Source organism: Heptranchias perlo, chromosome 33, assembly GCF_035084215.1.
Source record: "Heptranchias perlo isolate sHepPer1 chromosome 33, sHepPer1.hap1, whole genome shotgun sequence".
Classification (NCBI taxonomy): Eukaryota; Metazoa; Chordata; class Chondrichthyes; order Hexanchiformes; family Hexanchidae; genus Heptranchias; species Heptranchias perlo.
Window position 1 is genome coordinate 15,316,384 of NC_090357.1, and position 243,793 is coordinate 15,560,176.

At 41.1% G+C, this 243,793-nt stretch overlaps 6 protein-coding genes across 18 annotated transcripts; 3 read left to right on the forward strand and 3 right to left on the reverse strand.

Annotated features, from left to right (window-relative positions):
* The first annotated feature begins 25,501 nt into the window (after positions 1 to 25,501).
* On the forward strand, positions 25,502 to 33,865 carry LOC137301490 (nicotinamide N-methyltransferase-like). Its single transcript, XM_067971006.1, has 3 exons — positions 25,502 to 25,698; positions 29,019 to 29,223; positions 30,211 to 33,865. Exons 1-3 carry the CDS (start codon positions 25,545 to 25,547, stop codon positions 30,644 to 30,646), a joined length of 795 nt encoding a protein of 264 aa, XP_067827107.1. The 5' UTR covers positions 25,502 to 25,544; the 3' UTR covers positions 30,647 to 33,865.
* A 19,383-nt stretch (positions 33,866 to 53,248) lies between these two features.
* anapc13 (anaphase promoting complex subunit 13) lies at positions 53,249 to 56,589 on the reverse strand. 6 transcript variants are annotated; one of them, XM_067971020.1, is made up of 3 exons: positions 56,546 to 56,589; positions 55,383 to 55,520; positions 53,249 to 53,857 (listed from the first exon to the last, which is right to left on the reverse strand). In XM_067971020.1, exons 2-3 carry the CDS (start codon positions 55,479 to 55,481, stop codon positions 53,732 to 53,734), a joined length of 225 nt encoding a protein of 74 aa, XP_067827121.1. In that variant the 5' UTR covers positions 55,482 to 55,520; positions 56,546 to 56,589; the 3' UTR covers positions 53,249 to 53,731. The 6 variants fall into 6 exon arrangements, with proteins under 6 accessions (XP_067827121.1, XP_067827122.1, XP_067827119.1 ...); XM_067971021.1 differs by lacking the exon at positions 56,546 to 56,589 and adding an exon at positions 56,389 to 56,539; XM_067971018.1 differs by lacking the exon at positions 56,546 to 56,589 and adding an exon at positions 56,363 to 56,538.
* Positions 56,038 to 77,471, forward strand: thyn1 (thymocyte nuclear protein 1). 8 transcript variants are annotated; one of them, XM_067971008.1, is made up of 10 exons: positions 56,043 to 56,267; positions 56,302 to 56,464; positions 60,690 to 60,763; positions 62,420 to 62,489; positions 64,823 to 65,022; positions 65,571 to 65,639; positions 71,128 to 71,220; positions 73,034 to 73,129; positions 74,554 to 74,704; positions 75,897 to 77,471. In XM_067971008.1, the coding sequence occupies exons 4-10, from the start codon at positions 62,447 to 62,449 to the stop codon at positions 75,941 to 75,943; spliced, it is 699 nt and encodes a 232-aa protein (XP_067827109.1). In that variant the 5' UTR covers positions 56,043 to 56,267; positions 56,302 to 56,464; positions 60,690 to 60,763; positions 62,420 to 62,446; the 3' UTR covers positions 75,944 to 77,471. The 8 variants fall into 8 exon arrangements, with proteins under 8 accessions (XP_067827114.1, XP_067827115.1, XP_067827109.1 ...); XM_067971013.1 differs by having other exon boundaries at positions 56,038 to 56,464; positions 75,900 to 77,471; XM_067971015.1 differs by lacking the exon at positions 60,690 to 60,763 and having other exon boundaries at positions 56,088 to 56,267.
* A 190-nt stretch (positions 77,472 to 77,661) lies between these two features.
* LOC137301491 (vacuolar protein sorting-associated protein 26B-like) lies at positions 77,662 to 110,370 on the reverse strand. Its single transcript, XM_067971007.1, has 6 exons — positions 109,833 to 110,370; positions 99,624 to 99,780; positions 94,226 to 94,390; positions 88,175 to 88,350; positions 84,491 to 84,633; positions 77,662 to 82,613 (listed from the first exon to the last, which is right to left on the reverse strand). Exons 1-6 carry the CDS (start codon positions 110,053 to 110,055, stop codon positions 82,476 to 82,478), a joined length of 1,002 nt encoding a protein of 333 aa, XP_067827108.1. The 5' UTR covers positions 110,056 to 110,370; the 3' UTR covers positions 77,662 to 82,475.
* Positions 110,371 to 110,834: 464 nt separating this feature from the next.
* On the forward strand, positions 110,835 to 181,033 carry ncapd3 (non-SMC condensin II complex, subunit D3). The gene is made up of 36 exons (XM_067971022.1): positions 110,835 to 110,903; positions 112,155 to 112,321; positions 116,021 to 116,183; positions 119,548 to 119,732; positions 120,133 to 120,300; positions 121,044 to 121,105; positions 122,113 to 122,200; positions 122,311 to 122,447; positions 123,008 to 123,080; positions 125,122 to 125,247; positions 125,747 to 125,999; positions 127,049 to 127,129; positions 129,859 to 129,939; positions 131,291 to 131,365; positions 132,367 to 132,440; positions 135,592 to 135,726; positions 137,569 to 137,789; positions 139,411 to 139,602; positions 140,506 to 140,600; positions 144,987 to 145,102; positions 145,867 to 145,974; positions 146,886 to 147,000; positions 150,586 to 150,693; positions 151,451 to 151,689; positions 152,542 to 152,621; positions 153,574 to 153,711; positions 156,920 to 157,053; positions 158,032 to 158,228; positions 162,490 to 162,600; positions 166,467 to 166,643; positions 167,006 to 167,190; positions 167,960 to 168,120; positions 169,321 to 169,410; positions 172,521 to 172,595; positions 173,717 to 173,777; positions 177,870 to 181,033. Exons 1-36 carry the CDS (start codon positions 110,846 to 110,848, stop codon positions 177,979 to 177,981), a joined length of 4,641 nt encoding a protein of 1,546 aa, XP_067827123.1. The 5' UTR covers positions 110,835 to 110,845; the 3' UTR covers positions 177,982 to 181,033.
* Positions 179,997 to 239,490, reverse strand: jam3b (junctional adhesion molecule 3b). The gene is made up of 10 exons (XM_067971023.1): positions 239,420 to 239,490; positions 199,655 to 199,720; positions 198,230 to 198,337; positions 196,042 to 196,191; positions 193,268 to 193,470; positions 191,567 to 191,666; positions 188,050 to 188,157; positions 187,483 to 187,501; positions 186,555 to 186,618; positions 179,997 to 186,183 (listed from the first exon to the last, which is right to left on the reverse strand). The coding sequence occupies exons 1-10, from the start codon at positions 239,460 to 239,462 to the stop codon at positions 186,148 to 186,150; spliced, it is 897 nt and encodes a 298-aa protein (XP_067827124.1). The 5' UTR covers positions 239,463 to 239,490; the 3' UTR covers positions 179,997 to 186,147.
* Positions 239,491 to 243,793: the final 4,303 nt, after the last annotated feature.

Here is a 243,793-nt window from a genome sequence, read left to right on the forward strand (position 1 = left end):
TTGTCACACGTAAATTGTCTCTTCAACCTCAAAGGCTACAAAAATAAATCTAGATGAGGAAGGCTGTTCAACACACGTTGCTTATTCATCCACAGAAACCTACGGTCCCCCATTTGCCTCTTAAATGATTCCAACATTTTTAACTCCACTATTCTCTCCCAAAAGATCGTTCGATATTATTCACTCTTTGCAAGAAAAGGTGCTTCCTGACTCAGCCTTTTTTGCAACATGCAATTATATCCCTTTGTCCCACAGTTCTGGTTTAAATTGAGTTGCTGCTCTGGATTAACCGTTTCTATTCCCACTTTTTATCATATATTGAACAAAGGGAGAGATTAGGAGAACTGTTTTTACACAGAGGGCATTAGAACATGGAATGCCTTACCAGGAACCTTGATGGAAGCAGAATCCATCCTAGCTTTTAAAAGGGAAGTGCATAAATATCTGAAATGGAAAAATTTAAACGGAATGGGGAAAAAGCAGAGAAATTGTATCAACTAGTTAGTACTTTCAGAGAGCGAGAATAGGCAGAATGGGTCAAAAATGTGCTATAAAATTCTATGACCCTAAAATTCCTTGGGCTGGAAAAGACAGAGAGCCCAGTTTTCACCCAGGGAGAGGGGCCAAGGAATTGGGATGGAACCCAATTACTCTAGGATTCTGGCCCATTTCCTCTGGCCCTTTAAATTCCAGTCGGTGGGGGGCATGACTGGATCTTCCATCCATACCCCCTAAGTTAAGGAGTTTATCTGGGAGAGATCCAAGATAACGCTGAAAATTCTACCCTTTATGCCTTTTGTAGGCCTCAGCAGGACTCACGCCAGCTGAGAGGGGCCTGGGAACTATTGATGCCGGTAGCAGGGAAAGACAATCAATCCCGGAGAAGTTCAATTACTTTCCCAAAGAGACCTGCTTGTTCCATTGAGAACAGAAGAGGTAAAGAACAGAGGTTTCTTTGGGACCTCACCGGGCCTTCTTTCCAGCACGGTGCTGCTCGAATATACTAGCAGATGTTTCAGGGTGGTTACCACTGACGCACCCTTGCTGGAATGTTGCACCTTTCCCAGTCATGCAAATGACCCTGTCCCCGGGCTTTAGGATGACCTGTTGATAGAGTGGGCAGGGATTCTGCTCCAACTCACTTACACCAGCAGAGGAGACCCCCAGGAATTTTAGGGCCCATTATTCTATTGTGTCTAGCAGGTTCTTTCTCATTTGCCTTCTCAGTGCTGAACAGTCTGAATTTTTCTCACCTTTGCTCTGACACTATGGTTTAGCCTCATGGCCCTTCTCTGCACGGGTTCTAGAATTTGGACATATCTCATTTGCCTCAGTGATCAGAACTGAACATAGCATTCAAAGTGTGGCCTGACCAGAGCACTATACCACTTCAGCGTGACAGCCTCAGACTTATACCCCACTGAAATGGCAATATAGCTCAGAATTCTGTTTCTTTGTAAATTGCTGCTCTACAATGGTAAGCTGTTGAGTCTACTGTCACTCTCCAATTGCTGTTGCCCTCTGCCGTAAGTAGTGCAACACCATTTACTGAATAAGTATTGCTGCAGTTCAGGCTTTTCCTCAACGCTTTCAAATCTCTTGTGATCTAATACCTGCACTCATACCTCCCATATGTAGTATTGTGAATGCAGCATTAGAAAGAACCCTCTCATTTTTCACAAATAGCACTCCAATAATCATATGGAATGCCCATGTATCAATAAATGACTGTCTCCATTTACTTGGAATGAGCGTTCAGTTTTTGTGAAGTCCGACGAAGAAAGCAATGAAATACCCCCAAAGAAAGACAAATTTTGAGCTCATCACTAATGGTGCAGTAAAACTTGAAGGGAGAGAAGCTATGGATAAATTAGGTTACAAATCTTATTTTAAGGCTTAATTTCTGGATGTGCATTAGCAATTTAGTTCATTGAAGTACAAAAGGCTGAAGCAAGGATATGGTTCACATCTTCAAAACAGTGAATGGTGCCGATGTAAACTATCGGATTTCAATGGCAAGTTCAGAACCAGATCATACTGATGCAAAACGTGGTGGTGGATAGGTGGAACACTCAGGCAGCAAAAGTAATGGATGTTGTTGGGATTAATTCAGGCGATAAAATGGGTGAGATAGAGTCCGTGATGGCATGAATTGTATGTACTCTGTAGAAGTATTGAGTTTCATGATCTTATGTTCAGTATTTTCTCATGAGCTTATCATGGCACTTTGTTTTGCAACACACTGGATGATCAGGGACAAGATTAAGTCAGAAGTATAGAATCTTACAGCACAGAAGGAGGCCATTCGGCCCATCGTGCCTGTGCCGAAAGAGTTATCTAATTCGTCCCACTCCTCTGCTCTTTCCCCACAGCCGTGCAATTTTCACCCCTTAGGCTGGAGGAAGGCAAAAATTTAATTTAAAAAGCATGTCCACTTGCATCAGAATTAGGAGTGTACAAGGCGAGTGTCCCATATCCCAATTATAAAATGTGTACCGTGGTTCTCCATAACTTGAAAAACTGGCCATCTTCAACCCCCAGAGATCAACCTGTGACCAGCATACCAGTGGGGTAGGTACAAGAAGCAGAGCACCTTATTCCCTCTCTGTCTGCACACTAGTCATCCCATTGCATAAAGCCATTGGGAAATTATAGGCTGAGCTAAACCAAAGCCACAAAGAAAGAGCAGTGTTCAGTGGAACAGCCAAGATTGTAATCATGTGTTCCCTACATTACAACAGTGACTACACTTCAATAGTACTTCTTTATTTGTGAAGCACTTTGGGATGTCCCAAGGTCATGAAAGGCGCTATATAAATGCAAATTCTCTCTTTTGTGTTACAGTGTAGATACCCCTTGCTTGTCTGACATATCTGGTAAATGTGGAGCCCAGAGTATACAATGTGATAGAGCCGCTGCAGCAGGACATTGGAGCTGCCTCATTTATCTTACAGCACTCTATTGGAAATGAACCAAGAGAGAGAATTAAATCAATTTGAAGTGTGGTAAATAAGACTAAGGCAACAGTTAAAGAAGCAAGGCACTTTGACTGAAACAGAATTAGCCAATAACAATGAGTTGTATTTTCATTGACATGTTGAATGTTTGATTTCCTCACTTTCCAGCTCTGATAATAAAGATTACATCTTGTTACTGTTCCTGCTGCCTCCCTGCCCTACCCATGAGGTAGTGTATAAACTTCAATTAATGCAACGATCATTAGGATTCTTTCCCATGAACAAGACTTTGGAGAAATTGCCTAAATGATTCACGTATGAGCACCTCTTCCATGCTCGAATTAAAGTTGCTTCTCTTTGCCCTCCTGATGACTCCATTGGTAAAGTGATTGTGTAAATGAGCCAACTGGACCAGGAAGGCCCCAGGCTTGCTGCCCTGGCCTGTGCTGTGTTAACTGGTAGCAGCAGGAGCAGTGATAAGGAAACTGCATTTGGCCACAGTGACACTAACCTGGGGAGGGGAAAAGTCAGCCTCTCCTGATCGCCGACCAGTGCCTGCCCAAAAGTAAAAAGGAAGAGATTAGCAAAAGTAAACGTGGGTCCCTTAGAGGTTGAAACAGGAGAAATTATAATGGGGAATAAGGAAGTGGCAGAGACGTTAAACACATATTTTATATTTGTCTTCACAGTAGAAGACACAAAAAACATACTGGAAATAGTAGGGAACCAAGGATCTAATGAGAAGGAGGAACTTAAAGCAATTAAGATTAGTAAAGAAAAAGTTTTAGAAAAATGAATGGGACTAAAAGCCAACAAATCCCCTGGACCTGATGGCCTACATCCTAGGGTTCTAAAAGAAGTGGCAGCAGAGATAGTGAATACATTGCTGATGATACAAAGCTAGGTGGGAAAGTGAGCTGTGAAGAGGACACAAAGAGTCTGCACAGCGATATAGATTGGTTAAGTGAATGGGCAAGGTAGCAGAAGAGAGTATAATGTGGGGAAATGTGAGGTTATTCACTTTGGTAGGAAGAATAGAAAAACAGAATATTTTTTAAATGGTGGGAAACTATTAAATGTTGGTGTTCAGAGGAATTTGTGTGTCCTTGTACACGAAACACAGAAAGTTAGTATGAGGGTTGTCCTATGAGGAAAGATTGAGTAGAATGGGCTTATACTCTCTAGAGTTTAGAAGAATGAGAGGTGATCTTATTGAAACATTTAAGATTCTAAGAGAGTTTGACAGGGTAGATGCTGAGAGGATGTTTCCCCTGGCTTGAGAGTCTAGAACAAGGGGACATAGGGCCCGATTTTACCAGGGGTGCGGGTTCTCAGCAGGTGGTCAGTCGGGCTCGTGAAAAACGTGCCGTCCGAATTGAGTGCAATTAGTCGGCAGGTACGGGTTCCCCGCGTCGCAGCTGCGTGCCGGCGGCCTGCGCATGCACATTGACGTCTGAGCGATGGTGGAGCTCTATTTAAAGGGGCAGTCCACCAAAGCCCCTCCAGCCACAACCTAGAGTCCATGCAGGATGGAGGAGCGCAGGGGTAAGGCTGCTCCCCGATTCACGGACCACGCCCTCCAAGTGCTGCTGGACGGGATCCGTATGAGGAGGGAAACGCTGTTCCCCACCGATGGAAGGAGGTGCCCTGGCAGCGCCACCAAGAGGGCATGGGAGGAGGTGGCATCAGAGGTCACAAGCAGGGGCAACACCACCCGGACTTGGATTCAGTGCCGGACGAGATTCAATGACCTCACCAGGTCCGGGAAAGTGAGTACACTAACGCACTCTGCGTCACTCCGTCTTCCACATCACCTCAAACACCTCACAACCCCATCTCCACTGACAGCACTGCGCTCCCGCACCAATCCTCACAGCCACCCAACTATCATCCTCACAGTGCCTGCACGTACCCACCGTCCCTGTCCCCACTCGACCACTACCACACACCCCAATGCCCATACAATGGGATGGCCCTGTGGCACACGCATCCTCCCATCCATCTGGCACACGCTCAACCCACTCACACCAATGCTTGAAGCGTCTCACATTGTAATCATCACTCAATAACGTTTTTGTGTTTTGCCCTCACAGGAGAAGAGGTGCAAGAACGCACGCGATAGGGCCCGCACCGGAGGGGGCCCGCCACACGAGGTGGCCCTGACAGACGCCGAGGTCGAGGCACTGGAGATCAGCCGCACGCTGCATTGCCTGTCCGTGGCGGATGGCGAGGCTGGTTCTGGCGAAACGGCCGGTAAGGGAAAGCTGGCACTCAGCACTCATGAGCGCAAATGATCTTAGCATCACATGGCATATGCCACACCACCACATTTGGTCACATGCCTGATATTGCCCTCTGTTCTCTTGCAGGGCCGTCTGCGATCAATGTTTCCGTTGAGGGCGATTCCTCAGAGGACATGCCCGTCTCTGAGGGTGCATCGTCACACATGAGCCTTGCATCCACCAGCGCAGATACACACACCTCGGTGGGTTCCCCCCCCTCAGTTAGTTGGGATTGCACATGGTGAGTCACCGCGCACACGTGAGCATGAGCAGACCCTGGTGGCAGGGTCAGCCGTGGAGGGTCCGCGTCGGTCGGAGCACTCTTCTCCAGGCTCTGCTCAGCCGGACCCAGATGCTGAACCCAGGGGGCCACCAGTCAAAAGGAGAGTCATCGAGGGGCACCAGCACATTGCCGAGGTACTGGGAGAGGTGCCACGTGCACTCTCCACAATCGCACGGAGGATGGAGGAGTCCAACTCCTGCATGAGGGGAATGGTGGCACAGGTGCAGGAGGGTATCGCCGAGATAGTGTCGCAGGGACGTGAAGGCATCTCTGAGATAGTGTCGCGGGTAGGTGTGGAAACGTCTGCGGTGGAGGACAGGCTAGCCTCCCTCGAGCGTCACGCACAGCTCACCAATGAGTCCATCCAGGCCCTCACAACGGCTGGTCGGATTCAGGGTGAGCAACATTCTGCTGCCATCAACAGGTTGACAGATACATTGGAGGTGGCCTTGCAAGGTCTCACCCACGTCATCCAAACTGCCGTCCAGCAGGGTGGAAGGGGTGATGTGGGCCTTGGCCATGAGAGGGAAGATGGTGAATGGGGAAATGGAAGTGTGGACGCTACTCAAGGCGCCCCCACGTCTCACCCGTTGCCCCCCTCTCAACCAGTGCCCGCAATAGTCCATCCTCTCCAGGTGGCCGAGTCTGCCCCTGCACAGGTGCAGGAGGAGCAGTCGGTGGAGGTGCCCTCACGGGCACCGAAACCCAGGGGGCGTCGGCCCAAAGCATCTACCAGGTCAGGGCACAAACAGGAGCAACCTGCTACCACCTCTGCTGGAGCCACAGGGGTAGCACCACGTAGGGGTACCAGGAAACGAAAACCCAAAGTTCCGTGAGCACACAGGGATTGCACCAGGGTGTTTGTCTATTTGTTATCTTTTTATTTCCAGTCTCTGAATGTCACCACAAAATAAACTCACTTTTTCTCACCAATGCTGCCACCTCTTGTCCATAATTCTGCGGCTTGTGCAATATGTCCCTTCCGTGCGCCTCATCATGACGACGACCACCCCGTCCCACCCATTGGGCATAATACAGTGGGTGCAGGTGTACAGGCACCACTCTTCTGTGGAGGGAGCCTGTATGGACCCTCGTCTGCGCACGTTATGACATGTGAACGCCTCACACAGTGTGATGTTAGGAGAACCGTTGGCATATGAGTGCCTCCCTGGCCTGACGAGCACGCAGGTGAGCCGGTGTTCGGGCCATGGGTCGTTCCTCCTCCTCTCGCTCGTACTCCTCCTCCTCCTCCTCCTCCTCCTCATTGTCGTCCTCAATATGGGTGGCGGGTGTGCATGGGGCCTCCTCCAGCGGCACCCCTCTCTATAGTGCCATGTTATGCAGGGCACAGCAGACAACTATAATTCGTCCCACTCGGAGTGGCGTGTATTGGAGCGCTCCCCCGGAACGATCAAGGCACCTGAAGCGTATCTTGAGCAGCCATATAGCCTGCTCAATTGTAGACCTGGTAGCAATGTGGCTGTCATTATATCGACGCTGCGGCTCGGTAATGGGGTTCCTCAGAGGTGTCATAAGCCACGTGTGCAGGGGATATCCCTTGTCGCCGAGGAGCCAGCCGTTGCCGGTGTTGGGTGCGTGGAAGAGGGGCGGGACAGTGGACTCCCTGAGGACGAAGGCATCGTGGCAGCTGCCAGGGTATCTGGCGCACACGTGTAGGAATCTCTGGCGGTGGTCACAAATGAGCTGGGCGTTCATGGAGTGATACCCTTTCCTGTTGATGAACAGCCCTGGCTCATGTGGAGGTGCCCGTATTGCTATGTGGGTGCAATCGATTACACCCTGCACCCGTGGGAAGCCAGCCACATCATGGAATCCAACCGCCCTCTCCGTCTGGCTGCGCTCATCCATGGCGAAGTTGATGTAGGTCGAGGCCCTGCGGAACAACCCATCGGTGACCTGCCTTATGCACTTGTGTGCAGACGACTGACAGACCCCGGTGATGTCCCCCGTGGCACCCTGGAAGGATCCGGAGGCAAAGAAGTAGAGGGCAGTGGTGACTTTGACGGCAACGGGTAAGAAGATGCTGCTTGGTCCATCCGGGAGCAGCTCGTCATTAAGGAGGCTGCAGATGTCGGCGACTACCTGGCGAGTGACTCTGAGCCTATGTATGCACTGCTGCTCAGAGAGGTCCATGAAGCTGAGCCTTGGTCTGTAGACCCTGTGCGGAGGGTAGTGCCTCCTGCGACGCATCTCTCTCTGCGGTTGTTCTCCATCCTGCTGTGCAGGTGGATGTGCCACAGCACCGTGTTGTGGGGATGCACGTCTCTGAGGCGGACGGCGTGGACTGCGAGGCTGCTGAGGCTGGTCATGCTGTTCGTCCTCCGAGGATGTCAACGCAGCACCCATCTGGCAGGTGTAGGTCTGCGGGGTTGTGCACGGTAGAAAAGTGTGTCCTCGCACAGGGGTTGCACTTCCACGCCGGTGAATCTTCTTGCTTGGAGGAGGGTGGTGGAGGGCAAGCATTGCCCAATGTTACGGAGTGTCCTCCTGCGTTGGTGAAGGCTCTCCCCCCCCCCACCTGTGGAATGCACCTTGGCAGCTGCCACGGGCTACTGGCTGCAACACGTCCGTTGGGAGTGAGAGTGTTTCCCCCAGTATGGGAAACAGTCTCATTTCACCGTAAAATCCCACACTTGTTAAAAAAACAGCTCAATCAGATCATTTAATGACCTGAAATACCTAGATAAATACTCTCAAGTGGAACCCCGCTGGCTTTAATTGCCTGCGGGATTCCCACCAGCGGTGGCTGCGCACACACCCCCGCACGTCAGCGCGGAACCCGGAAGTGGGCGGGATCGAGGCGCGATCCGGTCCCACTCCTCGATTTCGGGATTTTAGAGGCCCCCCCCGCCGAGAACGCACCCGAGACCGGGTGCTAAAATCGGGCCCATAGTCTCAGGATAAGGGGTCGGACATTTAGGACTGAGATAAGGAGGAATTCTTTACTCAGAGGGTCTTGAATATTTGGAATTCTCAACCCCAGAGGGCTGTGAATGCTCAGTCGTTGAATGTATTCATGACTGAGATTGATAGATTTTTGGACTCTAAGGGAATCAAGGGATATGGGGATCGGGCAGAAAAGTGGAGCTGAGGTTGAAAATCAGCCATGATCCTAATGAATGACGGAGCAGGCTCGAGGGGCCATATGGCCTATTCCTATTTCTTATGTTCTTGTGTTCTTAACAGACTTCTGGTACTTCCCACAATTGTCCCTTCTTCACATGTCGATGCAGTGACTATCGTTATGTAAGCAAACACGGCAGCCAGTTACAAGTATTACTGAGCACCTTTTTAATCTTTTCTTAAAGAAGGAATTGCCCTCAAGTTTATTTTTACTTCAGTGTATTTCACTGTGGGAGCATCACAACCAATCCCAATTCTGTTCTCGTTCACAATTGCAGCAGAGGTTCAAGTTCTGCACCCAGACAAGAGCATATAATCTAGGCCAGCACTTCAGTGGGGTACTTCATGAGGGCTACGTTGTCATGAGTGCATTGCATGACTTCTGTCTGCCTGTTCCAGTGGTTTGGGTTGATTTGAAAGATCCCACAGTACTATTTGAAAAAAAGCAGGGAGTTCTCCTGTTGCTCTACCAAACATGTCTTCTTCAACCAACGTGACAAAAACAAATTAATTGCTCATTTGTCTTATTTCTGTTTGTAGAACATTACTAGCTCAAAATGTTTGCCATGCTTGCCTACATAACAACAGTCATTGCGCTCCAGAAATAATTCATTGTATAAAGCACTTTGAAAAATTTCAACATGATAAGCTTCTCTATAAATGTGCAAAAGCAAGGAAGTCATGATGAACCTTGATATAACACTGGTTCGGCCACAACTGGAGTATTGTGTCCAGTTCTGGGCACCGCACTTTAGGAAAGATGTGAAGGCCTCAGAGAGGGTGCAGAGGAGATTTACTAGAATGATTCCAGGGATGAGGGACTTAAATTACATGGATAGAGTGGAGAGGCTGGGATTGTTCTCCTTGGAACAGAGAAGGTTGCGAGGAGATTTGATAGAGGTGTTCAAAATCATGAAGAGTCTAGACAGACTAGATGGAGAGAAAATGTTCCCTTTGGTGGAAGGATCAAGAACCAGAGGACATAGATTTAAAGTGATTGGCAAAAGAACCAAAGGTGACATGAGGAAAAACTGTTTTACACAGCGAGTGGTTGAGTGGTTAGGATCTGGAATGCACTGCCTGAGGGAGTGGTGGAGGCAGATTCAATCATGGCCTTCAAAAGGGAACTTGATAAGTACTTGAAACGAAAAAATTTGCAGGGCTACGGGAAAGGGCAGGGGAGTGGGACTAGCTGGATTGCTCATGCATAGAGCCGGCGCGGACTCGATGGGCCGAATGGCCTCTTTCCGTGCTGTAACCTTCTATGATTCTATGATTCTATAAATGCAAATATTATCATCTAGTATTTTATCCTGGCATTCTGAGCCATGAGCAAAAATCTTTGACAAATACATAGGTGAGGTCAAAGATTACAGTCAAAGAAACGTACATAGATTTAGAGAACTCAAAATTATTATAAACCTGGAAATTATTATGAGTGATGTTATCATATAAATGTTTAATGCCCGTGTCAAATTCCTCTCTCCACTACTTTAAAAAAGACATTCTACTGTTTAAAGTAATAAACAGTTCTTTCCAGGATTTAATTTGCAAAAAAAATAAACTTGAGTAATCTGTTCTCCAAGTGAAAGGCAAAAAGATACCCAGTCACACTAGTGACTGACTGTCAGATTTGGCTACATAACAGTTACTGCACTTTACAGCATTTCATTATATGTGAAGTACTTTGAAACATTTCTGAGGGATGTGATATAAATGCACATCTCTTTTCTTTCATCGCTGTCCCACACAGAATACACAGTTGATAAGTATACTCTTTCTGAAGGATGTAATCAGCTGGTAACCTTTTACAGTCCATCCTCTGTACCCTTATCATCACCTTCCTTAGTATGGACACCTCCACTGCTTCCATATTGTCAGATTGCCTGCCTGACATCAAATCTTGGATAAGTCACAATTTCTTCCAGCTCAGCATCAGCAAGACTGAAGTCATTGTCTTCAGTCCCTGCCACAAACTCCACGACTCCATCGCTTCCCCAGCCACTGTCCTTTTCGACCCAGAGTTAAGCCACAAACCCCACATTTTGTTCACTACCAAGACCGCTTTTTTCCACCTCTACAACATTGCCACCTCAGCCTCTACTTCAATTGCTTCACTCCTGGGACTTTTATTCATGCCTTTGTCTCCTCAAGATTGAACTACCACAAAACTCTCCTTGCTGATCTCCCATCCTTCATAAACTCCCAACTTGATCAAAACTCTGCCACACGTATCCTGCTCCCACAAATTCCCAGTCCCCCAGTGTATCACATTTAAAATCTTTGTTTTCATCTATACATCCCTTGTGGCTTTGCACCACTATCTCCATATTCTCCTCTAGCTCTATATCCTCTTCCAAACCATTTCTCCGACTCTGACCTTCTCTTAACCCACCAAACTGAGTGTCTTGGATATTTAACTTGCTCTTCTGTTTACTCCTGTTATTAAATATAACATACATCATTAACTTAAACACATTCTGTCCTTGAACAAAGTGTGACTATTATTATTCAGAATTTGGGAAACAGCCACCATGGTAAGACATGCACAAAAAATTATTTGGCATATCCAACTTCTTTGTACCTGCTTATGAAAAAAAATCAAATTGTCATTATAAGCTATGGTAGTCATTAGATATCACAGTCGTGACGAGTTATTTCCCAAAACCAAAAAGAATTCCTTCCTTGTTTCAGGGGCAACATGTTTACAGAAAAAAATAGAATTAGATCAAATGTTTCTAAACTGGACTTTGCATGTTAGGCGAGACCGTCTGGTAAAATGGAATCAGGAGGCATGACTTCATCTGGTATTGAACGGCCATTAAAAAAAGTTAACTCGTTCATTCCTTATTTATTTCCTTCAACATTTCAATTTATGAGTCAGGGCTCTGTGATGACCCTGTGTTCTCTTTGTTTAAATATACCAATGGCAATCTATAAATTACCATTTCTGAACTTTATTGTTGCCCTGTTACAAGTAGATCTCCCGTTGTGTTGCTCACAGGTAAACCAGGAAGAACCTGGGCTTTAAACCATCACTGATTGCACAGATATGGATACAGTTTTCTGATGAGTAATATCGCTCGCTGCAAACACCTGTCAGTCTGAGGACAATTTAACGAATGAAGACTCAATCAAGTTCCGAATCTTCTGTCGCTTTACCCATTAACAGATTTGCCAGTTTACCGTGGACAGTCTCTGTCTTATCCCGTTGAAGTCGGCCTTACCTAAATTTAGAATCTTAGTAGCTGATACGGGTTTCTCCCTTTCAAACACAATATTGAACTCGATCATATTATGATCTCTATTAGATAAATGTTCACACACCATTAGGCTGTTAACTAAAGTTGGTTCATTACTCATTATTAAAACTAACATGGCTTGCCCCCTTGTTGGATCTAGGACATATTGTTGCAGAAAGCAGTCCTGAACACACTCAAGAAATTCACTACCTTTCTGACATGAGCCTCGTCTGCTTATCCCAATCAATATGAAAATTTAAATCCCCCATTAAAACCACTCTGCCTTTGCTACATGCTTGTCTAATCTCTACATTTATATATTCTGCCACTTCACAGCTGCTACCAGGGGGCCAATACACAACTTCCACTACAGTCTTAAATCCTTTCCTGTTTCTTAATTCTACTCATAAAATCTCCACTGCCTGCTTACCTCTTGTATCATTGAAGTAATTTCATCCTTAATCACTAAGGATCATCCTCCCCTTCTGCCAGTTTCCCTATCCTTCCTATAGGCCTTATAACCTGGTATATTCAGTTCCCAGTCCTGACCGTCTTACAGCCATGCCTCAGTAATGCCTACCATGTCGTACCCTTTAAGTTGAATTTGCGCCTGCAATTCATTCAATTTGTTCCTTATACTCCATGCATTTGTGTAAAGAACGCTTATTTGGGCCATACACCCTAACCTGTCCTTCTGCTCCAATGTTGTTTTTTCTCACACATTTCTTATTTCTCTCTCCTAATTTAATTACTTCAAATCTTTTAGTTTTCCCTTTACCTGTAGTTCCTAAAGCATAGTTTCTGACTATCACTCTACTCTGTTCCTTTTCATTTGTTTTAGAATTATTATTTATACTACCTTTTCCACCTGAGCCCACCCCTCCATTTACTAGTTTAAAGTCCTTGTGACTGCCCTATTCTGCTGAGATCCTGGTCCCATCCCAGTTCAGATGCAGCCCATCCCAACGGTACAGCTCCTTCCTGTCCCAGTACTGGTGCCTGTGTCCCATGAAATGGATCCCTTCTTTCCCACACCAAACCTTCAGCCACATGTTCACTTCCCTAATCTGCTTATCCCTGCACCAGTTTGTACGTGGCTCGGGTAATAATCCAGAGATTATAACCCTTGAGGTCCAGTTTTCTTTAATTTAGCTCCTAGCTCCAGGTACTCTCTGAACCAGACCTCTTGCCTACTCTTTCCTATGTTGTTGGTCCCAACATGAACCACAACGACTGGATCCTCCCACTCCCTCTCCCTCTCCAATATCCTTTGAAGCCGGTTCAAGATGTCCTTCACCCTGGCACCAGATAGGCAACATACCATGTAGGGCTCTCGATCCTGCTTACAAAGGATGCTATCTGTCCCCCTAATTATTAAATCCCCTACAACTACCATATCATGCTTCACTTCTTCGTTCTCCCTTTGGACAGCCTCCTGCTCCAAGGTGCCATGGTCAGCATTCTGGATGTCCTTCCGACAGTCTTTAGCCTTATCCTCACAGATAGCAAGTACATTGTATCTGTTGGATGGGATCAATTTCTGTGGATCCTCATTCTCTCACCTGGGTTCCCCTTACTCTGTACACTTTTGGTCACACCAACCCCATTCTGATCCTGCACCTCTCTACGAGGTGTGACTAAAGTCTGGAGCAAACTGTCTAGATGCTCCTCCCCCTCCCTTATGTGTCAGAGTGTCTCCAACTCACTCTCCAGTTCAATGGCTCTGAGCTGGAGAGATTTGTGGCAAAGACGTCCATTGCTGATGTGTTCACTCAGGACATTCTCAATGTTCACAAACTCCCATATACTGCATTCTAGATATACAACCTGCTCTGCCATATCTTAGTCTATATTTATTTATAAATAAATAATTTTTAGTCAATTTTGGGTGTTTTTTTTTGCTTTTTAAAAAAATGTAGTACCTAGTTCCCACTCAGTTCATAATCCAACTTCTTTGCAATGCCTATTCTGTGCTTCAGCTTTTAACCTTCTACTTTATACACCTTTTGAGAACAGCAGTTACAATTGCTCAATCAGCTTCCAGCTCACAATAATTACCCTCTATTCAGGCAATTACTTACAACTGATTGACTGTTAACTGTTAACTGACACCAACTTGCAATTTCTGTTAACAGTTAACTAACTTGCAGTTTCTTTTAAAGTTTTAAAGTTCTAAGTTACGTTTCAATTTCAATTCACCCACTACTTTACCAGAGTCCCACTCTCACTAAATTCTCAAGTTCCCACTCGATTCACGATCCACTCTCTTTGCGATGCCCGCTCTGTGCTTCAGCTATAGTGGAAGCAGTAGTCCGAGGAAGTTGTGGGTTTGGAGGTGATGAAGGTGATGAGATTGATTGGGGAGCGTTGGAGGATATGGCATATCACTATCCTGATGATGATCACCCTCCTGAGGGAGCACAGAAACAGGTAGAAGTGGTGTATCAGACAGTCCGGACTAATCAGGCAGGTTAAGTAACATGCAATTATGAGGAGGAGCGCCTGATCACCAACATGGAACAGCAGGCAATGACGCAAGAGATACATCTCATTAAAGACGGAAGGGATTCATTGGTGCTCGCTCAGACACTCGGGGTCTTCATCCAGGGTCATCCTGAACTTGACGATCCAGCTCTTAAGCGCGTATTGTTGTAGGGCTTGAGTCCGGACCTCAAGGCACGGTTAGATCCAGTGGTCTTTGCCGCTCTCAAGCCGTAAAGGATGCTATTCCTTCAGTGCTGGGTATCAGTCAGATAGATGTTTATCGTGCAATCAGAAAATGTGAGCAGGGACAGCAAGAGTACCCACAGGGTATTTAAGCAAATGAGAAATACATTATGTCCCAGCTGCTGGCCCCAGCTGGGTCCAATTATCATGGTCAAGAGGGATATAAGTTGTTCCTCTCAAAATTGACCCCGAAAGTTAAAATAGCCCTGGGAGTGGTAGTGAATGGAAACAGTGCTTGAGCCACAATCATGGCCGTTGTACTTCAGGCACATCAGAATGTACAAGCCTTTGGGCCCAGAAGGGATAATATCGGAGCGAAGCCCAGCGGGAAGTCTGAGGTCCATATGGTCGAGGGTCCATACCTTAAAGTGGCTGGTGGGCACGGCAGAGGTCAGGATAGACAGGGTATGGCGCCGGACCAGGGAACAGAAATCTCCCTGATGACGAAGGATGTTTTAACTGTGGTAAACTGGGACACTGGGCAAAAGATTGCCAAATTGCTCGATCCAGGGGGAGGTGGAGATCCAGGACCGAGGTCCAACTAATCTCCTCCCTATGAACCCCCATGTCCGTCCCCTACAGATCAAAAATTAGACAAATTAATTGTGTTATTGGCTACTCAGCAATTAACCACGGCTGGCCTCCCTCAGGTCCATTCAGTCCAGGTCTCAGCGCCACCGGTGAAGGGCGAGCGAACTCGTCCGGACCCACAATGACGGGGTTCTGGCCCCCACCACTATCCAGTAGTAAGGTTCTGGAGGACACATGACAATCAGCCTTTCGTCACTGCTGTGATCAGAGGGGGCCCACAGCAGGAGTTATTAGGGGACACTGGTTCTAATGTCACTGTCTTACATGCCTTACACCCCTCTGACTTTGCAGGATCCACAAGGGTTATTCATTCATCACAAGGCTTTAACAGCTCTGTACAAGAATCTACGCAATTGACTCATGTTGATCTGAGTATGGATGGTATTCAGATGCAAATACCTGATCCGGTCGCAATGACTATACTGATGGGTGAGGCGCTATTGAGATCCGATGCATTAACCCAGTACAGGATATTGATTGATTATACTGGCCAATGTTTGCGGTTGAAAGATGTGATGGGACAACAGCCTAATGTGTCTTTTGCGATTATATCCGATGTTTTTGCCGTGTATGCAATTAAGAAACCTGAACCTTACCCTCCCCTCACTCATCTGACCCAGGCATTCAAGATGGATGAGGTGACAGCTAAACACAAATATGATAGTGGTAGGTTAGACGAGAAAGAAAGGGTTAGCGGCCCACTGCATGGTAAATGTAAACAATATCCGATTCCCACTGAGAGCCATTCTTATGTTCAAGCTGCAATTGACTCTCTGCTAGAGCAAAATGTGATTTGTCAGGGGTCATTCCAGGGATCAATTAGGGAATTGGTGAATTCACCAATTTGACTGGTAAAGAAACCAGATGGAAGTTGGCGATTGACAATTGATTACAGGAAATTGAACTCAGTCACACCTTCGTGAGTGCCTGTGGTGAGAAATTCACTCAGGTTGATGGCACGGGTCCCGAGGACGGCCGACATCTTTTCGACCCTCAACATCTCCAACGGATTCCGGAGTGTTCCAGTTCACCCAGAGGATCAGTATAAGTTCACTTATTTTCAACAACCAACAATATACCTGGACATGTTTGCAACTCCCCTACAATCTTCCACAAGCGTATGGCGTTTATACTGAAAGGATGTTCTCACTCACAGTCCGTTCATGCGGATGACATTTTGATCTGATAGTGCTCCAGGACATTCTGGGCAGACTAAGGACGGCCAGTCTAAACATCAATCCCAAAAAATCTCAGCAACGACAATCAGAAGTATCTTTTCTGGGGATCACTTTATCACATGACGGAAAGACGCCTGACTAGGTGGACATTTTGCAGAGGCTACCATTGCCAGTGTCAAAGATGGATCTCCGGTCGTTTTGGGGGCTGGTGGGGTACAAAAGCTCGTTCATTCCACAGTTCACAGAACTCACTAAGCCATTGTACGATTCACTCAAAGGGAATGATGATTCAGTTCAGCAGGATTGGACAGACGAAGATACCGATTCAGTAACCAAGCTAAAGCAAGCAGTTGCACAGGCTACGTACTTGATCTCTCCAGATCCAAACCTGGAAGTGGGGCCACATCCAAAAGCCTAGCAGCCGTACTGTGCCAGGAGGTGCACGGCAGATTGACACCGATCGCTTATGCATCCCGCATCCTTACTGGAGTTGAGGAGACGTTCAACCCACATGAGCGACACCTTCCAGCAACCTTCTGGGCAGTCAAGCATTTTACTTTTATCACCGGGCTACAGAATTTGATGTTGCATTCTCCCTACACCCCTCTAAACTTGTTACTAAAGCCCGGTGACACATTGGTCTCGTCGCAAAGACTGAACCACTGGACATTGCTGACTGAACGTGACATCCAGATTAGCCCTAAAAAGACAATGCTTATTCCACATCTTTTATTGTAATTGAGTATTGTGACGTGCTATTTAAAGCGGATGTTTACAAGGCTTAACTGACACGCTAATACTCTGGAGCTAGCTGCCCTTATGCGGGAGGGAGAAGATGATTAGTCATCCTGTTGAGGGATCAAAACTATGTTTCTTACCCTCAAAGTGGGGAACTGTTAAATAAGCTTGTTAACTGTCAGATGACCTCAGAGGGGGTCGTAACCTTGTTACTTGACAAAACACAGCAGATATGAAGGAGAGCTACCACGCTGCTCTGCTGACCAGACTCGGACTGAGTAATACCGACCTTGATTCTGTTAATTGTTGCTTGAGTATTATGTGTATTATTGATTCTGCTAATGTTACAATGCCAAGCCCAATCATTGGCAGGGTGACCTAGGACCGAGGACCCGGCTCAACAGCGGCTGGCTCTGATTCGCAGGTCTTCAGCACTACAGCCGGGTTATTGTCAGGGCCCCCAGCACTCAATTGCTTCTTAATGTCACCATGGAATGAATTGAATTGGCTGGACACTATCTATGATGGTAGGTGCTTCAGTGGGGAGGCTGAGTAGGATCGTCCACTTGGTTCCTTTGGCTGAAGACACTTGCAAACACTTCGGCCTTGTCCCTGGCACACATGCCATAATAGTTGAGGAAGGGAATGTTCATGGAGCCTCCTTTTCCTGTTAGTTGCTTAGTTGTCCACCACCATTCTTCCCTGGATATGGTAGGGTTACAGGGCTTAGCTCTAATCTGTTGGTTGTGGGACTACTTAACCTATTGCTTCTCGTGTTTAGCATGCAAGTAGCTCCTTGTAGTAGCTTCATTAGCTTTGTACCTTATTTCAAGGTATGCTTCGTGCTACTCCTAGCACCTCTTCTACACTCCACATTGAACCAGGGTTGGCCTCCTAGCTTGATGGTGATCAAGGAATGAGGGATGTACTGGACAATGAGGTTACAGATTGTTACAATTCTACTGCTGCTGCTGATCCACAGCCACATTTGTCCTTAGTTTGTCCCATTTAGCACAGTGGAGGATGTCCTCTGGTGGATTCATCCTGTTTATGGGACAAGACATACACAGGGATGGCGATGGAGGAGTCTGGGATGTTGGCTGATTGATATGATTATGTGAGTAAGACTAGGTTTTGGGCTGTTGCTTGACTAATCTGTGAGACAAGCTGACTGAAGTTGGGAACCAGCTCCCAGATATTAGTGATGAAAAAGTAGCAAGGTTGATTGTCCTGAAATTGCCTTAGCCTTATACTGACACAATGTCTGGGTCATTACCAATTGATCCATACAATTTCCTTCTTATTGATTGGAGTCATATGTAAATAAGGAAAGAACATTGCACTTATATATATATATCACCTTTCATAGCCTCAGGAAATCCCAAAGCATTTTACAGCCAATGAAATACTTTTGAAGTGTAGTCACTGTTGTAATGTGGGAAATGTGTCAGCCACTTTTGCGCACAGCAAATCTCACAAACAGCAGTGTAATAATGACCTGATTTTAGGTGTTGGATGAAGGATAAATATTGGCCAAGACATCACTCCTCTTCGAAATACCTTCATGGGATCTATTACATCATCCTGATTATGGGCTCAAGTCTCTAGATTTGTGCTTGAACCCATGACCTTCTGACTTAGAGCCAAATGCGTCACCCACAGCACCACGGCTGACACAGTGTATGGCGTCAGTAACCTTTGTTTTTGGAATACATGTCTCTGTGGCAACAGATAACAAATCAAATCTGATAGAAGATAAACTGGTTGAACTAGTCCTGCTGTGGTAACACAACTCCTATTAACAAAATACCTTAGCATACAATGTAGACAGATTTGATAGAACCGACATTGTGGATTTCATTTTTTTTTGGTAAGTAGACACTGGGACGCCCAAATTAAAGAAAATTAACAAAAGTGTCCCCTTTTTTGAGGTGGCACAAACAACAAGCACCCAAACCCTACAAAAGAGAAAGGAAACTTATCAAATTAAATAATAATATTACTGTCCCTATCCACTATGCACTCCAGTCTCTGCGATGCCCACAGTTCATGGAAGGCCACAAGTGTACTGGCAGACACCACGTGCACGCTCTCCAAGGCCACCCAGGCACAGAAGAGAGGCAGGGAGCCAGAGCGACCGCCCCCACTGGCCATGTCCAACCTGGACCTGTGGATGGCCACCTTGGTCAGGCCCAGGAGCAGACCCACAAGGAGGTCTTCCGACTTGCCCGCTGCCCCTCTGCACCAGGTGGCCAAAGCTCAGGAGCGTGGGACTGAAGTGGAGCCAGAAGTTGAGGAGCAGCCCCTTCAAATAGTGCAGGAGGGGCTGCAACCTCTTACACTCCATGTAGATATGAAACACGGACTAATCCAGGCCGCAAAAGTCACAGGTAGTCTAGGTGTCCGTGAAGTGAGTTAAAGACCTGTTGGTCGGCACTGCTCCATGCAACACTCTCCAACCCCAGATCGCCAATGGTGATGGGGAGGACTTCTGCATAGAGAGCCCTCCATTGAGGACCCCCACCTCCACCAGATGGCAAGATGGCACGGACGGAAGGCATGGGTGAGGAAGTGCAGGGTGTGCAGGAGCAGCCCGTACAGGAAACCCCTCCGCGCAGAATGAAATGGCACGGAGGGAATTTCCGAGAGATGGCTCAAGTTGTGAGGTGCAGGCTCTCGTGGGAGGATTCGGGGCCTGGCGCCGATGAGAAATTCCATCCAAACGGGGGTCAGATCGGACAGAATCACTCCACCTGCTCAAACCTCCTCAACACACCTGGTGGAGTCAGGGCCAAGTGTAACTTTTATCACCTCGATGGCTTTGGCTGCAGACCAGACGTAGTGCCAGAACATCCATTCTGCCAATGTCTCTGGTGACATCCAGCCCTCTTTTCCACCATACAGTATGTCCCTGACTCTAGTCAACTTGCCAGCCAGAGCCCTCCTCTCCGCCAGCCACGTATTGCCAAAGCTGATCACGCGGAGGTGCGGGTTCCTGAGCAGCGGCTCCCGTAGGTTGGCCACCGCCCCTAAAGGGGGAGAGCTCCGGCTGGAGAAAACCATATTCCAGACCCTGATTAGATCCCAGTAAAAGACAGGCAGCTCCTGCAAGGACACCCAGCTGCCTAGCAACTTAACGAACAGGAGCTGCATGTTGTAATTCAGGCTGTGCAGATGGTGGAAGAAATACATCACCCGCGCACAGGTCATCACCATCCGCGACTGACCCATCCACTGCTCAGGGTGCAGCGAACGGATCGGCAGCACCAGCCGCCCTTCCTCTGTCACCATCCCACCCCCAGGATCAATGGCAGACGGGTCCTCCCTGGGCTCCTCCGGGGCATCTAGATCTACCATCCTTTTGTACTTCTCCTGCCCTTTTCCCTGGCTCTGTATTTAATTAAAAGCTGTTCATCTCTAACTTCTTCCAGTTCTGATGAAAGGTCACGACCTGAAATATTAACTCTGTTTCTCTCTCTCCACAGATGCTACCTGACCTCCTGAGTGTTTCCAGCGTCTTCTGTTTTTATTCCAGTGATCACATTCTGAATTATCCAGTGTAATAGTTTTACGATACAACAGCACCACTTGCTGATAGAGAGGTGATACTACATTGCCATGTTCCTGTAGCTTATTGCAAGTAGCAACCCACCTGTTTCTGACGGAACAGCATTACGTGCAAAGTCTGCCAAGGTTACCAACCTGTAACAGTTCCGAAAGGATAAGCTGCAGGAACTGCCTTCAGTCAGATCTGCACTCTCTTTGGCCGTCAACAACAACAACTTGCATTTTATATAGTGCCTTTAACGTAGTAAAACGTCTCAAGGCTCTTCACAGGAGCGGTTATCGAACAAAATTTGACACTGAGCCACATAAGGAGATATTAGGACAGGTGTCCAAAACCTCAGTCAAAGAGGTAGGTTGTAAGGATCATCTTAAAGGAGAAGAGAAATGTAGAGAGACGGAGAGGTTTAGGGAGAGAATTCCAGAGCTTAGGGCCTAGGCAGCTGAAGTCACGGCCACCAATTGATAGAGCGATGAAAACCGGGGATGTGCTAGAGGCCAAAATTGGAGGAGCGCAGAGATCTCGGAGGGTTGTAGGGCTGGAGGAGGTTACAGAGATAGGGAGGGGCAAGGCCATGGAGGGTTTTGAAAACAAGGATGAGAATATTAAAATCGCGGCATTGCCAGACCGTGAACCAATGTAGGTCAGTGAGCACGGGTTGATGGATGAACGGGACTTGATACGAGATGGGATACGGGTAACAGAGTTTTGGATGAGCTCAAGTCAGGGTAATAAGAGCATTCAATTTATATGCCACTGGTAATCCCCAGGGCCACTGGAGTGAGCCATTATTCAGGCCCATAGAGTGATAAAGCAACCCACCTGTTTCTGACGGAACAGCATTACATGCAAAGTCTGCCAAGGTTACCAACCTGTAAAGCTGTTCAGCCATTCCCACCAACACATCAACTTTGACATGAAGCAGCACCTTCAATCCCAATTTTAACAGTTCCCTTCAACTCAGGGAAAAATCAGTTGGCTACTCACGCTGTGTGGAGGAGTCCAAAAGTCATAAATATAAAATAGTCACTAATCAATTCAAATGGGAATTCAGGAGAAACTTCTTTACCCAAAGAGTGGTAAGAATGGACAGAAAACAGAGAGCAGGAATAAACGGGTCATTTTAGGATTGGCAGATTGTAACTAGTGAAGTGCCGCAAGGATTGGTGCTTGGACCTCAGCTATTTACAATCTATGTTAATGACTTAGATGAAGGGACCGAGTATAGTGTATCCAAGTTTGCTGATGATACAAAGCTAGGTGGGAAACTAAGCTGTGAGGAGGACGGAAAGGGTCTGCAAAGGGATATTGACAGGTTAAGTGAATGGGCAAGAAGGTGGCAGATGCAGTGTAATGTGGGGAAATATGAGGTTATTCACTTTAGTAGGAAAAATGGAAAAACTGAATATTTTTTAAATGACGATGAACTATTAAATGCTGATGTTCAGAGGGATTTAGGTGTCCTTGTACACAAAACACAGGACGTTAACATGCAGGTATGGCAAGCAATTAGGAAGGCAGATAGTATGTTGGCCTTTATTGCAATTGAGTTGGAGTACAAAAGTAAGGAAGTCTTGCTGCAATTGTACAGGGCTTTGGTGAGACTGTGTACAGTTTTGATCTCCTTACCTCAGGAAGGATAGACTTGCTTTAGAGGCAGTGCAACAAAGGTCATTAGATTGATTCCTGGGGTGAGAGGGTTGTCCTATGAGGAAAGATTGAGTAGATTGGGCTAAACTTTCTGGAGTTTAGAGGTGATCTCATTGAAACATATAAAATTCTAAGAGGGCTTGTCAGGGTAGATGCTAAGAGGATGTTTCCCATGGCTGGAGAGTCTACAACCAGGGGACATAGTCTCAGGATAAGGGGTCGGCCATTTAGGACTGAGATGAGGGGGAATTTCTTCACTCAAAGGGTCGTGAATATTTGGAATTCTCTACCCCACAGGGCTGTGGATGTGCAGTCGTTGAGTACATTCAAGACTGAGATCGATAGATTTTTGGACGCTAAGGGAATCAAGGGATATGGGGATCGGACAGGAAAGTGGTGTAAAGGTCGAAGAACAGGTAATTGGCAAAAGAGCCAGAGGCAACATGAGGAAAACATTTTTTATGCAGCAAGTATTTATGATCTGGAATGCACTGCCTGAAAGGGTGGAGTAAGCAGATTGTCTAGTCAAGTCATGGTTACAATGCAGAAACCAAATGTCAGTTCTCTACCTTTGGATGTGGTCAGTACCTTTCGATTTTTTTTTTTATTCGATCATGGGATGTGGGCGTCACTGGCAGGGCCAGCATTTATTGCCCATCCCTAATTGCCCTTGAGAAGATGGTGGTGAGCCGCCTTCTTGAACTGCTGTAGTCTGTGTGGTGAAGGTTCTCCCACAGTGCTGTTAGGTAGGGAGTTCCAGGATTTTGACCCAGCGACGATGAAGGAACGGCGATATATTTCCAAATCGGGATGATGTGTGACTTGGAGGGGAACATGCAGGTGGTGTTGTTCCCATGTGCCTGCTGCCCTTGTCCTTCTAGGTGATAGAGGTCACGGGTTTGGGAGGTGCTGTCGAAGAAGCCTTGCAGTGCATCCTATAGATGGTACAGACTGCAGCCATGGTGCGCCGGTGGTGAAGGGAGTGAATGTTTAGGGTAGTGGATGGGGTACCAATCAAGCAGGCTGCTTTGTCCTGGATGACATCCAGCTTCTTGAGTGTTGTTGGAGCTGCACTCATCCAGGCAAGTGGAGAGTATTCCATCACACTCCTGACTTGTGCCTCATAGATGATAGAAAGGCTTTGAGGAGTCAGGAGGTGAGTCACTTGCCACAGAATACCCAGCCTCTGACCTGCTCTTGTAGCCACAGTATTTATGTGGCTGGTCCAGTTAAGTTTCTTGTCAATGGTGACCCCCAGGATGTTGATGGTGGGGGATTCGGAGATGGTAATGTCGTTGAATGTCAAGGGGAGGTGGTTAGATTCTCTCTTGTTGGAGATGGTCATTGTCTGGCACTTGTCTTGCGTGAATGTTACTTGCCACTTATGAGCCCAAGCCTGGATGTTGTCCAGGTCTTGCTGCATGTGGGCACGGACTGCTTCATTATCTGAGGGGTTGCGAATGGAACTGAACACTGTGCAATCATCAGTAAACATCCCCATTTCTGACCTTAGGGAAGGTCATTGATGAAGCAGCTGAAGATGGTTGGGCCAAGGACACTGCCCTGAGGAACTCCTGCAGTAATGTCCTGGGGCTGAGATGATTGGCCTCCAACAACCACTACTATCTTGCTTTGTGCTAGGTATGACTCCAGCCACTGGAGAGTTTTCCCCCTGACTCCCATTAACTTAAATTTTACTAGGGCTCCTTGATGTCAAGGGCAGTCACTCTCATCTCACCTCTGGAATTCAGCTCTTTTGTGCATGTTTGGACCAAGGCTGTAATGAGGTCTGGAGCCGAGTGGTCCACGAAATATGAATCGTAGATACTCTGGGGAATGGGGTATTAACTGCATAAGTTGATAGTCATAAACCATATTAAGTAAGTGAAAGCCATTTCAATTCATGTATGGCTTGGCATTGCTGGATATTGAGTTACATCGAAACTACAGCACAGAAATAGGGCCTTCAGCCCAACTGGTCTATGCCGGCATCTATGCTCCACACCAGTCTCCGTCTTCCCTACTTCATCTAATCCTAGATGATTCAATAATAACTTTCAACAGGGAATTGGATAAATACTTGTAGGAGAAAAATTTGCAGGCCTATGGGGAAAGTGCAGGGGAGTGGAACTAATTGGATAGCTCTTTCAAAGAGCCGGCCCAGGCACAATGGGCCGAATGGCCTCCTTCTGTGCTGTATCATTCTATGATTCATCTGAGCTGCAGCACTGGGACGTTTATCTCCTTCTTACTATGATGAAGTCCCTTGCACAGTTTGGGCTTTAAACCAACACTTTTCTCGTGTTTACGGCTAGGATTTCTTTAAGGCCAGGAGGAACACTCCTGCTCCTTCCGGCTGCACAAAAGTATAACTTTGAACATTTTTTTGTGGCCATTTTTTGATGGGCCTCCAGTGGTCCCTTTAAGAACTGTTGGTTAGGCTGCGCAAGACCTGATACAACGAGGCGGAGCTTGCGTGGGAAAAGTTCTTCCTATTTGTACCTGAAGTTTGCGTCGACCACCGACAACTGACATTGGACCTCTATTTGTACAGTAAAGCAGCCTTATGCCTGCTTGAGGCTGGCGGGCTCCTTGCCCATTTACAGCCCACCTGAATATGGCATCAGGCGGGCAATGGGGTGGCCGAGGAGCCTCCTCGATTTTCAACTCCTGGATGCCCCCTTCATTTTTATTCTAATTGCATTCCATTATCCAAAAAATAAATATTTGTATATATAATAAATTTAATTTGTTCAGCTTTAAATGTCTCTAACTTTAGTGCCTGTGCCCAGGCCAAGCTGCCAACAGGTCTTTGTATATTCCTTATCATGTCTAAGCGCTGGACTGCAGTTCCACCCTGTTGGCTAATTGACGTGCTGTTGTTCATACTTTAGACTTCTGGTACAAGGGACTTAAAAGTCTTCATGAAAACGTTCGGCAAGTTTTAATCCCCATTGTTTATAAAGACCTGATACAATGAGGTAAACCACATCAAAAATATATCATCACCTGCCTTTTATGGAATGGCATTGTGAGAAAAATAATACAGTGCTCTTCAGAAACATTTCCCTCCTCAAAAAATAAATTTTAAAACAATTTTCAATGAGGACACTTCCCCTTTAAGATTAAAAGTGCTGTGACCTTGCAACATATCCTGTGCTCAGTGAACTTTCCTGTTTGAGAAAAAATGGAGTTACATTTTACTGACGGTGATTGTTATGAGGAAAAGTTTAACTCTCGGATCTATTTGGAAACGTATTACTTATTTCCCTCTGGTCATCTGCAGGAAGGGGAATACCTGCCTTTTTTTCTGAAGAATATGGTAAAGGCCTTTTCCAGTGGTAAGTAAATTCTTTGGTTCTAGTTAACCAGACTGTCCAGCTCACCCTTGTTCAGAAGGGCGACTCTCTGATTTGTGAGCAATCCCCTACAATTTTATCGAGCAATTACTTATTTTGTTACTCAATACCTTTTGTATCAAGCAATCAAGGAAGGGTTTCTGACAGCACAAAGCTGCTGAAGGCTGAATGCAGTTCCTGAATCTGCAGCAAAATCAGCCCCAGCCCGGATTTGCAGCCAGTGTATTTTAAAGCAACCAGCAAAACAAACAAAGTCTATTTACAGTCTATTTAAAAAGAATCTCTACGAATTGCAACCATCAAAATTCATTGTGTAATATCAATTGCAGTTGCTTCCAGCAGCGTGGCCTCCAGGCGTAACTGACAGGGGAATTACCCAATCTTCTCCATTCTGGCAGGGAATAGTGGAATCATTATACGCAGCTATATTTTGAGGCCTGGTCAGTATGTCAGTAGAGCTGAGCCCCCTCCTCCATCTCCCAAGTCCCAGTCCTCCCGAGCCTGGTGGCTAATGCATTGAAACAGGTGGCTGTCTCCTATCCACACCACTTCCAGCACTAGGAGGATAGATTGTAGTCTCAATTTGCTTCAAGTGGAATTTTCCCAAGAACAGAAATTGCTGTTGACAGTATGCAGAGGCCATAACCCCCACCATTAGTTCCGGGTGTATTGTGGAGAGGAGACAGCAACCTGTTCCAGTTTATTAGTCACCAGACTTATAAGGAGCAGGACTGGGAGAGGGAGAAAATGGATGGCAGTAGGAGGGGAAAGGAAGCGATTGATGGCAGTGAAAGGGGGGAGGGGATGTCAATGAAAGGGGGAAGTAAAAGAGGAAATGGATAGCAATGAAGGGGAGGGTATTGGATGGTAATAGAGGGAAGGGGGAATGGATGATAATGAAGGGGAGAGGGAAAGGAACAGCTGCCATGAGTGAAGCTTTGTGGGGGCAAGAGAATTGAAGCTTAGAACATGCTTTGGGGGGGAAAAGGGGGAGAAGCTGAGAGTGGCACTTTGGAGTGTGTGATGAAGGAATGTGCCAGCATTAACTGTGAGGGAGTTGGTAGGGAGAATGCTAACATCTATTGAAGGCAGAGGACAATGGCCAAAAATTGGGCTGCGTAGCTTACTCAGGCCCCAAAATGGCAGGCCGGAAGCATACGCACACTTCCAGCCGGAAGTACCCTGTCCACCATATTGGGTAAGGACAAACGAGAGGCATTCATTACCCATGCCTGCAGCAGGCATTAGGCCCTTTGCATATACCTGCTTGAGGTCCTCGCTCCAACAATGGTTTGCCCAGAGGCCACCACTGCCGGCTGCACTCGGAGAAACCAGGCCTACGGAACACCTGCAAGAAAGAAGGTAAGAAACTTACTTGAATGTGGAGCCATGAGGAGTAGGGGTAGATTTCTAGGTTGGGGTATATGATAGGGGTATAAGCTTCTAGGCCACCACCCTGACAGTGAGCACGGAATAGCATACATGCCAAACCACATAAGTAGAAAAACTGGCATAAAGCTTCAGGAAAATTGAAACTCAAAAGCAGCCCTGAATATAGGCCTATGACATGTAGATACACTGAAAGTGCAGTAGGGCATGGCCTTGTCATAAATTAAGCTGCAGGTATACCTACCATTCCATCACTAGTTGGGTAAAGCTAGGATGCTGCCTGGTATGAGGAAATACAAACATGAAGAAAGAATTGAAATATTGGGGCTATTTTCATTGAACAGCAGAGATTAAGAGGTGATTTCATAAAAGTGTTTAAGCTTATGAAGGGATGGGACAGAGTTGATAGACGCAAACTGTATCCAGTAATTGAGGGGGTCTAGAACAAGGAGACAAAGATAGATCATATGTAAGACATTTAGCACAAACAACAAGGATACATTTTTACACAGAGGCTTGTGAGTCTTCGGAATGTACTACCAGAGTTATTGATGTGAAGCAGAGACCATGTCAACATTTAAGAATAAGTGGTTGAAGAAAAAGGAAAATCAAGAGATATGGGAACAGATTGAGCACACAGAATTAGGATTACTGCTCATGTGGAGGATAAACCCCAACATGGACTGTTTGGGCCAAACAGCTTATTTCCGTGTTGTAATTCTATGGTGTAGCAAAGGATTGTGGTGAAAATTGCAGGGAGTTTCTCTCATTTCCTGCAAAGAATTTGTGAACGATTATGGCATTGGTGTCACTAAATCTGATTGTTAACTTGTTTTAAAATTGTTTATAGAAACATAGAAAATAGGAGTTGGAGTAGGCCATTTGGCCCTTCAAGCCTGCTCCGCCATTTAATATGATCATGGCTGATCCTCTATCTCAATACCATATTCTGTATGGTAACCAATACTATATGGTTGTCATAATAACAGAAAGTCAGTCTTCTCTCCTCCCCCCCAAAAAAAATTATAGAGGCATTCTACTACTTGCCCCCCCCCTCACCCCTTGGTTTACTTTGGCACACCCTCTTCCCCCCTCAGTTCACACATGTGTTTACTTTCCTCCCAGTTCATTCTGGCAATCATCTCTTGTCTTCTGCCCTTCCAGTTCCTGCTGACACTCATCTTCCTCTCTCTCCTCACAGGCATTCTTCAAAAAAGGAAAGGTTGGACAAGTTGGGCCTGTATACACTGGAGTTTAGAAGAATGAAAGGTGATCATATTGAAACATATAAGATCCTGAGGGGACTAGAAGGGGCAGATGCTGAGAGGATGTTTCCCCTTGTGGGAGAGACTAGAACTAGGGGCCACAGTTTAAAAATAAGGGGTCTCTCATTTAAGACGGAGATGAGGAGAAATTTTTTCTCTCAGTCGTGAGTCTGTGGAACTCCCTTCCCCAAAGAGCGGTGGAGGCAGGATCATTGAATATTTTTAAGGCTGAGTTAGATGGATTCCTGATTAACAAGGGAGTCAAAGGTTATAATAGGTAGACGGAAAAGTAGGGTTGAGGTCACAATCAGATCAGCCATGATCTTATCAAATGGCAGAGCAGGCTCGAGGGGCCGAATGCTCTGAATTCGTTTGTTCGTATGTAACCCCATTCATTCAGATCATGATGACATTCCTCCCTCCTCTTTCTCCCTCGCCTCCCCCCCCCCCCCCAAGTTCTCATTGGCACTCTCTGAGCCTAATTATTGTTTACTTTTAGTATACATTTTAACATAAAATTGGAAACCTGTTTGGATCTGGGAGGGAACATCTCTTCATGTGGACCTTATGGCTGTTACTTAATTACTATCTGAATTGCATTTTCCTATGTTCTTCCCCACTTAATGACTGATGTTTGAATTATTCCAGGTCCGAAAATCCATACGCTGCTTGAAATTGGATGTGGCCCCTGCCTTCACTCAGCTCTCTGTGCCTCTGAGTATGTGGAGGAAATTGTTGTGACCGATTATGTTTCCAACAACCGTCGAGAGATTGAGCTGTGGTTACAAAATGATCCAGGAGCTTTTGACTGGAGCCCATTTACAAAATTCGTGTGTGAACTGGAAGGCAACAGGTATTTCGTAAGATTTTGTTTTATGTTTTATTTTCCTTAAAAGATAAAAAGTTCCCCAATGGTTCATATGCACACCTTAGTGTGTTACTGAACCGTACAGGCCAGGAAGATCCTGGGTTTGATCCCTCATCTGTACTGAATTACCTGGAGTGTCTGAGCCACTCCTTCAGATTACAAGTTTAATCTGAGCAATTTGCTGTTTTGGTCAGATATAGGGGGATCAGATCAACCTGTAACAGGACAAGAATAAACTCCACTGCAAACAGACATCATTGCTGTGTTTAGGTTAGGTTTGTAACTTGCAGTTAGATGACTCTTCAGTCAGGTAAAAAAACATGATAATCCTGTTCACATAAAGAAAGGCACATGTAGATTCAGAAAGGTGCTGACTCCCTCAGGTGTTGAGCATCTATATCAGTTAAAAGGTTCCTCTTTAGAGCCCAAAAGACATTTTAATTAATAGGAAGTAAAGTTGGTATCTAAATGGCCGACTCCTGTTCTCAAGATCTTTCCTCCATTCCTGATCTCACGGTAGCATCCAGCAAAATCTCCCAGCGTCCTGGCCAACATACTTCCCTCAACTATTAACACCAATAAAATAAACTTTCACCCTATTGCTGACTACAAAATGGTTGCTGCATTTGCTCACATAGTAGCAGTGACTGCAGTTCATTGTCGGTGAAACACTTAAAGATGTGATGAGCTACTATATAAGTGAAAATTCTTTCATTTCTTTCTGTCAGCTGGTGTTCGTTTGATGTACACAATCTGTTTGTACACATCAACCAGCAGAAGGTTTTTTACTTAACACAGTCCCCACCAAGTGTTTGCTATGGAGCAGCCTCAATTAGGGACGTCTATGAAAAAACAGAGGCTGTTAAAAATACGTTTGAACCACACACTGCATGTCACCTCTTTTATCATGGAATAAATTGAACGTGATTCTGTGCAGATTCCTGTCTCATATAATGAGTTTGTATCATTCAGGAAACAATGGGCAGAGAAAGAGAAAAAGCTGAGAGATTCCATCAAACAAGTTTTGATGTGCGATATTCATCAAAGTAATCCTCTGTATCCAGTGGAATTGGAACCTGTTGACTGTCTGTTGACTTCCTTGTGTCTGGAAGCTGCCTGTAAGGATAAAACAGCATACTGCAATGCCTTGAGAAATGTAACCTCTCTATTAAAACCAGGCGGGGTACTCATTATGGCTGGCGTTTTGAACGAGACCTTTTATAAGGTGAACGAGTATGTATTTTCATGTTTGACATTCGATCGGGTCTTTTTAGAAAAAGCTTTGAAGGAGGTTGGTTATGAGATCGAGCAGTTTGAAACTTTCACTGGTCCTGACAAGTCAGTAAACACTTTATCTGACTTTGAGGCTGCATTTTTCCTAGTTGCTCACAAGCATAAAAATGTTTAGTGCTACACGTACTGAATCAATATTGCAGCTGCTGCAGATCTTTTCTGCTTGAAGGTGATTTTTCTAAAAATGTATGTAAAAATATCAGCAAAAATAAAAATAGACTCTATTAAAACAAATCAAAATAGTTTTTTTTAATTGAATTTATTTAGCTCAGCTGGTTCCATTCTCACTTCTGAATCACAAAGGTTTTAAATTCAAACTCCACTCTAGAACTTGAACTGGGCTGACACTCCAGTGCAGTTCTAAGGTGTTGCTGCATTGCTATAGTGTGCTGTCCTTCAGATGAGATGGGGTGTCAGCTGTGGCTGAGTTGGTAGCACTCTCGCCTCTGAGTCAGAAGATTGTAGATTCAAGTCCCACTCTAGACATGTGAGCACAAAATCTAGGCTGACGCTTCAGTGCAGTCCTGAGGGAGTGCTGCAATGTCGAATGTGCCGTCTTTCAGATGAGACATTAAACCGAAGCCCCATCTGCCCTCTCAGGTGGGCAGAAAAGATTCCATGGCACTGTTTCGAAGAAGAGTCGGGGAGTTCTCCCTGTTGCCCTGGCCAATATTTATCACTCTACCAACATCACTAAAACTGATTATCAGGTCATTATCACTTTGCTGTTTGTGAGATCTTGTGGTTTCCTACATTACACCAGTCACCAGTCTTTTTAAAAAAATATTAATTGGCTGTATAGCGCTTTTGGATGTCCTGAGGTCATGAAAGGCACTATATAAATGCAAATTCTTTCTTTGATCCCTTATACTGTCTATAGACAGTTTCCTAGAAGTAAAGGGAATTAGGGGTTACGGGGAGTGGGCAGGAAATTGGACATGAATTTAGATTTGAGGTTAGGATCAGATCAGCCATGATCTTATTGAATGGCGGAGCAGGCTCGAGAGGCCGATTGGCCTACTCCTGCTCCTATTTCTTATGTCCTTATGTACTGTCCCTTAATCAATACTTATAGGTCTAATAATAAAATACTCATCCCTAATCCTCTTTTTGAAGAAGAGTTATATTTGATATTTGCCAGTCCTCTGGAATCTTCCCTAAGTGAACTCCAGAAAATATTTCTAACTGGGCCCATAACTACATGTTGCAAGTCCTTTAAAACCTACAATGAAGATGGCCTGGTCAGCTGCCTTATCCACTTTCAGTGTTTGAAATCCATTCAGACTGTCTAAAGTGCTCTTTTATGACTGCATCAACTCTGAAAATTTACTGCCGTTTCTGTTTTTTTTCTCTACTCCACTGTGGTGACACAGTGGAAAAGAATTTCAACAATTTTCCTGTCTGCAGACAGGAATGTAAGAAAATACAGGACAGGGAAAGCTATGCAGACCCTCTAGCCAAAAGCTAATATATCTCAATTATCCTCTCCTCAATTATTGGTCCAATTCTCCTTTAAAACTAGGCTCCTCCACTGGGAAGTATAATTCAAACATTCATCAGCCCTGTCTAAGGTAGTTAAATTTAAACTGCCTGTATGCCTTACCTCTTCTGAGCTTGGTCTAGTGTTTGCTTCACTCTTGAACATATTATTGAGGTTTCATTTATCAATTCCCTTATGAATCTTGAATAATTACTCCCCTGAGCTTTCTCTGCTCTAAAATAAACAATCTGAAGCTTTCCTTGTACCTCAGATGCATTAAGCTACTGAGTATTAGTTTGATTGCCCTTTGCTGCACTGTCTCTGTTGCATGGATAACCTTGTGGTACTGGGAGCCAGAATTATACACAGTATTTCAGGTGTGGCCATTGTACCAGTGCCTTGTACAGACTCATTATCACTTCCTGAGATTTGTGTTCTATTCTTCTGGCTATCCATCTGAAAATCTGCTGTCACTAACTGTGCTTTTGGTTTCTGTGAGATATCTACCAAAATCCCAGATTTATCTTTTGTGTCCTGTAGCCTGATGACATTTAGTTTATATCCCCATTGTTTAATTCACTTCTCTATCTCATAACCTTTGTAATTCTCCACATTTAATGCCATTTGCCACTCATCATCCCACCTTCCCAATCTATCCCGATCCCTTTATATTTGGCTTGTTCCCTATTTTCTAAAATCCCTCCCAATTTGGTGTCATCTTCAAACTTAGTCAACTCTGTTTCTGTCTCCAGCTCAAAATCACTTAATTACATTGTAATCAGCAATAGCCCCATCACTGATCCCTGTGGTGCTCCACCAGTGACCCACTGCCACGTTGATACAGTTTAATTCACAACCACTCTTTGCTTTCTCTGGTTTAGCCAATTTCAATCCGCTTCAGGAGCATGCCTGCTCATCCAATTATATTTCCCTTGTAGAAGAATCATTTGGTTGATGCAGTACTTAAAGTCTTCCTGAAATCTAAATATATCACATCCACATGATATCCATTGTCAACAAGATCCATTTCTCTTTGAAGAGTTCCAGTAAATTTATTCGGCAAGAACGCCCATAAATTGATGCTGACTTTCTCTTACCACATTATACCTATCTAGGTGTTACTTTATCTTCTCTTTTTGAATGCCTTGCATACTTTACAACAATGGATGTTCGGTTCACTGGCCAGTAGTTTCCTGGGTCATCCCTTTGTACAGATGGGTGTTACGTTAGCTATTTTCCAATCTTTGGGCACTACTTCCAATTCTAATCATTCCTTAAAGATAATGGCAAGAATGTGATTGATTTTCTTGAAGTATCCTTGTATAAAGGCCATTTGGGCCTGATACTTGTCTAACTTTAATTTCCTCAGCCTATCAGTGATGGTCAAGTCTTCAATTTCTATTTCTGTTAGTATTTCCTCCACCCTTCTCAGAAATTCAATTTCTACTGGGAAGACTGACCATGGTCACTCCATTAACAATAGAAGAATTCATTTTGTATATTTCCTATCTCTTGTTCACTCACGATATCATCTTTGGGATCTTTCCACGGTCCCACTGTTTCCTTTTTTTTTGTTGGAAAGAAACTCAATTACCTCACATGCTTCTGGGTTATTCCACTTAACCAAAAGAGTGCAGGGCACACAAAGAACAAATCCTTTGCCAATATTAATAATGTTATGGTGAAATATGTAAAGGTTTAATATTTTTATTATGTTGGAAACCTAATTTTGTTCTTATTGTCATACCGCTGATGAAAAGAATTAGAAGCTGAAAATGTTTTCAAAAAGTATTTTGAGTGATTTGATGGATTTTACTTCTTTTTGCTAGGAAATTTGTGATGACTGAATTTCAATAAATACATTTTATTCATAATTCATCACATTTGCATCTCTTTCAGATAAATTTGTATTGAATTTCTATCATAAATAACACGTGAGTGCAAAAGACAAGGCTGAAGCGTTTGCAACCATCTTCAGCCAGAAGTGCCGAGTGGATGATCCATCTAGGCCTCCTCCCGATATCCCAACCATCACAGAAGCCAGTCTTCAGCCAATTCAATTCACTCCACGTGATATCAAGAAATGGCTGAATGCACTGGATACAACAAAAGCTATGGGCCCCGACAACATCCCGGCTGTAGTGCTGAAGACTTGTGCTCCAGAACTAGCCGCGCCTCTAGCCACACTGTTCCAGTACAGCTGCAACACTGGCATCTACCCGACAATGTGGAAAATTGCCCAGGAAGTGCTGTCCACAAAAAGCAGGACAAATCCAATCCAGCCAATTACCGCCCCATCAGTCGACCCTCAATCATCAACAAAGTGATGGAAGGTGTTGTCGATAGTGCTATCAAGCGGCACTTACTCACCAATAACCTGCTCACAGATGCTCAGTTTGGGTTCCGCCAGGACCACTCGGCTCCAGACCTCATTACAGCCTTGCTCCAAGCATGGAGAAAAGAGCTGAATTCCAGAGGTGAGGTGAGAGTGACTGCCCTTGACATCATGGCAGCATTTGACTGAGTGTGGCACCAAGGAGCCCTAGTAAAACTGAAGTCAATGGGAATCAGGGGGAAAACTCTCCAGTGGCTGGAGTCATAGCTAGCACAAAGGAAGATGGTAGTGGTTTTTGGAGGCCAATCATTTCAGCCCCAGGATATTGCTGCAGGAGTTCCTCAGGGCAGTATCCTAGGCCCAACCATCTTCAGCTGCTTCATCAATGACCTTCCCTCCATCATAAGGTCAGAAATGGGGATGTTTGCTGATGATTGCACAGTGTTCAATTCCATTCGAAACCCCTCAGATAATGAAGCAGTCTGTGCCCACATGCAGCAAGACCAGGACAACATCCAGGCTTGGGCTGATAAGTGGCAAGTAACATTCGCGCCAGACAAGTGCCAGGCAATGACCATCTCCAACAAGAGAGAGTCTAACCACCTCCCCTTGACAGTCAACGGCATTACCATCGCCGAATCCCCCACCATCAAAATCCTGGGGGTCACCATTGACCAGAAACTTAACTGGACCAGCCACATAAATACTGTGGCTATAAGAGCAGGTCAGAGGCTGGGTATTCTGCGGCGAGTGACTCGCCTCCATCCACCACCCTAAACATTCACTCCCTTCACCACTGGAGCACCATGGCTGCAGTGTGTACCATCTATAGGATGCACTGCAACAACTCACCAAGGCTTCTTCGACAGCACCTCCCAAACCTGTGACCTCTACCACCTAGAGGGAGAAGGGCAGCAGGCACATGGGAACACCACCACCTGCATGTTCCCCTCCAAATTCACACACCATCCCGGCTTGGAAATATATCGCCGTTCCTTCATCGTCGCTGGGTCAAAATCCTGGAACTCCCTTCCTAACAGCACTGTGGGAGAACCTTCACCACACGGACTGCAGCGGTTCAAAAAGGCGGCTCACCACCACCTTCTCAAGGGCAATTAGGGATGGGCAATAAATGCCAGCCTTGCCAGCGATGCCCACATCCCATAAACGAATTTTTAAAAATTGACTATTTGTGAAAGGACCATAAGTGTGACACAGAAATTTACCTATGATTTTGTTTAAATTTACTTGTGATGAACTACTGTATTTGTGATATTAGTTGATAGAATTGGATTTCTTTAAAACTTAACAATGTATCTACTCTACACTTACCTTTTATTATCTGAGTTGTTATGATCTGGAATGCACTGCCTGAAAGGGCGGTGGAAGCAGATTCAATCATAACTTTCAAATGGAAATTGGATAAATACTTGAAGGCAAAAAAATTGCAGGACTATGGGAAAAGGGCAGGAGAATGGGGCTAATTGGATAGCTCTTACAAAGAGCCGGCACAGGCACGATGGGCCGAATGGCCTCCTTCAGTGCTGTATCATTCTATTATCCTATGATCTGCTCCTATTTTGCCATCCTCATTTGCTCCCTGTTACTTTCAATGTTAACTCTCCTAAAACTACCCTCTAACTCTGCCAAACCTGGATACTATACTTGGTCTTGGGAGATCGACTAGTATGTACAGTGTATTATGATTTTGTTCGCATAATGCACAGAGGAAATCTGCCCTCAAATTTTACCTTAAATTGACAACAAAGATGTCCCTGTATAATTACAGTACTTTATTTACTACTCCCTCTTTGTTAACAAAAATCAAATCTAATATTGTACTCTCCCTTGTTTTTCCCCTCACAGGATGGTAAGAATTCATCTGGTGCATAAGCAAAGCAACATCATAATCCATGAAGATATACCCGAGCAAATGAATTTATGATGTCGCTAAAACAAAAATGAAATATGGTTTTATCTGGTTTTGGCGTGGTGGCTGTCGCTTTAAATATGTCAGGCATTTAAAAACCAGCAGCCAGAATCCTGTTTCAAGCTTAACTCAATACCAGTCTTTCAAATTTTGTCAGTTGAAAGAGGAGCCAAGCTATTTTCAAACAGGCGCATATTGAGATTTGTTCAGTTAAATGTATGATAGTCAGTCATTTTGGATCAACGGTTATTGAATTCCAGGAAGCTGTGGTAACTTTTCAGGGATATTTAAAGAGCAATAGCCGTCCAAATCTTCGAAAGAGTTTGGAACTCTCAAGAGAATAGTTCAGGCCAGTTTCAGCTCCCTCAGCAGTAAGAAATATTTGAAGAAAAGAAACACTGAACTTAAATTTCCTCACTATCTTCAGCACTTACACCATTATCATGCTAAAAAAGATTGAGAAACTCACGTTTAGAATATTCTGCCACTTATGCTCCATTAATATGTTAGACGTGAGTTTCCTCAATCTTTTTGGCAGCTTTAACGATCCGTCTGCCCAAGCTCCGCCAAGCTCATTTGTATAGGAGCAACACTCACCTGGTGGCACTCTGCAGCCTTCCCTTGCTACCCCCAAGTGCTCTAATGAAGACTGCAGTTTTTACAGAGGCTGTGTCGCTTCTCACTGTAGTTTCCCGTGGCCTAAGCCGATCACTGCGCTTTTAGAATTGTAATTACGCCAGAACTTACAGCACTTTATATGCAAATTAACTTACCACGAAAATTGCGTTCAACTCCCTTGGCTGGCATAACTTTCTGGTGTAACAATGGTACAACAGACATTGTGGAAATTCAGGGCCATTGTGTATTTAAAAGTATTTTACAAAAGATTAGCTTAAAGAAAAAACTTGCATTTTTATCATGTCTTTCACATCCTCGTAGCACTTCATGGCCAACTAATTACTTTTTGAAGTGTAGACACTTGTTTTGTAGGCAAACACGGCAGCCAATTTGACGTAGCTAGGTTCCACAAACAGTAATGAATACTGACCAGTTCATCTGTTTTGATGGTGTTGGTTGAAGGAGCAATGTTGGTCAGAACACCAGGAGGTGTTCACCCCGGTCAATCACACCCGATCAAACAAAGAAACATTCTCAAATGGACGTCATTGCGCTTTCCCTCCCACTCATCACTTCAATCCCATTTTCCATTGCTCTATCTCACTTGATTCCAAACTTCAGTTCCAGTTCCTGTTGCTCCCCACTGCCTGATTCTCAATTCACTCCCAGATCCCAACTTTATTCCTGGCTACAGCTGGGAAGAACCAGAAATCAGTTATGTTGTTGTTTTACTATGAATTTGGCATCAAAGACATTTTTAGTTTCATTGTAATTTCAGCACCAAATTAGGAATACACCACCACAAGGCAATGCATCTAGACCCTCTCCATTGGGGCAATTGGTTGCCCGAAGCTAGAGAAGCTCTGTGCTGGTCTCAGTATAACATTTGGGGTCAGCACATCACCCAGCACACTAATATGCATTGTGATATTGCAATGTCATGACATGCTACCAATCCTGTTTATCTACTTAGCGCCACAACTCCAACCCCTCCCATTTGGGTGGGCAGATTCATGCCTGTAGGTAGATTTTGAGTATGAAACAGTTGCATGTAGTGTGCTTTCTAGTTCTTTTCAACACTCGGAACACCATTGTGCATGCACACTATACTAAGCATCGACTATACTAAGAAGACAACTACCAAGATGACATGGCAGTGGATGCTATTGCTGCTGCAGGCTGAAGACTTTTGTAATATAGTAATGGTAATTATAATTTAAATTACTTTTTAAAAGAACTTCTGCAGCTTCTCTTCATTCCTTAAAGGTGCTGACCTACGCACTAGTTGCTTTTTCTGTTATCTTGTCCAAGTAAATAGTCTTCAAGGAAGAGCCCGGGCAATGACTATGAGCAGGCTATTTTATCATGAAGGGCATCACAATCAAACCCAATTCTGTCCTCAGCCAACACTGACACATGTATAATTTCCAGCAGAAGTGAGGCGGCCCCTCTCTCTGGCCTAGGGTAGCAGGCCAACTGCAGGATCTCTATTGCCACCCTGGCTGAGATCAGCATAAACCAGTGATCATTTCTGGGATCTTGCTGGTCGCTATGGCTCAGTTCCACACTGGACAGTGTGCCTACCGAATGAGCCCTAACATTTACCCTCCTCTAGTGGTCAAGAAGAGGAATAGCAGCCTATTTCAACACAATTAAGTGACCAATAAAACAAGCGTAGAGTGGTACGGATGAACTGAACCTCTTCCTCTTAGCTATTTCACTAAGTAAACTCTTGCTTTGTGATTCAACTTATACAGTTTTGACTTTCATTCATAAAAGTGTAAATTCTTTGGCCTTGAAATGACACCATCAGATACCTGCATGTGAATGCTAAATATATTTGTGTAAAAAAAAATTTCCACTACTGTAACGGCGATGTTAATTCATTACTTATCAGGATTGAGAGTTACCTCCAGCCCTTACTGAGTGCAGTCAGTGAATGGGTATTGGGCCACTGAAAATAATAAATGGTTGACACACACGTTCTCACTGGTCATCTCCTAAATTTTTATTATTTTGCACTGAAAAACGATTGAAGCTTTCACTTATTGATTCTCTCTTTTTGTCTGACGATGACTCCATGTTTTTTTGCATGGATAAAGCAATACCATTCGGTCGATATCTTACCATACCCTGAAACCAGCTGAGATAGAGACCCTCCCTTTTATATTCAAGAGATCCAATCAGATCATTTGAATTTTGATTCTGGGTATTTGATTGGGTATGCAAATTTACAATAGCCAATAAGATGCTCGATTTCAATTAGCCAGGTGTTTTAGCGACGTTTCCATTTTACCCTGATAATTGATTTTCTCCCTGTGTCTGACACTGACAACATGGCCACCCTATGAAAGATTTCACCTTAATTAAACAACATCAACAATAAATACATCAACACTTTAAGAAAACAGCTCATTCTGTGTAAAATGTGCACATTTTCCCATAAAAGCTTCTCTTGAGAAATACATGAAATATAAACATGCACAGGCTGTAGATTCCATTCATTTAAGTTGAGGTAGTCATTTCTAGAAGAGTCCAGGTGATGGCAACGGTACTTCCCAGCAGCAGCCAGCTGTGTTTGGAACTAACGGCAGCACTATCAACATTACACAAGGCAGTGGCGCAGCAAAGAATTTTTCTACCTCCAACGATTATATTACTTGCATCAGCGCCACACTCTGAACGATACGCACATTTCTTGGTTACTTTCTCGATTCCAAGTCCGACTGTAATAGAATAGATGTATTATGACAACTCTATACCCCTCATTGATCACCTGGTATCTATAGGGCTGTGGTATCAACATATCATTATAAATATATCAACTTCAGTCATTAAAGTTAATCCCAGCTTAAACTGGATTTGTCTTATAATTTTTCACATATCTAATCTAAAGTGATTTTTTTTTCTTTCCTCTCGTCCTCCTCTGCAGTGCCAATCACCATCCTGATCCAGCTAATTATTCTTTACAGAATTATAAATTTGTACAGCACAGAAGGAGGCCATTCGCCCCTTCGTGCCTGTGCCGGCTCTTTGAGAGGGCTAGCCAATTAGTCTCTGCTCTTTCCCTATAGCCCTGCAAATATTTCCTTTTCAAGTATATATCCAATTCCCTTTTGAAATTTACTATTGAATCTGCTTCCACCACCCTTTCAGGCAGTGCATTTCAGATCATAACAACTCGCTGGGTAAAATAAATTCTCCTCATCTCTCCCCTGATTCTTTTACCAATAAAACCTGTGACCTCTGGTTAACGACCGTCTTGCCTGTGGAAATAGTTTCTCCTTATTTACTCGATCAAAACCCTTCATAATTTTGAACACCTCTATTAAATCGCCCCTTATCCTGCTCTACTCTAAGGAGAACAATCCCAGCTTCCCTGGACTCTCCACATAACTGAAGGTCCTTATCCCTGGTACCATTCTAGTAAATCTTCTCTGCACCCTCTCCAGGGCTTTGACATCCTTCATGTGTGATCCTATTTAGGGAGTGTCAGCAAGTTATTCAGTTGAAGATGGGAAAGAATCCACAGCAGAGCCCAATCTTGTCTCCAACCAATGTGCACTTTCCAGGAGGGGTCAACAGGTAGCAATCGTGTTGATATTTTTCTTCCCTAGCCCAGGGGTGCTGAGGCCAGTTATATCATTACCAGTGCTGCCCCAGCTGAGGTCAACTAGCTCAGTCTAGAGGAGGGATCAAACCTGGAACCTTCCTAATCTATAAGACGCATGAACCCATTGGGCAATGAGCCATTAAGAAGCTGGCTGTGTGGGTACAGAATTTCATCCGATATGTTCTTAAAGATGGCCAATCTATGGAGAGGTACAGTTTGCAGTAAGTACCTAAATGCAGATTATTACAATGTATAGACTGAGTCATACAGATCTTCCTTCTACTCTTTAATATTCACCAGCTAATCCACCATGGTGTTGCTCATGTGGAGTCGGGGGCCTGGAACGTAGTGCGATGTGCAGCTGCCAACCTAATCCTTTAAGAACACCGCTCAAGTGTTCCCTGAATTGATCCTGAAGTCAACTACAGGCTAATTGCCAGGTCCTTGTAAATTTCTGGCTCCAGGTCAATCAACATACTTGCCTCACCCACAGAAATGAACCTGTAATTGACATCAGGATATAATTACAGGGTTTTTTTTCAACACTTTTGATACTTTGAAGTGTGACATCTGAAGTTTGAAAGACATTTTCAGAAATTTTATATAGATATACATTATTGGTATATCCTTTCTTAATCTTATAGCATATACATAGCAGAAACTGAGAAAATAAAAAAACTCCCGCAATGATCTCCAAAACAGGAAATTATTAAGGTGAAACTATTTTTCTCATGTCCCTTCTTTGATGTAATTTACCAAAAGTGAAACATACTTACCCTGGCTAAATCCTACTGTTTTCACAGAAGTGAGGCACATTGTTTTGTTACTTGGACATAACTGGTGCTGTGTATTGCAATCTTTTATTGACCTGGAGTTAATACAGTGGTAGCATTTCAGGGTTCCAGCTGCAATATTAATGAAGGGCAGGTAACATTAAAAAAACATTGAATCAGCCAGCACTCTATGTGAAGAGCTTTTACCTCTTGATATTATGACATCACCAAACTGTAGTTTCATGAGAAAATATAAATTCAGAGATAATTTGTAATCCAATTACATTAATATAAATATCTGCCCAGTTACTACTTTCCTAGATTCATGCACCAACAGGTACAATCCATTCATTTTCTGAGGTGAATCAGTTAACGATGATTTTCTGTTCATATTCAATATGCAGTTCTGCCTTGATTATGGTACAATTCCAAAAAATATTTCAAATATACATATATTCCAGTTTTCTCCTTTCCTCATGCTACGTCATGCAGATGGTCATTCTATATAGTGAGTATCAGCAGTTTTATATGACTGTGGGGAACATCAAAACCAAGCCTGATCTGCCCCAACACACACGTATGCACATGCACGTATAAACACTGATAATGATCAACAGTGGGAAGCCTTCCATTTTCAGGAGTGCCAAGAAGGTGACGGTGTTCCCGTGCATCTGCTGCCCTTCTCCTTCTAGGCAGTGGATATTAAGAATTTGGGAGATGCTGCTGAAGAAGCCTTGGTGAGTTGCTCCAGTGCATCCTGTAGATGGTGTACACTATAGCCACTGTACGCCAGTGGTGGTGGGGGTGGATGTTTGGCCCAGTGGATGAGGTACTCATCAAGCGGATTGCTTTGTCCTGGACGGTGTTGAGCTTCTTGAATGTTTTTGCAGCTGCACCCACATCCAAGCAAGTGGAGAGTATTCCATCTCACCCCTGACTTGTGCCTTATAGGTGGTGGAGAGGCTTTGGGGAGTCAGGAGGTAAGGTACTGGCCACAGATTACCCGGCTTCTGACCTGCTGTAGTAGCCACGGCATTTGAGTGGTTGGTCCAGTTGAGTTTCTGGTCAATGGTGACCTCCAGGATGTTGAGCAATGGTAATGCCGCTGAATGTCAAGGGAAGGTGGTTAGGCTCTCTCTTGTTGAAGATGGACTTTGCCTGGCACTTGTGTGGCGCAAATGTTATTAGCCACTTTTCAGCCCAAGCCTGGATGTTGTCCAAGTCTTGCATCCAGGCTTGTAACACTTTATTATCTGAGGAATTGTGAATGAAGCTGAACACTCCAGTTCCAACCTTATGGTGGAGGAAAGGTTATTGATGAAGCAACTGAAGATAATTGGGACTAGGACGCTGCCCTGAGGAACTTCTGCAGCAATGTCCTGGGACTGAGATGATTGGCCTCCAACAATCATCCTCTTTTGTGCCAGGTATGACTCCAGTTAATGAAGAGTTTCTTTCCCCCAATCCTCGTTGACTTCAGTTTTACTAGGGCTTCTTGGTGCCACAATTGTTAGAAGGGCAGTCACTCTCACCTCATCTCAGAAATTCAGCTCTTGTGTCCATACTTGGACCAAGGCTGTAATGAGGTCTGGAACCAACTGGTCCTGGCAGAACCTGGCGTCAGTGGACAGGTTATTGGTGATTAAGTGCCGTTTGATAGTACTGTTGATGACTCCTTCCATCACTTTGCTGATGATTGGGAGTAGGCTGATGGGCGGTAATTGGCCGGGTTAGATTTGTCCTGCTTTTTGTGGCCAGCACATACCTGGGCAATTATATAGAATGATATAAATCAGGAGCATCCAACCGTTTGGAGCAGTGGGCCAGATCTCTGTGGTGCAACTGGTAAGTGGGCTGAATCTTACTCAGGATGCATTTACCCTATAGAACTGATTTTATGAATGTAAGTTACTGGTGGGAAGCCTCGCTACCAGACTAGCATTCTGATGGAGCCCATTTCTGGAAATTGCAGGTGCACTCCCTGCAATACTACAGGTTTTAAGTGAAGGAGAAGAGCAGCACTACTGGGAACAGTAGCTGCACATAACGGCAGTGCGCTCCTGCTGACAAAGCCCATAGCGCTACCTATGACTTTTCTTCATAATTCCCACAAGCTCACTGCCAGATCGGCTGTTTCCTACTGGTGGGATAAGATGTGATTTGATAGGGAAGTAACCCAGATTGGGTCTGTGAGTAATGAGTTGGACACCACTGATATAAATAAACCCAGCAAAGATTTTAAGTGTATTTCCATTTGTAAGAATTTCAATTAAAAATCCTAATAAAAATGAATTTGATGAAGAAGTTGTAAAAGGTAAAGATCAGCATGTTTAATCCTTACCACTGAGAGAGCAAAGAGTTGCAATGATGGCTCCAGTAATTAATTTCATTTTGACCTTATATTTAATTGCTGATTTCTGATCCTTCCTGCCTTCTGTGTGTTTCCTAGTGGGAACCAAACACCACATCTTTTGAGTCTTATACAAATAAACATCTCAGAACACATTATATTGAAATAAGATCTCAGCTTCCAAAACCAGAAGTATGTAATTACATTTTTTTCTAACAGTAACAATCTATTAATAGATAACACCTACTAGACTGCCATTCTGATAGATTAGAGGTAAAAATCTTCATCTCTGAGCCACACAGACTAGGAAGGCCCCAGATTTAATCCCAAATCTGAGCTGAATTTGGTGATCACAGCCAGGGCAGCAGTATTACAATTGGTCACACTGCCACTGGATTAGTGAAGGGAAATTTGGCCACTCATGATTGTTTCTGGAAGTGCGCATATGTAGCTGCCGAGTGAGGGCAGGATTGGCTTGGCTGTTACATGTGACATAGGAAGTATACCCAACTCAGTACTGATTGAAGGTCTTACCTCAGGGGCTTTGGGAAGATTCTATGCTCCTTTAACTGCTTGGTAGGGTTCCCTCCAGGTCCTACAACAGAGGTTTTAGAGAATCTGACAATTTGCCAAAGACCACTCTTAATTCTACTGCAGTCCTAGGTCTTCTGGACAGCAAGTTTTCTGTTGGGTTTAAACAATGATATTAGACCACATGCCTTCCATGAAAACATGATTTGAGCCTCACCTCACACAAGTGCTTCCTGACCTACATTATGCATCTAATCATTATACACTTTTGGACATGTAATTTGGTATCTGTTTGATGAAGTTCTCTAATTCAACAGCAACTTACACTCATTATATACAGAGTTGTCTCAGAGTCCTTTACTGGGCAAAGTGTAGACAACAAGTTGTGTACGCACAGGGGTGGGTGAGGAAAAGGAAGATGGTCAGGAGCGGAAAATGTATGGTCAAAGCGGAACATCTTAAGAAGGTTTTTGAAGGCAGTGAGGGAGGTAGCAAAGTAGAGATGGAGACAATTTGAGAAGGTAGAGGCAAGGTGGCTGAAGGAACAGCTGTCAATGGTTGAGGCAGGGGGAACAACAAGTAGGCCAGTGTTGGAAGACCAGAGGCTGTGCACAGGGACACATCTGAAGGAAGTCATGGAGGGATTTGAAGGTGAGAGCAAGAATCTCAAAGTCAATTCTCCAGCACACGGGAAATCAGTAGAACTTGGCATGGGCAGGGGTGATAGGGATGCTGGCCTTAGTAAGGTTGAGGACATGGACAATGATATTCTGGATGGCTTGAAGTTTTTGAATGGTAGAAATGGGAAGGTAGGCAGGGTAAGCATTGGAGAAGTCCAGCCTTAAGGTGATAAAATCATGGATTAATATTTTGGCGGTAGAAAGGGAAAGAAGGAGTAAAGGTGAGCGATATTGCGGAGGTGAAAGAAAGCGGTCTTTGTGACAGATTGGATGCAGGGAAGGAAGCTGAGCTCCGAGTGAAGCAATATAGAATCAAAGAACTCTACAGCACGGGGGGCTATTTGACTGATTATGCCTATGCCAGCTCTCTGCAAGAGCTGTGACTTAATCATATTACCCTCTCTTTTCCTCATTTGCTATTAAATTTTTCTTTTTCAAATATTAACCCACTTCCCTTTTTAAAAGTATCACTGATTCTGCTTTCACTTCTGTTTCTGGCAGGCCAGTCCATATCTTAACAATGCACTGCATAAAAAGAATGTTCTTAATCATTCCCTCCATTTTTTTTTAATGATGATCTTACATTTATGTCCATTAGTTATTGACTCACCAACCATTAGACATAGTTTTGCCAAGGTTCTGCACTTCTCGGCTAATTCTCAGATGGCAGTTGCAGTAGGGGGTAAGATGGAGTTGAGGCTGGAAGGTGCATATGTATTTGTGGGAGACGAAGACAAAGTCTTTAGTGTTGCCAAAATTAAACTGGAGGAAATTTTGGCTTATCCAAGTCTTAGTGTTGCTTAGGCAGTTGGTCAGTGGCAAAAGCTGTGGAGTTGATGGAAGAAGTGGCAACATGGAACCTAGTATCATTAGCATACATGTTAAAACTGACCCCGTGTTTATAGACCAGCAAGGGGTAGCATGTAATTGACAAAGAGGAGGTGGCCAAGGATGGAACTCTGAGGTACACCTGAAGTGACCATATAAGCACAAGAGCAGAAACTGTTTGAGGCAATGTAATGTTCACATTGTGACAAGTAGGAGTGGAACCAGGAGAGACCAGTTCCACAGAAGTGGGCTGTAGATGAAAGTCATTTAGGAAGATGGAGTGGTTGACTGCTGAAGACGGTGCAGAGATCAGGGAGGATGAAGAGGGATAGTGAGATGCAGTTACAATCCCATATCATTGGTGACTTTGACCAGTGCATTTTTTGAGTGGAGCAGAATCTTAATGAGAGGATTTTGAAGAGGGAGTGGTGAGAAATGTGAGAACACGATTGCAAGGCAACATGTTGTTTGGATACTTTAGAAAGGAAAGGTGGAGATAGGATGGTAATTGGTGAAGATTGGGGGCGGGGGTATGAGAGAAAGTTTTTGAGGAGGGGGTGATGACACCCTTAATGGCCTTAGTGGAAGAAGTAAGTGCGGTTACTGGATAGGGGGTGGGGGAGGAGGCAGATAGAGAAAATATTATGGAGCAAAGGGAAGTGGATGCGTGAGAGGGAAGTGGGAAAGGGTTTGGAAGAGGCAGCTGTGTGAATGACCGAGATTTTGGACATGATAAAGTTTATGATCTGCTCGCAATTGGTGTCTGAGGTGCGAATAAAGGCTGCAATGGAGGAGGTTGGTGCAGATGACTTGTTGTGGAGGAGGAGATTGGAGTTGTTCTTGCTCTCCGGGATCATCTTAGAGCAGTAAAACAGGCTTTGCTGGGGAAAGGGAACAACAGTGGAGCTTGAGATGATCGGACTAAACTTGGAGGTGAACTCCCAGGTCAGTTGCTCACCAGGTACATTCCAGTTTATGGTCAGATTTGAGGCCACGGAAGTTGGTGTTGTACCAGGGTAGAAGTGGGAATAAGAGTATCAAAGGAAAGGAAGAGACAAAGCAGTTGTTGTGATCCACAGTGTCATCAATGTCATCCTGAATGGAGGACCAGAGTTGGGGAAAGTTGGAACGTAAGATGGCTTGTGTGACAGGGTCAGGGGTCAGTTTTTTTCCAGTGGCAGAAGATAACAGTGAATGGGTTAGGGGCAAGAAGGGGGATATGGTCTTGAGGCAATTTGTGATGATAATGCCTAGGGGATGTTCGTGTATCTGTAGTGTGAGTTTGAGGGAGGCAAGGAAATCAGCTGATGGGAAAGGAGAGTGAGTTTAAGTGGACAATGGAGGGTATCTTGATGTAGTAAGTGAGGACAAGATAAGGGAGCAGAATTCAGTGAGAAATGCACCAGGAGTCTGGGGGGGAGGCATTAGATAACGATGATCTTGATGGACAAGCAAGAAGGGTGGAGGAAGTTGAAGCGTTCGAATGTGAAGGAACTGGAGAAGTAGCTGGACACACAGAGGCAAAATTTGGAAGTGGTGGTTTGGGCAAGGAACGTGGTGAAACATTAAGCCAGTTGGGATGCTGTCAGTGAGGGGCAAAGGAGTTGCTATCTGTCAATGACTACCAAGGACCAAGATTTCAACCCTGACAACCTCCCTTGAGCTTCCTGGGTGCTTGCTGAAAGCAATAGTAAAGCCTAGGCTGCACTTTTTGATCTCCAACAAGAAAAGTCCAAAACCCAAGCTTGAAATTTTCATACCCACCTGGTTCTTGTTTTAAATCATCATAGAGTCTATTTTTTCCTCTCTGTGAGATGTTCCAAAGTGCTTTTAATCTGTGGGGTAGCTCCAAACTGCCTGGTCAGATATAAAATTTATGCTGCTGGGAATGAGTATACACATTATTTGTTGTTGCATTCATTCCATCGGGAAAATGTCTATACAATAGTAACTTGTGTGAGTTTATACCTTTCCCTTATCCTTTCAGATCCAACCACAACTTTTACAAGATGAGCTTCTGTACAAGAATGTTGCTAATTACAAATTCTAGTAAACTATAGGATATGTCAAAAATTAAACTTATTTCAATAAATGGTTACTTGGCAACACAACACCATATACATCATGTACAAAACAAAGCAACAAACTATTTTATTTGGGGTCTGTTTCATAAAAATTCTTCCAAACTAGATATTTCATCTATTGCCTACGAATGGTTGAAAATCTAGTCAATCTTGCTTAATCTTAATGTAAACTGTGGCTTCTAGTTGTGGTCTAGTTCTTGGGACTTCTGATCTAAAATAGCTTGCTTAAATCTACACTATCCATCCCTTTCAGCACATGACTTGGATAATGTCCTGCCCCAATCTTTTCTTCTTTACTAAAAACAAGCTCACTTTTGTGAGCGTCTCATAACTTAGAGCCCCAAGTCCTAGGATCATTGGATGTGATGTTAAACAGAGGGCCCATCAGTCTGATGAGGTACACATAAAAGATCCCATGGCACTATTTGAAGAAGTGCAGAGTTATCCTGGTGTCCTGGCCAACATTCCTCCTTCAGCCAACACTACCCAAATAAAACTACCTGTTCATTCATTCAGTTGCTGTTTAAAGGATTTTGTTGTGTGCAAAGTGTCTGCCTACACAACAATGACTATACTTCATTGTAATTCATTGTAATTCATTGATTGTAAAGCACTTTGGGACATCCTGAGGATGTTAATGGTGTTATATACTTTCTTATTTTACCTTTGTTGTTCTTCTTTGAACCTCTCCAACAAACACATACTTTTGAAGGTAGAATATCCAATGTTGGAGAAAATATTGTAAATATGGCTTCACCCACCAGTGTTCTGTAAAAGTTAGAATGTTGTTCCAACTTAGTCACATGCCCCTAAGACAAATGTGGCTCTGTTTCTAACCTCCTTACTTTTTCCCCACTTATTCTATAAGGTTTTCATTCATTGTCTTTGCTGACAGTCCATATCACTGAATACTAGTGACACGATGATCAATGCAAATCCTCAGGTTTTCCCCTGATTATTATGGCTACCTCCTCACCAGAAGAGGTCCATCATTATTCCTTCTGTAATAAACTAGCCAAGGGCCTAACTCAGCATTGTCTAGTGACTGAATCTGGGGGCTTTCTGGTCAGAATGGCTCACATTATCATGCCACATCGTATCCACTATCCATCATCAGATTCAGCAAATGGCTTTTATCTTAAATGGAATGGTAAAAACAGCCAGTTCATTAGAGGCAGTATAATGATTCAAGTCACATCTAATTCAAAAGTTACATAAAGCTTCAATTTTTAATTCTAAAATTCAACTTTTACTATATTGCAAGTCAGGTAAATAAATTAAATTATTCAAATATTGATTTAGTTTTCTTCAGTTGATTTATTTTACTTATCAAACTTATCTTTTGTTAAGAAACTAGTTTGCTTTTAAAAATTTCTTCCTGAGATTTAAGATTTCACCTTTGCCCCATTACTACATACCTCTTAATGTACTGTAAGAGGAGAAAAGTACTGCTACGAAGTATCAAAGATGGATACAGAGTCAGTGTAATAAACAATGCTTTGGGACTGTTAACGTGTCCTCATCAGGTTTGGTGACAAGTGACTGTTCACAATTTACTTTACAATTCAGAATAGCACATCCCAGAATATTAGTGTCACTATGGATACATGTATGATGTAAGCATGTCAGTTAGCAGTTTAAAATTAAATGCTGTAATAATGTCACATTACAATGATTGGGCGCTAGCTGAAGCGATTGTGATGTAACTTAAGACCCAGATGAATTATGATGTCACACTCCTTGTGTTTAGCACTCCAGATTTCATGAGCATAAGAACATAACAAATAGGAGCAGGAGTAGGCCATACAGCCCCTTGAGCCTGCTCCGCCATTCAATAAGATCATGGCTGATCTTCGATCTCAACTCCACTTTCCTGTCCGATCCCCATATCCCTTGATTCCCTGTAGGGAATTCCTTATTTTGTGTGATTCTTGGACACTGGACAAATAGTCAAGCAAAGAAAGTCACCCTCACTCACAGTAGTTTTGTAAATCAAAAGTCATTATTTAATGATGTTATCATTGATACGAACATTCATGAAGCAAAATCAAACCATACATATGACTTTCCTCTATAAAATCCTGCTATACACTTAATAATTCACAACGTTATTATGTAATGACCTAACAATTCATACACACATCAGGCAAATCATTAATACATATACAACCTTTCAACCAAGGCTTTTGCTCATCACGCCTCAAGGTTGATCAGCTCTTCAGTACTCGAGGTCCTCTACTTCTTCTTGCGTGATGTTCAGCTGCAGTGTGTGTTCATTGTGACTGCCATGTGAAGAGAAGAGACTGTTCTTCTCTCAAAGTCTTCTTTTTATATTGTTTTTTACCAATAAGACGTAGGATTGAGGCGGGTCATTCTTTTTGTCCAATCGCTCCCTGTGGCTATGCCTCAATCATTAACATACTTCAATGATTGAGTTTAGGCTTTGATCATGTGATTGGAAACCCTCTGATGTAGAAAAGACCATGTACTCGAACGATGGGTTGTAAAAGGCCCCTTTACTGTCTCTGTTTATGGCCTTTCATGTAGAGATAGCCCCCTTACATTTCCACACCCAGACATTCTCAATGGTCCTTCTGTCTTCAATTTTGATTGCTTCAATGTATTCAAATCCATTCCTTATACCATTTGACCATATGCTGGATGCAATACTATTTGATGTTTTACAAATCCCAGTTCTTTTGAACAGATTACCAGATAGGAATGAGAGGCTTATGCTTTTTTTCACACCTATCATTGCTTTCCTGATCCGAAGCCTTTGATGCATGTCTTTGTTGCCTTTTCTTACATTAGCCTCGCTGTGTTGAAAAGCTTGTGCTTCCAAAAGCCTATGTGTTTTGAAAGCCTGACAACGCTTTAAGTTCAATATTATCCATCCAGCTTATTTATTTAATAATCTAGATATCCAGCCACAGTACAATGTCTTCGATCCCAAACTCATACTTCTCCAATGCCATCAGCGTCGAGTGAGGGAAAAACAGGATTTGCGAGAACCCAGTTTACCATATTAGTGTTTGCAGGTTTAAGAGGGGTACAGTCAACCTTTTCCTTCAAATGTCTTTTGTTAACGGGGTTTTGAACCCCACATTTCTTAGAGTCCAAAAATCTATTGATTTCAGCCTTGAATATACTCAACGACTGAGCATCCACAGCCCTCTGGGGTAGAGAATTCCAAAGATTCATAACCCTCTGAGTAAAGAAATTTCTCCTCATCTTAGTCCTAAATGGCTGACCCCTTATCCTGAGACTATGCCCCTTAGTTCTAGACACTCCAGCCAGAGGAAACAGCCTCTCAGCATCTACCCTGTCAAGCCCTCGCAGAATCTTATATGTTTCAATGAGATCATCTCTCATCCTTATGAGCAGTTTGCCACCAGTATGTTTTGAGGTAACCCTAAAGGTGACAGAAGTATAGTGGCTAGATACATGAATCTCCATGTTTAGTCAATCAGTGTAAGTTCTAGTTGGAAGGTTTTTTGCCAAAAAGACTTAACTGAAAGCTTGATTTACCATGATGGTACAGGGGGCAACTGTTTAAATTGATTTTTTGTGTTAATGCAATTTAGATCATTACATTTTTAAATAGTCCAAATACTACCATATTAGCTTATACATTACAGTACACTAATTTCCCCAATTTCCTCCCCTTATCTCTTGAAAGAACTGACTCATGGTTCATGCTGGCCACCTTGCAGTATCTTGCCCAAGTGGATATACCTCAGTTGTGAGCCTAGACCATGAGTGCTGGCAGTCTATTTGTTACCACAGTTGAGCCAATTATGTCCTCACCTGACATCAATACATGCACACTGTTGACATAGCAGAAGAGCAAGAACTTTTGTCTTTTCTTCTCCCCAATCAACAGACATTCAGGTCAAGTGTAGCACCCCAACTGCTGTTCTGATTGAGAACAGTTAATTGAGCAGACAGGGTATGAAATTAGGCCCTTCTGCTCTGGGTGGCTTAATATTATCTGTGCTGCTTTTACTAATAAGCTTTGAGGGAATCTAGACTTCTAGTTTTCTTTTTGCCAATGTTCTCCACATCCCCTTCTGAAGGTGTTTACTCCTGCTGTGATATGACTTCACAGATGATGAACGCTCTTTAATATCTTGCCCAGGATCTATTATTCATGCATGCACTTAGACAGTGAGTGTGTGCAGGCTATTTCACCATTTTTGGGGGAGGGGAAGGTGAGTGTCAGAGTCCAATCTAGTGCTCATCCACTTTATAGAAAGAGTTTACTAGATAGCAATCAGGAACAGATTTTTCCCCCACACTTCAGTCTTTGTTCATCAAGGCTAGTAGCAGAATTCTAGCTGAGATCAGGCAACATCACATTCAGGAATCTATGTGGCTCAGAACAGATTAGACTTACCAACTGAGGCTTCAGGGAAGATTGCCACAAAATGTCACAAATAGAATGCACATGATTATTGCTGACCAAAGACATTGTAAGAAAGAAATGTTAACTAGAATGTTATAATTACCGCTGGACAATGAATTTCTTCCAAAATATCATGGGCCTGAATTTGCTGGAAACATGCGCCACAGTAATGCCGCGTTAACGGCATATGCCATTATTAATACGTAATGGTTCCAGGAAAAAAGTTATGCCGTTGGGTGCGTTGCACCATACGCTGTTGGGACATTTGCACTGCCATTAGCCTCGCCCTTGTTGATAAAAGTTTGTTCTCATCACTCAGCCCATCATTGCAGTCAATGGCGATTGCCAATTTGCTGGATTTACGCTATAACTAGCGCCGGAGCCACTTAGATTGAAAAACAGTGGCATGAATGACCTGATATTGATATGATTTATAGCCCTAACATGACTCTTAGCCTTGGAGGTCAACATCAAGGATCATTAAAGCTGTGAAGCCTCACCCCAGTATTCTGGAAATTGTTGTGAGTTTTTTTTTCCATTTCTCTGTTTTAGCAGTCCTTGCTTGCAAGTTTTGCCATCCAGAGTCCTGTTGAGTGTCTGAAAGCAATTAATTTCAGGACCCCCAACTCTTTCTATGTGTTAGGAAGGTGGAAACATTGTAATGGTCTATCCACTGGGTAGTCCCTTGTTCTTGATTATCATGGACGACCTGGAGGAGCAGACACATTGCTTGAGGCCCCTAATATCAGCCAAGGAGCCGAGAAACTTCATTCAACAGGTGACAGATGCCATCTTCCACAGGGCATACAACTTCATTAAATACGACATGTCCCCTGCACAGCAGGGACAGGTCTATCAATTCCCAAAGGATTGCTGGCTTCCCCAGGGTGCAGGGGGCTATTGATAGGTTCCTCAAGTAGAGCCTAGTCACTTTCAATAGGAAGGGTTAAAACTCGCTAAATGTGCTAATTGTCTGTGATGCTCAAATGAGGATCCTGCCTGTTAACTCAGAGAATCAGGGAAGCGCTCACGCCACCGTTGTTCTTCGCCACTCCAACATCCATGTCTTCTGTTAATGTTTGCAAACCAGTGGGGGTGTTAATATTTTAATTTATAACTGAATTTATAAACAACATATGAAATGAGCTGTTTCGGCAGGATTATACAACACATAAAATCCTGTTGTAGTAATAAGGAAGTATCTTTATCAGTTACTTATGGGAATATATTTTCACAGCACATCACTCCCACTTGTAAGGAAGATACTTTTCCAGTGGTTCTATTTAATGAAACTGAGCTTTCTTTTCTAGTGGTAAAATCAATGGGACTCAAAATTTGCTAGCTAAACATGTACACTCTTTCATTCTGCATGTTATTGCAGATGGGTGCTTTTACTAGCTTGTACTGTTTTAGTTTTGAAGTGCCACACCTGCAATTTCAGTCATGATATGGTTACAAAGATTTACAGTACACCTTCATTTGAAAGCAAATTCTGAGACTGAAATGCATCTGGCTTAGGAGAGCAATATAGAAATAAGCCTTGCTGCTACGTTGGTGGTAATGCTCTCAGTAGCTAGCTTCCTGCAGACGGGGTGTTTTCATGCAAGTTTTGTAAGGCCAGGTCAGTCCATTTCATATCTTGTTCATTGATAGATTCAGTTGTTCCTCCATTATCCTGCTCAGGTTCTGGAAGTTCACTCTGCAAAAGGCAAATAAAGACTGGAGTTAAGGACTACCATCTTCCCAACAGAACGTGCAGAATAATGGGCTCCTCAATTTATTTGATCTCTTGAGGGAAGCTAACAAGTAACATTTTTTCACAAACTACATCATTAGAGTGGAGGTAAAGATCAACACCTCAGATTTTTAGTGTAAGTGTGCACAAAGAGTAAAATCAATTTAATTACAACAGAAAACATTAACCATGAACTCCATGTCATGAAGTTCCTGAAAGCTCTAAACACCCCTTAGATGCTTATTCAGTATGTAAGAGCTTAGTGACACACACGCTCAAATTTCAATGAACTTTTAATGAAGCTAGTGACACATTTAAAAGAACTGCACAGACATACAGCAGCATACAAAATAAAGAGTTCTACCAAGTAACTATTGAGAATTTATACACCAGTTTTTCTTCCTACTTCTTGGAGATATATCAGCTGTAGTTGTTTGCTTTTCCTACTGCAGTCTAAGATCTGGGATTCATCTTTAAATCTACAGAAGGTAAAATGCCAATGATCTTGAGTTCATTGACTCCCTTTCAAAAAATTAAGCCCTGCTCAATGCTTTGCTTAAGTTATGAACACCATGAATTACAGTATCAAATAGCTCAACATTACTGTACAGCTTTTCTCAATTAGAAATTCCACAAATATTTTAAGGTGCTATATAAAGTGCGAGGTGATGCACTTTGGAGGGACTAACAAGGCAAGGGAATACACAATGAATGGGAGGACCCTAGGCAAGACAGAGGGTCAGAGGGATCTTGGTGTGCAAGTTCACAGATCCCTGAAGGCGGCGGAACAGGTAGATAAGGTGGTAAAGAAGGCATATGGGATACTTGCCTTTATTAGCCGAGGCATAGAATATAAGAGCAAGGTTATGATGGAGCTGTATAAAACACTGGTTAGGCCACAGCTGGAGTACTGTGTGCAGTTCTGGTCGCCACACTACAGGAAGGATGTGATCGCTTTGGAGAGGGTGCAGAGGAGATTCACCAGGATGTTACCAGGGCTGGAGCGCTTCAGCTATGAAGAGAGACTGGGAAGATTGGGTTTGTTTTCCTTGGAGCAGAGGAGGCTGAGGGGGGACATGATTGAGGTGTACAAAATTATGAGGGGCACAGATAGGATGGATACTAAGGAGCTTTTTCCCTTCGTTGAGGGTTCTATAACAAGGGGGCATAGATTCAAGGTAAAAGGCGGGAGGTTTAGAGGGGATTTGAGAAAGAACTTTTTCACCCAGAGGGTGGTTGGAGTCTGGAACTCACTGCCTGAAAGGGTTGTGGAGGCAGGAACCCTCACAACATTCAAGAAGCATTTGGATGAGCACTTGAAATGCCATAGCATACAAGGCTACGGACCAAATGCTGGAATATGGGATTAGATTAGACAGGGCTTGATGGCCGGCGCGGACACGATGGGCCGAAGGGCCTCTATCCGTGCTGTATAACTCGATGACTCTATAAATGCAAGTATTTATTTATATATGAACACTGTACATACTAGTGGTATTTCCACATCTTCATACGGCAGCTTGTCCTCACGCCATGCATCGTCAATAAGATCCAGAATTCTGCCATCTCTTTGTACTTCACTATCCATTTATCCTGTCCGTTGGTACTGCGAACTTCACAAACAATCCTGAAAACACAGAAGTTAGTAAAAATTATTTTGCTTCTGCAGCCTTCTCGGACAGTGTGTTCACATTCTCACTTTTACCTGGCTTAACTTGAATTCCAAGATTATATCCCCTTGTTCTGAATTCCCCTGAGGAGGGAAGAAACATTCCCTATTTATCATCTTCATTTTGAACACCACATTCAGATCATCCCTTAACCTCATCTCCACAGGATATAACCCAATTAACAAGTCTCATCTTGGTTCAGTTGTTTCAACTCAGGTATCATGCTGGTCAATTGTGAGTGGGCTTTTTCCAAGACCAGGATGACCTTTCTGAACATAGTATTCCAGACTCAGTCTGAGCACTTTATATATTTACTGTCGTGCTTCCTCTTGTGATGAGGCTCAGTTTCCATTAGCCTTTTTGAATCTGTAGGCCAGCATTTAACCGAACCCTTTATTCTCCTCCCTTCGCAGGGCTTTCCCCCACTCCCCCGTCCGTCATATTGTACCATCTGCCGTTTTTTATACTTGAAGTGTACAACCTCACACGTCGTTACGTTAAACTGCATCAGACTAAATAACCAACCGGCTGGAAAGAACTGGTCACTCTTTAAATCAAAGTGAGCGACTTGCACTCTCAGTGAGCCACACTTGGCGCCTTAAAGTGTCGTTAATTGCTGGGAGCAACGAGCGTCGCACAGAGAGACAGAAGGGACGTTTAAACCAAGTGAGCCGGCTCCAGAGCACCCGCAGCCCGTCAGTGAGGCCGACTCTCGGGCACCCGCAGCCCGTCAGTGAGGCCGACTCTCGGCCCTGGAAACCCGCTCCCCGCTCCTCCCCCCCCGGGGCCTGCCGCTCACCTCAAAACAAAAAACAGGGAACGGACCCGGATAAACGGTCCGGCCGCTCCGCCGACCCCGGATAAACGGTCCGACCGCAAACTCATCCGCAGCAAATACTTGGTGGGTCTCGGAGCAGGATTTATTTATTTGTTTGTTTATTTGATTTCTTTCAGCTACTCCATGTTTGTTTCTATTTCTCACCTATCGACCTCATTTCCTTACCCTCTGCTTAGTGTTATTTTAGTCGAACTTTTTTTTTACTCCGATAATAAGTACAAATTTAGGCAGCCTTTAATGTAGGCTGACCTTTCCCTTTAAACGGTTGCCTGGTGACGCGTTTGAGTGACAACGGCGGGATCGTGGGGTCGGCGGCAGGCGGGCAGAGTGAGTTACTGGAGTTGTTTGATTCCTGGGGCAGTTTGGAGGATGCTGAGCAAACGACTTTTAATCCGTATCCCTCCAGTCGAAACTATTGCAATTTGCTTTCATTAAGAGCCAAAAGAAAAAATTATTTTGCTGCCTATCTTTCAGGAGACAAGAGGCGATATAAGTGCAGATATTTATTTTTGACTTTACATCTCCAAGGGCAGTATTTGTCTTTTCAAAACTAGATGGTCAAATTATACTAGGAATTAGCTTGAATGAAACTTCCAGCAACAGTTTAGTATTGCATAGAAGCCAGAGAGTACTCGGGCCTTTCCGGCCTACACGGGACCCAGTGTTAAACAGGAACATCCCATGAACCGAGTCCCTCAAAGTGACAGACTGTGTCGACTCTGCCTGAACATATTATGATTTTCTAAATGCCCTGTTACCACTTCCTTAGTAATGGATTCCAGCATTTTCCCGACGACTTAATTACGAATTGTTCTATTCCGAGAGAGGCAGGTTAAATCCGAGGATAAAATTAGCAATACAGCACATAACTTTCATTGGTACATAAAATTGTTGTCTAGTCCAGCATTACAAATTATTTCATGGTCCTTTTAAAATGCTTTTTATGTAATCATACACCCTTGCTGTAATGGCTGAGGAAAAACAGTTGATCAGAGTGAACTCAAGATGAGCAGCTATTGCAGAAACCTTTATGCCAGAAAAAGCCTTTCCTGTCACAAGTATGAATTTTGATAGAATAGCAGCTGCCCAAGCAGGATAACCGCAGATGGTACAGTCATTGCAGATAACTACTGTCTCTTCCTCGCAGTGGAAAACATATTAACATTGTCTGAAGAATGAAATTGGTCCTGATAGGGCTCTGCCTTCAAGTCATTAATGTAAACAGAGACTGGCCATCCTTTGAAGCTAGCACCTCTATTGCACACAGATCATTTGTTTGCCTCTCCTTCTAAACATACACAAAGAAAACAGACGTTTCTTCTAGAAAGCAGTTAACAGAGACTAGTTTAAAATTGATATGTAATGTTTCTGGAAAGCATGGTGTGTATTTCATCAGGTCACTTCCACACACAGACCAAATAAGCCCCTTCCAGACAACAACAACAACTTGCATTTATATAGCGCCTTTAACATAGTAAAACGTCCCAAGGTGCTTCACAGGAGCGATTATCAAAAAAAAGTGACATCCAGCCACTTGAGATATTAGGACAGATGATCGGTCAAAGAGGTAGGTTTTAAGGAGCGTCTTAAAGGAGGAGAGAGAAGTTGAGGGGTAGAAAGGTTTAGGGAGGGAATTCCAGAGCTTAGGGCCTAGGCAGCTGAAGGCATAGCCACCAATAGTGGAGCGATTAAAATCAGGGATGTGCAAGAGGCCAGAATTGGAGGAGCGCTAAGATCGCAGAGGGTTGTAGGGCTGGAGGAGGTTACAGAGATAGGGAAGGGCGAGGCCATGGAGGGATTTGAAAACAAGGATGAGAACTTTAAAATGGAGGTGTTCCCGAACTGAGAGCCAATGTAGGTCAGCGAGCTTAGGAGTGATGGGTGAATGGGACTTGGTGTGAGTTAGGATACGGGCAGCGGAGTTTTGGATGAGCTCAAGTTTATGGAGGGTGGAAAATGGGAGGTTGGCCAGGAGAACGTTGGAATAGTCAAGTCTAGAGGTGACAAAGGCATGGATGAGAGTTTCAGCAGCAGATGAGCAGAGACAGGCAATGTTACGGAGGTGGAAGTAGGGTCTTGATGGAGTGGATATGTGGTTAGAAGCTCATCTCGGTCAAATAGGATGCCGTGGTTGCGAACGGTCTGGTTCAGCCTCAGACAGTGGCCAGGGAGAGGGATGGAATTGGTGGCTAGGGAACGAAGTTTGTGGCGAGGACCAAAGATAAGGCTTTGGCCTTCCCAATACTTAGTTGGAGAAAATTTTTGCTCATCCAGTACTAGATGTCGGACAAACAGTGTGACAAATGAGAGACAGTGCAGGGGTCAAGGGAGGTGGTGGTGAGGTAAAACTGGGTGTTGTCAGCGTACATGTGGAAATTTATGTGTTTTAGGATGATATCGCCGAGGGGCAGCATGTTGAGAAATAGGAGGGAACCAAGGATAGACCCTTGGGGGACTCCAAAAGTAATGGAGCGGGAGCGGGAAGAGAAGGTGTTGCAGGTGACTCTCTGGCTGCAACTGGATAGATAAGAATGGAACCAGGCAAGCGCAGTTCCACCCAGCTGGACAATGGAGGAGGGATGTTGGAGGAGGATGGTATGGTCAATTGTGTCAAAGGCTACAGACAGGTCAAGAAGGATGAGGAGGGATAGTTTACCATGGCCACAGTCACATAGGATGTAATTTGTGACTTTGATAAGGGCTGTTTCAGTACAGTAGCAAGGGCGGAAACTTGATTGGAGAGATTCAAACATTGAGTTGTGGGAAAGATGGGCATGGATTTGGGAGGCGACAACACGTTCAAAGATTTGGAGAGGAAAGGGAGTTTGGAGATGGGATGGTAGTTTGCAAGGAAAGAGGGGTCAAGGGTGGGTTTTTTGAGGGTGGGGGTGATGACTACAGATTTGAAGGGGAGAGGGACAGTACCTGAGGAGAAATAACTGTTTACAATATCAGCTAACATGGGGGCCAGGAAGGGAAGTTGGGTGGTCAGCAGTTTGGTAGGAATAGGGTCGAGGGAGCAGGAGGTGGGACTCATGGTCAAGATGAGCTTGGAGATGGCATATGGGGAGATAGGAGAGAAACTCGAGAAAGATGTATGTTCAGGGCTAGGGCGGGGGAACCATGGGGGAAGTTTGGCTTAGTGGGCTAGGGGAAAGAAGGGAAGCGGCAGAGGCAGCTGAACGGACAGTCTCAATCTTAGTGACAAAGTAGTCCATGAGTTGCTCGCTCGCTCTTGTTGGAGGTGAGGGTGGAGGAGGCAGGGGAGAGAGGTTTAAGAAGATGGTTTGTAGTGGAGAAGAGAAGCCATTAACAAATAGCTTAAATTTGTCATTAATATGTATTGCTTCCAAACAGCATTGTGTGTATTCTCTCAAAACACACAAAGGTGGAGTAAACCCCTTCCTAATATCAATTAACAGAACTAGTTTAAATTTTAGGCCTAATTAAAATTTGAATGGAAAAATATAACATAGAAATTTTATGATTTGAAACAAGATGGATCTCAATTTTATTGCAGTGTCAATAGTTCAAATATCAGAGAAGAATGCAAGGGGTTCAAACTTCCATACTACAGTGATCCCACGGGTGATTTTTGTTCTGTGTGCTTGCCACAGCTGGAATCTTGTGATTGGCAATGATGTTGGCTTATCTAAGGTACCTGTCATGTTTTTGGGGGATTATACAGAGCCTTTAGACCCTTTTCTCACCCTCTGTTCAGCAGTGGAGTGTCCTTGGGATTTTTTGTGAATGACTGGACCTGAAATCGCTGTCTTATACTTGTTGGGAATGCAGAACGGAAAAAGTAAAAGCAATGTGTTCACATAAGTAACATTATGAAGCTCATGCAGAATCAGATATCCAGATCCGAGCTTTTACTTTGAGATGGCAAGCTTTCTGCGGAGCTAGTGTGGTCAGCTGTGAAGAAGCATTGGTACAGGCATAATCATTCGTGCAAGAACTCAACAGTTTTTCTGGTGACAAACTGCAACTCCTCTGCCATGAGGAACCAATCTTGGTGGGAGCAGCAGGTATCAAGGTATACAGGGAATTAACACTCAACAGCCATTTAATAGTACTTTGACATTGAGATGAATGAGGCATTCCCTTTCGTAGAGATGAGGTTTCCTAATTCTAAGAATGTAGAAAGTATTTTGTTTTTCTCTCTTAATATTTCTGTCTTGAAAAACATGAACAAAGATGAACTATTGAGTCATTAGAAAAAATTGGTAGATTCTTCTAAGGTGACTCCTTTGACATTAATCTTCTTGATTTTTTTTCCCCCAAGAGCTGAGAATATTGCCAAACTTCGATCAAAATCTTTTGCAATTGAGACATTCACATTTACAAGTGGATTCAAGGGTATTTTTTCTCATACTTCCATTGCTAGATGATTGTGCTTGTGATTCCAGTGAATGCTATATCAGCAGATAGAAATTAGCATCTCTGGCTCATTGTTTCATATTTTCTTTCAAGAATACTTTTGTGCTTTGGCTAAGATTTTGGTTGAATATGTTTTAGCTAAATCGCTGGGCTGCAATGATCTCGTGAAGAAATTTCCAGCAATAGAGTTACAGAAACGTTGGCACAATAAGCCACTCCGCTTCTCATGTCGGTGCTCTTGCTACATTCCCCGGCTCTTTCCCTATACTCTTGATTTTAAAATCAACTTTGCCCCAGATGTGACTTGAACCCATGATCTCCAGCTCCAGAAACTGATACCTTATCCACAGGGCCTTGGTGAGACCACACCTGAGGTATTGTGTGCAGTTTTGGTCTCCTTACCTAAGAACGGATATACTTGCTATAGAGGGAGTGCAGCCAAGGTTCACCAGACTGATTCCTAGGATGGCAGGACTGTCGTATGAGGAGAGATTGGGTCGACTTGGCCTGTATTCACTCGAGTTTAAAAGAATGAGAGGGGATCTCATTGAAACATATAAAATTCTGACAGGGCTGGACAGACTGAATGCAGGGAGGATGTTTCTCCTGGCTGGGGGGTCCAGAACGAGGGGTCACAGTCTCAGGATATGGGATAGGACATTTAGGACTGAGATGAGGAGAAATTTCTTCACTTAGAAGGTGGTGAACCTGTGGAATTCTCTACCACAGAAGACTGTGGCGGCCAACTCACTGAATATATTTAAGAAGGAGATAGATAGATTTCTAGGCACAAAAGACATCAAGGGATATGGGGAGAGAGCAGGAATATGGTATTGAGATAGAGGATCAGCCATGATCATATTGAATGGCGGAGCAGGCTCGAAGGGCCAAATGGCCTACTCCTGCTCCTATTTTCTATGTTTCTATGTTTAGGCAGTTAAGGGCAAGCAAATTTTCATTTTGATTGTACTCCATTATGAACTAAATTAATAGCAGTTAAAGTTAAAGGAATCCAGACAATCAATGGAATACATGTACTGTAAGTGTTATTTTTTATGTTGCTATGATCTTGTTTATATTGTCAGTTTGCTCTGATAACCTTTTTAGCAAAGTCTTTTGTGTTATATGAATTTTCCTGTAGTTTTCAACAAAGCTGGGCAAATGTTTCCTGAATTAAAATAAATCCTTGAGAGACCAGTCAGGCATCCAGTGGGTCTCAGTGGATTCTGTTAATAGGGTGCATCGCTCTTAGAGAAAAAATGTTCGGCAAACCTTTTCTGTATTGGGGAAAAAGTGACATCTTTATTACAGTAGCACCACAGACAAATGATAGTGATATGTTTTAACATGATTTGTAAACAAAAAGGTTTGACAACACCTTCGTAATGTCCTCATTAATTAATTCATAATAAACATTGAATAAATCAGAATGCTGAATTCAATAATACTTTATTATAATCTTCCAATAACCTTTTTGCCTGTAATATTTTAATTATTTTGCGTAATTGCTGATTCTTGGGCAGAGTTTATCTTGTCACGGAGCCTCGGTCCCATTTCACCAGCCGAACTGTAACTACCTTATTTCCCAATTCAGTGTTTCATCACTGGCAAAAGTACTTCTTTTTTTCATTACAGGTTACAATAAGGTTGGAAAAATTGAAGATGCCTCCAAAAAGCAAAAAACGTGATAGATCTGGAACATCAAGTAATTTCTTTTCCTGTACTTTACCAGTTTATGTGGATAGTTTTTAATAATAATTGAGTGTAGTGGATTGTCACTGCAGGGTATTGTTTCGTGATTTTCTATCAAGATCTGTGATATTGGTAAAAGCTTTTACACAGAATCAATCTTAAAATGCCCCTCTTTACTAACTTATAAGGAGTGTTTACATTTATCGAGTATGTGCTTTATTTTTTCCCTCTTCCGTTCCCCTCCTTAAGCCATTGATCCCTTGCTGGAGTATTGCTCCAGGGTTTCTGAGCACTCTCTGCTACCTCACCCAAGTGTCCATTATTCATGAATGACTTGATAGTGTATGGCAGCAGGATATTTGCAGATGGGGAAGGGGAAGGCTTTGCAGCTGAGACCAGTCCTGTCTGACATTCACACAGAGACCTGGACAGCGACTGGGGGCAGGAACTTCTCCCTAACGCGTGTGTGCTGAGGCCAAAATATAGCATTCCTACCACCATCCGAAATAACCTGGACCTTTCCTGTCAGCTAATACTGGCTAAATTCACTGAGCATTCGTGGAAACTGAACATGGATTTGCAGAGTGGTTAGACGTGGTAGAATATGAGCTTCCCAGGACATCAATTGTCTCAACAAACCTTAGAAAATATTGTACTAAGCTGCTATTTTTTTCAAACGAAAGAAAAGCTGTGCTTTTTAGATCGTACAGAAACACTCCCTGAGGGAAATCGGAAGCTGGGAGGTCTATCTTAACCCTGTGCTTCCTCTGTTTTCTCTGATCCCATGAGTAATACCAAAAATACAAACTGAGTGGAAACTATACTAGTGCCTCTTTACTAGCTCTGCATAACTGTGAATCTTTGACATCAATGCAGTGAAGAGAGGCCAGGTCCTGAAGCCTTGCAGGAGAGAGATCTCTCTCAAATGGGGGAGTCAAACATTGGAGAATTTCAGTCTAGTCATGCTGAATGTTCGATCGTGGTCTCCTGTCTCTGGTAGTAGATACCTTTATTAGTTAATCAGGGCATCCACTAATAGATCTTTAACACAAAATGGAAAAAAAAAGTTTGTACAGTGTTCTTTTAAATCAGGTTGTCCTTTCTCAGGTGATGTCCCCTATATCCTGACATCTCTCTAACATATGTTCAACATTGGTTTAAAACCTATTTCTATTCAAGTTCATGTTGCAGCCATTTGTCATTAAGTCGTTTGGAGATCACCGGTTACTGTCTTGTTTTTTGGCTGCTATTTGTAAATTGTGCCCATTTAGCTGTTCATTGGTTCCCAGTTGGGACCTTAATTTAGTTCTTCAAAGGTTAAAGCCTCCGCTGTTCTTGCATGGAAAGCTGCTCGGCTTTTAAGTTCGAGTTTGCAGCGTTTGGGAACTGCTGGCCCTTGTAGATCAGCTATGTTTGACCTGCCTTTTTGATGGGTTATTCCTGTAGTTTTTATCTAACATCACTTCCCCATTTCATTGTGTCAAGAAATTGTTGCCTCATTGTTGTTTCTGATGCCGCACAAGTCAGAACTGGAACGGTGTTTTCACTGTGTAGATGGTTGCAGAACTCTTAAATTGTTACGACTCTCAATTTAGTTGTCTCAAAAGTTAATCATTTCCGATGGTGCAAGATCCCATAGCAAACTGGTGACAAAGTAGTGGACAGCCAAATGGATGGTTTGGTGCATTCTACACTGCTACAAAAGCTCAGTGGGCAGGTTGTGTTATTTCATTTATTATTTGAGAGATGTCATGGAAGCATTCAGTCAGGTATATAGCAGCTGTCACATGGAACAGTACTCACATATTACTGTTTTGCTTTAACTGCAGCATATGACAATACTATTAGCAGATTGGTCCTTAGAGCTGGAGTTATGGATCTTCTGCAGGAACCTAACCCTCCAAATTTGTATTACCTTGTGTGCTCCAACAGTGTGTGGAGGATGCAAAATGAAGAAGAAAGTTAGATCATCACGGTCTTCTGTGATTTGAATTAAATGTATGTAAATAATCCCACCCGTCCATTTCCACAAGCCCTCCAGGGGCATAGTTTTGATGGATTAATGTTAAATGGCGAGTTGGTTTTAGTTTAGCTTCAGATCCTGGGGCTTCATACAATGTGAGAGTAGGAGATCATGTGCAGCACCATCTATCTGCAACATCATGATAACGTTTTCATTTGCATAAGTGCTACATAGTTCCTTCAGAACTTTTTAAGCTAGGCAGTGTATAGAAGATGCATGTTATTTTAAGAATGAAGGCAATCCTACCAGGTCAAATAACTACAGTGCTGTTCTGGATGAGATTTCGTTACCTTTTTCTGCTGTTTGCCCTCTGTTGTCAACAGAAACAGCTGAACCAGCTGCCAAATCTGTTAAAAAAGAACTGGATGATTCAACAGAACAGCCGACTGTGGAGAGTTCAACCACTGGCAGGAGAAGTGCAGCAAAGTCGTCCAGAGAGGATAAAGGCAACAAAGAGGCGTACAGCTTTTGGCTGATGAAATCAGAACCAGACAGCCGAATTGAAAATGGGGTTGATATGAAGGTAATGTGCTGTTTACACAAGAGGTGATTTATAATAATATACAGAAAGAATTGTGAAGTGTGTTGAATTAAGTTTCTTAACCTATAATGCCACAAAATTGGTTGTGCCGTAAGTCTCTTCGACAGTATAAAGGCTGATGTAAATTTAAATTGTTAACCCTTCATAGAACAGTACGAACAATAGCATTCAACCTAAATGTTTAATGGTGGGACAGTTAAATTACTTAATTGAGAAAACTGAGGATGACTTAATTCAGCAAGCCAAAATGTCCAAGAAAGATTACTCCTGTACAACTTGAAAACAAGGGTAAAAGTGAACCTCGTTCCTTATCATATAATTTCCCCTGCCCTGTTGTGCATGTGTTTTTTTTGTGGGGGTGGGGAGTTGGAGGTGGAGTGGAGGGTGAAGGTTAGAATAAAAAGGAACATTTCTTACTCTTGTGAATTTTAGGTATTCCCCAAATAGCCGCCTCCAATTTTGATTTTGAGGATAAAGAAGATAAATGGTTTCACATTACGTCTAAATTCTTTGTTTGATTCTGTTCCCAGTTTGGAGTGGAGGATTTGAAGGCACAGCAAAATCAGACTGCATGCTGGGATGGTGTCAGGAACTACCAGGTATAAGAGACACGATTTATCCCAATGGCAGATTGGGATCCTAACCATACTCGGCCAAAATTTCACTGAATTAAATCTTTATTCATATGAAAATGTTTTGAAACACTTAGAGCAAGATAGTACCAGTCTAGAGTTTTGGGCTAACATGAATAAGATAAAAGACAAGATTCAGAAGGTTAAAAATTTCAAGGTTAAACTGGATATTTGCTCAGCTGCTGGTTTTGTTTTTGTTTTGAATCCAGAATTGACAAATATAAATCAAAAGCTCAGTATTGAAGTGCCAATATTGGTAGCTGCCTACAGTTTGACTTGTTAGATAAATACTCCAAGTGAGATTTTTTTTCCTAGCAAGTATACTGAACCTAGTTCACACAAAAGGGAATTTAACCTCTCCGGAGCAGATTTACATAACTTTCTTCTACATATTTGCTGGGATGGAGAAAGATTTTTTACTTTTATGCTCTTCTCCCTCCCATGACATTTTCCTTTTAAAGGCTTCGGAAAAGTCAGGCAGTTGAATTTGTTTTCATCAGAATTCAACAAGGTAATTTAGAGATGATCGAGGTAATTTATACATTTTTTAATTACATTTTTCTCATCATTTGCCAATTGCATGTTACTCAGACATCACACACCTGGGCCATGAATTTCCTGCATGGGCGCAACCCGGAGGTTAGACTCGAAAATGCCTTTTCCCCCGATCTCAAGTTACCCCGGAATTCCCTGCCATTCTAATTAGAATATGTTCAAACGTGAAATGGATGTAAATTCGTGTAATTGTCCAGTGTGGTTTGAATGTAATTGGAACAGAACCAATGGGGCTTCAAGGTGTTAGGGTAGGGCATTATAAAAGTGGGAGAGAAAAGAAATCCCCTCTGAGTGATGCTGGGGAGTGCAAGGTAAGCAGCAAACACCTCTCTGTCTTCAAGATTTTTAAACAATTCATTTAAATAGCTCTGTACAGAGTTTCAGTTGTCTCAAAACTTTCCCTTCTCACAGATGAATGACTCGCAGGATTAATGCAGCAAGAGGAGGGAATTTAATTTCCCAGATGAGGACCTGCAGACCCTTCTTGAAGAAATTGAAGCAAGTAGTGATCAGCTCATCATTTGCCCCACATCCCAGCCCTCGTGTGCAGTGAGGAAGAAGACGTGGACAGAGGTGGTAGAGGCACTGAGAACCATGTCCTTTGTGCCCAGGACAGTGGAGCAGTGCAGAAATAAATTTTAATGACCTTACCAGAGCAGGGATGGTAAGATACTCGCCACACACTCCCTTTTTTTTCCTCGCCCACTGTGGACACCACGCTTAAGTCTCCAGTGGAACTATCTGATCAGTGACCTTGCATTGAAACCCCCAAAAGATGCAGGTAAGTAGTTCCTTTGTAACACAATAGACTTTGAGGATGTAGAGGATGTCTCCACTTCTGCAGAAAGACCAACACATGGCAGATGAAATTTTACGCTGAGAATCGTGAAATGATACATTTTGGTAGGAAGAACGAGGAGAGGCAGTAGAAATTAAGGGGTACAACTCTAAAGGGGGTGCAAAAACAGAGAGACCTGGGGGTATATGTACACAAGTCATTGAAGGTGCAGGACAGGTTGAGAAAGCGGTTAAGAAAGCATACGGGATCCTGGGCTTTATAAATAGAGGCGTAGAGTACAAAACGAGGATGTTATGTTGAATCTTTATAAAACACTGGATTCGGCCACAATTGGAGTATTGTGTCCAATTCTGGGCACCGCACTTTAGGAAGGATGTGATGGCCTTAGGATGCAGAAAAGATTTACTAGAATGGTTCCAGTAATGAGGGACCTCAGTTATGTGGATAGAGTGGAAAAGCTGGGAATGTTCTCCTTAGAGCAGAAAAGGTTGAGAGGAGATTTGATAGAGGTGTTCAAAATCATGAAGGGTCTATAAAAAGTAAATAAAGAAAAACTGTTCCCATTGGCGGAAGAGTTATGAACCAGAGGACACAGGTTTAAGGTGATTGGCAAAAGAACCAAAGGCGACATGAGGAAAAACTTTTTTATGCAGCGAGTGGTTAGGATCTGGAATGCACTGCCTGAGAGGGTGGTGGAAGCAGAGTCAATTGTGGCTTTCAAAAAGGAATTAGATAGGTACCTGAAGGAGAAAAATTCGCAGGGCTACGGGGAAAGAGCAGGGGAATGGGACTAGCTGGATTGCTCTTGCAGAGAGCCGGTGCAGGCTCGATGGGCCTAATGGCCTCCTTCTGTGCCGTAACCATTCTATGATTTTGATTCGAGAAGGCAGCAAAGGTCTGGTGATTTATTGGAAGGCAATTTAACGGCTGCAGGCCTGATGAGGTGCCTACTGGTGGAGCATCGGAGGGGCATGAGGACTCTGGGCTCTACCAGCAGGAACATTGAGTTTCTAGCGGGTTTGGGTTCCGAGTCTGCTGCAAAGCTCAGCACCCACGTTGCACAGGCAATGCAATAGCTGCTAGAACCAATGAAGCAGCCAGTTGCTTCATCATTGAAACGTGCAGCAGGTCCTCATGCAAGGGGTGGTGAGGGAGGAGTCGTGGTTTCCACCTTAATGGAAGCTCAGCTCTTGCTCTTGAGGCATTTGGTGAGAGAATGGAGGGTACACTGAATCGCTGCTTCCAGACTATCACTGAGACCTTGCGGGATCTGATGGCAGCCATCGTTCCATCCGTAAGGGCGCCGAGTGCGGTTGCACGTCAGATCTTCATTGGATGGGTGCCTGATGTGGTGCAAGTGCCTGCTGCTGCCACCTCTGGCCAGCACCAACCAGGTCTCTGGCCTTCCTACAGCAGGCACAGTGCTACCTGTTCACGGCAGGCTGCACGAGGCAGCTTAGGCTCTCCCTCCTGGGACGCAGGCAGCAGCAGCCCTAGTCCAGGAGCACGCGGTTGCCAGCCTGGACCAACCATATGCACAGGTCTCATCAGACCGTCACCTTCATACCACGTCCCAGGTCTCTGGTCCTGAGTTTACTGGGGATGGTACAGGGGAGGGCCCGTTTAGGCGCCAAGGCCAAGTGAGGTGCCTCGAGGGAGTAGGGGGAATTTAATTCCTTTCTCTACTACCTCCTTTGTTGGGAAGTGGGGAAGCTGCCTGGCTGCAACATTGTGACCATTACAGTTACGTTGCTTTTGCTGCTAATCAAAAACTCATTGTTTCAAAAAGTTAAATATTTATTTAAATTTTTCAAAAGTTGTAACAGTTTCCAATGTTTACATTAGCTTAACTCAGGTTGGCAACAGTTCGAAACTTGTTATTGTTCATTGACAGTCATATTTTTATAAACAGTTATTTTCGATTTCTAAGAGAGTTAAACATTGCAATAAAACTGTTGGAAGTTAAAATATATTTCTTGGGGTTTACTTAACAATTTTTTGAAAGTTCAAAGTATAGTTTAACTTTTTAAAAAAGAATTATATTTATTTTTAGCAATTTGCACTTATAGTTATGAAAAGAATTCTTGTAATGAAACAAACAGTTAAGTTAAATAAAGCTGTGTCCACTTTTTCTTCGGTTTGCGACCTCTGCGATGGTGCTCATTGGGCGAAAGCCTGCACCATGAGCCGTACTCTGAATCCCAGCCCTCTCGAACTCTTGCTGACACTTTGGCTCTCGCTCTTGTAGTGCATGATCTTCTCCTTCAATTGGCTCCTTTGATGTGTCAAGTTCCAGACCCGGTGCCATTGTATAGTTGTAAACAATTTTACAACACCAAGTTATAGTCCAGCAATTTTATTTTAAATTCACAAGCTTTCGGAGGCTACCTCCTTCCTCAGGTGAACGATGTGGAACGCTTGTGAATTTAAAATAAAATTGCTGGACTATAACTTGGTGTTGTAAAATTTTTTACAATTGTATAGTTGTGCAGAGCACAGCACCTGACGACAAGTCTCGCTACTCTCTCTGGGCAGCATCGGAGGACACCCGCTGACCTGTCCAAGCATCTAAAGTGGCTCTTCAGCGCCCCGATGGTCCTCTCAACCACCTGCCTGGTGGAAAAATGCACCTCGTTGAACCTCACCTCTGCTTTGGTCTGGGGGACACGAAAAGGTGCCATCAGCCACGGCAGAAAGGGGTAAGCCTTGTCACTTGATATCCATCTTGCCGCTGGGCACCCATCCCCGAAAATGCGTGTGATTACTGAGTTACGAACAATGAAAGCATCGTGCCGGGTACCCTCGTTGACGTGCAAGTTATGCAGCCGTGCGATGCAATACACCTGGACGTCGAGGGAGCAGTTGCCCTTTCTGTTCACAAGTGTTTCGTTGACAGCACTCTGTTCTCTGGGGAAACCAGCAATCTGGTAAAAACTTAATGCCCTCTGCCTTTGCTCCTCTGCAGATATTCCAAATTTAATGAACTCCCCAGCCCTACGGAACAGGCTGTCAGTCACCTGCCGGATGCAGGCCCTCACTGCCCTTTGACTAATCCTGCTCAGGTCCCCTGTGGATGCCTGGAAAGACCCAGACCCTTAGAAGTTGAGGGCTGTGGTCATCTTTATCTTTACTGTTAAGACTCTGCAGCATGTGGACTGGGGCTTTAAGTCCACACCGAGGAAGTCGGCCATTAGCTTCCTTTTGTAAAGCGAAGCCATTGCACAAGCTGCTCTTCAGATATCTCCTGGAATTTCAGTTGAGGCCTATGCACTCTCCGGGCTTCCCATCTCTGGTTTTCTTCCTCTTATTCCTTCTCCTACATTATAATAGCAAACAGGAGTAGAACCAGAAAATGGTTGTCTGCACAACAGGATGAGAATGGCTTCAGTGCTTCTTGAAGTAGCTGATTTGCGCCTGCTTCAGGTGACTGTGGGCGCCTGCAAATCGGGTCGTAATTTGAAGAGAGCTCCTGAGCAAGCGCAATTGCAGGAAACTCGCATATAAGGCTCTGTAACTTTTGGTCAGAGCCATTATTATGAGTGGAGATGCATTTGGGCGGAGGGATCGATAGACTATCATAAATGAGGAAATTCGGGCAGATTATAATTACGTGCGTAAATCACTTGTGCCCAATTCCTGCGATCTTTTAGGCCGTGTATTTGCTTTGCACCCTGATTGTGCTGGTCTCTGGGTGCAAATACACAGGAAATTCCAGGCCATTCAGTGTTTCCTGTGGAGAATTTGATCATAATAGGGACAGAATTCCTTGTAGTTCTGTACTTACTGTTTGATATAAAATTCAGAAGGTGGTTTAACTATTTTGTGCAGTATTATTTATATTATAATACTTGAATTATTTGTTGGACTATAATACTTAAAAAAAAATGCCCTTGGTGTTATTTGCTTGTAAAGTATAACAGACTATGTCTAGTGTTCCTCAAAGAATTGAACAGATGGTGGTGTAATAGGGTTGACTGTTTCTTGTGTACTGCACGTGTGAACATTTCAATTGTGGATCCAGGGCTAAAAGAAAAGTTATTGCATCTCAGTGCAAGGCATAAGGTGAGATCGTTGTTTGTTTTGTATATTCTGCATTAATAGGCTCGAAATTTCATGAGAGATATGAAGGTTGGACAGCTGGCCTTTTTCTACCACAGCAATTGTAAAGAGCCTGGAATCGCTGCAGTTGTCAAGGTCTGCATTTTTAACTGTCTATTAACCTTTTAGTACAAGTTTTGAATCTGTTTTCCGGTATGTTTGAATAATTATTAGATTGTGATTTGTTTTTTGCACCAATTTTTGTAAAAGTGGAATTTAATATTGTTGCAAACCATAGTGTTTGTTTCCCTTTTAATTTTGTGCTCATCAAAGTGAGGGATTTCAGCACTGGGGAATAAAATATTATTCCATTTTTGGCAGTCAGTGCCCGCATCAAAACTTTCAAGTGCGGTATGGCACTGACTAGGTGCAGAGTAAAACCCTGAGAAGAGTGGTCTTTACTGCTCCACTGTATTTCTGTTTTCCATTCCAGCCATGTTTATGGCCTCTGGTATATTGCAAATGTATGGGTACTACTGTGCCGTGGGCCTTTGGCTACTAGAAATTGGGTTGATACTACTTAGACTCTTCACCTTGTATGCTTAGATGGCAGACAGGAGACCTCTGAAAATTCAGTTAGATTCAAACACATATCCTGTATGCTAACCCCATAGGAATGTATTTACTTGAAAAATGTCTTTTAATAGTCAGTATTAACTTAAAATTGCAGGAAATCTGCTACAGTGTAGCTCACAAAATGTATTTGATCAGCAAGGCGGTGGTATGAATGTATGGTATAGAGTCAGATGAATCTAAAACAAACTGAAAATGCTAAAACTTGTTACAATTACCATCTTTCTCTACACCCAGTTTTTGGTGTGATTTGACTACCTTCAATCGTGAGGCTACAGACTGACCATGTATCTGCCACTCATGCTCACCCAACAGAAGCTGTTGTTATACTATGTAGGGTGGGCATTATAATGTTCCCCACCCCACCCCGGCCTGTGTTGCATTGCTTTATCATCACGAGGTTAGGGCTTGAAAAGTGTATCCAGCAGTGTAGGTGCATCCCAGAGATCCAGAGCTAAGCACCTGGTTGGGAAGCCAATCCTGTCACAGCTTGGTTCCCTCATCACTCCCCTAGTGAGGAGTTGGCTTAGTAGCTCTCCCTCTCGCTTGGTTCAGCAGGTTAAGGTAATAATTAGCTGAGCCATATAGACCAAAATATTTCTAAGCTCAATTCCTAATCTGTGCAAAGTTACCTGATCTCAACCAGGGTAGAGGTAATGATGTTAGAATTGGTTGCAATATCCTGGATTAGGGAGGGGAGAATCAGCCAGGGTTCCTGCTTTTGTTTGCTATGTAGCAACACCTGCGGGAACTGTATTGCATAGATGTGGGGTGAGAGAAGAGGGTTGGGGTCAGCCTGGTAATGGTCTAATTTCCTGTTGGCATTCTCTCTCTGGACTTGTGTGGCTACTGAGACAAGTTACTGGAAGGTGACCACACTATGTTGAATGGAACCCCAATTTGGAGACTGAGTCTTTTTTAAAAGAAAAATGACAGGAGAGTAAAAATTGGCTTATTCTGATCTACTGTATCCTCCTAATTACGTTAAGAAAAACAGATCTAATTCATTATTTTCCTGTCTGGGCTCAGACAGGTGCAGAGATGGATTCCACGATAGACGAGATTGAAGTGTTGAGCAGCTGCAATGCTTGCCCAAGTGAGCGTGGGGATGTGACTCAGTGTGCAATGACGGGATATAAAATAAACAGAATGCAGGAGACAATTTTCATCCAAGTGATTGAGTGCAGTAATGAATTTGTGTCAGTGGTGCTTTTAATTTGTGGTGAAATGTCTGAAACCACTGCTTTGATCAATAAACAGTCACTAGCATTTAAAAATACTTAGTGTTTCCTTTCTTTCTGATTGTCTTTGTATTTTTCACTTTTTTTTTTAAAAGATCGTAAAGGAATCTTATATTGATCACACACAGTTTAACAAGAAGGATCCTCATTATGACCCCAGAAGCTCAAAGCAAAATCCTAAATGGTTCATGGTAACTGACAATATTCTCTTGGCTTTTACTACAACAGTTTAAAAAAAATTAGGCTTTCAAAAATATTACTGAGGATGATTTGTTTATAAGACCAGCTAGAGGAATGCCAATGATTAAATGATTTATCACTCGGATGTGCTCCTAAACTGGCATTTTCACTGCCTCGCAGGTCTATTTATATAAAATTATAGTACTCTAACAACAAATTGCAGCCAGTGTAGAAATTCATGGGGCATATTGCGAGATATTACAATGCATTAATTTGCCCTACTAATGATTAAACTCTATTGGGGGATAAATTCAAATATGGGGCAGGATTTCCTGTTTACTATTCTTTCTAGTCACATTTATGATTTCACTACAAATATCAAAACAGGGAGTCTTACACCATAGTGGCCAATCATCAGCTGTGACACTTCATGTATCAAAAAGGAAAGCTCATCCCACCCATACTGACGTCTTTCCAAATAGAGGGAAATACTTATTCTGAAGTTTTTGCTGTTCATATAGATTGTTAATTCCATCTGATTATTGTGGTTATAGCAGACTCAAACATGTGCTCGGTGCTTCTGTTCTGTGTAGTATAGATCAAGTGCTTGCAAATAATATCTTGTTGCTATATCATCCTAGCAAGATTGTGGAGTGGTAAAGATCATCTGCTTAACCAGTGCCACTGGGCAATGTCACGCAGCTTATCCACAGTAGCGTAATGATTAGTTGTCTGCTGTTTTAGGTAATGCCCAAGAAACCGGTTAATCTGATATTCTTTGCCAGCCCACAACCATGTCGCCCATCAGTAACGAATCATCAAAAATATCTTCAGTTTGTGATAAATAAATAGTTAACTGTTCGACTTAAAATATAGCCTATATTCCAGAACCAATTCAAATATAACATGAATGTTACTGTTTTTGGGAGATGCTTTCAAAATACCACTCCAGTAATAACCTGCTCATCTGATTTCTTGTGCATTTATTTCCAGAAGAACAAACTTGGCATGTTAATTGCTGTCCCCTCCTACCATGCATCTTTTCCTATATAAGCAAGTGGGCAGTTGACCTATGTCCAGGCCTCTGCCAATGCTGCTCTTGACCAGCTCAATTCTTCATCTTTTACATGGGATGTAGAATTATTACGTAGACAATTAAATAACAAGGCAAGTACAGTAGAACAATCTCAGTTCTGACTTGCGATGTGTCACTTAGCATGAGGATATAAATAAGAGAGACAAATGGGAGCAGCTTTTTAAGTCAAGAGGAAGAACTGCCATTTAAATACAGGATCACAGATTAAAGTCACCAGTGGAGACTAGAAGCAGGAGGGAGAGTTTCCATTTAAATCTCTGAGCTGGAGCATTGGAACAACAGATGATGGGAATGAACCTTACTCCTCCAGCACTGTTTAAATTCACTTTCTCTTCCTAGGTGGATGTGCAGTTTGTGAGGAAGATGAAGCGTTTCATCTCTCTGGCTGAAATGAAGAAATATCACCAAGAACATAAAACAAAGGAAGGTCCACTGAAAAACATGGCACTTTTTACCAGGGCCAGGCTTTCTATACAGCCATTAACCAAAGGTGAGGTTGGTGAATTATTTAGATGCTGTAGTAACCCCATCCTCACTTTCAGTTGGAAGCACTGTCAGATTGTTATAAGGGCATGATAAATACCAGTGCTGTAGAATCAATTGAAAGTTATTACCAAGTTTAGACATTTCTCATGAAAAATGGAAGGATTGTATTTTTGCCATTATTAATGAAATCATAGGAATGAGTTAATGTGCTATTTCTAAGATTGCTTTTTCAATAACTATTGTTAATTATAGAAAAATTAGCTCATTAAATGCAGATTTGCACCCCTTATTCTCCTGATCTCAGGAGGCACCATGGTCACCTCTTGTCAACTGATTCAACAACAACAGCAGTGCTGTGCCCTCTATTCAGTTACAAGATAAAGCAGTAAGATAAAAGAGAACAAAGTGATAGGAATGGCTGTCAGCGTACAAAATTCACTGCTGTTTTTCTTGTTTTAAAATGTCAACTGGCAATGTAACGGTGAATGTTGGTAATCTGAAATAAACAAAATTCTGGAAAAATTAAAAGTCAACTGAAAGAGAAACAGGTTAATGTGTTGAATGTGACCATTCCTCAGAATGAATCCGATCAAGGGGCCTACCTAAAACATTAATCCCTCAGATGCTGATGAACACTACAAATTTCCAGAATTTAAAAAATTTCAAATATATTTTCAGTTCAAATACCATGGAAGCAATATTAATTCAAACTTTGTATTTGATGGAATTGTACTCTTTCAATAGTTGGCTAAGGCCCAGTAAACTACCACTGTTTTAGAAATCAGGTGGTAAAGAAGTTTGCTTTTTTGATAATTAAGATTAAGTTTCACATTTTTCTATTGAGTTTTGAAAGTTTTTCTGTTAAAGACGTCTTCCCAGTGGGTGGTCAACCATAACAGAGGAGATACTTCATTATATGGAGCAGTACTATTTCCTTCTCAGCTGCACGAGGTACACCTGCAGCAAGGTGTCATCTTATTTCCTTCACCACTCATGCCTTGTATCCTTGATGGAGGCTGATGAAGCTAGTTATACTTTTGATAATGGATTCCTTTTAAATATCAATATCCTTAAGCACCATTTTACTATGAATGTTCATTCTTTGACTTTTAATGCTGAGGCTTTCTGATAAAGCAATAGCTTACAAAGATTGATGAAATTATTCCATTTTAAATGCTGTATGATTTGTTTGACAGAAGAGTTTGACTTTGTCCTGAGCCTTGAAGACCAAAAATCAGTTTAAATGGAAGAGATTGCAGTTGAGAGAGTCGTTAATGATCTTCAGTTCTCCAGCTATCAACTTCGCTTAGGGCAAACTGAACGTGTACTTTTGATGATAAATCTGTCCACCTGAAGTAATACTTTTTTTTGGGGGCGGGGAGAATGCAAAATGAGTGGGGTGCTTAATTGCAAGTAGAGATTGTTATTCTAGGTTCATGCAGTCGACGTGTTTTCCTCACTGCCACTCTAAACAGGGACAGATGCATACTGTCTTAGTGAGCCATACTCACTGAACTTTATTTTTCAAAGGAGTAAAAACTTCAGGTTTTTTTTGTTTTCTGTATTTCAGCAGAAGCCATGGAGAGATGTCAAGTCTGTAAAATAAATTGCTTGTTTTGACATTACCTGCAGTGCCTCATTACAGGATTATTACGTCTTCAGTTCTACTTATAGATTCATGTCATTGTGAATTCAATCAGCCACTTGCAGATGAAGTGCAGTATGAGGGAAGCATTAGCTACCTAACCATTCTAATGTACTGTTTAATTTTTACTGTGCTAATTGCCAGAAAATTCTTCAACTTCATAACTTTTTAACGTGGAAGTTTGTCCGTTGAACAGTATCTGATCATTTTAATTGTTTTCATTTTTAAAGATGCATTCAAATTGTTTCTACCATTGTTTAAATTCCTGTCAACATATAATAGATTTTAAGAAAAACTATGGGTGGCATAGTATTTTGGTGCATTTAATGTTGCAAGATTCTGTGGTAAGTTCTGTTCTCAGATAGAAAAGAGAGAGTACATCTGGAGATGCGACATGTATCACTTAACTGGACCTTGTGACGGGTACACAGTGACACAGGGAGGAGCCTACGAATGAGTTGTATACCTGCCCTGGATGGTTGGATTGGAATATGGCCGGCAGGGGGGTGGGGTTGTTTAAGATGATAATTTAGAAAACATCCAAAATAGTGCAAAGGAAATTAATAAATGGCTTGACATACGGTAGAGGGAATCCATTTGTTTACAACAAGATCTATGACTTTAAAGTTTAGTATCTTTCATATCATGTACAAAATAATCATGTAGAAAAGTAGCAGTTGGCATAATTCTTTACAACGATATTCCTGACAGCTTAAGTATTAACTCTCTGTTTCAAGTGCATTGCTACATTGATGTGGCGTAAGGTGGTGTTTACATAGTTTTATTTTGATTTTATATAAAAGTTGATTCTCTACATTTTACAGTAACTTACCATGTCAGTTAATGAAACTATACTTCTGAAACCAGCTCGAAGTTTTAATATAGAGCACAAATAATGCCGGTATCTGAATATGTCTCCCTGCACCAAACAACATCCCCAGCCAACGTGCAGGTTTGAAACCAGAATGCTAGGTGGTGTAGGAGAGCAACCTGCCTACTCTGTCAGGTTTGTTCTCGGCTTGAGGAAACTGTTGATTTCTACTTGGTGCTCCCCCTCAGCGATACTGTGTAGAGAAAGGGAGACACAAACTCAAGTCCTACCATTCTGTTGCAGAGTGTCTTACGGCCCCTATAAGTTACACCACTATAGCAATCAAGTTTGAAAAAAATAAAGCAGCCATGTGGACCATTACCTCACTGCACCTCTGCTGAGGCCAACTGTAGAACCAGAACCAGCTTTACGGTTACTTTGCTACACAAGCCTTGATATGACCATTGTAAAAGGCAACACGAAAGGAAAAAAAGGCAGTACAACATTTATGTTATGACAACTATATTTTGTAAAATCCAGTACATAATCATAGGAAGAAAATGTACAAATTTGCGTTCTCTCTCACTGTGCTGAGGTTTCATACTTGCAAACTAGTCATGGTAATTTTTTTTTAATTGATAAGATTTCAAATAAAACTAATTGTGCATGTACAATATTAAAAGGAATGTTCCATCTAAAACAGTTAACTATAGCCTTTTGTGTCCTTTCAAAACAATCTAGTATTTATAGACATGTACAATTTTATGTGAAAACAAAGTTATTTCAAGCTAGCTACTGACACAAGCAGGTGGACATCCTTTCAATGATGGCAGTTTCACAAAGATGTACACAAAATTCCTTTACAGTAACCAGTTACTATAAAAAGCTAAGCTGTCACATGATTAATTTTTTTGCCCTCCCTTGAAAGCTGCTTGCTTAGGAATACTCTGTCTCCAGTCAGGACAGAATTTCTCAATGGCTTTGTTGAGTATTCTGTGATAGAGGATTAAGAAAATAGCTGACATCAGTTTCTGCTGCAACATTCCAGAACTGAAAACATAGCCAGAGTAAGACACATGAGTTTGAATGTCAAGGCAGCTCTAGTAGTCAGCCATATCACTTTCTGGTTGAGTAGTGCCCAATGTTAGAGCTACTGGTCAGTGATTTCATCACAAAACTGGAGAATGTAATTAATTTGAAGGTTCTTTGACAAGTAAAAGTCTTCCTCATGATAGCCTATATTTATTTTCTGTTCTGGTTTGGTGAAATAAAACTTTTCCATGTCTCAATACATATTTACTGTTCCTCATAATAGAAAAATCTCAGTACTTAAACTCACATTAATACAGTCTGCCTTTCTCCTCCCTCTATTAAATTTTTTTGTAAACCACAAAACTAAGATAGCAGTATCGCAATTGGAGTTAAGACAAGGCATCGCTTACCTGGATATTGAAAGTAAAACTATCCAGGAAAAGTTACAATATTAATGATACTCTATACCACGAAGATTATCAAGGCATTTTATAATTTGTTTCAACAAGTGTTATTTTATCCAATCGTCTCACAATGTCCCTAATGTTGGTACCTTTGTAACGTACTTTTTGACAGTTAAATTCAAAGCACGAAAGCTTCCTAGAGAACAATACCTCCACATACAAGAGTAGCAAAAGAAACAAGTAGAAAAACTGTGCAGAACACATTGACTGATTATAGCGAGATTGCTTTAACAGCAGACTCTCACTTACAAACTTTATTGGTTTGTTTGTGCATTAGAATTGTCCACATCCCAATTGAAAATAAAATGTGACAAGATATCCAGGCCTGTAGTTTTGCTGGACAAAATGCCATATGTTGAAATAAAATTAGAAATTGGCAAAAAAACATAACAAAAGTCGGAGCATCAACTAAATTCCTCTTACCTCTCCTCCTCCTCCCCAGACTGTACCATCGCTATTTCTTTCCCAGAACTCCTTTAAAAGGAGGCCATTTAGTATCTGAACACCAATGTTGCTAAGCACCTGGTACATTGAGAAGTAATGTGCTCTTCACTGCACCCTCCCCACACACACCCCCACACCGCACCCTCCCACACCAACGACACAAAATGCAGGGCTTTGTGCTACTGGCTTCACGGGCCAAGTGTGGCTGAGACATTGGCACATCTATCATTCTCAAGATTCAAAGCACTGGGCAAATGTATTCCTATACTGGTGACTGCCATTTTCATTAGCACAACTGTAATATAGAAATATCTATTATGAAACAGGCCAAGATTTTAATAAATAAATTGTAAAAGAAAATTTCAAATCAAGGAATAATCCCTCATTCACTCTAGAAAGAAAAATACAAAAATGGTTTTTGAAAAAGTTTGTCCAATTGGAGTCCCTTTTCGAGGTAGCTTCCTGGATCATTGAATCTCAGCAATCTATGGGACATGGTTTGAGAAATTACAACATTTCAGGCAAGAATCCCTAATGAGATTTCAGAATTTATATCCAGAACTCAAACAGTTAGTGATAAATTGGATTATAGTTTTAAATTGAAGTGCCATCAAGTCTTACTGATGCAACAAAAGCAAGGTGTCAGCTGTTGTGGCATGTTCAACTATCTGAACAGTCAGTCAGTCAGTCTTCTGCTGTTAATGGTGAAACAGAGCAAGTCTACCAGGTTAGTAAACTAGTATAATTTAGACTTCAGAACAACAAAACCAACACACAAGAATTGTTTCTTTTGTTATCAGAAAATGTATGGAGATTTTAAAAATACTGAAAGAACTTTTTGGCAGATACTTCATTACTGACAGGCACACATTCAAATATTTTCCATTTCAAATTACACCCTTACATTAAGGCAAAGTCACTGGTTTGTAATTCAGTTTACAAACAAATAAATGTTTGAAGGCAAACTTATGATGCCTTCTATACTGCTAAAAAGACTGACAGTGAACATGTAAGGGATTTTGTCTAGAAATGCAATTAAACTTGGATCTGTTTAAAGCTGCAGTATATCACAGGAAAAATATAAAAATATTTTTCCCTAATTTTTTCTCCTACATTGCACCTACTACAGCAGTGACAGCTATTACACCGTTAAAAGGTATCTCCCTCACCCCCCTCCTCCCAAAAAAATCAAATTCCTAGCCATAAACCCTTTCCCAAAACCATGGCTCCAGCCGAAGCTATAGATTTTCCCATCAACGTAGCTCTGTATTTAGGAATCAAGAGGTGTTCTTGCTACTGATCCTGGCATCCTGCACACTTGCAGTTGCCAAGTTGCTCTCCTTTTGTTTAGGTTGGCACCTTGCTCATTTTCCTTCTCCTGGGCAGAGATGGTTAGCAACGGTCATGCGCCGCATTGGTCAACATAGCTGAGAACTAATGGAACTCCTAAATCTGGATGACAGATTGAAATGTCAGGCAGCCCTAGGCCTTGATCTGGCAACTAGCCAGATCACGAAGTTCGCTCCTCGTACTGCTGGCTGAGACTAAAGGAAGCACTTGTTACGTTTTGGAAGCCTAATTGTAATTAATTTAGTACCTATTATTTAAGCAGATTATTAGATCACAGTTTTATTTTCCACAAGTTTTCATGATTATTAAAGTCCTTTCATTAAGGAATCAATAGAAACATGAATGGAACAAAACACTATCCCGTATTAAACTAGATATAGTTACTAACAAAAATAGAGTATGTCATTTATAAAATCTGTTACTCTTCTAGATTTAAGAATGAGCACCCTACAGCAATCATTAATACTGCATCATTTTTCCTAGAGTGCGCATTTTGACTAATGGCTACAGATTGTCTGTCCCTGAGGATATGCTCTGCAGGGCTACATGCTCTTTTAGACCACCTTGGAAGATTTTAAAGTAGTTGATAATGTAGTGGCCAGAAACCAAAATATGTTTGCAGAATAGAAAGTCATGGTTAACACTACTTTAGATTGTTTGATGTGGTTGGAAACAGTTTCCATCTTTCCCATCTGCAACTATTTTTGTTGATTTTAAAATGGTTACATTGAATGAAATAGGATTACAAGCTACTATTTCAAATACAGAGAACACATCGGAGAATGTTGAACATTAATATATTGCAGCTTTAAATTGCAGTTCCTTGTGTAATGCCTGCTTAAAAATAGAGCTTGCCATTTTCTACAAACACTAAAAGCACTTGCCTTGGTATAAAAAGGGACGTTATTTCTCAGGTGAAAATCCCATCTTCTTAAGAGTATTCCTGCTTCTTTGAGCCTACCCAGATCTTGCAACAGATTATATCTTAACAAATACATCACATATATATTTTGCCATAAAGTGTCCTGCTTGGAGCAAAATGTCTGCACAATAGGAATGGCACATTGGAATGTTAGAATTAGATCATGATATGGAACGTTAGTATCTGATCATGATTTTTATAGAGGAAAATGGGCATATTAAAGTTCTCTACTTAAACTATCATTTGCATATAATTGGAATTTTACATATACATCACATTTATCTGCGTTTAGACTGGAAGAAAAAAAAACATGAATCCATTAGTGGTTGAGTATTCAAACTATTTTCATATACAAGATGTACTCTGAACTTCTTTATGCCTAAAAATGTCAGGAATTTCTAGTATTTTTACACAAAGCACACCCCCATCTTTCAAATGCACAAGCAAGTTTAGAGAACAGATACATCAGGACTTTTTGAACAAATATGTGGCGACACCCAACAATGATATTGCATGCATCAATGATGGAAACATTCAAATATTTCAGTTTTAAAGCACAATTATATCACGTGCTAGGGTGAGTTTTTTTTTTGGGGGGGGGGGCAATGATGGCTGAATTTAGTATGAGATGTGGAGTGTAGATCAGAATTCAGTGCAATTTGATGTGGGTAGGCAGATACCAATGTTTGATCAAAATAGGATTAACCCCCGGTGTTAAAACTTTTCAAAGGAAAAGGCTAGATTTTCACATAGAAAAGACTGGCTGATAAGCCTGTTAAACCAGTGCTGGATTCAGGTACTCTTCATGATAGGACAAAAACTGCAAGAGCAATACAATAATGGAAGCAGGACTCTTTGACTCTGTAAGCTTTGCTTGGTATTGTATGCTCCACCACATGCCTTTAAAGTAAAATAAAAACTCTGGATTAACACGATGTTAAAACACAAAGGCTGCCTTTTAAATTTCAGTCCCATCTTCTCTTGTCCGGAAGAAGTCTTCTGAAGGGAATTGGATAAACTTGTAACACACTCATTTCTTTCCCATTGATTTTTTTGTTGTAGGTTATACTGTTAATCTAGCTGCCAAGACTTTGACAGAAAAGTGGGCTAGTTATCTACATCCTGATTTTGAACCAAAGGCTTGTTTTCAGCATTTGCCGATCCTTCGTAACGCTGTGATGCAATGGCTGCCTGATGGGACATACTCTTTCGAACTATATCCCCTTTTCGCCATAAAGTGATTTCCTGTAAAAAAATATCAGGAGAGTAACACAAAGCACAAAAGCAGATTTTTATCACCAACATTAGACTCTTGAAGACCATTATTGGAGAACATTAACACCACATACAAGGACAGCTGTCACTATTATTAAAAACAGACGTGTACAATATTATTTTCCCCAAACATCCCAGTACAACTTAGAAGAAGCTCCATTCAACAAGGGGAAAAAACAAAATCAAGTTTACTCAAATTAAATCGTTTTGTCAAATGTCCTGAATCATGTGCTGCTCAGATAGTCAGCATGTAGTACTGTCTTTCCTCGCTAATGGAGATACCTCTGGATGGTAGCTACAGTACAAAATGCTTTTCACAGAATTCTAGTTTACAGCAGTGTTCTATGTGAACTATGTACAGTTCTGAGTGCTACTTAGACAACATCCCAGTCTTGGAGGGAGTGGATAAATGGGGTTGTGCAGAGGTGATATGAGGAAAGACTAAAAGGTGTAGAGATATTTACAATGGAAAAAAAGACTTTAGATATTTAACATCTTAAAGGAAACAGATCAACTGGATCCCAGAGAGACAGTCAAGCTCTAGGTCAGGGAGACACTGATTCCAGCTTAGACAAGAAAAGGTGGATATACAGCCAAGATATAACTTCATAAGGATAGTACTGAATATGTGGAACAGCTTATCCAGGAAGTAGTGGAGTGGAAATGAGGTGGTTAATTAAGTATGTCTGTTGATGAGTCACGGCTAACAATTGTCACTGGAACTTGTTTGATTGTAGTCGTCTGGCAGGATTTGTCTCCCCAGGAATTAGGACTGCTTAAGAAACTTTTTATTAGCTGTTATGTCAACAAATTAGCATTGTAAAGGTGATAAATGTATGAAATTATCATTGTTTAAGTGGAAATGTATCAATACGGATGCTAAGCCTCGTCTGAATCTAAACCAAACATGGCACCTACAGTAGAGTGGTCTTCAAAAGTTCATTTATAATTCAAAGCAGCTTAGCAGCAGGAAGCTGAAACAGCAAATAATAAACACTGATGTTGCTCAGTTTTACTGGCATGTCCCTCCTGCCTTACCTCTAAGGTAGAAGCATTGTGATGGTTTTAGATAAATTTACGAGTGTAAAAAATGTACATCTCCAACAATGTGAGAAAAGTCGGTTTTGGGGGGGAATCTTTTAAAAACTGTGTGCCTACATGCACATGTGCAGATTATTTTTTTAAATTCACCTGCCTCCAAAAAAGCTTCACCTTGTGGAAAAAACACAGTAAGTGCAAACAAAACCATTGTGAGCACTCAGAGAAAGAAATAGAACACTTTCAGGGAGTCAGCCCAGTGATAGTCATGTTTTTCAACCACCACTGCCTTAACTTCCAGTCATGATGTGGAGATGCCGGTGATGGACTGGGGTTGACAATTGTAAACAATTTTACAACACCAAGTTATAGTCCAGCAATTTTATTTTAAATTCACAAGCTTTCGGAGGCTACCTCCTTCCTCAGGTGAACGATGCGGAAATGAAGTCCTCGAAATGAAGTCGCCTTCATTTCGAGGACTTCATTTCCGCATCGTTCACCTGAGGAAGGAGGTAGCCTCCGAAAGCTTGTGAATTTAAAATAAAATTGCTGGACTATAACTTGGTGTTGTAAAATTGTTTACAATTAACTTCCAGTGGTGACAACAAAATCTCATTAGTCCCATCACTTCCAGAAACCCGCCTCTTCAGAATATGTAAAATCTTTTTTTTACAGTGGCAAACCAGTCTCAAATTATGGGTTAATTCTGCAAAGCTTTCCAATATTGACTGGATACGTTAATAGCTGAGGTAGAAATTAAAGCACACGTTCTTGTTCATCATTCAATAACTACATTAACTAGTACTTACCTGCTGTTTGAAGTATCTCCTTTCCTCCTCATCAATAAGGACGAGATTGAGGTAGTACCGTACAGAGAACTTCTTGTTGATATCCCTCATAGTTGGAGTCAACTCATATCCAGCCAGAAAAAGTCTGATAGGAATGGACTCGCCTAAAGTAAACATAAAAGGTAAAAAAACTCTGTACAAACTGGATTAATGGAAATCATTAAAATAATGGATATTTCTCATTTGCCGTGTAGTAAATAGAAGCAGCAGCAGGAGCTACTTTAGCCCTGATCCTCAGTACTGTTGCAATGCAACTTTTCTGGTTTTGATCCAACGTGCTACAAGCGGTGATTGTTACTTGTTTAACTGGCAGGAAAGACGATCACAATGCTCTATGCCGTTTGATACAAATAGTAATACCATACTTGATTGTATCATTAGAACATTACCAGTGATTCAAGGCACCAACATGGTGTGCCTCAAAGTGGGATGAAGTGAGTTTACAAATGTAATTTATCACATTCATGAACACAAGAACTTTTATGGACAGGAAAAGGACATTTGATCCCAAAAGCCCATCCCTTTTCAGCTGATCTAGCCATATCTATCTGCCAGTGCTTATTGAATTCAGCAGTGCCACCATGAGAAGGTGTTGAACAGAGGTCAGGAACTACCGTAAAATCTTCTCAAGGCGGTGATTAATGCTGGGTACAGTTCCATGGACAGTGGTGGCCTTCCAGTACTTCATCCAAGTGCCTATTCTTTATCAGAGAATCTGAATCTCTGCATTCCTCCAATTCTGGCCTCTTGCACATACCCGATTTTCATCACTCCACCATTAGCGGCGGTGCCTTTAGATACCTAGGCCCTAAGCTTTGAAATTCCTTCCCTAAACCTCTCCGCCTCTCTTTCCTCCTTTAAGACACTCCTTAAAACTGACCTACATCCTAGGGTTCTAAAAGCGATGGATGCATTGGTTGTGATCTTCCAAAATGCCTTAGATTCTAGAACAGTCCCAGTGGATTGGAAGGTAGCAAACGTAACCCCGCTATTCAAGAAAGGAGGGAGAGAAAAAAAAACAGGGAACTACAGGCCAGTTAGCCTTACATCAGTCGTCGGGAAAATGTTGGAATCCATTATTAAGAAAGTGGTAACAGGGCACTTAGAAAATCATAATATGATTAGGCAGAGTCAGCACTATTTTATGAAAGGGAAATCATGTTTGACAAATCTATTAGAGTTTTTGGAGGATGTAACTAGCAGGGTAGATAAAGGGGAACCAGTGGATGTAGTACATTTGGGTTTTCAAAAGGCATTCAATAAGGTTTAACAACCTTTTATGTGGTGCAAGATAAGGGCTCATGGGGCTGGGGGTAACAGATTAACATGATTGGTTAATGGACAGGAAACAGAGAGTAGGGATAAACGGGTCATTTTTAGGTTGGCAGGTTGTAAATAGTGGGGTGCTGCAAGGTTCGGTGCTTGGGCGTCAGCTATTTATAATCTATATTAATGATTTAGATGGATACATTACACTCGATCCCTCCAAGTTTGCTGACGATACAAATCTAGCTGGGAAAGTAAGCTGTGAGGAGGACACAAAGAGTCTGCAAAGGGATATAGACAGGTTAAGTGAGTGGGCTGGAAGGTGGCAGATGGAGTGTAATGTAGGGAAATGTGAGGTGATTCACTTTGATAAGAATGGAATAACTGAATATTTTTTAAATGATGAGTAACTATTAAATGTTGGTGTTCAGAGAGGTGTCCTCGTACATGAAACACAAAAAGTTAGCAGGCAGGTACAGCAAGCAATTAGGAAGGCAAATGGCATGTTGCCCTTTACAGAGGGGGTTGAAGTACAAGAGTAAGGAAGTCTTACTATAATTGTACAGGACTTTGGTGAGACCGCAACTGGAGTACTTGTGTACAGTTTTGGTCTCTTTATCTAATGAAGGAAATACTTGCCTTGGAGGCGGTGCAACGAAGGTTCACTAGATTGATTCCTGGGATGAGAGATTCCTTTGAGGAGAGATTGAGTAGAATGGGCCTATTCTCTCTGGAGTTTAGAAGAATGAGAGGTGATCTCATTGAAATAAATAAGATTGAGGGGGCTTGACAGGGTAGCTGCTGAAAGGCTGTTTCCCCTGGCTGCAGAATCTAGAACTAGGGGGCATAATCTTAGGATAAGGGGTCGGCCATTTAAGACTGAGATGAGGATTAATTTCTTCAGTCAGAGGGTTGTGAATCTTTGGAATTCTCTACTCCAGAGGGCTGTGGATGTGAGTCGTTGAGTATATTCAAGGCTGAGATAGATAGATTTTTGGACTCTAGGGAAATCAAGGGATATGGGGATTGGGCTGGAAAGTGGAGTTGAGATCGAAAATCAGCCATGATCTTATTGAATGGCGGAGCAAGCTTGAGAGGCCGTATGGCCTACTCCTGCTCCTATCTCTTATGTTTTTATGTACCTCTTTGGCCAAGCTTTTGGTCACCTGTCCTAATATCTCCTTACGTGGCTCGTTGTCAAATTTTGTTTAGTAATGCTCCTGTGAAGCGTCTTGGGATGTTTTACTATGTTAAAGGTGCTATATAAATACAAGTTATTGTTGAACAATAAATGTCCTTTCCCGCATCCACACTTCGAGAAAGGATTAGTGGGTAGCATTTACTGGACGAAGAGCTCTGCCCAGTTTCTCTCCTTCTTGGCTAAGGAACACAAAGGCCAACTGTAAATCCTCATTCCCAAACCTACCTCAAATGAGTTAACTCAGTGTAGACTAAAGAACAAACTTGAGGGGTTTTGGTCTGCACAGCTAAGCACACATTATTTGATGCAGTTACCCACTAAGCCATCCAGCAAAATCCATTTACAACTGATTTTGTTCCCACAGCCACTTTGGAACATTCTTTATTGCCAGCTCATGAATACATAATTCTTATAACATCAAAAACATTTTTTTGTGGCTCTCAAAGTCAAAATGAGCAATTACTGAATTTGCATGGATCATATTTAAAATATTCTGTATTGATTTGGGCATCCAACCTTCAAAAGGACATGGTATATTTAAGAGAAATCAAAGAAGAGTGACAAGAATGATCCCAGACTACACTACAATAATGTAGTGGTTACGTTACTGGACTAATAATAAACCAGAGAACGTGAGTTCAAATCCCACCCTGGCGGTTTGTGAACTTTAACTCAATGAAGAAAAAACTGGAAATAAAAAGTTGGTGGCAGTAAAAGTGACCAAGAAGCTGTCGGATTGTTGTAAAAATCTAACTGGTTCATTAATGTCCTTTAGGGAAAAAAAACCTGCTGTCCCAATCTGGTCTGGCCTATATGTGACTCCAGTCCCACACCAATGTGGATGACTCTTAATTGACCTCTGAAGTGGCCTAGCAAGCCCCTCAGTTGTATCAAACTGCTTTGGGAATTAGGGGTGGGCAATAAATGCTGGCTTTTCCAGTGACGCCCACCTCCCATGAATGAATAATAAAAAAAAACTTACTTTTATTAAACTGCATCTGCCAATTGTCCACCCAACTTTCAAATCCTCCTATAGCCCACAACCTTTCACTATATTAATTAGCTATGCTATTTGGGTGTCATCTGCAAAAATTGAGACGAAACTCAATTTTCACTGCTCTGCTTTTTAAAGTGAAGAAAATACAAATAAGGTTTTGCTCAAGAGCTTCAGTACACACCTCGGACTGGGGCTCCATCCATTATTTCATACTTTGCTATCGTGTCATTTTCATGAAACACATTTGGTCCAGTTCCCGTAGTTTCCCTTTTTATGATATCAATCTCCATGTGCTTGATCTTGATTCGAACCAATAAGAAATAGATCTTCCCCACAATTACATCCTTCAAATGGTACCTAGAATTACAAGAGATATCAGGACTTGTACACTCAGTCATAGCTGCTTTTATTGCGTAACCCTTTAGAGCACTGGATTTCCTTCGTCGCTTTCAAAATATCATCTCCACTTTTGCACTAGAATTTTATAGAAAAATAAATTGTAAAAGATGAAGAAATGTATGAAACCAGAAAGGCAATCTTCAAGCATTATACTCTGAACCAAAAAGTCAAACAACAAGGCACAGAAGTGCTGAAACAATTCTCAACAGTTTAACACTTTGAGCAGTCCCCGACCTCTCAGCTTTCAGAATAACACAGATCTTTTCTTCCATAACATACCTGCTAAGATTTTGTGTGCACTTAGAAAACAGAATTAGAAAAGTGCAAAGATCCAAAGAATTTCTTTTGATGCATTAGTACAGCAGTCTTCAGAACTGGAATCTCATTATACTGGAGCCCTTTTAAATTCACTCATAGAATGGTTACATCAAGGAAGGAGGCCATTTGGCTCATCGAGTCCGTGCCAGCTCTCTGCAAGAGTAATCCAGCTAGTCCGACTCTCCCGCCCTTTTCCCGTAGCCCTGCAAATTTTTTCCCTTCAAGTACTTATCCAATTCTTTTTTAAAAGCCATGTTTGAATCTGCCTCCACCACCCCCTCGGGCAGTGCATTTCAGATCTTAACCATTCGCTGTGTAAAAAAGATTTTCCTCATGTCGTCTTTGGTTCTTTTGCCAATCACCTTAAATCTATGTCCTCTGGTTCTTGACCCTTCCGCCAATGGGAACAATTTCTCTCTATCTACTCTGTCTAGACCCTTCATGATTTTGAATACCTCTATCAAATCTCCTCTCAACCTTCTCTGCTCTAAGGAGAACAACCCCAGCTTCTCTAGTCTATCCATGTAACTGAAGTCCTTCATCCCTGGAACCATTGTAATAAATCTTTTCTGCACCCTCCCGAAGGCCTTCACATCCTTCCTAAAGTGCGGAGCCCAGAATTGGATACAATACTCCAGTTGTGGCTGAACCAGTATTTTATAAAGGTTCATCATGACTTCCATACTTTTGTACTCTATGCCTCTATTTAAAGCCCAGAATCCTGTATGCTTTTTTAAACCGCTTTCTCAACCTTCAACGATTTGTGCACATATGCCCCCAGATCTCTCTGTTCCTGCACCCCTTTTAGAATTGTACCCTTTCGTTTATATTGCCTCTCCTCGTTCTTCCTACCAAAATTTATCACTTCACACTTCTCCGTGTTAAATTTCATTTGCCACGTGTCTGCCCATCCCACCAGCCTGCCGATGTCCTCTTGAAGTCTATCACTGTCCTCCTCACTGCTCACGACACTTCAAAATTAATTATATTATCATGCCTTCAAAAAGTTGTATTATCATGCCTTTAAAAAGGGACTGGATGGTGCAGTGGACTAAACACTAGTCTTGCACCTCTGGAACCTTGGTTCAACTCCAGCCTACACTGCTGAAATGAAGAACAGTGTAGGGCTGTAATAGATACATCTGGGGATAGACACACACCTGTAATTCGGACAAATCAATGAACAAATGCTTAGTTATAGCTGCTTTCTTCTTTAAGTGTGATTTTAATCTTCTAGAATTAATCTTGATCATACATCTTGTATTGCAGTGAAAGGAAAAGTGGGTTTGAATTTCTCAGTGGACCTTGAAAAGACTTCTGAAGTCATTATTTACTTGCAGTCTTCAAAGAATTAAAGAGAGAATTCTATTTCATTAGAAGTAGGAAAAACTAAATGGACATCTCATTTTTAGAATGAACCTGTCTGGCACTGGCCAAATAACAAAATCATGGGCTGATATGCCAAGACAAACGAAGCATTCTAATATGTTTGGAAGCACAGAGAGAGAAGATCCAGCACCAACGCATGACAAAATTTAGCTATGGATTACCTCTCACCATCTCTGCTGATGTGTGGGTGTTCATCATACAGGTACCCCAATACTAAACCATATATTTTATTCTATGGACAGTAGTGTTATTTCAGTCCCTCGCTTTGATATTTCACACGAGTGAAACTAAAAATCAATTGCACACGTGTGAAATGAACAACTAACCATCGCAACCAGGGGCAGCAGTCCATCGACGTTGTGAGAACACTCAGCATCTAACTGGAGAGCAGATCCTCATGCTGCATCATCCAATGGGAGCCACCAATACTGGTCTACTAAAAAGGAAAATTTAGCACATTTTAATGTTTAAAGAACTTAAAAGAAATTGTAATAACATTAAAGTCCATAGAATAAACACAATACCAGCACCAATACAATCAGTATTTCATTTGTGAGAGATCTAATTCACTGCCCAAAGTTCTTATGAATTCTCACATGTGAAATACACTTCAGTTGCGCATTGCTACTGATACAATATCTCATACATACATTTTTAAAACTGAGTTTTTCTTTCCCCAAAAAGAATGCATTTAAAAGATATGAAAGTAAAGTCAAACCTTAAAGGCTACAATGTGAACCAATTATCAATGCAAGCTCCAAAGCAGCAGAACATAGTGAGCTTCTTCACTTCGGCAAGACATTGAAAATGAAGAAATGTGATTACCATATCTGTACACCAGCCTGGGCAGTCCACATGCAGTTCCTGGCACAGCAGTATGTTTAAAGCTCACTAATAGCTACATAGCAACTAACAAAATGATAAAACCATGGCAGATATTTTGAAGCAGGCATCATCAACACTGCCATGTGGAAGGGAGGAAAATTCAATTGCATATATTTTCACTAAATATACAGCATGAATAGGGTTGACATTTTAAACTAATTTAATGGGAAGTATATTCTATTGAACTGCATCTCTCTGTTTTGGAACTGCAGGTCAGGTGCATCCGGAAGCAGACATTTTGTACAGAATTTTCCCTGTGACTTTCACAAATTCCACCTATGCGGGTAACACTGGTAAAGCTGCATTTTTATTGCCCATCCCTCGAAGGTGGTGGTGGGCCCTCTCCTTGAACTGCTGCAGTCCTTGTGCTAATGGTGCACCCTCAATGATGTTAGGTAGAGAATTCCAAGATTTTGAGCCAGCGATGATGAAAGAATGGTGGTGGTATACGTCCAAGTATATATTCTTGGTGGCAGCACTGATGGGACCGGGAGGTGTTGGCAAGTTGCTGCAGTTCATTGTAGATAATATATATTGCAACTATGGTCTGCCAATGATGGAGGGGTGGATATGAAGTCCAGTGGCAGGGGTGCTGATCAAGGAGACTGCTTGGGTCTGGATAGTGTTGAGCTTCTAGCCTGTTGTTGTGGCTGCATCCAGGCGAGTGGTGAGTATTCCATCACATTCCTGACTTAAGCCTTGAAGATTGTGGTGAGGCTTTGAAGGTTCAGGAGGTAAGCCATCACTGAGTACCCAGCCTCTGCCTTGCTCTTGTAGTCAAGTTGTTGCAATGGCTGATTCAGTTAAGCTTCCGGTCAATGATGACCCCCGAAATGTTAACGGGACTTGACAATAATGGTGCAGTTGACAGTCAGGGGAGGTTGTTGGGACATTTCTTGTTGGAGGTGGTCATTACCTGTCACTTAAGTGACACCACATGTTAGCCCAAGCCTGGATGTTGTCCAGGTTCTGCTGAAGGTTTGCACAGGCTTCTTCATTATCAAGAGTTGAATGGAACTCAACAATATGGAATCGTCAATGAACAGCCTGGCTTCTGACCTTATGATGGTGGGAATGTCATCGATGAAGCAGTTGAAGATGGTTGTGCCGGGGACACTTCCCTGTAGCGATGTTCTATGTCCAATGATTGGCCTCCAAAAACCAAGAACATCATCCTTTGCGTCAAGTATGACTCCATCTACTGGATGGTTTTCTCCTTAACTCCTTTAAACCTCATTTTGTTCAGGCTCCGAATTTAATCAAATAATACCTTGATACCAAAGGCAGCTACTCTCAGCTCTCCTTTGGCATTCAGCTCTTGCATCCATTTCTGGATCAAGGCTGTGATGAAGTCAGCAGCCAAATGGCTCTGGCAAAACCTGAATTAAGCGATAAAGCATAAAATGGAGCAAAATATGACTGGGACATATAAGTTTACAGATATCTTCATTACATTTAAGATTATGGATTCACTGAGCAGTACATAGTGCCCCTTTAAAACTGATACTTTATTGAACTACTTCTAGATTCGAGAACCATGAAGTTATTCAACAACACCCATCAGGCTATGGATGAAAGCAGTAGTGAAGCAGGCAACTTCTCCGCTTTATTTTGTTGTTCTTAATAGGGCTGAGAAATCCTCCAAACACAATTTTCTTGGAAAATATGTTACACTCAATTTCTCATCCAGCTGGGCTAGGCAACTTCCTACAAGCAACTTTATCTATTTCCAGGAACCTGTGTACACTGTGACTGAGCCAGTCATTAGCAGGTACAAAACAGCAACTGGTGGTTTTCCTCACCCTCAGCTCAGCACCAGCCTCCGCAGCAACCAAGACCGAGATTGGGATCTCAGCGCAATGGAGGAGCTCCACTCCACAATGTCTTGAACCACCAGTTAGTGCTATAAAGTCTATTTTTACAATCTAGTAAACAGACAACTTGTAGTAATCTTTAGTTGTTTGGTCAAAGTCTACTTGAACATGAAATCTTCTACAGGTAAAGTAAAAATAGACACAAGTGGTGTACAAGATCTTAAATCAAATCTATGCAAGAGGTAGTATCACTTCTGTTAAAGACAGACACAGTTTACTTGGGGCTTCAAGGGATTTACACAGTCTCCACTTTGCCAATTCATTTTCCTTAGATGGATTGACAAGATGGAAAATGACCATAGGGATAATTTTAACTTTGGACGATGGTGTAAAATGGGCGATATCAAATTGACCATCTATTATAAGCCTCGCCCAATTTTCCATTCCATTGACTTCAATGGAAAAGAAAATCAGTTGGGGTGTAAAATGGGCGGCTAATTCCATATCACCTTAAGTTAAAATTACCTCCATGAAGCCTATTGAGAGTCGGACCCCAGACTCTTTGATGTACCCTCAGTATTGCATGGATCCACATGTCAATTCAACTACAGTCAAATCCACAAACAGTGAAATCCTCTTGTATGCAAAACACTTCTGAACTGAAGAAAAAAAGACTTGCATACAACCAGATCTGCAGATGAACGTACGGCTGCTGCATGTGGGGAGAAAAAATTCCAACGACTTAATGATTGAGTCTAAGTCTCTCTTATGTTATCTTTTAAATTATGTGCAGTTCTGAAAAATCATGTTCAGATTTATTGTTATGCTTCTGACCCAATCACTACAGTTCATTGGAATCATTGGACTTGCATATAGATCAGACATCACCTAATTATTAAAGGCTAATCATATGTTTTCTTGTGTTGCCCCCCCCCCCCCCCCCACCCCACCCCACCAAAGATGGAGACTCAGGCTGGGGTATGGAGCACCAGTTGATGTGGCCACTCTACATGTGTGAACCTATCTGGGTGGGGGGGGGGGGGGAAAAGAGAAGAATCATAACTGAGCCCGATCTTCTCCTCATTCAATATCCACACGGCAATCAGTAGGAAGAACCTTGGTTACTTTCTTTCTAATTGCCCTGGGTCGTGATGCCAATTCTCGCATCGTTCTGCATTTGTCACGTGTATATTTTGAACCCGTATTTACAGCCATGCATTAAAATGACGAGGAGACTGAAGTAGATTTTACATGTATGCAACTTAGATATAACCAGATACTAGCAATGTCGGTTAGACAAGTTCCAGTCTTGTTCCGGACCCAGTCAGTAATAACATAGCTCTCCTCTTATGTGCAGATCTGGTTATATGCAACTTTTTTCCATCTGTCCCAACCTATTGCCTACAACAGGATTTCACTGTACATACTTTGACTTGTTGTATTCAAATTCAATGTGTAGGCAGTCTTCAATCCCAACTTCCATTTTGATGGATGAATTCATCTCGGGGTAGGTACTGAGGGTGTGAACAACAATGTCCATCTCCTTTGTAATGTCATTTAACCTACGGCTGATGGTTGCTCTTAGAAAGTACCTGGATTTGGGAAAAAAAAGAAACATTATGTGAGCTTTTCTTTAAAAAAGTTAAGTTGACTTGAAATCTTTCCCCAATTTATTACCACACCTCTATTTCAATATCTGCCAACATTCACTGCCCTTTCTAAATCATTATTTTTTGTTCACATGATGTGACAGACACAGGCAAGGCCACATTTATTGCCCAATCGTAGTTGCCCTAAGAAGTTGATGATGGGTCACTATATCAAAACCACTACAGTCCTAGTGGTGCTTCAGGGGGCATTAAGAGTTACGACACCAAATTGAGGGGGGTTATAGTTAATACGGAGGAAGACTGCGACAAAGTACAAGAAGACATTAATAAACTTGCAGAATGGACATGTAATTGGTAAATGAATTTCAATATAGACAAGTGTGAGGTGTTACATTTTGGTCGGGAGAATAAGGAGGCCACGTTCTGCTTGGATAAATAAGAATCTAAATGAGGTAGAGGAGCAAAGGGATCTAGGGGTACAGATACACAAATCACAAAGTAGCGATGCAGGTTAATAAGGCCATAAAAAGGCAAACCTAGCAGTGGGGTTCATTTCTAGTGAGATAGAATTGAAAAGCAGAGAAGTTATGTCAAACTTGTATCGAACCTTGTTAGACCACATTAGAGTACTGTGCACAGTTCTGGTCTCCACATTATAAAAAGGATATGGAGACACTGGGAAGGTACAAAAAAGATTCACAAGGGTGATACCAGAACTGAGGGGATATACTTACTAGGAAAGGCTGAACAGGCTGGGACTCTTTTCTCTAGAAAAGAGAAGGGGGTGACCTAATAGAGGTCTTTAAAATTATGAAGGGGTTTGAAAAGGTAGACGTAGGGAAAATGTTTCTTCTTGTGGGGGAGACCAAAACTAGGGGCGATAAATATAAGATAGTCACCAATAAATCCAATAGAGAATTCAGGAGAAACTTCTTTACCCAAAGAGTATAAAAATGTGGAATTCGCTATGCAAGGAGTAGTTATGGTGAATAGCATAGATGCATTCAAGGGGAAGCTAGATAAGCACGAGGGAGAAAGGAATAGAAGGATTATGCTGATAGGTTTAGTTGAAAAGGGTAGGAGGAGGCTCAAATGGAGTATAAATGCTGGCACAGACCAGTTGGGCCGAATGGCCTGTTTCTGTGCTGCAGACTCTATGTAATTCTATGTGCAGGCTAGACCAGGTAGGGTTGCTAGCTTACAAATGAGCAGATTTATTGAAGTGAACTCACAACCTCTGGGTTGGTAATCCCGTACCATAACCACTACATTACTGTCAATTGGTAAAACCCATCTACAAGGACGCTTTAACTGTTCTAATGTCATTACTGCAAACCAGGAATAAAAACATCTAAGAAATGAAACCATTTATCTAAGCAGCTTTTTGGACAGAGAACTACAATTTACGTGGATACTAATTATATTAAAATAAGCACCATCACATTCACTTGTTAAAGCTGTGTTTAAAATATTTTTCCTACTCCCTCTCAGTGTTCTTAGATTTCCGTAAAGCATTATGATAGGCATGTGAAATTTGTATGCCAAACTATAAAAACAGCATGGTTACAAATTTTCCCTTTCAAACCTTTGGCTGAATCTGTAGAGAGCATTTTAAGCTGCATAACACCAAGGTGAAGTACGTGGTTATTGGCCTGTCACTGGGGGTGGGAGCAATTTGCGATAATGATTAAGAGTATCACACAAATAAGTGTGTTGGCTTCATTGTGATTGATCATATAATGCTCTGGAGCCAATACATTTGACAAGTCTAGTAATAACAATACTTTAGTTTTAATTTAGCTGGAAAAAAATTACAAAGGGTGAAAAGCCTCCTGTCAATACTTTTCGTGGAGAAAGGCGAGTAAACGGAGCTGAGGCACCAATCAGCCTTGATCTAATTGAATGGTGGAACAGGCTCGAGGGGCTGAATGACCTACTCCTGTTCCGATCATCTTACATTCCTGTGTCTGTTCATTATGCTCATTCAAGGAGTTTAAAGTTTTGGTTCCAATCTTGAAGGCAGACCTGCAGAACACTTTTCTTTTAAAAAAAAAAGGCTATGTGCATGCATATACCTGAGGGCATTGAATAAAAAACGAGGAAATTATGTTGAATTTGCACAAGACAGTAATTAGGCCACACTTGAAGTATTGCATGAATCTCTGGGCACTCAACAATAGAAAAGATATTAAAGCCATTCAAAGAGTACGGTGAAGTTTCACTAGCATTGATACCAAAAATGAAAGGTTCTAGGTGTTAAGAAGTAGTCAAAAAAATGGGACTTTGTCAGTGAAACGGAGAAGGCTAAGGGGATCGAAGTGGTTTAACAAATTATGAAGTTTTTAACTTTTTTTAAAAAAAGTAAACAGTGAAAGATTAGCTGGGCTTTTCCACTCCTGTGGAATCTCAGTATAAATTTGGTTATGTTACTTATTATTCATTCACAGTCCAACAATCAACCTATTTCCACTAGTTGGTGAATCGGTAACTAGTGGATATAAATGTAAGATCACCTTTCAGGCAGCCGCTACAAATAATTGTGTAAAGAATTCTGGGTCATCGGTTAGATTAACTTTTTACTGACTTTCCCTGAATTTACTTTTTTTCTGGGCTCCAATTTTTGTCCCTGATTATCTCTCTGTTTTCGCCACTAAAATAAAAGCTGAAAAACATCTGGAAAAAAACAAAAACTAGTTTTACTGATCCTTAAACATTGTCCAACTAATAAAGAGGAATCTACCACCACAGTCTACTCCATTTACTTCAAAGTTGTTTTTGCTTCAAAATTATCCTCGAGTTCAAATTAAGAAGTTTTAATACAATAAACAGCACAGGATTTTTTTTTGCAAGATTTCAATTCAGCAACTTCAGTACTGTAAATTTCAGTACTTATTTTCAGTCTGTTTTCTCTTAAACAACCACATCATGTTTCATCACAGCACTAACGTGAAGATAGTAATTACATCAAATACAGTATAACCCAATTTAATATTTTTCCAAATACAACTGCTTGTACAACCCTAGAAAACTGTGAATGATATTTTAAAATGTTCAAGAGCATTTCCTGGAAAGTTTAATAAGATACAAAATACACAATTAATTTGGAAAAGGAAATGTTTTATCTGGGCAAAAAAACGCCTGCACAGAAATTTGTATCTCATGTTGATGCAAAGAAAAGAATGCCACACACTTATCTGGTTTGTGGAGATAACAGGAATTGGATGAAGAGAACATTTGCCATTGCAGTGTTCCCCATCAAAAGGCATCTACTTTAATATGAAATTTCTTGATAACATTGGAGCAATTCATCTTGTATATCTATACAAAGTATGTCAGACACTGAACTGGACAACTACACAACATTTAGATCTTTTGAACCAGGACCCCGAGTTTTGTAGTGAACTGCTACTTTAAACTATTTACTTGCATTTGCTTCCCTGAATACAATTCCGGTCTCAACAGCTTCTTTATTACTACAAATGGCTCTCTCCTGACATTGCTCACATAGTCTGAGGTATGATTGTGATATTTAACTACTAACCTGACTGTCTCTCTAAGGCCAGTACTCAAGTATGCCCTGTGGCAATTGAGATAGTTACAGCTGCTCGGAACTGTACATGGTCTATCAAGATTCAGTGAATTGCTTGTAAATTTTAGGCTCAGGTTAATGGCTGTCTTTCCCTTTTTTTAAAAAACAAAGACCCTTTTGAATCTGTAACAAAGCGTGCTCCAAACACAGAATTTGATAAATCTACTAGTGGATCTCCTGTGGAAGAAAGCCGGGACGCAGCAAATGAGTTGCAATATAGCAGGCAGGGTGGGACTAAGAGGGAGCAGGAGAGGGTGCCAAGACAGACCGACAGACAGAAAGGAAGGAAGGAAGGACGTACAAACTTGAAACCGAGGCAATGGAGAGAACAGGTGGGGCGGGGCGAGAACAGTCAGTGGAGGAGGCCTGGGGGCAAGAACAGAAGAGCATGTTTCAGGGCCTTTCAGGCAAAAAGAGGTAAGTCCTCGAAAATACAGCAGGCAACAAGCCTTGAGGAAGGGAAAGGCCTTCAACAAAGATAACAGGAGGGGAAAAATAAGAAAAAAAAACAAGCAGGAGAGCTGCTAGTGGAGGTAGGCCTTCTGAACTGTGACACAGCTGGGGAGATGTGGCTTGGAAGACCATATGATTCCCTCTAGCCAATCAGTTCAGCTAGGAGGAGTGAATCTGCACCATTAAATACGAAAACCAAAGGGTGACAGAAACAAGTTGTTACATTCATGTGAGACTTTTAAAATATTACTAGTGAATCTCCCATGATCTAGTTGGAGGAAATGGTAGTTGTGTTTGTTGTGACTGGCTAAGAGAGATTATAGTGCCACCTCTGGAGCAAGCATGAACAACAGGAATTCTTGCAATATTGTTTTTAGAAGAAATAAGAATAGCAAGCATTACTGTTACTAGGGAACACATATACTGCACGAATATTGTCAAAGTAACTGAAGATGAAGCTAAAGAGATCCACGGGTATACATCTGATGCTTAACAAATCCAGTAACTGCGGAGCAGCAATTAAGAATGTAAACAGAATGGTAATTGTACTCAAATCCAGAGTACAAGTCTAAGGGTGCCATGCTAAAACTGTGCAGTACTTAAGTCAGATCAAAGCTTGAGTATTGGGTCCAGTTTTGGCCACAGACACAGGGAGCCATTCAAGCCCTGGAGCAAATGCAGAGAACAATTACAAGAGTGATAGAAGTCTGGCTTATGAAGAAAGACTGAGAAACATGCATGCTTCAGTTGACAAACAACTTGACGAACAGCTGATCTCAAAGAGAAATACAGTGCATTTGCTAATAAACAGTATTGTAAATATAAACTGGGAGCATAATTTCAAGTTAAACCAAGAAAGTAGAATGAAGGACACAGGACTAAATTGACAAAAAGTTAAGGATGTCAGCTACATTTTTTCTTCACACAAACAGTGATTAACACATGGAATGGAATTCTGTAATGTAGTGGAGACAAAAATATTCAACTCATTTAAACTAACTGATGCTGTGATGGAACTTTTTTTTTCTGGATGGATGAGTTAAGGTCGGTGAATTGGGATGGGCCAAATGGTCTTTATCATCCATATCTATCGTGATCTTGTATACACGACGTTTCTCAGTTCCAATTTGCATTCTTTAGATCCATCAAAAGATTCAGACAAACAGGACTCACCGTAACTTCACATTCTGGCCAGTGTATGACTCGTATGGCTTTTCTACATGCGTAAACTCAAAGTCAAATGTCTGGGACTGTGTCATCTCACCAGGCCGGGCCAGGTCTTTTACCAGAGATACAAACTCATGGTGATTCCCTCGGTCGTAGTACAGCTCTGTTAATAGAATGCACAATTTCATTTTTATATCTTAGGAAGTGTTCAAGTACAATCTATTCTCTCCCCAAATGTTGTGCTTGCCTCCTATAGGCACCAATGTTATGTCATGAAAATCTGAGAGGGCAAGAGTCTGAGATTTTCCAATTTCCTTCTTTTACATTACCCATTCTCCAGGGTAACTTTTGCTGAGATACAATTCAGCAATGTAGTAGCAATCCTCTTATATTTCACCCAAGGAGACATTCTTCACAGCACACCGAGATAATGAGTATTGGCAGGCTTTTGGGGTTTCATATTTGTACACAGTATTAAAACAAAATCCTGATTTTTTTTCCTCTCCACAATTTGCTGCCTACTTTAGATTAAACAGGTTAATTGTGAAAAATGTTGGTATTTTCAAAATGTTAGCGTGGGGAATCCCAAGTTCCTTCAAAGCAGAAGTTCAGTGCAGGAAAAACAAAACTGCTTAAAAATTATATTTTAACCTTATGCAATATTTCCTATGGTTGATGTAATAAATCTATTTTTCTCAAGTTCAATTTTATTTTAAATCCTCCCTCCCTCCAGTGATTCTATCATTTGACAACAATTTGATTTTCCACTTAGGCAATGCACACAATTGCCACTTACTTGCATCCATTCCACGATGATGCAGAAGAACAAAGAGCCCACAAATGTTCTGAATACTGCACTGAATTGCACAAAAACGCAGAACATAAGCTTAAGTTGTGCAAGCACTTCATATTGATTTGAGTCTCAGAACCTTAATCACTGTGCTAAATTTGTACTTTCATATTTCTTAAAAGCATTTGTTCTTCTTCAGCTACAGAAGAGTTACAGAATCATTCATTCTCAAAAGTCAAAGTACTCACCTGAAACTGACCAGATGCATCCAAGATGGTCACAATCCTACAACTAACCCACTTACTGCAATTAAAATAAAATTCACAGCTCCCTGTGCCATCAAAAGAGTCCAGTCCTGATATTCAAGAGTAAAAATTCCAATATGGTGAAGGGTCATGCAATAGGTTTCACTACACTGCTATTCCTTTGTTAGCCTTCCACCAACTTGAATCAATTTATCAATGAGGCAATATTTTCATCCAATTCTCTTTAATGATATTTGGTACCAAGTATTAAACAATACATGTTTACATTACTGATTCCCCCCCCAGCACCCCTCCCCAGTCATCACTTACCACACAAATTATATGAAATTCTGCAATTGTTAAACAGTTCACACTTTTGTTAAATATACAAAAGGAATTTCATATGAATCTGTTTATGCATTCATGTTAATATCGCAAAATTTGTGCAGCAAGTGTGGAGAGGGGCGTTATTTTTAAAACAATCATTTTAGACTCTGCAAATAAATGTGAGGGAAAAAAGTCCGCAATTTCAAAAACTTGTGGGTGGATACTAATGCAATTTGATTTTAAAAAATTGGTCCTCTTTTCTTCCTCATCCAAATTAAGCAGAGCTAATGATAGCCAAAAACATGGATTTGGAACTCTTCACTGAAAGTTCGAAGGAGTTTACATTGAAGCAGATGGTTTACAGATTTTTATGATGAGAGTTTAGGAAAGACTGCATCACAGGAACAATTATGGGATAGTGTCCAATAGTATCTCCTAGTTATAAAAACAGAAAATGCTGGAAAAGCTCAGCAAGTTAGGCAGCATCTATGGAGAAAGAAACAGAGTTAACGTTTTAGGTCGAAGACCATTCGTCAGAACTGGAAGATGATAAAGAGTTAACAGTTTTTAAGCAAGTACAGATCCAGGGGAAGGAAAGAACAAAAGCCTGTGAGAGGGTAGAAGGCAAGAGTTATTAAATGACAAAAGGGATGATGGTGCAAGGCAAGGAGGGTGGTAATGGGACAAGTTAAGAAACAAAAGATGGGTCTAGAGGAGCTGTAAATGGCAACAGCAGAACCCTAACCAGCAGCTGCAGTCCCACACAAAAAAAAAATTGGAAAATGGGAGCAGTGGTTATGGTCCGAAGTTATGGAAATCAATGTTGAGTCCAGAAGGTTTAAAAGTGCCTAAACGAAAGACGAGGTGCTGTTCCTGGAGCTTCATTGGAACAGTGTAAGAGGCAGAGGACAGAGAGGTCAGAGTGGGAGAGGGATGGGGAATTAAAACGGCAAGTGATTCGAAGGTCAGGGTCACGCTTGCAGACAGTGCGGAGATGCTCAGTAAAGCGACCACCCAATCTGCGTTTGGTCTCCCCAATGTAAGGGAGATCACATTGTGAGCAGCGAATACAGTATATTAAATTGAAAGAAGTACGAGTAAACCGCTGTTTCACCTGGAAGGAGTGTTTGGGGCCCTGGATGGTGGAACGGGAGGAGGTGAAAGGTCAGGTGTTGCACCTCCTGCGTTTGCACGGGAAGTGCCGTGGGGAGGAGAGCGGGTGTTGGGGGTGATGGAAGAGTGGACCAGGGTGTCGTGGAGGGAGCGGTCCCTTCGGAATGCTGAAAGGGGAGGTGAGGGGAAGATGTGTTTTGTGGTGGGATCGCGCTGGAGGTGGCGGAAATGGCAGAGAATGATACGTTGAATGTGGAGGCTGGTGAGGTGGAAGGTAAGGACAAGGGCGACCCTATCATGGTTCTGGGAGGGAGGGGAAGGGGTGAGGGTAGAAGTGCGGGAAATAGGGCCCTCGACCGTGACCGTCCTGTCAACTACAGTGGAGGGGAATCCTCGGTTGAGGAAAAGGGAAGACATGTGTGGACAGATGTGATGGAGATGGAGAAACTGGGAGGAGGGAATAGAGTCCTTAGAGAAAGCGGGGTGGGAAGAAGGGTAATCAAGGTAGCTGTGGGAGTCAGTGGGCTTATGATATTGGTTGACAGTGTATCCCCAGAAATGGAGATAGAGAAGTCGAGGAAGGGAAGGGAAGAGTCAGAGATTGACCATGTGAAGGCAAGGGAAGGGTGGAAATTGGAAGCAAAGTTGATTAAATTTTCCAGTTCGGGATGAGAGCAGGAAATGGCACCGACACAGCCATCAATGTACCGGAAAAAGAGGTGAGGGAGAGGACTCGAGTAGGACTGGAACAAAGAATGTTCCACGTATACCACAAAAAGGAAGGCATTGCTGGGACCCATACCAGTTCCCATAACGACACCTTTTTTCTGGAGGAAGTGAGTGGAGTCAAAAGAGAAGTTGTTCAGTGTAAGACCAAGTTCAGCCAGGCGGAGGAAGGTGGTGGTAGATAGGGACTGGTTGGGCCTCCGTTTAAGGAAGTCATTTAATCACTCTTTACCTCTACCCTATCATGGGCCTTCCCTTTTGTTCTTTCCTTCCCTTCCCCCTTTCCCTGGCTCTGTACTTGCTTAAAAACTGTTAACTCTTTAAAATCTTCCAGCTCTGTCGAAAGGTCTTCGACCTGAAACGTTAACACTGTTTATTTCTCTACAGATGCTGTCTGACTTGCTGAGCTTATCCAGCATTTTCTTTTTTTTTTATTTCAGATTTCCAGCATTGGCAGTATTTTGCTTTTGATTTAGCATCTCCTACATATTGAGTTCTAAAGTTTGAGCATCAAGTCGGAAGTCGTGAGTTAGCAGAAGCTCAGCTGTCATTACGTCATCAACAACTTTGCTATTATGATTAAGTTATTGTTCATGAGTAAACTTATGACAGTAGAAACATGGCATTTAACAGTAATACTGGTACTGAAGAACATTTGTAATATCAGCACACAGGACTCCACTAGTTAGGAACAGGAGCAGTTAAGGAAAGTACATCTTGCTTTAGGCAGAATAACTTTCACATGAAAGCAGTGAGAACATGTGTACACAGAGTGAAGTACTCAATACAAGACACTGTGGCAACCAAAATCTAATAAAAAACCTGCCCCCACCAAATAAAAAGATATACTGAATACACAATTTCCTTATCAGTATTCATTCAACAACAGATTTGAAAAATATGGTTGTGTCAGGTCCTCAAATTCTACACATCCCTAAATTACTTCTCAGGTAATAGTATCTTATTGGCGGTGGGTTATCACTCCAGTCACAACAAAGATTTTCTTCCCAAAATCAATATGTTTGAGCCTCAAGTTTATTTGCAGAGTTTAAAATGAAACATGACATTATAATTTTAAATATACACATCTCCATAATTTCTAAACAAGTCATTGCAATAACTTGGACAGTACCAAGGTTATATGGATTTGCTAAGGGAAGGTCGTATCTGACTAACTGGATTGAATTTTTTGAGGAGGTAACAAGGAGGGACGATGAGGCTAGTGTGTTTGATGTAGTCCACATGGATTTTAGCAAGGCTTTTGACAAAGTCCCACATGGCAGACTGGTCAAAAAAGTACAAGCCCATGGGATCAAAGGGAAAGTGGCAAATTGGATCCAAAATTGGCTCAGTGACAGGAGACAAAGGATAATGGTCGACGGGTGTTTTTGTGATTTGAAGGCTGTTTCCAGTGGGGTTTTGCAGGGCTCAGTACTAGGTCCCATGTTTTTTGAGGTATATATCAATGACTTAGACTTAAATAGAGGGCATGATTGAGAAGTTTGCAGATGATACAAAAATTGGCCGTGTGTTTGATAGTGAGAAGGAAAACTGTAGACTGCAGGAAGATATTAATTGACTGGTCAAGTAGGCAGAAAAGTGGCAAATGGAATTCCCAATCCGGAGAAGTATGAGGTAATACATTTGGGGATGGCAAACAAGGCAAGGGAATACACAATAAATGGGAGGATACTGGGAGGTGTAGATGAAGAGAGGGACCTTGGAGTGCATGTCCACAGATCTCTGAAGGTAGCAGGACAGGGAGTCAAGGTGGTTAAGGTGGCATACGGGATACTTTCCTTTATTAGCTGAGGCATAGAATATAAGAGCAGGGAGGTTAAGCTAGAACTGTATAAAACACTAATTAGGACACAGCTTGAGTACTGTGTACACAGTTCTGGTCACCACATTAAAGGAAAGATGTGATTACACTAGAGAGGGTACAGAGGAGATTTACAAGGATGTTGCCAGGACTAGAGAATTTTAGCTATGAGGAAAGATTGGATAGGCTGGGGTTGTTTTCTTTGGAACGGAGGAGGGCTGAGGGGTGATTTAATTGAGGTGTACAAAATTATGAGGGGCCTAACTAGAGTGGACAGGAAGGACCTATTTCTCTTAGCAGAGAGGTCAATAACCAGGGGGCATAGATTTAAAGTAATTGGTAGAAGGATTAGAGGGGAGCTGAGGAAAAATGTTTTCACCCAGAGGGTGGTCGGAATCTGGAACTCACTACCTGAAAGGGTGGTAGAGGAAGAAACCCTCATTGCATTTAAAAGGTACTTGGATATGCACTTGAAGTTCCATAACCTACAAGGTCTCCTTCTGTGCCGTAAATTTTCTGTGTTTCTATGTTTATGTTATCAATGCAATATTCTTTTGGATTACTGAAATTCTTAATAGTCCTTTAAAAGATGGTGGCTCGCTCAACATATACCAACTCAGCACTGTGCATGAATCTACAAATACCATTAATCAGGAAAATATACAGGTTACTTGTAGCCAAATGGATTTAAACTTTCGGCTAATACATAAACCAATCACTAGGCAATAATCTAATGTTTTGTTGTTGCAATTTTGGCTTCTACGGATCAGACGCTGAATGATATGATAAACAATTAAACCATGTCTAAAATGACCAAAAACCATCCTGCCACAAATGCAGTTTAACCAACACTGAAGAACCAGCATCAGCTTTTTTCTCCCTCCACCCCGATCCCCCCTCTGCATATGGATTGCAAGTTAGTTTCTACCCCAGTGCAATTGTCCCAAGATATCAGAACAAGCTGCAGAACAGTAACCATCTTCCCAGGCATCTGTCAATGCTACTTTTGCACCAGCTACCAGGAGGTATGTGAATGGGATGTGGGCTATTTTATGTTCTAATTTCTGCTTGTTTCTACTCAACTGAGTTTAGAAACTGAGCACTAAATCACAGAAGCACATCAAAATGTCATATGATCAGGCTTCTTTAGTACTTAAATGAAAATAACCAACAGTTTGTTTCTGAGTAAAGCATGAAGTTTCGTCAATCATTCAAGCCTTTAATACCATAAACAATTGTGGGACACTTGACTTCAATAAAGATTATAATTAACTATAACTGGGCTTTGTCCACCATGGTGTTATTGAACACCACAAATATAGTGCAAAGTATACATGACACACTGAGCAATATATTAACTCACAAGAACTTTCAAATAACTGATGCCAAAAGATTGGTTAAATGGATTGTGTGAGATAAATGTTCCCTCGGGATTGAATGAAAATCTAACCATTGGTCCAGGAATCCATCACATGATTACATACAGACATAATCGTAACAACTTTTATTTCTCTGTTTAGAAAGATGGATACGAGTTAATAGCAATAATGTCCATTAATGACATTATTGTGGTCTTGGCATAAAAGTCCACCAATCTGCTTTGTAAATTGTCTCAGTGCTTATTCAGCTCCATTTGCTTTTAATGTTTCATAAAGTCCATTATGAAGAAAGGAATTGTATGACTTAACTAATGTGCAACAAGTCATGTGCTTTCAAAGCAGCCTAAAAATGGCAAGTTTAAAAAAAGTACATTTTTGTTTTAATAGAGTACTACACTGTAGCCCGAGCTGTCATGAAATTCTATCTAATAGTAGCAAACTGGAATCAGCTGAAAACATTTCAAAGTTTGCAATTAATTCAGTATTTAGAAAGTTGCAAAACTATTTTGTGAAGTGCTTCTGTGGTCAGGTCTCGGGTGTAGAATCTACCTTGTTTACATTGTGGGGTGAGTTCCACGGCAACTGAGGAACAGAAAAACTGTGCAAGTGCAGCTGCTTTAAATGTCCATGACTATATACCTTGCTGTCCTTCCTTCACCAGTCACAGGGCAGGTGCTTGTCTTACTAGGCTATTGTGCACCAAACTGCTGGAAGATGACTGTGCAAACCATCTCTATTGGTGGAGCACACTGCCTCCAAAAACAGCACTGCCAAGTTTATTATACCATAGCCAACACCAGGGCTGCAGTTGGCAGCATTCCAATAAAGCAAATACATCAAGAATATTTCAGGTCAAATCGCAGGGCGCGGGTGCTTGTACTTTGCCGTTCTGATTTTGGGAAATCACCACTGTGCCATCCTCCGATACCACTCTCCCATCTACATTTCCACTTGGCAGCATCCTCCATCAAATGCAGGCAGAAGTGGAGCCAGTAAATCCAGCGACAGTTCACAAGACCCATAAAAAATAGGTCTCTGATGCAGCTTAAACAAGATGTTGGTGCTTTTATATATCCTAATAAAGCCAGTGGTGGAAAAATTGGCACATGCGCCATTGGTTACACTTTTGGTGCCTAAAAACGTTTACAACTGAACTAGAGCCTAATTTATATTACTGACATTATATCAATACAGAGCTGTTATTTTTGGATTTGTACACTGGTGGGATAACAAGGACCAACTGAAGGCAACAATAAAAAGGACAGGCATTTTGTGACAGTAGACCCTGTTTGTTGCCAAGAGCCCAACCATGACAGGAAAATTTGCAACCGTGGTGCCAAAGGCCAAACCTAGTCCTTATGTAGTTGAAAATATTCATCAATAACTCTGCCACTGTCAACGATCGGTAACCTGAACTTCTGTACATAACAGTCAGGGAGAGAATTCCATAGAAGGAGGGAATATGTAGAATGCCGCAGGTATTTTATGCAGACTTTTTCGATTGATACAGCATGTTGAGGAAATTCAGCTTTTCTGTTTCTGTCAAATGTATAAAGTTTGGTTTAGCTGCTAACAGCTCTCACAGCACTGATTCTATCATGATCTTATACAAGGCTGAGAGTCCAGCAAAATCTCTCTGTACATGAGCAAACCAACCTCATCCAATTCAATAGTCTTAATCGTGTTGGCCTACACTGAGTCCAGGAACAAGAAATGGGTTTTCTCAGGGTCCCAATAGTCCATCATTGGGCAGATGAAGTTTTTCTTTGAATCTGCTGTTACTAATTAAAAGTAAAGTAAGTTTTCCGGAAAAAGCTCTTGTTCTACCAGCTTTTTAAGGCATTTAGCATTTTATCTTCAGCGCAGAGGCCATTTATCATCCCAGTGTCTAAATCTATCTATATCTTCCTGAGTGAAACAGACACAGAGTTCGCCACTCTGCAAGAGTTACAGGCACATCGACAAATAGATAACTTGAGGACATTCACCTTAGGAATCCTGGGACATACCCATTCTTGACCCACTCCTACTCCTCAGCTATGTGTTGCCCCTCAGTGACATCAACCGTAAGTGTGGGTCGGCCTTCAGGTGTGTGCCGACAATACCCAGCTTTATGTCTTCACCACTGTGCTTGATTCCACGACTGTTGCTGTTGTAAAACTGCCTGCCGGAAATTTCTGTAACGCATCCTTGGCAAAATCAAAGCCACCCTGTTTTTGTCCCCCACCAGAAACTCTGCAACATAGCCCCTAATCCTATATCTTGGTCAAGCTTGACTTGATGGTGTATATTCTCAGGGTTCCACTTGACCCTGAGCCAAGCCACAAACTCCACTTCCATGTTATCACAAATACCACACCCATAACATCACCCATCTTCATTCCTTCCTCACCTCATTGCCTTTGTATATCTATTCTTGACTTTTCCTAAATCTTACTCTCCAACCTAGAGTCCACCCCCCACAAGCTCCAACTGATCCACAACTCTGCTGCTCGTATCCTATCTCACACAAATTCCCACTCATCATTCTGCCCTTACCGATCTCCAATGGCTCCCCCTTTCCTCATAGGATCTTACAGCACAGAAAGCCAGTCTGCCCATCGTGCCTGTGCCGGCTCTTTGAAAGAACTATCCAATTAGTCCCACTCCCCTACTCTTTCCCCATAGATCTGCAAATTTTTCCTTTTCAAGTATATATCAAATTCCTTTTTGAAAATTACTATTCAATCTGCTTCCACAGCCTTTCAGGCTGTGCATTCCAGATCATAACAATCACTGCATAAAAAAAATTCTCATCTCCCCCTTGGTTCTTTTGCCAATTATCCTAAATCCGTATCCTCTGGTTATTACCCTCCTGCCAGTTTCTCCTTATGTACTCTATCAAAACCCTGCAGAATTTTGAAAACCTCTGTTAAATCTCCACGTAATTTTCTACATTCTAAAGAGAACAATCACAGCTTCTCCCAGTCTCTCCGCATAACCGAAGTCCCTCATCCCTGATACCATTCTAGTAAATCTCCTCTGCACTTTTTCCAAGACTTCCACATCCTTCCTTCAGTGTGGCGCTCAGAACTAGATACAATAATCCAGCTGAGGCCTAATCAGTGATTTATAAAGGTTCCTCCGCACATCAACTTTAAAATCCTCATCTTCAAACACCTCCTGTCTCACTCCATCCACCTCTCCAAGTTGCCCTGGCCCTACAACCCTTCTGGCAGCCTCCATTCCTCCAACTCTGATCTGCTGAGTGTTCCCTGCTCCTACCATTGGTGGCAGAACCTTTAGTCACCTAAGCCTGACTCTCTGAAACTCTTCCCTAAATCTCTCTCCCTTGCTACATGCTGCCCTACCTTCAAAAGCCTCCTTAAAACGTAAGTTTTGGCTAGCTCCCTTAATTTCCCAACTATTTCTTAGGTCCGAAATTGAAATGTCTTGGGACATTTTGCTGTGTTAAAGGTATTATATAAGTGTTTGATCACAACTCAAAGGAATGAATTCAGACGATGTATCTGAACCTGCAAGTAGGTACCTAATTCCACAGTTTACAGCTATGAAAAAAAGGGACAGAATGCCTTTCTTTGATACATGTGACGTATCAAAAGACCGACAGTATACAATGAGGGGCCCGGTTAGGAAGTCGCGCCTCCCAACAGTTCAATGCGCTCTGCAAATGAAACACCACGATTGCACTACCACCCGGGATACAATCTTCAATAATTCAAAAATAGTTGAACATTTTCAAATGCAGCAGCTCAAATTCCATTGCATCCCGCGTTATGTGTATTTAGGGCAGAAGGCCTAGTGACTACCTACCAATCTGTCCTATGAACTCGACTTTAATCCCTTGATGTTCTAGCCTTTTTCCAGGATTTTTCAGGGTGACATTCACTTTCCCAGAGACAGTCTCTCCATCGTAAAACAGATAGTATTTATCCTTCTTCCCATCTTCTGTCTTATGCTCGACTTTCTTGCGAGTCTCAGCGTCATTCAACAAAACGTCAATTTCTGCACTTTGCCCAAAGCTGAAGAAGCTCATTTTTATTTTTCTTTAAATTAGAAATACACGGTGGGTCTGAAGCCCCTTTTCCTCCCAGTTACAACACACGGATTGGCCCTGTACAAATCCCGGCCGGGTCGATGCAGGCTGGTTGGCTGTTCGCTTGGAGTCCGATCCTTTTCCTGTTTCTGCAGCAACTTCGCCTTCACCGCACATGCGCACCTTTGCCCTCCTTGCGTAATGCGCAAGCGCCAGCGTGGACGTCTTGTGGCACTTGTAAAACTCGCATCATTTTTACAAAAACGATTTGTACTTAACATTTTTTTAAGCCTAGATTTGAATTCAGAGTGTTACCCTGATGGGAAAGTGTGAATCCAGTTATTAAATTTGACCCTTTCCCCTCCCCTCCCCCCCCCATCTTGGACCGAAGTATATTTTGCCCAAACTTAACATGGCGTCAGGATTACTAATTAAAATATTCTGCTTTACTTATCGTAGTCTAAACGAAACCCAAAGCCAACAAATCGCTTCAAAGAAAATGGATAATAATGTAGTATTGAATATTTCTAACGCCAACTGACACAAGCCAAGCGAGACATGCCTTCAAAGAATCCAATGCGCACGCGCAAAAACGGTCACACCGTGAGGGAGAGAAGATATAAAAATCTTAATTAGGATAAAATAACAACTTAAAACCTTAATGTGAACGAGAAATGTAAACACTGTGCAAAAAGTTATAATATTCCGTTTTTGATGTTGCCGGCAGAGGTTAGATTTGCTGCGCAGGCGCGGGTCGGAGCGGTGTTTTGGCGGGTGAGTTCGATTTGAAATGGCTGCGCTTCTATTGCGGCGACTGGAACCCTTCAAACTGCGACACATTAGTACAGGTAACTGAGGGGATCAGGGAGATTGAAGTATTCCCCCCGCCTCGATTACAATATGAACGCCGGCGGGGGGGACATAGTTAGTTAGTAAATTAATAAGTAAATAAATGGTTCCAGTGTAGTGAGACTGTGTGTGGTCGCGGGGGTCCTCTGCGGCAGAGGCAGAACTGGGTGCAAGTGTCCGCAGAGCACTCAGAATGTTGCTTAGTAATACTTTATCTCAAATTCAGCAGCAGGACCTATTTTGCACTTGTCTGCAAGCAAACAAAGTGTGGGCATCCTGCTCCCATGCCACCTCCAAATCAGCTCTTAACTGGCCACCAGCAAGTGTCTAAGAGCTGCCAAGTCAAGACACTAATTTCCCTCCCTGTGCAGCACTGCTCCGATTGTGAAGTTTGTGTAGTAGGAGCTTGAAACCTGTATCCCTACAGTCCCACTGCATACTTGTAGTCCATACTAGCCTTCAGTTAATTGAGTTAAATGTTAACATGTTATGTCTGTCTCCCACCTTATGCTGTTGCAGCTGATAAACTAATTATTTTTTTATATTTACATAATTGATATAAGTCCTTAGTCTCTGTTTCTCATGGACCTGTTAGTCTGCCACCAGTAAAAGGGAGCTGAATTTATTAGATGCTGGGAGCCAGTTCACAGATAAATGTCTTCTGGAATCCATACTAAAACTTTGCCAATATAAAAATGGCTTGATGCTGAGGCAGCAGGAGTGCTCTACTCCTGCTGCCTGTATGCTATAACGTAAATAGTAATGTCTGCATTAGACGGCATCCAGTCCAAGCTTGCAGGCTGCAGGCTGAAATGAGGTTAAAAGGAGAACGGTGCTTGGACGCCATTGGTCTTCACTTGAGCACTGCTTTTCTGGAGTTCAAGCATAAATGTTAAAGTGCCTGGAAAATGAATAACAGACATATCGCAAACTTGTTTGTTGCTTTAGTCATACTGTACTTTGTTATTTCTCTCCCATTCTTATAGTAGTAAACAATTTTACAACACCAAGTTATAGTCCAACAATTTTATTTTTAATTCCACAAGCTTTCGGAGGCTTCCCCCTTCCTCAGGTGGTGTGGAAGGGGGAAGCCTCCGAAAGCTTGTGGGATTAAAAATAAAATTGTTGGACTATAACTTGGTGTTGTAAAATTGTTTACAATTGTCAACCCCAGTCCATCACTGGCATCTCCACATCATTCTTATAGTAAGTATTGAAAGATGTATTAAGTCTTGGTGTTTTTTTTCCAGCATGGGTGGATACAGTATGGGAGTTGGATTTTACAGAGGCTGAACCATTAGATTCACGCCTGGAGGAGGAGATTACAGAAAATGGGCTTGAGACATTCTCCCAACTTTATGAGAGTCTTTTTAAGTTCACTGACCAGCACCAGGAAGCAGAAGCAGAGGCAGTGGGTGTAAGTATTCTGGATGGTTTGGATTCTTGCTGAAGTCAAATCATTGCCATCAGTGCAAATTCATGAATAAACATACTGTTGCTCCACTTTTTTTATGCCTTGCTTTATGTACAAACTGCAGCTGTTAAGAAAATAGTGAACATTATGGTCGTCATCACTTTAGTGCATTCAAATATGCATGGCTCATGTTCTAAGGCAGTTGTGTGTATGTGTTTTTTTTCAATTGTCTTATTCCTGTATGTTAGTGGTAGCCAGGAAACATTGTGTACAATTCTCCCCTCCACCCTGTGATGTCATCAAATTCCACTCCAATAACCTTATGACTGGGCAATGCAATTCATCATAAAAAATATATTGGGCTGATGACAACATTCCAATGTTTCTGCTGGAGTCAAATTTTGTGATTTTTTTTTTAATGTTTGAGATGAGGTAATACAGACCAATGTAGTTCCCCCTTAAACAATGATTTGAATGTCACTAATTCAAGGGCTGGACCAAGCTATGTTTTAGCTGGGAGAAATAGTGAGAAGCTCTTTGGTTTTACTGACCAATGGTTGTAAACAGCAGAATGTTTTATTTTACAGTGGATTCCACTTGTAGCATATGGGGTTTCTCTAGACAATTGGGTAAACTAAACAAACTACACCTGCCCAAACTAAACTCGGTAATGTGTATCTTGGTTTATCCAGACAGGATTACTGACTTGCCTGGACAAAATGAATCTTGTACATGAATCTTGTACAATATGGGAGTTGGATTTTACAGAGGCTGAACCATTAGATTCACGCGTGGAGGAGGAGATTACAGAAAATGGGCTTGAGACATTCTCCCAACTTTGAGAGTCTTTTTAAGTTGGAACAATCTGACTCATGAGCTGTTGATCTGAAGCAGTCGAGAAATAATAGATAATTGAGAGTACAAAAGAGAATGGAGAGAGAGAGAGAGAGAGAGAGAAGAAAATAAAAAGATTAAAAACTGAAAAAGATGCATAAAAGTTAGAAAAATGAAGAGATTTTCCACTGTAGGAAAAAAAATCCTTTTGAATTCTATGACTCATACTACTTGATTACATTTTCTTTTTGTTAATTGTTCCAAGAATGATATAACCATTATTCAGTCTGTTGGCAGGCTACTCAATCACTGGGAACGTCACAACCAAACCCATTCTTGTCCGCATCCAACGTCCACAAAGATGCACTACAGGGGTCTCTGGCTAGTGATAGGAGTGGGGACCCTGGCTGCTTTTCCCACTCTGCAGACCCAGGGTGCTGAAGCCAATTGTGGGAACTCTATCGCTGCTCTGCCTGAAATCAATTAATTCAACAAAGACTAGGAATCCAACCTCTGGACCTTACTTTCTTTATCACTGAGCCTTTGGTCAAGTGTTCCATTATTCAAGTTTTGTGTGTCATGAAGTTTAACTCCTGTGACATAAATGGAGACTGCTGTCCACAAATCCAAGCACGATATTGGCCTGGAAATTGCTCTGAGTGGTGAACCAGCGGTAGTCGCTGCTCATTGGATTTAACTTCACCCACTAAGTTACCTCGTTCTTTTTGGCGGCAACTTCCTTGAATAGCGAATCACATCAGCATTCTTTCCCGGGCTGTGAGAGTGGTGAAAGAATCTCTAAAGGCCCCTCAACCAATCAGTTTGAAGCAAGCCATGCTGTGAAAATCAGGAAGTGCAATTTATAGACAAACAGTGCAAACTAAAAACCCGGATGTGCCTGATAATCTATTATAAAATGACATAGAGAGGATAAGATTAAAATACTGAGATAAAAGAGACGGAGGAAAAAGTAAATAAAAACATTAAACTTTTTTTAAATGTGCAAAAATTATTAAAATCAGGAGTAATGAAACTCCAAATTTTTAAAAGTTTTTTTAGTGCCAGAGAGGTTGTTTGGCAGTAATTAAGACTTACCATGCCGTTAAAACTTTTTTTAGACTTAAAAAAAGAACTGAGCATACCTGTTTTGTGGTGATATTAGTTGGATTCTAACTGGGCACGAGAGCAAGTTGACGCTGGTCCAGTGATTGTATTGATTGCAGCCGGCGATATCCCTTTAAGACGAAGCTGTCAGATCACCGGCCAACCAGGAAGAGCAAGTTCCGATTTCTGCGTTTGACTGCGCATGTGCGGTTGCCGGAACTTGCTTTTCGATTTCGTCACTAATAACGGTGAGCACTGTTGGGCTCACTGTTATTTTGAAAGCAGTTTCCGGCCCATTGATTTAAGTGAGACATTTATGATGTCATAAGGTGGGAGTGAGAAGAAGAGCAGTCCTGTAGAAAATGTCAGCTTCCATTTATATTGTGGATCTGCCACTCTCTACTGCTTAACTGATAGCAGATTTGTACTATAAACATAAGCATCTGACTTTTTGGACACCAGCTTGTGGGTTAGGTCTGGATGTTGGACAGGCACACCAGAGTCAAGCCTTTAGGCTCTGTTGTACTAAAAACTGAAGTGGTGCTGATACCCAAGGTAGAGGTGGCAAAAAAAACTTGCTGCCTGCCTAAGTGGCTGAAATGTTCCACTTCCCCTTACTGGCATAGCAAGTAGTTTCAGTAGTACTAAATGGAATCAAAATAGTTTTTAAATCTTCTTAAGTGTACAAGGCACTACAGTCTGTGCATGTGTGGATTTAAAAAAATACTTGTACTGTAAAAGATGCATGAAAAACGAATAAGGGATACTTCCCAAGTCACCATGAATGTTACTTTTGCAATTCTGGATTATGTACTTGCCCCTGAAACTAAGTCAGGCCTGGTCTGCCTTATATGATGTTTGCAATGTCCCCAGGTATTTGTAATTAGTGTCATTGGGCCTTTTAAATTGCAATGGGGTCTTTTGCATGCTGCTGCTTGATCAGTGTGTGTTCTAAAAAGATTTCTGCAATCCAAGTAGCATAATGAACAAGTTGATGCAAGAATAAAGAACAGCTCTTGCATCCACCTGAAGCTATTAAACATGAAATATCTACACAGTGAGTAGTTGAGGCATTCAGATATATTAAGTGCCAAGTTTGACCCCTCTTACGTATTGTACTAGCTGATTTCAGCCATGGTAGCAGTAGGGATGCTGCAGTTGGTATCAGTACTCCTCGATTAGGGAGGGGAAAATTGGCCAGGATTCTCACTCACTCAATATAAGTATCCTTTGCAGGAAGTGTGTACGTGTGTGTTGGGCAGGACAGGATTGGACTCAGCTGTTTTTCGCTTGGATGAAGTACGCTAGCAAGGAGCTAACTCCTTGTGGAGAGGAGGGCAGGAAATTAGTGGGAAAAGGAGGAGTAATTTTTTAAAAATCTTGCAGCGTCGCCTCTAGAACCATTCATTTTCTACATTTTTATAATCCTAAATATTTTAATCCCGCCCTGTAAGTACAGGGAGTGGTGGTACTAAGTTACTAAAGAAATTTCAGATTGCGTTTGTGTAATAATATATTCATGTACATGGACAGCACTCTTGTGGATTGAATTTTTAATACAAATTTGCTTATAAAAAGAGTATTTTAACAATCCACAAAGAAATTTTGACACATATGACTCTTCACATTACCAATGAATTTATAAATGACTGTTCGACCAACCTACAATTGTTATGCTTGATTCCCATAAGTATTTTGAAGGTGTCTGAGTTTCATTTGGTAGATTTTTGTATCTGGAGTGATGTTATTTTTCTTTTTTATTAGGGTATTTGGACACTGTTTGCAGAGAATAATCTCTCCCACAATACCCTTGTTGCTGTGTTGCATCATTTTGTCCACATGGTTCAGAATAAAAAGGCTGGAGTTACCCAGCGAGAATATGCCTTGCATGCAGCTGGACTGTATTTCCTGCTCCTTGAAATCCCAGGTGAGATTACATAGCTCAAAAATTGCTTAGTATTGTAATCCACATGACAGAAGTACATGTTTTTTTTAAAAGAATTCCAAATGTAGCTTTCTGAATGGAATTCTGGCAAACCAATTTCCTCTTTTTGAATCTGTCAATTAAAAGGTAAAGAGAAAAAATGGGTTGGAAAAGCAAAAGTTATCAGAAATGTTCCTCAGTTTGTAAAATTGAGTATTTTATAAGTACGGACAAACAAACTGTAAAAGACATTGTAAGATGGAAATTTTGTTTATCCTGCTTTATTTGTGACCTCTGTTCCTGTTCACACCTTTGTTTTCTATATATACTGCTTCAGCATTGCTTCTGTTGAGTAGCAGCTGTGTATATCATGCCTGTATATGACTTGCTCCCCTATTTTACAGTTGTCATTCAGATATAAATTGCTCCATTGTAATTAGAGAGTATTTCAACATACATATAAAGAGACTTGCAGTGCTATTGTACTTCTTCTTTCATATTGATGCAAAGCAGTTGTGGTAAGATATTAACAGAAAAGCAATGGTGTTATTCTGGAGTATGGTCCTGATTTGACTTCTGAGTACACTGGAGTCAGGAGGTATGGACCCACCTCTAATATGTCGTTTTGTGTCACTTGGGCTTTGCATTGGGTGTTGTATAATTCTAGCCCGGTGAAGCGCTACTTCTACAAAAACAAAGTATTTTCAAAAACTAGTTCTGGCTTTGGTGGCTGTTCCTTCAAATCCAGTGACAATACTTTAAGAATTTAAGAACCGCCGCAACCAGAATCTTGTACGAAGCTTATCTCAATACTAATGATGCAAGTTTTGCTCAACTGTCTGAAGAGCTTGAGGGAGGAGCCAAGTTACTTCAGAACAAACACACTGATTTTTTTTCAGTTATGTGTATGATGCCAGTTATTTTCAAATGTGGTTGACAATTTTTCAAAATCCAGGAAGTTCTGCAAATTTTTTTGAGATCTTTAAGCTCTGTAATTGTTTGTTTTGAATCTGAGAGTCTGCTTGGAATTAGAAAAAAGAATTTGTGGATATAAAAACATCAATCAAATCGATAGATAAGCATTTGATTGTGACCTTTTAATGCTTTCCTGCCAAAAGGTTAAAAAGAAGGATTTTATAAATGCATTTGTATTATATCACTGTCATTTATTAACTTAGGCTCGCAGCAGTGGCAGGAGTTGTTGCTCGCTGTGCTGGACACTTTCCGGCTCCGTTTTAAACTTTGTAACAAAGTTACGTAGGCCAATTTTGAAAAAAAATTGGGGTTAAGTATTATTCAACATAAAAATAATAAATAATTGAGATGACCCATTCCGGCTCCGTTTTTAAGATGAGAGCGTGCACCCGGCTCGTTTAACTTCACCCTCCTACAGACAGCTGACCGTTTCAGGGCTTTAATCTCGGCAAAGTTGACAATCATTGGTTGTCAGTGTAGACTTCTGAATCACCCTCTGTGCTGAACAGAATTATCCTGAGTTCTTTTATGCCTCCACTGTGTAGTGGTAGCGTAGTGGTTATGTTACTGGGCTAGTAATCCAGAGGCCTGGACTAAAATCCAGAGTCACGAGTTCAAATCCCGCCACGGCGGCTGGCGAATTTAAATTCAATTAATTAAATAAAAATCTGGAATTAAAATACTAGTATCAGTAATGACAACCATGAAACTACCGGATTGTCGTAAAAACCCATCTGGTTCACTAATGTCCTTTAGGGAAGGAAACCTGCCGTCCTTACCCGGTCTGGCCTATATGTGACTCCAGACCCACAGCAATGTGGTTGATTCTTAATTGCCCTCTGAAATGGCCTAGCAAGCCACTCAGTTGTAAAAATCTCGCTAGGGATGGGCAATAAATGCCGGCCTTGCCAGCGACGCCCACATCCCGTGAATGAATAAAAAAAAACTACTTCACACCATCATTTGTTTGTTACACCGGCCACCGCGTATAGCGGGCAAATCGCCTTGACACCAACGCTCCAGCTATATCCGATGGGGACTGTTATGTGTAGTATAGTGACCTAATACACCAGGTTTTACAGTAATATTACTGATTTTGGCTGGTGCTGGAAAGCACAACTGTGTAAGTCGAAATGATTGAATACAACAATAACCCTAATTTTCTAACCTCCCCCATTCCAATTCATTTTTCTCTCTCTTGAGGTGTCCTTGTGCCACACAACCTTTTCTTGTTGAATGTGGGGAGAGGACTTTTTCCTAGGAATCTGCCAGTGTCATTTGCAACAAAAAAGTGTGGCCTGGTGACATGAACTGATTTTTTCCCTGCTCCGCCTGACACCTTCCCCTGAGAACACAGCAGAGATGTGTTGTTGTGTCAGAGATAATTGCACTTGTAAATTTGCTTCCTTCCCATTTTGTGTTAGGGTCACAAACCTGCTGCTGTGTCATCTACCCTTAATCAAGTCTGGATTACCAGCTAGTTTTTATTTGACTCTCTACTTACTAACTGTAAATTCTCTGGTTAAGTCTTGTTTTTGGTTACATGAGCATTCCAGTGCAGACTTAGTTCAAAAACTCTTGGAAAGGAAAAAATTACTTGAAAGCAAATAAACGTGGTTTTACTTCTTTCTGAAAACACTACCCAGTAACACACTTTGATCCTTAATCCAGCTCTGCACATGTGGTTGCAAAGACTGTTGGCTCACTCTCCACTCAACACCATACATTAATTTCAACAGAACCTTGCAGCCTATTGCATTTTAGAGCTGTATGGAAACTTCAAAATTGCCACATAAATTGATTCCCACCTGACACAACTGTTTTTTTGTTTCCATAACATACTGTAACTAAAGCAGATCTCCCATCAGAAAATATGTTGGGGGTTTTGGACAGCCAGGTGTCTGGTAACGTGGATTTAGTATTCTCTGTTAATCTGATTAGATTATCTGATTGTTCACTCATCCATATGTCTCATTCTATTTTATGAATTGCAGAAAATTTTACAACTCCGAATGAACCACGAACTAGTAGCCCCCTCCTCTTGCCTCAGAGTAATGACCCAACCCTACAACACCCTTCTTCATGATGGCAGGACCCTTGAGATCCTCTAACTGCAACCCAAGGAGCATTCCCGCATTATCTTGAGCTCCCTACCGCCCATTATTCCCAGCATTTGTGCAACTATACTGATCATTCAAATATACCAATAATCCTTTAAATATTGTGTGATGAAATGGATAGTGACTTCCTGGAATATGTATTTTATTTTCTGATAGACAACATTTTTACCAATGTTGTAACCATGCATGAGAGTAGTTACTTTGTATTGGTAATATTTTTCCAGATATGCCAATACTTTGCTTTATGTAAATTTTAAAAGTTTTTTTTGTAGGAAGTGTAGCCAACCGGATCTTTCACCCAGTGCTTTTTGACAAATGTCTGGACACTATTAAAAAGAGTTGGCCTGTGGCGGAAGAAGGGAACCGAAAGCGGAAGAAAGATGCCCACATAAAGAGCTCTCAGGGTGATGGAAAAGGAAGAAAGCGAGCCAAACCAGTCAGACAGAAAGAGAATGAGGTATGGATCTAAAAATTGATCTGGCCTTTGCTAAAGAGTGATAGCCAATTTGGTTTTGGTTGTCCAAGTCAAGCACATGGTCTTTAGTCAAGAGCTTCCCATGTGGTACATGAGAGATTGGGAATTCAAGTCTATGGGATTCATGAATGCAAATCAATCCACACAGTGTGTTGGAGAGGGAATTCCAATATTTCCAATAAAATGGTTACTGCTTCATGGAGAACGCCACAGCTCTCCTGTGCTTGGGAACTGTAATAATACTCTGCTTATAATAAAACGATCCTATCTGGTATCTATAGTTCTAATTAGTTACACTGGTGCCAGATGTTGCTTCTGGTATTCACTGGGTATTGGGTGGCTGGTGATTCCCTGTGGTCTAATATCTGTTCCTCAATTCCAGGATATATTTGAGGAGGAAGAAGATGAGGAAGATGCTGACGTTTATTTCTCCACGCGTGATCTGTGTCTTATCAGGGATAGTATTTTCTCTCTGCTGAAAAATCTCCTGCGATTACTCTCCAAATTCTCCCTGAAAGAGAAACCTGACTGTGCTCACCACTGTCTGCAGGTAAAAGTGTGGAATCTCTGAGCACCAAGATGGGTATCTTACAATGGGCTACACAAGATCGTATCAGATTTATGCTAACGCCTATTTCAGTGTACGGGTACTGAAATAGAATATTGCTGTTACATCAATACTTTAAATTAAAATTTTATACCCTGTTATACTCCCTGTATCCTTTATTTTCTAGTGTCCAACTGTTAATAATTGTATACTAAATAATTGCTTCCCTGTTACCTGCAGGTTAGCCTTTTGTCAGAGCAGATGCAACTCACTGGTATCCTTGTTGAGTCTCATTGGCAGTGTGTTGCATGTCATTTAGGAGCAATGGTTCACTTCCTAGAGGATCTCGACCATGCTTTAATGTGTTGTTGCTATTCTATTAATTTAATAACTGGATAATAATGTGTTTGAACAATTTCAAGAGCTCAAATAATTTCAAGAGCTCAAATAACTCTCTGGAACATGAGCTATTGGCATGCCAAGGAAAGCAATTGGTCCAAGATGAATAATGAGGTTATTGGATTTTTTGGAGTCCTTTAATTGTTTGGAGGGAGAGGATGTAGGAAGATGCTTTTTAGAATCTTGCCTCAGGTAATTAAGTAACTGGGGTGATGTACATGGATTATGAAAGTGATTGTTTTGTATGAGCATGCTTATATACTGTTGCTGTTTTAAATGAGGTTTGATTGTGTTGGTTTTAATTCTAATTGTGTATTTTCACTTACATTTTGAGTTTTTTTCTGCAGCTATTCACTGAACTAACTAACTTTGAGACTGTGATTGGAGAATTAGAGTGTTCAGATTCTACGTAAGTGTGCAAATGCAGTAAAGAAAACATCACTTGTTTATCTGAACAGTATATATAGCTTGTATACATTTTGTAAAGTGGTTAAAAGTGCATTTTGTTACGTAATACATAAATGGCAAAGCTTTTATTTTTAAATTTTCTCTATTCCTGCGTTCCTCCTAAAACTTCTTGACTCCCTCTCGAGGGTTTTATAGACAGGCCTCCAGCACCTCTCACTTCCACGTATAAGCCACAATGGTAAGCGCCGGGAACTACCCAACTCCAGATAGTCGACCTCTATCCTGTCTTTCACCCTGGTGTCTGCACTCTCTCATTTCCTTTAAGGATCAGAAGAGCAAACATTGGCCAATTGTTCCTTCATTAACCCAGGGATGCTTCAACAAACTCAAGTGCTCCCCATGGCTCTGATTAGCTAACTGTGTGATTCAGTAGTGATTTTTACCTGTTATTGGGGGACACAAGGCACATCTTGAATACATTAAATCTGTGATTACATTGGAAATAAATCTTTTATTTGGGGGGGATTTTGTGCTCCTCTTTTTCCCTCTCTAGGTTATTTTTTTCCCTCCCTCCTCTTTCTGTGTACTCTGGAACTGGGTTTTGAAAGGGGCTATGAGACCAGTCTGAAGTGACTCCGACTCAGATTTTCTCTGACCAAAATCATGGAGATAGCCAATTGTGCTAATTTGTAAACAAAACATGTTTTGCTCTATTTTATAGAAATGAATACCCCAGTTTATTGATGTACAGTGTATCTAGAGTTCCCATTAACTAACTTTAATATGTTGGATATGAGGTTACGAATTATAAAATGACTGTTAACTTTAGGCAAGAGACTAACAACATTTGCAAGATATTTTACTAAACTCGGATTCTGATATTTTCGCCGTTTTGGAAAAGATTTAGTTAAACCGAACAGATCTGCTAAGTACAAAATCATAAGTTCAACAAATCAGTTGCTTGGACTCTTCACTCTTGCTTTTAGCCATTCTTTTTTGTTCTACCAGAAATGTTGAAAGAATGAAGACTCTGCCTGAATTGGCTTATTATGGACTCAAATTATTGTGCTCCCCCACCCATGGTGATGTTAACAAGGTACTGGCTTAAATAGCTTTCCATAAAGTTTGTTTCTGCACAATAATTGGAATATAATTAATAAATTGAAAATAATTTAATATATTTACTTTCTTTTTGGATCTTTCCAGACACTCCGCTGCCTCTTCCAAAGATTATTGAATACAATTTTATTGGTAGGAGGGGAAGAAGGTTCCAAATCTGTTGTACTACTGGGAGTGGGACAGAAAGTTATCACTGCCAGAGATCAAGCTATTAAATTTGTCAGGTCAGACATTCTAGTGAAACGTTCTCCTTTTGGGGGAAACATTTTTGGGGCTTGAATTTTAACTTGATCCAAAATGATTTACTGTATTCTAAATTAGAGCTAAACATAGTTTGACAGGAACGTGGGAATTGCTAGATGAAAAAAGATCAGGGTCCATCTAGTTTGCCGTCTACTATCCAGGTAGTTGCATGATACAACAATAATGTACAACAGACCCAGACATGAGACGAATTGTGGAAAATTTTGGGAACCATAGGTCCAAAGTCACCTGTTCCTCCTAAGCATTCCACACTTAATATATGTTGTGTCTCAAATTACTCGTATACTGTATCCCAAAATATAATTTTGATTGCCTCGAAATGGTGTCTCAATTTTCTTTGACAAACAAATTGGCTATTTTTGAGTGTTAATTTAAATTTTTTTGATCTCTGCCCTAGTTGTTTACCAAGTAGAGGGAATGTTTTGTATGTCGAACAGTTACACAGCAATGCAAGTGGTCGATTAAATGATCTTTTTCTTGCAGTAGAAAGTGTTATGACTTTGAAATATTTTGTTTATAGCTATTTGGTGGATGAGGTGAAAGAGATTGCGTTGCCTGTACTTCGAATTTTGCTGCAACACATCTGCACTAAGGTTTGAAACTTTTTCAGAATGATATATTACAGATGACGATCTTTAGGATGATGAAAATTAGGAGCAAATACAAAACTGATAGATTCAACATAATGTGAAATTGGCACAGAAAGTTAAGTGTGTCACATTATAGCACAGAAGGGGGCATTCAGCCCATTGTGCCTTTACTGGCTCTCTGAAAGAGCAATTTACTTAATCCTGTTATGCTGTACTTTCCCAATACCCTTTTTTTGTATGAAATATTTCATCAACTTCCTATTATGGTTTTCACTGTTTCTGGTAGGGATTCCATGTCCTAACAACTCTGCAAGAAAAATAACTTTTCCCTTAGTTTTTTTGGTGGTGATCTTTAACTTATGTTACCAATTCATCAACCAGTGGAAATTGTTTTTTCCAATTTACTCTATCAAAACCTCAGATCACCTTTTAATCTTGTTTACTTTAATGAAAAAAAACTCAGATTCTCTAGTCTCTCCTCATAACTAATGTGTCTCTTCCTGAAATCATCGTCATAGTGAATTTCTTCTGCACCCTCTCCACGACCTTGATATCCTTCCTAAAGTAAGACGCCCAAAACTGGGTGCAGTATTCTAACTGCGGCCTAACCAAAGATTTATATAGGTTCAGAATTACCTCTAAAGAATTATTCATTTAGCACTGCACAATTTTATGTATCTCGTTCTGCTCTAATCCACTTTGATAAAACATCATGGACAATAAAGTACAAAAACTGACAACGACTGTTCAGTTCTTTCATTAGAAAAAAAATTTGAATTGAAAGGCTAACTCAATTTTGCAAATTGGATTTCTGTTTTCAGTACAAATTAGGTGAGTAAAAGGATTTCTAATGTGCCATACTTTGAAATTGGATGTGAAAAGTGAAGCTTGGTTGCATCAACCTCTACTATTTGATCAGCTCCATGTATGGTCCTATATATTTTCAAATGTAAGGACTTGCACAACACCAGGTTATAGTCCAACAGTTTTATTTGAAATCACAAGCTTTCGGAGCTTTCCTCCTTCGTCAGCTGACAAAGGAGGAAAGCTCCGAAAGCTTGTGATTTCAAATAAAACTGGACTGTAACCTGGTGTTGTGCAAGTCCTTACATTTGTCCATCACCGGCATCTCCACATACATATTTTCAGTTTAAAATAGTTTCTAATTTCACAAATGTTTAACTGTTACACAAAACCAAATTTACATATATCTTAGCAGATATAAAATGCTTGTTTGAAAGAAAGAGCTTACATCTACATATAGCACCTTTCTTGTTCTCAGGAGTCCCAAACGCTTTACAACCAATTGATTACTTTAGACATGCTGTCGTCATGTAGGTAATATGGCAACTAATTTGCACACTAAAAAATCCTACAGGCAGCGAATGAATGACTGGCCTGATAATCTGTTTTTCATTGCGTTCGTTGACGCAGGATTGTTGCCATAATACCGGGAAAGGTTTTTGCTCTTCTTTGAATAGTTTCATGGGATCTTTTAAGTTCCCCTAAGCTCGAGGCTTTGATATAACTTATCCAAAAGAATGACACCTCCGACAATGTAGCCATCCCTCAGCGCTGGACTGAAATGTCGGCCTAGACCATATGTTCAAGCCCATAGTGGGGCTTGAACCCACCACCTTCGGACTCTGAGTATGTTACCAACTGAGCCAAGCTTGCATTTAATCCCCAGAAGCTGACTTTTTTGGCATGCCCACTTGCCTTGGCTGATCTGAGTTCTTATTGGATCCATTTAACTTCCAATGAAATCAGTTAACTACATACATACTGGGGACTGAGCCTGGGATATCAGTGCTCGTATATATTACCTTGTAAACATCAACGTCGGGAATTTCCTTGGGGCTTCTCCTGCTTTTCTGCTGTGATTATGCCCATTTTTCACCTACCTTCTGCCAAAGTTACAGTGGTGGAGCAGGCGAAACCTCAAGGAAATCCCTGCTGCAACGTCAGGATGCATCATGTTTTTTTAACAGAAAAGTGACAAATTGCCATCTGTTGGTATTTGATGCAATTTTATATGTTATAGGTGCCAGATAAAGCGGAGTACCGCACCCATGGTGCCCAGGCCCTAGTGAAACTACTAACAAAACTTCCTTGTGTGGACTTGGCTGCTTTCTTAGATTGGCTGCACAAATATTCGCAGAACAGCAAGGTAAGAAGAGATGTGGGATAGATTTTTATCATCACCGCCTGGATGGTAATCTGGTGGTGCGGATCACCCACCCTGTTGTAGCACCAGCTTGATTTTCATTCATTGACATCGATGGGGGTGAAGACGAAAATCTACCCGAGTATCTACTCTTCACTGTACACCTCGTGCGTGATACAACAAGCAATATTTCACTGTCTTTTCTCAATTCAAATATAAATATTCTCAAATGTGATGACTACTGTTTTTGGTATGTCCTTTTATATTTATGAAGCTTGAATTCATTTTTTAAAATTTCTGACCCTGATATTGTTTTTTTTTCTCTCCCTTTCACCTCCTACAAAATACAAGGAAGAAATTCCAATACAAAGTCACATCTTTGAATAACAAGACTTTGAGCTTTATAGTATTTATATTGCCCTGAATGGTTAGTCTCTCAGATACGCAGTGAGGAGGATAATGCATTGTGGCTCGTTTTATTACACTGTATTGTGCATTTTAGATGTCTTACAGAAATTTTGCATTGGATGTGATAATGGCATTGCTGGATTTGCCTGAGAGGGAACCGGATAGCTCTATCCCTCCAGAGTATCAGAAGTATCTAAATCACAAGTACTGGATCCAGGTCGTGATCTTGGGTAGATGCTCAGATAAGGCTCCTACAATCCGAAGCAGGGCGCTGTCTTGTCTTGCACAATGCCTAGAATTAAATGTTTCAACAGCTGTGGAGTCTGTTCATGAACTACTGCTAGGAAGTAAGTACCGTTAAATTCATAGTACACTCTTCAGTGTATGTCCTACTTTGCACAAATTTGTGTCTAGTTTTGCAGGGTACACACTGAATTAAAATTTATAAAGAATTAGTTTTGTGAACATACAAGTGCCTGAATGATGCTGGTTAGTGGTAAGCATCAAAATAATAGATAACGTCACTAACCTATTTTTGCGTGATGTCAGCTTTTGGACACAATTATTTGTCCAACTATTCTACAATGCAGAACATTGAAACCTAGATTCTTGAGGTCTTCGTGTATTAATCTGTTTGGCTAGAATGAAGATGAGATTAAAATCTCTTCCTTTTTCCAACTATATGATTGCCCTACATTCAGTTAACCTACAAAGAGTGTAATACTGGTTTTGTTATTCCATGGAACTATTTAAAAGGTCCTCAGCCAATTTATGTTAATGGAACATGCAGCTAAGTTATTGATGGCAGCAGACCTGGAAGAACAGTTTTCAGGGAATTATTTCAGCTTATTGATAGCTGTTTAAGTCTTGAACGCTTATATTTTCCACAAAATTATTTAATTGAATCGATTAAATTTGACACATGTTCTTGTTGACTATAAACAAATCCCATGTTTTTCCAACAAAAATTATAGCAGCAGCAGCAGCAGTGGGCAAACCCATCATATAATCTAGATTAAAGGGTGGGAGTCACACTAATGACTGATGCTTCTAATGCTGCAGGTGTAAATAATTTTTAATTGGCACTCTAGAAACAATTTAAGAATAGTTTTCTGCCAGTGGGAAAGTTAAAGTAACAATCTCTCATTTTAAATGTTAACATGCATGGATGGGTATAGTTGGCTGCTGCTGGATATACTTGTCTGTTGGCAGTCATTCTTTTTCTGATATGTTTTATACATCAGTCTGACCTGGTCCAAAGTTTAAAAAAATTACATTACAGTATTTTTTAATCATATTGCTGGCGTTCTTTAAGTCTCCTAGTAAGTTAGCTACAAAATAGCCAATTCAGGGAGGCGTTCGTTTGTAGTAAATCACTTCAAGCTAATTTTTGCAGTTGGAGGACGGACAGTGTTTCACGGGCAGTCAGCCGGAGAATTGAACATTCCGGAGAGTTCTATCGGGATGAATGCCGAAGGTAACCATATAATTCATTTTGTTTTCAATAAGAGTATAGTCAAGATGAGGCAGCATGGTGACACACGTTGGAGTATTCACAGTTGACTTTGTGGAATGATGTGATTAACAATTCTGAGCTCGTTGAATTTTTTAATTGCAGCCCATTGCTATGGGACGTCAAACACCTCATGCAGGAAGTGGGAAGAAATGAGGTGTTGTGTCTGACAACTGGCATTGCTAGAGGTCTGAGACCAGGTTGCCTCTTTGCTTGCCTGCTCGGGTAGTGATGAGAGTTCCCTCTGGTGCCACAAAATAGTATTTTTTTTCCAACCAATCCCGCACAGATTATAATGATACTTTGAGCCGATTTGGACCTCTGATCTGTGAAATCAAGGATCCCTAGTCTCCAAAAGATTTAAAAGATTGTCTCTTTACAATAAAGGCTCAAGATTGATGCCTACAGTGTGGCACCTGATTGGGGATAAAGTACTTAACTTTTCTTTTAAAAGTCTGGCCTTGTCTTAAATCAAAGTATAGGTGGACTGACTGGGTTTAGACATGCCATATTGTCAGTTTAAATGCAGTTGTTGGTCTGATAATCATGACCCCGTGATAAATGATATGAAAGTCAAAGACTGGAGTTTATTTTAATATTTTACCATTTTATCATTGCAAGTTGCTTTGCCCACTGAATATATTGTAATATGAAATACTTAAGTGATTAAAACTACACGTTATTTGTGTTTAGCCAAACTACCGAAAAAATTGTATGGTTCAAGTAGTCTGCTACCCATGCATTGCTCTGAAGAGTAAACAATTGTAAATGTAAATAAGACTGAAGATACCTGGAACACAAAGTATGGTATATTTTATGTAACAATATATTATGCATGGCTTTATTTTGTCTTTCTAACATTTTATGGCTGATTTATTTTTTTAAAAATCTACCTGTAAGCCTGAGACTTATTGGACTGGGCCCAAACTCATTTTGATTCACTTTGTTACACACAAGTATAGCTGAAAAAAATTGTCTGCATTCCATTGTATTATTGTATTTGAACAATTCATGTTTGAATGTAACAGTTCCTTCCTGGCATATACCCAATAAGATTGCAGTTCTACTGTAAATTGTTTCATGTTGGATTTGATTGGTATAGGTTAATATGCCTTTCAACACAGTGCAAATCATTTGGCAAAACTACTCTTTCACTGCTTGGAATTCAATAAATGATCTATATTGAATGTTGCAAAGACTAAAGTATATATACTGCTGCACATGTTCTGTGATCATGATTATCTTTTGGGTCCAAAGCTGTCATACTTGGATGACAAGACTAATATATTCCAGAATCCCGAACATTTTATAAAAGAGCACCAATTAAATTAGCTCCATCTCTTTCTGTTGGGAGTAAATTTTATACCTCAAGTTCCAAAACAAGTCTTTAGCTCTCCACAAAGTGATCAGTGGCTGCATGCTTTAGTTGTTATAAATGGGAAGGGCAGACAAGCGACTGGAAGAAACCCAAAAATATTTAGTATTCCCAAGATTCTCAGTTTACAATTAACTCCATTGCAGAAACTTTACTTGTAGAATTAACAAGATAAACACAGAGCTGAAACAGCACCAATAAGGATGCAACTGCTATTATTGATGCAGAAGATGCAGTGTAACATCACATAACATGTCTGTGGAACTTGCTGCCCCAGGAAGCTGTGGATGCTACATCATTGAATAAATTTAAAACAGAAATCGACAGTTTCCTAGAAGTAAAGGGAATTAGGGGTTACGGAGAGCGGGCAGGAAATTGGACATGAATTTAGATTTGAGGTTAGGATCAGATCAGCCATGATCTTATTAAATGGCGGAGCAGGCTCGAGGGGCCGATTGGCCTACTCCTGCTCCTATTTCTTATAACAGATTTTGATATTACCAGGTTAAATACTTGGGAGGCTATTCGAACCATCTAAATTAACAAGGGATCTGATGGCACAATAGCCCATAATACCTGTGACTCAAAACCATTGAAATCTTGCCCCCACCCACCCTTACCCAAGGAAGCATTTACAGCTATATGCTTCAGAGGTACTCATTATTCTGCATGATTTTACACTTAAGTACTTTTAATGATTCGAACTTAAATTTAGAAGACCACTTTTCACTGCTGCAGGGTTTCATGTGAAGGCCTTCTGTATAACCTTTAGTCTGCCAGCATAACTTACAAAACAGGAGCCAAGTAAAGTTTGGTGAAAAGCACCATCCTGAGAAGTACTTTGATGTTCTGTTGGTTTCTTTGATATTATAATTGTTCCAGTAATGACAGGAAGAAGAACAGTGCAGAATGATGTTGGAGAAACCTGGAGAAGACTTTTTTTCCAGTTGCTTGTCTGCCCTTCCCATTTATAACAACTAAAGCATGCAGCCACTGATCACTTTGTGGAGAGCTAAAGACTTGTTTTGGAACTTAAGAGGTATAAAATTTACTCCCAACAGAAAGAGATGGAGCTAATTTAATTGGTGCTCTTTTATGAAATGTTCAGGATTCTGGAGTACATTAGTCTGCAGTAATTTGAGAGACATGTACTATGCATTACCTTTTGTTGGGGGGGGGGTCTTTTTAACTGAAATGATCACTGGAACATTTAGTTTACTTCGTTAGTGTTCATTACTTGTTCTGCTTTAAATGTTCATATATTAGCAACAGACATGTTTGAGCTTTTTTCTTGTTTTTACATTTGACAATTTTTTAGGCACAGCTGATCAACGCAAGACCATGGGTGCACTAAAAACCATTGAAGTCTCAAACTATGGAGAGTCAATAGGCAGTGATGGTGAGCACAATGGCGCATACATGAAATATAAAATGTATTTTGACGTCTGCAGGCCTTCAGATGCTGACCGAAGTGATAAGCTAAATGTTTTTACCCATCATGGCAAGTATTTTCCCACCCATTCAAATATCACAAGAGGTATTAGTCACCTTTTACTGAGGAACTTTATCTGTCAGTTTGTTGTACTGGTAACCTGTGTACAATCTTTTTGTGTTTATCTTATCCTGATTTTGGTATTGGCTAATAGCTTATGTTTTTGTTATTCATGAAAACTAATGGGTTCAAGTTGTAGAAATGCATTGGAGCCTGAAATCTTGGCAGCTATTGTAATACCATATTTTTGTCTTCCATCGACCTGTTGGTAAGAGTAATTAGCAATATCTTATGTTTGGTTGGTGTGCTGAAGAAAACAAAAGTTCCCCAGCTCTCTCACTCTTTCACTCTCACACACTCTCTCACTCTCACTCTCAGGATTGGCCTGGTAATTGGGAAAATCTGGACCTTTTCCTCACCTCCAATCCTAATTCTTGCAATCTATCTGTTTTCTCGCCGCTCGGCTCTTTGACCAGTTTCTTGTATCTGCATCTTGCAGACGAACCTGCAACAAATCAAATTATAAAACAATCCTGTCTTATTTGGCGTTGTATGTTAGCCAATTGGGATGGACTTTGATAATTCATTGCTTTTACTCTTATCCTAGCTGGTATGGAAAGATGAATACCTTGATCTTATCCTTCTGACAATAAAGTACAATTCTGCCAGTCTGTTGTATTTTGTAAAAATAAACTTTGTTGCATGTCTCCATCAGTGTGAAGCATCCCAAGTGAACTTTACCTCCACTCATACCCTCTAATTCCACTGTTCGATCTGCCAAAAACAACTTACTGAAAAGAAGCATTAACTGTTCCTCCAGCAGCTGGTCCTTTGCCTGTCTTGTTCCTTTTAAGCTGATGTCCTATGTGCTTTTCTTCTCTCCGTCGTTGTTCTGGTCAAGAATCACTGTCGTCTCCTCTTCTATTCCAAAACTTGAACTCCTTGTCTGTCAGTGTTTACCTCCCACAGTCTTCATGCATTTAATATAGAAACTTGGTGTTCTGAAATGACTGATTCTTGGTATACTTTGTCTTCTCTTTTACTGTTTTTAACCTTGGTGTCCTGCACTATGGGCGTAGGGTTTTCACCGTGGTTTCGTCATAAATGTATAGAAACACAAAGGTACTATCTTATCACACTCTGAACTGCCTTTTGCAATGTTGGTTACTTGAGTGGCATCACAATAAAATATAGGTTGGAAAAAGTTCAGATTGGTACATTCAATTTTTTTTTGTTTCATACATTTTGAAACTTCTAGCCACCACTAACCAATGCAAGGACACACTAAAAAGTATTGAAGTCACAGACCCTGGGGATTCAACAGCCACTAATGGTGAGCACAAAAATTCCTGTCTGTTTTCACAGGCCTTAGACTGAAGTGTTTGACAATGAATGCAAAAGGTAATGTAATGTGATATTTAATTGAGGAACCTCTAGTGCTGTTACTGTTGAGCTGTCTTAAATCCAGTTTTTCTGGCCTGAACCTGTATGTGCAGATTGCATTTTTTTAAAAAAAGTGTTGAAATGGAGTTCCCTAATGAAATATTTATTAGGATTTTTAAAAGCTTTATTGGGAGAAGAAGAAAAAAAAATGAAAGGAAGATCCTAAGAAACGTAAAGTCAAGAAAGGCAAGGGGACAAAAAAGATGTACAATAGATTAATACAAAAAATGACACATAAGGAACATGCAGAGGGAAATGAGGTATGATTTAAGAAGAGTTTTAAAACAAAAAATAAGTGGTAATGAGGAATGAAGGGCACATAAAAGGTAAATGGCTTTCTTTCTCATTCGCTGCAAGTCTGGCAAATAGTTTTATAAATGGGATCTTTAAGATTGGCATTTTAGTGATAAAATTCTATACTGAAAATGAATCAAGAATTCATAATTGTGTAGACTATAGGTAGTGCCAATTCTGCAATTAATTTAACAATTCTCTGCTCCTGCATGAAAAGGTAGTCTCAGAGCAAAACATCCATTAGGTCTGTCATTACACTGGTGCATGTTGAATGTGCTGCTGCTCCAAAATGTACAGCATGTTTAGTGTGTAAAATGAAAATAATTGCTATTGCAACTATTAAAATTCTGTATGAGCAATTTGAATGATTTGAGAATATGCCACCGCAACAGTTTAGCTTTTGCTACCGGAAATTTTTAGAGTTCATAAAATTGCATATTAAAGCTCTGAAGATGTGCATTAGATCTCGAAACATTTGTGTGTAAAGTGCCTTTTTTATTCGGCAATGGTTATAAGTCTGTCACAGGAGAACTAACCATTTTAAAATGTTAATAATTTATCCTTAATGAAAGATTATGCTGTATTTCTTTTGAACAGTGAAAGAAATTATGACCATGTTGAGATTGAGAGCTGGTGATGAGAGAACCATTGTCAGAAAATCAGCCATTCAGGTAGTGTGTATTGGAGATCATAGTACTTTTTACTTATTTATTTTTATAAATCTTGTGTTACAACCATATATCAGCTTGTGCTGGTCCTCTTTAGATGGCAAATGGAAAAGCGAACCGAGACAAACTATCTGATTCAGTAACTTTATGGCTGCCACAGGAGTCCATTCCCTCCCTCCTGCCCCTTTCATGGTGTGAGGGCATGGCAGAATAGTCCTAATTTTCCGAACAACTGATTTGAGCTGGCCTCTCCCCACTTGTGCTGGAAGCTCAAGGCACACTTGTGCTGAATTTTCCAGGGATAGTCAATTCACCTAATTTGAATAGGAAACTGGTATATGAAAAGCTACGAACTCGGCTCATAGAACATTTTAAATGTGGAGCAGGAAATCTGATGAGTTTGCTCAATATAAAGGAGAAACTGTGTTGAGTATCTGTTTACAATGGTTCAGTGTTGGAACCATTGCTCTGGACTTGGGTATGGGGGCATAACATCAAATTTGTAGATCAGTGTTGAGGTATGTGGTTAACTGAAGAGGACTGTAAGTGACTTCAGGACACCATGAATTAGTAGTTTAGGCAGATGGAAATGTCAGCTGAAATTTAATTCAGAGAAATTAAGATTTTTTTCAGGAGGAATATAGACTAAATGATAAAACTTTAGTTAGAGGGAGAAGAGACTGAAAGGTTCGTTTGCACAAATCTTTAAAAGAGAGGGAGGACAAGTTGCTAAAGCTGTAAATAAAAAAGACATAGGATCCTAAATTTTAGGACTGGGAGAACAGAGTACAAAAGCAAAGTAGTGCTAATCCTATACAAATAATTCATTAGACTGCACTTAGAATATTGTGTCCAGTTTTAGCACCCTACTTTAAGAAGGAAGTCAAGTTGTGGAGTGGGTACAGAAGAAAATGATTAAGATGCCATGGGTGAGAGGCTTCAGTTATGAGGAGACACAAGAAAAACTGAAGATCTTTTCACCAGAACAAAGCAGGTTAAGAAGCAATATGATGGTGTTCAAAATAATGAAGGGATTTAATGAGGTGAGTAAGGACAACCTATTGCTACTACTGCTTACCAGAGGGCATAAATGTAGGATTGCTCTTGACGAAGGGAGAGGTTAGTAGAAATTATTTATAATATTGTTAGAACGTGAAACATTGGTGGAAGGAGGATCCATAATAGCTTTTAAGAACATAAGAAATAGGCGCAGCAGTAGGCCATACTGCCTCTCTAGCTTCATCCACCATTCAATAAGATCATGGCTAATCTTCAACCTCAACTCCACTTTCCCGCCTAATCCCTTGATTCCCCATGAGTCCAAAAATCTATCAGTCTCAGCCTTGAATATACTCAATGACTCAGCATCCACAGCCCTCTGGCGAAGAGAATTCCAAATATTCACGACCCTCTGAGGCTAGAAATTCCTCCTCATCTCAGTCCTAAATATCCGACCCCTTATCCTGAGACTGTGCCCCCTAGTTCTAGACTCTCCAGCCACGGGAAACAGCCCCTCAGCATTTCCCTTGTCAAGCCCTCTTGGAAACTTATGTTTCAATAAGATCACCTCTCATTCTTCTAAACTCCAGAGAGAATAGGCCCATTCTCCTCAAATCTTTCCTCATAGGACAACCCTCATATCCCAGGAATCAATCTAGTGACCCTTCATTGCACTGCCGCTAAGGCAAGTATATCCTTCCTTAGGTAAGGAGACCAAAACTGTACATAGTACTCTAGGTGTGGTCTCACCAAAGTCCTGTACAATTGTAGCAAGGCTTCCTTACTCTTGTACTCCAACCCTCTTGCAATAAAGGCCAACATACCATTTGCCTTCCTAATTGCTTGCTGTACGTGCATGTTAACTTTGTGTTTCGTGTACAAGGACATCTAAATCCCTCTGAACACCAACATTTAATAGTTTCTCACCATTTAAAAAATATTCTGTTTTTTTCTATTTTTCCTACCAAAATGAATAACCTCACATTTCCCCACATTATACTCCACCTGCCACCTTCTTGACCACTCAATTAACCTGTCGCTATCTCTTTGCAGATTCTTTGTGTCCTCAAAGCTTACTTTCCCACCTAGCTTTGTATTGTCAGCAAACTTGGATACATTACACTCGGTCCATTCAACTAAGTTATTAATATAGATTGTAAATAGCTGAGGCCCAAGCACCGATCCCTGAGACACCCCATTAGTTACAACCTGCCAACCCGAAAATGACCCATTTATTCCTACTGTTTTCTGTCCGTTAACCAATCCTCAATCCACGCTAATTAATATATTACCCCCCCGATCCCAGGAGAAATGGATAAATATTTGAGAAAGAAAACTTTAAAAGAGCATTCTGAAAAAGCAAGGAAATAGGATTGTGTGGATAGATCTGTGAGAGCCAACACAGGTGCAATGGGCGGAATGGCCTCCTTCAATGCAACAAGCTTCTGTGAAGACATTAGCAAGAATAAAAATGACTGAATACCTAGCAAAACTAACTAATCAATGAAGCAAAATATAATTCAAAACAAGACTTGTAAGGAACTAAAACCAAAACAGTTATGTCTGTTCAGAAACCTGCTTCAGCAGGCCAGACCCGAGGACTCCCATGCACCCAGATTATATAGGCAAGGTGCATGCTGTGACATATTTTCAACAATTAAAATATTTAATTGCAGCTGTGCATGTAGGTAATGGCAGCCTCCTTTTTCTTTTGGTCCCAAATCGCACTTGGAAAATTTGAATGCGACACAAATCAGGCTGTTAGCCAGATATTCTGACCCACACCCGCATCATACGCAGAGCATCAAAAATCAGGCCTGATGTACAAAACTGGGTTTGCATACACCTTAGTATTTTTCTCACTCCCCCTCCAAAGAAAGTTGGCACAGATTGATGAAAGCTGTTAAGATAAAAACAAAGCCCTTCAGCAGTATTGCAAGTTTTTATATATAATACATGGGTATGCATTCTAGAATTCTATACTAAATAAATTAATCAGTTCCCTTTAATTTAACAGTTGTCAACCAGAAAAGGTCTGTGTGAAATAAAATATATAATGCACGTTGCTGAATGCTAGTTAGCGCTTACTTTGCTTTTCATTCCTTGATGCACGCATATGCTGGCAAATCATCTATTTTGTGTTCGAAACCTACAGGTGTTCGTAAGCATTTTAAAACAAAATATTGTCCGCTGCACCCAAGACGATCTGTTGACATTACAGGATCGCTGTCGAGATCCTGCCCCATCTGTCCGCAAGCAGGCACTGCAGTCAATTACAGATCTTCTGTTGGTGAGGTTTTTAATACTGTTTTCAGACCTGGATGCATGCACAAATATGTAAATACAAATATTTTTAATAAATGCATAGAGGACTTTGTAAAATCCTGATATCAAAAGATGAGTTCCTGTGTTGAAATAAATGTCTGCTGTACCAGTTCCTATGTTGAATAAACATTAGAAACTCATGAGAAATTTTGCTAATGAGTTCCTAGATATTGGATTTGCGCATCCTCTTTCCCATCCTTTATAGAAAAAAACTTCAATGATATTTGGGGCAATGACGTACAATGTCTAGGCAAAAAATCTGTGATGGAAAAGTGGGTAGGTGGTAGTGAAATAGAAGTGTGTACTGACTATTAATCTTTAAACTGAAGTCTTCCCATTATAACCTTTTCTGAAAAGCAGTTTACAATATTTGATTGATGTTACATTGCTTTGAAGGTATTGGGTGTATTTCATGAGATGGGTATTATCTGTACATCTGTAGATTTTCTGAATTTTTTTTTAGTTCTGATGATACAGGAGGAATTAGCTGAATGTATTAAGTGGGGGCAGGGAAATGGAAATAAAGGAGATAACTCCATTTGAAGAGCTAACACAAGGACAGGCCTGATGGGCAAATGGCTTCCTGTGCTATAATTGCTGTGTTTGTAAGTGAGCTGAATTGACGTTAATGGACGAAGCCAGTAACACACAGCGTTTCGGGTATTGAATTTAAACTGTAAGAAGTCCGGAATGCCTGTGTCTCCTACCGGCACGAGTAACAGTTTGATACGCAATTTAAAAAGAAAACATGAACGCATTGTACCGCAAAGTGACCAGATATTGGTTCAGGTGTGTGATTTCCTTTCGGTATTGCAACACAATGAAGACCTGTTGCTTACGCATAGCATAGTAGAAAATCAGAGGTTGCACCTCTTCGGGCTGTTACTACACAGTTCCTAACAGCCAGCTCAGGCACAGTTTGTAAGGTGTGGGACCTGGTTGCTTATTTGTGCTCAGCTGTGGAGAGCACTTCTATTAAGGGGAGGCCTAAGTTGAAGAGAGAAAAATAAGATCATTAGAAAAATTGGCACATTTCACAACTTTCTCAAAAAAAATTATACTGCGAAATATTTTTTTATACCTATATAATTTCTTATAAGGTGGTTAAGTACCATAAATAATCAGAATAATTAAGCATGTTATTAGAACGGCAGAGTGATAAAATACAGACTGAATCCTGTGGTTACTTAACAACCATGAACTTCTGATGTCAGTCATACCACTCGGGAGCCAGCTATCTCCCCCTCGGGGTGGGGGGGGGAATGGAAACTTGGACAGCTGATTCTAGATTGTCTTCATGCATTTTCTAGTGGCTGCTTGCAGAGTACCATTGGCTGACAGCTAGACTCAGGTTTCTTGTCTGCCCTTTTTACTAGAGAACGATGCATGATGCAGGAGGAGTGTCTAAAGGGGAGAACACCTTTCAAAAATGAACAAAAAAAATACTTTGCCAAATATCTAATTAACTAGCGGTATATATTTGGAAACTGTTCAGAATTGGGAGGAATGTGCACATGATACTATGTTCACTAGGTTTACGTTTAGTATCATTAGATGTTTGACTTATGTTTCAGATAAAATTACCTGTTTCTGGACTAAGATGGTACCATGTGCAGTCAAAGTGTTCTTTTGAATTGTATTTATAAAGACCCTCAATAGAATCTAATAGCAAAAGAAGTTGGTAATGTTAACTGAACCTATTTTGTTTGGTTCTGAATATATGGCTCAAAAATGTTTTTGTTTCAAATCTGTAGGTAATTCAGGATTGAACCCTAATGCTCATTGTTTTCATGCACCTTTCTTGCAGGCTCAACCCAGTAACTCTGTGCTGCAGAAGGCCTGGATGAATGGAGTCATCCCTATTGTAATTGACTCCGAGAACTCTGTGCAGGAAAAAGCACTTGAGTGTCTTCATCAAGTGATAATACAGCGAATCAAGGACTACAGACAGTTCAGCAATGAAGACAAATATCAAAGATTGGCCTGGGATGTTTTGGCGCTTCTTGCGCTTGAGAATCAAGAGCTCTGGTAAATGCTTATTGGAGTATTTCACACATTTCAATTTGCAAAAAACATTGAAGTTGTCTTTGATATTTTGTATCATTTATTTATATCGAAGCTTTTTGTTTTGATGTCACAACCTGTGATCAAATTGCAAATTAGACAGGTGAAATTGAGTGAGATATTTAACATCTTTCTGTCTAATACAATGATTGAGAATATAAACCCCACAATCTTAATTCTTTGTGTTTTTCTTCTACTGGGAGTTGGGGAAGAGGGAATGAAATCTTTTAATACTGCAAGGAGAAACTCGGATGTCTGTTTTATCCATAAACATTTTATAATTGCAAAATATTTGAAAAATATGCCCAATAAATGTCACAGTAAAGGCTTAGATAAATGAGTACAATTTGATAGAAATGAAAAGCAGAAATTTAACAAAAAATGAAAATGCTGAAAAGTGCATAGCAGATCAAGCAGCATCAGAAGCTCTGATAATTGGCTGTAACATGAAATGGTAACTTATCTGTTCCTTCCACAGTTTGTCCTGCTGTGTTGCCAACATTTTCTTTTCTTTATTTCACATTTTGATAGAAAATGGGATTATTCACTGAATGGAATCAGTGATTGCATGCATAAAGAGAAACCCACGGGCTGTTGGCATGGGAGTATCTGTGGCCACTCTCATACAGTTTCATAGCTGGGGAAAATGACATTCTGCTACCAACTGCTGTGCTATTTTAATATTTCTTTATACCCATTCTAAAATCTCAAACTTGCTTTTGCAGTTTGGTGCAACCAGTACTACAAGGCTCCCTAATTTTAGACAGGCAGTCACCTGGGGATAGTGCTAAGATCTGCTGCAATGTATGACATGATATTAAAAATAACGTAAAAAGGGGCAGAGAAGCCGGAGAATAGTTTTTGTTCAAAATGCTCCCCCCAACAGAAAAAAATTACCGGCTGAGTACACTATCCTTTTTGTATTAGCAATCCCTGTTGCAATCCATGGCGTTACTCTGGGACAAATAGGGCTTCTCCCTGTCGCTGAAATCACCAGCATGACTTAGAGGAAAGGGAAACATAATGTGACACGTGCGGAGACGCAAAATATGCGGAATTGCATTTGCTGACCGTTATATGACGCGCCAAATATTCAGTCTATTTGAGTCAAAGGGGCTGAATATCGGTGGAGCGTATAACAGGCGATCCATGCAATGCTGCCCGTTTTGCGTCCCCGCCCATGTCCAATTTCATATTTCATTCCCAACGGGCTCACTTTGTGGTTTAAAAGAAAATGCTTCCCCCCCCCCCCCCCCCCCCCCCCACCACCACTGTTTTTTGAGAATGTTTTTGTTTTTTTGAACTGGCAATGAGAGCATATACCCCTTCTCCCCACACCTTCCACTCTTCTGAATTTGTTTCCCCTATTAACAACTGGAATCTGTTGGTTGATTGTTTTTGTCAAAAATTGAGACTTGATCTTTGAATTTTTATATCAGCTCCCTTAACATTTTTGAGGAAATGCTGGAGAGTATTTTAGAGTGCTGTCAATCTTCATGTCATCTTTCTGTTGAGACATTATTTATTTTTCTGTTAATACATTACAAATACCAGGTATGTAATTTTTTTTGTTCTCCTTCCATAGTCGTTATCTGAACAAGGCTTTCCTTTTGTGGTCCCATCAAAATAAATTCAATTCGACATTTATAAACGACCTTATCTCTCACACTGAGACTGAGCATGCTCCTGCTGCCTGGATGCTACTTTCAAAAGTTGCAGGATCATCTCCAAAGTTGAATTATGCGAAGATTATCATTTCTTGGGATGATGTTTACAGGTTTGTAACTTGTAAATTCGTAAGAAAATACTTATACACCATATGTGTACAATAAGTTGCAAAATATGATGCACTGTTCTACTTTGGTTGTTCTGTCTTGCAAAAGCTTTCATGTCATTCAAACTTTTTAGATACTACCTACTGTAGGAGTTCTCTGGAATAAGGCGAGAAGGTAGATAGATGTTATGATTCACCACTAGCACAAGGAGTAGTTGAGACGGATAGCATAGATGCATTAAGGGGAAGCTAGATAAGCACATGAGGGAGAAAGGAATAGAAGGATATGCTGACATGGTTAGATGAAGAGGGGTCGGAGGAGGCTAGTGGGAAATATAAATGCTGGCATAGACTAGTTGGGCCGAAAGGCCTGTTTCTGTGCTATAGATTCTATGTAACTCTGTTGCTGAAGTCATAGTGCTACTATTTTATCAGAGGCATACAGACCTACTGATGAGACTTGTCCTGTAGCTATTTAATAACATTTCAATTTGAGTGGGTACCTCACTTTAGCACATAGTAGGTGGCATAGTTTTCTTTATTTTAATATTCTTCCCCTGCCCCATAGTCCAGAGAACATTCCTAATTGGAAAATGTTTTGTGCAGTTATTTTGATGCCTTTTTTTAAGCTTTGAACAACTTTTAGGTCAGAAACTTAGTGTAGCATTCACAGATATAGTGGCCTGTAGCAACACCATGCTCATGCATTGATCTCATGACCTTGTTTAGGATGGGTATGTGACTTCTCCATTTTATTTTTAATGTGAGGTACTGATTATTATGTAAAATAATATGTAAACAAGATGCTCGATACATCACGTTAAGTATCAGAAATCAGATACAATGCCAGTTTAACATAAGGTTCTCGGTTGATTGATGTGAAATACTTTTCTCTGATATTTGTAGGTCAAAGAAGATAGACAACAGCACGAGCCACATTCTGAGTGTCATAGGGCACATTGCTCAGCATTTGTCTGAGTCAGCTAGGACCAAGCTGATAGGTGAGTGAAGTACAATAATATTCAAGGTTTGTTATTTATCTAATGGCATTCATTTTGGGGGTTGTGGGGGGGCGCGGAGGTGAGGGGGAGTTCACGGCAATTATCTAAATAGGCTTGGGTTTGTAGGGGGGGGGTGCGGGGGAATGGGTGCGTACGGTATCTAGCAGACCTCTCAATAGTCAGGCACCAGCAGGTCTCTAACTCTGTCATGGGGTGGGGGGGGTGTAAGAGACAAGAATTTCCTTGGTCAATATGTTAGTGACAGGGCTGCTTTAGGGCTGATAAGGCAACTTGGTACGGTTGGCCTCTGTTTAGATTTTGATGACAAATTATGGGGTTTCATTTGAAGCATCAGCTTTACCACCTACTGCCCTCCCTCAGCTGATGATTCAGTCCTCCATTTTGAGTACCACCTGGAGGAAGCACTGAAGGTAGCAAGGGCACAGAATGTACTCTGGGTGGGGGACTTCAATGTCCATCACCAAGAGTGGCTCGGTAGCACCACTACCGACCGAGCTGGCCGAGTCCTGAAGGACACAGCTGCCAGACTGGGCCTGCGGCAGGTGGTGAGCGAACCAACACGAGGGAAAAACTTACTTGAACTCTTCCTCACCAATTTACCTGTCGCAGATGCAGACGAAGTCCCTGTCTTCACACTGAGGAAACCATCCAACATGTTGTGTGGCACTACCATCGTGCTAAATGGGATAGATTCAGAACAGATCTAGCAGCTCAAAAATGGGCATCCATGAGGCGCTGTGGGCCATCAGCAGCAGCAGATTTGTAATCCAGCACAATCTGTAACCTCATGGCCCGGCATATTCCTCACTCTGCCATTACCAACAAGCCAGGGGATCAACCCTGGCTCAATGAGGAGTGTAGAAGAGCATGCCAGGAGCAGCACCAGGAGTAATTAAAAATGAGGTGCCAACCTGATGAAGCTACAACACAGGACTACATGCATGCTAAACAGCGGAAGCAACATGCTATAGACAGAGCTAAGCGATTCCACAACCAACTGATCAGATCAAAGCTCTGCAGTCCTGCCACATCCAGTCGTGAACGGTGGCCAATGTTGGAGGCCAATCATCTCGGCCCCAGGACATTGCTGCAGGCGTTCCTCAGGGCCGTGTCCTAGGCCCCACCATCTTCAGCTGCTTCATCAATGATCTTCCCTCTATCATAAGGTCAGAAATGGGGATGTTCGATGATGATTGTACAGTGTTCAGTTCCATTCGCAACCCCTCAGATAAGGAAGCAGTCCGTGCAGCAAGACCTGGACAGCATCCAGGCTTGGGCTGATAAGTGCCAGGCAATGACGATCTTCAACAAGAGAGAGTCTAACCACCACCCTTTGACATTCAACGGCATTACCATCGCTGAATCCCCTACCATCAACATTCCGGGGGTCACCATTGGACAGAAACTTAACTGGACCAGCCACATAAATACTGTAGCTACAAGAGCAGGTCAGAGGCTGGGTATTCTGGTGAGTGACTCACCTGACTCCCCAAAGCCTTTCCACCATCTACAAGGCACAAGTCAGGAGTGTTATGGAATACTCTCCACTTCCCTGGATAAGTGCAGCTCCAACAATACTCAAACCTCTTCTTCGACAGCACCTCCCAAACCCGCGACCTCTTCCGCTTAGAAGGACAAGGGCAGCAGGCACATGGGAACAACACCACCTGCACGTTCCCCTCCAAGTCACACACCATCCTGACTTGGAAATATATCGCTGTTCCTTCATCGTCGCTGGATCAAAATCCTGGAACTCTCTACCTAGCAGCACTGTGGGAGAACCTTCACCTCACAGACTGCAGTGGTTCAAGAAGGTGGCTCACCACCACCTTCTCAAGGGCAATTAGGGATGGGCAATAAATCCTGGCCTTGCCAGCGACGCCCACATCCCATGAACAAATATTTTTTTTTTAAAAAGCTACAGAGAGGATAATAATTTGATGCATTTAAAGTCTTAACTACATTACTGCGCTTAATATTTACAGTTCGGGAAACACTTTGGTCCAGAGATTCTGTGACGAGGGCACACAAAATTTGTTCCGGTCAATGGTTTCGTAAAGGAGCTGGAGGGTGACATTCAACTATGTTATGTGACAGGATTTTTATCATTGTAATGGCCAATTATAGTGACACCTGCAGGCATAACTGGTACTCTCTCTATGGTAAAATCCATTTTAAAAACGTCACCATTTGGACAGAGGCTGCTGGGAGTTTTCAATGCATTTTGAAACCGAATGTTGCAAATCACTCACTGATTTTTAAATGTATAAACTAAGGGAGTGGCAGTGGTTGGAGGGTGGAATTGGGGTATGGGAGTATTGGGATTGTGGCATCAGGGAGGGGGTTGCTAACTGTTGGAGTACTTAGAGGAGACTGCACGGGTCTGAATAGTGTGTAGGGGTTGCAAGTTGCTGCTGAGAGTGCCATAGTTGTGTATGCGCCTGTGACCCAGGAAGCAGTTATAAGATCTTTTGAAATGCTTTTTGTACTTTTTAGTATTGAAGCATAGAAGGCACTTTAAAAAACTTGAAGCTACTTTCCAAGTTACATTTGGGAATGTAACAATGAGATTCTAGGATTGACAATGGAAGTTTGGTTGGGGGGGGAGGCGGTGGTGGGGGAAGCATGGGAGCTTGTGTCAAGAGTGGCGGCAATGGTCGGGGAGTTTGGGTGGGGAAAGCGTGAGTGCTTGGGTTGGGTAAAGTATAATGAAGCAATGAGCTGGGGAAACCTCTGTTTAAAGTGATTACTGATTATTTTAATTGTAATTCATACTCGGCTCATGTGGAGCCTAAACACAGCCTGTTTCTGTGCTGTAATTTCTATATAATTGGCAATGATATGTCTGCAATTATAGTATAAGTATTATATGCGCTTTAAATAAGAGCCTTCCCTAGCTTATTGCTGGGGAATTGTGCCCTCATAACACAGGAAATTTTGCAAACTGTTGCCTGCAGTGACTAGAAACCAGCTTTAATGTTAATGCTTGCTGTGCTTTTGCTATTATAGCATGGATTCTGTTTTTCTGATGTTACATAACCAGCAATAAAGCTGTTTGTACTGAAATATTACCACTGAACAGGAGTGAAGTGTTTTTATATTAACTTTGTTTGTGCCTTTTGTACAGTTGCATGTCTTTGTTACATTTAGTGCTACTGTTGGCGAATTTACTGAATTTTGCCCTTCTGCTCGAGTTGGTTTTGGTTGACAACCCTGTTCCTTCGTCTCTGCCATTTGGCTTCAAATCCAGCCCAGGCTGATGCGACAAAGATTTCCTCACTCTGACGACAAGGGTCGAATGTGAAATTCTTTTTGGGTAGACTCAGTCTGCTAACTAGAGGGTGCAAATCCATGGCAGAAAATTATATATAATTTGATACTGAATTGGCAGTTTTATTCAGAGTGCAGAAGGATGGCTTGTGTTGAAAATAAATGTTACTTTTGTATAATAGTAAGTTGTCTGTCTTGGCTAAGCCACATTGTTGTGACAGAGCAGAGGGGGAATTACCTTGGATCTAACCTGCAGTATAGAAACATCGGGGTAAATTTTAACCCCCAAGAATGGATGAGTTGGGGGCGGGTGGGGAGCAAAAATCCTCCATTTTCAGAGCGGGTCTACATCCCGGCTCCGACACGCCGACTTCTGGTTTTAACCTAGGCAGGTCTGTGTGTTTGTGGAGAGCAGACACCAGGAAGTCCCACCCCCACTTTAAGCCGACGGGCCGATACTTAAACGGGCAATGTACCTCATTGAGATACTTGAGGTACTTAATATTTTGTGTATTGGAATAATGAAACAAATTTAACCTTACCTGTTCGGGTTTCCCATCGCTTCCCGTTCACATCAAGCGAAAGTAGGGGGAAAAGCCGGATCCATGAGGTCAGTGCATTTATTGCACTGCTTGTGGGCCCAGAAGAGCAGGGGTGCTTCACCCAGGCCCAACAAGTTCACCTGGCCGACAGGACCCCTGCGATCGGTCGAACTCCGATCTTCTTCCTCGGCCTTCTCCCCGGCCCATGATCCCTCCCTCCCTCTGATCCCCGGCCGCGGCCTGCAGCAGCAGGCCTTCCTGCCCGACGACCAGCCAGCCAGGCTGGCTGCTGGGCACGGAACCCTGAAGTGCAATTGATTGGCCTCATTAAGCGATTGCGACCCGCCCAATTACCTTCCTGGTTTTGCACCCAGAAATCTTCCCTCCTGCTCTCTTCCCGGCTTGCAGTTAAAATTTGCCCCATGGTGTTCCATTCGTCAAGACTTGGAGATCAAATTTACTGTAAAAAGTGTTTTGTTATTCTATGATGGTCCATAGGTACCTCATCTACAAAAATTGTTCTTTTACTAAATATGCTCTTATTTTCTTACAGATGAGGTCCAGAATTGGATAGATGCGTTTTGCTCTCCTCCAGAAATCATTAGTCCTGCAGTTGAGGCCTTGTACAAACTCTGTCAGGCCCAATGTGAGACACCTGAGGAGACACGGGTACGTTTACAAATGTACTACGAGGAATGAATAAACTTCTGATCTCAAGAAATCATCAATAGCTGTTTAGGCGTAAACTATGAGTTAGGATGATGAGAAAACAAAATGGATCAATTGTAACTCTGCAGTTGGTGCGAGTGAAACTTTCAGGCTGAGGACTCTTATAATCAGCAGTTTCAAAACAAAAACTCTCCCTCACTCCTGTTTAGATCTGATTCAGCCTAGTGTAGGAGGGTACCCTGCTCCCAGGCCTCTAAGCGCTATTTCTGGAACTCCTACAAGCGGCTGAGGGCCCCTTACCCTCTGATTTTTCTCTCCTTCCTGATGGGGAGGTACCTTTCCTCATTCCTCCGAAGACATGGCTGAAATTGGGAGCTCAGTAACTAGGCAATCTTGGGCACAAAGTCATACAGGTCCATGGTACAACTTTTTGGAATTTTCCTCTTGGTGTTTAATCTATATTTTCAAAAGAGATGACTGATCAAAAAAAAATCAAATATTGATTGAACAATAATCACATGGTAGATACCACGCTATGACCACTTAATAGAATGGATGTGCAGAACGTGGTAATACAAAGACCACACTTTTTGCCATCTCCCCTCACACCTCTTCTGCTCAGCGTTGTTTTTTCTCTGAAGCCCATTTGGATGTTTTCTAATAAAGTGAAGTAACCAGTGTAAGTTGTGACTTATGAAGACGGTTTTATCATTAAAATAAAATCTCACTGTAGCATATATAGTGATGTTGTGTTTCTGTATTAGGTCCTGCTAGATCGGGTGTGTGGAAAACTGATCTTAGCGTGTGAGTCTTACATCTCTAATATTGTTCTTGGAGATATTGCAGATGGACGTATGGATGAAAATATGTTGGTAAGTGCCAGAACTCATTTTTATTAAATTCAGTTAAATTCGATCATTGCTATCAAAAAAATTAATAAATCAACTCTTAGAATTTTATGCTTATCAATATAAAGGCTGTCATCACAGCAGCATTAGAGCCTTGCAACCTTAAGTATTTTAGGAATACTATCTTGTCACTCGAGAAATATAGGAACATGAGCCTTACAGAGATAGCACCTGTCCTTGGGATGAATTGCAATGAATTGTAACTTGTCCCAGAGCATTCTTGCCTGTCGACAGTAGATGAACAATCGAAAGTTACAAAGCAAACATTAATGAAAGAAGTTGATGGATATTCAAAGAATGAAAGAAAATATTCCGGATTTGTTTCTGTGTATGTCTTCTAAGACTCCAAATGACTGATTAATAGGGTTTAAGTAAAGTGAGTGTGTAACATTTTCACGCAACCACACTGGAAAAGCGTAATGACTGGTGAATGAAATTTTCATACTATGTCCACTTGAGCTGTGAAAAATGGCAAGCTATATAATTGTAGATTTTGCCCTCTTAAGCTAAAGTTGAATCTGGAGAAAGAATTTTTAAGCTGCAAAGTACTACGGTGAAGTTTTGCTAAATACAGGCCTGTCACTGCAGTCGTTGTGTGGGGAGCAGTTTCAGATGATGAATAGAAGAGCGTTCTGCATCCCACATAACATTAAAGTGTATTGGATCAAATATGTTCATAGGTTTTCATTCCATTCTTCTAACCAATATGGAAACAAAGCGGTTTTCCAAAAGCATGTTAATTGGCATATTGGATTGTCCTTCCAAGTGACACTTATTCTTTCAGCACCAGGAATCCTATGAGAGATATATGTTGCAGTTTTCGTTGCACCATGAGATTTACTAAGTTCTAGGTATGGCATCTTGTGTTTCCTCAGGTGAAGCACCTTTTCACACTCGGTGAAGTAGCACAGCTGTGCCCTGCAAAAGTTGAGAAGCGTATCTTCCTGCTGGTTCAGTCATTTCTTGCTGCCCCTACCAACTTAGACCCTGGTGAGAAATGTGATTTGTTTTCTAGAAATCTAGTTATGTAGCATAATCTACCGGGTTATTGTGAAGTTGATTCATAACACAAGCTAATAATAAAATAGACTTGCTTTGTTACAGCTATAGCAGCGTTCAATGGATCACCTTTTGGAACTAATAAATGTTGAAATCGACTGTGACTGATTGCAGTTGGTCTTGCCAAACTTGTGCTTCTAAAGGGCACACTCGAGCATTATTTGAATATAATTCCCAGTAATTTTTTTAAGTTGTTATAACATTTTTTTCCTTTTGCCAACATTACTCTTGTCTGCAGAAAATATAGTTTAATCTGGCTAATGTGAGGAATGGCCAGTTTGTTTTATATAATTTTTGGATTTTACACTCCAATTTCCTTCACATGAGGCTCATCTGTGAAGCTGCATAAGTCTACAACCCACCTTTACTTGATCAATATCTTGGTAAATGTAGCAAGTGCAAGGGTCTAATGAGAGGGAGGAACTTAAAGTGATTAAGATTAGTAAAGAAAAAGTATTAGAAAAATTAATGGGACTAAAAGCCGACAAATCCCCTGAACCTGATGGCATACGTCCTAGCGTTTTATTAGAGGTGGCTGCAGAGATAGTGGATGCATTGATTTTGATCTTCCAGAATTCCTTAGATTCTAGAAAGGTGCCTGTGGATTGGAAGGTAGCAAATGTTACCACTATTCAAGAAAGAAGGGAGAGAGAAAGCAGAACTATGGGCCAGTCAGCCTGACATCAGTAGTAGGGAAAATGCTAGAATCTATTATTAAGGACATAGTAACAGGGCACTTAGAAAATTGTAATATGATCAGGCAGAGTCATGTGGTTTTATGAAAGGAAAATCATGTTTGACAAATCTGAGTTTTTTGAGGGTGTAACTAGCAGGGTAGATAAGGGAGAACCAGTGGATGTAGTATATTTAGATTTTCAAAAGGCATTCAATAAGATGCCACGCAAGAGGTTGTTACACAAGATTAGGGCTCATGGGATTGGGGGCAATATATTAGCATGGATTGAGGATTGGTTAACGGACAGAAAATGGAAAGTAGGAATAAATGGGTCATTTTCAGGTTGGCAGGGTGCCACAGGGATCGGTGCTTGGGCCTCAGCTATTTACAATCTATATCAATGACTTAAATGAAGGGACCGAGTGTAATGTATGAGTTTTCTGACTATACAAAGCTAGGTGGGAAAGTCAGCTGTGAGGAGGACACAGAGTCTGCAAAGGGATATAGACAGGTTAAGTGAGTGATCAAGAAGGTGGCAGATGGAGTATGATGTAGGGAAATATGAGGTTATTCATTTTGGTTGGAAAAATAGAAAAACAGAATATTTTTTTAAATAATGAGAAATTATTAAATGTTGGTATCCATGTACGTAAAAAGCAGAAAGTTAACATTGCAGGTACAGCAAACAATTAGGAAAGCAAATGGTATGTTGGCCTTTATTGCAAGGGGGTTGAAGTACAAGAGTAAGGAAGTCGTGCTGCAATTTTACAGGGTTTTGGTGAGACCCCACCTGGAGTACTCTGTACAGTTTTGGTCTCCTTATGTAAGGAAGGATATACTTGCCTTAGAGACGGTGCAACAAAGGTTCACTAGATTGATCCTTGGCATGAGAGGGTTGTTCTATGAGGAAAGATTGAGTAGAATGGGCCTATACTCTCGAGTTTAGAAGAATGAGAGGTGATCTCCTTGAAACGTGTAAGCTTCTTAGACGGCTTGACAAGGTAGATGCTGAGAGGATGTTTCTCCCTGGCTTGGAGAGTCTAGAACTGGGGGACATAGTCTCAGGATAAGGGGTTGGACATTTAGGACTGAGATAAGAGGAATTTCTTCACTGAAAGGGTCGTGAATCTTAGGAATTCTCTACCCCAGAGGGCTGTGGATGCTCAGAGGTTGAGTATATTCAAGACTGAGATTGATAGATTTTTGGACTCTAAGGGCGTCAAGCGATATGGCGATCGGGCAGGAAAGTGGAGTTGGGGCTGAAGATCAGCCATGATCTTATGAATGGCTGAGCAGGCTCGAGGGGCCATATGGCCTACTCCTGCTCCTATTTCTTATGTTCTTAAGACAACCCTCTTCACCGTATTTGATGTTTACGGGATATACCATGTGCCCCCGTATGATTTCCTCAATTTCAAGAAGGCAGAAGATTAAACGCAGCATCACACAGTGGCGTAGACTACAGGCTTCTAAATTGATTTATTGAATAGTTACTAGTTAAGTGAACAGTATCGAATACAAACTACATTCATAATTGCAAACCTTACTATGCTGCTCAGAATATTGAAAACAACAAAGGCACTTCTCCTAGCGCTAAGATTCAACAATGAAATGATCCTTGAAACTTGGGCTGTTGCAGCTAACTTGGTTTGCTACCATTGCGTCTCTGGCCTACCCAACGCGCTCTGCTTCAGAATGCGAACTGAGAGAAAGTCAGCCTGCAATATGCCATTCAAAATCTTTTGAAGATGCCCTGAAACAGTAATTTTAATAGGGCATTATATAAAGACAGGTGCATTATACAATATATGATTCTGATGTGTCCCTTTTTAAGACTGCAAAGATTAATTGCTGGTGAGGTTAGAATTTAATTGTACTTCACACTTGGGGTCAGAATCTGGCTTCCTTTTCTTGGTATGATTGGTCAGGTCAATTAGGAACAGGAGAAGGCCATTGAGCCCCTCAAGCCTGCTCCGCCATTCAATGAGATCATGGCTAATATGTATCCTAACTCCATTTACCCGCCTTGGCTCCATATACCTTAATGCACATGGCTAACAAAAATCTATCGCTCTCAGATTTAAAATTATTAATTGAGTTAGCATCTGTTGCTTTTTGTGGGAGAGAGTTCCACGCTTCTACCACCCTTTGTGTGAAGTGTTTCCTAACTTCACCTAAATGCCTGGCTCTGATTTTACAGCTTTATCCCCTTGTCCTAGATACCTCCCCATCAGCAGAATAAGTTCCTCTCTTCGCTATCAATTCCTTTCAAAATCGTAAAAACCTCAATCCACCACCCCTTAATCTTTTGATATTCCAAGGAATACAATCCTAGTTTATGTAATCTTCCACCCCCATCCCCCATAATTGCAGCCTTGGTGTTGGCTATCGTGACCCAGGTTTTATAATCTAATTTGTAATTTTAAAATGAGTAAGTTATGGTCAGTGTTACAATTGTAAACTCTAGGTCTCTGACTCCTGTATCACTTGAGGTATTTTTAATTATTGGGGGTCTTTGTACATTTCAAAAGACTGCCTTTGCTTTTTTTTTAAAAAGCTTGACTGATATTTGCTATATGGTGAACAGGAAATGAGTGCTAAGGTTTTTAAAAATTACTTGGTTTTCTGCTATATTCTTTTTAAAGATTTAATTGAGGGGAAACTGTGTTGGTACCTAACCATGATCCTGGAATTGGAAATATGTTTTCCTTAATGCAAGAGGGGTTTTTTACCTGGAAAAAATCTTGCCATTTGATTTGTTAAATTTATTTAAACATCTGGTCTTTATTTACCCAATGAACGCAAGTGACTAAGTTTCTGAATTGTATTTTATTCTTCAGCTATTGTTTCAGATGGTGGTGACCTTCCGGCATCACAACCCCTCTCTCAGTTTTCAGGATCTGCTGCTCTGCCTTCTGTTATCCGAGCACATGCATTTTTCACTCTCGGTAAGACCCTTTCAGCATAGGTTTGTGAGAATGAGTTTCTTTTTTTCCATTAACTTATTCCACATGTGCGCATTTCTACCAGGAACTGCTGGGTAGTGATCAGGATTGGAATTTTCTGTCATTTGTTTTCCTGCTCCCTAATCTAAGGTGCGGAAGTCAATTGTCGTGCCTTTGTTGGTACTCCAGCTAAGATCAGGTAATTTAGTGAAGACCAGGGATCAAAGCAGGGCCTATCCTTGTCTGATTTGACTTAGCTGCATACTGGATAAACTTGCTGAGACATCGAGGAGCCCGTGTAAATTATTTTGACAATAGAGGTTGTGTCTATTAGAGATGAGGAACGTACACATCAGCAATTTTTTTTTGATAAATGCAGGAAATTCAGCCGAAAGTATAAAATCATAATAGAGTAGCTTCAGAAATTAGATCATATCCTCCAATGCAATTTAGAACTTTTGATTTCACACACAACTTGTTGAGCTGAGGTCTACTTTCTTGCAGCTTAATAAAACAAATCTTGATTGTTATCACAGATTGGAACTAGGCCATAAAGACCAGATGGTTCCTGGTTCAATCCCCAGTCTGAGCTGAGTTTGAGGACCTCGCTCGGCAATAATTGGCTGATCTTTTTTCCCTTCCACTGCCCAAAGACTCTGTAGTCAGGGTTTGTGTGTGTGTGTGTTTTCATGCTGTTTGCTCAGACTGAACTATACGTCGTCACTAAAAACAACATATAACCTTATTTAACTTTATACAGGAAAATTGTGCTTACAACATGAAGACCTAGCAAAGAAATGCATTGCTGCCCTCGCACGCGAGTTGGAGGTGTGCGAAAATGTAGCAGTTCGCAATAATGTTATCATAGTCATGTGTGACCTCTGCATGCGATATACTACTATGGTAGATCGATATATCCCCAACATTGCTGTGTGCTTAAAGGATGATGACCCCTTTATCCGCAAACAGACTCTGGTCATGCTGACCAACTTACTTCAGGTAAATGAGTATGCTCTTTTATTATACAAGATCAAATAACTGGCTGTGAGTTATATTTGCAAATAGTTCTTTGTTCCACCTTCACAATCCTGAGTTACTACTTTATTTTGTAATCTATATGTTCTCTAAGCAGTGACCCTATTATTGTAAATCTGAAATTGCATTTTTCTAGATGCATTACTTTCTGGAATGAAACTTAGTAACCAGCATATATTCTTGAGAACTGGTTTTCCACAAAGTCACTATATTTAAGTACTTAGGAATGCACTGCTAAATATTAGTATTTAGTATTGATTTCCAATCATTTAGAGTATTATAGGTGTAACCATTTCCTGATTCTCATTCAGATGCTTTATTTTATCATCTTCAAATTTAATTGCCATATATTTTGTCTTGTATTTATCCCATAACTGGACATTATTGCTTAGAATAATAGTTTCTTGCAAATAACCCAAATTCCTGAAAAGAACTAAGATTAGTAGGAGTACTTTCTGTGCCAAGTACTCCTCCCATAAAAATCCTTGATTTTTTGTCTATTTTTTGCCCCACGGAGATGGACGTTTTCACCTCCTGTTTCCTACTGGCTCTGGCTTGTAGGTAATGTGATTGCTTATTTGCGGGATCAACAGTTCTACATGGATACTGGGTTAATGGAGGCAGCTGTTTGTGGTACCCAGCGCAGCCCTCAGGTTTTTGCAGCTGAACCTGATGCAATGATCATCAAAATTCTGCTGATAAGGCAAAATCTTGGCAAAATGAATTAATCAAATGGAAGATAAACTGAATAATTTTCACTCATTTAGAATACAAGCAACTGAGCAGTCTCATGGAGTTTATTTATTTTCTCTGCAGGAAGAGTTTATAAAATGGAAGGGTTCCCTTTTCTTCAGGTTTGTGAGTGTTCTGGTGGATTCAGATGAAAGTATACAGAGGTAATTGGCTTTGTTTTAGCTTTGTTTACTTGAGTTATCAATTTTTTTCTTTGACAATGGATGAATGTTAAATATACAATGGATAGAATTCTGTAAGGTTTGTGAATGGCTTGCTGTATATGATTGAGTGATTCAAAGACTGCCTTTGTAAAACAAAAATTCAGGTAAAGGGTCCCACTCGAAACATTAACTGCATTAACTCTTCTGATGCTGAATGATGAGTGCTTTCATGTTTTCTGCTATTTAAAACTCCCAGGGCTTTCAATGTTTTAGATAAGAAACTATCTTTTCTGAGATCCCTGGCAGTATTGCCCTGTACCTGCCACTGGAAAGTGCACTGTTACAGATGCAAACCTATGTTGTATCACCACAGCAACAGGCTGATCAGTGATCTGCCTCTACAGCCAGTGGCTTTTTTTAAAAAAAAGGAATGACTTAATTACATTGGTTTGTAGCCTTGAAACAAACACCACATGAGACCAGCTCAGCACAGCTAATTTTAAGGGTAGTCAAGGGTAAGAAAAGGCCTTTTGGCCTACTGAAACCTGCCCTTTAAGTACATTAGCCAGCATGGCAACAAATTGATTTTTGAATAACTCCAGTGTATTTGTTTTTTATTTTCTGCAGTAGAACATTCCAAACAATTTGCATCTTCAATAAAGAGGTTTTTCCTGATATCTGCTCCAAATTCACTTTTCTATTTGCCCTTTGGTCTTACCTTCTTGGTATGTTTTGAAGTTCTAACCTGGATTTACCTTTACCTTGGCGAAGTAGTAACAAGAAGGTGAATTACCCCCCAACTCTATGCCTTAAGTTTGAAGCAAAATCCACTCATTGTCATTAAGCCAGTGCTTCTGTTTGCACAGCTCATTTTGTTTAGTCAATGCGATTTCATACCTGCATGCCATTCTCTAAATTAAATGTGCTTAAATCTGATTTGTTTCTATTTCAGATTTGCACAGTTCTGTCTGGTCCACCTGCTCCTGAAAAGGAACCCAGTTATGTTCTCTCAACATTTTATTGAATGCATTTTGCACTTTAACGGCTATGAAAAACACGAAAAATACAACAAATTTTCCCAAACTGCCCGGTATGTAAGCATTACTTCTAAATGATGATCAACAGTAAGTTATAGTGACTCACTTTGACATCTACTCGAAAAGAGACCTTTTGCAGCTAAACATGAAATTCTTCCCCCGTATCTATGCAAAAGATTCCCTATGAGTTGCTGACATTTTAATAGATCGTTAACTGATGGGCCTCGACTCTCTTGGAAGTGAGCAAGAGTAAAGTTAAATGCGAACAGGGTGTTTTCTGCAATGTTTAATTATTAAAAAGATGGATCATTGCATTGAAATAACTATAGTTACAAAAGCGGAAGCTTATGTCAGATACCGAGAGCTTAATATTGCAGAAAGCTGAGAGGAGTATTGAAAGTGCAGGGGTGAAATTAAAAAGAAAATTAGGAAAGCCAAGAGCTGGCATGAGAAAATATTCGCAAGGAAAATCCAAAGATGTTTTATAAATACATAAAGAACAAGAGGATAACTAAGGAAGGAGTAGGGCCTATGAGAGACCAAAAAGGTAACCTGTGTGTGGAGGCGGAAGATGTGGGTATGGTTCTTAATGAATACTTTGGTCTGTCTTCACAAAAGAGGAGAATGATGCAGACATTGTAATTAAGGAGGAGGAGTGTGAAATATTGGATGGGATAAACATAGTGAGAGAGGAAATATTAAGGGGTTTAGCATCTTTGAAAGTAGATAAATCACTAGGTCCAGATGAAATGTAACCCAGGCTGTTAAGAGACACAATGGAGGAAATAGCAGAGCCTCTGATCATCATTTTCCAATTCGCACTAGCTACAGGCGTGATGCCGGAGGACTGCTAATGTTGTACCGTTGTTTAACAAGGGAGAAAGAGATAGACTGAGTAATTATAGGCCAGCCAGCCTAAGGTGGTGGGAAAATTATTGGAAAAAATTCAGAGGGACAGTACTAATCATCATTTAAAAAAGCATGGATCAATCAAAGACAGTCAGCATGGATTTGTTAAGGGAACGTCGTGTCTGACTAAGTTGATTGAATTTTTTGAGAAGGTAACAAGGAGGATCGATGAGGGATTGATGTAGTCTACATGGATTTTAGCAAGGCTTTTGACAAGTTCCCACGTGGCAGACTGGTTAGAAAAGTAAAAGCCCATGGGATCCAAGGGAAAGTGGTTATTTGGATCCGAAATTTTGCTCAGTGGCAAGAAGCAAAGAGTAATGGTCGATGGGTGTTTTTGTGACTGGAAGGCTATTTCCAGTGGGGTTCAGCAGGTCACAGTACTAGATCCCTTGCTTTTTGTGGTTTATTTCAGTGATTTAGACTTAAATGTAGGGGGCATGATTAAGAAGTTTGCAGATGATACAAAAATTGGCCATGTGGTGGATAGTGAGGAAGAAAGCTGTCGACTGCAGAAAGATATCAATGGACTGGTCAGTTGGGCAGAAAAGTGGCAAATGGAATTCAATCTGGAGAAGTGTGAGGTAATGTATTTGGGGAGGGCAAACAAGGCAAGGGAATACACAATAAATGGGAGGATACTGAGAAGCGTAGAGGAACAGAGGGACCTTGGAGTGCGTGTCCATCGATCCCTAAAAGTAGCAGGACAGGTAGATAAGGCATACGGGATACTCTCCTTTATTAGCCGACGCATAGAATATAAGAGCAGGGAGGTTATGCTAGAACTGTATAAAACACTAGTTAGGCCACAGCTAGAGTATGGAGTATAGTTCTGGTCACCACATTACAGGAAAGATGTGATTGCACTGGAGGGGGTACAGAGGAGATTTATGAGGGTGTTGTCAAGACTGGAGAATTTTAGCTATGAGGAAAGATTGGATAGGCTGGGGTTGTTTTCTTTGGAACAAAGGAGTCTGAGGGGAGATTTAATTGAGGTGTATAAAATTATGAGGGGCCTAGATAGAATGGATAGGAAGGACCTATTTCCCTTAGCGGGAGAGGTTAATAACCAGGGGGGCATAGTTTTAAAGTAATTGGTAGAAGGACTAGAGGGGAGTTGAGGAGAATTTTTTTTCACCCAGAGGGTGGAAGGGGTCTGGAACTCACTCGCTGCAGGGTGGTAGAGGCAGAAACCCTCAACTCATTTAAAAAGTACCTGGATGTGCACCTGAAGTGCAGCAATCTACATGGCTACGGACCAAGCGCTGGAAGTGGGATTAGGCAGGGTGGCTCATATTTGGCTGGCACAGACACGGTGGGTTGAATGACATTCTGTGCTGTAAATTTCTATGATACAGTACTTAAGTTATTAAAGCTAAATCTAATAAGCTGTTCAAACAAGGAAAGGTGCCAATAAGTTCATGTGTTTTTAGATAACTTGTTCTCCCCATCAGTACCTTTTCCCTTTGAATGTCAGTAGTGTTGTACATGTTGGAAGTTAAAATTTTGTGGAAGGTGAAATTTTTTCTAACTTGAATCAGGTTTTCTTAAAATTCTAAGTTCCAAATATAGATATTTTGAGCTACAGCTTGTTCAGTGCGATACAGAAATGTGCAGGATTCTGAACTCACTTTCACAGCGAAGTGGTCTGGGCAAGTTGTGCCATTTATCTGTTACAAACGCAAATTAATATTTTCATAATGGTGGTAATGCAGTTTTTGCTGCACTGAATTTATTTAATTTAGTGTTTAGGCAGGAGTTTCGTGATCAGTACCTATTTTCTTTTTTAAAAAAAACAATTTTTTAAATTGCCTTTCTATTGTGTTCACACCCCACCAATTTTGTTTCTATTTGACTGTTACTGAGCATCATAATGTGGTAAATTAAAATACACAGTTGAAGCTGGAAACCTTCGGTTATTGATATGTAGTGATATTTAGCTACTTTTATGCTGGTGGGCTTAGTAACCCCTCCAAACAAGTACCATCCATTGGTAGCATCAAAACTCACTATTTAACATAAAATGGACAAAAAGAAAATGAATCATTGTAACTTGAAGCTTTTTCAAAGAGGCACGTACGGTGGCATTCACTCTCTGTCAAATACCTTATTTGCAGCTGTTGTATTCATAAAGAGCAATAATTCTCCAACAATAAACATGGGGCTCCATTTCACAGATCATTGTGCGATGTTAAAAGCGCTATAATTCTTTTGGGACTTTTGAACAGTTGATGAAATTGCTCATATTTAGCTATTCACTATGTAAGGTCCTAAGTTTGTCTGATTACACATGTTCAGCATTGTAGGAAAATAGTACACCACATGACCAATTGTCTTGCGTACCCCTGACAGGGAGAAGAGTCTGTTTTCCTTGAACGGGAATAAAAACAAAGAGAAGCGAATGACTATTTACAAGTTTCTGCTGGAACACTTCACAGATGAACAACGTTTCAACATCACTAATAAAATTGCTAACAATATTCTAGGTATGGATTTGCATGTGTGTGTTCCTTCTTGAAGTTTCTGGAGCAGTTGTAAATCAAGTTAAATAGAGAATAATAAGTTAGAACGATTATAGGTACATCACAATCGGGGGGGTTCAAATGGCATAATCACAATCAATGTAATCTCATTTGGAGTTCAGGTGACCATTTATCATACACATACATTTTTTTTAAAAACGTGATCCTTTTTGTCTAATTTTTCTCCTTGATGGCTCTGGCTCCTTTTTGGGGTATGGTTCCATGCATGCCAAATAGTCTCCGTGCACCACTGCACCCTCTTCTGCTCTACCCCACCCTCATCTGTGTGACCTATTTGAGTGTTGGTGGGCTATTCAGGCAAAGGGAGCATCATTGCTGAGCCCAATCCTGTCCTCAGCCAATGTCTACACATGCAGGATTAGCTGGGTAGCAATCAGAGTGCAGTCCCAGCTGCTTTTTATCTTCCTGTGCTCTGTGGCACCCTACGCTACACCAGATGAAATTAGATAACACAAATGTGGGTTGATTCTGTGACCTTTTGAGTATGTGTGGCTTTGAACCTTTTCTCTTGACCTTTTTTAAAAAGCTGTTTTAATATGCAATCACCTAATTGTCCTTGGTGTAAACCTTAGGCAACAAATAGCCTTAATGCAGATAAATTAACTTTGTAAAACTGCTGGCAGTGACAAATAACAAGATTGTGACTGGGTCCATGTAAGATAATAGTTCTGTGATGTATTGCAGGTATGCTACAAGCTGTGTTAATGGAATGATGTATGATCGAGAGGAATATTACCAAATATTTATTAACAAATCCATATTTATAGAAACAATATTTAAAATTAAATTCACTCAAATTTAAAGAAAATAAATTTGAAGAGTTATTTCTTATCTAAAATGTAAACTTTCAGATGGGTTCCAATTTCAGGCTGGTTACTGTTTTGGAGGAATTATAATGTGTGTGATTTTTTTTTCTCTCAGCGTGTTTTGTTGATGGTGTACTTCCTTTGGATATGGAGGCGAATGAGTTGCTCTCGGACACATTTGTGGTGATGAGTTGCAAGGAGATCAAGCTCTCCTCTATAAGAACAAAACCTGGCGACGAGGCCCCGGTGGATGATGATGTGGCCATGGCTAATGAAGTTATGCAGGCAGCGCAGAAAAAACTCATATCTCAGGTAACTGATATGTCACTACAAACACTAGATAAACGGCAATGGACTTGGTGCGCACAGTCTGGTTAAATAAATTGAACTGTTGAGTGCATTATAACAGCCAGTTACAATTTTAAAAATGTTCATGTTTCTGTTCCATATTTTATCAAGCGTATCTTTATACACAAGTTGTGTGATCTGTCTGTATGTAGTAATATACTACAACCCCTTTTAAGACATTGTGAATGATTTTCAGTAATTTAAACAGGTAACACCTTACATTGAATCGGGTTTGATACTCAACTGAAGTAACTGAGAATCTACATTAAAAGAAATATCCTGCAATTATCGAGTTTGATAAGTGTTGGTGAGCTTTTGGTCAGACGTAGTTAAATTTATCTTGTACACCACAATCACAGGCCTGCTGCTCGTCTCTGCTGGATTGTAACTGTGAACCATAGAAATAAAGAGATTGACTAACAGTCTCCAGGCCAGGATGAATAAGCAGCTTTCTGATGAAGTGCAACATTAAAGTATTTGAATAATTTTGAAAAAAGAAAGCCTGCATATAATTAATACAGTTTTCCTTTTTTTAAAAAAGTCTATTTACAACGACAACAACTTGCATTTAAAAAGCGCCTTTAACATAGTAAAACATCCCAAGGCGCTTCACAGGAGTGTTACCAAACAAAATTTGACACCAAGCCACATATTAGGACAGGTGACCAAAAGCTTGGTTAAAGAGGTAGGTTTTAAGGAGCATCTTAAAGGAGGAGAGAGAGGTGGAGGTTTGGGGAGGGAATTCCAGAGCTTAGGGCCGAGACATCTGAAGACACGGCCGCCAATGGTGGAGCGATGAAAAATGGGGATGAGCAAGAGGAAAGATTTGGAGGAACGCAGAGACCTTGTAGGGCTGGAGGAAGTTAGAGATAGGGAGGGGCGTGGCCATGGACGGATTTGAAAACAAGGATGAGAATTTTAAAATTGAGGCGTTGCTGGACTGGAAACCACTGTAGGTCGGCGAACACCGGGGTGATGGCTGAACGGGACTTGGTGTGAGTTAAAATACGGGCAGCAGAGTTTTGGATGTGGTCAAGGTTACGGAGGGTGCAAGGTACCAAGAACAAATTATGCAGGATAGCTCTTGTATCTTGCCTTACTATTGTAGGTGACCAGATTGGGAAAGTATTTATTTCTAATTTACTGACCTGGAATAAGAATGAACTTGGCTTGGTTGCAAGTTGTCACAAAGCTCCTTACTTCAGAATGTAAACTCTAGATTTCTATTGTTTGGGTCTTCTGGGTCTTGAGTATCCATTATTGAACCCTGTAGAAAAGGAGACTCTTTCTAAGCTTGATGTTTAGCCTGACTCACATTCTGGTCAGTTGGTGTCACGAATTGGAACTTTTAATTTTTTTCCTCAAAAATTTTGAAAAATGAACCCTTTCAGTAATCATTTCTTAAGCTGCATGTTTTCATATGTAATTTGAATATTGTTGGTGGGTTTGATAAGGAATTTGTAGAAATAAATTGGAAAAAGAAGTATAGTTTGATCAAATTATACTTTGAAGTTGATCAAAAGATGTTTTGGGTTGTGTCTTTTGACTAGTAAAACTAGTTAATATGAAGCAATTTCAGCAATGGGTCTGTTAGGTCTCAGTAATTGCTTACTGTTTGTAGCCAATCCTAAACCATGACTGAGGAGCTCCATTACACTACATTGCAATGATAAGATTTCTCCTCTTCACCGCCCCTACCCATCTAAGCAACTTTATTTAAGATTCAATGAAATCTATGTATGTACGTATATGCATGTACATAGGTTACATTAGGCCATTTGGCCCATCACCATGCCCAGTATTAATGTGTAAGCCATGACTGTGATTTTTGGCCAGTTATTTATCACAGCGACATCACGGCCAAGCTTGACCTTGTTCTCATCTGAAATGTACACATATACCCACTTCCAGAATTAGTCACTGGATAATGATCAATGGCAGGAACCATGGCTGTTTCTTCACAAAACCTGGGGCACTGATTGTTGCGCACCCTACTCAGCACAGACCATGGATCATAGTAGAATCGAAGAACATTTACGGCACAGAAGGAGGCCATTCGACCCACCGTGTCCGCACCGGCCGAAAATGAGCCACCCAGCCTAATCCCACTTTCCAGCACTTGGTCCATAGCCATGTAGGTTACGGCACTTCAGGTGCACATCCAGGTACTTTTTAAATGAATTGAGGGTTTCTGCCTCTACCACCCTTTCATGCAGTGAGTTCTAGACCCCCACCACCCTCTGGGTGAAAACATTTTACCTCAGCTCCCCTCTAATCCTTCTACCAATCACTTTAAATCTATGCCCCCTGGTTATTGACTTCTCTGCTAAGGGAAATAGGTGCTTCGTATCTACTCTATCTAGGCCCCTCATAATTTTGTACACCTCAATTAAATCACCCCTCAGCCTCCTCTGTTCTAAGGAAAATAACCCCAGCCTATCCGATCTTTCCTCAGAGCTAAAATTCTCCTGTCCTGGCTTCATCAATGACCTTCCCTCCATTATTAGGTCAGAACTGGGGGTGTTTGCTGATGATTGCACGGTGTTCAGTTCCATTCGCAACCCCTCAGATAATGCAGTGCCCGCATGCAGCAAGACCTGGACAACATCCAGGCTTGGGCTGATAAATGGCAAGTAACATTCATGCTGGACAAGTGCCAGGCAATGACCATCTCCAACAAGAGAGAGTCTAACCACCTCCCCTTGACATTCAACAGCATTATCATCACTGAATCCCCCACCATCAACATTCCGGGGGTCACCATTGACCAGAAACTTAACTAGACCAGCCACATAAATACTGTGGCTACAAGAGCAGGTCAGAGGCTGGGTATTCTGCGGCGAGTGACTCACCTCCTGACTCCCCAAAGCCTTTCCACCATCTACAAGGCACAAGTCAGGAGTGTGATGGAATACTCTCCACTTGCCTGGATGAGTGCAGCTCCAACAACACTCAAGAAGCTCAACACCATCCAGGACAAATCAGCCCGCTTGATTGGCACCCCATCCACCACCCTAAACATTCACTCCCTTCACCAGCGCACCGTGGCTGCAGTGTGTACCATCTACACTGCAGCCACTCGCCAAGGCTTCTTCGACAGCACCTCCCAAACCCGCAACCTTTACCACCTAGAAGGACAAGGGCAACAGACATATGGGAACAACACCACCTGCACATTCCCCTCCAAGTCACATACCATCCCAACTTGGAAATATATCGCTGTTCCTTCCTCGTCGCTGGGTCAAAATCCTCAAACTCGCTACCTAACAGCACTGTAGGAGGACCTTCACCACACGGACTGCAGCGGTTCAAGAAGGTGGCTTACCACCACCTTCTCAAAGGCAATTAGAGATGGGCAATAAATGCTTGCCTCGCCAGCGACACCTACATCCCATGAACGATTTTTAAAAAAAATCCTCGTAAATCTCCTCTGTTCCCTCTCAAGTGCAATCACATCTTGCCTGTAATATGGTGACCAGAACTGGATGCTGTACTCAAGCTCTAGCCTAACTAGTGTTTTATACAGTTCCAGCTTAACCTTCCTGCTCTTATATTCCATGCCTCGGCTAATAAAGGAAAGTATTCCATGCCGCCTTAACCACCTTATCTACCTGTCCTGCTACCTTCAGGGATCTATAGACATGCACTCCAAGGTCCCTCACTTCCTCTATACCTCTGTGTCCTCCCATTTATTTTGTATTCCGTTGCCTCGTTTGCCCTCCCCAAATGCATTACCTCACACTTCTCCGGATTGAACTCCATTTTTCACTTTTCTGCCCACCTGACCAGTCCATTGATATTTTCCTGCAGTCAACAGCTTTCCTCCTTGCTGACAACCACACGACCAATTTTTGTAGCATCTGCAAACTTCTTAAGCCTGGATCAAGTCTGGGACCTTCCTGGTCTGCAGCTCAGCTGCTTACTGGATAAACTTGAGTTGTTGAGGAACAACATTGATTTTCAACATCAGGAGAAATCCAGTTCACGGTGGTGGAAAGGAAGAAAAGATATGGACAAGTGCTGTCAGGCTATATCAGTGACAGCGTGTAGAAAATATCCTGCTAACATCAATAGTAGAGAATTTTGTTAAAAATTGCAAATGAATTTATAATCAGCTTAACCTCTTCTGAATATAAAATTCTCAGTCTGTGTTTGTTCAGCAAAAATATCAGAAGATGAAGCTTTGCTTATTGAAAATTCAAAATAAATGCATTTTTATTTACAGGTACAAAAGAAGAATTTTGTAGAAAACATCATCCCTATTGTATCATCCTTGAAGAGCCAACTGGAATTAAAGCACATCCCGGCACTGAAGGATCTCATGCATTACTTGCAAGTAAGAGACCTTTGCTGGATATTGCCGTTAGTTCAGTGTTCTTGTGCTCTCAATATCTCAACAATCCAGAAGTTAAAAATTCACAACTGTAGTTATTTGAGTAATTTTGTTAACTATATAAGTTTACTTCTGTAAAAATATATTCTTGGGCAGAACAAATTGGTGTGATCTGGATGAACCTTTTAAACTTAAATCCAAGTTTTTCACCCATCCAGTCCTGTAGGGTTTTAAAGTATTTCTCCATTCAGTTTCTAGTAGACCTGCTCAAAGGGTAAAGGGGCCCATGAATTTGCACTTTAGTAAAAGAAAGACCTTAATAGGTGATGTGCAAAGTGGAAAATTTAATATGGGTGTAGCTGGAGGTACTGTTTAGGGTTGAGTAGCAGTGTTTTACACAGCCTCTGGCTATTTCTATACTTGACCTGCAGGTGCTTGATGCTAACATTAAGTATTCAAAGTGACAGAAGTATTCCATTGCCTTGCACTGCCATCCCGCTCTTTTGAGGATCATAGAAAATTCACAAATATATTTTAAAATGTATCCTTACAGCTATGTGCAGTTAGTGGATAGGATGCATTAGGGAAATTTCCAATATGGTTGCCAAATGTGTCGAGAGAGAGGAAAAAGCCACTTTGCATGAAGTAACTAAGATTGTTAAAGTGTCATTAAAATATTGTATCCACTTGAAGAAACACCAGGGAAGTTGTGTTTTCCCCCCGTTCCTCTAATTTATGGGATTCTTTCTATATTGAGACTTGCTATTAAACATCATACTTGTACCATGTTATACATCTGTGTCAAAGTGCAAAATAATAGTGCCTCCAGCACTATCCTAATACGTGTCACATAGGTTTATTGTAGTACTGCGACTGCTGATACATTATCATGTGCAGATGCAGACTCCCTCCATCATTTGCTACTAACTAGTCAGCTTCTGAACGACATTCTTTGCCACAGTAACTGCAGAAATATACTTAAAGGGACGTGTAAGTATTTTAAACACACTCAAGGGTTTAACACAGATCTAAATAATGTGTTTATTTCAAGATTCACAGTTTGATGGCTGAGCCTTTTTATTAGCCATGATGTGGAGATGCCGGTGATGGACTGGGGTCGACAAATGTAAGGAATCTTACAACACCAGGTTATAGTCCAACTGTTTTTTATTTGAAAATCACAAGCTTTCGGAGGCTTTCTCCTTCGTCAGGTGAGTGTGGGATTCCATGGAAGGTTACCGCATTTATAGTCGGAGAACAATACCTGGTGATTACAGATAATCTTTCCAACTGCCCGTTGTCAAGGCGATCAAAGTGTTCAGACAGAGAGATGTTACCTACAGGACCACCGAATATACAAACGGCCAGAACAAAAGACAGACAGACAGAGAGAGAGAGAGAGAGAAACATCCGAAAGGAAGAGAAAGACAGAGAATGACCCGTTGTATTAAAAACAGATAACTTTTTTTCGCTGGTGGGGTTACGTGTAGCATGACATGAACCCAAGATCCCGGTTGAGGCCGTCCTCATGGGTGCGGAACTTGGCTATCAATTTCTGCTCGACAATTTTGCGTTGTCGTGTGTCTCGAAGGCTGCCTTGGAGAACGCTTACCCGAAGATCGGTGGCTGATTGTCCTTGACTGCTGAAGTGTTCCCCGACTGGGAGGGAACCCTCCTGTCTGGCGATTGTTGCTAGGTGTCCGTTCATCCGTTGTCGCAGTGTCTGCATGGTCTCGCCAATGTACCATGCTCTGGGGCATCCTTTCCTGCAACGTATGAGGTAGACAACGTTGGCCGAGTCACAGGAGTATGAACCGTGCACCTGGTGGGTGGTGTCCTCTCGTGTGATGGTGGTATCTGTGTCGATGATCTGGCATGTCTTGCAGAGGTTGCCGTGGCAGGGTTGTGTGGTGTCGTGGACGCTGTTCTCCTGAAAGCTGAGTAATTTGCTGCGAACGATGGTCTGTTTGAGGTTGGGTGGCTGTTTGAAGGCGAGTAGTGGAGGTGTGGGGATAGCAAGGTGTTCATCGTCATCGATGACATGTTGAAGGCTGCGGAGAACATGGCGTAGTTTCTCCGCTCCGGGGAAGTACTGGACGACGAAGGGTACTCTGTTGGTTGCGTCCCGTGTTCGTCTTCTGAGGAGGTCTATGCGATTTTTTGCTGTGGCCCGTCGGAACTGTCGATCGACGAGTCGAGCGTCATATCCCGTTCTTACGAGGGCGTCTTTCAGCGTCTGTAGGTGTCCATCGTGTTCCTCCTCGTCTGAGCAGATCCTGTGTATTCGCAGGGCCTGTCCATAGGGGATGGCCTCTTTGACGTGGTTAGGGTGGGAGCTGGAAAAGTGGAGCATCGTGAGGTTGTCCGTGGGCTTGCGGTAGAGTGAGGTGCTGAGGTGCCCGTCTTTGATGGAGATTCGTGTGTCCAAGAAAGAAACCGATTCTGAGGAGTAGTCCATGGTGAGCTTGATGGTGGGATGGAACTTGTTGATGTTATCGTGTAGTCTCTTCAGTGATTCTTCGCCATGGGTCCATAGGAAGAAAATGTCGTCGATGTATCTGGTGTATAGCGTTGGTTGGAGGTCCTGTGCAGTGAAGAAGTCGTGCTCGAACTTGTGCATGAAAATGTTGGCGTATTGGGGTGCGAATTTGATCCCCATGGCTGTTCCGTGTGTTTGGGTAAAGAACTGGTTGTCGAAGGTGAAGACATTGTGATCCAGGATGAAGCGGATGAGTTGTAGGATGGCGTCTGGGGATTGGCTGTTGTCGGTGTTGAGTACTGATGCTGTTGCAGCGATGCCGTCATCGTGGGGGATACTGGTGTAGAGTGCCGAGACGTCCATCGTGGTGAGAAGTGTTCCTGGTTCAACTGGTCCGTGGGTGCTGAGTTTTTGTAGGAAGTCTGTAGTGTCGCGACAGAAGCTGGAGAACACTTCAGCAGTCAAGGACATTCAGCCACCGATCTTCGGGTTAGCGTTCTCCAAGGCAGCCTTCGAGACACAGACGACGCAAAATCGTCGAGCAGAAATTGATTGCCAAGTTCCGCACCCATGAGGACGGCCTCAACCGGGATCTTGGGTTCATGTCACGCTACACGTACCCCCACCAGCGAAAAAAAAGTTATGTTTTTAATACAACGGGTCATTCTCTGTCTTTCTCTTCCTTTCGGATGTTTCTCTCTCTCTCTCTGTCTTTTGTTCTGGCCGTTTGTATATTCGGTGGTCCTGTTGGTAACATCTCTCTGTCTGAACACTTTGATCGCCTTGACAGTTGGAAAGATTATCTGTAATCACCAGGTATTGTTCTCTGACTATAAATGCGGTAACCTTCCATGAAATCCCACACTCACCTGACGAAGGAGAAAGCCTCCGAAAGCTTGTGATTTTCAAATAAAACAGTTGGACTATAACCTGCTGTTGTAAGATTCCTTACCTTTTTATTAGATTACACTCTTAGAACACATTCTTAATTTTGTGGTCTATAAAACTGGAACACAGGCCAAAAGTTTTTTTGTTTGCTCTGATTCCTGGATGTGTCTGCACCATAAGCTAAGTGGGTAGGAAGATGACCTGTTCCCCAGGCCTCTGCCAATGCTGTTCTGTAGTGAGCTGTTAGGAGCTGAGGTGCAGATGGGTTCAATTTGGGGTTTGTTAAATCTCCTTCTTTGGGACGTGCTTGACCTTTACAGGCCCCCCCCCCCTTTCTGAAGGTAGGGGTGATACTAAAACTTCACACGGGGCCACTGCAGGCACACACCTGTAGTGGCCACACAGCACAGTCCAGCAGCAGCACCGTGCACACTCTTTACTGTGTTCATGAAAAAGGAAGAATTTTGTCCGTAATACTGTATTCATTTTGTTTTTTCCCTAGGAAGTGATGCAGGATTATCGAAATGAGGTCAAGGACTTGTTTGCTGCCGATAAGCAGCTGGCAGTGGAGTTGGAGTATGATCTGAAAAAATATGAAGAAAGGCTTGTTGAGGAGGAGGAGGAAAGGCAGAATCTGCCAACAGTATTGGAAATTGCAAACCAGACAGGCACACCTATAGTATGTTCCAGCTGTACTTTTTGTCTGATTACGTTCCCGTGAAGCGCCTTGGGATGTTTCATTACATTAAAGGCGCTATATAAATGCAAGCTGTTGCTGTTGTTATGTATTGACATTAAGTTTACTCCAGCTTTCCAATGTGCTTCTGTACAAGAACCATTTTACTCAGTTTCAAGATAAAACTCTTGAGTGGAGCATTGTTAATAAATGGGCAAATTTTGTATGTATACTTAGTTCTGATATAAGGAAAGTCAGCAATGTGCATGCTGGTATATTGCAAGGTTTTTCCTTGTGATATAAAATATATTTTTATATTCAAGTACAATATTATACAGAGCACAATTTTGCTTTTTTTTTTAAAGTTACCACCCAGAATTTCACCTGCAGTGGCCTCGCATACACAAGTTGGAAGTGAAGCACATTCTCCTGCTGATCGAAAAACAGTCCAACCTACAACACCACAGCAGAGGTCCCGCATTTCTGCTTCACATGGTTTTATTACTCCTAACTCTGGAATCCTGAAAATGCCTACATTCACAAAACCTAGGTATAAAAGCTAAATGATTCTCTTTGTAGTTTTCACTGCTTTAATGAGTTTCTATAGCATTATTGGATTACTGCCTCAAATCTGCCACTAATTCCTGCTTACCATAATGAATCTGATATGATCAAAATAGACTAACCCCCTAAAAGATTAAAATATACCTTTTTGTTATATTTTTGGTTATAATTGTATAACATGTAGTGAATCTGCAGTTTGGTAGTTTTATTGAATTGAGCAATGAACTGATATTTATTCCAACACTGAAACCTGAACTACTGTCAGTCACTCATCAAAAAACAACATAATGGTGGATATTGTAATGTTTGATATGCACTGCAGCACACGAGCTGTAAATAAGTTTCATAATAGAACAGCCATCGCTGCAATGAGATCTTTTTGAACAGTCAGAGATGTGCCAAGAGAATGTCACCATTTTGTCACCAGTTGAATGGGACAAATAACTCAAGTGTAATGTGCAGGACACCCTAACCTTTAATAAGTAGCATTCTAGTGCAAACTAAGTGTAAAACAAAAATGCTACTTGTTGAACAGAATCTAGTTAAAGCTTGTGATGCAGAAGGAAATCAATAGCCAGTATAGTTTACAGCTTCAGACTTTTCCTTCTTTGTTCAGGATTTTATTTTCTTAATCAAATAGAGAAGGAAATAAAATTCAGACTGGACCAGAATATTGGACACTTGACAATCGTAAAAACAGCAATGGATTAGGAAAAACAAATAATACTGAAGCTATTTGCATTTATCAACTACAGATCCATGTCGCTCAGTACAATGGCCATTCTGAGTTCGGCAAAGAAGGCAGCAGAATTGGGCAAGAAAAGGCGCAACAACAGTGTTGAATGGATACCATTGCCTTCCACTGCAAAGAGTGATGTTCTGCAAAGACCAGCTACTAGGCGTGGTGGTGCTGCCGGTAGGTCATTTCTTGGTGAGGTAGTTTGGGTTCTGATTGACCAGCAGTGCCCGTTCAAAAATATAAATTGTGCACAGCAGTTATGTAGTATGATTCTTATTGTAAAATAATAGGGCATATTTAAATATTTGAAACCAAAACTTCAGTAGTACATTGAATATATTATTGCTTTATTAATGTATAAATTAATTGGTGTTCCTTTTTTTAAAAAAAAGTGTTAGCTCCATCTCATAAAATAGTATTTCTGTATCTTCTGTGCTCAAGAATATATTATGAGGCAATAGAACTAAGATTAGAGACTTCCCTGATGGATAGTTAGTGAATGCACCTTCTGGTACAACTGTGCCCCATCAATTAGTAGGATCCCAGGTCCAACCCCTGGTATGTGTAAAATTAGCTGATCTTTTAGACAGCGACAGAGACAGCACAGTTGATTTCATTATCCCCAGGCTATCTATGGCTGGTTGGGGTGTCAGTAATGAGGGGTTATCAATTTGAAATTATCACTAAGAAAGTGGAGTGTGGTTAGTAGTTTCTTTATGCTGAGAGTTGGTGAGGTATAAAATGCTTTACTCTGGGGAATAATAGAGGCAGAGAGCACTGCATCATTCAAGAGTGGATTAACATTTGAAGTAGAGGAAGATAAGGGGGGATAAGATAATGGGGAGAGAGCAGGACAGTGGGGGTAGTTTTGGATTGTTCTCGCAAAGATCAGGCACAGACATGTTGGGCTCAATGGCTTCCTTCTCTGCTGTACATTTCTATTGTTCTATACCATTTTCTAACAGTGATGCAGTCACCATATACTAAATTTTAGTTTGCTGACTCTTGGTTGGCATCCAGAACCAAAACGGTGCCAATTGTTGCTGTTGGAGTCTGTAGCTGGCATCCACTGAGCAATAATTTCCTGAGTTTTAGACCTTAAATAGCATGTTTCCTTGAACCTGTTGGGAGAATATTAAATTAAAGCTTTCTTTTTATTTAAAAAAAAAAATTAGTGCAAATGAGGGGTATTTTACTTTGAAAAGACACTTTCCTTCTGCACTGCTGAGTGTTGTATGTGGGGCAATCTTACTTTTAAATAAACTGGAAAAATACACTGCTAAAAGATTTGGATGTGGCATTAAAATGAACAGGATGATATCTGAACAATGGATAATCTCTTCACACATCCGTTTAACTAGCGCTCTCTTTGTCAAGTTTCATTCCAGGGCTTGGGGGAACATACAAGGACAGAGTCTTTGTCTGCCAATAGCTCCATGACTGGGCGAGCTATCAGTACTCCTGACCGTAAGTGCGATATTACAATCCTGTTTTTGAATAGTAAAGGGTAAAATGACACTGTTTGGGGACACTGGGAAGGGCGAAGGAGGAAGCCAGCTTCCTGCAGCCTCTTTCATCACAAGCATGGGCTTTGGGCACAATGGCCAGCTGCTGTCCAATGGCCCAACCAGATGTAAACGTGTACTAAGCCAATGCCAATTTCTGCCTCAAACAAAAATTCAGTACTGAATTGTGATTTATTTGCAGTGTATACCATAGCTGCCAAAATTAATTATCAGTATATTTCTAATGCATCTCAGAGCAGAGCATAGCTTCATCCTGTGTGTGCAGGAGAAAAGGTGAGCAGCTTAACTTTATTTGCAATAAAATATATCTGCTTTCAAAATTGCTTCAAAAATTCCACACAAGGAGAAACTCGTTGACTGTAGCAATACAACGATTGGGTTTGGGTTCAAGTCTCCAGTTTGGCAGATAAGTTGCATTTAGCAAATTCTCAGCCAGGCTGTGCTTTATCTTGAGAGGAAAATGTGGAAGGACCCATTCTGCCATTTTTTTAAAAAAAAAGAGAAGCAGACACCAAAGTGTAGAGCAGCATTGATGGCAGTGGAAGAGTCTACAGAATTTAGCAGCTCGCCCACCAAACTTAGAGAAAGTGTGGCAGTGAAAGGGAATGGGACAAGGAGATCCACTCAGACACTTGTGGCTTTTAGGAGTTTCACTTGGTGAATAAGCAAGAACTGAAAAGTAATTAGCATTTATTAGGTTTTAATCCATACTCTGCTAAATAAAATTGATATAGAGCTAGCCAGCAAATGCTGTAACTATACTAGAGCAAAAGAACTTCCATTTATATAGCGCCTTTCACGTCCTCAGGACATCCGAAAGTACTTCACGGCCAATGAAGTACTTCTTGAAGTGTAGTCATTAAGGAAGCACAGCGAGGTCCCACAAACAGCATTCAGATAAATGACCAGATAATCTGTTTTAGTGACGATGGTTGAGGGATAAATATTGGCTAGGACGTAGGAGATCTCCAAGTGCTTATTCGAATAGTGCAGTGGGCTCTTTAAGGCCCATCTGAGGGGAAGAGTCAATGCAGTGCTTTGGCACTTCAGTAAGAAACAAGTTGTATATTTTAGTGGGTTCTTAAGAAATGACCAGACTTATGTGTAAGCAACCAAAAAGTGTGGCATTTCTGATGACCCGCTCTCCATTGGAGATGACATTCCCTGCATAATACTATTTGCAGCATTGGCGTATCACCTCTTTCATTTTTTTTGAGAAGTCATTGAAACATCTTTGAATTATGCTCTTCTGAGTACTTTTTAGCTTGTCTTTTCCCAGCAGGTGGTGCAGTAGAGTGTGACACTCACCCTTTTTATAACCTTGGGATCTCAATTTAACAGTTCAACGATCTTCTGATTCTTTGAGTACAGTTGGCTCATCTGCTTGTCACCACAGCTTCATTTGAGACGGTGTAGAAAACTATATAAAAACATTTCAGTTTTAGGATCTGCATCAGTACTTCTAATGAATATCTTGCAATCCTCATTTTCCACTTTATCCTTTGACAGTAGCGGTCCTTCAGAGCAAAGTAACAGGAAAAATTGCTTTACAGATCATAAAATTTCATAGTCCATTAATTTCTATGCTTTTGAAGGGCAAGCAATGTAATAAAATCAAGGTGAAAGTTCTGCTGTCTTCCAAATTAATGAAAGCAAAAATCACCACCATATACAGCTGGACTTGGTAGACGAGCAACATTATTAACTTTTGGTTCTGTAGTTATTTTCAGGATGAAATAAAATCATCGTAGAACTTTGGCATTTGCAGATGGGGAATGGGGTTAGTGATATGCACCCATGATTGAGATGAGGGTTTAGGAACATAGGAACAGAAGTAGGCCATTTAGCCCCTTGAGCCTGTTCCGACATTGTGAGATCATGGTTGATCTGTGATCTAACTCCACGTACCTGCCGTAGCCCCATATTCCTCAATACCTTTTGGTTAATAAAAATCAATCAATCTCAGATTTGAAATTAACAATTGAGCTAGCATCAACTGCCATTTGTGGAAGAGTGTTCCAAACTCCTACCACCCTTTGCGTATAGATGTGTTTCCTAACTTCACTCCTGAAAGACCTGGCTCTAGTTTTAGGCTATGTCTCCTGGTTCTAGATTCCCCAACCAGCAGAAATAGTTTCTATCTCACCTATCAGTTCCCCTTAATATCTTGAAAACTTCGATCACATCACCCCTTAATCTTCTAAATTCCAGGGAATACAATCCTAGTTTCTGTAATCTCGCCTTGTAATTTAACCCTTGGAGTCCAGGTGTCATTTTAGTAAATCTACGCTGCACTCCCTCCAAGGCCAATATATCCTTCCTAAGATGCGGTGCCCAGAACTGAGCTCGGTCAGTACTCCAGGTGTGGTCTAACCAGGCCTAGTATAGCTATAGCATAACCTCTACCACTGTGTATTCTAGTCCTCTAGATATAAAGGCCATCATTCCATTCGCCTTTTTGATTATTTTCTGTACCTGTTCATAACATTTTATTGATCTATGTACATGGACCCCTAAGTCTCTTTGGACTGCCACTTTTTCAAGCTTTTCACCATTTAGAAAGTACTCTGATCTATCCTTTTTAGGTCCACAGTTTAGCCCATTCACTTAATATCTTTTATTATTTGTTTCCCTGTAACTAAGTTCCAGGAGGTCCACAGTCTGCTGATTCTTGCTGTCTATACAAACTATTTGGGGGAGGTATAAATGGGCTGCCAACACCTGTTGAACCTACCCCAGTAAGAGTTCATCACCTTCAGGAGAGATGGGAAAAAAAAATACTAACATCTGGGGCACTGGGCGGTGTGAGTTCTAATGCTGGAGGTTGGGTATAAATCCAGCACAGAATAGCAGCCTCAATCTGATTCCTATTGGGTGTGGGTCCAATGCATAAACTGCCCATAATTTGGCACAAATTGTCAGCATCAGTCAAAAATGTATCATCCCCCACCAAAAAGTGGTGGAACTGGTGTGATAAATTGGAATATTGCAACCATATACAATAATAACTATGATCCTTGTGTAACTTTTAATTTGTCTATTTTCTTTCAGGAACAATTGATAATGTGACCTTTGCTGCGGGAGTCAGCTACATCAGTATAACACAAACACCAACATCTGAAAACAGTGAGTTTACAGTGTGCTTAATTCCATTTTAAAGCAACCTCTCATGTACAGTACTTGCAGTTAAAATGCCGAACAGTCTGTTTTTGTTTTTTTTCTGCTCTATGTAATTTGTAGACTTAAATTTTTTCAATTGCAACATGGGATTGTAGTTCTGAACAATATTTGTATAGAAAGGTATGTAAAGCAGTGTTGGGGAGGAGATAATAGGAATGTTACTGAATTATTATGTAATTTTGAATCATATGCAAGTATAATTTGGCATGCTTAGCAAATTAGAAAAGTAACTCACGGTTTGAAAATTTAGTCTGATGTTTCATTTAGAATATTCAACTACTTTTTTCAGCTTAGCATGAAAGCCTTTAAAGAACTTTGGTGTCTGGAACCAGGTTCACTGAACTGTTGAGCTCATAAGGCAGTCCAGCCCTGCAATCCTGTTTAGGCACAGGTGATGAAAAGGTTATAAAGAGTAATCTTGTTGGTTTGAACTTTGGGTTAGAGATTTTTTTTCTCAGATGCTGCTGTTGCTTCTTTGCTAATTTTTTAATGTAAAAACAAATGGGTGAATTGTCTAGAATACTAGGTTCTGTGGCTTTTGAAGTGGTATTAGCTTAAAGGGTAGCAACTGTGGAAGAAATCAGTTTTTTATAAAAAAATCTTGAGTTGTTAACCGTAGGACTTTGAGCACCATGGTTCAGGATAGTATTTCAGATTAGGAACTAAAGTCCTGTTTTGGAAGTAAAACTGTTAGTGGTGATGAAGTTTTTACTTCATTAGTATAATTGCCTTCGATAAAGAGTGGGGAGGGAGAAGTTAAGGAACTGTGTGTTCTTCCATGGTGCTTGATGAAAGGATAAGTTTTTCATCTTTACTACCAGGCAAAATGATCCACCACTAGATGGGAAAGAAAGCTGAAGTTCTGCATAAAATTAAAAACGAGTCATGCCTGAGACTTGAGTGCACAAGTTTAAATCTCTTGGCGGCTGCTCCTCAGGATATTAATTGGTTTAGTACCAGTGTAAGAATTGCAATTACTGTAGTTTTACCCATCTTTTATGATCCTGATGACTGTGGACTAAGTATTATTTAAAAGAAAGGGCTAATTACTCACTTCTCACTAACAGGTAAAGAACATTCACAAGAACAGCAGAAAAATCTGCTGTGCCTAATGTCCCCAGATAAACCGTAAGTAACTAATTACTAGGAGGTGGTATTTGGGTCTTTGGCATCAGATGTTCAAATCAACTTAATGATGTGCTTTTGAAAGTGGCATAAGAAACTTCATTCTGAATGTTTTCCAAAAGGTGGAGAATCAGAAGGCCTTGTTCACATTTTGAAATACTTCTCATGTCGTAACACTGGGTCACATAACTTATTCCCTTGAGAGTTATCATTGGTTTGCCAAAGTATTTTTCAACATAACACCAGAACATAGTATACCAGCAAGTGTAATTCTACCACTTGCTAGTCTTTCATAGAGATGCATTAACTAACACGACTTAATGTTTACAATATCATAACTAATACCATCATGAGAGTGCATTGAGAATTACAATAGGTGCTTAGTTCCATATTCCTGATGGATATAACTGTTACTTAAGTGCATCACAATATCTCAGCCTCAGCAGGGATCTGTTTAATGACAGTTTAACAGAGCTAACTTCAGTGTCTGTGATGCAGTGCATCTTCAAGATTAAGTTTACATTTTGTATTTAATATGTCACTGAGAAGTTTCAGTATTTGGCTATTCCTCTGAGCTAGGAACTTAAACATATCATCTCTTCCTTTTAGTAGGCTGGCTATTGTAGCATTGCCTTCCTCTGTGGTGCTTAGCTCCTCCTCCTCTGAATGCCCTTGGCGAGACACCATCTGTTGTCATTTTCTTGCAAAGAATTATTTAGAAATTAGAACACAGAAACAGGCCACTTGGTCCAATAAGTCCACATTGGTGTTTATCCTCCTCATGAGCAGTTCCCGTGTGCCACTCTGTTCATGTTATCCCTGGTCCTGCAACTACCTATCTTTCAATACGATGCAATTCAGGCAGGTTCTACAACTGCTCCAGGTTACCCCCCAGGGCCGTGAATTAAAAATAATCTTCCTTGAGTTTAATATTCTGTACTACTTGCCATAAAACCCAGTATTCTATTACCTTTACTTAATGGCCATATCCACTTGAGGTGCTGCTTTTAATGTCTTGATGTTGGTCTTGCCAGCGACATCCACATCCCATGAATGAATTTTAAAAAATCTCCTACGTCCTGCCGGAGCTTTGCATCACTGCCTCTTTCTGTTCTGCCATTCTTAATATAAATTTAATAGTAACCTAGCTGACATGTATTAACTTATCATGCTTAAACTCCTCTGCATTCCTACTCTCATCAAATTCCTGTTCTGGAAATAATGTTTTCTCTCTATGCCCATCTCGCTCCCTGATCAGCTCACTCTGTGGTGTGCTCTTGCTATTACCTTTGTTTATACTCCTACCAGATTCACCAAATCAGTTTCAGCTGCTAATCGGGGTAACCACACAGTAGATTAAATAACACCTAACTGGTGACTGCTACCTGTTCACTGCCAATTCACTACAGTTGCACAAATTTAAAGTTAAAGAGGCAGAAAACAACTCGAGGTTCTGAATTACTTATTTCTACTCACCACTGAACGCCCACTCTGACCAAATTACTGTTTTCACTCTAATTCCCACCAATCTGTGGTGCACTCGTCCTTGTCTAAGCTGAACTAATCTTACCAGTGCATTATTTCTCTAATATATATTGTTTTACGCTCCATGGGTTCACAGACCTTTAGCTAATGACCAATAAATGTAATAGACTTCACAGATGTTGATTGATTATACTTTTCCTAATCTTCCACTTTTTACTCGTGACCGTCTCTTTTTGCAGAGCTGCTTCAGAAGTTCTTCACAACTTTTGAATGTTTTATCCTTTCCACAAAGCTTATTTAACACTTTTGTCAAACTTCTTTTGAAAATCTGCCTCTCTGGATGGGGAAAAAAAGCATGGTTTTGTACCTTAACTTTTATTAAGAGTATGATGTGGAGATGCCGGTGATGGACAAATGTAAGGAATCTTACAGGTTGTCGTCCAACAGTTTTATTTGAAAATCACAAGCTTTCGGAGGCTTTCTCCTTCGTCAGGTGAGTGTGTGATTCCTTGAAGGTTACCACATATATAGTCAGAACAATGCCTGGTGATTAGATAATCTTTCCAACTGCCCGTTGTCAAGGCAATCAGACAGAGAGACTGTATATTAAGTTGTCCTGTATGTACTAACGGTCCGAACCCAAAGAGAGAGAGAGAGAGAGAGAAACATCCAAAAGGAAGAGAGAGAGAATGACCAGTTGTATTAAAAACACAACTTTTTTTCGCTGGTGGGGTTACGTGTAGCGTGACATGAACCCAAGATCCCGGTTGAGGCAGTCCTCATGGGTGCGGAACTTGGCTATCAATTTCTGCTCGACGATTTTGTGTTGCCGTGTGTCTGGAAGGCCGCCTTGGAAAACGCTTACTCGAAGATCGGTGGCTGAATGTCCTTGACTGCTGGAGTGTTCCCCGACTGGGAGGGAACCCTCCTGTCTGGCGATTGTTGCGTGGTGTCCGTTCATCCGTTGTCGCAGTGTCTGCATGGTCTCGGGGAACATTTCAGCAGTCAAGGACATTCAGCCACCGATCTTAGAGTAAGCGTTCTCCAAGGCAGCCTCCCCAGACACACGACAACGCAAAATCGTCGAGCAGAAATTGATAGCCAAGTTCCGCACCCATGAGGATGGCCTCAACCGGGATCTTGGGTTCATGTCACGCTACATGTAACCCCACCAGCGAAAGAAGTTATGTTTTTAATACAACTGGTCATTCTCTCTCTCTGTCTTTTGGGTTCGGACAGTTTGTATATTCAGTAGTCCTGTATGTACTGTCTCTCTGTCTGATTGCCTTGACAACGGGCAGTTGGAAAGATTATCTAATCACCAGGCATTGTTCTGACTATATATGCGGTAACCTTCAAGGAATCACACACTCGCCTGACAAAGGAGAAAGCCTCTGAAAGCTTGTGATTTTCAAATAAAACTGTTGGACTATAACCTGGTGTTGTAAGATTCCTTACATTTATTAAGAGTAGGATAAGGAGACACAGGTTCAAGTTTCGAAAAAAAAAAGGCAAATTTAAATGATCAGGAACAACTTCTCAGCAGTGGCTAACACATGGAACTGGAGTAGGCCATTCAGCCCCTCGAGCCTGTTCTACCATTCAATTAGATCATGGCTGATCTGTACCTCCACTCCATTTACTTGCTGTTGATCCATATCCCTTGATACCCTTACCTAATAATGTATCACTCAGTTTTGAAAATTTCAATTGACCCAGTATCCACAGACATTTGGGGGAGGGAATTTGTATTCCAACCTCCTTGAGATAATGGCCAACATTCCATTAGCTTTTTAAATTACTTTTTGTACCTGTACACTAGATTTTAGTCATGTGTACCCGGAAATCCAAACCCTTTGCTCCTCCACAATTCCGACGCTCGCCATTTTATGAAAAAATAATTCTGATTTTGTCTTTTAGATCCAAAGTGAATGACCTCACTTCCCCACATTGAACTCCATCTGCCACAGTTTTGCTCACTTAAGCTGTGTTCCTTTGTAACTTCCTGGTACAATCTACACAACTTATTGGTCCTCCCAATGTAGTGTCATCTGCAACCACTCTTCCTTCATCCAAGTCATTAATATATATGGTGAAAAACTGAGGCACCAGCACAGATCCATGGGTAACACGAGTTATCACCTGCCAATTAGAATATTCCCTACTTTCTGTCTCCTACCTTCCAACCAATTACCAACAGCATCCTGGATATAGTAGAGGCAAAAAACAATTAGATGCTGCAAAGCGGGGAGGAGGTGGGGACTAACTCTGGTGCTTCTGGAGGGACAAATTATGTGCCGGATGACCTTCCTCATCCGTAGTTAACTTGTGAGCCATTCAAACATGCCTTCTACTGTATTGGTCAAATAAGGACATCTAAGATACAAGTTTTATTAAATAAATCTTAAGCCACAAAAATGTTAAGGGTCAGGTTACAAAAAATGAATTTGAAGGTTTCCAGATATTTAGCAGATTTGAACAATGCTTTGGTATTTGCAAAAAAGAAATGAGGTCACAGATGGACTTAAAACTGTCTTAGTTTGACATTGCTGCTTGTTTTTGTGTCAGACTTGGTGAAAAGGTTTCTTAATAGTACATCTGTTCACCTAGGGCTCCTCACCCACGGCAGTGGAATGTAGAGTCACCAGCTACCAAGAAAAGGAACCAAACCCAAGGCAGAACAAGATCTGAGAGGAAATGCCCCCTAATGCCTTCCAACTGAAGCAGAATTTTACAATTTGTATTGGAGTTATGAGTGCTTTGAGAATGTGTGCTTTCTTCTACCTTGCTTGCTAAGAATTGCTTAAAAGGTAAAGTACTTCAGTTCTCTGCCTGCCCCCCAAAAAATGTACAGAATACTGTAAACATTTGCTAGTTACTGTCACTAATTTCTCAGCCCTGTGGAAAGTCACAATTGTATCAAGCAACCATGCCACTGATGTCATCCTGCTGTGTACTCGACTACTAAGTGCTTTTCTGGCTTAGATACCTACTACTCAGCACCTATTGGATTCTTTAGTTGAGGCTGCTGCATGATATGAAAGGGAACCAAAAATGAGCTGAAGTACAACAACAGATGTGGTTGTCTTACCACAGAGAGATTGTTGGGCCATATTTTAGGCTGTATTTATATGACAACTTTTGTGTTGATGCAAAGGGCTTTTGACTTGCATTGATGGAAAAGTGGCAGAGTTGGGTCCTGCTTTGACTGTGTACTAAAGTCAAACAGGTAAAAGCCCCTCCAGGAAGCCCCTTGTGTGGTTTGGCCATACGCTCAAACTGGGTTTTAAAAGTAGGCTCGAGCAATCCATTGAATCTGTTGATGTGCTTTTGTAAACTTACTTTTACTAACAGATCTATGTCATAGGATGGGAAAAAAAATTGAAATGAATGAGCAACCTGTTGTAGTATGTCAAGTATCCCAAATGAATAAGTCTAAACAGCTGAGTAACTTTTTAAATTTCCTCTTGCAATTCATTTACAAGACATGTTAATTGCTAAATCACAATTTCACTACTTCTCAAAACTACAATCATGAGTCTGTTGCTGTTTGCCATTAACACCTAGGAAGAAATCCTTCAGTTTGTAATATGTACAAAGATTCATACCTGTGCTACAAGCAGTAACTATTCAGGGTTGATGACAAACTGCTCTTGCTTTGATTTCATTGTTCATTATTCTCAATGTGTGACTTCCTTGTATCACTTCTTAAACAGTGTTAACTTATGTTTAATCATCCCCACCTCCCCAACACAAGCAGCATCTTGCAAGAATAGTAAAGTAACTGACCAGTATCTAAAACCACATGGTGGTGCTGTGTGGACACTGAAGAGTGTCTGGAACTAGCTACTATAAAAATACAATATAGTTGGTTGCAGAGCCAGTGTGATATAAATTTCAAGCACTCTACACTGAAACTTACTTTGAAGTTGAATTTCTACGGACAATTTTCTATTAGAACCCGAAAGAGATTCAGTGAAATTACTGGTGGGTTGACAACAGCTGGTTTCTCGACCTGAATAAGACAGTCCTTATGACATATGGCCTTACCAATTAGCTGCAAGGGAATCTGCCTGCATTCCTGTTCACTCTTCAGTGACCACTCCTGTAAAGTGCATGTAGGTTGATGTTGGGTGAAGATGAGATTGGGCTGTAATCTGATGCTCCCCTACCATGACTAAATGACCCATCAACACAATGTTCAAGTTCATACATGAAGAATGGCTGTTTTGGGAAATTACAGGAGGAAAATCCATGTGTGTCAAGGAGTGGGGTGGGAGATCTCAATTCTGGTTTGGATGACTGGGATAAAGTTGCACCTAGCTACAGTAAACATTTCCCCTTTCATTTTCTGCAATTAATAGTGGGAACGACTGATGAAAGGAGAAAAAAAAACAGATCTTGAGTAAATATTCAGCTAAATGCAGAAGGCCATCAGCATGATTGCAGAGGTAGACTTGATTGCATTTCTATTTCACTGATTTAAGGAATGACTTTTCTTTAAGATAATATATGAAAGGAATTGTGGGACCTGCTAAATTAGTGCTATCTTAAGTTTAATGAATATCTGTAAGACTCTTGCCTAATTATAGATTTCTTCTTAAACTCAGTGGCCAGCTGGATTTTTTTTTAAACAGAACAAACCTCTTAGGAACAGAGTTAAAGGGTAGTAATGCTACAGCTCTAATCAACTTACCACACTGCTGTTTCAATGAATTATGAAGTCATAAACCAGCATCAAGAAAAGTAATGTTTTATTAATTTTGAACACATTAAAAAGATTTACTGTTAGTTTTGTATCAATTTTAACTAAGAATTTTCAGTATTCCATGTTTAAATTAAATATAACATGCAAATGCACATCAGTTTAAAATTAGGGTAGTCCAGTATTCACAACATCTTGCAATGCACATTTTTAGAATTGTGTTTTTTAGACACTATGTAAAGTAAATGTGGAAATACATTGTGAATATGGGTTCAAAATCTTAGGCAATTCCATATTTGTCCTTTGTTCTCCAAATACACTTAAGGAAGCCCAGAACTCAACATTGAAACCATTTTTGAGTTATCCATATACCAAATGCAGTTTGATTTTCTCTTTCCTCCCACAAATGTCAAGAATGATCTGGAATGTTTCAGGGTTTAGTTTACAGGTCCAGATATAATTTTTGGTAGTTCCTATAAAGTTAGTAACTGAGATTTTTGCATGAGCATTGACAAGTGTTATTTGACTTCTGCAGCAATTTTAACTTTTGTATATGGACATACTAATTTAGAGCATTTAAGCAGATTGCAATTAATGTTCTTAATCAAAGTCCCCATTTTATGGCTGTCCACAAAAATGCAGATTGTTAATTAAGTTAGTCTTCTGCATGTACAATAGGCAAGGGGAATATGATTCCAAATTCTCAAAAGGTGCAGTGTGACTCCAGTGTATGGAATGTGTTCTTACCTAATGAACATTGCTAATATCCCAGATCAACTTAGTCTCTTTGCAAGTAATCAATCAAGACAGGATGTACAAAAGTGTAATTACTGTCAAAGTGCTGAGATAAGTAATGAAGGGTTTGGCAGGACCAAGCATTCTATAGAAGCTGAACTGTGTTCAAAGAGTGAAGATTTTTTTTTTCCTTAGTTTAATAATTCTTTCCTCACACTTTCTATGCCATAATTAACACCAGCTTGGAGCAGAGTGTCACTTGTCTGCCTGAGGTACATCAAGACAGTAATACTTTGTAAAAGCTTATAAATAAATTCATGAATCTTTGTCCCCATTCCAGTGGCCATTTTTGTTTACTTAAAACAATGCAGAAAATTATACATCCAGCTGATTGGGGCTAAGCTTGCAAAAAGGGGAAATTTTTTTGGTGGATGTTTAGGGTAGGAGATAGGCTAAGCAGATCACTACCAAGGCCAATTTTTTAAAAATGTTTTTTCCAAAATTTTGGGTTAACAGGCCCATTGTGCAAGGTTTTAGTTCAGTGGACTATCTTCTGCAAAATTCAGGAGCTTGAATGAGCCAAATCAAATAGACTGCACCATATTTGCATTTGCTAACAAAGGCTCCCATGATAAATATGTCATTGATATCAGGGGGAAAAGGGAAAACATTTCTTTGGTAGCTCACTGAAGCTCAAGAAGAGCTTTTGCTGATGTGACAGCTTTCTAAAGTAAAATCATCTTGCTGCCTTGAACTTATATAGTGTTCAAAACCATGAGGATCAAAGGGGACAGAATTTTGATTTGGGAATGCGTCAGGAGTAGAATGTGCAATTCTCCTACTTTAAGCACACTGTGAAGTTAAAAGTTTCCTTAAACTAAAAGAATCCATTGAAACAACTCCCACAGACTGGCACAATATGGGATTCTTAGAAATAAAGTTCAAAGCTTTGAGATCTACAGTGGTCCTAAGTATCAAGGAGTGAAGTTAATAACTTTCTTTCCAAGTAAAGGCACTTAAGAATGCATCAATTCATATCAAATGAACTAATGCTGTTGGTTTCTTCTCAATTGTAGAATGTCCAAGAAAACCTATGTCCCTTGCATAGAGATAAATAGATTGAGCTTATCCCATATGAGTAGCATTCTTGTATGACTGCCATGGAATCACATTCCTCCTTCAATAAGTATTTGCATTGAGCTGAAGAACTTAATTGAAGAAAAGCATTCCAAGATTATTAGCAGATGCTAATGATTGTGAAAACTCATTTTGCAAAAGGATAATTTACCAAAAACAAATAGAAAATGTGCACGTTAAGGCAACCCTATTTGCTATGGGGGGAAAAGGGTAGGAATATAGGACTAAGTGAAAGCAAAAGTTCTTAAGTGCTAGCTCAGAGCTAATTGATGATCAGGCAATTAAGGATTGTGCATGTCCACCTTTAGATGACAGCTGTCTGTATATGGAGAACAACCAAGAGTTCATTTTTGTGTTCAATGAATTATTTCATGGACAGTCTTAACAATTAACCACTGCCACCAAAAATAACAGATAAAGAATTCTTTAACAGGCACTTTGTGTGCTACAGTTTAAAGCAGCTAATTCAATTCACTCCATCAGATTACAACTAGATCACAACATTTTCATGTCCTTTATGCTACCTAAATAAGTTGACAGTTAATGGGAAAACATGGTGTAGCCTACAGAAAAAAAAAAGTGGATTATGATGGCTGTAGAGTACTGCATTCTCAAATTACTAAATCCAGAACAAAATGCCCTACATTTCTAATCACTTAATTTTAGAATAAGTTCCATAGAGATATGTTTAGCTAATGTGACATGAGTTTAATACATCAAACCTAGTTGTATACATTTAAGCAAACAATTAATATATACAAAACAAATTCTAGGATTTTTGGACCATTTAAAATCATGCTTCAAAATAAAAATTGAAACACTGCACTTTAAGCTCAAACTGCAGCAGATACAGGAACTCAAAAGAAATGTAACCCTGCTGTGCTTCATACGGCAAATAGACTCCAAACTGAAACTTTTGGAAAGAATGGCAAGTTTCCATTTTGGATCGATTGAAGTTTAACTTTCTGCTCAGAAGTGGAATTGACAAGTTTTTTTTAAAAAAAAGTAAAGATAGCTCCACATTTTGCATTGGCACACACATACAGGCTGCACCTTTTTCTTTAAAACAAAAGGAAAACACAATCAATTGAAGCATGATCTGAGGCTTCTTCCCTTCACGGAGAAGTGGCTGAATTTTAGAGTGCAACCTCTATGCGCAAAGAGCCTAACAGATTTACAAAATATGAGTACAAGACAAAAATTGGACAACTCAGATGTTCTCAGGCTACCTTGCATACAAATTTAAATTGCAATGAAGATCCAGATCGTAATTCATTTCACCGAAGCTTGAAAGTAAAGTGTTAGCCTACTCTCCACAGCTGTGATTTCAATCCTTCACTGGCAACCAACTTCACATATAAAAGAAAATATTCTGTTGCATTATGGCCCTAATACAAAAGCATTTAATATATACACACACCATACCATTTTACAAAATATACTGGCCCATAAAATGACAGCTATAACTACAAAGAAGGAATCACTGAATGTTATTACACGAGTTTTGTAATTGAATATTTGTAAATAAATTTGGTATACTGAACTGTAAGAATTACCTGCTTATTCTTCTTGGACCAGTATATCAGAAAAAATCATTTCAAAAATATTAAACTATAAAATGCAATCATTGTCTTATGATTTAACAAGATCAACTTTATGGTTGTTTTAACATAATACTGCATTTTGTGTTAAATACTCTATAGTCAGAAGGTCGTGGGTTCAAGTCCTACTCCAGAGACTTGAGCACATAATCCAGGCTGACACTTCACTGCATTACTGAGGGTGTGCTGCATTGCCAGAGGTACCATTAAACAAGTCCCCATCTGCCCTCTCAGGTGGAGGTTGAAGATCCAATGGCACCATTCGAAGAAAAGCAGGGGAGCTCTGTTTCCTGGCCAACATTTAGTGGTGTTGGTTGAGGGATAAAACAGATCATCTGGTCATTTATTTTATTGCTGTTTGTGGAACCTTGCTGTGCGCAAATTGGCTGCCACATTTCCTATATTGCAACAGTGACTACATTTCAAAAGTAGCTGGTTGTAAAGCGCTGTGGTAAGTCCTGAGGTTGTGAAAGGCGCTATGTAAATGCAAGTCTTTTTCTTTAGTTTTTTTAATGTTAGTCTTACTAATCAAACTGAAAGATTGGTCAAATTTATTGGAAGCATCCATTTTACTTGCATTGAACAAATTTGGAAACATTCTTATAGACAAACTGGAAGAATCTGCTGCAATTGTTTATGAACTGCAACAAAGTTTTAATGTTGCATTTCTGAATTTGACTCTTGGGTTGGGAGACTCAGGCTTAATCCCCCATCCTAGGTCAAAGTTAATACCGGACAAAGCTCAAGAAGAAATGATCCAAACTTTAAAGCCCAAAAAGGATTGTTAAAGATCACTTTCTTGAATTGTCTGATAGACTACGACTAAAAATGTCCCCTGCTATAAATAAAATCAAATGCTTGGATAGCAAAAATACCAGCAAGTAAACACAAACCTTAACTTTTGTGCTTTTATTTGTCAGCGGTGGAAAGTGTTTCAGGTAGAAGATTCACTAGCATGTTTCTTAATTGCAGAGGTTTTTGTTTACTGTGCTTATAGATTTCATTTGAACTTACAGAACTACTGGATAAAAATTTAGTAATGACTAATGGTTAACGTTTCTCCCCAGTCTCAAAAATCAGAGGGGAGGTTTCTGCCCGAGAGGTAATTAGCATTTCTTGGCAATCAGCGTTAGGGGCACATTGGCAGTGTTGCCTTAGAAAAAGGGCAAGTTTTTGAAAAGAAAGAAAACATTCCCAAATAACCCTAAAAATAATGCAAGTCATTGAACAACCATCAGATGAATTTAAAATCAGACTAGATGCGAAAGGACTGTGTTGCAGGAAAACACACCACCCCCTAGTGTTTGTCATTGTACAATCTTACTTATAAAGTAATGCAAGTTAAATCTCTATGCTGATCAACCAATAGACAATCAAGAACAGTGTGAATTTAATTCCTAAATAAATCTCTGATGCAATGTAAACTCAAGAGGATAGAACAATTTGATTTTGCACTGATTCCAGAGTGTAATTTTCCCAACCAGTGATAGTTTTACAATATAGTACTTGATTGTATTTGTCTCAACCCCTTCCTTTAATCAATTAAAAAAAAGATAAAAGAAACTGCCTCTTTCAACATGCAAGGCAAAAGCCTCTGCTTGTCCAAAATGTAAACTGCTTCTCAGCAACAAGCTATTCCATTTAAAATATATATTTCTTTATAAATGCAACATATTAGAAATATCACTCCTTGGCTTTTGCTAACAAGGCAAATAGAGAAAACATTGAGAAAAATAGTACATACAGTAACTAAATAAATTCAATACTGGTTTGAGTATCCTTTCTTTAAAGTTTTATTTCATGACTTTGCTTTCCTGGCTGTGCTGGGAGAGGTCGTCTTAGCAAGCAAATTGGCTGGTTTGAAAATAAAAAGCCATGAAGTAATGTTGCCTATCAACTCAACATTTGAACAGCATGAACTACAACAACTCATGAAACGTAAGTACTGAACACCTCTGAAAGAATCTTCAAAAATACTTTTCCTATCCATTGACTTCCTGTAAACTTCTGTCCATTTTCCTCGTGTTAAAGAATAATCACTTGGCAGTTTGGTTATCTTAGGGTGAGGAAAAAATTACCGAGGGCTCCTGGTTAATGAATTGATTTTCCTTTTACGTGACAGTTTTGAACATACACTGTACAAATTTATACAAATTAAGATGTTTAGTAATTTCCCATAAATATGGAACCTGGATAGATCTCAACAGAAAAGGCAATCATATTAGCTTACCTATTCCCCCACAGGCAACTGTGGTGATTTAGTACATCCTTTCTATAGATCAAAACCATGAACCAATGACAGGTATTTCATTTTTGAGATGTGTCATTTGGGCATTTGGTTCTAATTTTGATGTATTGATAATGGCCAGGAAGCAGTACACCGTGAGTATGTAAAACTTTTTTTCTGTATCAGATTTTAGAACAGTTAGCCATACATTAAAGCAGCAGAGATTAGGGGATCTCATTACCAGCACTGAGACAATATGCAATATCAAAAACAGAAATTGAAGAATAAAAAAACTTCATTGTTTAGTGGCAGAAGTGGTCAACAGCTTTGGCAAAAATACTCATTTTATATTACAAGTCTCTGGCATTAACTTCCGTACAGATGTGGCCCATGTAAGTTAACAAATGCTTAAATTTGCTACTGGTTTGAGTTCCTTTAAGAGGTATTTTTCTGTCGTCTTCACTTCTCTGGTCTTCTCCCCTTTCAGATAACAAAAGAAGATTTGTGTCGGAAGTCTCCCTGTAATGGAGGGAAGGAACAAGTTATATAGCAGATTACACTTAAAAATTAGTCATGCAGTCCTACATTGAAACTTCCATAGGCCCGAGGCTCAGAACCTCATTTTATGGAGTTCAAACTTTTTGAAAATATCAAACCATTGAATCTGAAGTAAACATAAAAGTTGCAATACAGTTCAATTCAATGAGAAGTCACAGCTCGCCAGGGGATCTAGATCAGCAAAATCTCAGGATTATGGTAGAAGATGCATCCTTTTAAAATATCTAAACAATGTATTGGCTCCATTACACCCATCCCCCCTTGTGTCCCCACCAAAAAAATCTCAGCTCTTATTACTGTGTGTTTGCTGTTCATTTCAATGCTCATCTTACCTCATCATCTACAGGATTTGATCTGACATAATCAACACCATCTGCTTTTGAGGAAGCCTTGTAACTAAAACAAACAAAATTAAACTTTTTATTGTTTTATCTTGTATAACTAAGCTCCAATAATAATTAAAACAAATTATAATCTAATTATATGCTCAACTACAATTTAGATTGCATTAAATAAATCACCATTCGTGAGAATTAATCTAAAGTTAATGATATTTACATTAAAGATATTCAGAGGTACATTAAAATAGAGTAGCATTTCATTAATAGGGTGTTTTTTTGTGAAGCCTTCATGATTTCCAAGCTGAGGAAGCTGACCTACTTACATGTACGACTCATACCAGTCATCATTCAAAGCTGTACACCACTTTAAGGTGAACTAAGTTGATGTGAGAAGATACAAGTGTGAATCCTGCATTCCCAGTAGGGAGCGGATCACTGGCACATGTCTGGTGATTTTCCATTTATTAATTTTAATAAGTGGAAAATCATGGGCTGTGTGCCCTCAATTTCACACAAAAAACTCCCAGTGACTGGCACTCCATTCACAGAATTGGTCCGATAGTTTTGGTCTCAGCCATTTCCCTGAATTGCCGGTCAGTTCAATTTTTTGTGCTGTATCACACAGATTAAGCTGAAGTGAATGTGAGCTAGATAGATAAATAAAACTTTCAAAAAGGGAATTGGATAAATAGTTGAAGGGGAAAATTTTGCAGGGCTATGTGAAAAAGGCTGGGGAGTGGGACTAATTGGATAACTCTTTCAAAGAGTGGTGCACAATGGGCCAAATGACCACCTCCTGTCCTGTTCTTGGCATCCCAAAACTCAAAATGATACCCTTGGGTGTTGAGGCCAATCTATTTCTAGTATACAGATATTTATTATGGGTTAAAAACAGATTCCAAGAATGAGCAACTCTCACCTGTTTTCAGGTTGTTTCTCTGGGGGTGGGGGTGGGGGAAGGAGGAAGGAAGAGAACAGTATTTAATAGAAGTTACCTTGCGTTGTGACAATACAATAAACAAGTAAGTTAACAACCAAAGTGACATTATGAAACAGAAGATTAATACTGTAAATAATGATCTCTGGTGCATGCATACTTCTAATTATCTTCCTACAGTTTTTCATTATCATGAACAATACAAGAACAAAATGGTGTTGCATACTACTGAAACCATGCTTGCCTGCACAGAAGATGCTTTAATATTTTAACACTACACAAGTAGGAAACATTAGAAAGAATATTTATTTAGAAGGCATAAATCACATTACTTCTAATTAGCTAACTGCTAACATCACCATAACATTCCAACCTGCATTAAGTTAGTTAGATTAGTCGTCCCTCAAACGGCATACAGCTATTTTTGTTGCTCATTTACCATTGGATTACAATAAAAATTATAGCAATAAACATCCTTCCCCTGACTGCATGAACCAGAGGTTTCTTCAAAAGGATGAAAATAAAGAAAGAGTGAAGGTGACTTCTTACTTGCAAAGTATCCTCGTTTATATGCAAGCCTGATGACAATGGTTATAATCAGTAGAACAAGAACTACAACAAGAACACCACCAATGATCGCAGCAATATTAATGTCATCTGCAGGATGACAAGAGAATATTAATTACAAATTATTCATACTGTAATTAAACCACAATATCAGGAATTTTATTTAGAAACAGTTAAACGTAATACTTATGCAACAATTATTCATATTTTTATAGCACCTTTTACGCAAGATGTAGTACGGTACTTCATAGGGCAGCTCTCGATAGCAAAGGAGGAAGTAGGAGAGAAATCAAGGGGTGCACAGTGAAGTCGTGCTTTTTGCGACAACTTTTAAAGTTGGGGAAACAGGTAGGATATGGAGAGATTTAGCAAGCGAATCCCACTCTGCAGGAATGGCTGAATATTCCGACAATTGACAGTGCAGCAGTGGAAGGGATGAACAAAGAAACAAAGAGCATAGGATGTACAAACATGGGGTTGACTGATGCCATGAAGGGATCTGAAAATACAGAATTTTGAAGGCAAAATGCTATGGTACGGGGTGTCACAGGAAATCTGCTGGGACACTGAGTGATGAGTTAGCGAGAGTACTGCGGGGAGGAGGAGAAAGAAGGCACAGAGGCGCAGGTGGGGGGGTGGGAGGGAGGAGAAGGAGTAAGGGGGGGGGGGGGGGGAGGAAAGAGGGAGGAGAAGGAGTAAGGGGGGGGGAGGAAAGAGGGAGGAGAAGGAGTAAGGGGGGGGGGAGGAAAGAGGAGTAAGGGGGGGGGGGGGAGGAAAGAGGAGTAAGGGGGGGGGGGGGAGGAAAGAGGAGTAAGGGGGGGGGGGGGAGGAAAGAGGAGTAAGGGGGGGGGGGGAGGAAAGAGGAGTAAGGGGGGGGGGGAGGAAAGAGGAGTAAGGGGGGGGGGGAGGAAAGAGGAGTAAGGGGGGGGGGGGGGGAGGAAAGAGGAGTAAGGGGGGGGGGGAGGAAAGAGGAGTAAGGGGGGGGGGGGAGGAAAGAGGAGTAAGGGGGGGGGGGAGGAAAGAGGAGTAAGGGGGGGGGAGGAAAGAGGAGTAAGGGGGGGGGAGGAAAGAGGAGTAAGGGGGGGGGAGGAAAGAGGAGTAAGGGGGGGGGGGGAGGAAAGAGGAGTAAGGGGGGGGGGGGGAGGAAAGAGGAGTAAGGGGGGGGGGGGAGGAAAGAGGAGTAAGGGGGGGGGGGGAGGAAAGAGGAGTAAGGGGGGGGGGGGGGAGGAAAGAGGAGTAAGGGGGGGGGGGAGGAAAGAGGAGTAAGGGGGGGGGGGAGGAAAGAGGAGTAAGGGGGGGGGGGAGGAAAGAGGAGTAAGGGGGGGGGAGGAAAGAGGAGTAAGGGGGGGGGAGGAAAGAGGAGTAAGGGGGGGGGAGGAAAGAGGAGTAAGGGGGGGGGAGGAAAGAGGAGTAAGGGGGGGGGGAGGAAAGAGGAGTAAGGGGGGGGGAGGAAAGAGGAGTAAGGGGGGGGGAGGAAAGAGGAGTAAGGGGGGGGGAGGAAAGAGGAGTAAGGGGGGGGGAGGAAAGAGGAGTAAGGGGGGGGGAGGAAAGAGGAGTAAGGGGGGGGGAGGAAAGAGGAGTAAGGGAGGGGGGGAGGAAAGAGGAGTAAGGGGGGTGGGAGGAAAGAGGAGTAAGGGGGGTGGGAGGAAAGAGGAGTAAGGGGGGTGGGAGCGGAGAGGAAAGAGGAGTAAGGGGGGGGGAGGAAAGAGGAGTAAGGGGGGGGGAGGAAAGAGGAGTAAGGGGGGGGGGGGGGGAGGAAAGAGGAGTAAGGGGGGTGGGAGGAAAGAGGAGTAAGGGGGGTGGGAGGAAAGAGGAGTAAGGGGGGTGGGAGGAAAGAGGAGTAAGGGGGGTGGGAGGAAAGAGGAGTAAGGGGGGTGGGAGGAAAGAGGAGTAAGGGGGGTGGGAGGAAAGAGGAGTAAGGGGGGTGGGAGCGGAGAGGAAAGAGGAGTAAGGGGGGGGCGGAGAGGAAAGAGGAGTAAGGGGGGGGGGACGGAGAGGAAAGAGGAGTAAGGGGGGGGGACGGAGAGGAAAGAGGAGTAAGGGGGGGGGACGGAGAGGAAAGAGGAGTAAGGGGGGGGGGGACGGAGAGGAAAGAGGAGTAAGGGGGGGGGGGACGGAGAGGAAAGAGGAGTAAGGGGGGGGGACGGAGAGGAAAGAGGAGTAAGGGGGGGGGACGGAGAGGAAAGAGGAGTAAGGGGGGGGGGGCGGAGAGGAAAGAGGAGTAAGGGGGGGGGGCGGAGAGGAAAGAGGAGTAAGGGGGGGGGCAGAGAGGAAAGAGGAGGGGTGGAGAGGAAAGAGGAGTAAGGGGGGGGGCGGAGAGGAAAGAGGAGTAAGGGGGCGGAGAGGAAAGAGGAGTAAGGGGGGGGGCGGAGAGGAAAGAGGAGTAAGGGGGGGGGGCGGAGAGGAAAGAGGAGTAAGGGGGGGGGGGGCGGAGAGGAAAGAGGAGTAAGGGGGGGGCAGAGAGGAAAGAGGAGGGGTGGAGAGGAAAGAGGAGTAAGGGGGCGGGGGGCGGAGAGGAAAGAGTAGGGGGGGGGGGGTTGGGGGGAGGAGAACTTGATTGTGCTCATAGGGCCAGGCATCAACATCTGATGAGGTTGTATTGAGAGAAAGGTGATGTATAAATTATGCTGCAGTGAGGAAGCGTTTCACTGAAATTTCAATTGGTTTACTGTGAAGAATCATTACACTTCATAACACCTTTCATTCTTACCTTAAAACTATGCTAAAGGCAAACACATTTTTGCATTGCTACCCAGTTGCTTTGTAATGCAATTGCATACGTACACACATACTGACCACAGGGGAAAGTAATAGTTCTATTGCTCAATTCGGAGCTAACGTTACTAGGACAGGACTTTTAACATTAGAAATGCCAGTCATAGTGCCATCTACAGGAGTAATAGGATTTTGTTGTGGCCAGAGCCTGACATTGTTCTCAATGTATTTTGAAACAGAATGTCGTGACCTGCTCATCAATTTTAACATACGATAGGAATAATATGGAAGAATTGAGTGCAAGTCCACATTTTTGCACCCCATCCAGTGTTGTTAGGCCACAGTCCTACCCACTGGCATACATGAAAATGTTAATTGATTTACTGGTCTACTAAACATTATTTCAATGATTTTGTGCACTCAGTTATTTGGTGCATTTTTAAAATTATAAAGCCATGGGGTCTTCTGACGTCCACCTGAAAGGGCAGACAGGACTTTGGTTTAACTTCTCTTCCAAAAGGCAGCATCCCCGACAGTTCAGCACTCCCTCTGCACTGCATCAAAGCGTCAGCCTGGATTATGTGCTCAAATCCTGGAGTGGGGTTTGAGTCTACGACCTTCTGAGTGGTGGGACCCTGAACCAAGGCTGACGCCCAAGTTGATAAAAAAAATTAGACAAAAATTGTAAAATAAATACATTTGTAATTGCCTGATCAAAATACTAAACGACTTACTACCTTACCAGTGGTCAGAACACTACAAAAAGTAGATTAGGGCAACTTACAGACTTCCATCCGCTGAGGTTTACACTTTGCATGTCCAGCATTATTCTTCGCAATACAGTGATATTCTCCAATGTCCAGTTTTGAGGTGACACTGAAGCGCTGGCAAAGTAAAATCACACATTTATCAACTTAATCTTTAGAGCAAGATTCTTTCTTGAAACGACTTGTTCCCCTTCCTGTGCCATGAACCACCCCCAAGCTGAGAAGGCAGGCAGGCAAACTGATGACAGGCTTCTATGAAACAGACCACTGAGAGGTATGCAAAAGAGCCTGTTTAACTCCCTCCAAGTTCTCTCCCTCTCTGTGGGAGAGGTATTTGGCCCCTTTCAGTGCCACCCAATCCATAATACTACAATCATAATACTAGGATAGTTCACCTATTGATGTTATCACTGATGTGAACCCATAATCAACTGCTCTATGACAGAGTTGGGGCTGCAACTGGGCATGTCAGCTGTAAAATCTATTTCTTGAAAGTAGCTTTATTCCAAATCATTGCAAAATAGCTATTACTGCATTTGTAGTATTGTAGCAGTGAAAAGTTGGTGCAGCAACTGTGCTTTCTGCCCATAAACTTTATCAAATGTCTTAATATGAAGTAACACTTTTCTATCAACATTTCCCATTGTAAATTGTTAGGTCAACATTTCCCATTCAATTTTGCCAAGTTATAAGGTCACAATGTAGTTTCAGGCTGGTGGTCTGTAGAGTTTCTGAAGTGTCTCTCCCAACTCAATCATTTTCCAAATTAAAAAACTTGCATTCATCAACTGACTGTGGGCAACGCTACAGGCAATTTATTAGTATTATAAAATATGCAATCATAAAACTCCCCCCTATGAAATGTTGGTGAAGAATCATTCTTTAAGTGTCTAACTAACACACAAAGAAATTCATGAATAGAAAATATTATATATTAACACTCAAAATGAAATCTCATGGTCGATAGCATAAAGCTTATTTGGTATTTGACGTCATCTCTAGGGTTGCCAACCCCCCGAGGATTTCTCTGGAGTCTCCAAGAGATTAATCATTAATTCTTGGACACTGCTGCGAGCAACCCGGGAGAAAAATAACAGCGACATTTAAAATAAAAAAAGTGTTTTTCTCATTTTCTTTGAGCATTTTTGTTTATTAGTTATGAAAACATTGGAGATGGGGAGAAAAGGCTGTTTAACTGGCTGGGTTGATTGGAGGCAGGAGGTCAAGTGACAAAACCTCCAGGAATACGTCCAACCAGAGTTGGCAACCCTAGTTATGTCTCAACATTCAAATTAGCAGGCAAAAACAGGAACTGCTGCTGGATCAACGTCAAGTAGATATTTAACGTATTAGTATGCAACTCATTCAAATGGAGGTTAGTCATGCCAGTATTATTCCACAGTGCAGAATCCAGGAGAATCTACACTGCAAGATTAAATTTAATTTTAAAGAGCAACTAGTGTCTTGGAAAAAAGTCAATGGTAACAATGTTTTAATTTGTCTTGAAAATTTAAGGTCAGATTTCATTAAAATACATCATTTTACTTTAAATGAATGTAGCATTGTTTCTTCTCCCTTCCAAATAAACAGTTTGGCAAACACTTTTTCCACAAGATCAATCCCCTATAATCCTTGAAAGACTTTTAACATTTGACATTATATGATAGGCAAATTACAGGTTAGTAATAATATATTAAAGACACTGAACAATTGATTACCAGAGTTCCTGTACTGTAGTCTATTTTATAAGAAGAATTAATGAATTTTGGACTGGATTTTGGGTCACGTGGGAGAATGTCACCATTTTTGTACCAAGTATATGTGGATGGTGGATAGCCTTCATGCTCAGTACATGTCAAAACTGCAGTCTTCCCAACTGGCACCGATTTAGGTACAGCACATTGTGGTGCAATTGGTTTCACTGTGGAAAATAAAGAGTGTTCAGCATGGTATAATATTGAGTTTACAGCTCATGCACAATACTTACTGGGTGAAATTATAATGCAAGATACCTTTCAGTGAGATTTCACTGAAGTTCATCAGCGAGTACCTAATTTACATCACCCATAGTGCATCTGATAATGCATTAAATATGCATGCACAGTACTTGGAGCTAAACAGATTTACACAGAACAAAGTCCATATAAACTACTTTACAATGTAGCATTCATCAATTGACTGTGGGCAATGCTACAGGCAATTTATTAGTATAATAAAAATATGTAATCATAAAACTCCTCCCTACGAAATGCTGGCCAAAAATCACTTTAAATGTCTAACTATAATGAGATAGAACATTAAAAAAATTAATGAACAGAAAATTTTTATGATGATATATTAGCATACAAAGGGATATGTCATGGTAGATGGTATAAAGCTTGTTTGATATTTGATATCGTGTCTCAACATTGAAATTAGCAGGGACTTCAAATAAAGTTCACAAGAAACATATTTATAGGTGATAATATAATTCCACCCCCAAAACTTGTATTTTATCTTTTTTTTGAAAAAAAGTCAACGTCACAAAGCAAGATGGGCTGCAGGTGGCTACTGGAGCCAGGTGAGGAAAGCCTGTCGTAACCTGCTGGGTGGGGGAGCAATTAGGGGCTGTGAGGGAGCAAGAAATTCAGGTTAGGAGGGAAAGGGGGTCTAAGCCTACAGCCAAGGTGATATATTATGTGAGCTAACAATGTGTAGTTATTTAATGTCCAGTATTTATATAATGCATTGTACTTAAATTTTGTGTCTAATTGTACATAGCTGATTGACTATTTGTAGTGGGGTGTCACAGGTCATGCAAGACCTAGAACCCAGAGACATGGTCTACTGCCATCTCAGCCACCTGTGAACAGGACTCTCCAAATATTATGTTTTTAGGGAATGGCTACTGCCATCCTCTGCTGATTCTAAACTGGACAGGGAAGTAGAACTTACAAAAAGGAAGTACTGGCATACTCTTGAGTGCTTAATTTTATCAAAATTCATTTCAAATCCTGGTGTTTTATTCCACCACCCAAAAAAAGTGTCACACACATACAATAACTCTAAGCTTATGTAGGCAGAGTTTACTAGATTGCCAACACATATTAGTAAGTGTACAAATATTCTTTTCTTTTTTTAATTTAAATTATTTTTTTTTAATAAAGAGTTCCACACAAGTTATGCAATAAGTTAGGTATATAATACCTTACATATATGTGCAGTGTGCTAGTAAAGTTGTGCATACTAGGGAGAAAACTTCAGTAACATTCAGAGTTTATGGGACAACAAAGTAGACCATACTACATCTTTAGCACCTGCTACAGATGATGTGGAGATGCCGGTGATGGACTGGGGTGGACAAATGTAAGGAATCTTACAACACCAGGTTATAGTCCAACAATTTTATTTTACAATCACAGGCTTTCGGAGATTATCTCCGTGAGTGAGTGATTCTCAAATCGCATATCTTATATTAGGCTGGGACACACTCACACCAATCAAAGGTGTCGTTGGTGTTCAGACAGGTTAGCCACAGAAAACAGTTCTGAATACACAATGGGTCAGGTTACAAAGCCAGAGAAAGAGACCCGAAAGGCAGAGAGAGAGAGAGAGAGAGAGAGAGAGAATGTCCAGTTGTATTAAAAACAGATAACTTTTTTTTTCCCTCAACCGGGATCTTGGGTTCATGTCACGCTACACGTAAGCAGGGGAAAAAAAAAGTTATCTGTTTTTAATACAACTGGACATTCTCTCTCTCTGTGGCTTTGTAACCTGACCCAGTGTGTATTCAGAACTGTTTTCTGTGGCTAACCTGTCTGAACACCAACGACACCTTTGGTTGGTGGGAGCGTGTCCCAGCCTAAGATATGCGATTTGAGAACCTTTCACTCACTTACTCACCTGACGAAGGAGATAATCCCTGAAAGCTTGTGATTTTAAAATAAAATTGTTGGACTATAACCTGGTGTTGTAAGATTCCTTACATTTGCTACAGATGATGACAGAAAGCTTATATACTGTACTATTTACTGTTGTGTTCACCTATAGTGACTACACTTCAAAAGTAATTAAATGTGAAGTACTTTGGGACGTCCCAAGGACTTAAGGTTTGAATTAAGTGCGACTTTTTTCTTTGACTAACACTATATACAAATGTGTACTCTTATTTGACAATTTAAGCCATCTGAGTAAAACATGTACTTTACATATTTTACTCAGATGACTTAAGTTGTCAAATAAGAGCACTCAGCAGTCCCTCAAGTGATGATTCTGTAAGCACTCAGTAGGGGCTGGTTTTGGGGGAAATGGGTGGGGAAGAATGTTCAGCTTCTGAAACATTGATTCGACCTGCTATTTTAAAGGCTCCTTTCAAAATATTTTGGTTTGAGGTGATAATCTAAGTTTTTCCTGACAAATTCTCTCATCTGGACGCAGATAAACAAGAAAGTCATCAAAATACATGGAAAAATACAGAAACAATCTTATCGTAGTCACAAGTTATGAAAGGTACCTTGCACTGTTAGATTAATAGAAACTTCATCAAAACTTTTGACGTCGTGAACTGCAACAACTTCGCAGCGATATACTGCGGTGTCTTTACGAGTCACGTTGCGTATATATATGGACGAACCCTTGAACTCTGCTCGACCTTTCAAGTCTCCTAAAAACAGAACACAGTTCTGAAAAAAATTTAACAACTTGCCTTGATATATCACCTTTAACAAAGACAAACCGTCCCAAGGCGCTTCACAGAAGTGTAATCAGACAAAGATAGCCAAAGGCAGAAATATTAGGAATGGTGACTAAAAGCTTAGTTAAGAAATGGGTTTTAAGGAGGAAGGAGGTGGAGAAACGTAGCGAGAGAATTCTAGTTTCTGGCCTAGAAAGCTGAAGGTACGGCCAGCAATGGCGGGTGAAGGGAGTGAGGGATGCACAGGTCAGAGTTGGAGGATGGCAGAATTCTCGGAGGGTTGTATCGGATATAAATGCAAGTTGTTGTTGTAGGACTGGAATAGGTTACAGAGATAGGGAGGGGTGAGGCAATGAAGGAATTTGAACGAGGATGAGAATTTTACCTTTGGCTCCTGGTCCCTCAACACCTCAAAGTAGGTCGGCAAGCACAGGGTGATGGTTGAGCACGACTTGGTGTGAGATAGGCTATGGGCAGCATAGTTTTGGATAAGCTGAAATTTATGAAGGACACCAGGCTGGACAGGAGAGTACAGGAATAGTCAAGCCTGGAGGTGGCATGAATGAGGGTCTCATCAGATGTGCTGAGGCAGGGGTGGAGACGGTCGATGTTATGGTGATGGAAATAGGCAGTCTTTGTGATGGAGAAGATATGGGATCAGAAACTCAGCTCAAAGTCAAATACAATGCCGAGGTTGCAAACATTCTGGTTCAACCCAAGATAGTGGTAAGGGAGGGTGATGGGGCCCGCAGTGAGAAGCCATTGCTGGAAATGCTCTAGCTACAATTGGCTAGGTAAGAGTGGAGCCAAGCGAGGGCAGTCCCACTAAGCTGGACAATGGAGGAGGATGATGTAGTTGACAATGTCAAAGACTGCAGAGAAGTTGAGAAAGGTGAAGAGGGGTTGTGCATTGTAGTCAGTCTCAGATTTTGATGTCATTTGTGATTATTAGGACTGTTTCATTGCTGTGGCAGGGGCAAAAACTTGATTGGAGAGGTTCAAACAGGGAGCTGGAGGAAACATGGACATGGACTTGAATGTGACAACACATTCAAAGACTGAGAGGAAAGGTAGTTTCTGAATAGCACCTTTCACTAACCCATCATCCCTTTTATTCTTCCTCACAGTTTGCAATAGCTGTTAATTTTGTATTAGCAAACTTAGACATCATTCCTTTTGTGCCCATGTCCAAATCATTTAAACATAAATGGACAAGTCCCAGCACAGGTCCAAGGCACACTCTTATCTGCAACTCACCAATGTAAAAAAAATCCACTTATCACCTTCTCCCCGTTTGTAATTGCATATCCATCTATATATCCATGTAGCTACATTCTCTTTAATGCCACATGTCTTAATATTCTTAGAGTGGCACCTTATCAATTGCTTTCTGAAATCCATATACAACATATCGCATTCCCTTTCATCTATACACAGATTCCCTCAAAAAAATTCAAACAAATTTGTCAAGCATGAGCTACTTTTACAAGTGCATGCTGATTGTTTCTGATATAGTCATGCCTTTCCAGGTGCTCACTAATTTTATTCCAAATTATGATGATACCACAACAGAATGAAGATTAACTGGCTTATCCCTTCCCTTTCCAGAACTGGGGTATAACATTTGCTATCCACCAATCTTTTGGCTCAACTGCAGTTTCCAAATATTTTATGATCTGAATGATCCTATTATAGCACATTCATAAAAGACAAAAAATACCAGTTGTTATAGAAATTTTGTATCTTAGCACCAATTGATCGTCTGTGCCCATATTATACTCTTAGTTCCTCATTTTACCTGTCTAACCAGCCCACTGATGACAATTTTCTATGAGATATAAATCAGGACAAAAAGTATATGATACAAAATAAGATGGTTATGGGGCAGGATGTGCACTTGTTTCACCACTCATAGGTGTACCTGTCCTCCAAAAAAGAAAAAATTAGGACTGCACGTGCAAGTCTTTAAATTCACCCCAAATACCTATTATATAAAATCGGTCCACACCTTGTAACTGTTGATCATAATATACAAAATCCGTGCCAGCGTTCAATTTCTTCCATTCGATACGATTATCAGATGTATGGGAACTGACAATGCAGGATAACGTTACACCTGGAAGAAAATCTTAGGATTAGATTTTATTAAAGTTTTCTTTTAAAATACAGAAAGTTCATACGATTCCTTGAATGTGAATTTTTGTCTTCAAAAAGGAGAAGAATCTCAGATAATCTCAACATTGGGGAATGGAATGCTTTCCATTTTGGGCATCCAGTATTGCCACCAACCATTGCAAATCAAGCACAGTGAAATCAGAGGTTTCCTTACTTTGCACCAACAATGTGCCCCAGTTCCAACTTAAGAATACTCCCAACTGTACCAATGTGACATTCTTCCAATTCCAACACAGGCCATCGTGGGGCCTTAGTGAGATTACCAATTAGGGGCAATTTGTGCTGTGAACATGCCCACTAAGAACTAGACCGACTGCTCAAACTCATTTCACACATGACTCTTTACCAACTGACCAAAGAGACCTCTACCGCATCAAATGAACCGAAGTCCCAGATATGGAAAAAGTATCTAACTCATTACACTATCCAGTATCTGCAGATGAGAATATGAATTCTCATTTTAGTAAAAAGTGTTCTAAAGGATGATTGCTTCGACTTTCTAGCCACTGAATGTGTTTTGCAAAAATTAATTAGGAAAAAGTAGAAAAGAGCAGGAATTCAATAAGCACAAAAACATTGAAGTACTTTTCAAAAATTAAGTACAGGTTTTTTCTGGCTTTTCCTGGGCCAACTTTAAATGAAAATATTCACAGAAAATAATTGTTATACGAAAATGGTTCACTATACAGGTTGAACACATCATTTGTCCAAATATTCACATGGTAAACATTTTTCCTTAAGGTATCTGTTGGGAGGTACATTTTATCTTGCTCTTCCAAGTCTTCATGCTCCACACTGAATTTTCAAATCTCATCTACCATAATTTGTTTCCTGGTGCAGCAAAACAGATTATAGGAGGAAGAGTTCTAGACAGAGGGGAATCTTGGGGACAGAAAGCGGGTGGAGAGAGAAAATATGGACTAGGTTAGGTTTAAGTCTTAACTGAAGCAAAACAATTATTTATTTGAAAAAAAACAGCTCGACATTTCACAATAAATTATAACACTAGGTTTTGTAACACATTGTGACAAAGATTTGAATTTTTTTTTAAATGACAGGGATGTCTTAACGTCTCATTACAAATCATACTTGTCTACAGATTTACGAAGGAGCATGAACAACGAGAGAGAGAGAGAGAGAGAGAGAGACAGACACACAAAAACATACACGTACAAATGCAAGAAATACAACAAGAGTGCAAAATGTGTAGTATGAATTGTTTGAACTTGCTGGAGGTGGGGAAAACAGCTGTACTTACTGTCAAACTCGTTCACCACAGGGGTTGGATTCAATGATGTTACAGTCACTGCCCATATTTTACAACCTGAACAGGAAATGAACACAAAATATAATTTCTATGGACAATTTTTCACAAATATTAGCAACTAAGTTGCCTCTAACAACCCTAAAACTAGGCAATACTAATATCAATATGGTCTCTTAACATGAGTATTGAACAGTAAAATCTAAAGTTGTGGTCAGAGGATGAAAATGACTTTTGAATAGCCAGATTTTCTCACAGTAACACTGTTTTTTGTGCCAGTCTTGCCATCCTCACTCCTGCTGGTGTTGGAAGACAATAACTTACAGCATGCAAAGCTATTTCGACACTCAGATACTCATATTTCAGAAAACAACATTTTCGGTTACAGTATATGAGCAATTTGAGACATGACATGGTAAGTGCAGCATGTTTGGGAGGAAAAAGGTGACTTGGACCTATGGTTCCCAAAGCTCTCCACCACTAGGGTTTTCTTGTGTCATTTCTGGGTCTGTTATATACTAATTGATTTTCTATCACCAGACAGGGGGAGGGAGACACAGTTTACAAAAGGGAATGGCCAATCTTGCTGTTAATTAAAACATTCCACTCCAAAATCTTACATTGCGTACCAACTGCCAATAAAAATAAAACTGGAATTCAAAACTAATACAACAGTAAAACCACAACCAGCATCCATGTTCTCAAAACTACTATGCCACATAAAGTCCCCAGTTCTGGAACCTGTGTGTTTACAGTAATATCAAAACTTACAATTTACAACCACTTCTTGTTTTAAACAACCCTCTAACAGACTATTATCTCCCAACAGTTGATATACCAGACTTAATAATGTTTTTGGGTATATTTTAAAAAAGCATTGCGGCTAATTATGTACCTTAGAAACTGTACTATAATGGCTTTACAGCAGCTGACCAATAAACAATGGAAACGCACTCATACACTGGAGTCACTGTGTAAGAAAAACCCAACAGTACCATTTGACTATTATTTTTTCTTTTTCTGAGCATAACTAACACAATTTGTCAAATTGATTGTGCTACATTTAGCCTGTGAGAAAGACGAGTTTAGCTAAACTTCTTGAGAGTTAGCAGGCAATTTCATCTTTTATTTCAGATGTTGTGCTTTGCTTTGAATAATAACAGTATAATAACAGTAAAACAGGACCTCATGAATAGATCAATTATTTCCTTGCATTTTGCCAGGTTAGATACTAACGTACAATTTAATTTCAGGTATGGGAGCTATTGAAAGAGTTCCTGAGGCTTGTGGTTTGAAAAATAATTCAATACATAACAACTTGCATTTATATAGCCCCTTTAACGTAGGAAAACATCCCAAGGCACTTCACATCAAACAAGATTTAACACCAAGCCACATAAGGACAGGTGACCAAAAGCTTATTCAAAGAAGTAGGTTTTAAGGAGCGTCTTAAAGTAGGAGACAGAAGTAGCGAAGCAGAGGTGTTTAGGAAGGGAATTCCAGAGCTTAGGGCCTACGCAGCTGAAGGCACGGCCGCCAACGGTGCAGCGATTAAAATTGGTGATGAGTGAGAGGAGGAGGAGACAAAGCAAGAAAAACAAGAGAGTGAGACACAGACAGACAGTGCGAGAACTACATGTTTTTATGTTGTTGACCTGTACTACAATTACCATGTTATTAAACACACACTTCTATATGCAATTGTGTCTGGAGTTTTTATTTGAAAGAGGCTGAAAATCCCATTACCCAGTAAATGGGACTTATATTGTTATACTCAGGAGGTCTCCTACAGCAGTGCCGTATTTATTCTCACCCACAATTACATGGAAACCAAGGGCACGGTTCTGGAGATTCAAAGAATGCAAAATCTGCCACCTAGAAGGCTTCAGGAAAGTTGCATGTCTGAGTGCAAAAACATCAACTTTTAAGCTAAGTGAGCTATATTGCTACAAAAGTGTGTGTCTTGGGTGCCCACATATTAACAAAATACAGAGAGAGACAGGTATATATTAAACATATAAATATGCCAGACTTTTTGTCTGTCCAAGTTAATGCATTTTCCTCTTAATTGGCCCTCAATATTCCACACAGTAGTGTAAATTGTTATTCTAGATTAACAGATTATGAACTGAACCTGGTGAAGCATAAAGCAAAAATTTGGTCCAGCTGTTCATTCCAGAACTCTTAGCACCAATGACACTGTCAGAGAAATATTGATTCTAAGCAGTGTTCATACAACAGTTTGCATTATAAATTTCATGAATGTGAAGAGGGTTTTCAGCTGCAGAATGATGCTCAAAAGTGGCATAGCTACACACAGTATTCCACCGGGGGCAGTCATGTTTTTAAATTAACAGTCGAGATCGGAATTGATAGCTGAAGTCTTTACTGGCTACCATGAGGACCAACTTCCTGTTTTTCTAACAGAAGATGAACTGGATTTTGGTTTTAAAATGGAGCTATTACTATTTGCTGACTAAACTTGAATAAATACTGGTATTTAGGATGACAAAAAGGGATATGTTGCTAAACACAGAGGTGACTGTGAATAAATCAAAACAACAGATGTATGTGGAGGAGGGGGGGTAAAGAAAGAGAGAGAGAGAAAAAAATGGAAGAGTCCAAACACCATTTGCAACTTTTACATATACTCCTGTTACACAGTTTGAAACTATTTTCCAATTCAGAACTTGTGTTACAGAATCGCACAGCAGTTAATGAAATTTCAAAAGATTATATTATTCTATTCAAGTAATACCATGAGAAAACATCACACAATTCTTCACTTTTCCCCCCCCCAATTCAAAATTGTGTTTTGCATTGGAAATTTAAACAAAATCTTTCCTATGAAGCTTACACAATGTATAGGGCAAATAAAGAAATGTCAGAAAATAGTTCCCCTTGTATACTTTAATAAAAACTGAAAATGGAGAGTTTTAATCTAGAATTCATTGCATTCCCTTTAAAATCAAATGTGATTTTACATCCTAAAACTAAATTAAGAATCTTTCCGTATCAGTAGCAAGCTAACTGAAGTGAAACTTTTGAATAGTTTATTCCATGAACAATTTACATCATTACCACATAATACATACTTCCTGGTTTAACTAATTGTAACTACTTTGAAATAATACGTATTCCATTATTGCTGGATATTTTTACAAAATGTGTAAATTCACATGCTGATTGCAACTGATGCAACCTTGGATAAGGAATTGCTTCCACCAAAAAATGTACAAGTGCTGGAAATCAAACAGAAACAGCAAATGCTGGATTATGCCTGATAAGGGTCCCACCCAACTCATTAACTTAATTTTTTTTCAAATGCTGATGACTAATTTGATGTGCATTTCTAGCATTTCTTGTTCTTACTCCTTTTACTAATGAATGGCTACTATACCTTTTCCCTCTTCAGCTTAATAAAACAGATTTTAAACAGATAAGTGTTTCAAGGTTCTTTGTTTTATCATTCAGTTCTAGTTATTTTTGAGGTGGATTCTATTGTTGGAACCACTTTTTTTGTAGACATACTTTATGGTTGTTTATTCTGTGCTTATTTTCTGCAGTTACAATTGTTTTTAGCCCAATAGAAACCGGTACAGTACTTTGAAATACATCTGAATAGTTTACTTTTCTAAATTACAAATCCAAAAGTACAGTAATATTCTAAATCACTTGAAAATGGATATAATGCAAGTTCAATAAAGCTGCATCCATACGAGAATTTGTAGATGATGATCTTCAAGCAATTATGGCACGTGGTCCTAGCCTATGATTGAGGAAAACAAAACTGAAATGAATTCTAAAGATACTTCCTGACAATACATGATTAAATATAGTGTGACTAGGGCAAAAACAGTGCTATAAAATATCCTAAGACATGTGACACTGATTTAATTTCTCACCAGATCAATTTGGCAGCCATACTGAGCATTTGGATTTACTCATCATTCACTGAAAGTTTCTAGTCATTGAGAACATGTTATCTGCAAAGTTATCAAATCATAGAGGATATAGATGTAAATAGGCTACTTGAATATACGATAAGAACTGGTGGTCGCAGGTTTATAGTTAACAAGCCTCAGATGAGGCTAATAAAAAATATTCTTCCCACCAAAGTAGTGAATACTTGCAAAAAAACAGTTGAAGCTGTGATGCATTATTCCTGAAAAAAGAGCTGGATAACTGGGAATGAGGTCACAGATTACAAGGGTAGGTAGAGATAGATAATCAGATACTCCAAGGGACTGATAATTCTGTGCTAATGGGGCAAAAGTAAAACGTTTGTAGGGGGCGGCAGGTCAGGGTTGAGTACCAGATATGTCAGGAGTTTGATTTAATTCACTTTGCGATCAAGGAGTATTAAAACAGAATATCCCCACAGGTGATTAAATTAGTGGGTTAAGTACATGGTCTTTGAAAGCAGTAGGCTTGATGGACCAAATAAGAATGCATAGAATGAGTGAAGCCTCTGTTTTCAAAACTGGAATTAAAAATGGGGTTGGGAGAAGGATGAGTTTTTTATCCCTTACTTGTCCATTTGTAGTCAATGGGCAGGAAATCTGGCCCACGGTTGTTAAATACTAAAACTCATCCCATTTTGAGTTATGTTATGGGTCTAGTTAAAACCCTGTATATTGAGATTCAAGAACAACTTAAATAGTTTTCAAATAAACGAAGATTGGTTTGCAGCTTTAGTAGTTCACCATTGCATTGTATTAGAATTCCTGTTTGGAATTCAAGGCATAAGGTTATGTGAATTTGACTTTCACTGTTGGCATTTGATACATTTAGATGGCAGTTAAACACTGGCAGGAGAGGGGTCATCAATCTTAAAATGATTTTTTCCAAAAAATGACTGCAATCTCATCTTTAACATTTAAATTCAGGTTTATAACTAGTTCTGTAGTGAATTCAATTTGTTTTGGCCTCCAAGTGGTCCAAACTTATTATTTCATGCTCCATAAAGCATTCAGTGTGAATAGTGTGTCATCTACTGGAAAATTTAAAAAAATGTTATAAACAGTAGAAGACTGATTAAAATCTATACAAATGTAATTATGTTAAATTCACTTATTAGCAAGACTGGGTTTTTAGCTATTATTAATTTATGAGTGGCGGTGTAGCCTTAAATCAGGACACCCACCCTTTAATGGTGGAAGTTATTAAACTGAAGAAACATGGAGTAGGTGCTACGTTATATACGGACGTGTACAAGATAGATATGAAAATAGAAAAAGTAAATTCAGAATATTACTTCAAATTGCAAGAGTAGAACAAGGGACACAGATTCAAATTAGTAAAAAGTAAATTTAGGATTGATATCAGGAACTTTTTTTGCACGCAGAAAGCGATTACTATATGGAATAGACTTTCAGATAGAATAGTGAAGGCAAAAACAGAAGGCATTTAGTAAGCAATTGGATGCCACAATGGAGTGGGGGGGGGGGGGGGGTACTTCCAGATCTCTCTGGGTAGATGAATTTTGATGACATACGAACATACGAATTAAGAGCAGGAGTAGGCCATTTGGCCCCTCGAGCCTGCTCTGCCATTTGATAAGATCATGGCTGATCTGATTGCGACCTCAAACCTACTTTCCCGTCTACCAACTATAATCTTTGACTCCCTTGTTAATCAGGAATCTATCTAGCTCAGCCTTAAAAATATTCAATGACCTTGCCTCCACCGCTCTCTGGAGAAGGGAGTTCCACAGACTCACAAGAGAAAAAAATTTATCCTCATCTCCATACGAACATACAATAACCAAATGGCCTTCTCTGCCATTACTATCTTTTGTTGGGTGCATTTTTACTTTGTAAATCCCTCCATTCACCTGTGTTGAAAATTACTGACACAGCCAGAGAATGGTATTGAGAGTCTGATTCCTTCAATTTTAGCCCAGTCCAAAATGCTGATTCCCATTAAAGGGACTGATCTGGCACACATAAACCACTTTATAGCAGAGAGCTGGGTGAATTCTTTTAAACAGAAATTACTCCAAGCTTTCCTTCCTTGTTAAATAACGAGCAAATCTTATGGCAAGTACAACAAATGTATAAACTTTTCAAACATACAGTCAGATTTTAAGTATCATTAGTTTAATATACTTGTAAGCCAGTTTTATAAAAAAACTAACTGGCATTTGAAGTTTGATAAAAATTGCATAAAGTTATACAAGAACATTTTAATCTTACTTATCTTAATACACTGTACTGGAAGTTGTGATGTGCAGAGATTCAGTTTTCAATTATTGCAAACTGTTTAAATGTTTTGGTTCCCGACTTTTAACAGTCTGGACTAAAAAGCTAAACTCATTATATCCGAACAACGATTCGGTTTTTCCACTCGTGTTTAAGACTGAAGGATAACAGCTGCTCTCTGAAATTCATAGCAAACTAGAATGTCAACATGGAAGGTTTTCACATTTTTAAAATTAAACTTCATAAATTAACTTGTGCTGGTGATTAAACACAGCTTAGCTTTTCTGCGCTTTAATAGTTATCCTAATCAAGCTAAAAAGGAGAAACAAACCAAAAATACCAGGACTTTGTGGGCGCTATATCGGGCCGTGTAGCGCCCGTTGTTTCGGCGTTACACGGCCTCTCCGACATACAAGATGGCGTGTTGGATGTGCACGCACGTTTCCAGCGTGACGTGTGCCAGATGCCATCTTGGTATAGGAGTTAGTGCAGGCACAGATAACGAATGCTGGAATCATGTAAAGTAGGGAGAAAATGGCTTCAGTTGCAACGCTGATTTAAAGTGATAAGTCCCAAAATGTTAACACTCAACTCAATGCACAGTCTTAACTCCGACCATTTGAACATGTCTTAGAGTGCCCGGGAGGACCCCCCACCAGCGTTATTTAAAAGGGACCATGCAGGATTTACAGGTTAATGGCTGGATTTATTGCTTCTGGCTGTCGAGACATTTCTAACTGTTTTTGGAGGTCTCCTATACTTGAATACTAGGATGCGGGGACTTAGCCTAATATTTAGAGCCAGGACGTGCAGGGGTGAAGTTAGGAAATGCTTCTACACGCAAAGGGTGGGAGACGTTTGGAACGCTGTTCTGCAGACGGCAGTTGATGCTAGCTCACTTGTAAATGTTAAATCTGAGATTGATAGATTTCTGTGAACTAAGGGTGTTAAGAGATATGGGGCTAAGGCAGATATATGGAGTTAGGTCACAGGTCCACCGTGATTTCATTGAACGGTGGAACAAGCTCAAGGAGCTAAATGCCACTGCCACCTCCTGATATGCGCCACCTTCTCCAAGAAAGCAGGACACGTGTCTGGGTGATGTGCCTGTCAAGGTTGAACAGCTGCCAGTGTGTGTGGCCTGAGAGTTGTGGGTGGGCGGCTTGAAACAGTGGTAATGTGTAAGAGTGAGAGGAAGCATCTGGTTGGAAGAGTTGAGTACTGATGGAAAGAGTTTCTTGGTATGAGGGTGATGGGGGGTGTAGTGCGCGGTGCAGTTGGTAGGAGACGCCACTTGACAGTGACCTCACTCACCTTGACCACTCATGTCAAAACATTGAACTTCTTCCTGCACTGCATCAATGTTCATGATGCTGTGCGCCTGGCATTGACTTCGTCCCCTGCTGCCTCTTGGATATATGTGTGGAGGGCCTCTTGTTCCCCCAACCCACCCCGGCAGATATAGGATGTCCCTCCTTCTGTCCACCTCTTGCACCAAGGTCTCTAGTGCATCAGCAGAGAACCTTGGTGCACGCACTCTCGCAGGCCTGGTACTAACTCAGATGGGCAGATTGGTGAGGTCCGGTGCGCTGATTGGAGGATGTGGGATTTAGTAGTGTGCAACCTTTATTCAACATTTTAACATAACTCATCAGTGTGTAAACATAGGGATGGGACCTGCATCTTTGTTTTACGTATGCGATGTCTGATCTCCATTCAGACAGCAGACTGTTGTTTTCAGCAAATAACAGGTACCAGCTACCATTAAGAGATTTCTAAGAAACATCCTCCCTTTAAGAGATTGAGCTCTCCCTGGTGATGGAAAGTGCGAATTGCATTGATTTCACGTGCAAGCCCCAGAATGGAAAGCTGATTGAAGGGGATTTCTCGGGCTGGCCCAAACTCAGGTACTGCCTACGCAGGGGTCATTGGGCACGGGATAATAGCGCATCATGCAACCAGTGCCCAAAAATGGCCCTTATCCAATTTTTCCCCCCTATGTATTTCACCCAGTTGCAGTGGACAACCTGAAACTGATTCACAAAATGCAATTTCTCTAAAGTAATTAACAGCTGGAAAACACATCCATTTTCAAATTTGCTTTTACTATGCAGCTAGTTTTTCAAAAAATGTAACCCTTGCTGGGAAATCAAACGTGGTGGGTCAGACAACTCTTCTTTCACACTTGAGAGCTGAGTTTAAATCCAGTTCCCAGTGAGCATGAGCCCAGCTATCCATAACTTAACACAAATTGGCAGTAAATGGCACTCAGACTGGCCCAGATGGGCAACTGAGGCTGTCAATGGAAATATTAGTGGTGAAATTTGTAGTTTCTTCCTGGTTGGGATAATGTATTTTCCCCATGGTGCCTGACATCAAAAAAATCTGTTCCAACTCTCACTTTGTTAAGCCAAAAAGGTTTCTCAGAAATATAAAGCAGCAGCTCGGATTCTTCAAAAATGAGTTAGAACTTGGAACTACAATAGATAATCAAGAATGGTTTAATGTATTAAATGCGTGATGTGCTGCAGCCTTTATTTCACTTTCCTAAAAGTTAAGCTTATCGGCACTAATTCAGTTGGTAGCACTCCCACCCAAGTCAGAGGCTGCGAGTTCAAGTCGTGCTCCAGAACTTCAGCACATAGTCGAGTGCAGTACCGAAGGATTGCTGCATTGTCAGACGTGCTATCTTTTGGATGTGATATAAAACCAAGGCCCCTTCAGCCTATTTGAGTGATGCAGAAGATCCTATGGCACTATTCAAAGAGGACGGAGTTCTCAGTGGTTGGATGAATGTTGGCCAGGACACTATCACCAAAACAGATTAATTGGCTATTTATGTAATTTGCTGTTTACAGGACCTTATTGTGTGCATATTGGCTACTATATTAGTCTAGATAACAATAACTATGTTTCAAAATTAATTCATTACCTGTGAAGCACTTTGAGGCAGACGTCCTGAGGACATGAAAAGCACAATATAAATATAAAATCTTTCTTTCTTGTTACATTGAAAATTTGTAACTAAGGCAAAATCAGCACAAATATACTAATATATTAAAATTGCAGCTACAGTAGAAACAGAGCTAAAGTTACTTCAGAGTTTGTTTAGAAACTTGTGACAGGAGTTAAAAATAAAAATTGCTTGCAGTATGTTCATATTAACAAATGGATTTTTTTTTAAGCACCTGACTCAGTATAGATCAGATTTTTGAAAAACTTTTTGCTATCTATGTGAAGTTAGACTGCTTTGGTAGTGGTAGTACTCTTGCCTTAGAGTCAGAAGGTTCAAGCCCCACTCCAGACACTTCAGCACATAATCTAAGTTGGCACTTTTGGACACTACTGAGAGTACACTGTACTGTCGGAGATGCCGTCTTTCAGATGAGACGTTAAGCCTTCTCAGGTGAACGTAAAAGACCCCACAGCACTATTCCAAGGGCAAAGGAGTTCTCCCGGTACCCTGGCCAATATTTATCCCTCATTTATTTTCATTGTTCTCTGCGGGACATTACAATGTTTCCTACATTACAACAAAGACTACAATTCAAAAGTACTTCATCGGCTGTAAAGCGCTTTGAGACATCCGAGATTGTGAAAGGCACATCAATGCAAGTTCTTTCTTTGCTTTATCATTACTCCAACGCATAGCAGGCATTCCATGTTATAATTATAAGTTACTACTCAAGCCTACACAATAAATATATACACATACACACATCATGACCACGAGAGGGAGGGTATAATTACAGGATGACAAATTTGCATAGGCAGTTTCCATTATAAATGTGGACAGGAATTAGAATGGAAATATGTAAAAATAAGGACAGAATGTATGACTTCAAAATGGGAACTGAATTACGTTTGCACAGCCTGGTCTAATTATCCCCATATTTCCTTTCCACTTGAAGCCTACTCTTGGTCTTGACTCCCCATATGCAATGCCATTGGAGGACAGCAATATACTAAATTTGCTATGTCATATACCATTTATTGGAGCATCACCATTCTGTTATAAAGCTAACTGTCACAGTCATACCAGCAGCTGCACATTTTTTCCCCCATTAGATGCTTCTGAACCCTGTGCCTAAACCTATAGCACCACCTAAAGTACTTTTTGTCCTGACTTTCTACAGGCCAACAGAGCAGGAATCCACTAGTTAGGATAATATTTGAGCAGTAGTTTAAGCGAATGCAACAACACAATTTTGGATACCATGCAAGTTCCCAGTATACCATATCATTTTTGGTTTTAATATCCATGTGCGCTGCCTGAAGCACGTGCCTTCCACAAATGACCAAGAAAAGTAGAGACAACAAGCAACACCACTGAACACTTGGAAAAAAAATAAGCTTTGCCCTTTTGTCTAAAATTTGCTGAAGTTCCTAATGTACCACAATGTTAACTCTCACTCGCAAAAAAAGTTATTTTATAAAGCACTAAACACAAAATAATATTTTGTGGAAAGGAAGGTTCAAAATTGCTTTTGCATCTTTTGGGAACTGTACTAAACTTTGAAGGTGAATAAAAAGCATTAGTAGTGTAATAGAAAGGTTCAAGCAAAGAATTTCAATAAATCCAACATATTTGTGAATAGTCCAAGTTTTCAAATAGAACAAAAAAAGACAAAAAGTTGAGTAGAATTTTTCTTATTATTCGTTCATGGGATGTGGGCGTCGCTGGCAAGGCTAGCATTTATTGCCCATCCCTAATTGCCCTCAAGAAGGTGGTGGTGAACCGCCTTCTTGGACCTCTGCAGTGGGTGTGGTGAAGATTCTCCAACAGTGCTGTTAGGAAGGGAGTTCCAGGGTTTTGACCCAGCGATGAAGAAACGGCGATATATTTCCAAGTCGGAATGGTGTGTGACTTGGAAGGGAATGTGCAGGTGGTGGTATTCCCATGTGCCTGCTGCCCTTGTCCTTCTAGGTGGTAGAGGTTGCGGGTTTGGGAGGTGCTGTCAAAGAAGCCTTGACGAGTTGCTGCTGTGCATCCTATGGATGGTACACACTGCAGCCACAGTGCGCCAGTGAAGGGAGTGAATGTTTAGGGTGGTGGATGGGGTGCCAATTAAACGGGCTGCTTTGTCCTGGATGGTGTCGAGCTTCGAGTGTTGTTGGAGCTGCACTCATCCAGGCAAGTGGACAGTATTCCATCACAATCCTGACTTGCGCCTTGTAGATGGTGGAAAGGCTTTGGGGAGTCAGGTGGTGAGTCACTTGATGCAGAATACCCAGCCTCTGACCTGCTCTTATAGTCACAGTATTTATGTGGCTGGTCCAGTTAAGTTTCCGGTCAATGGTGACCCCCCAGGGTGTTGTTGGTGGGGGATTCGGAGATGGTAATGCCGTTGAATGTCAGGGAGAGATGGTTAGACACTCTCTTGTTGGAGACAGTCATTGCCTGGCACTTGTCTGGCATGAATGTTACTTGCCACTCATCAGCCAAAGCCTGGGTGTTGTCCAGGTCTTGCTGCACGCGGGCACGGACTGCTTCATTATCTGAGGGGTTGCGAATGGAACTGAACACTCTGCAATCATCAGCGAACATCCCCATTTCTGACCTTATGATGGAGGGAAGGTCAGCGATGAATCAGCTGAGGATGGTTGGGCCTAGGACACTGCCCTGAGGAACTCCTGCAGCAATGTCCTTAGGCTGAGATGATTGGCCTCCAACAACCAATACCATCTTTCCTTTGTGCTAGGTATGACTCCAGCCACTGGGGAGTTTTCCCCGATTCCCATTGACTTCAATTTTACTAGGGCTCCTTGGTGCCACATTCGGTCAAATGCTGCCTTGATGTTAAGGGCAGTCACTCTCACCTCATCTATGAATGGGCCTATACTCTTTGGAGTTTAGAAGACATGATGTGGAGATGCCAGTGATGGACTAGGATGGACAAATGTAAGGAGTTGTACAACACCAGGTTATAGTCCAACAACTTTATTTAAAATCACAAGCTTTCGGAGCTTTGCTCCTTCGTCGAAGGAGCAAAGCTCCGAAAGCTTGTGATTTTAACCTGGTGTTATACGACTCCTTACATGAGTTTAGAAGAATGAGACGTGATCTCATTGAAACATGAGATCCTGAGGGGGCTTGACAGGGTAGATGCTGAGAGGTTGTTTCCCATGGCTGCAGAGTCTCGAACTAAGGGGCATAGTCACAGAATAAGGGGTCAGGCATTTAGGACTGAGATGAGGAGGAAGTTCTTCACTCAGGGTTGTGAATCTTTGGAATTCTCTACCCCAGAGAGCAGTGGATGCTGAGTCCTTGAGTATATTCAAGGTAGAGGTGGATAGATTTTTGGACTCTAGGGGAATCAAGTGATTTGGGGATCGGGCAGGAAAGTGGAGTTGAGCTTGAAGATCAGCCATGATCTGATTGAATGGTGGAGCAGGCTCGAGGAGCTGTATGGTCTACTCCTGTTCCTATTTTTCATGTTCTTACGTAAAACCGGACATGCCTTTTGAAATTATACTGTGGCTCTACCCTTTGTGCCCTGAAATTTATTGTCCTGTCATTTTCTGGATATTCGCTGGCAATTTTCACAAAATAGACTGAAAAATCACGATAATCCAGCAAGCACAAGAGCTACCTGTTGCGCCCATTTCTGTAATTCATTTAAATCTATTCATCAGGGCTTGGCATTAGCAAAAACATTCCAAATGAAAACTGTAAAATCTCAAAATAAAGGCAAGGCCAAAGTCCTATGTTGTCTCATTGAAGAGATTTATTTTAGGAGTAGTTGTGTCAGTGAATATTATAATGCTTTATTGAAAGGAGTACAAAGCAGAATTTCCCGATGGAATCTTTGGATTTGGATATCAGTAACAACTCGGACAAATTATGTCTTAAAAATTCTGAAACCCCTAGATGCACTACTTTTCAGGATTTTTGAGAATTTGCTACAAAATAACAATTTTATTTGTAGATTCTTCAGTGCCTCAGCTTATTTGTTGCCCTGAAAATCTATCGTTAAATTCAAGAATCTCAGCTGTTTAAACACATCCCGGTGTTACAGCTTGAGTAGGCTGTTAATTATCAGTGTCTCAAGCTGTGGTAATATGATGTATTTGAACAGCTGAGATTCTTGAACACATGGACTTTGATGTTCTTGTTGTATTTTTCGCTCTCATTTTAAATCATATCATGCTTAGCCATCTTACATAATCGTGGGACAAGAGGAAAGTAAAATGTCATTTTATGAAAGATCAAATTAATGTCACAAAGTTTAGAAATAAAATGATATTATCCATGGATACCAGCAACCATATAAGTATATTAATGAAATGTTCACAAAACCAGTTGTTTCAGATGACAATACTGCTGTAGTTTAATCCTTGACAGCCGTGGCTCAAAATGTAGCAATGCAATCTTTTTAAACAGCTGACATTTTTCAATATAACAAGCATGTCTTTAGGGTCACACGTGTCCATGAACAATTCCAAACTTCAGTCTGTAATGACACATTCAGGGGTTCATTTTTTTCTGAGAGTCCGTTACAAAGCATCCATATTAATAATGTAGTACACAACCATCTATGGACAAGTTAAAACACTAATTATTTAACTAACAAGTTCAAAAATGAGTTATTTTCTTTCAAAGCTACCCGTTAGAATACAAGGAATACAATGGTGCCAAATTTAGCTTATAAAAAGTGCCCCTCTGTAATTTTTCAAGTCAATTACACCTTACAATTCTTGGAAAATGTGTACATCAAAAGTACAGTGTACCTATTAGATCAGGGACTGAGAAACCAACTAACTGTCTAAAATGTGGCCAGAAAAATTGTGCTGCCATGATTCTGAAACAGTGTTATTGTGAAAATTAGCCTTTTTACATTCTGGAATCTGTAATTTTTTAAGCTTCATTGTAAAGGGAAATCAAATAAGTTAAACATGCCAGTAAATTAGTTGGCCTCCTTCTTCTTGAGGCAACTTCTAATTGCAAGACAAGGCCACCTGCATTTTTAGCTTCCAGCTCCATGCTATGAGAACTGTCTCTGACCTCTCCTGCTATGTTCACTTACTTGATCTTACTGCTCTCCTTGAAAAATTGGGAATAATAAACTGCTCACCTCGTCCCTTTCGTGTGCTGACTTATTTATAGCATGCCTTTCTCTCTGGTCTGGGGCTTCAGTTCTGCTGAGTTCCCCATATGGTATTGTGTAGTTAAACCTTAGTTTCATGTAGGGACTCAATCAAGTAGCCAACTCCCAAACTGCATCAGTTTCATTCCCTGCTAGTCACATTTGTAGACAACTCTCAGAATATATCAGTGTTACTGTGACTGCCTGATGGATTACAACTCCCAGAATACAGATTATGGCTACCACCTTCCACTGAGTCTAATGCTGGACAGGATGGGGCTTACAAATAGACAGTATGTGCCACAATCCATGAATGGCTAATCTTGCTAACAATCATTAAAAAGTTCCAATGATTTAAAGACATGTCCTGATATTTTGACTGTACGAGAGATTTTTCTACTGGATACAGCCTTCTCCAGGGGAATTATGGAATAGCTAACAACATAATTCGGCATATCCCTGGTACTATTAAAACAGGCAATCCCCATCTTCTCGAAAGGTGCAGCAATTTTAAGTTTAAAATTCTGTATCCTATTTCCCTATCCCCAAATAGGACAACATTAAGCATCACAGCTATACTCCTAAACAATGTCCTGGTTCATCAACTAGTTTAAAAATAAGTCTTTTCCTGGCATGCTTTCTTTTTATAGGTATAACAAAAAAATATGCAGCACATAGGAAAACCCTTTCACCACACTGATTTTTAACCTAGGGGAAATTTATTATATTAAGATGTTGCTATCAAATTAAATCTGGCTCATTAGGAATTAAATCCACAGAATACATTTTGTGAGAATACAAATTAGTGCTAGTTGAAGCATCTATTAGGCTGTTTCTCACATACCACATCAATTTGAGGCAGTGAGGATCGTGAACACTTTCCAAAGAGAAACTGGGTGCAATATATTGGAAAGGCTTCATTCATGTGAGCTCAACAGAGAGATGCTGCTAGGGAAGCTCTCAACTAGAACAATGAAAGCTGCTTTGATTGGAAGCTCAACGGGCTAATTCCCAGATATGGAGAGGTGGGGGAGGGTTCAGAGGTCAAGCCTTTGGATTTTTGGCTGGCTGGAAAAAGCTGAAACTTTTGAGAGAAACCTGAAATGGAGGTCAGACAGAGGGTGAGAACTCCCATTTAGTGTCAACTAATTTGAGAATTGCTACGCAGAAAAGTGTATTTAGCCCTCTAACAGGAATAGTGTGGTGTGCTTTATGTTCTGAGGAGCGTTATGAAAGATAAAAATTCATTGTAAATATTCCATTTGTTGACATATGTAAAATAAATCAGCTAGTTGCTTTACAATTGGCAACATCTCACTGGAGTATAGTAAAGGTTAATTCCTGATAATAGGGACACATGGTTTCTTTATGGGAGACCCAAGTGATGCTGTACAAGAAAATATCTTGTGCTGACCTGAAATTTGTAGCAACTTGATAGTCTATCCATAGGAACTGGAGTAGGCCATTCAGCCCCTCGAGCTTGTTCCACCATTCAATTAGATTAGGGCTGATCTGTACCTCAACTCAAGGGATATGGAGCAGAGGTACATAAATTAATACCCCCACCCAACAAAAATCTATCAATTTTAGTCTTGACAATTTGAATTCACCCAGGATTCACAGCCTTTTTGGGGGCGATGGGGGGCGGGGGGGGGGGGATTCCACTACCCTGTGAATGCACTCTGGGTGGGGGACTTCAAAGTCCATCACTAAGAATGGCTCAGTAGCACCTCTATTGACCGAGCTTGCCGAGTCCTAAAGGACATAGCTGCCAGACTGGGCCTGTGGCAGGTGGTGAGCAAACCAACGAGGGAAAAACCTTCTTGACCTCGCCGTCACCAATCTACCTGTCGCAGATGCATCTGTCCATGACAGTATTGGTAGGAGTGACCACCGCATAGTCCTCGTGGAGATGAAGTCCCGTCTTCGCACTGAGGACACCATCCAACGTGTTGTGTGGCACTATCACCGTGCTAAATGGAATAGATTCAGAACAGATCTGGCACCTCAAAACTGGGCATCCATCAGGCGCTGTGGGCCATCAGCAGCAGAATTGTATTCCAACACAATATGTAACCTCGTGGCCTGGCATATTCCTCACTCTGCCATTACCAACAAGCCGGGGGATCAACTCTGGTTCATTGAGGAGTGTAGAAGAGCATGCCAGGAGCAGCACCAGGCATACCTAAAAATGAGGTGCCAACCTGGTGAAGCTACAACTCAGGACAACATGCATGCTAAACAGCGGAAGCAACATGCTATAGACACAGCTAAGCGATTCCACAACCAACGAATTAGATCGAAGCTCTACAATCCTGCCACATCCAGTCGTGAATGGTGGTGGACAATTAAACAACAGGAGATGGAGGCTCTGTCAACATCCCCATCCTCAATGATGGCAGAGTCCTGTACGTGAGTGCAAAAGACAAGGCTGAAGCGTTTGCAACCATCTTCAGCCAGAAGTGCCGAGTGGATGATCCATCTCGATATCGCCACCATCACAGAAGCCAGTCTTCAGCCAATTCAATTCACTCCAAGTGATATCAAGAAACGGCTGAGTACACTGGATACAATAAGGGCTACGGGCCCCGACAACATCCCAGCTGTAGTGCTGAAGACTTGTGCTCCAGAACTAGCCGCGCCTCTAGCCAAACTGTTGCAGTTCAGCTACAACACTGGCATCTACCCAACAATGTGGAAAATTGCCCACGTATGTCCTGGCCACAAAATGCAGGACAATCCAATCCAGCAAATTACCACCTCATCAGCCTACTCTCAATCATCAGCAAAGTGATGACAGCACTGTCGATAACACCTTCCAAGTGGCACTCACTCACCAATAACCTGCTCACCAATGCTCAGTTTGGGTTCCGCCAGGACCACTCGGCTCCAGACCTCATTACAGCCTTGGTCCAAACATGGACAAAAGAGCTGAATTCCAGAGGTGAGGGGAGAGTGACTGCCCTTGACATCAAGGCAGCATTTGACCGAGTGTGGCACCAAGGAGCCCTAGTAAAATTGAAGTCAATGGGAATCAGGGGGAAAACTCTCCAGTGGCTGGAGTCATACCTAGCACAAAGGAAGATGGTATTCGTTGTTCCTCAGGGCAGTATCCTGGGCCCAACCATCTTCAGCTGCTTCATCAATGACCTTCTCTCCATCATAAGGTCAGAAATGGGGATGTTTGCTGATGATTGCACAGGGTCCAGTTCCATTCACAACCCCTCAGATAATGAAGCAGTCCGTGCTCACACGCAGCAAGACCTGGACAACATCCAGGCTTGGGCTGATAAGTGGCAAGTAACATTCGCACCAGACAAGTGCCAGGCAATGACCATCTCCAACAAGAGAGAGTCTAACCACTTCCCCTTCACATTCAACGGCATTACCATCGCCGAATCCCCCACCATCAACATCCTGAGGGTCACCATTGACCAGAAACTTAACTGGACCAGCCACATAAATACTATGGCTACAAGAGCAGGTCAGAAGCTGGGTATTCTGCAGCAGGTGACTCACCTCCTGACTCCCCAAAGCCTTTCCACCATCTACAAGGCACAAGTCAGGAGTGCGATGGAATACTCTCCACTTGCCTGGATGACTGCAGCTCCAACAACACTCGAGAAGCTCGACATAATCCAGGACAAAGCAGCCTGCTTGATTGGCACCCCATCCACCACCCTAAACATTCACTCCCTTCACCACCGGTGCACTGTGGCTGCTGTGTGTACCATCCACAGGATGCACTGCAGCAATTCGCCAAGGCTTCTTCGACAGCACCTCCCAAACCCGCGACCTCTACCACCTAGAAGGACAAGGGCAGCAGGCACATGGGAACACCACCACCTGCACGTTCCCCTCCAAGTCACATACCATCCCGACTTGGAAATATATCGCCGTTCCTTCGTCGTCGCTGGGTCAAAATCCTGGAACACCCTTCCTAACAGCATTATAGGAGAACCTTCACCACACTGACTGCAACGGTTCAAGGCAGCGGCTCACCACCACCTTCTCGAGGGCAATTAGGGATGGGCAATAAATGCTGGCCTCGCCAGCAACGCCCACATCCCATGAACGAATAAAAAAAGTGCTTTCTGATTTCATCATGCTCCTCGTAACAGAGCATAAAGCACACCGCACTATCCGTGTTAGAGGGATAAATACACTTTTCTGGCCTAGCTCTAATTTTATTATGCCTTCTTGCTCTGGACTCACCCACCAGAGGAAAGAGTTTCTCTGCATCTACCCTATCAATTCTCTATTATTTTAAACATCTGCATTAGATCATCCCGTAACCTTCTTAAACTCAAGGGAATTTTGACAACATAAGTACAAGGTGACAACAACTATTCTATATATCAAGACATATGAATGGCAAATTTAGTTTATACTTAGTGTGCTGATAGAATCAAAAATCTGAGATGTGAGAAATATCTAGAACAGTAACCTTATTCTTGAAAAGGTGGAATAATTTTGTTGACTGAGCAAAAGTACATCCCACAGTTTGTGGAAAAGGTTTGCCTTGACCCCTTGGCAGCTGTCCCAACAGGACATACACAGCAAACAGCCCATGTGCCTCTGATCTTGAGCCTATCAAACTCTCAGCTGCAACTCCAGGCTAAGTCAGGAGAAGCACAACTGCTCAACCCCAAGCTCAACTTACTCGCCAAACCACTCTGTCACTAAGACCATCACTTTGTTCCATCTCTGCAATACTGTTCATCTCAAGCCCTGGCTACCCCATTGTTGCTGAAACCCTAGTCCATGTCTTCACCACCTCAAGGACTCACTTCCGAGCCAACTTCCTTGCCCAAACTCTCCGAAAGCTTCAACTCATCCAAAATGCTGCAGTCCATACTCTGCTTGCACCAATTCCCACACTCATACTACCTGCCCTCAGAACTCCCTCCTGTTACAAACTGGATAGCCAGGTGGTGAAGGATAGAATCCTAGAGCCTAGTCTTCAGTTGCATCAAGCCTTTATTCAGAGATCCACATTACCACCACCACACCCTAGATAAGCTCTCTTATAAATGGATACAAGAGCATTCCCAAATGATACGCACCACAGAATACAATTAACACTAAAGGATATAAATCACATGGATACAATTAACACCTACCCATTTTCCACCACCATGCCACCTCTCTCCCTGCTTTCAAAAACCTCCTCAAAACCACTCTTTACCCCAATCCTCATGTTTTTCTTTTCCTCCTCTGATTGTGTCCACTGTTTTATCGTCAATATAAAGCATGTATAAGAGGCATCACAAAGCGCAAAAATGTTAGAGATATCCAAGTACTTATCGTTGTGTTGAGTAAAGCTTGGGAAGTCAGCAAGGACGTTTGCAAAGGCAAGTTTGGAGGTAATGAAAGGAAGCAAAGAAATAGAAGATGCTTGTATCACAACTTTGGGTTAACAAAGTCCTATACCGTTGCATAATTTTAAGTTCTTTATATAAAAATACAAGTGTCTTGACTTGGGTTTACCTGGCAATGCCACAGAAATAAACAGTCCACAGTCGTCAGATCCCGCCCTTTATCACAGTGCTGTTGATAAGTATGTGAATTTCATGAGCAACATGTTAAATAAATTCCAGACATAGCTCACCATCTCTCAACACCAAGTTTCTACACAAGTCTGCTCAAACTCAAGTTCTCTGTGGAATACTTGGTTCACAAATTACACTTGTTTGTTTGAACATGCCAATAGTTACATTTACTATACAGTATTGAGCAAATGTATATAGAATTCAAAATCAGATATTAAGAAATGAAAGCTTTGGCAAGTCTCACAACACATATACAAAATGAGCTGCTTTATATTTCAGCAAATGCTGAACACGGGCTCCAAATTTCCAAAGAGAAAGGTTGTTCCTTTGAAGTTACAACTGGATTATGAAGTGTATTAAGACACTAAAGTAAACCTGATTTTGGAATTTATCCAAATTGGTATTCAGTTTACATTTTGGTTTTGTGCTCAATGAAAAAAGTAATGTCGCTCCCTCAGCAATGAAATATTTTCACCACGAAGAATTTCCACATCAGACACAAAAGGGATAGATGCATGGTAAACGTCCACTAAGCCCAATCCTCTACTATACCAATAATACATTTCCATTTACCACACCAACCACCTTTGCGGCCAGAGCAGTTGGAGGCAGGGCATGAAGCTGAACAATCCATGTTATCTTCAAAGATTCAATTAAAAGATTCTGACAAGGCGACTGAAATTTCTCACCTATTATCAGGATAGTTTCAAGCACTGCGTTGCTGACAACTTGCTACATTCTTGTACTTCTGCATAATTGTCTTATAAATAAATTTGACTCCTATTTTAGGCTAAATGATACAATGTCAGTGTGATGCTTTTCACCTTTCAGAAGGGAGAGAGTATGGTGGACAGTCCATGAGTCTGATAAATACCAGTACTGCTTTGCTGTTGGTTCATAATTTGTGGAATAAATGGTGGTGATCTAATCTTTTAAAGATTGCTTTCTTCATTCAAACATAACAGGAGGTACAGAACTGGTACTGAAAGCAAAGCCTGCATCAAAATACTCTGGGAAAATTATACAACAGTATCTTAACTGATGAACACTTTGCACAGCTCAGGGTGGGGAGAAATTGATTGCTGAATCAAAGCTTATTGCACCCTAGCAGAGAAATCTTTAAAGAAAATATTGTATTTGTTTTGTGAACCATGACTACATGCAGGGAGGACCGTATTTTAAGAATTGTAGGTTTACCATTTAGTAGCTTTTATAAAGGTCACTTTTATACATAGTAAAATTACATTAGAAGAATATTTTAGCATTAATGGACAGCTGCTAGTACTATGCCAGGGAACTGAGGATACAGGTCAAATGAAGGACAAGACTGCAGTTCTAGTCCTTCAACCATCCTGCGGTCTTCAATTATCTTGAGCAGGCACAGGCAACTACTACAGATTTGGCCAGCTGTTTTTCCTGAAGCAATTTCTCAGATTTGGCTTATTCCTGCTGTCAACGACCATTGCATGGAATTTCTTCTATCCTGGAAATACAGGGAGAATTTAATACAGCAATGTGATAGAATGCTGTATTTTGTATCTCGAAGATAAAAAAGTCAGCAAAAATATTAAAAGAACACTAGTGCTTTGCTGGCCAAATTATCGTGCAGTTCTTCTTAAGTCACATTGGGAAGATATAAAACAACTTTGTTGGCCTATATGTACAGATTAGCTCTCCCATGGCCAAAATATGGCCGCCTATGCCTTTGACAATGTTTATGTTGATGAAAAGGATTGGGCTGCCTTTAGAGGTACCCATGAAAACCACCTACTCTGTGAGCTGTGGAATCATTAGAGGCAATCGTACTGCTATGTTTACAGTGGTTGCATTGTGATGTAAATGTAGAATAAGGCAATTGGCTGTATCGGGATGAATATACAAAACTCTGACCCTTTAAAATGTCACAAGAGTTATGTAGACTATGAAAATGAACACGTTTCACTTTATTTGGTGTAGCTGTGATGATTGGAGAAATTACTAATCAAGTGACGGGTAAGAGGATCAAACCATAATCTCATAATCCGTTCATAATAAAAAGTCAGACAGGAATAAATGGGCAGCAAAAGTTGCAGTGGGGCCAAAACGCTGCAATATTATGCATGGACAGTCATGCCCATTCAATCTGCTGACTTCAGCCTACCACAATGCCAAATCAGCATACTAATAGAAACTGTAACAAAACAAGTTCTAAGATCTAATTGTTCAATTATTCAAAGTACTTCACTTTTCCTAAAATAAATGACATTGTGATGCTTAATTAGCCCTTTGGGGACACTAAAACTGATGCATCAAGATAAATGGATCAACTTTTAGACTAAATTATCATTCAAAACAAAAAAATGTTCAGTATTAATTATTGCTGATCAGAGGATTGACGATTATTAACTGCCACATTTTAAATGAGAATCTCTATTTCCAATACAGTACATTTTTAGAATACATCTGTACATGATGACTACGTGGCCTTCTGGTTCGGGAGCAAGCTTGCCACCACTGAGCAAAGGCTGACACCTAAATACTGCTTGATATTGAAAGAGCTTTTTAATATTCCGCTTAACATCTTTAGTTATGCTCATCTCTCTGTTCCTCTTTGCACCTTAATAAACCACTTAACCTGTTTCAGCAAATTTTAATACTCCTACCAGACTTCAGCCCACCTCTTCTGCTATGGGTTTGTATAGCTTGTTTTTATTTAACCTATTGATCCATTTTGAAGACTGCCCAAGTGATATTTATTCTTCTTCGGTATATGCTAATCTTGTATGCTCAACATTATAGTTTTAACAGTATTCCATTTTCCAGTTAATTTTTTTTCAGTTCACTCCCATTGCTTTCATGTTTGGATTTTTAACATATTTTTGTCCTTATCCTTACTGGTTTAGATTGTCAGATAATCTTAAATTTAATCAATAGTTTTGAAAGGCTCTACTTCTATCAATATGCTATTCTGATCAACAAGTTGACCATCCTAACAAGTCTAGATGGGAGCCTCGACACATTCAATCAAAATTATCTGTACCACATTCACTAGTTATGATTCTGTTGTTCCCCTTCCATTAAAGATTTCCCAGTCTATAGTCGGTTGATTGAAGTCACCCATTGCTACTGTTTTTACATACCCTTCTCATTATATGATGTCATTATCTTTATCCCACCTAGAGGGTAGTAGCAGATTACTATTGTTAATTTTTTTTGCCTCTCCCAGATCACATGGCTGCAGAGGTGGGTGGGAGGGGGAAGAATTGTTTAGTCATGATGCTCTGGCCATCATGGTGTGGGGCAGGCTTGACGGACCAGCTGGTCTTTTCCTGCCCGTCAATTTCATATGTTTGTATATGTCCATATCTGCACATCCAAGAACTCAGCAATGTATGGAAAATGGAATTTCTAGTTGTGCATTCTACTCCACAACAATTAAAATATATTAATGAGAAAGATCTGTACACTTACTAGTAAATCTCCTTTTGGCACCCCACTTTAGGGAAGGAAGCCTGCCGCCCTTACCCAGTCTGGCCTATATGTGACTCCAGACCCACAGCAATGTGGTTGATTCTTAATTGCCCTCTGAAATGGCCTAGCAAGCCACTCAGTTGTAAAATCTCGCTACGAAAAGTCACAATAAGAATAAAACCGGACGGACCACCCGGCATTGGACCACTAGGCACCGGACACGACAACGGCAAAACACCAAGCCCAGTCGACCCTGCAAGGTCCTCCTTACTAACATCTGGGGACTTGTGTCAAAATTGGGAGAGCTGTCCCACAGACTAGTCAAGCAACAGCCTGACATAGCCATACTCACAGAATCATATCTTTCAGCCAACGTCCCAGACTCTTCCATCACCATCCCTGGGTATGTCCTGTCCTACCGGCAGGACAGACCCACCAGAGGTGGCGGTACAGTGATATACAGTCAGGAGGGAGTGGCCCTGGGAGTCCTCAACATTGACTCTGGACCCCATGAAATCTCATGGCATCAGGTCAAACATGGGCAAGGAAACCTCCTGCTGATTACCACCGACTGTCCTCCCTCAGCTGATGAATCAGTCCTCCTCCATGTTGAACACCACTTGGAGGAAGCACTGAGGGTAGCAAGGGCACAAAATGTACTCTGGGTGGGGGACTTCAATGTCCATCACCAAGAGTGGCTCGGTAGCACCACTACTGACCGAGCTGGCAGAGTCCTGAAGGACGTTCCTGCCAGACTGGGCCTACAGCAGATGGTGAGCGAACCAACACGAGGGAAAAACTTACTTGACCTCGTCCTCACCAATCTACCTGTCGCAAATGCATCTGTCCATGACAGTATTGGTAGGAGTGACCACCGCACAGTCCTCGTGGAGATGAAATCCCGTCTTTGCACTGAGGACACCATCCAACGTGTTGTGTGGCACTACCACCGTGCTAAATGGGATAGATTCAGAACAGATCTAGCAGCTCAAAACTGGGCATCCATGAGGCGCTGTGGGCCATCAGCAGCAGCAGAATTGTATTCCAGCACAATCTGTAACCTCATGGCCCGGCATATTCCTCACTCTACCATTACCAACAAGCCAGGGGATCAACCCTGGTTCAATGAGGAGTGTAGAAGAGCATGCCAGGAGCAGCACCAGGCGTACCTAAAAATGAGGTGCCAACCTGGTGAAGCTACAACTCAGGACAACATGCATGCTAAACAGCGGAAGCAACATGCTATAGACACAGCTAAGCGATTCCACAACCAACGGATCAGATCAAAGCTCTGCAGTCCTGCCACATCCAGTCGTGAATGGTGGTGGACAATTAAACAACTAACGGGAGGAGGAGGCTCTGCAAACATCCCCATTCTCAATGATGGCAGAGTCCAGCACGTGAGTGCAAAAGACAAGGCTGAAGCGTTTGCAACCATCTTCAGCCAGAAGTGCCGAGTGGATAATCCATCTCAGCCTCCTCCCGATATCCCCACCATCACGGAAGCCAGTCTTCGGCCAATTCGATTCACTCCACGTGATATCAAGAAACGGCTGAGTGCACTGGATACAGCAAAGGCTATGGGCCCCGACAACATCCCAGCTGTAGTGCTGAAGACTTGTGCTCCAGAACTAGCTGCGCCTCTAGCCAAGCTGTTCCAGTACAGCTACAACACTGGCATCCACCCGACAATGTGGAAAATTGCCCAGGTATGTCCTGTCCACAAAAAGCAGGACAAATCCAATCCGGCCAATTACCGCCCCATCAGTCTACTCTCAATCATCAGCAAAGTGATGGAAGGTGTCGTCGACAGTGCTATCAAGCGGCACTTACTCACCAATAACCTGCTCACCGATGCTCAGTTTGGGTTCCACCAGGACCACTCGGCTCCAGACCTCATTACAGCCTTGGTCCAAACATGGACAAAAGAGCTGAATTCCAGAGGTGAGGTGAGAGTGACTGCCCTTGACATCAAGGCAGCATTTGACCGAGTGTGGCACCAAGGAGCCCTAGTAAAATTGAAGTCAATGGGAATCAGGGGGAAAACTCTCCAGTGGCTGGAGTCATACCTAGCACAAAGGAAGATGGTAGTGGTTGTTGGAGGCCAAGCATCTCAGCCCCAGGGCATTGCTGCAGGAGTTCCTCAGGGCAGTGTCCTAGGCCCAACCATCTTCAGCTGCTTCATCAATGACCTTCCCTCCATCATAAGGTCAGAAATGGGGATGTTCACTGATGACTGCACAGTGTTCAGTCCCATTCGCAACCCCTCAGATAATGAAGCAGTCCGAGCCCACATGCAGCAAGACCTGGACAACATCCAGGCTTGGGCTCATAAGTGGCAAGTAACATTCGCGCCAGATAAGTGCCAGGCAATGACCATCTCCAACGAGAGTCAAACCACCTCCCCTTGACATTCAACGGCATTACCATCGCCGAATCCCCCTTCATCAACATCCTGGGGGTCACCATTGACCAGAAACTTAACTGGACCAGCCATATAAATACTGTGGCTACGAGAGCAGGTCAGAGGCTGGGTATTCTGTGGCGAGTGACTCACCTCCTGACTCCCCAAAGCCTTTCCACCATCTACAAGGCACAAGTCAGGAGTGTGATGGAATACTCTCCACTTGCCTGGATGAGTGCAGCTCCAACAACACTCAAGAAGCTCGACACCATCCAAGATAAAGCAGCCCGCTTGATTGGCACCCCATCCACCACCCTAAACATTCACTCCCTTCACCACCGGCGCACTGTGGCTGCAGTGTGCACCATCCACAGGATGCACTGCAGCAACTCGCCAAGGCTTCTTAGTCAGCACCTCCCAAACCCGCGACCTCTACCACCTAGAAGGACAAGGGCAGCAGGCGCATGGGAACAACACCACCTGCACGTTCCCCTCCAAGTCACACACCATCCCGACTTGGAAATATATCGCCGTTCCTTCATTGTCGCTGGGTCAAAATCCTGGAACTCCCTTCCTAACAGCACTGTGGGAGAACCGTCACCACACGGACTGCAGCGGTTCAAGAAGGCGGCTCACCACCACCTTCTCAAGGGCAATTTGGGATGGGCAATAAATCCCGGCCTTGCCAGCGACGCCCACATCCCGTGAACGAATAAAAAAAAACTTTGTTCTGCGTTTGTACTGAACTACTCCTGTTGTGACATCATGAAGTTAAACTCCAGCAATGCCTTCAAAAGGAGTGTCAGCATATGGGCATTCACAATGTTTTGACGAAAAATGATAAAAAGTCTGTGCATGCATGAAAGAGTCGAAGTCCTAGCCTTAGCTGTGGTTGCACTCAGCTGTGTCACAGGTTGTGGGTTCAAGCCCCACTGCAGGAGCTGAACACAATCTAGGTTGACACCTCAGTGCAGTACTGAGGAAGTAATACATTGTCGGAGGTGCTGTATTTTAGAATAAACTTTAAACTGAGGGCCCATCTGCTTGCTCAGGTGGACGTAAAAGATCCCAGTGCACTATTTGAAGGGCAGCGGAGTTATCCCAGTGTCCTGGCCAACATTTATCCCTCAATCAACATGACCAAAAACTGATTAACGAATCATTCATCTCATTGCTCTTTGTGGGACCTTGATGTATGCAAATTGGCTGCCACATCTACCTATCCAATAATGGTGATTACACTTCAAAAATAAATTTGTTGGTTACAATGCATCCCGAGGATGTGAAAGGTTCTATTTAATGCAAGTTCTCTCTTTCTTAGAACCCGTATCAGCTGTTTTCAACTTGATATAAGATAGCATTACAAGATGGTATAAGTTCAAATGAACCAGCTTCAGAGTTATCTCACGCTACAACGTGCAAAGCCAAAAATACTATAGATCAGTACAAAATGTGTAGGAAACTGGCCAATAACATACTCTGTACAGTCACTTTCATGGTTTTTTTCCTGAATTGTGTTAAAAACTTGAGATTAAAAAATTGCAATATTTAGCACAAGAGCCCTATTCTCAGTAACTAGTTGACTCGGCATCAAAATCCAAATATTTTAACTTGACAAGCTACTTCAGATTTTTTTCCCCCCCTCGATTTGGGGGGGGGGGGGTGGTGTCTGCAGGAAAAAGAGGGAAAGGGGGAAAGGAAAGGTTAACTGCAGTGAGGTCAAACTTAAACAATACAGCCTGGAAAAAGTCTGACATGTTGGAATTTAGTATGTATTTGAAACTTTGATGGATATTTAAATATATATTAAGTCTCTTTATAAAAATTTACACTGGAAATTTTTTCTTCTCCTTTTTCTCCCCCCAACATTTCCTCCTCCCAGAAAGCAATAATTCCTTGCTAGGGTACGAGTCTATTGGCACCACTCTTGTATTTCACCCAATTGGTCTTTCATGTTTGAGTTTAAACAATGAGTGCTGGCAAGCCAATTTACCCAGGAGGTGGAAAAAATCACAGCCAAGCCCAATGTCATCATCATACAATCATCACACATGCATGTCCAGTGAGGGTCAAAGGATAGGAATCAGAAGCAGGACGCTGTACCACTTTCCCTTCCCTATTACGGAGGCATTGAGGTCAATTTATAGAGCCCCTACGTTTGAGCAACTTGATGCTAGCTTCCACAGAGTGGTAATTAAGCCAAGAACTTAGTCTATATGGCATACTCAATTACTGCCACAACCTGCTGAGCAATTGGGAGTGGGGGTCCCTCTGTGTAAAGTTATACTGCAAAACTACATGCAACATTCCCTAATAATGCCAACCTTTTCCGAATGTATTGCAAGAGAATGCAGCTTCCAGATGATATTACCAACTGGATTTCCATATAACATATGGTTTGCAAAATTTAACAGAACTATGTTTACATATAAACTATTGGAATTTAACAATTAAAGTCTTCCCATTTAAAACCATGATTCACGCACTGAAAGCATTCAATTTGGCAAATATTGCAGTATAGATTAAACCAGTAAGGTTTCATTAAGCAGACATCTTTTGATGAATTGGTATGAACCTTCAATATAACAATTTTATTCAAGTTCAGATTTTGCAATCTACATTCTGTATCAATAATCAGTGTCTACTTAGAAAAGCAAGAGTTTGTTTGATTCTGGCCTCCCTGAAGCAGCTAATATATATTTTAGGACTATTTTATTTCACAACATAACTAAATGATGAGTATGATTGTGTTATACCAAACTGCTAATGATTTTGGCAGCAAAATTGCTTACCCGGAAACTACCATTCTACTTTGAGTGTTATGGTTACATTTGGCAACCTTCCAGATTTGCGACAGAACAGCTACAAGTCTATAATCCATGATAATCTTTATATCTGGAATGCACGTGAAGATTTTAAGTGCACGCTGAAAGCAGCAGGAGCAAAGATAATGTTCAATAATTACATATAATTTACATTTACTAATTTATCCAGTGCATTTAGGGCAAATCAAATTCTGTTGCAGTATTTATTTTAGTGCTCAGTCAAATGTTTATTTCATACCAAACCTCTGGTGATGAGATATTCAAAATCATCTGTCTTCCTTTGGAGGCTAGATTGTATTCTTTAATGCTCTCAACTTGCATTTTTGCTGCTAGTTTAAGTTTTATGCTGCTGTGGGAACTAAATACTTCATTGGTGAGATATTTAAATTAATTTGTGACTGTAAACATCCTGGTTAAAGTTGAAGCTCGACATTAAAGGAAAGTGTACTCATAACTTTAAAAATTCTACATGTTATAATGGGAGATGTAGTGCAAGCCACTCAGTGGACTTATCAGTGCAGACCTGATTGTCCACTATGTTCAAATGCCACTGTAACTGCATAAATCAGTGAGGGGAGATTGGGGAGGATTAGAAATGGAAGGTTTAAACATCTAGTTCTGCGACTTATCTAATACAAAGAACTCCTCTCCTCCCCACCTCCCGAAAAAATTGTGAATTTAATCATACTGCTTCTGGAAAATCTGGGAGCTGGGTGGGCTTAGAGAATCAGGAATTAAGGCGACCGGATCAATTAAACTGTGTGCCGTGCATGACCACATTATCTAGGCACGCTAATAATTGTGCCTAAATAAACCAGTGAATTTTCTACATATGTTAATGCAGTTGGTTTGGGCAGATGAGGTTTGTCTGTCTTACCTGATCAGTACAAATTGCATCCGCTGGTAGTGAATTGCATTACATGTATATCTAAATACTTACTGGTATCCCTCAATCCTTCCTCATTGTTTCTCTAAGTAATGCTGTAAAAAAAAATGGGAGCCAATTTTTAAATTGAGAATCTCCTCCTCAGTAACTTCATGAATGGGGATTGTGAGTTGAGGTCAACATAAATGATAACCGCCAGTGTTTCACAGTAACAGTCAGGAGTTTTGGGCGCCCAGTCCGTGTTTTCTGACAAAAATCAGGCTCCTCTCCCTTCAGTGTGACTCCTACCCAAATCCTGGAATAATGGAAATGATGCAGGAATTCTTGCAAAAACAGGCATTCCTACCTATGGTATTCTGTAGTGGGACTCACTTCCATCACCAGGATTCAATCAGCATCAAGCTTCTGAATCCAAGTCATTTATATAGATTAGAAATGAAAAGTTATCACTAATCTCTCAGGCACTCCACTTAATACTTGCCTCCACCCTATCCCTGCATTAATAAGTGCCCACTGCTTCCTTTCTTCCAGCCACTTCCAGATTTTGGTTTTCAACTTCTGTCGCAGCCTTTCATAAGGAACTTTATCAAAGACTTCCAGGATATCTAGGTAAATGGGAGCTTATTTTGCTCTTAACGCCTGGGCGTAAAAGTTTGGCGGAGCACAAGTATTCATCACAAATTCAGGCACAAGCTGCTCTCTATTTTCCAGCCATTAATAATGGATAGAAAATCATAACCAGCTTTTGTCTGAAATTGTTATTAGCACTTCCACTTTGCCAAAATCTTATGCTCGGGTACTGAAAAGGAAAACATGCCCTCTCAAGTCATATGATTTCCTACAGTTCACTTGGGATGTCACAGCCTCAAACATCAGGGTGGATATTACCCTTCTGAAATCAGTGTCTGCTTTTAATAGATTATTGCACTGATAATCCTAAAGTTTGCTCTTGATGATTCATTCCATTATTTTACTAATTATCAATGCAAGACTAATGTAGTCAGTATTTATATTCAAAAAAGCTGATTATGTTAGTTTGTTTCCAATCCAGCAGGACCCATCCAGCATTTATTGGCTTCCTAGCGATGACTGTTAGCAGTTCACAAATCATAGTAACCCCAGATAAATACCATCTGGCCGTAGGAATGTGTTTCTTTGGAGCTCTTTATGGCCGTACAGAATCTCTAGCATGCGGATGTCAAAGTAACTTTACTTTGATTATCTCAGTCATTGGATAATGTGTTACTATAATCTTCAAGGAAGTAGTCCTAAGTGTGTTAAATATTCTGTTTCCCCTCAATTTCACTCCTATTAGTTAAATGTAAGGTTCTAACCTCTTCCCCGATATGCTTTTTTATTGAGAGAATGCTTTGTTCACTTTCAGGTTCCGCTTCTGTCCTCTGACTAGCCTTCTTACATGTTTCTGAAGTTTCCTGTATTCTTTCCAATGAATCCATTCAACTTTCTCCCTATAGGTACTGTAAACTTCATTTTTATTTCTCATTTTAGATTGTCCTGTTAATCTATTTAGGGACATGATTTTGTTTTTAGTCTGCACATTATGTATTTATCTTGCATGCTCAATATTCATCTGAAGTTAAATTTGTTCTCAATTACTGTTTTACCAAACATTTCCCCAATTAACTTGTGTTAGATCTTCCTTCATGCCCGTGAAATTGGCCTTTCTTAAATTATATATCTGGATTTTGGTCCTTGGTAGCGTTGAATCTCAGGTCATATTGAACTTAAATGTTGTGGTAGCTATCACCAAGGTGCCACAACCTCCATTCCCTATATGCTCTCAGGGTCACTTACCGTTACCAAGTTGAGCTGAGAGCTCGATCTTATGATTTTCAGGTGCAATGGGTTGTGAAACAATCATACATCACATTTTGCTAACTTGCATCCTTATTGTGACACCATTTTACCAGCCATTTGCTTACACTGGTAAAGGAGATGAGTATACTCAGAAATAAACAAACATCAGATGCAGGCTGGGGGAACCACTGCTCTACATTCCCCAATGTTAAGGATACTGGCATGTCACCACAAAACTTGACTGCCACTAAATGATTTCTTCCTGCCATTAAACCTCTGAAGTATCACCACCGACTCTCATCCTGTTTTCTTCAGTACTCCTTGTCCCCATTTTCTTTATTCTTCTCAACAATGTCTCCTTAAATTGGTGACCCCGGCCCTGCTAAAATGGATCTTCGTACCTCCCCTATGACCATCCTTCACTTCAATGACCTATGGTGCTTACTTAACGAGTGCAGTACTAGCCTTTCTACTAGCCCATCCACTTCATTGAGCTGGGATAACTCGCCTATCAAGTCCAGTCTATCCCTTCTATTTCACTGACCTATGATGACTCACCTATCTAGTCCAGCACTAGACATTCACCCTCAATAATCCCCTCACATTTATCTGTACTGTGAATTTCTGCACTCTCCAGGTTCATGAAACTTTCCTTCTCACTTCCTGATCAACAAGACATGTGTCACAATTGGACCCCAATCTTTACTACTTGCTTCTAGCATGTACACTTCCCAGATCACACACATCTTGAGTCTCAGTTTTCACAAAGCCCCATGTGAATTGCTGACCCAATTCTGCAGTACTAATTAAAAATAACTCCTTTATTTCAACTAAAGACTACAAATTACATTTCTTCCATTCATGATCTTGATGTCCAGGCACATCTCTCTGATGTAGTAGAGTTTGGATACTTTCATGAAGTAGGTCACCCTAATCCATTTTTCTGCTCAATAAGCTTGGGATCTTACTGAATTCAGAAAAAGATGAATTTTTCTCTGCAACGTACTAAACAGGGCTACAATATACCACCCCTAGGAGTGTACAGCCATGAGTGATGAGCAGAGTCAAACTATGAGGACGTCCACTCTTCAACCAAATTTTGCATCATAGGCTAACAAAATGACTTTTCACTTTTAACATTTAACACCAAAGAAAAAGCAAATGTTCAGGAAATACGGAGTATGACATCACAACTAAAGTTTTGTGATAGACAATAGACATGTCAATGAAATTACAGATATTGGTATGCATAACTGAGATGGAACTTTTAAAAAAATACATTAAGTGATATTCTAACATCTTTTTACTGAATGATGCCAATACCACTTCATTCTTGGCATTAGGCACTGATGTAACCACACAAAGACAGCTAAATTTAGAATTTTAGCATGTACAATTCTCATTCTTCATAAGAACTGAACTTATCAGAGACCAGATCACAGCTGCAGCAACTGTCACTTCAATAATACGGCAAAGTTTGACATTCTGAATGAGTGAACATTTATTAAATGTTCCAAGAAACTTTTCAAAATGCTTGTTGGAATTGAAATATTCTGTATTGTCAATATGAAACAGCTATTCAATTTTATGCTTCTTTCCTTTCTATAAATTAAACATAATTCAAACTATTAAATCCCATTGATTCTTTTCAATACTCTATGGATAGAAACATACCAGTTCATTTCCTGTCTTGGATTGACTCTTTACGAATAGCTTCATAGGTGTACCACTTGCCAATGTCTCCAGAAATTCAGTAAGAAATGGGCTGAATTCATTTCACCTGTATTACAAGCTCATTTCCATTCCCAATAGATACACACATTACAGCTTGTGCAATTTTTGTTTTGAACTAATGTCATTGTTCCCCTTAGTTGCTTCTTTAATAAAATTATGAAAAAGATAACATTTGTAAATCTATGAAGTGTTGATACTCAATTAAGCACATTTACTAACATTCATGGAGTTGTGCAACTTGCAGATAGCTAGTTTACCATTTTTCACAGCTGCAAATCACAATAAATTTTATGCCAGTGAATTTGACCAGCAGAGGTCTGAAAAAAAAAATTCCCATCTGTCCAGTCACACTCAGCAAGCTTGATTTTTTACAAGCTGGGCAGGAGGAGTTGCATCAGGAAAATGCAAAGTAAAGGGACTACAGCTTCAGCATTACACAATTTTACATCCTAAAATGTAGACTCAGACTTTATATGTCAATCATGAATTAACACATTTTTGGCTGAGATAGACTCACCATTGTACTCCTTACAAAGGCAGGATATACCCTACACAGGAACTGCTGGGATGTATTTGTATCTTCCTGTTGCAGCTGAATTGTATGACAAACAAGGTCAAAAGAAACTTACACTGAATATAATGGGAGTTGTTTTAAAAGTAATCTTATCAAATTACTGTATATTTTAGTTTGGAAGCAAACTAAGAATAATTCTAGGTGTATTTCATTTATGTGAATGGCTCAAGTGAAGGGTACATATATATATGATTTGGGAGTTTATTAGATGAAACCCCAGCTCAAAATTTATTCCAAATGCCAAATACAAAATAACAATCTTTGGAACTGAACCAAAACACTTATTTGTCAAGGCAACTCCAAGGGTCAAAATTTCCAGGCTTTGAAAAGCTGCAGGTTTGTATTCATAATTGCCCAAGTGGTGCGTCATTTTAGCACAGACCAGAGAATTCCCAACACGGGGATCTTTTCAGTTGGACGGATTCATACCACAATTGCACACCCAGCAGTTTACAAGTGGTGTGGTATAGGTTTGAAGCACATTACCTGCTAGTCTCTGGAAGAGGATAGCAGGCAACAGAAACACAAAGTGAAGCAACACTATATCCCCAATTTCTGGCAAGCTCATGATCAGAAAATTTTAAAGAAACTCATGGGCACGTGACATTTTGCAGAACAGCCTTTTTGCTGACCCTTGTGGGACGAGGCTTCTTGAGTGCACGTGCAGCAGGTGTAGATGATTGGTAATGGGCCTTTATAAACATGAACACATAAATAACCCTCTCTTAGCTACAATCTTCAGTCAATATTGGACCCTTCTGGAAATTACTCTTATATAATACCATCGCCATTTTGGCCTGCTATGTGGTCTTGTCCCAGCTGAGATCCCACTCCATTACCTTCTCAGAACATTGATATTAAGCCATATCGAATACCTGCCATGTCCACATTAATAGTCCTGTAACTGCACACTGATAACTTCTGTGTTAGTTGCCAGATGAAAATGAATATGCTCAATGGACAATGTGTTCCAAAAGCATCTAGTCTTTGAGTCTGTGCTTTTGGCAGGATCTGGTTCACTGCTAAACAAGTTAGCATCACTCCACCAAAGCCAAGTAAATCACTACTTTTTTTTTAAAAAACAATACTAGAATTTCCAAGACCGCTACAGTTTCTCCTACTCAATTCCTCATTAATGACAACCTCCAGTGATCATTCAACATTATCCAATCTTTTGCTGATGCTTACACTCAATATCAATTTAATTTAAATCACGGATCCTCAGTGGATTCACAATCACTACACCTCAATCTCATCCATGTCTTTCCAGTTTAATTAAAAAATTTTCAAATCTTAATTTTGATGGTTCCAGCTTTAGTTCATTTATTGACAATCAAGGCCTTACAGCCTCTGATCTCAAGTAGAGCTCCTACATTGTTAAAGCTGCCTCCAAGAAGCCGGGCTTCCTCTTTGATACCTAACACTTCTTTTTTCCCCCTCAATAACTCTTAGTCCTCCATAAAGTCCAAGTTTGAAAGAGACAAATACTAGTCCTCTCTCTGGAAAGGTTCTAACATTTCTTTAACAGCCATGAAAAGGTTACAAGAATATTGGTTAGGCAATCCCTCAGGAGGGGATGGAGAAATTGGATATGATAATAGTTAAATATACAATTAATGCCCAGTATAAACTTGCATTGCAGCTTGCAAAGTAGAACTTTCCAGAATCTACCTCAGGGCATGCACTGTATTAATTGATGTAATTAATGGAAAAAGAAAGCTGCAGGTGAAAGATGGTGCATTCTGACCAAAGTACTCACTTAACTATCTAAAAAGTAAATATCTGCATTTTTTATTTTGTATTTCTGTACCAAAGAACAAAATGTTCATCCCAAAAATTGTCTCAATATTAACCACTTTAAATAAGCGAGTTTGCTTAAATTGCATATCGTATTACAATATCCAAAAGCGTTAATTTGAGATGGTTTCTGCATTTCACACCCTGGGTATCATATACACCCTGCCTAAAGTTGAAAACTTTTTCTATTTTGGGAGGGGGAGAACCAGGAAGGAATGGAGTTATACATTCAATAACTGTTAATGCATCATCTCTCACCTGCAGCTTTCCTTTTCCATGAATTACATCAATTAATACACTACATGCCCTGAGATAGATTCTGGAAAGTTCTACTTTGCAAGCTGCAATGCAAGTTTATACTGGGCATTAAATTGTATATTTAACTATTATCATATATGTTACATATTGTGCATGATATATTCTAGATGTAACTAAAAAAAAATCTTCCAAGTTTAAGCAGCCTTGTGATATGTTGGCATCCAAAACTGATGATTCATATTTTTGGGGAAACTGGCTAATGAAATGAGGCAGTGTTTGGTTCAATCACAGTGAATTTTTATCGTCCAAGTCTGAAAGTAGGTGGATGGTGTACTCATCTAGTTCTGTGTTCAGTGCTTTCTTACAGGCCGTTATTGATCAAAACAAAAAACTGGTTTGTTGAGGAATTAGCAGCATGATCGCTGCCTTGTACTACGAACAAAGACTACTTGTTCAGAGCGAACTCAGAAGAAGCTATATAACAAGCTTTGGTAAAATATTGAAGCTGTGCACTATTTCCCTCCATCCCCCATTGTGAAGATAGAATGTTTTCTGTCACAAAGAAGTCTATGTATAGAGTGATGAAATCAAACAGCAAAGTAGCAGTTATTGAATGTATAACTCCATTCCTTCCTGGTTCTCCCCCTCCCAAAATAGAAAACGTTTTCAACTTTAGGCACCATATGATACCCAGGGTGTAAAATGCAGAAACCATCTCAAATTAACACTTTTGGATATTGCAATACGATATGAATTTAAGCAAACTCACTTATTTAAATTGGTTAATATTGAGACAATTTTTGGGATGGATGTTTTGTTCTTTGGTACAGAAATACAAAATAAATAATGCAGATATTCACTTTTTAGATAGTTAAGTGAGTACTTTGGTCAGAATGCACCATCCCTCGCCTGCAGCTTTCCTTTTCCATTAATTAATACAGTACATGCTGAGGTAGATTCTAGAAAGTTCTACTTTCAATCCTATGCTTTTTGTTTGAATCCTCATCTTTAAAAACTTTCAACTAATTTCATTCTGGAATTTTAGATTTCCAATTGGCTAATCTTAGCTGTTGGGCAATTTAACATTGGCAATGTTGTTCACTTAGGAAAGTTATTTATATGATCCACAGAATTACTTCAATTATTCTAAGAGTGGATTCTGATAAAACTGGAGCATTTATATGAATAACCACAGCAGAGCTCATTTTAAAATGTATGACTAATGTTATTTTACAAGTGCCAAAGACTCCTAAAAATTAGTATTTCATACAACTAAGAGTGCCTGAACTCACAGTCACCATATGAAATATTTTGTTCATTCTAAGAGAGTGAACCAGAGGCGTGAAGCACGGTCTCAAGCTAGAATTTTGCACGCACACCGTAGTGGGGAGGCATTCGGGCCGTGCAATTGCATGGGTTTGCATGCCCCGAGCAGATCCATGGCTTACGATCAGCAGCAGCACCATCGACACACCCAAGGACAATCTCACCCACCCAACAACCTCATCTACAAGTAAGAGTCACCAGTGTATAAAGTGTAAATGTGACGCATTCCAGGTGGGGCATGCTGCTCACGTCCTAGCTCCACATTGGAGGGTGCAGAGGCTGAGCTATCATTGCACTGTTCCCCTTCCCTCTCTTCTCCATTCATTGTTTACAATCACTAACATGGAATGCCATTCATTTTCTGCAACTGTGATAAGAGTTATGGGTGGGGTGCAGCCCCCAAGCTGCTCAGAAGTTTTCCTTTTCCCTTCCTCCTTTTAAGAGGTCAGTAGTGGGAGTCCACAGGAAGGGCCTGTTGCCACGGTAGCTTGCTGGCTTAGTTGGCACGTATAGCTGTGCCTCACCTATCGAAACGTCACCAGCCACCGTAGGAGTAAACAACTCCACGAAACATGGCACAGCCTACAAAGACAGAAAAATTGTCTGCAATGCCCCAAACAGTGGTAGTTCGCATTGCTCAGTCATGTTCTGTATTCGTTTTGAAATACAAGTAGCAGGATAGAGAAACATCACTCAGTAAACCAACATTAATGTTACTACTCAAATACAAGATGTCAAATTAAAAAAAACATAAAATGGATCTATATTTCTATGTAAGCAGTAATAGGCACATCAATAGAATTAAAAGCAAATACAAAAGAAAAGAAAAGCAGAAATTTATTCTGCAGGGTACTGAGTACAGACTATACACATTCCCATGAAGTGGAAAGGAAGGGCATCCAAAGCTGAAGCTCCCTGGATGACTAAAGAAATGGAGATTAAAATGAAACAGAAAAGGGGGCTTATAATAAATGTCAGGTTCATAATACAGTAGAGAATCAAGCAGAATACAGAAAGTACAGGAGAACTGAAAAAGGAAATAAGAGGGGCAAAGAGTGTATGAGAAAAGATTAGCAAGTAACTTAAAAGGGAAGTCTTTTTCTAAACAGATAGAGTAAAGGATAGTCAAAGGAAGGGTGTGGGCTCCCTGGACGGTGTAGTCTCACACCATTTTGGTTTGACACTATAGAGTCTAAATCCAGTGCAGTGTATGGTCAGGTTGCACCCTATATGGGCACTTTGCAAAACCACTTAAGCTCAATTTAAATGTGTAGATAGCAGGGATCCCCTTCTCTTGAGGAATTAATTTTTTTAAAAACTGTTGAGAGCTCTGCCCATGTCCATATCCAGATATTTGCATAGCTCTCTCCGAGTCAAGCCTGCTGTTCCAGACAGACAGGAAGCAGTCAGGCAATGTAAACACTGTTCTGCCCGGTTAGAACTCAAACTTGGACCAGTAGTTGCACTGTAAAGGCACCCTTAATGTTACTGGTAAATTACAGTAAAAAGTGGATAATTGTTTGTAGAAATAATCTCATTAGACAATGCAACTGACCATCACAGCCATAAAAATCCCCCAGCACATTCAAAAGGTTGATTTTAGAATTGTGCTATAAACTCCATACACCTCTACAAAAATATTCACACTGTACAATGGCTATTTCATTTTTTTAAAAAGAGAAAAACACCATTTCACTCTGTAGTGAGGTTTAACCTTTTTCCCCCATCTGGAGCCAAGGCAATCTAATGTGATACACATCTTATTAGTTACATTACTTAATCAAATAGTTTTTCATATTGTACTACATTTAATAATAGTTCATTCACTCATGGCGAATTCAAGTCGACGGACATATTCTTATATCAGCAATAACAGTAATTACACAATATCTTACATCAACCATTTGTCAAAGGAATGCGATTTTGGCCAGTGTCCCACAACCCCAAACAATCCAGAATGACTGGTAAAACAATTAAAAGCCGCGGAAAATGCCAACATATTGCATTTTACTAATCAGTTTTATTAACGTGGTCCGAAACAAAAGTCACTGTTATTCTAAAAGGTTAAAAGTGGCCGAGGCAAACTTCACTACCACGTATGCTGAAACTGTACGGAGCACATCTGCGAGGATTGATTGCATCAAGTGGGAAATTGATCCCGCAGCAAGAGACGGCCAATGCGAGGTCTGACATCTAACAATACCAATATTAATAAAAGTTAATGACCCACTCCAGGGGAATAAGTTAGTTTCTTAACAAAGAACTAAAGGTGTATTTGAATCAGACAACTTAGCAACTAGCGACATTCGCGATGGAAAACGTCCAGTTCGTGTTTACTCCGAAAATAAAGCGCCTACACATTAATTATTAGATTAAAAGTACAATTTTGACAAAAAAAATAAACGGCGAATTGAGTATAAATGAAGTTCCAGAACTTTCCATTTTCTCCTCACTCCCACATCAAAGCGCAAGAGTTTATATATTATATATATATATATGTATGTATATGAAAGCTGTTTCTCGGTTCACTTTTACTCTAACAATGAAAAAATTGATGCGCTTAAATATATTTTAAGCCAAGAAATAGAAGGAAACCCCAAGAAAACCTGTTGAGGCGCAAACTAACAGCGGTGAGGCGGGCGGAGAAATCCATCTCGCTCAGCAGAACCGTTTGAAATTCAGCACGCTCGAGGGAGTGAAAAACACAGAAAATGGGGGGGGGGGGGCGGATAACAAGACTAATTACACTCAAACACAGTTTTCAAGTAAACCTGCACACGTGCATTCACATTGTGAATTTTTTTAAAAAAAATCTTCTCAGATTTGTTCAGTGCCTGTTACTTACTCTCCGCCAAGAGGATGAAAAGCCCAAAGAGGCACGACGCCATCTTGAAAACAGTCGTTCGCGGACTGAGTGCGCCTGCGTAAAGACCACAATTTGATGGGGAGGATGCAGTTACCCAGCGGTACGGCACCATAGCAACGGGGGGCAGGGGAGGATGGAGGCTGCTGGATGCTTTCCTTCAACAAGGTATGTAAGTGCCTTTGAGCCAACCCGTAGAATAACACCGGGTTGTCCCAGTGTCATGAACCCCGAAAAACTGAAAGTGTCACCATAATTTTTTTTGACACAAATAATAAACACCCAATCATGCAAATTAAATCAGAATACAGTTATCCTCATCAACTATGCATTCCAGTCCCTGCGGTGCCCACCTGTTGCGGAAAGCCTCAAGCGTACTGGCAGACATCGTGTGCTCCCTCTCCAGTCAAGGTATGTAAAGGTTGGCAGGAAGCAGAGTAGCTACTTTTTTGCAAGTCCAAGGCTTGGACCAGGACAAGGCGAGGAGGTAGCATCACAGTTTCAGGTTTTACATGTTTGTTTTGCTGCTGATGAAAATTCATTATAAATTGTATTAATCCTAATCTTTTTTTATTCGTTCATGGGATGTGGGCGTCGCTGGCGAGGCCAGCATTTATTGCCCATCCCTAATTGCCTTTGAGAAGGTGGTGATGAGACGCCTTCTTGAATCGCTGCAGTCCGTGTGGTGAATGTTCTCCCATAGTGCTGTTAGGTAGGGAGTTCCAGGATTTTGACCCAGCGACGATGAAGGAGCGGCAGGTGGTATTGTTCCCATATGCCTGCTGCCCTTGTCCTTCTTGGTGGTAGAGGTCATGGGTTTGGGAGGTGCTGTCGAAGAAGCCTTGGCGAGTTGCTGCAGTGCATCCTGTAGATGGTACACACTGCAGCCACGGTGCGCCGGTGGTGAAGGGAGTGAATGTTTAGGGTGGTGGAAGGGGTGCCAATCAAGCAAGCTGCTTTGTCCTGGATGGTGTCGGGCTTCTTGAGTGTTGTTGGAGCTGCACTCATCCAGGCAAGTGGAGAGTATTCCATCACACTCCTGACTTGTGCCTTGTAGATGGTGGAAAGGCTTTGGGGAGTCAGGAGATGAGTCACTCGCCGCAGAATACCCAGCCTCTGACCTGCTCTTGTGGCCACAGTATTTATGTAGCTGGTCCAATTAAGTTTCTGGTCAATGGTGACCCCCAGGATGTTGATGGTGGGGGATTCGGCGATGGTAATGCCACTGAATATCAAGTGGAGGTGGTTAGACTCTCTCTTGCTGGAGATGGTCATTGCCTGGCACTTGTCTGGCACGAATGTTACTTGCCATTTATCAGCCCAAGCTTGGATGTTGTCCAGGTCTTGCTGCATGCGGGCATGGACTGCTTCATTATCTGAGGGGTTGCAAATGGAACTGAACACTGTGCAATCATCAGCGAACATCCCCATTTCTAATCAGTAATATCTCCACACCATGAAACACACAAAAATAAAATCAAACTTTTGATATCTAGTTTGCATTTAATATCTAGACAGCATGGTAAAAACTGGACTGCACACTGAAGTCCTATCTCTTAATCCAATCTTTCTTTCCCTCTCTTTACTTTTTCTGTATCTGATTTGACATGGAGTCACACTCTCTAATTTACACTTCCTTCTCAGTCCCTCCACTGTTTATTTCTCAATCCTTCAATCTGATTGGTTAAGGAGATACACTTTTGGTTGCCCTGTTCACTCAGGTCCCAGATGCCCAGTTTCTCTCGCTCCCTCATGATCAGCTCGCACTGTCAGCAACTTAATGGGCAAAAATGTTTTGAGCTGAACGGTGCAGGGGCAAGTCTAACTAATGGCAGATGCCTTTAGATGCCCTGATAGAGCAAAATCTGGCTCATTAACTATGGAAAATGATACAAGCATATATTTATGGATGTTTCTTGTTTTGTCTATTTCCTTTATGTGATATTCAATATTGAAGGATTTGTGAAGTATAATATTCGTATAGATATGTAACTCATTCTTCCTTCTGGAGTATTTAATTTTGTTGCTGCTATTGCAGGCAGTAAGTTTGGAAAAAAATTACACACGTATATTATGAATGTGTAGTATTAGTTAAAAGTCACAGTTAAAAGAATGATGGATTTGTAAGGGTGTCATATTCTGAACAATTCTAGATTAAATAATTATTATACAACAAATCATGTCACAAATCAATTTTAAAGTAACATGACCAAACAACTAACAACCCAGTAAATGTAGCCCAATAAGCAGCCTCAAAATAGGAGGTCAGAGACGTTACACAAAAATTGTGACTGACCTAGTTAAATTGGACATTTCATCATCTTAAATTGTCAATGAAATTTTCAGGTGGCACATGAATTGTACGTGAAAACAACTATTCTTTTATTCACTGAAATGTGCTCAGCCTTCTTGTGTGTAATTCTGTTTTTATGCAAGTTTTTTTTTGGTAACCGGATATTGCATAGAGACATGTTTAATTCTACTTTCTGCAGACTCATATAGAGCAGCAATGGGATAACTTCACTGTAAAATAACCTCAGTCTACTTTTATATACCCAGCTTTCTACTAAATTAATACTAATCTAGTTCATGTAGGCTATACTTTGAAAGTTGCTCACATGCTAAAATAGAATTCAGCAAGCTGTATGTTTCTCAAAATAATAGATTTCTGTGGTGAATGCTAATTTCATGTGTTTAATGTGTAATTTATTTTTGGAGAGATAAAATTAAAACATTGGAGTTTATTATGCACAGAGATTACCAATTTTAATTTTGCATTATAAGAGGTGATTAGTGAATTTTGATATATGTATTTTTTTTCAGAAAATGTTTTAATCTTTTAATCTATTCTTTCCCATTTGCAGTATTAGAGCTACATTTTTAACATTGGAGTTAATGGCTTTAAATAATTGGCAAGGATCGCATCAATGAGTAAAATAGTATAATTTGAAATTGTTTAAGATAGAGTACAGATCCCTTGAGATCCCAAAACACCCACTCCTTACATTCCATTTGATGTATAATCTATTACTACCTTTTCAATCAGCAAACTTTTTATCCTTTCTAATCCTCTCCTGACCAAAGTGGTTAGAAATTGCCCTTACACTGTTCTCTAAAGTAACAGCAGGCTTTCTGCAGTTACATAGGGCCTGATATTAGGAGGGAGGCGGGTTGCCAGCGGGGGGGTCGACTGGGTGCATGGGTAACCTGCCCAGTAAAATCGGTGGGTTCCCCACGCGATCGTAAATAAATTGAAGCCACTTACCTTGGCTTCCGGGTTTCGCGCTGGAAAGCTGCACAGCAGGCGGACTGCGCACCCGCATCATAGGCTGTCAGCTGGAGGAGCCCTATTTAAAGGGGCAGTCCTTCACTGACTGATGCTGCAGAAAGGAGCCAAAATTACAGCATAGAGCAGCCCAGGGGGAAGGCTGCTCCCAGGTTTAATGATGCCTCGCTCCAGGTCCTACTGGATGGGGTGAGGAGGAGGGGGAGTACAGAAATCTTCTCCCCGGTGGACGGGAGGAAGTGGCCTGCCTCTGCCACCACGAAGGCTTGGCTCGAGGTGGCAGAGGAGGTCACCAGCACCACCAACATATCACACACCTGCATACAGTGCAGGAGGCGCTTCAATGACCTAAGTAGGTCAGCCGAAGTGAGTACATTTACTCATTCCCCTACACTCCGTATGCCACATCACCGCCCCCACCCCACATCTCCTTCTGCACTGCCAACATTACTCTATCACATCACTCCTCACACCCACTCAAAGCTCATCCTCATCTTACCTGCACTTACTCACCTCGCCAGTACTCATCCCACCACTACCACTCAACCCAATCCTCATACAATCTCATGGCTCTGTCTCATACTCACCCTCTCATGCATCTCTTTCATGGTCAGCCTCACCCCACCTGCCACTACCTGTGCTGCAGCCACAGGGCACGCATCACGTATGTGTAGTGAGCATGAAGGGGATGCACAAGGGTGTTTGAGAGTTTGTCATGGTTTTTACTTACATTTGATTTCTGATCAATTCACATTACATATTATATTGTCACCACTATTGCCACACGTCTTGGCCATTCTTGACTGGCTTGTGCAATAATGCCCTTTCATGAGGTTCTCCATGAACACCCTTGATGGCACCCATTGGGTCACCCTACAGTGGGTGTATGTGTAGTTGCACGACTACATTGTGCAGGACCTGTTGCGCAGCACTGTGTTGTGTAGCTCCACGTGGTGGAGGTGGACGGCATTCCTGGCGAGGCTGGTGATGTTGCTCATCCTCCAATGGAGTGATGAATGCAGCAATGGACCCCCCCCCCCAATCCTGATGGTGTGAGTGTGAGGGGGTCC

Excerpts from the sequence above, each read along its gene's own strand:
- LOC137301490 (XM_067971006.1), top strand. The coding sequence starts at position 25,545 with ATGGAGTTACATTTTACTGACGGTGATTGTTATGAGGAAAAGTTTAAC. Across the intron at positions 25,699-29,018 it reads GGTAAAGGCCTTTTCCAGTG|GTCCGAAAATCCATACGCTG; the intron begins GTAAGTAAATTC and ends GAATTATTCCAG. Across the intron at positions 29,224-30,210 it reads TGTGAACTGGAAGGCAACAG|GAAACAATGGGCAGAGAAAG; the intron begins GTATTTCGTAAG and ends TGTATCATTCAG.
- anapc13 (XM_067971020.1), bottom strand. The coding sequence starts at position 55,481 with ATGGATAGTGAAGTACAAAGAGATGGCAGAATTCTGGATCTTATTGAC. Across the intron at positions 53,858-55,382 it reads AAGATGTGGAAATACCACTA|AGTGAACTTCCAGAACCTGA; the intron begins GTATGTACAGTG and ends TGCCTTTTGCAG.
- thyn1 (XM_067971009.1), top strand. The coding sequence starts at position 62,447 with ATGCCTCCAAAAAGCAAAAAACGTGATAGATCTGGAACATCAA. Across the intron at positions 65,023-65,570 it reads AAAATGGGGTTGATATGAAG|TTTGGAGTGGAGGATTTGAA; the intron begins GTAATGTGCTGT and ends TTCTGTTCCCAG. Across the intron at positions 71,221-73,033 it reads GAATCGCTGCAGTTGTCAAG|ATCGTAAAGGAATCTTATAT; the intron begins GTCTGCATTTTT and ends TTTTTTTAAAAG.
- LOC137301491 (XM_067971007.1), bottom strand. The coding sequence starts at position 110,055 with ATGAGCTTCTTCAGCTTTGGGCAAAGTGCAGAAATTGACGTTTTGTTG. Across the intron at positions 88,351-94,225 it reads TTTGAATACAACAAGTCAAA|GTACCATTTGAAGGATGTAA; the intron begins GTATGTACAGTG and ends TTGTAATTCTAG. Across the intron at positions 82,614-84,490 it reads GGAGATACTTCAAACAGCAG|GAAATCACTTTATGGCGAAA; the intron begins GTAAGTACTAGT and ends ATTTTTTTACAG.
- ncapd3 (XM_067971022.1), top strand. The coding sequence starts at position 110,846 with ATGGCTGCGCTTCTATTGCGGCGACTGGAACCCTTCAAACTGCGACAC. Across the intron at positions 153,712-156,919 it reads AAATTTTCCCAAACTGCCCG|GGAGAAGAGTCTGTTTTCCT; the intron begins GTATGTAAGCAT and ends TACCCCTGACAG. Across the intron at positions 157,054-158,031 it reads AATTGCTAACAATATTCTAG|CGTGTTTTGTTGATGGTGTA; the intron begins GTATGGATTTGC and ends TTTTTCTCTCAG.
- jam3b (XM_067971023.1), bottom strand. The coding sequence starts at position 239,462 with ATGGCGTCGTGCCTCTTTGGGCTTTTCATCCTCTTGGCGGAGA. Across the intron at positions 198,338-199,654 it reads TGTGGTGAACGAGTTTGACA|GTGTAACGTTATCCTGCATT; the intron begins GTAAGTACAGCT and ends ATTTTCTTCCAG. Across the intron at positions 191,667-193,267 it reads ACTACAGTACAGGAACTCTG|CGCTTCAGTGTCACCTCAAA; the intron begins GTAATCAATTGT and ends TTACTTTGCCAG.